At 43.2% G+C, this 288,358-nt stretch overlaps 2 protein-coding genes and 1 long non-coding RNA gene across 4 annotated transcripts; all 3 read right to left on the bottom strand.

Annotated features, from left to right (window-relative positions):
* Positions 1-15,856: 15,856 nt before the first annotated feature.
* Positions 15,857-24,095, bottom strand: LOC121186851. 2 transcript variants are annotated; one of them, XR_005894549.1, is made up of 3 exons: positions 24,011-24,095; positions 18,863-18,953; positions 15,857-17,563 (listed from the first exon to the last, which is right to left on the bottom strand). It is a non-coding gene; the product is annotated as an uncharacterized LOC121186851 (long non-coding RNA). The 2 variants fall into 2 exon arrangements; XR_005894548.1 differs by lacking the exon at positions 24,011-24,095 and having other exon boundaries at positions 18,863-20,645.
* A 12,364-nt stretch (positions 24,096-36,459) lies between these two features.
* Positions 36,460-53,702, bottom strand: si:dkey-261h17.1. Its single transcript, XM_041062078.1, has 8 exons — positions 53,473-53,702; positions 42,494-42,571; positions 42,155-42,354; positions 41,875-41,952; positions 40,002-40,113; positions 39,796-39,848; positions 39,370-39,516; positions 36,460-38,291 (listed from the first exon to the last, which is right to left on the bottom strand). The coding sequence occupies exons 1-8, from the start codon at positions 53,552-53,554 to the stop codon at positions 38,100-38,102; spliced, it is 942 nt and encodes a 313-aa protein (XP_040918012.1). The 5' UTR covers positions 53,555-53,702; the 3' UTR covers positions 36,460-38,099.
* Positions 53,703-64,984: 11,282 nt separating this feature from the next.
* Positions 64,985-229,446, bottom strand: plxna2 (plexin A2). Its single transcript, XM_041050953.1, has 32 exons — positions 228,863-229,446; positions 204,773-206,106; positions 200,249-200,431; positions 161,617-161,751; positions 139,921-140,021; positions 129,413-129,536; positions 126,647-126,800; positions 124,303-124,399; positions 122,107-122,221; positions 120,711-120,911; positions 119,961-120,057; positions 119,466-119,665; positions 112,523-112,674; positions 109,626-109,743; positions 107,699-107,835; positions 105,934-106,101; positions 104,355-104,448; positions 97,751-97,990; positions 97,114-97,257; positions 96,264-96,498; positions 94,220-94,362; positions 92,670-92,938; positions 84,659-84,725; positions 84,260-84,406; positions 83,268-83,427; positions 81,511-81,614; positions 75,780-75,879; positions 72,916-73,106; positions 72,587-72,756; positions 72,219-72,431; positions 71,755-71,905; positions 64,985-68,964 (listed from the first exon to the last, which is right to left on the bottom strand). The coding sequence occupies exons 2-32, from the start codon at positions 205,970-205,972 to the stop codon at positions 68,869-68,871; spliced, it is 5,706 nt and encodes a 1,901-aa protein (XP_040906887.1). The 5' UTR covers positions 205,973-206,106; positions 228,863-229,446; the 3' UTR covers positions 64,985-68,868.
* Positions 229,447-288,358: the final 58,912 nt, after the last annotated feature.

The raw sequence follows: 288,358 nt of genomic DNA, 5'->3' as shown, positions 1-288,358 counted from the left end.
TCCAAACTACTCCTGAGGCCCCGAAACGCGCTCCTAGACACTTTCTGGGGGAACACTTTTGGCCTCTCGCACTTAGGCCTGTGAGCCCTGTACAGTCTTAACCACCCGAAACACCACCTTCAGCTTGACAAAAAGTACCACAAAAAGGGGGGTCCAAACCACTCCTGAGGCCCCGAAACGCGCTCCTAGACACTTTCTGGGGGATCACTTTTGGCCTCTCGCACTTAGGCCTGTGAGCCCTGTACAGTCTTAACCACCCGAAACACCAACTTCAACTTGACAAAAAGTACCACAAAAAGGGGGGTCCAAACCACTCCTGAGGCCCCGAAACGCGCTCCTAGACACTTTCTGGGGGAACACTTTTGGCCTCTCGCACTTAGGCCTGTGAGCCCTGTACAGTCTTAACCACCCGAAACACCACCTTCAGCTTGACAAAAAGTACCACAAAAAGGGGGGTCCAAACCACTCCTGAGGCCCCGAAACGCGCTCCTAGACACTTTCTGGGGGAACACTTTTGGCCTCTCGCACTTAGGCCTGTGAGCCCTGTACACTCAACCACCCAAAATACCAACTTCAGCTTGACAAAAAGTACCACAAAAAGGGGGGTCCAAACCACTCCTGAGGCCCCGAAACGCGCTCCTAGACACTTTCTGGGGAACACTTTTGGCCTCTCGCACTTAGGCCTGTGAGCCCTGTACAGTCTTAACCACCCGAAACACCACCTTCAGCTTGACAAAAAGTACCACAAAAAGGGGGGTCCAAACCACTCCTGAGGCCCCGAAACGCGCTCCTAGACACTTTCTGGGGGAACACTTTTGGCCTCTCACACTTTGGAAAATTTTCACTCTCCCAACTCACTTATATGGGGGAACTTCAAATGCTCATAACTCCGGAACCTTATGTGCTAGACACTCAAGGGTGGTACCGTTGGACTCGGGGTACACACAAATGGGGGGGTAGGACAAGGTCGCATGTCTCTATCTTGCTCCCCTGAGGATCGGTGAAAAATGTCACATTCTCAAAATGTCATAAAAATGGTCATAGTATAGTAAGGCGTCAAAATTGGTCAAAAAAAGTCAAATTTTTTTTTGGCCTCAAAATGTCATAAAAATGGTGATAGTATAGTAAGGCGTCAAAATCTGCCAAAAAAAGTCAAATTTTTTTTTGGCCTCAAAATGTCATAAAAATGGTCATAGTATAGTAAGGCGTCAAAATCGGTCAAAAAAAGTCAAATTTTTTTTTGGCCTCAAAATGTCATAAAAATGGTCATAGTATAGTAAGGCGTCAAAATCGGTCAAAAAAAGTCAAAATTTTTTTTGGCCTCAAAATGTCATAAAAATGGTCATAGTATAGTAAGGCGTTAAAATCGGCCAAAAAAAGTCATTTTTCAGAACGGCCTCAAAATGGTTAAAACTCCAAGCCCTGTACAGTCTTAACCACCCGAAACACCAACTTCAGCTTGACAAAAAGTACCACAAAAAGGGGGGTCCAAACCACTCCTGAGGCCCCGAAACGCGCTCCTAGACACTTTCTGGGGGAACACTTTTGGCCTCTCGCACTTAGGCCTGTGAGCCCTGTACAGTCTTAACCACCCGAAACACCAACTTCAACTTGACAAAAAGTACCACAGAAAGGGGGGTCCAAACCACTCCTGAGGCCCCGAAACGCGCTCCTAGACACTTTCTGGGGGAACACTTTTGGCCTCTCACACTTTGGAAAATTTTCACTCTCCCAACTCACTTATATGGGGGAACTTCAAATGCTCATAACTCCGGAACCTTATGTGCTAGACACTCAAGGGTGGTACCGTTGGACTCGGGGTACACACAAATGGGGGGGTAGGACAAGGTCGCATGTCTCTATCTTGCTCCCCTGAGGATCGGTGAAAAATGTCACATTCTCAAAATGTCATAAAAATGGTCATAGTATAGTAAGGCGTCAAAATTGGTCAAAAAAAGTCAAATTTTTTTTTGGCCTCAAAATGTCATAAAAATGGTGATAGTATAGTAAGGCGTCAAAATCGGCCAAAAAAAGTCAAATTTTTTTTTGGCCTCAAAATGTCATAAAAATGGTCATAGTATAGTAAGGCGTCAAAATCGGTCAAAAAAAGTCAAATTTTTTTTTGGCCTCAAAATGTCATAAAAATGGTCATAGTATAGTAAGGCGTCAAAATCGGTCAAAAAAAGTCAAAATTTTTTTTGGCCTCAAAATGTCATAAAAATGGTCATAGTATAATAAGGCGTTAAAATCGGCCAAAAAAAGTCATTTTTCAGAACGGCCTCAAAATGGTTAAAACTCCAAGCCCTGTACAGTCTTAACCACCCGAAACACCACCTTCAGCTTGACAAAAAGTACCACAAAAAGGGGGGTCCAAACCACTCCTGAGGCCCCGAAACGCGCTCCTAGACACTTTCTGGGGGAACACTTTTGGCCTCTCACACTTTGGAAAATTTTCACTCTCCCAACTCACTTATATGGGGGAACTTCAAATGCTCATAACTCCGGAACCTTATGTGCTAGACACTCAAGGGTGGTACCGTTGGACTCGGGGTACACACAAATGGGGGGGGTAGGACAAGGTCGCATGCCTCTATCTTGCTCCCCTGAGGATCGGTGAAAAATGTCACATTCTCAAAATGTCATAAAAATGGTCATAGTATAGTAAGGCGTCAAAATTGGTCAAAAAAAGTCAAATTTTTTTTTGGCCTCAAAATGTCATAAAAATGGTGATAGTATAGTAAGGCGTCAAAATCGGCCAAAAAATATCAAATTTTTTTTTGGCCTCAAAATGTCATAAAAATGGTCATAGTATAGTAAGGCGTCAAAATCGGTCAAAAAAAGTCAAAATTTTTTTTGGCCTCAAAATGTCATAAAAATGGTCATAGTATAGTAAGGCGTTAAAATCGGCCAAAAAAAGTCATTTTTCAGAACGGCCTCAAAATGGTTAAAACTCCAAGCCCTGTACAGTCTTAACCACCCGAAACACCAACTTCAGCTTGACAAAAAGTACCACAAAAAGGGGGGTCCAAACCACTCCTGAGGCCCCGAAATGCGCTCCTAGACACTTTCTGGGGGAACACTTTTGGCCTCTCGCACTTAGGCCTGTGAGCCCTGTACACTCAACCACCTGAAATACCAACTTCAGCTTGACAAAAAGTACCACACAAAGGGGGGTCCAAACCACTCCTGAGGCCCCGAAACGCGCTCCTAGACACTTTCTGGGGGAACACTTTTGGCCTCTCGCACTTAGGCCTGTGAGCCCTGTACACTCAACCACCTGAAATACCAACTTCAGCTTGACAAAAAGTACCACAAAAAGGGGGGTCCAAACCACTCCTGAGGCCCCGAAACGCGCTCCTAGACACTTTCTGGGGGAACACTTTTGGCCTCTCGCACTTAGGCCTGTGAGCCCTGTACAGTCTTAACCACCCGAAACACCAACTTCAACTTGACAAAAAGTACCACAAAAAGGGGGGTCCAAACCACTCCTGAGGCCCCGAAACGCGCTCCTAGACACTTTCTGGGGGAACACACAAATGGGGGGGTAGGACAAGGTCGCATGTCTCTATCTTGCTCCCCTGAGGATCGGTGAAAAATGTCACATCATCAAAATGTCACAAAAATGGTCATAGTATAGTAAGGCGTCAAAATTGGCCAAAAAAAGTCAAATTTTTTTTTTGCCTCAAAATGTCATAAAAATGGTCATAGTATAGTAAGGTGTCAAAATAGGCCGAAAAAAGTCAAATTTTTTTTTGGCCTCAAAACGTCATAAAAATGGTCATAGTATAGTAAGGCGTCAAAATCGGCCAAAAAATTACAACATTTTTTTTGGCCTTAAAATGTCATGTAAATGGTCATAGTAGAGTAAGGCGTCAAAATTGGTCAAAAAAAGTCAAAAAAATTTTTTGCCTCAAAATGTCATAAAAATGGTCATAGTATAGTAAGGCGTCAAAATTGGCCGAAAAAAGTCATTTTTCAGAACAGCCTCAAAATGGTTCAAACTCCAAGCCCTGTACACTCTTGACAACCCTAAACACCAACTTCAGTTTGACAAAAAGTACCACAAAAAGGGGGGTCCAAACCACTCCTGAGGCCCCGAAACGCGCTCCTAGACACTTTCTGGGGGAACACTTTTGGCCTCTCACACTTAGGCCTGTGAGCCCTGTACACTCTTAACCACCCGAAACACCTTCAGCTTGACAAAAAGTACCACAAAAAGGGGGGTCCAAACCACTCCTGAGGCCCCGAAACGCGCTCCTAGACACTTTCTGGGGGAACACTTTTGGCCTCTCACAGGCAAATTTTCACTCTCCCAACTCACTTATGTGGAGGAACTTCAAATGCTCATAACTCTGGAACCCTAAGTCCTAGAGACTCAAGGGTGGTACCGTTGGACTCGGGGTACCCACAAATGGAGGGGTAGGACAAGGTCCCATGTCTTTATCTTGCTCCCCTGAGGATCGGTTAAAACTGACCCTGGTTAAAACCTCAAATTTTCACTCTTCCAACTCCCTTATTTGGGGGAACTTCAAATGCTCATAACTCCAGAACCCTAAGTCCTAGAGACTCGAGGGTTGTACCGTTGGACTCGGGGTACACACAAATGGGGGGGTAGGACAAGGTCCCATGTCTCTATCTTGCTCCCCTGAGAATCGGTCAAAACAGACCCTGGTTAAAACTCGAAGCCCTGTACAGTCTTAACAGCCCTAAACACCAACTTCAGCTTGACAAAAAGCACCACAAAAAGGGGGGTCCAAACCACTCCTAAGGCTCTGAAACGTGCTCCTAAAAACTTTCTGGGGGAACACTTTTGGCCTCTCACACTTAGGCCCTGTACGCTTTTTACAACCCAAAACACCACCTTCAGCTTGACAAAAAGTACCACAAAAAGGGGGGTCCAAACCACTCCTTAGGCTCTGAAATGTGCTACTAAACACTTTCTGGGGGAACACTTTTGGCCTCTTACACTTAGGCCTGTGAGCCCTGTACACTCTTAACCACCCGAAACACGTTCAGCTTGACAAAAAGTACCACAAAAAGGGGGGTCCAAACCACTCCTAAGGCTCTGAAACGTGCTCCTAAAAACTTTCTGGGGGAACACTTTTGGCCTCTCACAATTAGGCCCTGTACGCTTTTTACAACCCAAAACACCACCTTCAGCTTGACAAAAAGTACCACAAAAAGGGGGGTCCAAACCACTCCTTAGGCTCTGAAATGTGCTACTAAACACTTTCTGGGGGAACACTTTTGGCCTCTTACACTTAGGCCTGTGAGCCCTGTACACTCTTAACCACCCGAAACACCTTCAGCTTGACAAAAAGTACCACAAAAAGGGGGGTCCAAACCACTCCTAAGGCTCTGAAACGTGCTCCTAAAAACTTTCTGGGGGAACACTTTTGGCCTCTCACACTTAGGCCCTGTACGCTTTTTACAACCCAAAACACCATGTTCAGTTTGATAAAAAGTACCACAAAAAGGGGGGTCCAAACCATTCCTAAGGCTCTGAAACGTGCTCCTTAACACTTTCTGGGGGAACACTTTTGGCCTCTATCTTTTGTCTCTATCTTGCTCCCCTGAGGATCGATCAAAACTGACCCTGGTTAAAACCCGAAATTTTCACTCCCCCAAATCACTTCTATGGGGGAACTTCAAATGCTCATAACTCCGGAACCCTAAATCCTAGAGACTCAAGGGTGGTACCGTTGGACTCGGGGTACCCACAAATGGGGGGGTAGCACAAGGTCCCATGTCTCTATCTTGCTCCCCTGAGGATCGGTCAAAACTGACCCTGGTTAAAACTCCAAGCCCTGTACACTCTTAACAACCCTAAACATGTCACCTAGTAGAGGGACCGTGGTAATATAGGACACTTTTTCCATCTCTGTGGGGAGCAGGCACATCAAAACAACAACACTCAGGGGAAGGTTCAGTTAAAAAATATATAAATACCTTTATTACAAACGTAAGTTAAACCACAGTGAATAAAACCAGAGTACTCCAGATACTTGAATGAAAAAAGTCCAGCAGGTTGTCCACCTGACCAGATGGGATGTAGAGAGTCCCCGTGGCAACAGGTCTCTGTGTGGCTGTTGGATGGTAGCTTGGGGGGAAGGGGAAACAAACAAAAAACAGGGCAACTATCAGGGTGGTCAGCGGTCCGTCGATCTTTATATGAGGTATCTTAGTCCCAGAAACAAAATTAAGAAATCCTCTGTGGGGTAGGGGCGAGTACTAATAAAACAGGATATAACAAAAAATAACCGCAAAACCCAAAAGAAACCAAGACAAAACAACTCAAGCCTTTAAAGTACTATTCCACTGCAAATAAATCCACTCCAACTCAATAAGGTCCGATCCACAAGAATTCTAAAATAGTTTCTGTCCCAGAATGTTCAAAGTCCCCCCCCCCAAGAACAAAAGAAAGACATTATCGTCGGCAAACACGGCGTCACCCAATGCTACTTCAGTTGGTGTATATAAAGAATGAAAAGGTACTTAACTGCAGGAGGGGTGGAACGCGTCCCCACCCCTCCACTGTCACCCGAGGCTTCCCCCCTCTCGCACCGTGCGTCTGTGGCGGCGGCCTGGATCCCCACTCGGAAGCGGCGCACACGACTCGACCGGGACGCTCTTCTCGCGCCATTCACCGGACTCTTAGGCCAAGATGGTGTGGCGACTATCTGCCCAGCACTCGTACGCAGTGTCCTCAGTCCCTTCTCCTCCCGATCAGCTCAGCTGCTTCTTCAGCCTGCTGCCCGCGTTCCCCGCTGTCTGCGTCTCTATAACAGGGGAACAAACTCGCCTCCACGCCACACACACACCTGTCTCTTATCCTGTTCCCAATTACTTCCAGTCAATGCGCACGCACCCTCTCAAACACACATACACACTTAGAGACATACACACGCTCACACTTAAACACCCTGTGACATCCCCCCAAACCAAAGGGTTCTAGTCCCGAGAACCATTCACTCATTCATCCATCCATCATCTATATCTAAGAGGGGGTCTGCCCAGGTTGGGCCTCTGGGAGTGTCTTGGTTCTGGACTGGGCTCTGCCTCTTCCACTGGTCCCCCTCGCCCCATCGGGAACACCAGCCCCCAAGATAGAGATGGGGGCTGAGGAGTCTCTCCACGGGCAAGCTGACGTTGCTCCGGCGTGGGGTACAGTAGACAGGGCCGAAGGTGATTACGGTGGAGGATGCGCTCGGGCCCCTCCCTCCCTTCTGGTCTGACCTTGTAGGTGGGGATCCTTGCATGATGTCGTCCAATTAGCACATAAGGTTGGCTTTCCCACCGATCACTCAACTTCCCCTTATCCTGCCTCCTATGATCCACCACGAGGACCCGCTCTCCTGGTAGCAGTGGGGCATCTCGAGCCGTTCTATCATACAGTCTCTTATTTTTCTCTGCTGCCTGACCGTGTGACAGGGGCCTGCTGATGGCTGCAGAGGCGAGGGAGTGGACAAGAGTTCTAATAAAGAAAAACAAATTTACCCAGAGCTGACGATGCTGATGCGCTTGTTTACACGACGAAAAGGTGTACATAGTATGTTAATGTTTTTGACTGTTCAGGTCCCCCAGTAGCATAACTCTGTGGTTTGCTGTTGAGAGATGTTGCAGATATTATGAAAAACAATAATAGATATTATAAATAAGAAAAATGCCTTTTTTTTTCTTTTTCGTTTTTTTGTTGTTGTTTGTTCTGGTAATTAAATCAATCCTTTTTGAAGCTCTAGTTAATATGCTGTAACATTTAGCATGGCTTCTCACCAGAATAGTGTAGCCAAAGGAAATACTTGTGATCATAACAACCTAAAGCTGTTCTTAATCCACATCCAGAGGGGTGTTGTTACCCTTAGGTTTTTTGTTTTTTTTTTCATTGGGGCGATATTTTGAACCAATGTATGAAGTGGCTTTTCAATTTCTCATCATAATCCTGCCGACAACGCCAAAAATGTCACAGAGTAGAGGGACCGTGGTAATATAGGACACTTTTTCCGTCTCTGTGGGGAGCAGGCAACAAAACAACAACACTCAGGGGAAGGTTCAGTTAAAAAATATATAAATACCTTTATTACAAACATAAGTTAAAACACAGTGGATAAAACCAGAGTACTCCGGATACTTGAATTAAAAAAGTCCTGCAGGTTGTCCACCTGACCAGATGGGATGTAGAGAGTCCCCGGGGCAACAGGTCCCTGCGTGGCCGTTGGATGGTAGCTTGGGGGGAAGGGGAAACAAACAAAAGACAAGGCAACTATCAGGGTGGTCAGCGGTCCATCGATCTTTATATGAGATATCTTAGTCCCAGAAACAAAATTAAGAAATCCTCTGTGGGGTAGGGGCGAGTACTAATAAAACAGGTTATAGGAATAACAAAACATAACCACAAAACCCAAAAGAAACCAAGACAAAACAACTCAAGCCTTTAAAGTACTATTCCACTGCAAATAAACCCACTCCAACTCAATAAGGCCCGATCCACAAGATTTCTAAAATAGTTTAGGGGCAAATGCCTTAACCCTGACACGTCAAATCTGTCCCAGAATGTTCAAAGCCCCCCCCCCCCCCTCCCCCCCAAGAACAAAAGAATCTCTATTACAGGAGAACAAACTCGCCTCCACGCCACACACACACCTGTCTCTTATCCTGTTCCCAATTACTTCCGGTCTATGCGCACGCACCCTCTCAAACACACATACACACTTAGAGACACACACACGCTCACACACATACTTCAGCTAGACAAAAAGTACCACAAAAAGGGGGGTCTAAACCACTTGTAAGGCTCTGAAACGTGCTCCTAAACACTTTCTGGGGGAACACTTTTGGCCTCTCACAGGCAAATTTTCACTCGCCCAACTCACTTATATGTGGGAACTTCAAATGCTCATAACTCCGGAACCCTAAGTCCTAGAGACTTAGGGATAGGATTTTTTAAAACGGCCTCAAAATGTCATAAAATGGTCATAGTATAGTAAGGCGTCAAAATTGGCCAAAAAAAGTCACTTTTTTTTTAGCCTCAAAATGTCATAAAAATGGTCATAGTATAGTAAGGCGTCAAAATTGGCCAAAAACAGTCATTTTTTAAAACGGCTTCAAAATGTCATAGAAATGGTCATAGTATAGTAAGGGCCTCAAAATGTCATAAAAATGGTCATAGTATAGTAAGACGTCAAAATCGGCCAAAAAAAGTCATTATTTAAAACGGCCTTAAAATGTCATAAAAATGGTCATAGTATAGTAAGGCGTCAAAATCGGCCAAAAAAAGTCATTTTTTAAAACGGCCTCAAAATGTCATAAAAATGGTCATAGTATAGTAAGGCGTCAAAATCGGCCAAAAAAAGTCCAATTTATTTTTAGCCTCAAAATGTCTTAAAAATGGTCATAGTATTGTAAGGCGTCAAAATCGGCCAAAAAAAGTCCAATTTTTCTTTAGCCTCAAAATGTCATAAAAATGGTCATAGTATAGTAAGGCGTCAAAATCGGCCAAAAAAAGTTGTTTTTTAAAATGGCCTCAAAATATGTCAAAAAAGGTCACAGTTTAGTAAGGCTTCAAAATCGGCCAAAAAAGTCATACTTTAGTATGGCCTCAAAATGTCATAAAAATGGTCATAGTATAGTAAGGCTTCAAAATAGGCCAAAATTATTCATACTTTAGAATGGCCTCAAAATGTCATTTAATTTAATCAACAAAACAATCTGAAGAGCGGCTTGGGAGCCGAAAGAGCCGGCTCTTTTTAGTGAGCCGAGCCAAAAGAGCCGGTTCTTTAAAAAGAGCCAGAATTCCCATCACTAGAACCATGTCTGTGCTTTAATGTTGTCTGCTGAAATAACTCCTCAAGTGATTCCCTGCCGGCTGCTCTGCTAACTGGCTGCAAAATGTGTAATGGATTTCCTGAACAGAGGCATGTCTCAATGTGAAGCTGAGTAATGAGACACGCCGTCGTTCAGGAAATCCATTCCACAGTTTGCAGCCAGCTAGCAGGCAAGCATTGAGCAGCACCGTTGCTGACCAACTTTTCAGCACGTGTCTGCTGTGTGGAAATATTTTGCACTAGAACAGGGGTCTGCAACCTTAAATACTCAAAGAGCCATTTGGACCATCTCCCACAAGAAGAGAAAACACCCGGAGCCACAAGACGCTTTTGACATCGAAAATGAGGATAACACTGCATTTTCTTTTACACCTGTATGCATGTCTAAAAAACTATAGTGTGTTGCATTTATGAAATCAATGAACTGCTACACGAAATTTTATGTCTGTATGAAACAAAAACATTTTGAACTCTGAACAAAAGACACTTGGTTGATGCTTTCTAATAAAATACTCAATGTCTATTTGAGTCCTCCTTGTATTTATGAAATAAAAATCCAAACTTAAATTATCCACCTGCAGCGAACCAAAAATGCTGTCTGCTTCTGTGTTATGCCATCACTTTATTGCGTGTACTGGAGCATGCAGTCAGCTGTCAACCTGAAAATGTTTTTAGTCCCCACAGGTACTTTATCTGGAACAACAAAGATATTCTGTACAAAAATAAATCATTATTTAATCGCGTATGATTTGACAATGGAATTTTGCTGGTCAGTCAATTTACTCACTTCAACTCAATTTATAAATAGAATTGGTTTGTTGCTATCATACTCTGAGTTTCTGGATAAGTTCAGAATACCAATTACACCGAAGGAGTATGCTATTATTTTTGATGCTATTCCCTCTGGTGTCCGTCAGTGTTTTAGAACCTGTATTATGACAGATATTAATGTTACATACTCCACTCAAATTGTTATTGAAAATGTAGACATTAATTCTAAACAGTGTAGTAACAGACTTATAAGAAATTCTTTGAATGTTTATGTACCTTCCGCAGCAAAATTCTTTTGGTCTTCTATGATGGATGATTACACTGGGAAAAAGCTTGTGGAATTCTCAACAAATATTGCATTAATAATAAAATGAAGGAAGTATGTTTTAAGCATATACATCGAATTTATCCGGTCAAAGATGTTTTAGAAAGATTTAAATTGGATATAGATTATACTTCTGATTTTTGCAAGCTAAACAAGGAAACTATATTTCAATTATTTTTCCATTGCACACATTCACTTAATTTTTGGACGAATATGCAATTATATATAAACCAAAAAATAAATACAAATGTACTTATTAATGTATTTGATGTGTTGTTATATTTTGTTGATTATAAGCTAAAGAAAAATGTGAACCATGCTCTACAGATTCTTATCATATTCATAAATCCAAATGGTCTGGATCCAAACCCTCCTTTGAACAATTCACTGTTGAACTGAATAAATATGGACTCAATCTGGAACACATGGAGAACCAAAAGGCAACAAGGACTTTTAACATCCTAAAGGAACTGAATTTTATCTGAATATTGTACCCATGGCATATATGTTCTGTTCATTGTGTTTATGTACAATTTATTAAATAAAGCACATCGGCGGGTTGTGACGCATATTCTGAGCGACAAAAAATTAAAAACGTTTTATTTTAATGTTACAAGATCACCATAGTCTTCAAATTTAGAATTACATTAAAAACGAACAAACTAAACGAAATTAAATACTCATTCTTTTTTTTCCAAAGTCACAGGGAGCCACAGCAGAGGGTTGCTGACCCCTGTACTAGAAACACCACGAAGCAAGGCCATAGACTGTATAAGACATGGACGTAGCACCTGTGATGTCACCCATTGGTTTCGGGGAGTCTGTTTTGTGACCAAACCTTGGGCATTTGAGCTGCGCCATTGGATTTTAGTGGGAGTGTACTTTCCATAATTGGCGAAGAGGAGGGGTCAAGAACCCGGTCACTTAGCTCGGAGCAACCGAGCTAGCCTAAGGATAATCAGCTAATCAGCTAGGCTAACAAGCTAAGCGGCAGCTACATGCAGCTACATCCACCACATTCATTATTTAACTGTGAAACAATCATTATTTCATAATGATATATTACGTTAAAAACATTATTATTATTGTTATTGTTATCATTATCATTGTTATTAATGATAACAAAAAATAATGATGATAATAATAACAATAATACATTAAAAAGTTTAATATTTACCGGCTTTCACCGCTGCCTCCACCCACTATCCACTTACAGTTACAGCAGCACACCGCTGCTTGCTGACAGAGCTGCCCTGTCCATGCAGTGTCGGACTTTTTAAACAGAAAAATGAGACGAAATAAAATTGTAGCCCAGACACACCGCAACAGCATTCCTAACATTAGCTGCTCCGGTCCTCTATCTGTATCAGCAGCGACCATAAATTGGAAATTAAGTCATAAGCCAGCGGCAAAATATGGCAGTACATGCTAATTTGTGCAAACATTCAGGTAAAATTGTGAGAAATTTACTTACCGAAAAAACTGCAACACAGACTCCTTCGACAGTCGGTTAGTACAGTCTACACTATAACAAGCCATATTGTCACAAAAACCTATCCGAACACTGGCAAACACGGACACTGCAGCCCCTGTCAACCGTTGGAGGTAGCCGGAGGCCTCTGGATGTAGCCGCCTAGCCAAGCCAATGCTTTAGCAAAGAGCTAACTGCCAATGCCTGTCTATGGGGCTGTCACTCAACGTAACCACGCCCTAATTTATGTACGAATTTTAAGCCTAAATAACACTAAAACGGTTGTGGTACAAAAAGTGTAAAGTTCACTATTTTAACATGGGGTCACTTCTGGAGCCAGCTCCCAGCGGCAGCCGAGGAACTGCAGCTTTTTGAACGCAGAAGTGATCCTCACTGCTGAAACCTACAACTCCCCCCTTGATACAAGATGGCGGTGCACAGTGATGCAGCGGCTTCTCGAGCTCCCAGGATTAAGCCTTACTTTTCCAACTTCGAGGCCGCTTTTAGCACTAGTTTAGCGCTAAATTCACGTGTAAGGTACAGCTCTACCGAACTAAAGGTCATCAGAGATAGTTCGGTTACCACAATCTCACCGACGCTGAAATCCGCACTCGGAAGACAGGGGCTCCTGAGGGCGACGGAGTGGCGCAGCAGAGTACGGGGAGCAGCCGGCAAGAGGAAGCGATGCTCCCGAAAACAGAGAGGAAAGCGAGCAGGCGCGCAAGTCCGGCTGAAGGCCAGCAGGCCGCCGATTCCAACTCTCTTTCTGGCCAACGTCCGCTCCCTGGACAACAAAGTGGATCTGTTACGCTTGAGGCTGAGTGTTTCCACGGAGATGAGGAACTGTGCTGTTTTCTGCCTCACGGAAACCTGGCTAAACCACAACATGCCGGACTCAGCCTTCCAGATCGACGGACTACAGCTTTTCCGGGCGGACCGTGACCACCGGTCAGGGAAAACACGGGGAGGAGGACTATGTGTGTACGTGAATGAAGGTTGGTGTACAAACTGTGGACTGGTAAAAAGTTACTGCTCTGAGGCGATAGAACTTATGACAGTGAAATGTCGGCCGCACTATCTGCCACGGGAGTTCACCGCTGTGTTTGTCACCATTGTTTACATCCCGCCGGGTGCTAATGCTAACGCTAATGCTAACGAAGCATTACAGGAGCTACAAGACACCATTAGCTCGTTGCAGAGCAGGCACCCGGAGGCATTTTACGTGGTTGCGGGAGACTTTAACCACGTGAAACTGATGGACACTTTGCCCAGATTTTACCAGCATGTCACCATCCCCACACGCGGAGATAACATTTTGGACTGTGTGTACACTAACATTCAGAGTGCATACAGAGCTCTCCACCGTCCCCTCTTGGCCTCTCCGACCACATCTCCATCCTGCTTGCGCCAGCTTACCGCCCCCTGCTGAGACCGATCAGGCCAACAAAGAAGACTGTCACTGTGTGGCCCAGCAATGCAGCCTCTGTGCTACAGGACTGCTTTCAATGCACGGACTGGCAGATCTTCAGGGAGGCAGCCACATATGAGGGAGAGGTGGACCTTGAGGAATACACCTCCTCCGTCCTCGGCTTCATCTCTAAGTGTGCTGATGATGTCGCCACCACCAGGACAGTAACCTGCTTCCCAAACCAGAAACCCTGGCTGAATGCGGAGGTCAGAGCTCTGCTGAAAGCTAGGGATGCTGCGTTCAGGGCAGGTGAGGCATCAGCACTGAGAGTAGCGAGGAAAGAACTGACAGCGGGCATCTCGAGGGCCAAAGCCACATATGCTCAGAAAATTCAGGGTCACTTCACCTCCAACGACCCCAGGAGCATGTGGAAGGGCATCAAGTGCATCACAAATTACAACACCAGGGATGCACAATGCCCACTGGACCCCTCCCTGCCAGAGGCACTAAACAGGTTCTATGCCCGCTTCGAGGATCCTGACTCCCCCCCCTCCTGCACCAGACTCACACCACCACCTGGTGACACACCCCTCAGAGTGACCACAGCTGATAGGAATTAACCCCCGCAAAGCTGCAGGCCCTGACAACATCCCAGGGAAGGTTCTGAGGGACTGTGCTTATCAGCTGTCTGAGGTGCTGACGGACATTTTCAACACCTCACTGTCACTGGCATCTGTCCCCTCCTGCTTAAAGACTGCCACAATTGTCCCTGTCCCCAAGTGCTCCACAGTGACAGGCCTCAATGACTACCGTCCCATAGCTCTGACCCCTGTAGTCATGAAGTGCTTTGAGAGGCTGGTCATGGGCCACATCAAAGACTTCATCAATGTCACTGTGGACCCCCACCAGTACGCCTACAGGAAGAACCGCTCCACTGATGACGCCATCTCATCAGTGGTCCACACAACCCTCACCCACCTGGAGAGCAGGAACTCATACGTCCGTCTGCTCTTCCTGGACTTCTCATCAGCCTTTAATACCATCATCCCACAGACCCTGGTACAGAAGCTCTCCCTCCTCGGTCTGAGTCCCACACTGGGGAACTGGGTCCTGGACTTTCTGACCAACAGAACGCAGACTGTCAGAATCCACAACACCATCTCCTCCTCCATCACACTGAGCACTGGCTCGCCACAGGGCTGTGTGCTGAGCCCCCTCCTGTTCACCCTGCTGACATATGACTGCTCGGCAAGACACCCCAGCTGTCATATCGTGAAGTTCGCGGACGACACAGCAGTAGTGGGACGCATCACTGACAACGATGAGTCAGAGTACAGAGAGGAGGTGGAACATCTGGAGCAGTGGTGCAGAAACAACAACCTCTGCATCAATGTGAAAAAGACCAAGGAGATGGTGGTGGATTTCAGAAGAGACAGGCGCCCTCTCCCCCCCCTGCACATCGGAGGAGCAGCTGTGGAGGTGGTCTCCAGCTTCAGGTACCTGGGTGTACACATCACCGAGGACCTCACCTGGAACACCAACACATCTCATCTGGTCAGGAAGGCCCACCAGCGCCTCTACTTCCTCAGGAAGCTGCGGCGAGCTGGACTTGGAGGCTCAGTCCTGAGAAGCTTCTACCGCTGTGCGGTGGAGAGTGTCCTCTGCACCTGCATCACTGTGTGGCATGGCAGCTGCACTGCTGCTGAGAGGAAGGCTCTGCAGAGGGTGGTAAAGGCTGCACAGAGGACTGTGGGGAACAGCCTGCCCACCACCTCAGACCTCTACACAGCACGATGCAGAGGGAGGGCCCTCCGCATCATGAAGGACTCCACCCACCCCTCACAGAGTCTCTTCCAACCCCTCCCCTCAGACAGGCGGCTGAGGAGCATCCGGAGCAGGACCACCAGGCTCAGGAACAGCTTCTTCCCTGAAGCTGTGAGACTGCTGAACTCTAGCCCTGCCCTGTAGACCCCCCCCCCCCCCACACTGACAGCCTTGCACTACAACACTGTCCCACTAAGTACAATACCACCATTATAGGGCAACATGTTCTCACAGTGTAACACACGGACCCTTGCACTACTCCCTACTTGCACGAGTATTTTTTTTTTTTTTTTTTGCACATGCTAACTTCGGCCTCCTTACCTTATCTATTTTTTATCTTATTTAATTGCTAGTTGTTAAATTTCACAATGTTTATATTCTCTGTTTATATTTCTCTAATGTCTATATTTATATTTCTCTAATGTTTATGGCTTAAAACTGGGACCTGAGTACCAATTTCGTACCATAACATGCAAATGTCCTGGTATGACAATAAAGTTCCTTGATCCTTGATCCTTGATCCTGATCCTTGAGCAAGACAGCAATGTGCAATGTTTGCAACGTGCAATGTTTGCAAAGCCATTGTACCGAGGGGCGGCAGCTCCGTCGCGACCTACAAGTGGTAATAAGTAGTGATTAACTCGATGCTAACATAATATGGAGAATCCCGTTGACGGGGTAGCGCATTAGCATCGGATCGGTCGAGCTATTAACTTTTACACACAAATGATAAACCAAAGCGGGGCACCACAACAGGTAAGTCATACAGGTAATTCACACACCAACAATATATTACTCACAGACTTCTGTCCCTTCTAGGTACAGCAGGAAGAAAATGAACCGTGAGTGAGCTTCCACCCTTCGGGATATTTGCGATTTGATGCTGCTACAAGAGTCAGTATACTTAATTTGTGCTGATCAGATCAAGTAGCCCTTTTTATTTCTATTTTATTTGGAGAGGGGTAGTCTAAAAGAAGGTTACCCTTTACGGGGATCTCTTGAATTTAAGAAATATTGACTGTTAACAGGATTTCCTGTTTTTCTAACCTTATACTTACCTCAAGTTGCCTTTTGGGACATATATGCATACATTCATACATATCACACTTGCCTGTACAGAAGATTTATTACAGCATCATATAAAATCAACAATCATGATAATAATAATATTAAAGCAAACAGAGCTCTGGTATCGAAATAGTATCGGTATCAGTAGATACCCAAATTCAGGTATTGGGATCGGATAGGAAGTGAAAAAATGTGGATCGGTACATCCCTAATACTAGCATCACTACACATGAGATGCAAATGTACTTTTATTGAAGTAGAGGATTTGAATACTCCTTCCACCCCTGAAAAAAACAGTCAAGATATCAATGAGAGATTCTGGATTATTGAAGAACTAAATTCCCAAATGCCTTATTATCCACTGAGAGTTTGTTTTTTTTTCTCCACTTAAAACGTTAATGTGACAAAATGTAACTACAGTCAATGCAGTCAGTAAAATAATGAGCACAGATTAGTTGCAAAATCCTTCTCAAAGTAAGATGAGATCTGTCCTTCACTGTAACCGATTTCAAATGGTGCTAGAAACAAAAGCAGACTCTGAACACCAAAAGAAATCGGTCAACCTTGGAGAGAGGACAAGGAATTTGAGCTGTCAAAACATCACTGTAGATCGGTGGTTAGTTGCCCACTGAAAGGTGTTTGAGGAAATGATACTTGCCAGGTGAAGTCTCTTTCTTTTACTTCTATCACTGGACACCCCTGGTGATTCTCCATGGCTGCCTGTTGCTGGTTATTGAAACACACTTCCCACCCCAAGAACACTGATTTCAAATGGTGCTAGATAGGTGACAATACTCTAAGCCACCATCTGAAACCAGCTTCCAAGGGGAGCACGTCTGACAAAAGACTTCTTGTGATGTAAAACACCCTTGAATCTATAAAATAGTGGAAAATGAAGTTAACATCAGCGGAAAATAAAGTCACTCTAAGTAGAAAACAGTAGAAAGTAATTAATAAAATTAGCACTCAGTGACAAAAAGTAGTGATTCTCCTTTATAGTGGATGTTATACGAGTAGGACTCCCTGCAGGGGATTCAAGGCGCATTTCAGAGTAATTGAAACAAAATGATTTGAGAGAACAAAAGAGTGGTTCAGATGCAGCAGCAGATACACAAGTAGCTTGATATCCACATGTAATGTAATTAAAGAGCCTAAGATTGTGTGGATGTGAAGCAATTACTGATATGCCAGCTATCTGAGGGACAGCCTGGATTTAGGAGTCTACAACACATACAGATGTTTATATGTTTGGAATACATAACTTCAGGAAGGAAAAACGTGTTTGGGCTGCTCAGAGTCAAGGCACATATAGCATTAGACATCAATTTCTCATCAGGTACTTGACTTTACTGCTGATCAGCTGAAATAGTAGGAGTTGAGGGACTGGTGCTCAGAAACATCCAAAAAGAGAAGGACGTCTTTTGTGGAATACGTGAATGTAAGTAATCCCCTGCATGCTCTGTTCACAGATGTGAATTATTCATTAATCAAACACCCACAATGATATGACACAAATATGCATGACATTTAATCACAACAGACAGTGAACACTGGTTCCTTCTTTCAGTTGGGAAAGCTGACTTAAATAAGATCTCAGAAAAGATGAAATCTGTTAGAGGTATTTCAGTTTTAAATTGTGGTTGATCCAGAGGCCTTGGCATTTGCAAACAGAACAATTAAATTTTTTTAACAATGCATTGATCTCAATTACGCTGATCATTAAATTAGTAATAGGCACAATGTGCTTCCATTGGTGTTGTCTGTCGATGTGCTGGGAGTCCCTCTGAGACTAGGGCCCTCTAATGTAACGCACTGTGGGATGGTTAATACTGTCAGGGCCATGCCCAGAGAGAAGTTTGATTCACTGTCCTGGTTTAGGCCAGAAAGTAGAGAGAAGGGAAGAAGGTGAAGGGAGAGAGGGGCAGAGAGAGAGAGAGAGAGAGAGAGAGAGAGAGAGAGAGAGAGAGAGAGAGAGAGAGAGAGGGTGAAAGAGAGAGAGATGAAATGGAAAACCACTGAGAAAGCACCAGAACACACCCCTCTCTCTCAATCTATTTCTCTCTAACACGCCTACACAACTGATCTGATACTTGATCCAAGCTTCACGGATGTGTGAAGGGCCAAACAAGACACACAAAACACTGTCACTGCATGTCTTCAACATACAGGCTCACCTGCAGCTATGTACAGACAGATCTCGATGAGTCCTCTCCTCTCTGTTGCTTGATAGAACTGTGAGAATGATGGTGCGTTGCACTCCAGCCACTACAAGAGAAAAGCAAGGAAGTGGCAGTCAGTCGCTGGCAATGAGAGCCATGACGCAGACACACAGCAACAATACACTGACAGGGTGGGGCAAGGACAGGTAGTGGCCAGTTCACTGATTTGTTGCCAAGTGCTTCAACAAAGTACACAACTACCCAATCGTTTTGAATAACCTTTTTTTTCCTCCTCTGGCTGTTTTTAGTATTTGCATGTAGGTGAAAGGACCACAACAATTCATTGTCTTGCTTCAAACACCCCTGTCCCTCCAGAACACACACGCCTACACACAGTCTGCCTTAATTTCTTCATGATCACAATGACAACTCCTGCAAACACTACTGTCTTTAACTGATTAAAACATCAGATGTGATTTACTTTGATTTTCACAAAGAGAGGAATAACAAAATCCCAAGGAGTGTTGCGCAGATGCATAGGGCAATGTATGTGTGTGTGTGTTTGTATGGTAGCCACAGTGACAGCTGATCAGAGGTCCTGTCTATCCGTAGGTGTCTGGTTCCTTCGCCTGGCTGGCTCAACCCAACCTCGTCAATTTTCTTTTTCGGGCTGTTTGTTGCTTGTGTGTCACTGGACCTGTTGTGTAATGCTTATAAAAGATTTAAAGGGACAGGAGGCCTTCAGAGAGCGGTCAGCAACATCAGGATGGAACTGTGAAGCACCCTGGGGAAACCCATAAGGGTAATACAGTATCTTCACTCTAGTCCTTTTCTTTTTTTTTTTTTTTTTTTAACCAGAGAAATGGTAATTTAATACTAACAGTAAGTCGCTGAGTGAGTAAACTGCAGTAAAATATGCATGATAAGCAATTTAATAGCTGACAGTTGTACATTTCTACACTTTTCTACAATTTTAAAAAAACTGTCAGGAGGGAAGCTGGAATCGTGTACTTCTGTCTCTATGTGTCACCTTGTGTCAATGTGTAGCCTACACAGACTAGTAAAATAACCATAGTCCTAATGCACTCATAAGGAATCACCCTTCACATTGGTGTGGTGACTGGGACAGTATCCGCTTCAGCACCGATGCTGAGAACGTTCTTCTTTACAATCATCTTTACAAAGGAAAAATAAATACGCAGACTCAGTACACAGTTTGTTATACCATCAGCGCATTTAGAAGAGAGAGAGCGAGAGAGAAAGAGAGAGAGACAGACGCTGACTGTAGAAGCAGGAGCTGCAATGCAGACCACGGGCAGCCACACACACTCTTGCATCATCTCAGAAATGTGGCACGTTTAGGACGCTGGACTTCTAGCCAGGAGAAAGACCTCTTTCTCATCTAGCGACTGCGCCAAATCATAACAGAAGTTATCTCAGGGCGCTTTTCATAAACAAGAGAAAGAACCCCAAAGAACAAGATTTACATCCTTCATGTTGTTGCCATCCTCAACACGAACACAAAAGTTATCAGGGAGTGCCAGGCAGGCAAAGCTACGCAGAAGATGCTGAGCAGCGCTCTCACACACAGAGCAGGGTGAACAGGAAGGTCTTGTGACATTTTATTTTACGGGTCCCATAGTTTCCTATAATTACTTAGGAAGGAACTGATATGTCGCTGTAAATTTGGAGGAAGGGTCCCAGAAAGGGCTGTGTAATTTGGAATTAATTCTTGGAAAAATGGAGACTGTGGCCTATTGGTACACGTCCAATTAATTAATTAAGATTAATTGCTGGTGCAGCCTAGAGACTGTTTCGGTCAGTGCAGAGCAGGTCGCACGCAAAAACGGGAAATCTGTCTATAGATAAAATAATAAATATTTACTCTGCTTTAGACTGATCCCGTCATTACGATTTTAGTAGTTCACTCAAGGAAAGTCCTCTGGAAATCAACACATTCCTCAAAAACTTTACACAACTAAGTAAACTAAAATGTCTTGGAGCATTGTCTCTATTTTCCCAGTCATTAGTACACATTTTATAGCTCTTTCCAGGTAAATTATTGGGCAATTTCGGTAACTGTAAAACATTGTATTACTAGGGCCTTAGGTTTGCTCACCGCATCCTAACATGCATGTATAGAAAGAAATGGCAGCATCAGCTAGATGATAAATGTATGATAATCACCTCACGTATGCTGCTGTTCACTTGTAAAGATATACACTGAGAAACAAAGGCAGCAGTGAAACTGGATTTGATTCATCACTTACCAGTTCTCTAAACGTACATAGGAAATGTGTGTTACCACTTCTATAAAAATCCCCAGCTACCTTTCTAACAATGAACAATACGTTAACATAAACACACACGATGAGCATGAAGCCACAGAAGAATCTTTCAGCAATTCCAAACCTTTGTATAAGTGAACAGCACTTCTTAACCAATCAGATATTTGACTCCAGCTGCTTGCGAGCACTAAGCCAATAAAGTACTGCTGTGCAGCTTGCGGAGCTAGGGGAGCTCCACCCATCCAATGAGAATCCAGCTTTGGCACGATGGCCTGTGATGCTGCAGCTTTAGGAAGTCCAGTGCATGTGAACAGGAGAGAAGCCAAAGCAGAGTCACCCAGAGAGCAAGGTAAACAACTTCTCTCTCTTTCTCTCCCTCTTTCTCTGTATCTCAGTTTCTCTCTCCCCTCCTTTTCTGTTTTTCTCTGTCTCTGATCCTGAGCCATGACATTTAGCCCCTTCCTTTGCTCCAGGAGAGAAATAAATAGATAGATAAACAGACAGAGATAGAAAGGGAGAGACACAAGCTGTGTACTGGATGAAGAGAAGTCCAGCCCAGAAATGACTGCGTCACCATCTCTGTCTCTCCTAACTACGCAGAAACAAATGTGTCTTGGGAAGCGTTTTGCCAAATCCCAGTGGCCCTGGAGGGTGAAAACAAACCACATGACAAAAGTGCCACTAGCCACAGACACCGAGCTGATCTGTTGTCTGATAGTAACATACAGCTGGATCCCAGCCAGTCTCTGCCTTCATACATGCCTGCCTCTCCCGCCCCACGCTCACTTTTTCCATCAACTCCATCAAGAGTTAACCACAACAAGTAGGCCAGCAGTCAACAGTTCAAACAGATACATTTGTGTAGATATATACATATGTACACATATGTATACATATATACACACACGTAGGGAGATAAAATATATATATATCAGCCTTATCGTTGAATTCAACAACCAACTTATCCTGTAATTTCATTCGATGGTTGCTGTATAGTTCATCTGGCTGCATCGGTGCACACTCCCATATAATGGTATATTAAACATATAATACCATTTCATAATAGGCCACACAGCACCATGCGTGATTGTATTCACCTATTTACACCAATGTAATCATCCGTATTCTCTGTGGTGATGGTGGCAAAAAAAAAAACGATATTCGAATACCCCGATAATTCTCGGTAAAACATTCCTGACTGAGCTTCGCTGTGGTATTAAGAACTCTCCAGAATATTCTTTTGTTAATCCCTCTGACGCACCTCTGCCCACCCAACACACACACACCTTGCCATACCATCATAACAAGACCTATAGAAACTGTGTCACATCCTCAGCATCCATGTTGAAACTCCCGATAACAGCTCACAGGAACTACACAGCACACACAGACACACACACAGACACACACATATATATATATAGTAGCGACAGGCAGAGGAGATCAAAACTACCAAGGAGGAAGAGGAAGAGGAGGAGAAAGCCGAGGTTGTCCGAAACCATTGTGTCCACTTCAGGTGGAAAACTCGATGACTCTGGGCTTCTGTTATCTCGGCTTCTGTTTCTCCCAACATGAAAAAGTGACGTAGCAACTAATCCAAAATCTCTCTCTCTCTCTCTCTCTCTCTCTCTCTCCCTCTCTGACTTGCTCTCCCTCCCTCTCTGTATCTCCCTCTCTCCCTTTCTGCTTGCCTCTCAAACACACGCACGCTTTATTTTCATCTTGTTGCAACAGCAGGATCTGCTATTAGACTGCTACTTCGAACTAACACATATACACAGAAACAGAGCAGACCCTACACAAGTACATATGTACGTGTGCACGCACGCACAGCCATGCACATGCGCGCATGATCACGCTATTCCTCTTCCTGAGTGTGACGCAGCACTTAATTCTCTGTGCTTTTAAACCACTGTTGTGGCTACACAACGCAGCTTCTTGATCAAGCTGAGCCAGAAACACAGAAACACACATGCTAGCTGCCACACAAGGCAAGTCAGCATGAGCAGACTGCAGTTAAAGGGACCCTACCACCATGGCTCCCTGTCCCCCACTCTGTGACGTTGCTGTGTCCCCATTTCCCCCCATGTCCCCTTATAATTGGGTCTCTCTCCCTCTCCGCCGCCCTCCTCTCTGGCGCTCTCCTCTCTGCTCTCGGCTAGAGACACACTCTGGCTCTTCTGTCTGTGAGGCTGAGCTGACTGAGCCTCCTCGATCACCTGACAACCCACTGGTTTTAAAGGCACATCACCAGCTTATGTATCAGTTGCATAAGCACTCAGATGGTCTCTTGGCTTTTAAAATACTGTCTAATGAGGGATTCCACTTATCTCTGAATCTGCACCAAAGGGAATATTTACATGATACTCGTGTTTAAGTTGTTGTGAGTTTTTTTGTAATACCCACATGTTGGTGAATAAACTGATTCCTGATGTAAAGTGCATTCAGTGTTTCTACATTTGTGCTTTTACTTTCAGAATGAAGCTAACATTGAAAAAAAAAAAAAAATCGCATATAGTGTGAGATGATTGGCAGTCAAACCCTCACTCTGACACTTCACCATGAACAGGCATACACACGTACTTCCTCTTTTGCTTCTAGGTGTTTCCTATCACAGGCCTCATCCAAAGGAAATTAAGAAGTTAAACAAACCTTGTAAAATTAAAAAAAACTACTGTAAACTGATATAATTTTTATACAAGTGTCCTGTATTAACTGTAAAACAGGAATGTGGATGTACATTTAAAAAAAAAAAACAAAAAAAAAAAAAACTGTGTTCCTCTTTTATAAAGAGTCTATTTTGGTTCAGCCGAGCATTAGAAGAGTGTATTTTAAGAATTTGAGCCTTTGCAGTTTCATTTGATTGGTCACATACCTTGATCAGATGAGTCTTCATTTCCAATGTAAATTGGAAAATCGAGCTGTGGGAAGATAAAAGGAGAAAAACACATTTGAGAGCGCAACACTAAAATATAATGCCCTGAAGATCAACAATGCCTTTTTTAAAAGCAATGAAATAATTTTCATTTGTCTTACAACACAGAAATGAGTCAAGACAAATTGGGAATGCTACATTAAACATGACAGTTTCAGCTGAACTGTAATGGTAACTGTACCTCAATACTCCTCATTAAACGGTTACTTGTTTATATACAAAACAAAGGGACCAAATTATGCTAGGATTCTGTTATGTACCCAGTTAAAATCAAGTTGCACACTGTGAATGATTTCTCACTATAAACATTCAGAATTAGTTTGGGTAAAAGTAAGCCCTGAGAAAAATGTCAAATATGTTAAATTAGCCGATTTATGTTAGTGTAGTTGCCACTGCAATACTGTAAACAATGTCCAGCAGGGCAATAAGGGGAACAATCTTGGTTCTGTCTCTTTTATGAGCTCGGCTGTTCTCAACAAGGCTGTGCCTATTAGGTCCGTCTGCATTTCTGAAGCATAAAGTCCCCTTTATATGCTAAGCTGAAATGAAAGCTTTGTCTCAGTTAACAAAAGGTAAACAAAGTTTCTGTCTGTGACAGCTCACCAGCACACCTATTTGTTATAGAGATATATGATAATGTGCACATTCAACAAGTGCCTTCATAAATAATTCATAATTCTTAAGAACGTGGAACTTCCACAGGGGACAATGTTTATTCCTAACATCATAACTGTTGGCTCGAACTCAAGCGCTGAACTGCAGTCAACGACATTCTGATAGTGTTTTCGATGCTGCAGTGCGGCCTCACTGACGGCTTAAAGCTTGTAGTTTTACATAGGATTGTTCAAAAGCATGTTTGAGCTACTGAAGCACAAACCATACCTTCATTTTAATGCCTTAAATTTTCCATTATCCTCCAGCTGCACGTCTGGATTTTCATCCAGCATTTCGTGTGGCTGGAAATTTTCTTCCCTAAAGCACTTGTAGCTCGTGATGTTCTAATTCCCACTGGAGGCAGAGGATATGGAGCCCACAGCTTCACCTTACAGGACTGAGAATGGAGAGCATTGGTAAAAGAATCAGCTTTCACCCTCCAGCTATATGGGAAATGTAAGGGATCTGAGGGATCAAAGCATGTTTGCTCTGAGCAGACTGGTAGATGTTGAGGGTATTGATCTGGGGATTGAAGTCCATCTTCTCTTTAGTCTATATGTGCATCCTATGCAAGATAACTACCATAACACTTTACATTTTAAACAGTAGTACTTTGCACACTATATCAAATGACTGATGCATTTAATGCATCTTATACTGAATGACATTATGCTGACTGTCATGCCTGTTGTACTACTTCCATACCCAGTCATTATAGGTATTCCCGCATTGTTGATAACTTGAGAGTTCCTGCTTTACCCCACACACTGCTTCCCGTAGCCTCTAATAAGAACTGGAAGTTTTAGTGTGACAGAGGTTTGTGTTTATGCTGACAGAGACGTGCTACAGCTTTAAAGATACATCAAGCTCTGGTCCTTCCTGTCTGCTATTTATGCTCCTCATCTAGTGGGCAGTGTGTTAATTTTAGCCATGTCATCTATCAGCCATGCCTGCTCCACTTCCTAAACCTTAATCTCTCCCTTGGAAAGGTGCCCCGTCAGCTCCATTGATATTGTTTTTGGCTGTATTGGGAACAATGGGCATAGATCCTAAATGCACCCACACATACATTTAAGCAAAAAAAGAAGGTATTATATTTTTGCAGTGTTTTATTGAAAGTAAACAGTGTAGTCATTTTCTGTTATTACCTGCGTTGCAGTTACCAGTCTGTAGAATGTAAACAGGTTCTCTCTGGCATTGTCAGTCCGTGTTCCAGCACTGTATGAAGAAAAAGAAGTCTTGCAGAGTTTTACCCCCAGCAGGTCCTAAGAAAATTCAAGGCATCATTTCAAGGCATCGTGTGAAGTCAAATGTTTCCCCTCAGCTCAACAACATCTGGCATCAGTGTTGGACAGAAAATGTCCTTTGTACAGACATAATGCAACACTTTCAACTGTAAACTTTTATCATTTTGGTTAGATGTACCTATGTATATTACTGCTGACTACTGGCCACACCCTCCACTTAAATGCTGCCAATATGCAGCTGAGCAACTGTGACTTTTTGACAATAATTGATATAAACAGTGGGGTGCTGCAACGTCACGCCATTCGTTCTACAGTGTATGTTGCTGGCTGTGTTTGCTATGAAGTGTGCTGGCTCTTACCTTTCACAGAAAGTTGAAAGCAATACCTAATTTCGCTCTGTGAAAAGAAGAACAGCAATATTTATCTGGAAGGCAAGCAATTTAAATCTCTAAGCTTCACTCTGCTGTTTTGTTTCTGATTCTCTAATATATTCATTTCCTTAGGACACATTCCATCACAACATTTACAACATGGTCTCTTACTGTGCTTCACAAACATCAACTGCAGTCAGTTTGTGTCTTTGATGTCAAGAGATGTCAGGCCATTGTTTCTAAAGCACAACAGATGGATGTGCCAGTCCTTCTGTCAACAAAATTGTTAAGAATGAAAAATACATTTAGTGGCTCTGACTTAGATGTGCAAGCTGCTGTTTTACTCTCACTCTGTAGTGTTGCGTCAATACTTCCCAATAATATATCTCACTCATTCCAAGAACACTGTTTGTGTTACTTCGTGTTCAGTACAAGATGTACAATAAGCCTGCACAAATACGCCATCCTGTGTTAAATAAGAGTATTGCTTTTGGAGGGTTTGTTTACATCAGGAATAAAAAGTGCGTATGACATAGAAACCTCTGGATGGATGGAGCTGAGTGAAGGCGCTGGCACAGTAGATGCACGCGCTATAGGTTTACAGACAATAAAAATGAGCCCTTAGAAAGAATCAATAATACAGTTTAAAAAGCAAACTCACTGAAGGAAATATATTCTTGCAAACGAACAATGGGAAAAAACAATCTTACATAATTCTAACTTTAGGCCTTTACACAACAAAAGATTCTTGAATGAAGTGGTAACTAATTTTACATTTCTTCACACGTTATGCTTTAAATACAAAATGTTTGGATGAAATGGGACGTTACGCACAACATGACACACTGACAGGTGCAATAATGACAAAATTTAAAGTACGTAGACTATAAAATACATTTTTTTTTAAATAGTAGCAGCAAAATTCAGTTTGCTGCTACTATATAGTCTTCTTTATGAATCATTTTTTGTTAGAACTCTACTTTAAAGTATTTTTCCCTCCTCTGTAACTTAATCAAACTTAGTATCCTGCTACTTATAATTTTGACATTGGGTGATATCACAAGCTGAATTAAATAGATATAAGTCTTCACCTCTAACAACAAACAAACCAAATCTAATACAGACAGTGGCAATAAAAACATATACCTCATACATCAAATCATTACGCAGTACCGCACGGATGAACAGACCACTCACTCCTGAGGTAAAACGAAGTGCGCAACATCCTCCTGCAGCAAGCATCCAGCACACCTCTCCATCCCACCCTGCTCCTCTGCCCTCTCACTGGCTCCGAAGAAAATGAGCCACAAATCCGCACAGACATGTTTTATAAGGAAACAGCTGAGAGCAAATACCTTGCTTATTTCCGGGTAACGTTGGAAACAACGTTGGAAACTGCGCACTACATCGTAATAATCAAATCACGGCCATGCGTAATTCTTATTGGGCTTAAATATGAAAAGAACATTTTGGCATTTTTATAAGAAATGATACGTTTAGCAAATAAAACATGAAAACGGAAACATTATAGGAATGTTACAGAGGAAAATAACAAATGAAGGACGTTATTAAATGTTACTAAAGCAGGCAACCGTGGACGTACCATAACCTAAATCCATATAGATGATGGTAGGGTTGGAAGAGAAAGAATCACCGGAGCAGAAAGTGGATGTAAATAAACAGTTTCTCTTGGAAGGGGTGGAGCGGGGAGGGGGTGACTTACCGACAGCGCCTCTTTCGCAACACCTCCGGTCCCTTTACTATTACTACTCCGTCACCGCTGCCATTACCTCCCCATCAACCTCCTGGTTGTTATTAAATCCAGAGTGAACCGCTGCTCTAATGAAAAACCTTGTCCATCGACATTATCACAGCAACACAACCGGGCCACGCCCACTCGCACACACCCCCGTTTCCTGATTGGACGTCGCTCTGGAGTGCGTCGACAGGATCACGTGCTTCTGACGCATGTTTACAAACAGGCGCAGAGCGGGAGGAACATGTTACATGTCAGCTAAACAGACATTCAGTCCATTATAATATTTAATCCATGATTAATAGGCGATGTCAAGGCCATACAACTTCTAATGCAGGTGAAGACAGGCTCACTCGTATTAGTGAAAATTCTAATTACACGATGAGTTATGGATCTCGCCTGTAATAGCTCTCCATCTTGCTAGTTTATTTTCACCTCTCACTCATTTAGAGGACTAACAGTAAGGCTGCAGCCGCTGATTTTGTGCTCCTAAGCTGTTCCCAGAAACGGAAAAACAAAATCTGAGCACCACCTTGATGCAGAAGTGTGATGTCAGATTTATCAAACTTTTAAAGACATGGTTTTTGCCATACCTCATGCCCTCATCTCCCTACCAATCTGTGATTATATGATGTACTGCCTCTAAATAGGCTAATGTATTATTTTAAGAATAACTGAAAAATAAAGGAGCTTTCTTTTATATTATTTGCATACAGCTGTGTGCAAGTTTGGGTATCTGGGCAAATTACATTATTTAAGTGAAAATAAGCAAGTATAACCCCTGCACCCTTAGTTCTGTAAAGTCTCAGAACTAAGTCAGTACTTAGTAGCTCCCCCTTTGCCAACTGGTGAGGATGGAGGGTGGAAATATTCTGCCTTGGGGCTGTGTGGCAGCCAGTGGCACAGGAAACATTTTACAGGTAGAGGGAAGAATGAATTCCTTTAAATAAAGTCAAGAAAGTGAAACTAAACTACTTCAAGAAACATAAACTGAGAGTTTTGGAAAGGCCCTTACAGTCCCCTGACTTGGACGTCACTGAAAATCTGAGGGTAGATCTTAAACATGCTTAAGCCTAAAAGAAAAACTTTTGCAGATGCCATAATTAATGATCATTTGTTTGCTGCAGGGGTTGTATTTCCTTCATTTCACTTCACTTCAAAAATCAAGAAAATATGTAATTTTCCCTGAGTTTAAAGGTTCAATTAGAGCATATAGCCACTGTGGCCTTAAAGGTCACACAAACCACAAAGCTTTTAGAAAAAAACTCACAATATTTAGATTAAATAAATAATATATATTTTAATAGTAGATTTGCATCTATCGGGAGTCTTAATCTGAAGCTTAAAGGTCCTGAAAATATGGTTTCTTCAAAGTATGTCTCTAAAATTTGAAATTTAAAATTAAACAAGTCATTATCAATGTTAGAGCTTAACACTCAAAAACTGAACAAATCTATCTGTTATTTCCTGTTTAATCAGGACTGTGTTGGTGTGGTTTGATTAGATCTAATTTCAAGTGAAGGCACCACACTCAAACTTCAAACCGTAAAATGGAGCACTGGCCAAAAAAGAACTGAAAGAACTCACCTTTTCTACTGGTACTTCTGTGAGTTGATTGAGAGAATGCCAAGAGTGTGCAAAGCTGTCATCAAAGGAAGAGGTGGCTACTTCGAAGAAACTAAAATATAAAACACAACACTTTTTTGTTAAGTACATAATTCCATATGTGTTCCTTCATAGTTTTGATGTCTTCATTATGAATCTACAATGTAGAAGGTGTGTCCAAACTTTTGACTGGTACTGTATACAAACTTAAATAGTGTTAAATACTGCAGCCTGTATACTAAAGAGCCTGTGAATATTACTCCTGATTCCTGCTGCCTGAAGACTTTGGCAACACCCGCTGCTGCAGTTCGGCTAAGTTACACAACTTTTAGTTTCTGTTTGCTTTTCATTTTGAATATTTTTATTGCCTCCAAGTAATTTCTTATTTCTACTGCTCTCATAATACAACATACATATGAATTGATAGTTTTATTTATTGTAAAAAATACCCACATAGAATCCACACAATTAATACAGTAAGTTAAGTGAAAACAATTCTTCATTTCATTATTTATGAGTTTTATTTCTACAGCTTAATATTTTGGGAGGATAAGGATGCATATTGTTTTACTAATGCTTCATACTGGCATGTTAGTCTGCTCTGCATTCTAGTGGTCTGAAAGGTGCGCAACACCCAGTACTCGAAACCTGGAAATACACAGTTCACTTTGAAGTCCACATCAGGTATATACCAAGCAAAAATAACACTTGAACCTCCCAGTAATAAACTGGCACAAAGAAATACATGACATCACCTTTTTCCAGTCAGCTCACTTCAAAACAGCCATAGAAACCAAAGACAAAAGCACAAACAGCATACAGAAATCTCTCGTGAAAAAAACAAAACCGTTCTAACTTTAGAAGCTGAACTGTGTGTTCATGAAGGACCATCACTGACTATTTTTCATTGCACATATACATGGAAGTAGATCAGCTCACAGATCCAATGCCAGGGCCACATCAGTAAGGGATATGTCTGCCAGAGCAAGGTTTGAGCCTTGGTGCCCTTTGATTGCAGACCATGCCTCTGTGAGGCACCAAAGCGTAAAGCTTGTAAAGTCTGCTAATCAGGCTATAAAGACCTGCAGGTATTTTCATGCTCTATGTTTTAATAGAATTTAACAGATGCAAATAGCATTGGCTTAGCAGTGATGATTATCACTTCAACACATTTACCAAACAGCTTTATTAGAACAGACTGCAGTTCACATAATGTGCATGGGAAAAAACACCATGTGGAATGAACTCCCACAGGACTGGAGTCAAAAGTTTGGTTGGGCCATGTAAACTATGTTTCCAAAATTATACAAGTTGTTTGCTTTCGGTTTCCCTTTCATTTGTTTCTTTTCATTTTGACTTTGCTTTCGTTAGTTTACTCCCGGTTTGCCCCCAAGGCCACAGCAGGGGGCATCCTAACCCCACATTACACCATTCAGACTTTACTTTTTTCTGAGAGCTTCACTCTATCTATAGCCAGGATTATTTTCCATGTGGGCTGATGTAAATCACTTGTAGAATATTATGTATGTGCCTATCTCAAAGTGTGTACATTTTAAATTAACATTTCAGTTGAAAAGTATTTTGAGGTGAATATCAGCCTAATAAATCAGACCTATGATAGCTTGCGTTATTGATAGATAAAACCTAGATAGATAAAACCTTTAATAGTCCCACAATGGGGAAATTGCACTGTTGTGCAGTTTGTCTGCAACAACAAAGTCAGATTTTGTAAATTATCATTAGATTGCATTCAACATGGACTTTTACTACAATTTACTACAGGGTGTGATGCATCTGTGGACAGTTGCATCACTGGAAAAGAGAGACAATGCTTTCCAGATTGTTTCCTACAGCAGATGTTGGCAACGGACGACGACAGCACAGAGCAATGTGCAGGAAACAGACAGGATATCGATTTAAGTTTCCGTTGTTTGCTATTTAGGTGTCTATGGAGACGAAATATTAAATTTGAGTATTTCAATTTTAATCTTTATTTCTTAAGCCTTTTCATTGGTTTTATAACACCATGCAGTCCCTTCATTTTAATAGTGATCCACGGAATTTGATAAATTCCACAGAGATGTTATGCAGCAAAATGATTCCTCATAAAATCCTATAGTAATGCTTTAAAATTGATTATTAAATACAGCCTAATTCCACACAGAGACACACACACCAAAAGTCTGCAGTGACTTTTTTATACCAAGGCTAAAAGTGTAAACAGTCATTACGCAAAAACAATTAAAAATTAAATGGCCTTTGGCATGGCTGTCTGATGGGACAGTAACATGTAGGATGTGTCTGGTCACTCCCACATGTGTGAACATTAGTCATTGGGGCCCCATATTTGTCTTACAGAGGGCCCCTCCCTTAATGCTGATCCCAGCTTTGAAACTGCATAGTACATTTCCCATGATGCATGTTTTTTTTTTTTCTCCAAAGTATGTCAAAGTATATTAAATTTCTCCCCAGTTGTCATGCCTTTTGGATTTTGAGAGAATGTCTGTGTGAGTTTTGGGTGGATACATACTGTTGTTGCATGAGAAAAATACATGTTCACTGCTAAATCGTTGAATCAAGTTATGGAGTAGATTCCTAAAACTTCCTCTAGTCACTTTCAGAGATACATTCAAACTGTTCAAACTGCACTTGTTTATTCAGAAGTTAGTTGATTGCTTGCTTGTTACATAGAGTCAGGGTTAATTCTATTATAGTTATGGTCAAAATGTTCTCCAATTTGGAAAAAATATGTTTTGCTAGCTTGAACTGACTCAGATATTTATCCCTGTCTGACCCTCATGCTTTTATACGGTGTAATTCAGCTAGCTTAAAATAATGCAAGGTCATTTCTTTTGTTGAATTGCAGAACACTTAGTGAGATTAAGTTGTCCAGTGGAATTAATTCTGTAAACTGTTTTGTTTTTCTCTCCTCCACAGTCGCAGTCTATTTACAGATTTGTGTAGTAATTTTCCTTTCTGGGGGCCAGATCTGAGCATGCAGCCAGTGCTCCAGTCCTGGTGAATAAAAATTGAACTTCTGTATTATTTTAGCTCTATTTACTCAGACTATATGTCAGATGGAGCACCTGAAGAATTGGTTTCTCTGCCCTCTCCTATAAGGTTTCTATTTCTGTATGTTTTTGTAAACTTTACACAATTTTCTTTGAGACAACTTTTTGCAAATCTTTTTCTACATGCGGCTACCAATCATGAAGCGTTTTAGCCTCTTTCAGATTTTTGCTCAGATAAACCCACTGTACCCTGCCTGTCCAGCACCAAATTATATTTTAGAGGCACTAATGGTTACCTCTGTGACCAGAATGTATGCTACTACACTATCTGTCAAAGGGTTTAGAACATCCCCATTTTCCAGCAATTAGCCTACTGAAATTTAAGAAGTTCCAGTCCAGTGGACACTCTTAAATGGCACAAAGTGGTAAACTTACTCAAGCCCAAGGTTTTAAAAGTTTAGTTCAACAAAAACTGAAAAATCATGTAGATTTCAGGGATTAGGAAATTGGTTAACTTGCACATTTCCTGTAGCAATGAAAGTAAATCAAGCATTGAAAGTTAATGACAACCACTCCAACTCCAACACGTGCTGAGGAATTACAAACCCTCTGTCTGTACAAAGGCGCTGGAACACACAGTTACTGCACCCTCTCATGAATTATGAAAACATTTAAATTACATTTAGTTTAGTGAAGGAGATTTCGCGATTCATGGTTTTTAAAGTCTACAACTGTTTATTTGTTTTACGCTTTAACTTAAGAGACACCAAGACACTGTTACGTAAATAAACAGGGGGAACAAGGTGTGGTGTTCTGAAACCTTTGGCCGGTAGCGAACAGGAGACAAACAAACCCGGCTGTTAGCAGCAGACATTATCTTTCCCTCAGGAGTTAATACAGACCGAAAACAGCTAAAACAAGAGTCACTTCTGGACTTACCTTCGCCAGGTTACCAGAAACATGACTCCAAATGAATGCCGATGTTGCTCCACATCTGCTGGACGTGTCAACAGGTAACTCCTTGTTAATGAGATCGCCATTTCAAATTGAAGAAGACAACACAGGTGTGTGAGTTCTGTGTTCAGAGGTTGTGTCTGCTGCCCCCAAGGGGCCACAATCGGTCATTGCAGGTTCATGGCATTGTTCGTCGATGCATGAAAAAAAAAATTGTTTCACTGATTTAAATAATCTGCTGCTTAACTTGGTAAAGGCCTTCTGTCTTTTTCAGGCTGGGATGACAAAAAAAAAAAAAAAGAGAATGTCAAGTCCCAGCATGTGGAGGGATATTTACTGTGTGTACCTCATACTGAATTTCTCTGGAAATAACTACAGTGTCCATAATAATCACTGGATTTTATGCATCTTTACAGTTGGAAAATTTGTTAACAGATATTATCCTGTTATTGCCTAAGCTCCAGAGAGGTGGTGTTGTCTTTTTCACAGTTTCCCAGTCAGATAAACTCCATGCATGGTGTTCCAGAGAGGAAGGAAGTTGGTAAGCATTCCTTACTGTAATGTCTGCTAGAGCCGGAAACTCAGGAACAGGATGAAATAGTTATGTGAGGGTTGCAGAAAAGTATCTGTTGTTATTAATATTGCAGGTTTCCACAAAATTGTGACCTAATGTTTAGACTCATTAGTCATCCAGGATCAAAGACCTGCTCTCCTCCCCACACCACCCCTTCCTGGTATTCTTTTAACCTTTTCATGAACCTGAACGTTTATAAGTTTTCAATTTTCATCACAGGCTGAATATGCAGACTACACCTCCTGACCTCAGGGTCCCATTTGGTCTCTTGTGTGCTCTCTTTTACCTCCCACCCTTCCATTCCACCCAATATTATCTTACCATCAATGAGTTTAGAAGGGGTGGGCTTTGGCACGGAAAGGAAAAACATGACGTATTTGGCAGCTGTAACGACGCTGAGGGGGAGCCTCCCCACAATAAAAACAGCTAGCCGAGTTTTGTTCACAATCTCAGATTCCACTGCACGTACACTGCTCTTGGCAGGATGGAGGAGTAGAGGGGTGGAGAAACTAAGAGCTGGATGGGATGAAGAATGGGAGGGGAGCAGACTGGAGGTGGGGGATTTATGTGGCCATGAACAAAAGCCGTGGAGGAGAAGATTTGGAGTGATTTACTGTGGGGGTACAGGGGTCAATGGGTGGAAAATTTAAAGGGTCCAAATTACAAATCACTTACCTCTCATGGTATCTGGTTATTCAGACATCACTATTTTTCATTTGTCCAAGTTTTGAGATGTGCCTCTGACATTTTTGCTCCAAATCCCAATACAATGGAGTTATCAACACTAACAACTCTTTCTAATAACATTTTCTTTTACTACACAACACCCTGTCGACTATTTTCATAGGGACAGTTTCTTTGTTAGAGAGTTGTTCCACTGAAAGGTGAGCGGTTCAGTGGAAGGTCTCTCATTAATCCAGAGACCTTGTTGTGAACAGAGAAATGTTGCTGTTAATTTTCTCAGTGCTGCGAGCAGCACAAATTAAATTCCATTCATCTCCATCGCTTGTATTGTGAGAAAGGCCAAAGATGCATATCTCAAAACCAGGGCGAATAAATCTGTCGCTAGATACTGTTAAGGGTACGTGAGAAAATGTGGATGTATTTTGTGTCATTTGAGTGAACATAACCTTTAAGTTTGACAGAGGGGAGAGCCAGAGGAATAAGTAAATGTGGAGCTGACAGTTGAAAGAGAAGTGAACTTGATAAGCTCACATGGGTTGAGTCTTAAGGGTTTTTTCTAATCTAGACGCTGTGTGTAAAGTAAGATGATCTTAGCTGAGGATTCACCTCACAGAGTTCAAAGTCAAATAGGCTGCAAATAACAGGCGTGCATGAGTGTATAGGCAGTAGAGCACATACAGTAATGTTCATGTCCACAGGGATTTACACCTTTTAAATTTGAACCGTGCAGCAGTTGGCCAGTGTCAGATTGTAGATGTCCACATTTAACCCCATATATTCATGCCTGTGGTATGTGCTTCTTGTGCTGGCTTTACAGTTGTGGCATATTGTGACAACATGGCTGTTTTACAGGACTGCTAAATGGCCTTGAAGAAATATTTTCCTTCAAGGGGGCAGAAGGGGACAGGGCGGGGTAGGAATTCACATTAGGCTTGATCTTGTGATGAAAGAAGAGATGTGAATGGATGGGAAATAAACTAGTCACGTACAGTGGATGGTGACAGAAACTAAATCAAAAATACGTATCTGAGCAGAATGATGAATGGTGAGTAGACCCTGAACTGACACGGTGCTCATGAACATGTCCTGGGCTGTTTTGAAAAGACAGCTGGGGGATGTTTTCGCTGCCACACCCAAACTGTGAAAGACAAAACAGTGTGAAGTGATGTCATTACTACTGCTTATGCAAACCAGCTGTGTGACCTTATGGGCTGTGTGGGATTTAAATTCCAAGTGTGTTAGAGCACAGATGTATGTATGCGTGTGCATATGTGTACATACATGTGCACATGTGTGTCTATGTAATAACAGTTTCAGTGGTTAGAAACCTCATTACTCTTCCAGCTCACTCTCATGATTGATGTTTTCTTTTTAAATAAAATGAGGCTGAAAACATGACAGTTCATAAAAAGTTGTTTATTTTTTTTTTGGCTAATTGTTTTTCATGTTAAATCCAATTTAAACTAGAGGGTGCTAGTAAAATGAAAGTCACACTGGAATGTTAGCAATGAAAATATGAACCGAAGCAATCAGTGTGAGATATCCCATTTATATGTCAGAAAACTTTTCTTTGTTCCAGTTTGACAAAAATAAAATTCATTTTCCTTATGTATTTTACCTCTGGTATGTCAGTAAGAACTGATGTCACCTGAACTTACGGGTCAATAAAGGAAAAAGAAAAATCACAGATTTTGGCCACTACATGCTTCGTCTTAACAGTCACAGCCCTTGAGCATATTCCTGTATTGCATATGACCTGGATCAAAGGTTGTAAAGGTGGCACGAGGTACATGTTTTAGTACATGAGCTATGAAATGAAATTCTTTGGCACATAAGATGAACATAGCAAGTATGCATACACAGAATAAAAAAAAAAGTCACCATACTATTCACACTGCTCAATAGAATACTGATAGTAAAAAGAGCTTACGCAATATATTGAAAAGAGAATAACACTGACAAATGGATGGGCAGAGCTGACAGTAAGAGGCTCTGTGTCTGAAGCCTTCGTGAGTCTGCTGGTCAGACTGTCATTTCAGCAGCGACTCTGAAGCCACTGTTAAGAGGCCTGTCATCTTTGTGACTGATCTCACTTCAGTTTGCAGTAGCAGACTGGAGAGTTCCTTACGGCTACTCCTCTTCAAGAAGATGGTGTGATTAAAACTTCAGTTCTACTTCCTCCTCGTCACGGTGACCGACTGTAACTCAGTGAGCCATCACTTTGTCAACTCATTTTACAAAACTGTACACTTTTCATGTCCAATGTCACATGCACATTCAAACTCGCTCACGTGATCGCATTCTCACTCCTCGTCAAACATGCATACAGTACATACAGTAAGCAAGATAAGCTTAGATGCATGTATAGATATACAGTATACAGTCCATGCACAGTACAGATGCAAGTATATGTTAACACACACGCGGACAGCAGCACACACACACACACACACACACACACACACACACACACACACACACACACACACACACACACACACACACACACACATCTACACATTCAATCACTCAGTCAGACAAACAAGGTGAGAGCCCAATGGATTTTCTCTCTGAGAACAGATTTCAAGGCAGTGTGATTTGCTTCCTCTTTGTCTGTCATGGCTTATCAATAAACCAAGGAACATTTTCATTTATGTTCTCTGTTTTCTAGTGGAGGATTTGTTTGAAGCTTTAAATCTGACGAGAAGCAGAGACCCTGCTGGGTGTTGACAGCACATGGCTGTGACTCCAGAGGTTGCAGTCGTCATGGGAGCCAGTGCTGATTAATGCCGAAATACACTCTGTTCCCACCCAGAGCTGCCCATCTCGCGTCTCTCGTCCTCAGCCTGACTGCCGTCAACAACCCAGGGACTGAGCCTTCATCATCATCAATATCTTTCATCACCATCACCACCATCATCATCATCATCATCAAACTAGTTTTCCTGATGTTTGTTGAGGCACATTGCCAAAGGAGGACCATAACAAGAGGAGCGTTGATGTAGGAGTTTGTTCTAGCCCCTGATGTCCACTTTGCTGTGTGGTTGGGCAGGAGTGGATTCAGAAAAGGCAGTGTGTTTTCATGGGCATGTGTATTGATGGATGTGTTGGGGGTGGGGGATAGGGGTGGGGGTGGGGGGTAGTTCGTGGGCTGCAATGCGTTGAGGACTATTTCACAGCTCGGTGTCCGCTGTCTTGGCAGTGGAGTGGCCATTGGTGGGAGGGGGAGGCTGGGTCTTGGCTGCCTCAGGGGACTCTCCATTTACACTGGGTTTCTCCTGGGTTTCTGGTGGGGGGTTGAGGGGGGCCACAGATACAAGAGTGTTCCCCTGGTTCTCCTGATCTACTGGATAGGCATCCTCTGGCTACAAATACAGCACAAATGAACAACTCATTATGGAAAACCTGGGTATCAAGACACTCATCGCTTGTAGGCAGAGTGAAATGGCTGTGAAGCAGCTCTCACCTCTTTTTCATTTAATTGTAAATACATGCTAAAATGTTTGATCTGTGTGCATTTTTAAACCGTGTACACTGGACAAGGGTATCCAAATGTCCATCTCTAACACAGCGGATATTATGTAGGATCTCTTTCCACCCATACATTGATTCAGTATATTGAAAGGAAGAACCACTTCAACATGTTGATGTATTTTATGGGTCCTTGGATAACATATTCCAAGAGCATTAAAAATGATTTGGCGTCCACATACAATTCTCTCATGCACAGAAAAACACTTATGTACACAGATGCATCCACTCACCCCCACACCCTCCCACTACTACTTATAAACAAAAACACACCCTCTAATGTGGTCTCTATCATGTGATATTGTGAGTGGTACAGAGAAACAGCTGTGTCTGGCTACTAGATGAAACAGCAAGCTCAGATGAATAAGGCAGCAGAGAGCAGGGCGTGGATTTTTGGATAAGGCACACTCTCTCTTTCTTTGCCTGTTCTCTCTGATAGCTGGCCAGCAACATTCCCAAATTAAAACACTGGCAGCAATTGATTCAAAAGTAAGGAAATACTCCTGTTTTGATTTCAGATGTAGTATGACATGAACCGTGCCCAAGAAAGTAGTGTTACTGAATCTATAATGACAGCTATGATTGCAGACACTCACAACATATGGTGAAAAAGTTACATATTTGTAATAAAATACACATGAAGGGTCACTCAGAGCAGTGTTGTACCAGAAAGATTTCAAATGAACAAATTAGAAAAACTGCAGACATGATCGTGGATAAGTATTACGAAGGGTCTGCAGAGAAAAGAGGCAAAATCTACGGAACTGATCATCAATTCACGGGCTGTGCGCCAAAACGATCGACCAACTCATGTAGAGCCAGAAAGACTCGGTAAATCAGGTCCACATTGGCAACACACAGTGCACTCTATTATACATCCATTCTTAACAGAAAGTGTGAAAAGGTGCTTACCAGCCTCGGTTCCTTGGTGACAGACCTGCGTTGGCATTTCCAATAACCTACAACAATTCCAATGGCAACAAGCAGACCAGAAACCAGTATTCCAGCAAATACTGAGGATCCTGGTGATGACAGGGTCTCAGTCTTTGTCACACCCAGCTGAAAATTGAAGCGTTGAGATTGTCGTCAAAAGAAGTTTGTATTTGAAAAATCAACAGTGATTTCTCAAGTTAAACCTGATTAGAGACATCTCAGTCATTGATGAGCTAGGCTGTCACTGCAGGTCCAGTGAATTGTTTAAACTGACTTGGAAAACACAGGAGAGCTACAGCAGTAACCCCGGTTAAAATAAGTTCATTTCACCTGCCTTGCAGGTTTAAAGGTTATTTCGCCTCCATACCGTCATATTTAAGCTGGTGACATCTAATGCTCTCTTACCTTGTCTTTCAACTGTGAACTCTGGAGTACGTCAGCCAAAGTGCTCAACTTCGCTACAGGGCAATGAATATTAGAAATACATTAGTACTCATTAAAGTAGGTCTATGCATTGTTTTGCTGCAAAACCATATTGTAGGACTGTCACAAATAAATGAACCTGTGCATGTGCAAGTTAATATATGTGTGTGTATGTGATCAATACCCACCATCCTTGCTGGCCACAAATATTTTGTTGCCATCTTGGGCGATATTTAAATCACAGCTGTCCCCGAGGCACCAGGCAGCAGGGTTCTCCTCAATAATTTGTTTAGTTTCCTCCTATAAGAAAGGATTTGTATATCAAAGTGTGAAATACACAATTGCACTAATTTACTTTAGCGGTCTGAATAAACTCTGAGGAGCAATGATGTGAAATGTGTATTATGATAATAAGACAGATTTCACATGAACTGAACTCAAACTTACAAAAGATGGAACAAATTTAACACTTTCAGGGTATAGCTTACTACATATACAGAAACATCGGGGCCAAACGTGTGTTCCTGAACATTCCCAGCTGACACTCGCGTAGGCCTTTGTGTGCGTAATGGAGACAAAAAGCATTTGGATGGAAAACTTGCTGACCACACCCTCTTTTTTTTCCCACCTTAACCCTGAGCTATGATATCACCTCATTGCACAACTTCAGGCTCTGTGACTTGGGAACACTCTTCGTTTTCTTTAATGTGATCCAGACAGCTCTCAGTGTTCCCAGAAGACCACTATGAGCAAACCCTGAATCCTCAGTTATCTGGGAGTGGGCCCACAGCTGGACTCCGCTGTAACATCCAGCAGGCAGGAAGGCTGAACTCGAACGGCAAAAATCACTCCCGTGGAACCTCTTCCCTCCTCCATCTGCCGGTGTCACTTGTGACCCATCACGTTACACCCAGGAATCCTAAATGCTCTAATACTTTGCTTTGCTTGACCCCATGTGGCACCCATGCTTGGAGTTCAGATGAGTCACAGTAGGTTTGCATTTAAATAAGCACATTTTAACAAAGTCACATTTGATACAGAAATAATACGTGAAGGAGAACAATGAGTGTGTGTGTGTTTCATAGTTTGTCATATTCACTGCCTTTTATAGTGACTGACAGCTTGGGGAATTACAAAGGTATGAAAAATACTTTTCTTATTCTGAACTTCTTCAGCATTCTTGCTTTATTAAATTTGTTCCATTGATACAGGCTGTTCTTTTATCAAGGTCTTTCGTGTCATTCACTCATTCTTGCCTGCATTTCTATTAATCATCAGCCGACTAAGGCACTGTAGTCCATGTTCAGTTTCAGGGCAAGTAGGACAGATGACTTCTGCAGCTGGTCTTGGCTCTGTGGATGTTACAGTAATGACCCAAATAGAAGCTAACTAAAGTGTGTGAACTGGGATCTGACCTGCTGCTTCGGCTCTGTGCACCTGAACTGACATACTGTGTAATGCAGCAGTCAGTTGTATATGAACATGAGTCTGTTGTGCTTGTGATATAAAAAAACCCACAAAATGAAACCACAACCTTGCAATTCCTCCTTTTGCCGAAAGGACCTCAGAGCAAGAGAGGAAACGTTAGTCGTCCTCTTCATTTGCCTCCCGCCAAAAACACAGTCTCAAGATTTACAACGCCTGAGGAATGTCTGAGAAAAGATCTGCCTTTATCAGGGCCATATTTCCAACTGTAGCCCTTTAAAACACATTAATCTTCTTCTTCTTCTAAGTAGGGTAAGCCACTTCCTCTGGACCCAAGGTGTAAGGGGCCAGGGGAAGGTCTTTGGTAAAAAGAACGTGTTGCAAGATGGTAGCCATCTTCAGCCCTCTCCTCTAATTTCACTGTGGTCTCAAATGTTGCGAGACAAAATATCAGCTGTTGATAGTTTGAAAGTGCCTGTGGTTGGCAGGGAGGAGATGAGGGCTATCATTACAACCTGAATGGCATAAAGATGGTGGTAGGATGTAGCTTTGGTGGTGGTGGATTGATATCTTATGAGATTATGCATATATATGACTACTTTAACAGTAATATTGTAATGATAAACTCGTACTCACACAGTTGGTTGTTGTCACCACAGCACTGACAGCATTATTTTCTGGGATATCCTCCTTTCCAACACAATTCACATTAAGCTATGGAGACAGTAAGCCAGGTCATAGACAAATGAGGTCAGGAGAAGACAGCGCACTTTGCACATATGGTTGTAATCACAGCATCAGTCTTCCAATGTAAACACATTACCCTTGAAAACAAATGTAGTATCTTTTACAGAAATAATTGAAAAATGGAAAAGTAGAAATCCACCATTTGAACATGGTAGAGGCAGGTACTCACCACCAGGACCTCAGGGACCAAAGCCACATCACTGGCCCTGCCAGGGAGGGCAGCAGCAGCATCTGAGTTGCCTGAGATATCTCCATCCTTGTCATCATTAAGTACAAGTGTAGAAGCTTCAGGAGCATCATCACCACCAGCAGCACCGGGAGTAGGAGCTGTTTTACTGGCAGCAGTGGCGGCTGGAGCGTCTTCTCCCCCTAAGAACAAAATCCATGAATGCTGTTGTACACAGGCACATACTGGATTGTATGTACAACCTTTATTTAATCAGGTAACCTAATGTGTTAAGGTCAAGGTCCAATGCTAATCTCAAATCTCATTTCTCAAGGTTCCTACCAGGATTGTTGCTTGAAGGTGGAAAGACTGTAGATGGAGATGTGGCATGCATTTCTGGAGTTTGACATAACACCTCATCTGTAGAGAGAGAGACAGACACAGTAGCTTAAACGTTTTTTCCTTGAATCTGGTAAATTAATGCCCTTTGATGGCTGCAGAAATGAGCTTCCCATATTAAAACATTTAGTGTCAGAGTTTAAACTCTGACACTGCGGTGTCATAGGAAGTATAACGTTAATGTTACCAGAAAGAAACCTTGAGTGCTGTTTTTTTTTTCATTTTATATTTGTTTACATTTTGGTAAATTGGCACAATTAAAAGTTTTAATTACCCATATTTCTGTTTGCAATATACTCATGGATGTACACACAGTTATTACTGGTTTACTATGATCTTGAAGAAAAATTGAAAATGTGAAGCTTCTCTGGCAAGTTCTTGAGTTATAAAGAGTGTCTATTTTCAAGGAGTGCTAAGCATACTTACTGTCATTTATTCACAATGAACATTGGTGATAACAACATCCCTGTGTAGTGTAAGTCACACTGAATATATTTGTGTGAACTATGATTCAAAGAACGAATACGAATTTTGACGCAAGCGGCAGCAACCCGCCCATGTTCCCAGTTTGAAAAGCTCTTTTGTAGTGAATCCACTTGATGTAGTTTGAAGGTTAAATATGGGGAAAAAAATAGCAATCCTAAAACAGATAGGTCTGTATATCATCTTTAAATCCCACTTTATGTAAGGATGTATGGTATTTTGGTATGAGATTTCAAGCACACACTCAGTGGAATGAGTGAATGGGGTCAGGGCGGAGGGCTGGTTTGAACAGCTTGCCCAACCCAAAGATGCCAAACCAATTTGGCATGTGTGCACAGGGGCTCTAACTAATTAGTAGTCACATATGGGCTAATTCTCACTGTCTGCAGCCTATGCAAATAAACTGCTCAGTCAAAAGGTCATGGCCTCTCCACTATACATCCATCCTCTGGGAGATATCCTGTTTTTGTAATAAGCTTGGGATTAAGATGGGTGGTGCAAAGACCTTTCTGACACAGCGAGGTTATAAAAATAGGAAATCATTACCCAAATTCATGAGAGGTGTTTTTTTTTTTTTTTTGAGTTAAATGACTAGATGGCTTGCCTTGGTTGAATCACCTGTTGGAGCCTAACGTCCAATGCCAGATTACTATCACAACAGGTAAATATCCACATTAGTATTGTTATGTTGATCAAGCCAACTGAATGATGTTATTAGACTGTCCTCTTTAATTAGAGGGCAAGTGTTTTTACATACCATGTGTTATTACACCCACAGACAGACACGTAGAACTCTTGCTTGTACGATCCAGCCCATCACCCCTGTTCCCACTGCCACAGGCATGAAGGATAACTGAAGTGGTATCAGCAAGCGTTCAGGCCCAATCAGGGATCACACAGTCAAAAAGAGAGAGGACTACACTTTTCTAGAAGAAATCAGAGGCTAACAAGGACCACAGCATTGTAAAGTAATTCATGCTGCACCATCATTCCTAAACATTCCCTTTGGCATGGAAGAAAACCAATATTGCATATAAACAGTTTAACATCTGACCAAAACTACGCTGCAATCAGAGGGGAAAAAAAGTGTTTGGTGCACCACTATTTAGTTAATCAGCAGATACATGGATATAAATGCAGTGGATTTAGATGTTTAGTGTGTTTGCAATCCAATAAACATGACTGACTTCAACAAACTCTCAAAAGATAGTTTTACATCATTTTTCCCAGCTGGCAAGTGGCCACTGTGATAGTATGTCACATGCTGCATTTTAACTGGTATAACTTGGCATAAATCCTAATGGTTCACAGAGCTATTAAAGCCTTCAATTAACTGCCCTCAGCTTGAGCTGCTGTGTTTAATAGCGTAGTAATGTGGGGCAAAAATGTTTAGCCTCCGCACCACTGAATTAACCCAGTGCCTCAGTTTATTACTCATAGATAGAAAGATTTTCTTTGGACAAATAATAACTATGGAATGTTTTTAAAGCACCTCTCTGTCTGTCTGGCTTCACAGGTCAGAGCTGTTTTGGTGGCAGGAGAGGGACCTAAACAATATAAAGCAGGTGGATCTAATGCTGTGGCTGATCGATGTATGTTTTAAAGCTTTTAGCTTCTGAGTTTCTTAAAAATCTCAATCATTATATTAATGGGTTCATCTGTTTAAACACACTTACACACACAGACTCTGCACCGAACAGATATATAAAGCACATACTGTATACACTCATGGATTCAAATGTACATGGACAGAAACATACACACACTCCAATGTAACCATTTTAAACAGTCAAATGCTTAAACTCTGCTCTGTATATACACGGTAACACCCCACCACTGTGGACACAGACTTCTCAGACAGCTGCGTCACAAATCTCACTGTGTTTCCAGCCAGGCCCCTCAGCATCAGAATGAAGCCTTAGGACCTCTTGTCTCAACACAAGCACAGAGGAACACACATGACATTCCTACTCCATAAACACAACCTTGGCCTCTCTCCAGAGAGTTTTTGATGGGCTCAGAGAACACACTGCCAAGGCTGCAGACTATCTAACCTCTGGGTTCAAGTAAATCCTGCTCTTCACTTCTCTTTTCACTACTGGGCTACATCAAGTGGATTTCCTGACATGTCCGTCCTCCTTGAGGCTTTCAGCCTGGGTGTTCCAGTCTCTGACGTGGTGTGTGTGGTGTGTAGCCATACCAGATGTAAAGAACCAAATCCTGGGTTAAAGAGGGGATACGAGATGGGCCCAGGATCATGAGTGGCGGTTAAAAGGCTTCATTTTTTTTTTTGCCTGTGATTGGGCAAAGCAACAGCAATTATAAGGCAGGACAAAGGCAAATATTTCACTGGCAAATGACAACTGTAATTTGGTGGATGCTTAAGGTGCCTTACAGTTCCATGCTTGCTTATATAATTAGCACATGTAGCTCATGGCAAATGCTTTGTTTTTTCTAGGAAGATTTGCAGATGAGCAACAGTTATTGTTGACATGTTTTTATTGCAGCCACTGAGTTGCTGACCCAACTCTACTTCACGTACTTCACCAAGGGAATGTAAACTAATCCTGAAGTCAGTTACACTGTAAACATATTAGATATTGCACACATAAATAAAGCAGTCCTGATCCCTTGGAAGATCGTCAAGAATTTTACAACTGACTCTGGTGGATTATATATGGAGAAATGGATTAAGAAAGGTCATTACTGATCTGACAACTCTGTATTGCACATCATTGCTCAGCGCTTGAATTCATGGATATAGTATCCAAGCTGAAAATAAATCAGTTTACAAGTCCGATCCACACACAAGCACATACAGATGTGAGGGTTCCTGGGTTTAGCTCTGCGTCAGGTGGTAAACCATATATTTCCAAGGTATTCAGACAACAGTGCGCTCAAGGGAGAACAGAGAGGAGATACAATACAGTGGAGAGGGTGTGTTTCTTATCATCAGTTTACATACCGACGTTGTTCTGAATGCCAGATCCTACATTTTTAAAATTGGTTCTGTTTCCTTCCAGACAAGCTCCTTTCAGCTCTCCTCCTCATTGGGGAGAAATCGTCAAACTCTTTATTCAGTGTCAGACACACCCACACAAGTTCATGAACACACACACACACACACACACACACACCTATAATCACACTGCTTGAGAACGTAGAGTGCATAACTTTCTCTGGAGGGAGTATAGACATCAGTCTAAACTGCTGATGGTATCATGGTAAGACAAGGGAAAACACACACACACACACACACACACACACACACACACACACACACACACACACACACACACACACACACACACACACACACACACACACACACACACACACACACACACACACACATGTGTTGATCCTAGTGTGTTCAGTTTGAAAGCTAGTTTCAGGTCCAGTTCTGCAGCACACGGCTTGATTTCAGCATCTTGCATTGACACGTCTCTACTGCTTAACAGTTGTTTTCTCAGCCCATGGAGGAAACAAAATCAAAAACAAAAACATCTTACGTCTATGATTCTCTGATCATCTGACTGCTTGTGGTTCTTGACCCGTTACACTTGTGTGTAGTGATGCTGCTGCGTTCAGAGGTAATCGACTACAGAGGCATCAGTATGCTACATGAGTGGATTGTTAACTGCACACAATGCTCTGCTTATCACTCTATGCTTCCGTTACAAGCAGCTGCAGCCAAACAGATTGCATGAGTTTGAGTGTATGTGCACTTAAGATATGAAGCTAAGTATATTTTGAATAGTACTATCTGGTCCCAGTCACTGACTGTGACCCTGTCTCACTCATCTGTGTTATTCATGGCCTTACCAGTCTAGCTGGTAGCTGCCATTGTAATTGCTATCTTTTACCCTTCCTGCATTTCCAGCTCTCAGATTCAGGGTAGGGAAGACCGAGGAAATTGCAGTAAAAACAAACACTGTCACACCCGATTAAACGGGTGCAGTCTCAGAGTAGGAGCAGGGGACAGCAGTCTTCTACTTGTGATATTTGAGGATGAGGCCCTCTTCCTCTCTGGGGAAACTAGGGAGGAGGCCTGAAGAAGGGAAGAGTGTTGCAGCTGCAGTAAGTCTCCTTTGAGAATTCCTTCCCTCCCTGCATATGTGCTGTATTGTGGGAGAGCTGGGAGACGGGTGACATCATGCAAAAGGGGGAAAGCTTCAGCTCTAAATCTTGGGACTTGCATTTTACCTCCACCCAGACCACTGAGACAACACCTTGGCAGTCATAATGAGCCACACCTTGCTCTCGTCACTAATCCGTGTCCTCTGCTTACAGATGTCCACAGAAGACCCTAAGGTCTCCTCTCACGCCCTTTATTTTTCATTCCCTGCGTGGAGAAATATCACCTCAGCTTCTACCTAGAGTCAGGAGACTCTGAAATGGACTTAGTAGCCAAGAAAGATTGGCAGAAAGATTGGCAGTTGAGGAACTAATGATAATTTTCACTATCAATTAATCTTCTGGAAAAAAAAAAAAGTCTTTATTTGATAATCATTTATTTTGTAAAATGTCAAAAAAAGGTAAACATTTCCTATTGCATGTTTCAAGAACCTAAGGTGAAGTCAAAGCAAAAGGCATCTGTTTTATGTTATGTTTGAAAAGCTGGAAGCAATCAGTATTTGGCATTTTTTACTTCATAAATTACTTAAGTTATTAATCAGTTACAATTAATTATTAATTATGTTGACCAACTAACCCATTAATCAAGTGATTGTTTCAGCATCAGGTGATACACGATCCTATGTCTCCCTAAAGGCTAGAATACCAGTTCCTGCAGTCACAGCAACAGTGTGCTCCAGGCACAATCTCAACTAGTGCAATCTCATTGCATACCATGAACATTACATTGTCTAACAAAAATAAAAATTAAAAGACAGATGCTGGTGTATTAGACTGTACCACCAGGTGAGACCACAGAAACCACATGCAGACCACTTTACTATTACTTGCTACTTCAGTGACAATCTGGAAAACAATAAATCCCACGAATACACCGCTGGGGTCACTGAATGTGAGAACTGTTATTGTTTCTGCACAGACGGGTGGCGCAAGTTGACTTTTTTCACCCTGCCCACACCCCTTGTGTTTTTAAACAAAACACAAGAAAGCTTTGAAAAAATAAAATAAAATAAAAACATAAATGGAATTAACAGATCAGGAATGTTGCCCATGCACATCCTATAACAGGATGTGGCTGTCACAACACGCGGCATGCAGTGACCTCTTCTAACTGCAGAGGTGAGCATGCCGGAGGCTACAGATAACACACGTCAGTGCTGGAATACACTAATGGAGATACAGCAGAAGGACGGGCCTCTGCATTGCAGTGGCTTGAGGTGATCATTTTACTCAAAATTTAAATTCAGGCTTAAGTTTTTCAGGGTTTTTCTTTTTATATACTCTGTTATTGGGCCACTTTTAAAAACCCAAGATGGGAGAAAAGCTGTGAAAAGGTAGAAAAGAAAGAATGAAGATGTTACATTATGATTGATAGCAGCTACTGACCATTGTTTTTATTCAACCCCTAATTTACTCATTAAAATAGTTTCAGCAGGGCAGTGAAACTTTATACCTGTATTTCCAAAACAGTCCATCCATTTTGTTAGCAGATTAGAAACTGGAAACACCAGCTGCTCCGAGAGGCTGCAGCAGCTAGCTGCTCCCCTCCCTGTGTCAGAACTGACTGGGTCTGGGCTTCAACTGCAGATGTCCATGGACTGATTCCAGCTGCTGTTTTTACATAAGACTGTGTGGGGAGAGGTTGTAAAAAGATATCAGAACCTATAGCCCTAAACAATCTGGTTCTGATATGACTGAGGCTGAGGAGCCAAACTGGGACAGGAAGATTGAGAAATAACAGTGATAATCTGATAGCCTTGCAGATATGGCTTTAAACTCTGCAGTTTTCTCTTATGAAAGAAAAGTCTGCACAGAATTACACACTGCTTATACATGCACACACACACAGAGTACAAATGAACGTAGTGTCCAAAAAGTCTTGTGTTTTCAATTAAGAAGTATAAAGCATGGCTTCAACGACATGGCTTATACTGAACATTAATTATCAGGAGCAATTATTCTGGCAGTCAAAAGGCCTCAGCCAAGGCTCATTAAGTGCTTTTATTCCCCAGGGTAAACAGTATACCCCTCCATAAAGACAGCCCTGCCTGGTTATCCAACATACACTATGTGCTTTATGTGTCGATTGCTTTCTACTGGTGTTTGGCATGATATCATAAAATCCTTGGCTCAGTCAGTGTGAGGAGGATCACTGAGCTGTCGCTGAAGTTTTAGTTTTGAGCCAGTGTGAAAAAGCAGGGATGACACAAGAAACAGAGGGTGAGTCCAAGCTCTTGTTGTGGGACTCACATTCTAATCTCGGGGCCGCTCGTTAGCTGAGCAGAGTGGTGGGGGGGTTTCGATCTGAGCAGTGATATCTGGAGTTTCTCAGCCTTGGTGCTTGCTTGTGCCGCCAAATTTTCTGAAAATGAAGGACAAACAGGAGGAGAAGGCCCCCCCCCCCCCCACCTCCTTTATGCTGGTAAAACTCAACAGCTGTAAAATTGCAGCAGGGTGCCAGGGGAACAGGGAACAATAAGCTCACCAGAACAGCAGTAATTGGAAAAGGAAGATTTGAATGCTAGCACAGCGTCTGCTTTTCATTAAGATTGTTTCGCTAGGTAAATATTGTTGCTAGACAATCTATTTCTCCAAGTCAACTCCTTTTCCTGGATGATCATTTAGTTAGTGGCGACATTGACTTTGTTTTCTCATCATTAATATGTTTTCTTTGGAATAGAGTCGGATTCAAATGGAGACAATTCAGAAAGAAAATGTCTTCTCCTTGTTATGGTGTTTATGTTGATGAGAGCTAGCAGATGAGGTAACAAAACAGACACTTATGACAGGTGGTTGAATGATTTCAGTCGTGGACCCACCTGGCTCTCTCTAATGCAGAAATCACAGAAGCAAGTTGGCAGTTTGACAGAACACAGGCTCCAGGTTTAATTACTTTGACAGCTCACGTGGCACCTCAGCCGTAACATTGGGCCCAAGTGGACACACACCCTAGCCTGACATAAGACCACTGTCCGCCAAGGCTTACATAAAAGCCTCCACGCCCTCCAGCAGATGACGTGAATCAAACTTCACCATCACGACTTGGGACCAAAAGAATGCTGGTCAATAGCTGAGGGCCATGAGAAAGAGTGGCAATATTCTGCCCCTGTTTACGTTGGCCGGGGCGAAGCTGTCTGAGAAACTGAGCTTTGTACGTTTGTAAACTGGGAGATATGGACGTTGCATTCATCCCTCTGTGAAGCCTGTGCTGTTAAAGGCTCAATTAAGATATTTTTTCACATTTTCTCCGACAGGATTCAGGAGTATGCCAGTTCTCGCTCTCTTCTTCTTTTGTAATCACTCAGCCTTTACAATTTATGCCATTCTGAATGACTTGTATCAGTGAAGGCCACTTATACAAAAGACATCTACTAAGCACTAAAGGCGCTGCACATGTGCACACACAAACACATGCATACCAAATTTGAAATCTCCCAACCCCGAGCAAATATCTTGGTTTAATGTGGTGTATTCTAACAGCAATTGTCACAGCTCATTCCGCTCTGTCTAAGGCCCAAACTTAACAACAGAAACCCTCATCATAGATGACAAGTTGAAATGAGTGAGACAAGATGTTTTTCCCCTGCTCCAGAGCAGATTTAAAGCTTGGGTTTTCCCCCCGAAATCTAGAGCGAGGGAGAGGGAGAGAGACAGCTTATAACATACGCCAAGAGGCACTGAATGACATCATTCAACATCGCAGTTCGTGCCCATTTTCAGTGCTACATGTTTGCACCGCTGCATAACTACTGACAGCCATAGGAAGTCGGAGCATAAACTAAATCGGTGTTTGCCAGTGAGTCAGGTCGATTGGCCTGCTTAAATATGACAGGGATGTTTGCTCTGATAAACACAGTCAAACACGCTCCCTAATCAAGTGCATCAAAGACTCTCATCTTGTCTCTCCTGCATCCTGCCCGCTATCCACTCTTCCATCCTCTCTCTCTCTCTTGCTTGCCTGAATCAGTGTTTCTAATTTCTAAACTACAAATCTAAACCAAGATGTTCTTCAGCTACAAGTGTTAAGCTGAGCTGAAGATATGCACTGCCAGAGGAGCAAGAATTACTCACTCTTTTCAGTGATTTAGCTGCGGCCTACAGTGTGCCAAGCTACTGCTGCGATGTCAGATTGTCTTTGACTTAGCTTAATGCTTGATAATGCTCAGATTTTTTTTTTCCATAAGCAACACTGTGCACTATCCGGCTGCATAAATATGACTGTTGTCAGATAAGTGTTAAATCCAAGGCCTTATGTATATATATGTGTGAGAGATGTGTAAATACTACAAATTATGTTTTTAATACTGGCCTGGGATCAGCTGCCTCACTTAATCACCCATGTGGGACTAATGACATCACTCAAAATCTGATGTGGCACTGATGAAACCTCCTGATCCTCTGCATTGATCAGGGTGAAGTGACCTGACAAAGAATCCTCTCTACTCGATCAAGACGGTCATAAGGCAGCACGAAACATTAAAATTGTCAGTGTCTTTGTCTGAGAGTACTGACGTCATCAGAGCCCGAACTCTGACCCATACACCACTACAGCCACATAGTCCTATATTATGAAAAGAGTCAGTGAGGAGACAGAATGTCTCTTGTGACTCGGCTGGTGGTGCAAAATGTACCAAAACAAAAACAGTAAATTTAACAGAAATACTTCTGTGTTTTTTTTAGAGCCAAATGCGACCATGCCCCTGCAAATGCATGCTGTACTTTCAGCTGAACACAAGTGTCAACAATGTTGCAGGACTGTGTGATAGTAGGACTGCTGTTGGTGTGGTAAAGAAATGAGGATGGGTCAGCAGACTGGAGACAACACCCTTGTGATATTCTTGAAGTAGAAATCAGAGGCTGTCTGCTAAAACCTAAAATGGGGGCGTGAGGTTGGTTTGAGTGAAACATCCAATTTCAAACACTTAAAACATGAAACCTCAGTGGAACTCAGACATCAAACATAAACTATGCCTGGTAGGTAATATGTGAATGTGGCAAAAAGCAAGATTGGCATAGTGTAATAACTGGAAATGGCAAAAAATAAAGTCCTAATTATAGTGATAATAAGATAATAGAATAGCTGGTTTTCAACCAACAACAGTAACAAGCAAAAAAAAAAAATTACAAATAAAATACACAGCAGATTATTAGATGTGTCTTAAAATGTTGTCTTTGCATCAGCGCTTTAATTTTGTGGCAGGGAGTGCCCGGAGTAATTAGATTTCCATGTAAATCTAATTACCATCTGTTAAGCTGCTGATGCAAACAGTATGTGGTGAGCCTTTTTATTGTGCAAACTACAAACATGTTCTGCCATCTCATGATCTTTTCCCTTTTAAAGTAAACCCCTGGTTATTTTCATCAGCCTGGAATACTCCTCTGAGTCCTTCCAAGGTCACTCCTAACATTTGCCGCCCCTGTGCCCATAGATGGGGCCCAACGGCTCTGCAGAAGTCGTTATACTGGGCTGAACTAGAACTAGTCCTGCGAGCGAGGAAGCAACAGCATCCAAGCCATACATCACCCTGCAATTAGCATCAGGCCTCAGACTGATTTGAAGTGGACTGCCCAGTGAGTCCACACACACATCCACATGATCGTACACACGCACGCACACACATGCACATACATTTACCGTTATTTACCACTTGCAGATCTGTAGGGAACATAGTTGAGGGAACTATTTTTGCTCTCTGTTGAATCCACATATGTTATGTGGTCACTTTGTTTTATGTAGCATACGTGCAGCTTGAAGTATCTTTAAAAGCCACTGGAGACACAGTCATGTACAGAGAACCATGCAATAGATAGGTCCAGACTGATCCTATTTTTTAAAGAAATACATGTATGTATTTTGAGACAGTGTTGTGTGTGTGTGTGGTTTTAGTCCTTTCACACACATCCAAACACACATTAGCTCCACATGGATGCGCTGCAGGATGTAAAGCATAATTATTCTCAACTGCAACTTTCCACTCCTGAGCAGACCCTTTGTGTCTGCAGCCGCACCACTGCTAACCATTCCTCTTTGCATCTGTGTGCGCCCTCATGGCAGAACAGATCAAAGCAAACCCCCCAGCTAGTGTGTAAAAAGTCGCTGTTGATGCACACATGCTGCTTTATGTGGAACTGAATTTTGCCACAGTGTACATGCTGTAGACTTCTTGAGACAAAGACAAAGGAACGGCAAAAAAGTTCAATTTCACGAGCAACATAAGACTCTGTGTGAGAATATAGTAATATTAGAGGGAATCAAAGTTGCAAAAGAAGACACTGTGGTTGATAATTATGAGAGTACTCACTGCTGAGCAATAGAAAGCAGAGCACCAGAATTCCCGCCATCCTTCTCCAGAGCCCATTCATTCTCCACATGGACACAGCCATCGTCTCTGGTCAGACTCAGCGCAGCCGGTGGGACTGTGTGTGAAAGTAAAAAGTGCGTTAAGGGAAGGTGAGTGAGTGTGAGGGCAGGGGGGAGTTTCCTGCGAGGTCTGAGTGAGCGGGACAGACAAGCAGGATAAAGCCTGGCTTGTGTTCTGTTGCTCTTTATATGGCCCCACTCCTTCAGCCTCTCTCTCCCTGCTCTTTCCACACCCCTTTTCTAACTGCCTCCTGTTAACCCGTTTCCCCTCAGAGCAACCGTCCCGGCTTCCTCCCTTGTCGTTGTGTGCGTGTACACATGTGCAGTGGGCAGAATGAGATAATGAGACGTTAGTGGGTGAAACTAGGCATCTGGTTGGGCCTTCCCTTTGTTGTAGTTTCCTTGTGAAAAAGTTGGCCCCTCTTTTGTGGAAGTTTGTGCACCACTAGCACAACCGCCTCTGCGGTGCGGGGGCCATGGGTGCTCTACAGGAAAGTTTCAAGGGAAGCTTTGGTAAATGAGGTACAGATAAAAGCTGTTTCCACTGGCCTGTCTATGGATGGAACACGCTCTGGCTCAGTATTGATAGAATCAGTAGTCCTATATGAATGAAAATCTGAAATAAAAACATATAGTTATCTGCAACACAACAAACTGCAGCTTAACTTAAGATTTGTAGGTGTTAAAGATACTAAGTGTTTCCTAATTCCATTTTTTTTTTTTTGGAGATGCACCTGGTAAACAGGAAGCACTCCTCCTGCTTCCTACATGTTGTGTACATAGCTGAGAGGCCTGTAAAAGCACATGGCGTCACACACAACGCTTGGCCGTAGTTTTTGTGCGTCCCTGGACAGATGACTAACAGCCTGTAGTGAGTCATCCACTGAACAGCACAAGCACACACGCACGCTTGCATGTACCGTACACGCCTTTTTCAAACGCTGTAACACACACACACACACACACACACACACACACACACACACACACACACACACACACACACACACACACACACACACACACACAATGACATCATGGACAAAACACACATGCAATTTCGTAATCTCACCACATCAGCAGAAAGTGACAAACTGTTGCACTGATGTGTGGTGTGTTATAAGAGTGTGATGTTGGGTGTTCACCGTACATGTTCACACAGACATGTGCTGTTCCAGAGATCCAGGCAGGCCACATCTGGAAGCACTGCAGTCCCACTGCTGGGTTTTTGAGGACTGCCCGGAGGCGTGCTTGACAAACAATGGAACCATATGAGTCTGAACGGAGCCAAGATCAGGCTGGTGTCTGGGAGCGGGTGCTCCTGCTGGTCAACTTGTATGTTTCAGCCCAGATACTTTTTAAAGTTTGGTGAGGAACCACTTGAAATCACGTTCATTGATTAAAGCTGATGCTGCAGTTTCACAGGTCCTACCAATTTTTGGCCAATTTCTAAGCTTTTTGTCTCATGTCTTCTGTGCTGGGGATGCCAGTAAATGCTTGATCTCAATTCTTCTAGATCTCAGTTCAGCTTTTAACATGGATCGCCTGACATCGCCTGGTTCAGGATATTCTGGACCCTCCCTCGATTGGTTCCACTCTTACATTTCAAACAGACACTTCACTGTTTCCATTGGCAGAACATCCTCTGCACCTGCAAATATTTCATGTGGGGTTCCACAGGGTTCAGATTTAGGTCCATTTCTTTTCTGTCTTTATATGGTCCCCACTGGGAAGAATCATTCAAACTCATAACATCTCTTTCACTATAATGCAGATGATGCTCAGGCTTAACTCCCCCTCAGAGTTAACCATTCCTTTTCACTCTGTGATCTAGAAAGAGTCATTTATCATTCAGGCTGGACTACTGTAACTCTCTGTACATAGGTATCTCTCACACCACCATCTCCCATTTATGTCCATCTGTCCACGGTCTCACCCTTACATATATCTCAGAACCTCTAACTTCTTACAGCTCAATCAGGTCCCTCCACTGTGGCATTTTGGCTGTGTCCTGTTCCTGGAAAGAAAAAAAAAAAAAAAGTTGAAGATTTTTTCGTAGCAGCTCCTCAGCTGTAGAATAACCTGCTGGAGGTCATGAGACAAGTTGAGTCTGTTGATGCTTTTATCTGATTCCTTGGGTTTAAAATTGTGTTTGAACTTGTTTCTATGTTCATCTTGTTTAGTTTCCACAACATCAGTTATGCACATTTATGTCTTTATGCTCGTTTGTGTGTACAAATACTGTATGTCTGCCTTTGTGAAGCACTTTTAAAGTGCTATATGAAAGAAATAAACTTCTGAAATAACTTCTCTCCTGGTATGATTTATCTTTGGAAGATAATGTTTGTGTAGTATGGTTAATACTTGTTTGAATGTGAAGCATGTGCCTACACATTTACAGCTGAAGAATCATGATTATCTTAAGCCTAGTGGGGGGGCTTCTTTTCGTCACCCACCCCATCTTACCATTTGACTTATTTTGGTTTATGTGCACAAAGAATCTCTGTGCAGCCATGGGGGCAAAGCCAGGACATCACGAGGATCAGCACATGGCAGCAGAGAATCTGACCCTCAGGGACCTGCTTGAGTTTTGTTTTTTTTTTTTCTGAGGGAGGTTTTGCTGTTTTGTGAGTTTTAGATCCAGCTAGATGGAGCAATCATCTGGATGGAGCCGTCAGTCAGGAGCATGACTGACATGTGACTGTACAGGCTAACAGCCATAAATATGCGGGTAACATTCATGACATTAAAACCTAACATTTTGCTAAAATGCACAAATTTGAGAGCACTGCATGTTGTTGCTGTTGCCCTCATATCATAAAACCATTATATTACAGAGATTTTTTGGGACAGTTCAAAGTGGCATCCGTGCCACAATGAACTAAATCAATTTAAGATGAAAAATGTCAACAAAATTCCTGGAAGTTGAGAGGCTTTCCTGTGTTTCCTTTCCATCAGTGGGACTGGGGCATACAACAGGAAGTGCAGAGGGACTCTATTGGAGAGGTTTCCCAGGCATGGACATCAGTGATGATTTGACCAATAGAGTGTAGGAAACAATGAAAAATCCTCCATCTCTGTGTGATGACACTGGTGGTCATTCTCCATTTAGTCTGATGGGCTCCTCTCCTCCCTCATCCTGTTGAACCACCTCTGCATCTAAATTCCTCTTCTGTTTCCTGCCATTCTCCTTGTGCATGATGTCTCCTAACAGCCAGGGATCCACCCTGTCCAGAAATGTGCAGACAGGCCGAGTGTTGACCCCAAACCCATGAAATAAAAACATGGAAATGTATTTAAATTCGGCATTAACCCTGCAGCCTGTGCTATCTTGGTGTCCTGCCTTCCATGTCAGTTACATAAGACCGTGTGAAGCAGTACCTGGCCAAGCGTTTTAGCATCATAATAGCGGGACAGCACCAGGATCCGGTTTCTCACCAAGTGAGCTGTGTGGAAAGAGAAACACAGGAAGACATAATGAAGGCAGCAACACACTGTAACACAACAGCCAGACTTCTAGCACTCTGGATACTCTGGAGAGTTGATCAATGTGAAGAGCATATCCCACACTCTCAGGTCTGGGGAAGCTCAAATGCGCGGACAATGAAGATCTTACCATGTTCAGAAGAAATCCTGGGTTCAGTTAAAACATTCCAGGCCAAGAAATTTAATAAAGAACTTGATCTCACTTCACCATCAAAACCTAAAAAAAAAAAAAAAAAAAAAAGGGATAAAACCTGCGGCTACAAAGATAGTTTTCAGAACATGATGTCACCATAATGTTATCTTGACACCAGTAAAAATCTTACTGCAGAAAACAGACTGCCAGAGGAGACAGAAGCAAACAGGAAATATGACAGAGGCCTCAACCTTTTTTGTTATTTCATCATGTTCTGGGAAGCTCGAAGAATGTTTCTGTGTAAACACAACTTCACACAAAATAGTATTGGATTCGTGCTGCAGGATCAAGAAACGAAATATCTGATGCACAGTTTCAATAATCTTGTGCAGAGCCAGAGACATTTTCCCTCTCTTATCCGTTTAGTTCTGATATGCATGCCCTGCTCACTTTAATGATTCAGAGGTCTGTGTTGCTGTACTTTCCAAAACACAAAGCGCAATGCCAAAAGCCTCCCTTTTCTTCTCCTCCCACCTTTAACTCTCCTTCATTCTCGCCATTGCCTTGATGCCATACAGATGTTCTTCTTTAGCACTCCCCTCTGGTGGAAGCCTATTCCTATTGTTCATAAAATCAGTCCCCAAGGTACCCACTGACCCAGCCCAGTGCGCAAAGCATGCACGTACTGTGTGCAACATGAGCAGACTGTCATGCGTACTCAGCCTTGGACACATTAAGTTAGTCAACACAGCAACACTTGCAATACTTTTTGGAAAATCCCAGTTCATGTTGATAGCAGAGGCCAGTGTCCTCTCACACACACACACACACACACACACACACACACACACACACACACACACACACACACACACACACACACACACACACACACACACATTCCCCCTCTTTGACTCTGTCTCTTCACAACCTCTCCTCTGAGTTTCCTCTTTGTCCCCAGTTTCCTCGTGTCCTTTCCCTTGTTTTTTTTTTTTTTTTTTTTGAAAAGGGCAAAGTCTACAGGCCTGTAACTAGCCCTAATTGGCTCTGATTGGGTGGCTCGGTAGACATCTTGAAGTGATTTATGCTCAAGGTTGAGAAGGTTGTGAAGGCTGGGAGTGCTTCGGGTCGCTGAGATACTCTGTCATAACCCCAGGAGCTTTAAATCCCCGATCCAGATTTTCTTTGAGTGTATCTATTATGGGTCTATGCATATTGATGAAGAAGATGCATGAGAGAGCCATTGCAGAGAATGAGACCAAAGCATTTAGTACTTCAAAGGGTCTTTTTTTACAGCTCATATTTCACTACCACATATTTTTGATTTGTTTTTCCAGTTTTTGCAATTGTATTGAGCAATCGTTTATTAGTCCTTAATGTCCAAGTTATATAACTATTCTGATTTCTGTTTGCTACAAAAGAAAACAACAAAGATGGCGAAGAGGGAGAAGAACAAGGACAAGAAACGCAAGCACACTACCATATCATTTTCATTAACACTATACTATACTGCTTTGATGTCAGCTTAATAACCTAGCATTTAAACACAGGTTAACTTTCAAGACTGTCCTTTCATCCATCACAGCTGAGAAGGACCACAGCAAACAAAGCGCTGCTGTCTGCAGGATACCAGGAGAGAGCACGCCACCATGGTACTGGCCTCCTGTAAATACATAATAAACTGTGTGTGTTCTGGCAGCACATGGCCAGATGAGCTCCGTGGGATTCATTCATTAGAGCGCTGGCTGCCCAGACTGCTCTCATTACATGTATCTGTTCGATTCATCTCTGCAGCACATTCACATAAGTCAAACTGTCAGCGGTAACTGTGTCATACAGTATAAAACTTGGTAATTCAAGCCAGTTGCAACATTTTGGCCAAAGATTGGTACTGACTGATATTTTGGTCTCTCGGGACCCCGTTAAAATCTACATGAAGTTCAAACAAAATTTGGTGAAACAGATGTTTAACATTTTTTATTATCAGTCCCTTTTTCCACAATTTAAAGGTTTTGAATTTTATTTTTAAATATGTCTCTTATTGAAATGCTGAATGCAGGTACATGAAATTATATTGCTCAAGCAATAATTAACAGTTGTTTAAACAGTTGCAAGTTCCTGTTTCAAGTGGTTTTAGACTTCTGCGCTTGAGTTGTGGGCTTCTTTCTACAAGGAAATTTGACCACAAAGCTATTTCACACATGAACCATGAGATGGCACTAAAAGACCAGGGATTTTAAAACCTTCTCATGCCCACACAAGGAAAAGAGATTTCTGAATGACTCAAATCTGCACTCTTGTGGCAACAGGAAAAAGTAAAAGATCTGCTCTCGTGTTACATTTCCTCGATTTTTGCCATAGAAAACATATGGAATTGACTGATGCCAAACCGTGAACCTGTCAACATGCCATAAATTGAGGTAAAGACGAGAGCCTGAGGAAAATATGAGAGCATGCGAGATGCTTGCCAAAAAGAAAAAAAAAACAGTATTGAGGGGGATCTTAAATAAAACTAAAGTTAGCCAAAGAGGTTAAAGAAGACAGCAATTAAAATAACGGTCTCAGACAAAATGCATCCAGGATCAGATCAGCCGCCCTCCAGACTCTAAGACACAGACTTTTTCATTCAATAGCCCTCTTTAAAACATCTGTAGTGTTTTTTGTTTTTTTTCTTGGGATATGGCAGTGAGTGGTTGTGTGCCTGTATGAGTGTGTATGTTTTGAAGCATGGAGCTATACACCTCACCCCAGTCGTTCTCTGAAGTGTTGCTCTGGGCTCGTCAGGAGACGCTAAGGTCCTGCACATCAAATATTAATTTCACAGAAACTCCTGAGCCTTAAATAATTCTCAAAGAAGTGTGCCGAAAGCAAAGCCTTGCTATCCAAGGCACGTTTCTATCTGGACAATAGATTCAAGAGAGCAGGAGGAGGGAGACAGAAAGGGGGGGGGTGGGTGAGAGAGACAGTGAATTGGATCTATTGTTTTGGCCCATAACAGATGGCTTGCTTTAAGCGTGCAACAGGCAGTGTTTAATGACAACTGATTATTGTTAAAGGAGATTAACAGTAGTGTAAAAATTTAAACTTTGCTTTGAAAAATAAAGATAATGGAAATCAGTGTTAAACATCTCGATTAATAACCTTTTGGACATCTGAACAACCATGAGGGGTTTAGAATGAACCGGTCTGAAAATATCTGATGGATGTTATCTATTGATTTGATGCTCTAAGTCTTAATTTCAAGGTTTTTGAAAACCTGCTTTCATTCTTACTGAAGAGTCTCAGGGCGCAGCGCCTTGTCACTGTGTGTGACAACAACCATCACCTGATCTCATCTGATCTGACCCTGCTCTCATCCAGGCCTGTACTCCGACCACAATTACACCATACCGGATGGATGATCTCGCACTCATTACCCCTCCGTATCTGAGACTCTGACTGAACGAATCTGTCCCCTCTGGTGAGTGTGTGGCAGGTGGTGTGTCGACTTGGCCCCCGCCCCAGTCCTCGGCCCTGGCGCGCTGATAAGAGCTCAGCGTGGAAAATCAGACAGCGGCGCTCTGGCCTTTCAGAAGCGAGCAGGAGAAAATGAGCCATGAAGGAAATCGGAGGTGATTATCTTTATTATCAGCCAGGGGAGTAACCGTGGAAACGGCGACCTGTGGGGTGAGGGTGGGGGGTGTGGCGGGGGAGGGGGGGGGGCGACACACAAGCTGTTCCAGCAGCCTGCCGATTGGCCCATACAAGCTCCAGTGGTAATTAACATCTGCATATGCAAACAAGTGCTCCAGCTAGGGAAATTTGGCAGGCTTTTCTCACCTGCACCCTGCGCCTGAAACCAGCAGGGTAGTTGAGTTTGTGTCACTGTGTGTGTGTGTGTGTGGGTACACAGGGCGCACAGAAACACACACAAAATCAAATTATGTGTGCTCTGTGACTTCATATTCATAACACAACCCTGTTCCCGGGTGCGCTTGTGTATTTTAATGTCGCCATGCATTTGCATTGCAGAAAAATACTTAGGCCTGCACTTTTTTGAACGCACAGTTGGTATGGGTGGACCGGGTCGAATGAACGCCACCCACCTCTTTGTTTTTGCTGCGCCGTGCTAAAAGAGATGAGGCCACACAACGGGAGGCTGTCAGCGGGCCTGCTGGGAGAGCCTCATTACCATCTTGGGGAGCAGGGACGAGTCGCGTCCAGAGAAAGGCACCGTTCCTCAGCTTCGCCTGCTGAGGGGGACAGTCAGAGGAAAGTGGAAGAACTTGTTGTCAGCAAATGTCAGTGTGAAACTTTTTTTTTTTTTTTTTTTTTACACGCCTATGCATGAGTGAAGAAGTTAATTAATAACTGCACAGTTTCCCCTTCCGTACGAACATGTATGTTGGCACAATTCTCAGGTCCCATGCTCCTGATTATGCACCTGTTTGGCCACGTGTGTGCTGCGTTCAAACGTCACGCTATTTACTGTTTGTGCGACGTGCGCGCGCCTGTGTTTGCACGCGCGTGCGCGTGTGAGGTTAACACATGCTCCTGAATGAGTGCCTGACCTGTGAATTATGCAGAGCTCCCACAGACGTGACCAGCGTGTGCTGCACTGTGAAGTCCTAATGAGAGGGAGGCGAGCGGGCGGGCAGGCGAGACGGGCTGCAGAGCACACTGAGAGTGACAGCTCCGGCAGCGGGAAGCCGGACTATAAATAGAACCTGTGCTGAGCGCGTATGACACCTGGATTCGCATTCGCTCGCAAATTTTCCCTCAGACTCAAACTTCCGCCACCACCCGCATCTTTTTTTTTTCTCCCTGTGTTGTGTTCAGCGTCGAGGCTTGGTATCCCTGTTAAACCGTGTCGTTCTTTGTCCAGTATCTGTTTTTATTTTCACCTTCTCCCGCTCGGACGGTCATGTATCTTGGGTTGCATCACCCCTCTCTTCCTCCCGCGGCTCTGCTGTCTGTCTTCCTCCCATTTCCTCGTCACTCGTCTCCTCCATCACCTCCGATCAGTTCAATTTAAACTCCTAAAATTAGAATTTTGAGATGGTATTAATCAATCCAGTCTCACTGCACACAGGGTAGCAAACATTATAGTCATGATTTTACAACAGCATCAAAGCGATGTAAATAATCAGAATGGTCTCTCCTGAGAAGGACATTTACATGCAAGTTTATTTTATGGTCTCCAGCTAGAAGTAACACACTTTATTTACTGGCCAGTACACACTATTACCAAATCCAAGCCTGATTTATCACAGCATAAAGTATATTACAATTATTATTTGTACAATGGCCAATGTTTTACAAGTAAATTTTAATGATTTACGTCCTCAGTAAGAATATATGAACTTGAGTGCCACAGACAGGCTGGGAAAGTCCTTTGAAATACACCCACAGCCGCTTTTAAGCAGTCTTTAAGACAGAAGTGATGACTTGCATGCAGAGATCTAAATGATAAATGGAGTGCAGGCACAGTGTGGTGTGAAGCACCTTACGATGCCCCACATTCAGCCATGCATTTGTCAGGAGCAGCTTGAGTTTTTTTTTTTTTTTTTTCTCAAGGACACTCCGAGTCGTCGCCCATAAATATAACCTATGAGCGCTTGTCAGCCACAACTCTGCAAATACCACAATAGATGGTAATCCAAAACCTTTGATGTGAATTTCAAATCCCCAATTGCAGTGGTTTGCCTCACTTTGCCTTAAGATGATCTCAAACAGATGCAAAGGGAAAACAAAGACCTTTAACAACCATCAGGATCAGAATGAGAAGCACTGATGTCCAAAGAGGTGTCAGGGTTTGTTTCATTGTGAAATTAATACCCGACTATTCTTCGAAATGGAGTTGAAGCCACCCCTGGCATCCTCTTTTGCCAACTCACATTAATTATTTCAGAATTTGCCTTGTAATCCAGGCTGAGAATCCTTCTTGGAACGAATGGGATGTCAGCTTTATGCAACTACTTGTAAAGGCATTACAGGGCGTTAAGTCCCACGTGGATTTGAATTGGTCCCAGCAGTACAGGATTAGAAGCAGCGGGGATTAGACCTTCCCCAGGGGAAATACAGGAGAAGAAGTCACCAAGGGACTGAAGATATAGAATACATACTGCTTGATATACTGGTTGCATCAAGAAGTTGAGTACTCCACCTCCATAAACTGTCAGACTACATCTTTTCATTAGTGTCATGTAGAATTAATGAATCACCACTCCTCTGAACAACAGTGTGTCTATTGCCGCAGGTGTGACACCCTTAGGTGTTCATGTGGTACAAAGTGGTGGTAGCATCATGGTTGCCATTGGTTTTCTCACAGCACGAATGATGACAACAACCAACAATGACAATGACAGTGTGATGCTATTACAAAGTAATGTGGTAGCAAAGCAGTGTTTTGCTCAAGGAGTTCATTTGATGCTTACACGGGCACCTGAACCTCCTTCCTACTTCTCGCTTTCTCTCTCTGCTGACTCATCTGCTCCTTTCTGCTGTTTACTATCTAATAAAAAACAGGTGCATCCAAACAGTGGACAGTTATAAAAAAGTATGAGCTTGTGCTTCAGTGGCCATCTACAGTCGTCCTCTGCGGAATCACTGACCTCGGGGCCATTTCATTCCAGCTAAACACACTGACCCAAGCCTCCATTAGCAACCTAATGTGATTGCAGGGCCCTGTGGTGGTGTAGAGAAGCTGAGCCCAGTATGAGCTAACAGACTTGCATGAAGATAAATGATCACAATTCTGCATGTTACAGCCGTGGTTCATTCTGTTAGCCGCTGGCCAGGAAGTGAGTGGGAAGTAAAGGTTCTCAGGATGAACCCAGAGCTACAAGGGATGGGAGAGATATGACCCGGCGCCCACATGCTGTAGAAGTTTGGGGATGTGCCAGACAGTCGCCTTAGGACAGAGGTTTTCAAACTGTGAGACGCTCTTTCTGAGGCAAATGTATGGCGTGAGGTGAAAGGGACAGGTCTATGCCAGTGTGCTGAAAACAACAGAAAAGGTACAGGAAATTAGATATTGTGGTTTGGCCCCCAAATCAACACAGTCAGCAGTAGCAGCAATGGTGACACACAGCTCATGGAGGCAATTAAGGTACTTCTAAACCCTCAGGGCTGAATTGCCGCAATTTGCTTCAAAATCATACTCCTTCTCTGAGTCACAGCTCAGTCAAATCTGAATACACGGTCATAATATACACACGTTTTTATATTCTGTGCGACTTTCAGATTCTGAGAATATCATTGTCTTTGTTTGTTGTCCGCCCTGAATAAGCATCCGTAAATCTGCTTGGAAATCACAGACAAAAAGACTCTTCTTAAATCTCCAGATCTTGCCTGAGAAACAGGTTTTTACGTTTTCTTCAGGATTGAAGTATTCCAGTCGAGTCAGTTTTATTTATATAGCGCCGAATCATAACAGAAGCTATCTCAAGGCACCTTTCATATAGAGCAGGTCTTGACCAGGTGGCTGGGTGGGTGAGGGGGTCAGGCCTGCAAGAACATAGCACAGTTCAGGTTCCACATAACAACAGCAAGACTATAAATAATAACACAATAGTAGGAATAGTAATAGGACTAATAACAATAAAAACAATAACAATAGTAGAACTGATGATAATAAGACTAATAGCAGGACTAATATTAATAATTAATGACACTGTAGGTGGCCCACCGCTGTCGGCCCAAACTCCACAGCTCCGAGCGCAGATGTACCTGCAGAGAGAGACAGCAGAAGAGAAGAGAGTCAAGAAAGCATTCCAGCATCTATTTGTCTAAGTTGGAAAGTTGTGCAATAAAAAGGACATGAATACAGATTTCATCTCTATGCAATTTTTAACCAGCAAAGTTTAATTATATATAACAACAGTACAAAGTGAATCCTTGGCTTGCAAAATAGGTGTGCTTCATATTTACAATAGGTACACAATAATATATTATCATAACAAAACCAAAGCAAATAAAAAAACAAGAGAACAACCTTATTTTAAATACTTTAAGTTTCTTACAATTTCCACAACACTTTTAAAAAACAAGAAGAACAGACAGCCATTATTATCATCATCATCGTCATCATCATCATCATCATTGCCAGTAATTACTATTTTACAGAACTCCAGTGTCTACAAAGGGTTTGTTTACAATGTGTTTAAAATGGAAGGATACTCATTTTATACTTGGTGATATTTTTGACTTGAGATTAATACATCGATCTGGATTTCAGTTCATTTGTCTGATGCCATAAAACGAACAAAAAAAAGCTTTGTTTTATATATAAGGAATGATGACATGTGCCAGTCACAACCACAAAACACCATCTCTTCGGCAACACGTTACACCGAGAGCAAAAAAGTGCACAAAGCATCTTCAATTTGCGATCAGCTCGAGCTGAATTGAGGTTGTGTTTTATGAGCATCTATCCACATCACAACTGGCAGTCAAATGGGATTCTGCGCTGCAGAAAGAGTAAACAGACTTCCCTCTTCTCAGTTCAAACTGAATTAAAAAGGTTCCCAGAAACGAGTGCACAGCATGGAAACAAGCTATTATTTAGTAACAAAAAAAAAATCTCTTTCACAAAAAAAGGTGCATTCAGCTGTGATTTAAGACGTGTACAAATGGGCTTTGAGGAAGAATTACTGTTAGACTAATGACGACGCAGACTGATATGGAATACCAGGCAGAACTAAAGCATTAATTAAAATGCATGCAAAAATCTCACACAAGACTAAAGGAAATGATATAAATGATCTCTGAGAGAAAAAAAAAATCAAAGCCACTCTCAACTAATTTGTGTGCCTCTGATTATGTTTGTCACAATTCTGAATACAGAGGGGGAACTCATCTAAGAGCTGGAAGGACTCTAATAAACATACATTTCATCCCTTGGAAAAGGAAAAGGCATTTAGGTCCTGTTAAAATAAAAAAAACAAAAACAAAAAAGCATTACTCCATACAAGCAATGTGAGGTATGAGGAGGATACAATTCTATTCGCTGAAATTGGGAAGACACCTTAATCAAAAGGAAGAAGCTTTATGTTTTGTGTATGTACTGTATGTGCGCCATTTTGTACCCATTGATGTTCACTGGGGGGGGGGGTTAGGGAGCGAGGAGGTGCTTTTTCAGATGAGGGAGCAAATTACGGCTACTCTTACCCCTTCTGCCCCCACTGGCCGGGCTCAGTAATAGCATGTCAATCATCGCCTCATCCTACATTTCTCCTTGCCTGCTAGTTTGATGTTTTTTCTTTTTTTCTTTCCATCTCCTGATCACACTGTGCACACAACTGACTCAGATCAAAGAGCAGCTTCAAAGCCGGAGCAGGAAACTAGAGCTAAAGGGGTTCTCTCTCTTTCTACCTCTCCCTCTCTCCTCGTTTCTCGACACTTCTCTTCAAACAGCTCAGGAAAAGTGAGCGCTGAGCGAGGCAATGTCTGCCTGAGCCGGGCCGTACCCTCTTCACCTTTCCCTTTACTTTATCTCGCTAAGACAGTTCGCAGCAGAGTGCCTGGGCCAGGTATCACTGAAAAACCACCGGGCTCCGAAGCACTGAAAGGACTGTGCCCGAGTCGAGGACTAATAAGATCAGGAACGGTAAGCAGGTGGGTATCTAAGGCCACAGAGAAAAGAAGCACCTTCCACCCACTCCTGGTGTTTGTCACGCTCTCAACACACACAATTGCAGTACACTGTACAAACCTTTAATACTACCTATTTTCAAGTACTTGATGTAAACAACAAGCAAATATATATCTTGGAAGAAAATGAAACCACCTATCCAGAGGACGGAATCTACAGTTTGTTGTCATCCAGCTAGAAGGTTGGAAGGTTACATCAGCCTTTTAGCATCTGACTGTTTGGTGTAAGTCAGGAGACGCATCCACGGAACATGAAAAGTACTCTGTCTTCTGTCTGTGTTTTTCACGCTCTTGAATCCTTCCTCATCCGGAGATCTCGTCTCTCCTGCTTATGTTTCGTACCTTTCGTGACTTTTTAAAACTCGCCATTCCAGTTATACAAGCTTCCAACATTAACCGGCTCCACATTCCAATATGAGAGCTTCTCTGTAAAGCATAAACCGATTTTTGACACATTAGTGAAGAATCTGAAACGACAGGATCTTTTGGCACTTGGTCAAACTAGACCCACGCAGCTAGGCTTCTTATTGTCTGTGTGGAGAAATGGGTGGTGGTTGGGTAAGATCTCTCATCAGCTAACATCTCAACTGGCCAGCTAGAACTGGCATGGCCCATTGGCACTTGATAAAATCAAAGATGGACCATTAAACACTTCTGATGTGTGACAGCATGCATGCAAAGAACACGTAAAGTTGATCAAGTTGCCAAAGGGATACAAACAGTGGATATATAATGGAGAGTTTTAGCCTACAGACACCAACTGGTCTTGCCTGGTATCTACTAACTGCTAGCTGTGACAGCCACAATGCAGACGATACACGCTCTCCAGTTTCGAGAAGTGATTTAAGGTAAACAATGTTTGGGAAGTAGCTGGACGGGCTGGAGCCAGGATGGACAAATGGAGCTGTTCACTCGACGAGCTGCAGAAAATAGCTATGGAGCTCAGTTCAACTGAGCCGCTTTCTGTTAGCAAAACTCAAAAAGACATACAATCAAACAAACAACAAATAAAAAAAAACATTTTGTACATTCACATACACTGATTGGCAAGTATCGACCAGTACATACACAGATGACCGAACTGCTGAAGAAAGCCTTGGACACCAGAGTGATGCTGATTTAAGGTCATCTCCTAAATACACTACAGACTTCGTCTCTGTCATCCTCAGTTTAGGTGCAAGCATGCTGGCTGAACCGTGACCACCACGAGTGGAGTTCATTTGACTCTTGGTGATGAGCCCAGGTTTCATGATTTCCTGTACACTTCTGATTGGACGGAGAGCAGACGTTTCGTCCGTGTCACGTGAAGCATCAGTCTGAGGAGGCAAGGAGTGAGAGAAGACATGGACCATGGCCTGTAATACTACCACACCACCCTGATGGAGTGTTACACTCTTCATGTCTTTGTACAACAACACTTACAGCATCCCGGGTGGTTATTTCAACTGCAACTGATAATATTCAAATGTACAAGTACAAAAATAAAATCTGAGAAATCTGAATGCAAACTCAGCTGTCCAACACGAGATCTGCTCCTGTGCTTCTCGCCTTTTTGTCTCCACTTCACACTCAGATGTGAGTTTCTGACTGAGTGGAGAATAAATCTGTTTCTCCATTTGCTCTCACAGTCTTTGCAGGAGTCTTCCTTAGTATGATACAAACACACACACACACACTCACGCACGCATGCACACGCACGCACACACACACACACATGCACAACATACAATTTCCTGTCAAACTGAGAGAAAATTTCCTTTGAGAAAAAGAAACAAACAAAAAAATAAATACAAGACATGTTGTTGCCTTCTCTGCTGCTGTTCCTTCCTTATGCCATTATCAGCTCCAGCTGCAGGGCCTCTGTCGCAGTCTGTGGGCACTTAGCTGGTGCCGCCGTGAAAGGAAAGAGCGAGTATTACAAATGAATGCAGTTGTATGTCTGTCCGGCTGTGAATACAGAGATCCCAGGTCTGGTTCGTGGTGGTAGCTTCCCACGATGAGAGGTAAGTAATGCGGGACCATTATGGGAGGTCCAGTAGAGACTGTGGTTCTCTCTCTCTCTCTCTCCTTCAGCAGGGGTCACTCTCAGCTCTCAAGGGACATAGCAGAGATGAGCTGCTCCACCTTGTAGGCCAACCTCTGCTTCCTTGCCTGTTCATCCTGCTCCAATGCAGCTGTGATCTGTGTAGAACAAAAAAAAATCCTGTCATGATTACATGTTGTTGGTTATGATACACTTACAGAATTAGGCCTGATGGCATTTAATAGAGAGTAATAGGTGCTTGCTTTGGTATACAAAACCTACAATTACAAATGTATTCTTATGGGGTATAGCGTGTATTTTTAGATTTCTATATGGACATCACATGAAAGAAAAAGAAAAGAATTACATCATTGCCTTTGTCTTTGACAACACTGAGAAATATTTGTGTATTAGCCTTTCCCGTTTTATCTTCTGAGCCCCATCTTGTAAATTTGGCATTTGTCAAGTTGGGTTCAAAAGGGATTCAGACAGGCTTTCCTCCTCGCTCTCTCATCTAGTGTCTGCCTTGTCAGGATGAATCTATGTCAGAGTGACACCAAAATACATGGCAAAGGCCTTTAATATGAAAAAATACTACAATATGCCTTCATCACCTTTGAAATGGATCTCTGTATCCAAATGCTGCAGCCATTATTTCAACATATGATTTGCTCCTGTGTACGTGTTTGCTACAGTAGATTGATTTCACACCAGACTGGGGTGCACAGTTTGACTCAATAATTGATCATTTAAACTAAATAATTTATTGGCCCCTCTTATGCAATGTGTAATTTAAAACAGTCTGAGGTAAGAGACAAATAATGCATGAATATGGAAGAAAAAGTGCCACCCACAATGCACCATTTATCCATGTTGGGTCACATTTTAGATTACAAAAATCATTTTACTTTTACTTGTTCAGTTTTTGGTTGCCTGTCCATACTCAGGGTCACTCAGGGACTGTGTCAGCAAAGGTAGGAAAATACATCAGCCATATTAATAAAATATCTGGTTTGTGGAAGCATTTTGTCAACCGAACTCTCAAGTTATCCACGGCTGTAAAATAACACGCTGTACTATGTTTATTCTTGTACTTTCAGATATTTTATAAGGACTATCGTGTCTCAGCTGATGGGAATGTCATTTTGGTGCCAAAGTCTTTCCGTCCTTCAGCCAATCAGAACCACAATATTAATTTTCAGGAGTTTGGTTTTGCCAGGCTGTGAGCCCTACAGTCTTTTATGCAGTAAAAATTACTAACTGCTTTTTGAGAACATGCCACATTCTTGTTCTCTTTTTTTTTTGTACAGCATGGCAGACCTTTGTTTGCTGCCTGTCCTGCTGCAGAACACAGTATCTGCCTGCCCACCTACCGTCTTCCACTCATCTGCTTAAGTGCTCTTAAAGGCTGGCAGCTACAGGCAGAGCGTTTCCTCCTCCTCATCGGGCCAGATAGCAATCTATTATTAATCTGTAGCACTGTATGCAGGTGCAGCTCCCACTGCCATCTCCCAAATCCATCTAAGTAGGCTGCAGCTCTGGCCTGGTTAGCCTGACACACAGCCCTCTGAGCAGGGCTGAGTGAGAATGAACAACTGTTAACGGTGCTGAATGAGGTTTTACACACTGCACTCTGAGAGACAGCAGACACTGCAGGAGTGATGAGCTACAGGTGTAGGGTGCATGTGTGCAAAAGGAGTGTGTTTGCACATGTCTCTATGCATGTGTGCACCCGACAGCTACAACTGCAGAGGCAGCAAAAGCGAGTGTATGAAATTCATGGAGAGCAAAGGCAGCAAAGGGGAAGCTGACTGGATAATGGGTAAAAAGAGGAGGAATGTACAGGAGGAAGGAGGGAGAGATAGAGAGCACGAGAAAGAGAGAGAGAGAGATACTGTGGTCCAACATAAAGGTCAGGCTAATGCTTCCCAGAGGAGGAGCTGACATTAGAAGCAGAATGTCTCCATGAATGCTCTTTCTCTTCCTTCCCTATCTTCCTCCCTCCGTTTTTATGCTTCCTGTGATCTGACAGAGTGTGTGTGTGTGTTGCCTATGATTCTGCTCACGAGAGCCCTATATACCAGATAGCCCACTCTAACTCCGCACAGGCGAAAGGACACAGCAGCATGCTGAGAGCTTGTAGACATTCGCTTTCTACTCCACAGATCAGACACACCACCTTGTTAAGCTCAGGTCTCACTAGACCTCTGGGCTTTGGGGGAGTCTACTGAAGACTGTGAGCTGACCTCACTAACCTTTGCCAGATATGAATGGACTGGGAACACCAAAGGCAACATATACGTACATTAAAAGTGTGTGGGGTAAATTTGTGGCACGCCTTTCGTTCAATTTGCGCTCAAAATCTGTCCGCAATTAGCGTCTGATTTACCGAGGCAGCAGCTCCTTACGCAATCAACGCTTGGCACTGCCCTCCAGGTAAAACCTTCAAGTGAAGGAGCTCAGTGAGTAGTTGAGAGGAGGGATTTGTGTGAGATCGCCAATCTCAGAAAAGAAACTGGGCTGCATGGAAATGCAAAGTAAGGAAATGAACAACATTCCAAAACATTTAATAAGGGGCACAGGGCACAGTTCAACTGCACCGGAGTAAAACTGATACACGAGAAATTATAACCTATCAACAAAACTAACAAGTTTACATCTTCTCTTTGTTTGGTGTTATAAAATACGTTTTATTTTAATTACACTTCTCATTCACTTTCTTTCTATTCCGTTTTTTTTTTCCTACCACCGTCCCAGGATCAGGATTTTTTGACCCTCGTAAACTGTGTGAACCTTAGTGATTTCTGCAGAACGCCGCCACACTTTTCATATCTCTTCCCCCCATTTGTGTGATTCTCTCACAAATGCACGTAAAAGAAAAGCAAAACAACTGTGCTCATATTCGGCGTGTGCGAGCAAATACATGCGCGTATGCAAATAGCACCAACCTCCTCACTGTACTTGCTGACGTAGGAATAGATCTCATTGAGAGCACTGAGCATGTTGAACTCTGTGGAGTGGAGTCTGGCCTGTTCTGCCAAATAGGCATTCATGTCCTGGTCACTAATGGATGGCAGCCTGCTGATGTCGGCGTAGTACCTGGGTACGGAGACAAGGGGCAACACTTGGCATCACTGATACAGACTCAGTCAATGAAACAGCTCAACTGAGACCCACATTCTTAATAGTCAAATTTTTAAGCCATAATATCACTTTCACCAACAACGCATGCCTGCTAACAGTCACTCACAAAAGGCTTTTTACAGAATCTGGTTGAGAAGTGTAGACAGGAAGAAAGAGAATTATGAATCAATTTTTTCCAAAAGATCACAGTTTTGATTTTAATAGGATACAAAGGAGATGTGACAGAGTGGATCAGAGTCGTGTAAAAAGTGACTGTGTCAGCTCCTACCTCTCTACCCAGCTCTTGTAATTGGGGATATCTTTAGCGTAGAGCAGCTTATTGGAAGGGGAGTCTTTGCCCAGGCGGTGCTCTGATGTGGAGCAAGAATCCATAAAGGTCTGGGCTACTACAGACAGACAGGCGTCCGTGATGCTGCTCTTATGGATGTCAAACACAAACTGAGGGTTTTTGATCACGTTCACCCAGAAACGCAATGGAAGGCTGGAAGACAGAGACAAAGAGAATAAGTAAGAGACAGAGAGACGTTACCTCACTCGGTCAGCGAATGGCATCATGTGACATAAGAAGAGCTGTATCATGGTGCAGAGACGTGCTTGTGTGACATCCCTTTTGTGTCTTTAAAAGAAGGTCCTTACCAGTTGCTTTTCCACGTGTGACGTACGTCTGTGTCATGAATGGCATGTTTGTCTGCCTGCTCATCCAGGAAGTCAAACATGTATTTGATGGCCAGGGGGAGAGAGCTCCCCCTGTGAACCGTACTGAACAACGTCTCAAACAGATCGTCAACAAATTTTTGTAGTGTGCCCTAGGAGAAGGAGGAGAGAACATCGAGATTAGCAATTCATGAACAGCAAGAGAGAACGTACACTCCAAAAAACACAAGCCCGAGTGCAGTAAAGTCATGGAAAATGTAAGCTAACTGAGCGTGTGCTGGATTGAAGTGTATGGGAGAACACCGACGTACCTTGGTAGCGAGTAGCCTGGTCAGATAAATCTCGGAGACCATCTTGCTACCGCGGTCTCCTTCCTTCTGGTCACCGTGTTCGTGGTTCTTCACCAGATGCCACACCTTCACACCACTTTCCAGATCAGGGGTGATCATGGGAGCACGTGAACGAAGGCTGTCGGGACTGCCCGTGTAGCGGAATGACGAGTCTGTCCAAAAAAAAAAAAAGAAGCAAGAGAGAGAGATACAGAATTATCAGTAAGCCTAAATGACTGTGATTACAAAAGCCTCCCTTTGGTGCAGCATCATGCAAATTAAGCATACACCTAAAACAGCACACCCACACATACTCACACCAGGATACGTACACACACACAGCACCTCTCTCATTTTCACCCCTCCTTTGTAACTCATTACAAAGCTGAATCCTCAGCACACCTCCTTCTCTAAGTCGTGCGGTGAGGGAAATTGCAGTGGTGGATAATTTCATAGAACAGCAGAGTAATGAAAGGGAGGGGAAGTTGTGGTCCCTGGCATTGCATTGATTAGTGGTAGCCCTCTTGTAACTGGAATCCTAGATGACACACAAGACGGGTGAAAACCTGTTTTTCCTACATTACATTACACTGTGCAGGACAGAGACATTTACAAAACGCTACATATTTATTCTCTGTTTCCTGTCTGTCCTGAATTATTTGAAAATTATTTGCTTCTTTTCTCTTTCATTCTCTGTTCCTTTCCCTTACTTATATAATCCCTGACTCACTGGCTGAGACATGGTTGGCTCCTCTTAAAAGCACTCATAATTGGCTCTTCCCTGCCACACTGTGTCAATGCCATGTTGAAAACATCCCTGTCACACTCTAATCAATACATCAAAAGATCCCTAATTTGTTAAGCACTGAAGCCACCCTCCTTCATCCATACATCCTCCTAGGCTCTGCTTTTGTTTTCCTGCCTCCTTGCTCTTCACTCAGTCAGAATGATGCTGGTTTCAGTTTCCCTAATTAGCCGGCATCCTTACTCCCGGCAGCTGGCTCTCTAGAGATTCAGGATCTGAAGATCTCAATGAGGATCTTTCTCACCTGGCTTCAAAAGCTGAGCGGAACAACAAAGCTTTTTGCAACCGTTACAGCCACTTACACCTTTCAAATAAGACCAACTCGTGCCTCTGGAGTGGCCATGAGGGACCACGGCCTGAGTAAGGGGGTTTGAATATATGTGGCTCTGTGCAGGGTGGATAGAGGTCCTAAATCCTATCTTAATCCAGTCACTGGTTTTTACTGCTCTGCAATTTCTTCGTCCCCTCCATCTTCCCTGCACACTCGGCCTTTTCACAGCTCCCCTAACACTAGGGCCTGCAGCCCTTCCCTCTTTTGCTGCAGTCCCTGGCTTCTGGACACATCCAGGCAGCAGGGGAGAGTGTTCGCACTGATTTTAAGGCTGGGTGGGGGGGGGGTTGCTGGTGGCGTAAATTGAGTCAAGATGCTAAGTGTTGAACGTTAAATTGGTATGAATCCATCAGCAGGTGTCGAGGTGCAGCTGTGCCTGCTGTGCCAACACATGATTGATGAGGGACGGTCCCATGCCAGCAGAGCTTCTGCTTTCTATGCCACACATATCCAGCCCCAGTGCCTGAGCAACCGCAAAAAAAAGAAAAAAAAAAACAAAAAAGAAAGAGAAACTACAACCTCTCAGCTGCTTACTGCAGTTTCATGTCACCACTACCTCGGCATAAAACTCCAGATTAAGGCAAATTAAGCTATGACATTAAAATAACAGCATAATGCATAGCAGGATTCTTCCACTTGGTTACAGTATACCTGCTTATACTGCTTTAGTCATCTATCATCTTCTTGTCTCTTCCCACAACCATTCTGGTGTTTTGTTTAAAAGAGAGCAGCGACTGAGCGCTCGGCAATCTTCTAAAGGTCATCATAGCTAATCTTCATCAGCTCTGCTGCGAATGTCACTCCACATTATTTTACAGTACGTACACTGAAGATAAAGATCTTTCACTGAATGTCTTCAGGTATCTACTGTTTCCAACATCTCTTAATGAGACCTGCACTCGCTTGGAGGGAGAAGCTAACTCTTTTTCCGTGTTAGGCAGTTTAAAAGCAGTGTTGACTTTCTATCCCCAATCCTGATAATTGGCCATGTTCACTTATCTTTTTCTGTTTGTGTGAAGTATCATTCACAGAGAATAATTAGCAATCACAAGTTGCCTAGTGCTGCTGTGTGTCTGGAATAGGACCAGATTTGGCACCGAGCAGCACAAACTACAAGCACATCTGAAGTATGTGTGTATTTACGCCTATGCGTGTATAGGTACTGCACGCGTGGGTGCAAGTGTGTGTGCAACTAGCAGGCCACTGTGTCTTGCTCTGAATGCATCTTCATTACAACAATATCATGGCTTTAAAAACAAACAGTTACTCTGCCGCTCATTCGCCCATTTTCTTCACTTCTTTCTGACTCGATTTTTTTCCATCCTTGTACCATCCAACTGAGTTTGGACCTGAACTGTAAGGCAAACTGCAGAGCTCACAGTTGGAGAGAGAAAAAGGCTGCAATCCCACCCACCCCCTCTGCAGCAAAAAGAAGAAGAGCACCTCCGCACAGAGCTGACCCTTGCTTTGGGTAGAGTGAATTTGGCTTTGTTCATAACTGAAACAACAGCTAATAAAAAAAACACATTATGATGTGTTTGTGCAGCAACAAGAGCAACAAGACTAAATTTGCATAGAATTAACTATTGATTAACTGTGCAAGTCTTTCTGTAATTGCCTAATATACACGCTGCACGGCATTTTGCAATCAATGTAAATCACGCCAAAGCCACAACAAGGGAATGAAAAGAGCAATCTGGTCTAACTCACCATATCTGCTGATGGAGGTGCGTGATATGCTGGCTGAGGAAGGGATGTTGTACGATGAGGTCTGTTTCGGCACCAAAGCCACAACGCAGCGGTCTGACACCTGTGTGGAGAGACGCATGCAACATGAATCTGCTGGCATCACATTGTTTTGATCATTTCCATACTGTAATTAGAACAGGGTGCTGTGTTGATTCTAAAACTAGTTTTTTTCCTGAAGAATGTCTATGTTGAAGTAAAAAGTAGACTGCAGGAGGGAATGTTAGGCCCTTAGTGTATAATCCCATAAACAAAACTCCCAAACTCCTTCACAACCCATCCCTTCCTGTCATATCTGTGCTCCCTGCTGTTCTCTACCACAGCCCCTTGGCTTTTTGTTTCAGCAGAGCAGAGTGCTGTGGCTGCATGATGGCTGTACTCAACACGACTGTCATTGTCATCCCCTTCACAAACATTAGAGACATGATGTAAACTTTGGAACAAGGACAAGATGCTAAGAGAGAGAGGAAGAGAGAGAGAGAAAGAGAGAGAGAGAGAGAGAGAGAGGGAAAGAGAGAGGAGAAGGGAAAGGAAGACTGTCAGAAGGAGAGACTAGAATGCTGAATGTCTCATCTTGTGTACACCCTTAAAGGAAATGGGGTACGTAGGTATAATAATAGCATTAGAGAAGCATGGAGTCAGAGTCAAAGAGAAAGAGGAAGAGAGGAGGCAGTGTAAAAGATGGTGTCATGAATAAGAGACAGACACTGAGGTTCATCCTCTTCCCCTTGTGTGGTTTATATTTACAAAGGGCTCTTGGCTCCAGTCACTTCTGATAATCTCAGAAAAACTCATGCAACCAACACTAGAAAGGACGTCCCCAAAATCTATTTTATAAGATGAGTCTTAACCGAGATCTAACAGCGTCAATAATTAATCACGAAATGTGAATTCAATTACGGTTAATCTTTAAAATGCTAGTATTGTTAGTACACCAAAACATCACGTTTTAGAAAAACACAAAACACAGCAAACAAAACTTGAGGTTCTTTTCTGAAAGCCAAAACAACAAACAGCTTGTTGGCTGGCATTTACAGCCCACCCTGAGGAGGGATTTCTGCTTCAGACCCAGCAAAGAAAAACTGACGAGCCTCCAGTGGAGAAATAAACAAAAGGCAAATGCCAGGCTCCAAAAGGAATACCTCAAAGAATCTATAGAAAAAGAGAAAACTCTTCTGTTCATTTGTTTTAGCAGGAATCGGCTTTTTTCCATCCCTTGTTGGAGAATAAGCTGCTGGGTGTTGGGATGGAGATATACAGAATTCCTCCTCACTCTTGAGAGTCAACGGCCTCTCATCATCTCTCAGTCTTGTCCTCACCCCTTTCTCCCACTCTTCTCAAACTAATCTCGGCTGTGTCATTAGTTGGAGTTGCCATCTGGCCTCTACTGGCCACACTGGAGAGACACTTGAAACTGGGGATGAAATCAGGAGGAATCCTCTTAAAGATGCAGCTCTGGCGCCCAGACCTCTTGGAGAGAAATGAAAAATGGTCTCTCTAACCCCCACCCCCACCCCCACCCACAACTAAGGTCTGTGACCCTTCTCTCTCCTTCTCATTTTTCTCCGCTTTCCTAAACCTAATTTCTATGGCCTCTCCATCCTATAGCCTCCTCTTGGCTGATGATGCTCGGACCAACTCTAATCCACCAACAACGTGGACTTCTGTGAAGTTTCCACCACTATTGCTGTGATACATTTTCTCTGGGGAGCATGAAATAGCTTCTCTGCCCCCCCCTTGCCTTTACGCCTCCCTCCATCTCTCTCTCTCTTTCTCTCTGCTTTTTATGGCTGACAGAGAGGCTACAGCAAAGATTGGTCCCTGTGATAGAGTAAATGATTGAAGGCGTGCAGATTCGCCCTTCAGGGATAATCCAGTGTGGGGCTGATAGTGGGCAGGTGTGATAAGGGCTGTGGGCCCCGCCTGTGATAAGACCTTCCATTAGACAGCGCAGAGCCGACCAGACAGCAGAGTGTGGTCAGCCTCTATCTTTCTTTTCTCAGCCCTCCCAACACAACCCGCAGACCTGGTCCTAGCCTGATTCCCCTTGGTGTCCCTTCTCTTCTGGATTCATGCCCTCAGATCATAATGCTTATCGTACCTGTCGACTCTGCCCGGTAGCTTAGGAACACACAGCCTGTGCATATGGGCAACTGTCGCCAGGAATGTGTATATAACCCTCTTGGGCATTACACAGTATCTTTTGAAGAGTTTAATGCCAATTTGCCAGACCTTCTGACAGAATTTAAGTTGTGTTTTAACAATGAAATGTGCCATTGAAGAATCAGTGTGAGTTCTATAGCAACTACAGCCGTTGCTAGTGGAGATATGTCTCAGGGCACAGCGGCAGTGCAGGATTAATCAAATATGTCTCTCCTCTTCAATGGAAAGGACTATTTGTTAAAGATATTTACTCAGAGAATATTCTTCCTCATAAAAACCTCCATATCCCCACCTGTCTGGGACGTGTATTCAGGTTTACAACGTGGACCAGCGAGCCAAGACGGCAACAGCATTTGATAAATGAACAGATAGCAATGTAGTAGTATCTGCTGTGTCTGGGGCAATTGAAAATAGCCCAAAATGCCCCAAGTGATGTCTGCGAGGTGGGTAACAGGATCTAGCTGGCAGGCTCTCCTGGTGTGGTCATGAGTGTCTGCTCTCCCTGTTCCTTCACCGCAGAGAAGAGGACAGACAGAGGTCACCGGGCAGCAGGGGATGGAAGTTTCCAAACTCACTTCACTTTTCATTTTGACGCAGTCTCAGCCAAAGTGAAAGAGGGAGCAGTCTGCCCTTTACTGTCACTTATCTGCACATTAGGAATAATACTGCAGACAAAACACACACTGCCCATGTGTCCCCACAAATAGATGTGGCAAACAAATATTAATATGCTGGAAAAGCCATGGTCCACCTGTAATAAATCAAACATCATCGATGTAATTACTCACACTGTGCCCCAGTGAATACAACGTGGGTTTGTTTTCAATTTGAATCATCATAAATAACCAAAGCAGTCTGACAACTTCGGGTTCATGATAATGTCCTGTTTATGAGAAGGGTTAATGCTGCCCTCTCCCCAAAGTCACTCAGGTCTGCGAGATGTCCGATTCATGTGGACGTGGGAGTCTCAGGGATCCCTGCTTACTGCCCGGACACTATCCAGCAGCGGCAAGGTTAACACTAACGCGTCTCGAGATGAGAGAGACGGGGGAGGTAGAGAAGAGAGGAGGTGCGATGAAAAGCTGTGTTTTGACAGGGAGGAAGATTAATCAACAAAGAAAGATCCAAATCAACAATCAGCCAAAAACTCTCCAGTCTCATAAATCTTTTATCTCAACTCCTGTGTCTGTCTGCGTATGAGTATGTGCACTGTGGGTCTGCTCTATATGTGTGTGTGCACATGCATTGTGTGTATATTTGAGTGTGATTCTGCATTCTTCGCCCTTTATCTATGCAAGAAAGACTGTTTAAAAAAAAAAACAACACAAAAACAGAGACAGTGTTATGGGAGGATGGGAGTTTAGTCCCCTGACTATGAATGCAAAGGTGTTGAATAAAGATTGTGAACTCATTTTAAATGTCTGTATTTATGTTTTTAATTTCAGAGTAGCAGTGAGTTGGGAAGGTGTGCATTTCCATATCCAGGTTATGTAAACCATTATTTCCCATGTGGCAGGGTAAATAGCCAATGGGGTTTCTTGGGATGCTGTGAGCCCCATGAATTTTAATGCCTCTGTCTGGTCCCTGTGTCTCTGTTACATGAGAATTAGCAGAGACTCGACGTGATGCTCATTCTCATTCACCATGTTTTGGACCCCCTTTCAATATTTCCACTCAACAGCTTCCCATTTTTTTCTTCGAGCTTTTCCCTCACTGTGGTGCCTAATGAGCTGTGCTCCCTTGTTGTGATAGGCAGGCAGATGTGCTGTCGGAGCTGGTGTGTTGTGTGACGCAAACACACATGAGCTCACACACACGGGTCATTGTCAGCTCATCAAAACAGTAACGATACACAAGTGTCTACGTTGTCAGATGCCAAATTCTTTCACACTTCTTCTCTTTCTCCTTCTCTTTTGTTTCCTCTCTCTTCCCCACGTTGCCCTGTATCCCGCCAGAGTCTCCTCTGAAGTTGCACAGTATTGGGCCTTACATTCTGTGCAAGGACCCTTAGATCCGTGATCAATAGCGGGCCTAAGATGTGCGATTGAGCAAGTGAGTAAGGGAAGCGGCCACACGCGTGTTACTGTGTGCCCTGTAGCGTCTCCCTTGGCTAACGATGGGTAGGCAGGCTGCAACGCAAAGAATTGCAAAAAACAACAGAGGAGCCCATTATGGTGCGGAGGCAAACATACTGCACTGCTTCATCAAGGATTAAAGCTCTGCAGAGACCAGAAAAGAAGAGGTGCTCCGAGCACCAAGGCAGGAAGAAAGGGAGAAAGGAGGAAATGAAGGGGAAAAAAACATGCTCAATGCCCGTCAGTGGGCGAGAAGGGAAAAAGGATGGGAAATGGGCAAGGGAAAAAAAAAAGTAAAAAGGCCAAAACGTAAAGAGCAAGTTTGAGAAAGTGAAGGTGAGGACGGAAAGGAGGCAGATAAGGGAGGGAAGACAAAGGGGAAAGAAGATGCAGGGTGCCAAGTCCTGTGTGAAGGACACTGTGATGAGTCCCTTCTTCTAATGACTCCTGCATCTGTTAAATTATTCTGCTTGGTCTGCTAGGGCAGGAGTTCAGACTGACCCCCCCCCAGTGTGAGGGCCTGAGCCTTGCCAGACCTTATGCCCTTTTTTTCTGCATATAGATGGAGCTGCATCTCCTGGTGTCCTACTCCAGCCACAGCTGCATCTCCGTCCCAGCCTCTGCTCTTGACCAGGTAGCCCAGAATCGAGCCTCATGCAGTCTTTAAGCAGATGGCTGACTAATGAGAGCTGGCTGAGCACGAGCTGCAAAAGATTCATGACCTGTGGAGATGGCTGCCTTCTCATTCTGCCTTTTCTGTTTCTTTCTTTTTCCTTTTATTCCTCTCTATTATTTCTCTCTGGCTACCTCTCACTCCCTCTTGGTCTTCATTTTTTTAATTTACAATTTCAACAGCCATAAAGGCTCCTGAAAAATGCACAACTTCTCTCTTGTTCTCACTTTTCCTCCACTTTAGCTCTCTACTTTTCTCTCTGTTTAACAGGGGGCAACGGGTAAAAGCCCATGGGCCCTAAAATTGTGAGGTGTGAATCGAGGTTCTACATGTAAAGAGACAGAAGCAGGCAGACACAGCAGGACTAATTGTTGCCCACATAGAAGTCAACGGTGCAGAGAGGAGAGAACGAGAGAGATTCTGTCCTCCTGACTTGAGCAGCCTCTTCTCTCCAGGGAGGGAGGGGGGAGAAATGTCAGCTAAGATGCTGAGAGTTCATCTCTCCTGCCACCTGTACAGTAATTGTCCTCTATTCTGTGAGTCACTTGGATTACACCAAGCATGGGCATGCAAATGAGGAGCTGAAAATTGGCTGCCTAAAAGTCAAGAGCGGGAAACATCAAACTTTGGCAAGGTATGTGGTACAATTTCCATAATAAAAGCCACAGCAGAAATTGAACCAAAATGAGACTTTTCTTGGTTTAGAAAAAAAAAAAAAAAGGTGAAGTTTGACAGTTAACTATGGAAAACATTTCACTAAAACCTTTGTGTATTGTGTATTTACCTGGTAGTGCATGAGAGTGTTGAGTCTCTTCCAGTCGTTCTCTATCTTGGTGGTGATGTCTTCATCCTGCAACACCACACGAGCCATTCGCCCCTGGCGCCACTCTGAGGACACAAACACACACATGTGCACTATTATACACAACTGTCTGTATAATTTGTACATCATAGTGAACCATAAAGATTGGCATTTATCTTGGTCTGAGTGGAGAGGACTGGTGTTTAATATATAAATATGTAAACCACCATGTGTACAAGATGGACGTGTTCTGAATCAAATGGAGAGAAAGCGTGATCATTTGTTGTGTGCTTTATGCAGTGCCTGCACAACCAGTTACCTCGCAGGGCAATCATGAACTCTGCTAAGATAAGCATGACTCACTTATGACACAAAACAAACTATTAAAACGCTTTTCTTTCAAACCTCATTTGGCTTTCAGTTGGTGGAACATCACCCTACACGGCTCCCAAAGAGAGCTCTCTGCGCACATTATCCAAACGAGTAGATACCAACAGCTGACTTTCTTGTACAGCTCTCGGCATGTGTACTCCTCACACAGACTTGGATTGACATGCATCTTAATTAAACATTACACACGAACAATTTCAAGATATATGGAGGCAGGCTGCGCACTTTAATTGGTACTTGTGTCGTAGAGATGGCGTGCCATTAGCATACGCAGCAGTCGACCCGTCAGGGTCAGAAAGAAGAGAAGAGGAGAGCAGACAAGACAGGATGAAAAGCGATCTATGAGAAAATCACCTCCTTTCAGAAGAAAAAAAAATAGGAAGCAGGGGGAAACAGGTGGAAGCTATAAGCAGTGCTGGTGGAGGGCAGCGGCTGACGGCTTGTTGTGGGGTAATGAAATGATAATAAGGGTACTGATGGGGACATGGACAGCCATTGTGGCTCTCATGCTGGGAGTGATCATTGATTTTCTACTCTGTTGACTGGGTTTTATTACTTTGTGCCTTTGCCAGGTAACCACATGATATCCCTGCTCGGCACAACATCCTCCAAATACTGTCTAACCTACTGCAGAAAGAAGCAAAAAAATAAAAGACACAAATGCAGTCACACCTGGGCACATACAGACAAGTACAGACTCTCACACACACGCACACACTCAATTATTTTCAAGGCACCAGGGAAAGTGTGAGAAATGGACAGGAGAGAGGACAGTGGATGGACAGAGAGCCATATTGCGGAGTGATGTATGATGTGCTGATTTGCAGTAAGCAGACGGGGGTTTTGTTCTCTCCACCCATGTGAAGTGAGAGAAAATGAGAGGGACATGGCAATGGGAGGCAAGGTACGGACAGGCGAGGATGGAAGTGGCAGACTGCGTGGGAGTGGAGCCCGGCATGAGGCTGGCGAGCCCGTCTGTCAGCTCTTACCTGGGTCAGCCAGCCAGCCACGTCACAGACGCAGAAGCACACACAAACACACACACACACAGACACATGCACGTCTCTGTCTCAATCTACTGTGTCTTACTGGCGCGACCATGCAGCGAAAGCAGCCAGACGGAGGGATGCACCACACACTGTCAGTCAGTTTGATAGAAGGCCTGGCAGCAGCACAGTGCCTGGCTCGGTTGCTGGAACACAGCTTTTATCACACTAATGCACTGATAATCTGTACACATGGCTAGGTTCTTTCTCTCTGATACATTAATCAGTGGGTATGAAGGACTCTACATCTGCCAACTGCATCTGTGAGTGTCTGGATTGTGTGTGTGCGTGTTTGTGTCATACCGAGGTCCATGTCCACAGCACGCGGCCGCTGAGAGTAGGGCATGTTCTTGTAAACAGCATCTAGTATCTTCTCCTTTACTTGGGTGATGGTGTCGCAGTTCAACACCTTTACTGGAATCTCCGGACTGTTTTCATTGTCTGGGTTCACACAGTTCAGGATCTGGATTGTTCAGGTGGGAAGAATAGGAGAGAACAAGAGAGAACAATCAAAGAGGGAAACGAGGGAGCAGAGGAAGAGGCCGGAGGTGTCCTGTTACTGCCCGACTTGAGTACAGCTTGAGGCTTCGCCCTCATTAGAGTCTCCTTGGAGCATGGCAGGAGCTTTGAGAAACCATTTCCGCTTTCGCTGGCATCCCAAAATCTAATTTCACACCTTCGGCGGGACACCAATTTCCAGCTCTGCCGGGGTATTAGCACGTAATGAGCCAAATTCCCAGTCAGAGCAATCAGAGCATTGTCATGTCACATGCTGGCTGTGTGAGTGTTTTTTTCTCTGTGTGCATGTGTGTGTGTGTGTGTGTGTGTGTGTGAGGGTGTGCGTGGGTGTGTATGTGTAGAGGGGTCTGTTTGGTGTGTTCCAATCTCCACAGCCTCCTACCCTGATGTTGGACCAACACTGGAGCCTGTGGGATCATTAGTTAATTTTCTTCCCACACAGGAAGGAAGAGACCCAGCACAGCAGACGCAACTACGTCATCTTAAAAACGGTTTATGGTGAAAAAGTAACAACAAAAAAGTAAAATTAGGAAAGACGTTGTGAAGGAGACGTTGCAGTTTTTACTGGTCCACTACCATAGCAATAAATATGAGTGTGGGTTTCCATGTCTGTGTGTGTATCTCAGTTTGGCTTCTTTTTAAGTAAAAGCAAGATTCTTTTGAGTCAACAGATCCCTGTACTGTACAGTATGTGTGTCATGGGTTTTCCTGTGTGTTTATTTATATCTGTGTGCCTCTGTGCAAACTCCTTGTGTGCCTCATGGAGTGTGACGTACCAGGGTTTTGTACTCAATCTGCTGGCGGATGAGCTTGTCTTCGCTCAGGGAGTAGCGGGCCTCTCCAGTGATGGCATCGATGGGCCCCTTTTCCATCTGCTGCTTGATGGCGCAGTACAGCATGAACAGAGGCTCCCCAGCACACTCCTGTGAACACACACACACACACAGACATACAAACCAATAGAATCACACATGAGAGAACATCACAGCATAAACACAAAAATTCACAAGACTGAAAACACCTACAAATCCACAAACGGTACATGTCTGATAATGTGCAATGACACTTTTAATTTAAAAAACGAATTAATATGACACACGAAATACGTTTATATTAGTATCTATAAAAACATACACACACAAACACAAACTACACATGTTGCTTGGTGCACTAACCTTGAGGAATTTGTGAAGAAGGAAGGCGAACCAGTTTGTGAGCATCTTCTCTGCAACCGACTCTGTTCTGAAATCACATGAAGAAAAAACAGCAAAAACTAATTTCACTCTATTCTTTCTCTTGATATTCCAAAACTTTTAGATAATAGACGTGTTCCATAATTCATGAGGCTATGAACAAGACTTGAGGGAGGTTATCTTGGCATCCTGGGTGGGTGCATCTTGCAGCTGGTTTTGCTTGGGTACTGCCTGCAACTGTGTGGTCACAGTGAGTGAGCAGGGCAGAGCAGAGCAGTGGAGAGAGAGGGCATCTGTGTGCGTGCATGGTTTGTGTGCGTGCACTTGTTAAAATGAGTGTGTGATTGAGTATGCATGGATGTGAGTGTTGGCAAATGTGTGTGTGTGTGTGTGCATATTCACGTGTGGTTGAACACAGCGGGACATCAGCAGCTGTGACAAGCCTCAGCTGTTGAGAGAGACGAGTGCTGTCACAGCCAGGTAATGCCTGATCACAGCCAAAACGATCTCCTCTCCTCTCATTTCCTCTCTTCTTCCTCCCTTACCCTCTTTCCCTTCTCAGTCAATCACACATGGAGGTACAGCTTGCTGCTGGGCTTGATTGGGCATGAAAACACACAAGCGTGCAATGACCTCTCCACTATTTCTACCACAGAGCACACAAGAGGACTGCGTCTACCCCCTTTTATGATTCCTGCTCATATCTTTCTCTGAATGGCACACAAACATCCCCCATCTGCCTCATTAGCACCATCATGGAACACTAGAGAAACAGAAGTTAGACTTAAAAAAAGACAGAATACCAAGCAGCCAGGTGGGAATGATTAAAGAGCATGAAGCATAGATGAAAGGGTTAGCTCTGTGCAGCTCATGTGGACAAGCACCTGAAGTGAATAGCAACAGCAAGCTCCCTAATCTTGAAAAAAAAAAAAAAACGGTTCTGCCCTGCTCTTTCACCTTCTCTGTTTGACTGCTGCACAAGTCTGCATGAAGACAGAATTAAAAATGCTGCCCGAAAAGGCGCCAACACCAAGCTGCTCCGGATTGGAAATGGATTTTTTTTTTTTTTTAAACCAGCCAGCTTTTGGTCCACACCATTATCACTGCCGTTACTCCCGCTAGCTCTAACATAGCTGCTACACTCACTAATCACAAGTTAACATGCCATGGTAAAGTGCCCCATAGACCACTCTGCTGTTTGCAAGAGTGTGACAGCTTGTGATTGTCACCTGGCCGCAAATGATCACTCCTCATCAGCTTGAACATGAGCGTTGCCAATTTAAATAGCAATGGCATTGAAAAAAAATGACCCTCTTAATGTAGCAGGAAATTACTGTGATTACTCTGGTGGATATGATGGAGGGGCCTTACAGCACACTGTGCTGAACTAGGGATTAGCAGGAATTGAAGCAGCCAGGTATTAAAGACAAGCTGGAAGGCTTCCGTCTCCTCAGAGCTAAATAGTGCTGGAGATGATTATACCTATTCAGGCTCTGAATGGACCTAAAGGGAGATTATGACTATTATGGAGATAATTGCGTTAAGTCGTGTTTGAGGGCTGTAAGCAAGAGTCTGGGACCGAGGCAGAAGTCCCCGAAGGATTGTTTGAGCCAGGGGAGGTTACAGCAGTGAAACTTCTAGTCACTGAGACTAGAAAAAGTGTCAGTCACTCTTTCTGTCTCATTAAATTGAGATATATAAGAGTGAGAGATTTCTTTTCTTTCCTCTTTTACAAGCGAACACAGAACTTCCCTTCAGCTGCAGGACAGTGGAGCAGAGGCTATATTTTGTTTTGAATGATGTGTGGCTGAGTTGTGATGTTGTCTCCCACGCCTGGAGGCAATTCCTCTGCGGACGAGACTGCTGGCCAGTCCAATGGCAGCTCGTTGAGAGGATGGAGAGCTGGGTGACAGCCTATTTCAAGTACGATGTGCCAGCAGGGGGGAGGGAAGATGCAGATTAGTTCACCCAGTTTCAGCTACAGGATGGGAGAACAAACATTGCTGAAAAGCTAAAAGCTAAGGCGACGCACACTCCTGAGCATGTGCGCGTGTGTGACTGCATCTACAACAGTGGCACACATAAACAAGCTCTATGCTTCTCATCATTCCTACATATTCAAACACAAAGGTGAGGGTATACATACATAAAGAAAGGAAGATACACATGTTCAGTATTCACATGTTCAACCTCGAAATGATGCACAACAAAAAGTCACCATTCATAAACATAATAAGGAGCCAACACGAGTGCCTGGGGCTGTGTTTTCACGCTGAATAAACCTAAATACATTGCGGATTGTTTTGGACAATACCCCAAATCCCTCTGTAACTGCCCCCACCCCCATCCGGTTACCATGTGCCCCTCCCAGCTTGCATGAGACTTGAGTGTGTTAGAAGTTAATGGAACCTATTAAGCATTTTAATAAGCTCAGCAAGTCCCGAAGAAGGAAGTCAAATAAAGCCTTTTGTGCGGGGGCTGTGCTGACTCCCCCTTAATATCTCTCCTTTTGAATGTCGGGGGGGAGACGTACTTTGTTCTCCTCCTTCTCCTTTCCTTCTTGTCCTTCTCCTCATCTGCCTCCACTTACTTCTTTCTATTAATTGAGTTTCATTAATGAACATCAGCATTTCATTATCCCACATGGTGTTTAACCCCCCCCAATTTCTAGTCTCCTAATGGCAGCTAGGGTGGAGGGGAGGCTATATTAACAGGCAGTGGAATGTCTTTCAATGAAACTAATGCCAAACACAATACTCGCTCTCTTAATAACGCTGTACTCCATTGCTCTGCATGGGCGGAAATCTCATTACAAAAACGCTGAGGAGAAAAATAATACAAGATTGAAAAGTCTCAAGGTGATAGAAGCAATGTTCTGTGATTCCATTAAAAGAACATTATAAAGAGAAGGAAGAGAAAGAAAATGGGTGAAGAGAGCGGCTGTGGCAAAACATAAGAAGACGATGGACGACGAGTAGAGAATAGGGTGTGATGTCAAAAAGAAGTGGCTAGCCATTCCAGGGTGTTCTCCTGGTGGTCATCAAACACCATAAGAGCTGCAGTAATAATGGACAGACAGAGAAGGAGGACAAATGCAGCAAAGTGACAACAGACATGAGGAGAGAGGGAGGACTGAGAGAGGCAGAGCACAGCCGGAGAGGTAGAGCACAGAGGGGATGTGAGTGCAAGAACGTATTTCGCTAATGGTGGAAAACACAATCCAAACACCATGATGTGCAGCATCAGTTCCACTTAGCGCACTGGAGAGTGAGGAAATCAAACACATTGTCAAGGCTTACAGATTGCATTCAGAAAGCTTTTAGGAGAATGTAAGTGTCTGCGAGCTAAAATCATTCCCTATCAAGACAAAGAAACAGAAGGCATCTCAAATCTTTAAATACCAAGGAGACCTGAGTTTTTTTGTTTTTTTTTTTAAACAACAAGCCTCAGAAGAACATGAGTCCACCCTTCAAATGTGATTCCAGATATTTAACTGACTGGGGATATTATATCTCTGCTGCATGAAGGCAAAAAATACTGCACATGCTATGATTTGTTTTCACCGGACTGGTATGATGGATGGTGTAATGGGATCTAGCACTTAGCCGAGCATAATAGGAAAAAGGGCCACGGAGCAACTACAGCACAACATATACAAACTGCCCTCTGGCATTCAAACACAACCAGCCCACCATTATGCTCAGCTAATAACACGAGCCGCTGCCTGCTGCATGTGCTGTATCCTCAGTAACCATTTTGCGGTTAACTAGTTCCTCAAATAAATGACAATGATTGGTTTTGCATTCTGTTTAATCTGCCGTGGGGCTTTTCACATGCATTCATTTTCATCCTATGATATACCACTTCAGCCCATTCAGCTTCTTTCAGGAAAGGACCAGAAATTCAAATGAATGGGAATGTCATAGTGCATCCCTGTTGCATATTTATGAACTACTGTAAGCATGTTAGGTGCTACGAGTCAAATCTACTGTCACCAAATGCACCCATCAGATCTTGGCACACACTTAACACGAGTGAAGAGGAGGAATGTCGTTTTAACAGCCATTTTATTGAGTCTACCTTTGGCCGTGCAAACTGGGCGAGAGCGCCTCATTCCACACCGCTTTTTATCAAAAATCTGAAATTACTCCAGCCATATCTATATTTAGGACTATATAAAGCTAAGAGTTTAGTGACAGTAGACTGATATAAGTTAATCTAATATTATCACTCCCAATAAAGTATAGATAGCACATCAGCAATTAACCACTCAAATATGAAAAAAAAAAACCTATCAGGAGATAATCTGCCGTGTGAGAGACAGAGCAGGTGTGAGAGGAATACAGAAATAAAGGTATGTTGGAGGCATACAGAGATGGTGAGAGTCAGGCAGAGACACAGTTTTATAATGTTAATCAGAACGAGCTTACATGCAGCCTCTTTAATGTGCTGCCCATGTAACTTGAACATTTCTCAGTGGAAAGCATTCAGAACCTCCAATTAATTTGCTGAATTAATATGTTTATTAGTTGTCTGACTCCATCGTGGAATCCCATACCTCCACGACGCTTTCAGCTTCTCTGCCTTTCCCTTCATTTTTCCACTCATCTTCCCTCCTGTCCTCCCCTTTCCCTCTGTGCTGTGGTTAGTGATGGCGTGGTGCTCCATCTTCTCAGGGGAGCTCACCGCAGGAACGGGGCTCAATAATTAAGGCGCCTTGCTTTGCTGGAACAGCCACATTGTACTGCTGCTGTGTCGTAGCCACGTATTTGCCACGGGCACACACTGTATCTGCACTCTCTTGTACACACTTGCATTACATAGCACACACACTCCAACTACTACAAACAGTAAGGTACCTTGTAGAGTTTTCATGGTAAACAAAGACAGTTAACTTGTTAAAGTCTGGGGTCAGTACTTGTGTTAAAGTACCTGTCAATCAACTTGAGAATGACAACAGGTTCTAATCTTGTTTTAAATTGTGTCTTCAAAGAATAAGTTCAGTGATATTGCATACGTTCCTTCTCATAAAGTTCTGTCAGGAGTCCAAAACCAATAATTAATTAGTACCCAACTAACAAACATTGCTTGTGTAGCCAAAGCTTGATATAGCTTATTTCTCTGCGCCACAGGCTCCCATCACTGACTGAAAATTATTAAAACCCACACAAATAAGCCACACTGTGTGGCATGTTCCTTTATCATAATGAAAATGGGCGAAGTAATTTTTTTTTTTTTTGAGTCAGCCTCCACATACACCGCCCTGCTGCTGTAAATACTCAGAAGAAAACAGGCTATTTATTCCTGTTTGAAAAATGATTTCTAAAAACTACATTGCCCATGTGTTTTAAGGAGTTATACAGTTTCATTTTTTAAATGAAAGTATGTTTGTGCCCTGTTTTTAAACATTTATGTTTTCAGTGAGGGCCGCAGACAGGCTGAGGAAATTCAGACAGGCTGAGGAAATTCTGAGGAGTACAAAGAGACGGACTAATGCTTTCTCGGTTTTGGTCTTTTCATAGTTTTGTTGACAATAACAGACAGGTGGCCAGCCCTATCCTTTACTAAACACCCATGTGGTTCCATCGTACACATTAAACTTTGATTACTATTGCAGGTCACTGGGGGAACATGAGGATAACATGCTAAAACACAGTGACAGATGGAACTATTTCTGTATGTTTGTGCGCAATGCTTGTGTGATTGCGGTTTTCTCTTAAAAGGCCGAGCATGCTAGCTTGTGGACGTGTTCCCCTCTGCAGAACGGTGAGAGAAGCAAAGCTCTTTGCTCTGACTCAAACGTGTCTCAGGATGCACTTTCAACCCAATGTAAAATAAATGAGGACAGGAAGTGGACTGGGTGACCTGGGGATTCTTCCTATAGGTTGGTTCTCTCCTATGGCCATGTATACTTTGCCCAGGGACTGTAAGGCTCACTAAAAATTCCTTCAGAACAACAGAGTGACCCCTACTTCTGCTCATCTACTGAGAGAACACTGGATTCCAGTGTAGCCAACACAGCTTTATTCATTGCTTCAGCTCATTAGTATACCATATACTAACACACACACACAACATGGACACAAATACCCAGGCAGATACATTTGGACACTATAAAAAAAAAGCACAAGGATCTGCTTACAATTCCGCTAATTCATTAATACCAGAAAACAGAGGGAGGTCTTACCCAACATAATAGCGTGGATTTCACTATCCTATTATATGAGATAATAGACTGAGGAGAGCCAATAGAAAAGACAACTGAACGGGAAAATGGCAACAAAGCTCAGCCCAGCAGCCTCACTCTACGCCCTGCACAAACACAATTACCGCTTAGAGACGTGCTCAATTTGACTATCATCACAGACGCGTGTGTGCGCGTGTATGGGTCTGAGCATGTGTGTGAGTCAGCTGGCTGGCTTCACTGTCGGCTTTTCTCTAAATAGGCGATGAGGAAGACAACAACGGCAAAGAGCCATGTCAAATTGATAATCCCTTAAATTCTTCAGAAAAACGAGGAGTGAAATATAAAAACTATAGGACATTTAGCCCTGCAGGCTGCAACGGCAGGACCCAAGGATTACATACCACTGTGTTCCTAATAAGAGAGGATAATGAAAACTTAGAGGTGACGTCGGGCCCCGCTGTCATATGAAATAACTGCTTAATCTGGGGTCCATTTGACGCTGTGTAGCTTTAGTCTTACTTCCTCTGTTTGCTTCTGTGCGTCTGTCTTTTCCGTCCGACAGTTATTTACCCTGACTATTAATGTGGGTTTTTCAAATACAGACACTAAGGGAACATTAACATCAGAATGAAGGCATTGTTTGAAAGTGTGGCAGCTGCCTGCTCTCACTGTCTCTGCTTATTAGTCATATAAACACACACACAAAAATTGTGCATAGAGCCGTCAGGTTTTCAGAACGCCAGTTCACAGTGACTGTACTTTGTACATTCTGTTCCTATTGAGCTGGGAATTGTTTATCGGTCCTTTAAACTGTTTCTATACATATAGAGCCACCAAAGCAGCTGAGGACACTTGGGCAAGGACTTAGCAGGTGTTTAAAGTTTTAGCACATCATCCCAACTCCCCCGGAAAAACAATGTTCACTGGAGACACAAAGAGGGAAAAAAAAAAAAAAAGTTAAGTTGAACCGCCTCTGAATGTTTTATAAAGTGCCTGAGCCTGGAGGATAAGTGAGACTGACACTGGCAATGAGAGAGAGCAGGGCGGAGAGACAGAGTGCGAGAGAGAACGTGGAATTATGCAGAGAATTCAGACGTTTCTCCTGACATGAAGAGCGCACGGCGTTTATCTCAGCATACTGTAGATGTTACTGTAGCACTCATTACAAGCTGTACTCTGTGAAGTGTCTACATGGGAACACAGGGGAAAATCAGATTGCATCTACCCACAAGAAAAAGGGGAAAGAACATACAGCTCAAAATAATTCCTCATCTATCTATAAAATAATAATCTATCTGTCCATATGTGTCAACATCCTCCTACAGTCCTGCGCTTATTTACATGTTTTTTTAATGAGGTATCTCCATAACTATCCTCTGGGCACAGGATCACATATGAATGGATATATAGTGATGTAGTATGTGCTCATTCTTTTTGACTGAACTTAATCAGAATGAACATGTGAAACAGTTTTTTAAAGCACACAGTATTACTGTGGGTTAAGGCGTTTTCTGTTTATGAACATATATAATATTAAAGAGACTTTTGGATTTTTTTAATTAATAAATTTTTTGTTCTTTTTTTAATAATTTACAAGTCAAAACACAAACATTAATTCCAATTAATCACATTTTTTAATAAACTTTTCTTTAAGCTTTTGGGGAACGATATTCAGTTTAAATATAACTCCTACAGTTTAATTAATAGATCGCATAAATCACTTTTAAATGTGGCAGGCAACAGCTGCCCTAAGCCCTCATATTGCTACGGGTCATTCTCGGCATGTCTTAACGTGTGCTGTGTTACCTGCGCAGCAGCAGTTTGGGGTGGTTTTTGCTTTCCAGGTTGCGGTCGATGAGGTCTGACAGCAGGTGTTTGAGGACGTCGGTGGCGTACTCCAGTCGCCCCTGCAGGGCTGTCATGATAAGTGAGGCCACGTTGCCCCGGTCCCTCATGGAAAAAGAACGCTGCATTTCCAGCGTTCGGATGAAGGTGAGCAGGAACACTTTGTTGTTGATGAGCTGGCCAAACAGCTTCAAGGCCTTCTCCACATTCTGCTGGCCATTACCTGACACCTGGACAGAACAGGAAAGGAGTAATTTGCATGTTAGTGCTGAAAAGTTTCTAGCACTAATTTAGTGAGTAATCATTTGAATAATAATGAACTGGATTTTGTTTGAATTGGACTATTGCTCTTCAACTTCCACCCTGACCTTGTCTCACACAAAGTAAAGATTTTTCCAAAGGCACCAAAACCCTCACTCATGTTTCAGGCAGACAGAAGTTTCCACTCATGGTGAGTAACTGAGAAGATCTTAATCAATTATTGACCTGGGTCTGTTAAAAACCGTTGTGCTCTTGGTTAGCTGCCTTTTCACTTTCAAGTCAAATGTCAAATGACTTGCCAGTGTAAGACAATCCCTAAGTGACTGAACTCAATTTATTTGTTTCTGTTTTACTGCACGTCACTGTTCTTCAAAAGTTTGGATATGTCTAAGGACAGAGGGTGTGATCCATGATACCGAGTGTAGGCAGATTTGTGAAACTGGCCTATATGAATAGAACTGACGATCTAATTTGGGTCTTTTTGACAGAAAAACCTGTCACACACAAAATGTCTAACTCATTCTACTTACTGTAGAAGTGAAGAGACTTTGCCTTTGACTTCTAGTATACAGGGCTAGTCTGACCTGAACCACCGCCCCTCACCCTAACCGTTACCCAATAAAGCAATCTCATCCTGCCTCACACACAAATACAAATAGAAAGGTGGAACTCTATCATGAAGAATCTCTTTATCCCCGATAGTGGAAACCACTCTGTGTGTTCCACATAAAATAAACTCATTTCCCAGCAGTACTCTGGCCCCCATGAAGAGGAGCGAAAAGTGTTAACCAGTCAGTTTTTCCCCCAACGGATGGACCCACAGTCCTGCCTGAGGACTGGGAATTACTCAGTTCATTACTCCTCATGCTGCAGCCACTGGTGGATGAAATAGCCATGTGCTGGGACCCCGTTTTCCATGAGAGAGCTTGCATGTGAGGTGTATATGTGTGTGTGAATCTATGATGCCCAGCACGATCAGCTATATGTGTGTATGTGTGTAAGACCTGAGGGTAGGAAGGACAAGTGGCACACTGGTATCCTTATCCCCTCAAGCGCTTTGCTGCTTATGGAGGTTCCCCTGCAGGGGGAGTTGTGAGGGCGAACACACTCTACCACTCTTTCTTTTTACTTCAGTTTGACTTTCTCTTGCCCTTTCTTAATGTATTTGCTGCTTATGTGTTTCAGTCATCTTCCTTCCAGTCTCCTTTTCTCTGCTTCTCTATTCTTTCTTGCTTTCTGTCTCTCACTACCTCCAGTTCTCTGAGGACAGGGTGGTCTTCTATGCCAGGGAACAGGACCCTCATGGCATACGTCCTGTAGTCCAGGTGGGGGATACCAGCTCTGTCCAGGTCGCTGGTCAGCTCATTGATGTCTGTCTGTAGCTCGGCAAAGGCTGGGAGAAAAGGAAAACAAAAAATGAGAGACCCGTTTAAGGGAATACTTGAGACATGCAGCTTATAAATACAACTGTTCTTTGATCCCCAGGGACCAAATAAGTGAATCCTTCTTTTTTTCATGTTGTTTACTACCATTATGATGAAACTGACAGCTAAAGCCCAAGATAGTCTTCATGTCAGAAAAACTCAACGTTTCACATCTCTCCCTTAAAAAACACAGAACTCGCTCTTTCTCATTCACAACACACACACACCGCCCCTTCCCACCCATTTTTAACCTACCAGCCAGTAAATTGGCTATAGCTAAGGCCCTGAAGAGTGTGTGTCATCTCAGTGTGAGGCTGCAGGTGAGCACTAGTTAATTGGCTCCATCCTGACTGACTCCTGTTCAGGCTCATGGCTCAGTTGCTTTGCTTTGCCGCCCTTGGGGAGGCTCCCTGTCTGCAGCCTATCACAGGAGCAGCAGCAGTCCCCTAACACCCTCCTCAAAACTCCACCATCTCCAACCGGTCTTAGCCCTCACCTCCTGGCCCCTAGCCCCCTGTGACTGCTGGGTTTACACACCGACACATGGGCTTAGAGGCACACAAGGGGTGTATGTACTCAGAAGGAGGGACCCAGGTACAATCTAAATCCACCCCGCAGGGCAGTACATTCCTCGCCACTGCTAATGGTTAAAACATTAATCTTCTCCTTTCCCAAGGCTGCCTGTGTATGACTGATTCCCGCTGTTTGCCTGCTCTGTCTATCTGCCTGCCTGTCTGTCTAACTGTCTGTCATTTGACCACTCTGGAACTTTGCTGCAATAGGGTTTTTTTTTTTCCACGGCATAATAACACCAGAAGAGCCACTCAGGGGTAGTTGGAGGGGATAAGTAATAAGGTCCTCTCTGGCTGATGAAACCCCCTGAATGCTGTCAAACATAAACTTCACTATTTCTGTCTCAGTGATTGGCTGTAATGACCCCGATGATGACATCAGGGGCCAATCAGCAGTGTTTATTTGGAAGCATTCACACAGGGCCGAATGCTGCAGCGCTGAGTCTTGCTGAACCGCTGTTTGGAGTGATAGCTGGAGGTCAGCCTGAGGTTATCTGTGGCCCTCCCACTGGGCAGAAGTCCAAAGGTTAGATGGACTACTGTGCCCTCTTTTAACCCTGAGCCACAAGGGAGGAGTGTGTTTCAAAGTTGCAGTGTGTCAGACACGGTTGCAGTGACAACATGGGATAAAACGCTTTAATGGCATTCATTGGTCACTTGTGCGGGGCTAAAACACAGTTGCACACAAACACATGCACATTTACACAGGTAACCGAAACACACATCTCGTAAAAATATAAGCGTGTAATTACCCCTCCAGTTAAAACATGAATAAAATGCACTAAAAATAATGTGTCTCTCGCTGGGAGGAGGCTGGGTTCACTCTAATTAGAAACTCTGCATTCATGTGTCAACTTTCGTGCGAGTCTGTACACAGCACGCGGACTAGAAAGCAGCGAGAACTGTGAGGATTCACTACGTGACCAGACAGGTCACATGCGAGGCTAACTGGCTGAATGTGTGAGTTGTGGTACATGACTCACTGACCTAGATTTGGAGAAATTTTCACTGCATTATTTAACACACACAGACAACCAGTGATTTACTTACTGTTATATATGCACAAATACACATTTGTGCCTTTTATGAAATTACAGTGAAATGCGTTCACCAGCCCTATTCAACTACACGAGTGACAGAGCAGCCTCTAAAATTACTGGCTGTAAATGGATATTCCACGCAAAGTAGACCCATAATCATCCTCACTCTACAGTCTGAAATCTAACAGTAGGCTGCTACACAGTCCCCCTCACACTTGGTCTTGGTCACTTGGTTGACCTTACTGTTCAAACACTAACCTTCTTTGCACTCTAGGGCAACCCGTGACTCCAGGTTGTCCATTTGCATCTGCAAGCGCTTGAGGGTGAGGTCATTTTCACGTGACTTCCGCTTGTAGGCGATGAGGACGAGGATGACGATGATGAGGAGGAGGCCTCCACCGGCGGCGATACTAACAATGGCTGGAAGGGTCAGCAGGCTGTCTGACATGATGTTGACGGCGCCAGGAGAAACGTGGAGACCGCCTACTTGAACCTGTAGAAAGACACAAACACACATAATCACACAATTGATCTTTTGTCATCTGCGTTATTTGAAGAGTACCCCATCTCACTCGACCATGTAGTTTAGAAAATCATTAAAACTAAAACACAAAAGGTGCGAAGCATAATTTACTCATAGTTCAACAAATACGATCAGTGGTTGTGAGATCAATCACATGATAAGTGATATACGGCAATGCATAAGCCAAGTCTTAGAAATCCTGCCAAAACACAGGTAAATATTGTCTGTTGAAATTGATACCGAGTGCAAACACATGCGGCCACCTACACACTGACGTTGAGAGGGAAATAGTCCCGGGCTTGCACTCAATGAGCGAACGGGCAACTAAAAATAATTGCAGTGGATTCTGGCAGAACATTTTGACAGCTATAGTACACTCACGCTGTTCTCCCTTTGACCCCTTTCCTTCAGCTGAATGAACAATGATAAGAGAACGACTAATGGAGTTTAGAGGCCAACTATTATGAAGAAGAAATCACAAACACATAGATAGATGGAAACAGGGTGGGAGAGATATTTAGGAAGACAGACACGAACAAATGCACAAAGACATACACACACACACACACACACACACATACTGACCATAACTTTGTATTGTCCAGTGAGATTGGGTGGCTCACACAGCAGCTGGCTTTCAGACACAGTGACAGAGCAGGGAGTCTCTCCAATCAGTACCGTGTAGTTAAGCTTCACCCCTCCTGATGCTGGGGGAACCAGGTTTCTGCCCTGTGGGCATGTGGAGATGGACAGAGGGGTGAAATTAGGAGGAAAAACCCAGACACACACACACACGCATGGCACAGTGGAAATCAGACAGTTTTAAAAACCCACAGAGCAAGCATGTCACCTAAATACACTGTAAATTAGATCCCTAGGTTTGGGCACAGCTGGGGCCAAATATGATTCCATGCTGAGATCAAACAAGGTGATATATTTCACAATGGCACTAAGTGGGAACAGCTGGCAACCAGGACCAACGACTCGATTATGATCCTCAACAAATTCAGGTTACACAGCTTCTTAAACCTACATAATGAAAGAAAATGAAACAAAAAATATAAATATATACGTTTAGCTGATGTTCACATCTAGAGTAACAATGATTGCGAAAGAAATGGAGTCAGTGTCTTTCCAAAGGACGCTGTGACAGGTCTGTTGTGGGGGTTGAACTAATAATGGGTCTGAGGATTTAAATACATACTAATATTATTTCCTATACCTTGAGGATGATGGGCGATCCTGGTTTTTGCTCTAAGACTCCAGTGGTGCTAAGGGGCTCAAAGTAAGGGTTCGGGTAGTAGAGGAGGTTGGTGTTGTTGTAGACCAGCAGCGCCTGGACGTTGTTGAAGATGAACCCAAACTCGTCTGCGTGCTTTACCGTGTCCAAACCTGGATGGTATTCGGCCATGAGGGAGGGGGCGAAGCAGCTCATACTGGTGGTGTTCAATACTTTACACACCTAAGGAGAATGAACAAACAAGAGGGAAATGTTTGAGAAAATCCACTTTTTCAGACGCTATTGGGAATGTGTTGCACTCAAACAGTCTACACATCACGCTGTGATAACCTGAGCGCCCTGAAATGGAACATGAAATGCGATTCAGTCATCCAGGATAAACTTAGACAGTTCAGCACAGCTAAGATGTTTGGTTTTCTTTTTCTCTGGCTCCAAAATAAAACACCAAGTTTCAAGCTGATCCATTGTAAAGCCCTCTGTTTGTTATAACCTAAAGTGTGATCTTAACTGAAACACATTGGTATCAACATGAACCCCGCAGGGAGCTCCCTCGCCTAATAATTGGCATATAAAATCCTCATTCTTTTCGGGGGGAAAAGGATTTACTGTCTGTCATTAAATCCATCTTTATTGGAGAGGAAGCCTCCATAAAATCAAAAATAAATTGCTGCTCCTGCTTTGCTGAAAAACACTGGAGGACACAAAGGATGGAGGCATTGCACCTCTGTTTCCTCAGGTAGAGGTTGAGCTATGGCTCTTTTATTACTTCTCTCCAGTTTGCCCAGATGAGAGACCTGCCTTCCATCCATCCTCCCTAGCTCAGCTCTAGAGGGAAGGGGGGAGAGGATTGATTGCTGCACAGCACTCTGCTCAGAGAGGTTTTTATCTCCTTTCACTCCCTCCCAGCTCCCTCTCTGGGGAAGAAACTTAATTAGAGGTAAATATCATCAAAGCTGCTGAACGCTAGCGACTACCACACCTCCTACCTGTTGTCTGTTGCTCTGGAGTAAGCCAGGGAGATCGATGTAAACTCATTCTGTGTAGGCTACGCCAATTGTATTTTGCCAGCATGGTGCATGGCAAATTGCGTGAGTGTGACTGCAGAAGTGGAAGGAGGGGACTGATCTCCTTTCTTACTTTGCTCTTGGATATGGATTATAAAGTGTTTCTGTGTTTTCATCATGTAGAGCATTGAATCTAAAAAAATTAATTCAGATTCAAGAACTTGAGTATACTGTGTATAATGTGGGCATGATTATAGGCTGCAACTGATGATTATTTTAATTATCAATCATTAATTGTTATTATTTTTCTTTGGCCTGTGAAATGTTAGAAAACACCATTTCCTAAAGCCAAAGGCGACGCCTGGCAAATGTCTTGTTTTGTCTGACCAACAGTCGAAAAGCCAAATATATTCAGTTTACATGATTATATGATATAAAACAGAGAAGCAGTACATTCTCATATTTTAAGAAGCTGAAACAAGAGAGTGTTTGATACTTTTGCATGAAAAATGCAAAGTATTTTGATTTAGTCAAAATAGTTGGTCATTAACTTCTTGTCAACTGACTCAATGATTAATCGACTAACCATTTCAGCTCTATATAACTAATCAGCTGTCTGGAGGTCAGCAAAAAATGCAGATGTATGGGTGACAGAAACACACTCACACGCTACATCTGTCACAGCAACATTTACAGCAGTACAGCTCTACCAGTCTGTAGCTGCAATACAGGGCCTGAATGCTCTGTAGCAGCTTTCGCTGGTCTGGTGACATTTTTCTTTAAAATTCGCACTTTACAAGCTACTGTAGCAACGCATGACAAGAGCGAGGTGATAAGCCCTTTTAAAAATAGATAGCACAACAAGATAGGACTCCTGACATACTTTCACCAAGTTTAGGTTCTGTGAAATCACATTAACCACTGAAAAGTTGCAAGAAGTGATGAGAGTTTATGAAAATTTTGCAGAGACTTTCCAATGGATGGGCTCACACTTCACTTTAAGCCAGAAGTGACAAATAAAATTTGAACAGCATTGTTCTAAAATTCAAACGCTCATATATAGAAGCCATACCCATAACAAAATAACTATTAAAACAATGTATGTTCACAGTGTTGTTCACAGTGGAACACTTACTCACTGCTTTGTAGAAAAGACAGTGAATGAATCATGAATGAATGATTAATGATGTTTGTTTCCCATAAGGTATTTACAGCATTTAGGAATAGATAATTTCATTTTACCCGCTCGTACCGTTTGATCTTATGATCAGTACATAGGAATCAAAGGTCTAACAGATATACGAGTTCAAGTTAAGTTTGATGCGGCTGCTTTCTTGCTGTTGGCATGGTGACATGTTGCATAGACAGGCCCAGATGCTCCGGCAGCATCCTTGTGACTGTCACGTTGGAACAGCAAGGCATTTGCAAGTCAAGTACAGTTCTGACTACCATCTGCTCTGCCTGAGATGGATACTGTGGATTTTTTTTCTACTCTGTCCTCACTTTCTCTCTCTTTTTTCTTCCTGAAATAAATCCTTTCCTTCGTTGAATCCTGTCAGGATGGAAAGCAGCTCCTATCATGTAGGATGTTTTGCTTGAGCGAGTAAATGCTGATGGGTAAATGGGGACATTGTGGGATTTGATAAAAAAAAAAAAAAAAGTGGGGTATTTGGTTTCCTCTGCGGGTGGGGCAAAAAAAAAAAAAAAAAAAAGGCTATATTTCAAAACACTATGACACTTTTGCATGACTTCTACCTTTCAATAAATGGACATTAATTACTTTTTATTAATCTATACTTCATTCTGTTGGCACTACAAAAGGATTTTATAAGGATTACTGGATTCTGAAATACCCAACTGAATCATGAGATTTACCACCACAACACCTACTTCTCAGCAGAATTCTACAATGTGCAGTCATGACATTACGCTGCACAGATTCCAATCAACATTATGTATCTCTGTATCTAGCACATCACACAAAAAAATAAAAATTCTGTATGTTGCCAAACACAGTGAGTATACAGTGGTACATCCATTCCTTTAGGGCATGTGGAGGGAGAAGCTACACATTGTTCAGCATTGATAAAGTGGACTGAGGTCAACAGATAGAGGAAATAATTGGAATCTTGGCCTCATCTGTCTTCTTTCTCTAGTGTTGGACGGAGCCAGGGTGTTTTAAGGCAGTAACACTCCAGCCCCTCTGGCTGAATACATTACCATGATCTACTGTGCTGCTAAAGCCCACTCAACCATTCAAAGGTCTCTGGCCAGGGTAGTAGTGAGAGGGTGCGAGAGAGAGAGAGCCAGAGAGGAGAGTAAATAAGGGATAAGACGGCCTGGCTGTGGAGATGCGTGTAGGAGAAGTGCGAAGGGGTCACAGAGTCAAAGGTCATCTGGAGGCTAACATTTGATAGCTAGTCACTGGCTGTTTTACTGTTCCTGTACTTTGTTACTCCTACACTTTGTCTATTTTCCTGCCTGCCTGCCTGCTGTTCCAACCAACTGCTAATTCTGGCATTAATTCTAACTTCAGCTCTGATCCATCCACACTATGACGGCACTATATGGTCTAAATCCGCAAGTGCAAATGAGATCCAACCACTCAAACAGCCGCACATGCATAATATTTTTGTGAGAGCTTTCACAGCATACACACACACACACACACACACACACACACACACACACACACACACGCACACACACACACGCACACACACACACAATATCTCTGCTCACGTGACTAATATTGTAGCCTGCAAGGAGTGAACCATGTTTTGAGTGCATACAGAACCTGAAGCAGCACCTTATCCCTAAATTTAACTGGTTGAGCGGGTTCGTCATCTTAGACAGCTTGGCACAGCAACACCACTTGGATCCTGTAGTTAATTTTATATTGTTTATTTTGGTATAAATACAGATACAGATATATACACGCTGCCAATATTGACATGATAAAAGCATGGCTTTCACCTTCCAGGCTGCAATATTTCTCACACACTGTTTGAGCTGACCTCATTTGCGCTCTCAGATTTTGGCAGTATATTGCCATTACGCCATACAAGGTCTGTGTGGCATTTAAGCTAGGAAACAGCACTGGCCCTCCATACTGTGGACACCCAAGATGCCATGATGATTCAACGACCCACGACCCACATGTATGGCATTGTAAGACAGATGCACACAAACCTGGCCCACGGCATTGATCAGCACTGCTCATACCATCAGCCTGAAGTGCTAGAAGTGATAGAAGCCTGGAAGTGATAGAAGCCTGGAAGTGATAGAAGCCTGGCAAATGCAACTACTGTGCCAAGCCTGACACTCAGTCCAGGTTTCTTAAGTGTGGCAAATGCAGTAGATGAAATCTTTCTGGGACAGGGAAATGTTCTGGAGCTGGAAAATAACCCTCTTAGCTTTAATCAAGATTATGATAAATGTTTCAATTGTGAATCTGGTGACAGATACAGAACATTTCACAGAGTAAATTGTCTTTTTTTTCCCCCGTTCGTGGTTTCTTTGTGAATCCGTGCAGGTGACACAAGGGAGGGAAAGAAGAGGAGCAATTTAGTGGGAGACAGGTGATCATTTGAAGGCTGGCTGACAGACAGCAGCTCTTATTGCTATAGGCTGCTCTGCTGTTTGCCTTCCTCCAGTGACAAAAGGGGAAAGGGGTAGAGTCGGGAGATGGGATGAAGGATGAGTAATTGTAACCTTAGCATTTAACAGAAATTCATTCTCTGTGGCTGTGAGGGCAATCGAGACAGTGACATAGGCTTCTTTTGCAAGGCGCTAGGTGGGGAGTTATAAGACGAGGCTGGGTGGAGACGAACAACTCTCTTTCAAAGATGCAGAAACTGACAAATCAGACAGCACGGCACCCACACGCGAGTCAAATCCCATTTTGCCAGGTCTGCAGGATTCTCTCACTGCTCAAATGTGTTTTCTTTTCTCTAAACATAAAACAGCATCAGAGACCTGTCTTTTACTTGTAATTATGAGGCTTTCATAACTCACAAAGGTCTTTTAGGGAAACAGTGTCCTTACATGGGGAAACACTGAAGCACAAAAAGCCCAGGGCAGAGTTATATATCTTAAGTAGAGGAACGTTCACTAAGCAAGTCAGACCCTTTAGGCCAGTTTTAGACTCGTAATGTCAGAGACAGGAAGTTTACTGCAGAGGTGGAGGAAGCATGTTGGGGCAAATCTTTGTCCTGGAGCTTTTACCATTTATTAGAGCAGCAGGGCACAGCTGGAGGTCGGGAACCTCACATGGGACCACGAGATAAATGTAACGGGTCACAGGATGATTACCACGGTTAAAATTAAGAAAATCTGAATTCTGCTGTGCAAAATTCTGCATATTTTTAGACTTTTTGCTAACCTTTTTTTTATTATTATACTATACTATAATGTAGTTATAAGCAGAGATAAGGGTTTAGTAATGTATTTGTCAACAAATTCAAATACTCCTGTGAAGCATCCACAACTGAATGCTGGCATACAAACAGATATTTAGTGATGATATAATTTAACACAGTTGTAATTACAGTTTATGTCTTTATTGGAGAAAAGCAATTGCTGACAAATACTGTTACATTAATAAACATTTAAAATGTATAATCATGGAAAATCTCAATCCAAAAGGTTGTGAACTATTTTATTGGAGCATGTTTTGTGTTGTGTAAGCACACTGTGTGTGTGTGTGTGAAAGCAGAATGTGTATACGATAGACAGAACTGGGCACAGAGCACTATTGTTTTTCCACTGATTCCTCTCACTTGCTATCCTTCCCACTCCCCTTTAGTCCATTCATATGCCCTCCCCACCTTTCCCCAGACCACGGAGAGCAAATCCCATCTTCTTAATTAAACAAGGACCCCCAGGACAGGGGCTCAGAAGCAATTTGTAACGATTTCCCGCAGCCAAGACTTTGATTATACAAGGGCTCTTTATGCTGACCAAAGACTTCTGACCGCAGTTAATCTTCCATTGAAAGCCATTAGGAGCCTCCTTGCCCCCGATCAAGCACACCTCTGACATCCCCCCCCCCCCCCCCCACTGACCTGCCCACAGCCCTCTCCACACTCCACTGTCCGCCCTCCAGCTCCATTACTGCAAAAGTACATCCATAGTTTGAAAATCTTATTTGTTCTGAAACAAGTGAAAAATGCGGTTCAGGACGACTGGTGTGGAAGGAAAAGAACAACAGGGTTTAGCAGGTGGGGGCTGGGATGGGGAGCGGAGATTTAGCCTGAAGAAACTTTAGAGTAAACTCTTAATTTAATACTGCGCTAGACCACTGCCAGATGCATTATTCAGATGCTAGTTGGAGCGCTTGAGATGACTGGGTTCAAGCAGAAGTTAGGGAAGCATAGAGAGCTGGAGGGGCTGGTAGCAGAGATAGCACTCACTAAAGCAAGCTAAACATCACTTAGCTTGCTTGTATAGCAGAATTTAGCGAGTCAAGCAGGACCTAGTTAGCAGACATTATCCAGCATGTGTAAGTAGTAGATGTACGAGAAGAATTTTCTGGTGCGCATGCAGCACTAGCTCTGTGAAGACAGTATATTGGTTCTTACATCAACAGACTCTCGGCCAGCGTACTTGACTCGGATCCTGGGCTCCTGAACCACATCCAGATTGGTTCCTGTGACCATTAGAGGGGTGTGCCCACTGTAGAAAAAGACAAAGAAAAAAACAGAGTTCATTCCACAGGTTTGATAATTATGTTTGTCAAATCCCATCTCACCGCTTATCATCTTTTTCTTTTTAATTCAAGAGGACAGAAAAAAGGAAGAGAGATAGGATGCAATAGAATCAGAAAGAGAGAAAAAGAGAAAAATGTCCAAAGGCAATTCTAAACTAAACTTTCCAACCCTGATGTACCTCTTCAAAATGTTCACCATCAGTTGAAAATGAATGCATCAAATCAACTCTCATCCTCAGTTTCTTTTGGGAGATAATAGCCTTTGGAGTGGAGGATGATTAGAGATGCTTTTTAACTGACTTCACTGGCTACAATCAGCTGGCGCAGATTTGCGTTTTGAAATAACAAGGCAGCTCAAGCATATAAGGATGCAGTGGTGGTCCTGGGCTTCATAACACAGCAGCACAAACAAAGCACGCAAACAAAGCAGGAGGGAAACTGCTGGATGTGTGGCTCTCCCTGCAGCTGTTTGGGTTGCTGTTGATGTTTGTTGTTTTTCTTGTTGCGCCTGTCATTGTAGCGTGCTGAATAAAGATGCCAGACTGGAATTGTTGCAATAATAAATGGTGGACGGGTATGTGTTATTAAGCAGTGGTTTCTCTACAGTGCTGTGGAGAAAGAGTTATTGTAGATGGACCTTGCACTGTCTATAGGTTCATTAAATGATATACTCAGCGACTGTGGAGATAAGACTTACACACTGACTGCTTTTCCACTCTCTCTGTTTAAACACAGTATCTATCTATCTATCTTGTTTTGATTCCCAGTTTCTGAGAAGACGTGGGTCTTCTCAGAAACTAATACCCAGGTTCTTCTGTCTCCTACATACAAAGAATAGATATAAAAAAAGCAAACAAAGATGGCTAATACGATGTCCTTCCCCAGTTCTTGTCTCCCTTCATTTCCATCCACTTTTCTCTCTGTGCAATCACACTTCTGCCGCAGTGTCCCCTGCACTCCGTCTCTAAGCCCACGCCATCTGCTGCGGACTCACACCTCTGATAGCACATTGTTCTACTAAGCCCCTATTTCATTTTCATCCCTCTCCTCCTTTTAATTAGTGGTGTATGGTGTACGTGTATCTATCTGCCAAAGACGTTCAACAGATGGATCAACACTGCATTTGATAGGAGAATCTCAGTCTCAACAGTGCCCATCCTCTCCAATCTGTAAGCTGTGGCAGTTCTATCAGATCCAGACTAATTGGAAGGGAACTGAACAGTAATTGAAAGTGCAATATTGACTTGTGTCTGCTTATTGCCACTGGCCTGGACAGGCTGGCTTTAAAGCTCTGAATGGTGGTGGTGGGGGCTAAGATCCTTGTTGGGGGGAGGGGGCAGAAGCCAACACGTGTTTGGTGGAGATGTGGATAAAATAATATCTCACATGTACAGTCTGTGGAGTGTATGTGGTGCTGTGTGCTTCCATTAAAACAAGTATTACGACTTTACCTTGCAATGCTCCAGTCTGGTTCAATACGCTGGACAGTAGGGTCTTCTATATACTCGAAGGTAAGGCTCTCCCTGATTTGGGCACGGTCCACGCTCACGCTGATCTGCACCGGGCCGACACCGGACAGAGAAGGGGCAGAGTAGCAAATTATCTCCGTCATGGTCCGTCTACAAGTGAAGCAGAGTGCCAGCATTAATAGAATTATTCAAATCTGCAGAGTAATAGGTGCCTGTGTGAAAAATTACGAGTGCAGAAAGTATTTGCATGTTTTGAAAAGTCAATATACATGATTTATTCATTTACTATATTTTCTGAACATATTACAATGTAGATTCTATTTAGAGCAAAAAAACACCACCTACAATATTAGAATGTAGTATGCATTTTCCAATAAGTGCATGTAAGACATTTGTAATACAGGTGGTCAAGACCCAATGCGCACAGAAGTCTGTGCACACAAGCTAAAACATGAACCAGTCATATGTGTATTTATGCTTTCCTCTCCCTCTCCATGGCTAGTTGTTCTACCTGCCCACCCCCTGAATTTGTCCCAATTCATTAGCAGAGGAAAGCTAGTAGTAGAACAGCCCCCCATCCTCATCTCCCTCCCATGCCAGGAATACAGTGGAGAAACACAAGCCAATAATTAGCCCCATATCTCATTAAAGCTGGCTTGACTCCTCAACCTTACAACATTACAGTCAGACTACTGTGGCAGGGCTTAAAATAGATGCCTACAGGAGTGGAAAGTAGAAGGAGGACGTGTGGGAGAAACTAAGTGAGGGAAAGAGGGATGGTGGAATGAAATGGAAGGAAAGAGTGAGAGACAAGAGGATTAAAAAACAAGGGGGTTAGAACAGATGAACAGATTGATAGAGAGAATGAGAAGGAAGGGGTGGATGAAAAAGAAGACGGATCCATAGGAGCACCGGCTTTTTCTGGAAGCTATTATTACAATGTTTGATGCAGCAGGTCATCAAAACCTTATTAAGATTTACACAAGTTTCTGGCAGAGGGAGAGAGAGAGGATTTCCCCTGGGGGATTTCTCAGTAATATCAAGGGAAAAAATACAAGAAAGCCGTGAAATATAGCAGCTTATTGAATGGGAATAATTCAAGTCATCTTGGGAAGAAGATCTCTTGTTTTTTTTTTTTCCCCCATTTGCTCACAGCATGCCATATATCTAACATTTTCTGGCAGTGATGTATGTAGCAGTTAAAAAAAAGTTAAACACAGAGTCAGGAAATTGTGATACTGTCAGTATATACTGTATATCAAAGGCATACATTTTGTAGGTGTTGCAAAATGCAAATGCAAAAAAAGGATCTAATACATACATACATACATAAGATTTTAGGAACAAGTGCAGATATGACAAAAATACACAACAAGTGGACAATGAAATATACCTGGTGCTTTTCACTTTTTTGTTTTTACACTTTTTTAATCATTTCATTTAGGTGACAATTTTCAACATGAATAGTGAGCAGATTAGTTTCCCTTCATAATAGCCACATTATACTGTATTGTTGAAACTGTAAACTGTGAAATTCAAATTTGTCTTGTATTTGCACTTATTAAATATGAGCATTTCACGTTTCCACCTCATGCTAATGTGCAAATACAATAAAAAAAAAGCCTTTCTCCATGAATAAGCTGTGTTAAACAAAAACCCAATCATTCAGGCTGTTTCAGAAAATTAAACTTTATGGGCTACTAATGACTCTTTTATGGTATAAATGGGTGCAAGATGAAAGTCTCACCCAAAGAACTCGCATGTCTGGTTTCCAAACTGAACGTTGACACTGCTGCCGGCACCAAGATTTTCTCCCATTATGGTTACTTTCGTGCCCCCAGACTCTGGACCTCTGCTAGGGGACAGACCTGTGACTGTGGGAGTCTACAAAACAGAGAGATGCCGAGAAAGAGAGGTTGAACTGTGAGAGCATATTAAAAGGAGAGTGAAGGAGCACAAAGACAGGACAAGAGAAAGAGACCAAAAGGCAGACTAAAAGATGGATATTTTCTAGCGTAAAAGGAGCAGCAGCTCTGTGGTATCTCTTGAAACCTTCACGCATTATTCACATATCCCCAGTAAATTACAGTTATTCACATTGCCAGGCCGATGGCAGTGGAGTGCAGCTCCGATGGGTGAAAAGAGGATAAAACCAGGAGCTCTTACAGTCCCTGAGAGATCCTCCTCCTGTGTGTTGTGCAGTGCTGGGTTCTGTCTGAGTGAAGCATTTTAAAGACAGTCTGAAAATAACTATTGTTTAAAGCGGCAGGCAGGTAGGCCACTGTCACACCGACAGATAGAGAAATACTCAAGCAGACAGCCCATCATACAGAGAAACACACATGCAGCAGTACACACATACAAGGGGCACACACACAGATAAAATCATTTAAAAGCAACTAAATGCACACTCTGTCATTTACACCGCCCCCTTTGCCAACTGCTCCACTGCTGCTGGCTCATAGGGAGAATGTCTTGTTGGGAAAATTGAAGAACGTTTCTGTAATGGTGTATTCTTTTTTTAGGTGGCCTGCAATACAGGGGAATTGCAAGTGGTGCCAATTCTAGGCTCTGTGAAGTATTCTCCGAGGAATTCCACTGCTTCCCAGAGTAGCAGCTGTAACACTAGTGAGAAAAAGTAGCAGAGGGTTTACTACAGAGCCAAGAGCATCGCTCCGACAAACCTCAAAACTGTCAGCTAAGTGTGACTTCCACGATGCAGGCTAAAGCAGGTACCCTGAAAACAACAGTAGTAATTACTGGCTGCTGTTAATTGTTAAGGGAGCACTAATTGTGAAGGTGTGAGAGAGCGTAAATGGGAAAGTAGATTATCTGTTAGCTGCAGGCTGGAAAACGCGTGTGAATGTGCGAGGATGGGAGCAGATAATGTTTACCTGCCGTGTGGAGCGCTGCTTTCCATTTTAGCAAGCTGTTCATCTGTCTTTCTTTCTCTCTTATGACCCTGACCAACCATATTTGGTTGGTCAGGGTATTTGATCTACTATTCTAATTTCCTGCCCTGTAAGGACTATTGCTTACCAAATTTTAATAATACCTAACACAGTGTAAAAGAAGAAAAACACAAATACTTCTAAGAAATCTTAGAATATATTATTATTTTTGCCATAAACTGGATAATGCTTAACTTACATAATGCAGCTCAGCTAGTGAGCTGTACAGAGTACATTGACTTCTAACACTAGGGAACAGCAAAAACACCCGAGCAAAAAAAAAAAAAAAAATATGAGGCTATATTAACTTAACTTCATAATTTTAATTCAATAAAGACAAAGAGCATCCACAACCAGAGACCTGCAGAGATCATTAATGAGAACTCCTTTAAAACACAGTGCTGCTGATGGAAGAATGTTACATCCTAAATAACAAATAAGCATACACAGAGCTGCTTAATTACACTGTTGGTAGGCATGGCAACTCACTTATCATTATTTGCCTCTGGTGCATAAACAATTACTTTGCAAGCAAAGTACAAATGACTTTTAATTGAACGAACTGTATATTCTGATTCACTTTAGTGCAGCTCTTTTGTTTATCTCACATTCGCTACTGTACATTTTATGTGGACTGTAAGTTATATGAGGATGTAGAGCAAAATTGAAAAAGGATAAAAAAGATTTAAAAAAATAAATAAAAAAGCAGAATCACAGTCATACCACAAAGGAGTAGAGTTGTGAGGAGCGAGCCCTGAGTTCTGGTTTGCACTCTCCCACACACAGCTGGACTGGACCAGGTTTACTGTCTGTAGGAGCCGCGTCCATCTCGCACACAATCCTACAAAAGACACAAAATAAATCACCAAAATCACTGTACAAAATAAAGCAGAGCTATTCAAAAAAAACAACTTAAAGCCCAAAAGTTGTCTATATGTTCAAATGCTTTAGTGAAGTTGGGAGAAAGTAGTCGAAACACTTCTGTGCTTGATATCGATTTATCTCCCACTCTAAATGCAATCTTCTTGTGTTGTCTCACTCATTTCATTACGGGACACATTCAGACATCGACCAGGACCCCCACGATGACAGTCTTTAAATGAGACTAGCGCTCCTCCTCCCTTGGCACTCCAACACACCCAACCTGAGTGAAGTAAATTTCCCACCAACAACCAGGCACCCGACGGTGCTGGTGCTGTGCCAGTGAGGTACGTCTAATGTAAATCACACAGCAGGATCAATAGAGCTTTATCATACCGTGTGATCAGGTGTCACCCAGCACTGCAGGTGACTAGATCAAATGACATAATAAAATGAGGAACGTCTATCGATTGGTGGTGCCAGGGAGTAATGAAGTACAAGAAGCAATCACAGTGAGGAAAGAGAGACAGAATGCGTGGTGGAGGCAGATGGCAGGGGCAGGCAGGAGTGGAGCAGATGAAGCAGAGCAGATGTATTGTTTCTCCAGCGCTGATCACCTGAATTACAACAAACGACTCTGGGAGCTTTGTTGGATGAACTATGAGGAAGAGAGTGGCTAAAGGAGGATTTACTCACTGACAGAGCTGATATATTCTTCTCTCTAGCCCTCAGAGAAACAAGAGAGTGACTTGCTCCTCCACCTGAAGGCCTGCTGTACAGGCCGTTTTGTGAAGCAGAATATTTATGGAAATACGCTTGGCTTTCCAAAACCGAACATTAAATTGTATCTTCTCCGTCTCCATCAAGAGGCCCGCTTTTTCCATAAAACCCGAGGGTTTCTTTTAAACTGAATTCTTACTAATGATGAGGACTCAATTTGGCCACTATAAAAATGCTTCAGAATAGTATCAGCCCTCAGAAAAATGTACTTTATGTCTGCTGAAAAACACAAAAGTTGAGACTTTTTCTTCAAAGCAGGAATGGCTTTCACACACTCCTCTGAAGTAGTAACATAAAAGACACATAAATATGTATGCTTTTTTTTTCCCTTTTTTGTCCAATCCAGTCAAGTCCATCATAGGATGCCTGGTGAGTGAATTATGACTCGAAACAAACAGCCACAGTCAGATGGGGACACGCATTTAATGAACCTAGAGCCAATATATGACCCCAAAAGACTCTGAATAAAAGTTCAGCTCAGAACATCATCACGAAGACTCCAACTCCTTCGAAGTTAGACTAAAGAGGTCATAGGTTAGTTTTTTAATTTCGCTCGTTCTATTTTTTTTTACATGCCATATAAATGAATTCCCTAGCTTGTCCTCAATTGGATTAAAGTGCTGTCAGATCAGTGTACTGCTGACAAATTGTCCCCTGGAGCCAAGTGGCACATAGTGAATTTTAATTACAACTACCCAGTAAAGAGCTAGGAACCATAGACATACTGTATGTCATCACCACTATTCATGAGCTATATACTTTTACCACCAAAAGTTGGAACCAGCGTGAGTGAATTATAAAACTAACCACGAAGTAAGCTGCAATTGTGCAAGCACCTGTGTGTGATGCATGTATTGTAACAACACAGTAAGACTGAAAGTGTGTGAGTTACAGCAATGGTGCAGTGCTGAGCTGTTCTCCTTCTAAGGGCAGAAGTAGGTCAAGGAAAGAATTAGGGTTAAAGGCTCCTCTGAGAGCCACGACTGTGATAGCCTGTGTGCGTACGGGGGTGTGCATGTGTGCATGCAAGTGTATGTGTGTCAGCTTTGCCTGTGCTATACATTTAAAACTTCACATTCTTCTCTAACTGAGTGGGGAGAGAAGAATATCACACCAGCTGAGAGTCATATTCCATAATAATATTTCTATAGGGATATTTTTTTTCCCTCATAACATATTGATTTTCCATGGTGTAATTATTTAGTGTATAGAGGCTGCATAATGAGTGTATTTTTGCACTGGTTGTGGTGTAGCACATCTCAAAATGTATTACAGGATTTGTTTTGTTCATGAATAGTGTTTCCACCACCAACAAAGCTCAGTGCCCACAGGCAATCCAACCTAATCCTAATCCAGATATGCTAATATATATTTAGAGTAAATCATGTTTAGTAGTATGTATGTACATCCTTGACTTTCCCTTGAGGGACCTGCATCACCTGAGGAGGTTAAACAACCACAAGGCACTAGGTTTCTTACTCTACCCACATCTGCGTGTCCAGCCACGGGGGAGACGGGCAAGTAGTGAAGCATGGGCCACATTTCATTAGTTCAGGGTGATGGGACAGGATTTAACGTGATGTATGCACAGCATGGGACAATTAGGGAGGTAAACAGAAGTAAACACACACAGCTGTTATGGGATTGTTGTTGACTGGATGAGCTACAGAGCAGAGAGAGAACTAGGCTAGTGTGCTGCGAAGGGGGGGGGGGCAGCCATGTCAGGGCCAGACTGTCTGGACCTGCTCCAGTCCTCATTAAGGCAGAGATGGTGGGGACAGCAGCTTTTGCTCACAATACATATATATTGATCAGAGTTCATTAGCTGTTATACCCCATACATAATGTATCAAAACCCCAGTCTATATGCTCAACATTGAGTGTTTATAACTGATTTGCATTTGTATTATCTTACACTGTAGATCTAGTAATAGTTATAAAATAATAATGATGATGCTTGTCCTGTTTGTGTGACTTACTGTTCAGCGATGATGTAGCCATCCTCTACAGGGGTACACCTTACCCCTGCCACCTGCACATTGCCCACCATGTCTGAAAAGGCCAGACCGAGGTTCGTGCCATGGATGGTCACCCGCGTGCCTCCCTCTGGGGGTCCGGCCACTGGAGTCACCTATAGGGTATAAACAGCCAAAATAAGGGAGAAACTCGTACATGTTTTGTGAAAAAACATTAAAGAACATTTTCCTCTTCAGTTATAGACCTGTCTTATAGAAATCATAAATGCACACAGGTTTCAGTGGATGCTCAAGGGTAAATATGCTCTTTCGGTCCAGGTGGCTGTAAAAGCAATTAAGAGCACTCCCCATGCCTGCATCCGCAGAATGTCAGAACATGCCGTGAGTCATTGTGCCAAGAGTATGCTCTAATCACAGCAGTGGCTAATGGGACATGTTTTGTAGCTTTTTCTGTTCAAATATAGCCTCACATCCATACGCACACAGTCACACGCGAAGAAGACACTTTCAGAAAAGTATTTTTCTTTTACAACTCCGTCCTATAGAACATACAACAGTAAGCTCAACAAACGAAATTTCACAATGAAAACATAAAACACTCTGGGAAGGGTTTACTGCTGTTGCCATGGATGATAAATCTAACAAGGGGCCATATTAATGCTTAGTGCAGACCACCTACTCAGAAAATACAATATGGCTGCCCAGCATGACCTTGGCACAGGGTGGCACACTGCCTTCTGTGCTGCATAACCCTGTTGAGGCTCTGACCTGGCCATCATCCAGCCATTTAAACAAAAGAGGAGAAGAGAAGAAGGCGGAGGAGGAGGAGGAGGAGGAGGAGGAAAACGGAGTGAGAGCAGAGAGAGCAGGAGCGAAAAAAAAGGGAAGGGAGATACAGAAAGACAGAGAGAGTAGACAACACTGTTTGGTGGACAGAGAGATAGAGGAGACTAAAGAAAGAGGAGGGCAAAAGGGAGGAGATGACTGTCACTTTGCTGTGTGTAGCTGCTAGTGCTATGTAAACAATCAATATGCTATTACTGGCCATGCAAGCAGAAGGGATATAACCAACAGTCAGTTGTGCCCGCTTACTGAGCTGCAAAGCGCCATGTGACAGCGACCCTTCGAGAGGTGCTACACACCCTTCCTCCCCTACCCCCGGCACCCACCAGGGCATTGCGGCTTCCCTGTGGGACGCCGACATTGTAATCTAGATTCAGTGGACATTAATTGCTCTGGATGTAAAGTAAGTGTGTCACTGCACTGCCTGAGGGGTCTGAATACATGAATCTTTTAGCACTGCTTGGGCATGCAGGGTATAGAAGGGGGAAAACATAATGGCTAAATATATCCATGTCAGGCATTGGCAGCAGCTATTCGAGTAGACTTAGTGATGGTTACATAAGCAATGCAAGGGCCTGAGAGAGAACAAGACGGGGCGGTGGGGGTGGGGGGGAGATTTGGAGACTATAACAGAGAGAGAGAAGAGAGTATAAAACAGAGAGTAGAGAAAAAAGAAAGGAACTGGAAGAAAGAAGAGAGCTGAGAAAATGGGATGAGCAGCAAAGGAGATGTGGATGCCACTCTGTTCTGTCCTGTCAGCCATGATGGATGAAAGGTGAGGCAGGGATGCTGACAGGACGGCGGTGCTGTATCACAGATGGGCCTGCTAAAAGCGTTGGGAGACCTCCTCCTCCTACACTTGAGGCTGAAATGGAACCCTTCCCACGGTGGACCAAGCACAGGAAGACAGTCTAATCCATGCATGAAACCCATTTGACTGAGCTCCCCATTGGCAGATAGAGCCTTGATTCATCAGTAGATCATAGAAAAACCACCACTTCAAAGGCCCACGCCACCAATGTCTGTGGGCTGGAAGGCGTGAGAGAAGTGCTGCTCTTTGTCTGTATTTCTTACACAAAGGGACTACATCTATAAAGGAGCCTCCTTGTACATGAGGCTCTTGTTTGACTGCCAGTAAACCAGGTCCTAATGACGTTTACAGACCAGAGGGAACCTACTGCAGTCATGTACTGTAGATAATCTTTAGAAGGGGCGGAGTATGTCTTTATATTTCACTGCAACATCCTCCTCTTTGCATCTCTTTTCCGTCTTTTGCTCTCTGTCTTTCATCATCTCGTCTTCCTCAGGCTAGGTGACACATCCTCCTCCTCTGAGCACCAGCTTGCTTGTTTGTCTTCCCATGCAGACTTTCAGAGGGAAGAGGAAGAGGAAGCCTCATTGGACATGCACGCACACCCTGCCGCCCTTACTCCCCCGTTCCCACCCAGTGCTGCCATGCCATGCTCCCTGTGTAATCCTTTTAGGAGCAGTGCTGCTGCCTGCCTGCATTGTCACACTGTCAATAGAGGGTAATTTCCAGCAAACAGCCAGTCAGCTTGCACGTTGCACTCTCTGCTCCCACTCTTGGACTCTCTCTAGCATAATCTATCTCTCTCCAGCTCAGGGGATCAAAGTATTGGCCATTTACCACCACATTTTCCTTAGACATTCTGCGGGATTTGGCAACAACCATAGAAAGACTAAAGAGGGGTGGCATGACCTAAATTGAGAAGAGAAGCATTCTAATCCACGAGACAGAAACTTCGGGAAAAGAAAGGGTTTCTTTTGAGAAGATAATCTGCTAGTCTGAAGAAAAGAAAAACTGTGGCGACAGAGAGAAATGGCCGTCAATGTGAGCAGCCTGGGGATGTCTGTCAGCGTGGTGTTGACTTATTCAGCTGAAGTAATGGTGGGGAAAGTAGTGCTGATGCAGCCGAGGCTAAACTCAGTACATACAGCAGAGAGCAATACACTGCCCCAGCTGCCTTCAGGCTATGCAAGCCTAGCATGTCACTGTAACTACAGTAGCTGACCGAGCTGAATGGCATTCTCCGAGACAATTCAGCGATAATAATGTTTAATCACCCCATCTACTGTTAAAATATACACTATCAGCATTTTTACTGTACATTCTTTATCCTCAACCTTTAATATAAACATTTATTACGACTGGATTTTATTATCTGGACACTCTAAAGAGATTCTCCCAGAATCACACCACACAACAGCTGATGTATTTCCACTCTTGCCATAAATGGATATTTTTCTTTTGAAATTAAATAGCCCTTGATACAATTTAGGGGCTTGCAGCTAATCTCTTTGTCTTTGGACTCTGCTCAGACTAATTCGAGCATGTCACATTTAATTGTGAGGAGCATTTAATGAGCTTGATAAAACCCTACTGATCATTTGTTCCCGAACAAACTACGTCCTAAATACTTTATGGAGTCTTAAATGTCTTGTAGTGAGCCGAGAGATATGGGTCGTGATGGAAAGGAGTTTTTAGTGCTTAAAAAACAAGAGACACAATTATGTGTTAAGGGGTGTATCAGAGGATGACTGAGTCCTCCTCACTGAGCACTAAAGCTTTGGTACACGTGTGTGGGTTATTGAAAGAATTACACTACATGTTGCTCGGCTGAAGATTCACTTTACTATGGGACATTTTACTCTTGCCTCTACTGGTTGGTTTAATGAAGGGTAGCACACATAGTGCACAGCAGCTCTCTCAGGGCTACAGCAGTGAGGAGAGTTCAGCTGTACTATGATACTGACTGACACGCCCACCATCCCTGTGGCGTTCAAATATCAACAATACGTTCAGATACACTGTGTGAGGGAGAGAGAGAGAGAGAAAGAAAGAGAGGAATCCTACATTTTTTTCTTTCCTAAGGCAACAGCTAGATCTTTACATAGGCTGTCACTGGGAGGCAGGGAAGTCTCTTTGCTATCCTGTAAACTCATGCACAAGCCACGGCCAAAGCCTATTGAGGAGATGCCTTTCATATGCCCATCCAACTCCCAGCTTCATTTGATGTCGTTCCCTCTGCTGTTAGCAGGGGCTTACATCTTTTCAATATTAATGGGCCATGGTGGGAGGCACCATGGCACTTAATAGAAACATTAATTATTCAAAAGGCCTATCTTTTGGTAGGCACAACTACTAATGTGCTAGTATGTATACAAATCAACTCATGATGGGGGCTTTGGTGCATACAATCAAAACCAAATTTATTTATAAATTCAGCCCACCAGGGGGATGTCTGCTTCTTAAAGAAACTGTAATCACGGAGAGACGAAGGGGGTAGGGAGCGCACCACAGACGAATACAGACTTAACCGGCAATGAAGAGGAGAAATATTGGTGTGTCTGTGTGTATCTGAAGTACGTGCTCATGTGAAGCGTCTAAATTAATGCAGAGTTGGTTTTGCCACCTACAGCTGTAAATAGACCTGAGTTCAGACAGCCCACAGGGGCTCCATTCCCCATCCCCCCCCATCCCCCCCCCCCCCCCCCCGTTTTGCTCTTCCCACCTTTTCATGGCTCAGTTCCTCTGCTCTGTCCTTTGTTCTCTCCATCACTTACCTCACTCATACCCTCCACACTCTCCATTTTTTCTACATTTCCCAGAATGCATTTTACAGCTCCCCTACATTAACTTGTTGCATCTATCTGTGGCTTCTACACTGTATGTAGAACTAAAGAGAAAACCTCTACCTCAGAATACAAGGTCATGCAGCTGCTGTAGGTGGACAAGTTGGTATACTTTTGTTTTGATTTGATTTCTGATTTCTTCTTTCCGATTTTCTCTGTATGTATTTGAAACAGGTAAAATGTTCACTGGTATTGCAGCTTTTCTGGAAATATTTTGAGGTGATATCTTGCCAGCTGAAACAAGCCAGGAATTATAATCAGTAAACCACTGGACAACAGATGGATGCAATAACTCAAGATATAGTGCACATGCACTGCAACTGTAAGTTTCTTTGCATTGTTTATTTAATACTCCTGCTTTGTGTTTGGGCCAAAGCGCCTGCCTCTCTGATGAAAATGAGCAATTTTCTAATTTTGTGAGATATTAAATGTGAACCTTGGCCTTTTGTCATATGAAACATTTAATCAACTCCCAGCATCTCCAAATACTCTCTGCACAATGTTGAAGTTTAAGCCTTTTTTCTGAATGCCTCCCTGTAAATCCTCCTGTGTTATTTATTTTATTTTTTGCCCCTTAATGTTTATAGAGTGGCAGATGAAGGTCTGGGCTGGCGGTGGCCTTGGCGATCACATACTGTGATCATAACACTAATAAAAACAGGGAGGGGAATGAGGTATGTCCCACTGGATGGCAATGAGCATGTGCCATAAAATGACAAATTGAAAGCATAATGGAGTTACACGAGAGAGTAACTTAATTCACCCGGATGAGTCAGAGATAGCGATATACAGAAGCGCACAAGGAGGAAAGAGGAGCAAGGGCAGAAGACAGACAGAAAGAGACAGACGGACAGAAACAGATAGGAAGAGGCAGACTTAAAAGGAAGTAAGGATGGCCTTCTTCTTCATCCTGCCTCTCTTTTTCTGGCTTATCTGCATACAGTATAGCAAATCAATTAACAAAGTTGTTAACTTCACTTTTTAATTGGCTGGAGTTAGATGTGAGAATGTGGTGGAGGAATAAGAAGCCAAATGAATCGATGCGGAGGTAGACGGGTCTGGTGGGTTAGCCACAATGCACTGGTGCGTTACCAAGCCTAATTAAATACTGTGTCCTCGTGGCCTGACTCCCCTGTGACAGCAAACCCACCAGGCGGGATAACACTGTGGCCTTAACAAGTAAAGGCCTACTTATGGGAAAACAAATAAACACTTCCAGGTCATGACCCTGGCGTTGCTGAGGTGGAGGACGCCCAGCTATTGGGCGGGGTGGTTGCAATGCCTGGTAAGGCTCAGAGAGCGGGAGAAAGGAGAAATGAGACACTGCACATAGCCTACACCTCCTTGTTGTCTTGATGAACAGCGAGATATTAAAAAGACCTGGCTAGCTACAATAGATATAGCTGCTCACTTATTCTAAGTGGTTGTTTTTCTTTTGTTTGTGAAGTTATTTTATATGGTTCCCTTTTCAGCATTTGTTGATGCCAAAGTAACTTTTCCTTTGCTGGAATAACCTTGTGAGAAGACAAAACACATTAAAATCTATGAGCAGGCATCTGTGCATATTGCACCCCGCCACAAAGAGAAGGCAGATGTCAAAGAGACAGGCCTTTAAAACTGCATATCTCTGTGCCTTGTGTTTGTGTACGTGCGTGTGAGCGTATGTCGGGGCCCCTTGCCCTTGGATGAGCCCTGAAGGTGAAAAGAACTCACATGAATATGCACCTGTGAGCCTAACACATACGGCCATACAGGTACATACACAATCATACACATACACACTGTGGAGCATACCTTTTTCCCTTAAGCAAAAAAAAAAAAAACACATTGTCCCTCAATTAGAGAAAGAGATAAAAAAAAAAGACAGAAGACACACATAGAAACTGAACATTTACAGATCTGCATGCATTAGGTGGGGCCAGCACCCCGGGGAGCTTCTTTAAAGCTCATTCTCATTCTCCCTGGGTCCAGAGGAAAACAGAGCAGTGTAGCATAGCTGCTTCTCATGCAATACCTCTCGATGCAAATCAGACATTTCATTGTCAAGAGCCCTCCCTGTCTCTTAAGAACTGTGCTGTTACCAGTACAACTTCTCTATAAATGTTTCAAAAAACTAAGCATGGCAGGATCAAGTGTAATCTGGGTTTACTCTGCTGTGCTGGTTGTGACGTGCTTTAGAGAATACAAAGGAGGTCTTTAACAATGAAACAGAACTGCCACTGTTACCAATGACGATATCTTATTAAGAAGTTACAAGCTGTTAGAGCTGTTAACTTTTGAATTGTTAATATAGTCCTACAGATTAGTGTCAGCTGAGCGCCCCACGATCCTCGATGAAGAACCAGCACCAATGCAGCAAGGCAGACGATTAGCGCACATTGATTGGAGCTAGATATGTGTGGGCAGGCAGGAAGGAAGGAAGGACAGGCAGAGGATTATGGGAACTGACCTCAGTGATGCGTGGGTTGGTGCACTTGACATTCTTGCTGGACAGATTCAGCCAGCGGGTGGTGTAAGGGCTGATGGGAGGGCAGTGGTGCCGCAGGGTACACCTTCCCTCCCCGCTGCACCAGCCACACTGGAACTTCCTCTCTGCCTTCAGACACATGCCGCAGCTGTCTCGCTGGGCTGCACACTTGTACAGGTGCACTGTGGGAATACAGGACGTGATGGGGATATACAGTGAACACACAACAATTGAAAACCCTACCCAAGTATTTGGAGAGTATTTTTATTTAAGGAAAACAGATTGTAGGTCGGCAGTGAGTGAAATATCCCCTCAGGCTACCTCTTCTTTTTTAATCTCCAATAACACATATTTTACATTACACCTGTGATTAACATGCCATTTGAATATATGACAAGACTATTTAAGACAATTTCCATTTGTTCCTCTTCATCTTGTTTGCCAGCGCATGTTGTCAGCAGCATCTCTTGTTCTTACCTTGGATATTCTCCGGGTTATCAATAATGAAGTTGCCGTTCCACACCACTGAGAAATCCACAGGCAGCTCACTAATTTTCATTCCCTCGTACAGATACTGGAGGCCATGGATGGGGGAGAGAGAGGGGAAGAGGTAGAGAGATGGAGGTGAGGGTGGAAAAGAGACCAAAAGAGAGGAAGATTTCAGTGGGAGGTTTGGGGATTTTAATCCCCATGAGTCGTTGTAGATGCAGCACTGTTTCCTTCCAATGTTACTCCAAACTTACATCATCTCATCATCAGAGAGCTGACAAAGTGAGAAACCAGAAGAAACAGGGACAGCTGGGCAGAAGCTCGAGCTTTTCTCTCGGCCTCCAGAGATGCTGTCCCTAACTGCTTCCTGTGCCCTTAATTCTAGCCTGACTTGCATTGTGCAGGTGTGTGACTGTGACTGTACGTGTGTGTGTGAGAAAGCAAGTAAAATGTGTATGTATGTGTGTGTGTGTGTGATTGACTGGAGGGCAGAGCCATGCTGCATCCTTCTCCAGAGTTATTACATAGGCTGAATCTACTGTGTCTCCACTGATTAAACGACACACGTACGTACACAAACTCAAACACTTGTTTCCTTTTTCTTTGTGTATACTGAATGTACAATGTGTAGTCAAATAAATAATGAATAAAATAAAAAATTCACACACATACACACAAAAACAAATCATGCATCACCAATTAGACCTAATCTGGTACAATCTGGCCCACCAAACCCACCGAGCTGTTCTGGCACTGCACGCTGGAGCTATTGAAGCGGAGGGCAGTGACTCTGTGGCTGACCCCCTGGATGTGGAGGACACACTCATAGCCCCGCTGGCCAGATTGAGGCTGTGGCAGGTTTCTGGCCTTCAGGGTGATAGGCTTCACCTCTCCTGCTGGGATCAGAATCTCCTCAGAGCGCACCAGCTGGGGACAGTCCTAGAGGAAGCAGGAACAGGGCAGAGAGCACACATCAGTGCCAACAAATCTGACAAATAAACACTGTGCTTTTTCACAGTTTAGATCACTAGCAAGACAAGAGGAACCATAGTTCCACAAGAGAGCGATGAATAAGAATGAGAATAAGAAAAGTGAAGCAATGTAAGTGCAGTTGAAATGTAAATTCATCTTTAGTTGGAATTTTAAAGTGACTCCTGTGACCTTGGAAAGCTCTGAGCTGACATCTGAGCGTTGAACAACTCATTATCAAAAGTGGAATTTCTAAACTGCTCACATGGCGAAGACTGAGAATGATTAAAAAAGTGCTCAGTGGTTTACAGACCCAGGAAGCAATTTAGAGGGCAATTCTGTGGGCAATTTAATGTGAAAGCAACATTTGCATCAAGAAAACTATTACAGCAGCATCACACACTGAAGTGTTTGCCTTAGTGGCCTTTTACATCCATAAGTCTTGAGTCCTGTCAGATGAGAGATGTAAGGGTCACCCCATAAAGACCTCTATTCTAATACAGCTTTATCTTGAGGATCATCTTATTGAAACAGCTGCTACTGGTGCTTATTGTCAGGGATAGGCATTAAAGTAATTGAATTATGAAGTTGTATCAGTTCCATTGCAAATACGTAAATATGAACTGAAAAACTGCAAGAGTGGTAAAGTCTGAGGATTCTTTATTACAAATAAATTGGATTAGAGGCAAAGAAAAACACAATCAGAATACCCCAGAACTATATGTGTGTACAGCCAGAGACACACAGGCATATTTCAAACAGTTTGTATCTACTGCACATGACTGACTCGGTCAGAGTGATCCTGTGTCATTGTTAAGACACACTAAGCTCAATAACTCCAAAGATAATAGACTGTTAATTGCTACTGCAGAGAACAAGAGCTCCGAATGAGAAACGCCAATTCGGAAATAGAAGAGCTTAGATGGCTGTCTTTCTGAAGACATGCCCTGAGGCTGACACAGAGCAGGAGCACAGAGCAGGATGCAGGCAGAAGCAAAGCGAGAGAGGGAAAGAGCAGGAGAGAGAGAGAGAGAGAGAGAGAGAGAGAGAGAGAGGGAGTCAGAGGGGAAGAGAGAGGAAAAGATGGGAAAGAAAGGGAAAGTTGTGCTAGCAAGCTTGCTTATAGGCATGTGTGTGTTTTTGTGCATGGGTGTGTTCCACCAACCTCAGAAGTGTTGACTCGTCCCTCCTGGAAGGAACAGCTGGAGGGGTCATGGGTACACAAGTTGCGGTACTTGCACCAATGGCAGCGGAAGGCACTGTTCACACATGACAGGCACCTGCATGGACACGCGCACACACACACACACACACAAACACATGCAGAGGGAGAGTCAGGAAAAAGCGACGCAGTCAAGGAGGAGCAGCGAGTTTGCCAAAGTGGGGGAAGTGCCACAGAGGAAATGAGTTCAGATCCCAAGTGGGCACCTGCTGTTGTTGTGCCCTTGTACTTGGCACAGTACCTAATAGCTGCTGGGCCAAGTTCTCCCTGCATATATTTTGTAGTGCCATATATTAATACTGTGTGTCATGTGTGAACGGGAGGTGGCATATTAGCCTTCATAACCAGAATCAGATGGAGAAAGAGAGCGAGAGACGGAGCGGAGGAATGTTGAGTAATGAGGACAAATAAGACATTGGCGCAGCTTGATCCTGCAATTACCATTAGCCCCGCATTGTTGGAGTGTCACTGTAATTACAAGCTGTTAGGTGTGTGTGTGTTTGTGTGTGAGCATTTTTGCATGCACAACATGTAAGTGTGTGTGTTTCTGTGCATGTGTCACCACCGGGGTACACACTGTGCTGATCCTTCACTAAAGTTAAAGTATCAATACCAGAGTGCAAACATTTTTACCTAAAATCTGTACTGTTTTACTCGAGTAAAAATGATTAAGTATTACTAACAAAATTCACTTACAAAAAGAAGCCATTATGCAGCAGACTCTAAAAAGCACAGTGTTTTCCTTGAAATGTATGAAGCAGTATAAAAATACTTGAGAAAAGGTCAGGACCCTCAGAATTGTCCAGTACTTGAGTAAATATTCTTTCTAACACTGTGTACGGGTTACACGGATGAATGGATGGAGAGATGAGTAAATGAAAGGACGGTCAAGAAAACAGGAAAAAGCGATAACCTGATGATAAAGACATAATGCTCTCTGTATGTCTCCATACCGAAGACAATGTACCCTTTTAATTGACTGTGCTACGCGACGTATTCATGAACATTTGTTAGGAGAGTGCGCTGCAGTCTCACTCTGCTCTCCCTCTCTCCTTCTCACTCCGGATTAAGGTTGTGTTATTCATACTTGCTTATTGTGAAATATTCATCGGTGCAAAAGCATGGGAGGGGTCTCTGGCAAGCACACTAATTCAGAATAGGGATGATTCACCTTCAGGCAAATAGTGTGTACAGTATGTGTGTGAGAGGGAGAGTGAGAGAGAGCACGAGTTGGCATCAGAGTGTGCGAGGGAGAGCGTATGCCCTTTTCAAGTGTATGCAACCTTCTTTGTGCGGTTGAGAGTGTGTGTGTGTGTGTGTGTGTGAGGCTGCATGTGCAAGTATGTTTGTCATTGCTGATTAACTGAGCTGATGTGAGAGCCGGTAATTGCTTTCTGTGCTACTCAGACAGGGTTTTCAGGCGGCAGACAGCAATATGAAGCTATAGGGCAGTGTGTACTTGTGTGTACGTATGTGCTGATATGTTTATTTGTGTGTGTGAGAGGGAGATAGATGCAGAGTAACATCGCCTTCTTTTATCTGGAAAAGGAGGCAATGGCTATGGCTAACATTTTGTTTTAATATCCAAGGGATAGTGAAAGGATAATATGACATGCAACGATTCCCGCACCCCGGCTGGCGTCACTGCTGTGATACTGTCCTTATTCAGTGATACTCCCAAATCAGCAAGGCCTTTGGATCTCACACAAACAGAATCTGCCACACTGGAATGAAGCGAGCAATAGCAAAGACACCGCCGACACTGAGATCTCCAATCCAGGGATTCAGTTCAACATCACTCAATCAGGGACAGACGTGGCATGAAAACGAGCATGAAATCCCTACTGAAGACCTGTTAGCCCAGAAAGCAGTGTATTTTGTACCGCAGGATGTTTGAGAAGAAGGCTTCATTAACGCAGCAGCGCGGAAACTTCCTGCCACGGTGCTCAGGGAGCAGCTAGCGATCAGATTACATTAGTCTTTACAGGGGATATTTTTAGGGGACTCGGGCCGGCTAAGGTTAAGGACAAATTGTAACTAATTCCCGGAGCATTGATCCAGTGGTTTTGGGCAGCAGGTCTGGGGCTTTGTTTTTGTAAATGAAAAGAGAATGAATGGAACTCAGAGAGAGATACTCACAGTTGGTGGACGCTGCAGTTGTAAAACTTGACCTCTGTGCTGATAAGCATCTGACCAGTCTCCTTAGAATTGAGTCGCAGCTCAACACCGGACCAATCTGCAACAGAAGAGACATTTATTTTACACTCGTCTTCTATTACAGAACAGTCCGTTTCTCCTCACATTATTTTGCATAGCTGTGAACAGCAACCATAATCAAATCTTATGCTTATTAGTTTTCTCGGTATGTTTAAATTCAGCATTGATATGAGCTGTTGATGTCGGTAAGATATCTAGAAATGTAGCCTTTATTGCACAGTATTGTATACACGCAAAACAAATTAAAAGCAACACTGCTTGTGAAAATATGTGTAAACAAAATTAGCAATTTTCAGTCACACAGAGAATGATTTAATCTGATCAAATTTTATTTTCCTGCATTTTGCCGAACAGAGATCTGGCTGTGCTTCTGTTCTCTGTGAAAACAGCCTCTTATCTCTCCCCATGAGAATACAGACTCCATAAATATGTGCGCGTGTGTGTGTGTGTGTGTTTGTAAATGTGTATGTGCAGAGCAGCCTGAATTTCAGATGACATTCAGTGTGTAGGAGGCTTGAATGACCCTCCGTGCCCCGTTCTCTCTACAGCACCTGTTGGGAATCAGGCTCTGTTTCACAGAAGTCTGTATCGCAGGCTCATCGCTGACTTCTATTGCTGCACATTTGTCTCGCAGGATCTGGCAAACAAAGTGGTACAGAGTTCCTGTCCACACAAAACCTCCTCTAGGATATATTTTTTTCCTTAGCGGAAAAGAGTGTCAGCTGTTTTCTTAAATTTAATGCTCATTGTCAGTCCAGCGTCACAGTTTTATCCTAACCTCTCTTCCCTCTGTTCCTTTGCTCTTGTTTTAATTCCCCCTCTCTCCTTTATTTCCCCTTCTTCTTCACCTTTAATCTCATTTCCTCCTCTCCCCTCTTCTCCTCTCCTCAGGTCGTTGCCGCTGCACGATCAATGTTGATGTGCAACAGATAGAAAGGCTTGCTAGGGGACAGAAGATGGAGGAGGATAGCAGCGAGGTCAGGAGGAAGTGGCCTCAGGAGAATGAATGTGGAGTAAAAATGGAGGTTTAAACATCTGGGAGAGTCAACGAAAGAGGATGGAGGAACGAGGAAGGTGGTCAAAAGGGGAGGAGGCAGGGGGAGATGGAGAAAGAGGAGCTGTAGGATGGATGGGTAGCTAGATGGATGGAGGAAGGGCTTACAGGGGTAGTGGCTGACATTTACCTGGGGGAGAACATTCATATTAGTGCCTGATGCACCGGGCCCCATGGGAGCTCTGGGCAAACAGGGCTGTCATTTACTCACAGGGAGGAGGATTACCAAACCCCCAAAACACACAGTGATTTCCACACACGGCACATTATATATTATTCAGGCTGTTTGCTTTTGTCACCCTGCAGCCATCTTAGCTTGCAAACAACAGGTATTTATTGTCAAACAACAGGTGATAGTATTCATAATGATATATATGTTTGCAAATAAATGAATGCGAGTCACTGTGGTATATTTATGGAAATACGCTGGAGGAATGTTTGAAAGGTCATGAGATTTCTATGAATACTGTCCTTGAGGTGATTAGCATAGCTTTATTCCTGAGCCTGAACATTGTTTTAGGCAGTGTTTCTATATGTTCTACTCAACTACAAATTTATTATAGATTTTATGAGCTAAGATAAATATGGCTTATTGGACATTTTGACCTCTGCTGAAATAAAATTAATTACTATTGTTGATGATAATCTTTCTTTTTTTTGGTAGTTTTTATCAGATAGCACTTTCTCAAACGGCAGACCACCTTCCTGTGCCTTGGCTATGCAAAGACACTAATCCACCACATCAACTTCCCTGCTGCCCCTTCAGTCAAATCGTCCCCCAGCTGAATCAACCTGCGTGTTAGACCGTCGCCTGTTAGCCCAATATCAGGGCAGTAATGTGGTGATCTGTATCTAAGCCACAGGCCAGGGGACCTCAATCTGATCCTCCATCAGCTCTAATGGGGCCTGGCCTTGTGTGTAGCACACTTCACAGCCAAACAACTGATCCTGGATCAGTGGGAGTTTGTTACGTAGATGGTGGCTGCTTAAATTAGAAGTGCCGAATCAATAAAGATGTTTTAGAGTGTGCATGAGCGGTTAGTTGAGAGAGGGAGGGACAAATGGGAATCCTTTTGGAGTATGGGTCTCATCTAATCGCCATGATCAGATCAATCTATGGTACATTACCTAGGAAAATGTTTTCTTCAAATGAAACAGCTCGTCGGTTTGCATTTACCTGTAGTCCATTGTGTGTCTATTTGTTGTATTTACCTTGGTCGGTGGGGATGAGTGGGACATCCTTGGCAGCAGGGGACACACAGAGTATCTGGTTGCCATTGACCTGTCCCTCCACCTCCGTCAGGTTGCCAAAAGAACAGGTGATGCCTGCAGAAAGGTCTGGAACATCGCTCACCCTCACCAGCAGCTGCACATGGGTGTGGGGAACATATCAATAGTTTGTTATACACAGCAGTTTGAACATGGATCAAAATGAGCAGTAGGGTCAACCATGTGTTAAATTACTACACAGGATCAGGGCACAGCATACAGGACGATAGGATGTTAGATCAGCAGAGAAAAGAGAGAAAAAAATTCTTATTGCAAAAGCACTGGCATTTGCATCTTTGGTAAGATGAGACGTGATTGGCTGGGAAAAATGTGAAAAAAAAAGCATAGTGGTTTGAATGTAGCAGCGTAATAAGTTTCAAATAAAATGCAAAAAGAACACACTGCTGCTGGCAAAGCTATTCATCCACTTTGCCCAGAAATGTTGCTGTGTCTTAAAAACGTTGTCAGTGCCATAATAAGTGTGTTTAGATCTTAATCTCTTATTTGAGAGTAGAAGGTATCAGTCCAGAGGTGGAGACAGACGTTGTGATTCAGTCAATATGCAGCACTGAGCTGCAAAATAGGAAATTGGAAAAAGACATGGCCGAAACAACAAATTTTATTTGTTGAGAGAGAGAGAAAAAAAAAAACATTAAAAAACCTGCGCTCACACATTCACACATGATGTGAGGTACATATGCAATATACCACACACAGAGAGGCGTTTGAAGTCATTCTCTGGAGAGCAGTGACACTGGGGCTGGAGCATTCAGCTGCTCTGCCTATAAATAAATGTATTCTGCGCACAGGGTGTGTGATCTGGCTCTCCAGCCAAGTGAGGCAGCCTGGATAATTATCACCATGGCATTTCACAGCCTTGTTCCATTAGCTGTTATTTTTGGGCCATACCGTTTGAAGTTTCTCTTTGTTTTATCTGCCTCTCACTAAACACCGCAGGGCTACTGGGACAGGCAAGGCAGCTGAGCAGCTTAACTGTAGGCCTTTCAAGAGATGCTGACTGTCTCAGTAGCTGACTACACTGCCTCCCTCGTTAGCTGGCTTACTCCGGTACCCATTGAGAGGATGGATGATTTCTCTTTTTTTTTTATTTTTCGGCTGAGGACCTCTTGTCTTACTCTGTTTTACTATCACCGTGTTTGTGTTGCTCCAGTCTGAGGTGTGTCAGAGAGATCCTTGATTACAGCAATCACAGCAATCAATGTCTTTTGTTCAATGTAGAATTCCCTGAGTAACCTCTCACATTAATTAGCTCTCATCATTTTTCTGAGACACACATATACAGATAAACACTCAAAATTTGCTGATGCACATGCTCACATACACACACACACACACACACGCACACACACGCAGCAAGGCTGCTACAGAAACTAAGCTTGTCTCCGAGTGCTAAGCCTTTGCTCTTTTTGTTCTCCTGTCCTCCCTGATGATGATGATGGCAGTGGTGGGTGTTTTTGCAGCTTGGCAGCACCGACCGGTCTAATTGGTGGCAGAGTTTTAATAAAGGTAATTTGATTGTTTTCTCTGTGTTTCTGTCTCTCCCGGGGCCCACATGAAGAGACTGTGTTGTCATGGAGATAGCTGTCTGCCCCTGTGGAATTTGTGAGCGATTTTTTTTTTTTTTGTGGCTGGTTTGGTGAGATGACCCTGTTGCTGGTATGGCTGACATGGAAACAAACATAACTGCTAACATGTTGTCAGACAAACTGCTGTTTGTAAACTGGAAAATAGGGCAAAGGTTTACTGAGGGCGAGATATCACGGGGTGCAGGGTGCCAGAGCCAGAGTTACTGCCAGAGCTACTGGCACATTTATGAGATTTTTTTTTTTTTCAAGTTTAACCAGTTAGATTAAAGGATTTACCCAAAAGACAAGGAAAAATGTCTATGTCTGTCATCCGTCATTTTTGTTGGACCATAATGTTGAAATATTACATCTGAAAAACTGTAAGGCAGCATCTCTTGCCAGAAATCTTCACATTTTAGGAGATAACCTTGTTATGAGCAGTTTCTCTTGGAAGTATTTTCAATGAAAGTATGTTAAATACCAGATAGATTTCAAGTGCACATGTGGGATGTTAATCAGAAACTGACATTTCTGATTCTGACACATCCAAACCTGAGCAAATCAATCTGGGCATACTGAAAAACGTATTTTATCTTTTGTGTTTTGAATAAATTGATTCTTTAACAGTGTGGGTATTTAAAAATCTAACGTGTGTGTCCACACGTGCACGAGTGCATAATTCGCCAGACCCTGGACAGGCAGAGCCTTGCACTGATGCTCTATCTGCCTGTTTTTGTTCAGTCCATGTGGAAATACCGCACTCTACTCAGCTGCACTTGGACAACTTTAACACCTACACATCCACCCACACAAACATGTCTTGGCACACATACTGACTGCTCTGTATCAAGTGAGCATATGCACGGTGAAAAGCCCACGTAGAGCTATTATGAACCATCCCATCTAATGTTTATGCATCAGCTACAATCAAGACTAGGCGAACTGCTACGTGGGACCATTTAAAATGTTCTGCCTCTGTACGTGGGTAGGGAATATGTAGATGGAAGCTAATTTTTCATTGTGATGTGTGCAAGTGGTGGTTGAAATTACAGGTGTTTGGCATTTTGTGTGTGTGTGTGTGTGTGTACTGTATGTACTAATGTGTGTGTCTGTGTAAACTTACAGGTACGCTGGGTTCTGACACTGCAATGCTGTCTGGGTACACCGTGGCCTTCACACATTGGTTGATAGAAGCGGCGAAACGATAAGGCTCATCTGCACGCTCACACCGGTTCCTCTGAGAGCAGCTGAGCAGGGAGGAGAGGGAGGGACAGAGACAGAGACAGACGGAGGTTACTGATATTTGTTTTTCAACAGGTACATAAATAAAAACGAAAAAGAGCAGCAACCAAAGCTATCACATCACAGAGAAAAAATAGACACGTTTCCATGTTTGAATGGGAAGTAAAACATAAGAAACTCCATGAATAACAACAATAATAATGATGATACAATAAAATAAATAATAATAATAAATAACAGGAAAAAAAGAGATGCTACCAAAGTTGTAATAGGAAAGAAAACTTTGAAAATGAAAAATAGAGGAAATGTATGAAAACAATGAAACAGCAACAACAACAACAGTGATAGAAATGGAAACTGATCTTACAATAAATGCTGCGGTGAAAACACTATGTGACAATTTAAGTTGGGAGAAAGACAAATTGCCAGTGTTGTGACAGAAATTAAAACCCCATCCCACAACAGAAGGAAGGGGAGGGAAAGAAGGGGATGAAAAATGTCAAAAACACTAACGGTAAATATTGTCTAAGAAATGGAATATTAAACAATGCTGTAAAAGGAATAAAAAGAAAACATCCAGCAGTGGTGCTGTGAGGAGGAAAAACCTCTGTGTCTCCTTTACATGATGTTAATAGCTCACTTTTGTTGACAGATTATATGACAGGAATATTTTTCAGGGTAGATTGATTACCCCTACTGCTACCAGACACTGTATGGACACATTATAGTTAACAGAAGTGGACATCATCCACCTTTTGATCCACTGTTTTGCCTTCAGACATCTGCACTGGTCACTAACAGCCTTTAAAATTACACCACACGTTTAGGGCTTCTTGGCTCTTTTTTCTTGTCTTTTCAGTTTCTGTGCTGTCTGTAATAGTCATGTAGATTTGTTTGTTTGGTGTTGATTAAGGCTATAAATGTGACATGCAGTCTGGGTAAGTTATATTGTTTTTACCATACTCTTTTTTTTTTGTCTTAGTTTGGAAAACAGACGACATACTGAAGACATCATGTGAAACCATTTTGTTGTTTTGCTGGATTGCTTAAAAACCCCCAATTACAAAATAGCTCACACTGGTAAAAATGTGTATTTCATGACACTCTCATCATCAGTGACAGCGGGCTTCCAGGACTTGTAGCTCTAAAAGTTTTATAAACTTGTAGGTGATAATGGCCTCCAGGAAGTGATGCTTTCCCAGTCAACCACAGAGAGACGTGGCAGCAACAGCAGAGGAACCACCACCTGCCTCCAGTGGGTAATTTAATACACCATATTAACATTAACCATGAAGCCGCAGCACTAAGCGCTACACACCCAAATTATATCCTTCAATCACTGTATAACTTTGGAGACGTAACTAGTGCAAATTATACACTGTTCACTCATAAGAGATCTTAATGGTCAGACAGTGTATCAAGTACCACACAACACCCCCACAATCCACCACATCCCTCATTAAAAACTCAGCCGCCTCCTCCTTCTTATTAAAACTGTGTGTGCCCGCCACCCCATTACACCACAGGCTCTCTATCCTCATCCAACCCAGCAGTCTAAGTGTCTGGCTAACTGGCTGTCTGGTCACAGTGGCTCTAATTGGACTCCGATGGGTCAGCCGCTATCCGTGGTGCTGATGTGCCACTACAAGCCCTGTCCATTCTACCCCTGGCTGCTAACTGTGTGTGCGTGGTGTGCGTGCGTTAGGACCCATATCATGCCTCCTAACCACATACTCTCACACATACTGACTCGAAGCTACATGTTCATCCACAGCCTCTGTGTGTAATTATGTTGTCAGAAGTTCAAGCCATATCCAGCAGACTCACATGAAGAGGCACAAGCACACCAAGGTTCACATGCACACATGCAGACACGCCAGGTATGCAACGCTCATATGCACGGTACTCCCTGGGGATTTCAGAGAGCAGGAAAGTGTAGAATTACAGCAGCAGTGTGAGTCTCCCACTGGTAAAGGGGAAGGGGGGGGGGCACAGCAACAGGATTTTGTTCCCCCCAAAATGATTATTTTCCTCATTCACCACAATGGGAATTGTATTTCTACACCTTAAACGTGACATTTTTTATTGTTACTCCCGATATGAATTCTTTTGCCTCATCATTTTACACATTTGACTCCATCGCTGTTGCATTTGCCACATTTCCCTCTCTTTCTCCTCTACCTAGCCACGTCTCTCCCTTTTGTCTCACTCTTTCACAAGTTGAAATTAGTACACCTTTCTTAGGCAAGGTGCTACTCCGTCTGCAATTTGGCACGTCTTTTACATCCACAATATCAGCAGAAAATGACACTTAATGTGCTTTCAGGTGTGGGCTACGGCACAATGTTTTATGCATGTCTCCAAGCAGTATGGGTACAGATGCAAAAACCTGGGCGGTCATTAACTGACAAAAAGCCCTGCATTGATTTTCCTCACTGTGATTTTTTTTTTTTTTTTTTTTTAAATAAAACTCATTTCGGTGCGGTGAAGTAAGATGAGGGCGCAGCAAAGGGGTGAGGCAGCGGGGGTGGGAGGAGTACAGGATGGCTGCTGTTGCCATGGTTTCAGGAGATGGCCATTATCTCTGTGTAGTTAGAAGCTGACCCCTTGCCTCTCTCATTAGCTGAAGTGCATGCCACTGAGTGTTGACTAGAATCCTGCCTTCCTCATATTCCCCCTCCTGACCCCCTCCCCTGCGCACCTCCCTTATCCTCCTGTCTGGCTCTGGCCTGTCACTCAGTAGCTTTGCCGATGCTTTGTGTTCCATCACTCAAGAGTCTTGAGGGGTGGAGGTGCGGGGGTTTGGGGCTCACACGGAGAAATAAGGAATTCAATTTCTTTGTAAAAAAAAAAAAAGAAGAAAGAAACACACACACACACACACTTGTACTCACCTCCATGCATATGCACAGATTGACAGTACAAATGCATGTAGTTCTTTCAGCCCGTCTCCTGTAATAAGCAGCTCATAGCTATTTTCCCTCCAGCGGCTGCTGCAGGCAGTCGACCTGGGTCTTACACTCTCTAAGCCCTGTCCATGGTGCTGAAATTGCTGCTTGCTCTTCCATCATTACGACTCTCTGTCATGCACAACTCCACTGCAGGGTACGAATGCAGCTGTAAGTGGAAGTCACATTTCATGCGGTCATGTAAGGTGAGTGGGAAAACAAAACACATACACATAAAAAAAAAAAAAAAAAAAAAAAAGCAAAAGGAGAGCGCACAGCTTCCTCCCGTGGCAGCATGTGTGGGCTACACCGTCAGAGCTCTGAGGTGCAAATGAACTGTCACAGCATATGTAATCTAATATAGTAAACTATATCTAATGTACAGTGTAATTTGTGGTGTTATGTAGCAGCAGAAGCACTTTCTATAGGTCGGGAGGATGAAGGCAGCGGAGGCCAGACCTCTGGGTCTGCTCCACCAGTGCCTGCTTTCTTATTCTATTGCCCTAGACAGGCAATTACACTGTCGCCTCACACATCCATTCACACATACACGCTGAAACACACAGACACATACCCCCATAAGGCAGCGGAGCTGGAATGAATTTTAAAGTGGAGAGGGGGGTATCCAGCTTTGGATGATGTAATAGAAGAGTGAACTTTTTCACATCAACTTCCTTTTAATCTCAGGGTAGCCTGCTGTTTTAGTACAACTAAAATATGGTTAGAAATACATTCCCTCTTCTCATCAGGGTACTTCCAGCTTTTTTTTTTTTTTAGGCACAATGGTCTACAAACAAGGGTTGAGCGCACCCTCTAGGCCCTCTGTGGTGTGCGGCACGATAGAAGTTAAGGACAAGTGGGTGCCGAGTCAATAGGAGCATCCTGCCTCCTGCACATTGAGACTCCTCTGTTTCTCAATCTGAGAAATGTTACACTGCAACCAACCAACCAATCAACCAACCAACCAACCAACCAATCAACCAACCAACCAACCAACCAGTCAATATGTTTTCTTTCTTCTTTTTAAATAAGGTTTGAAACAGAATCAAAATTCATGGCCTATTAAATCCAACACGCCTAACATATAAACAGACAGCACCACAGCAGAGTGAGGTTTAGTCCCTCAGGCTTATTCTCCAAAGTACTGAGTGCGCCTATCACCCCCACAGCATCGGCTATTTAATACTTTGTTCATGCAGCTCTTCAAATGACGGAGACTTGAGAAACTCGGCTCAGTTGTGGCACTGGACATCGGTACAGTGAAGCGGAAACGCAAAAGCGTTTCTGAAATCTGAAAGAGGGGACACAAAAAATCTCTTTGTCCCTGCTGTTCTGGCACCAGCAGCATAAGAGAGCACAGCCTCAGACAAAAATATGTAAACTCAAATGTGCATCCACATGAATGTGCACATATATATATATATATATATATATATATATATATAATAACATAGAGTCGCTTGCACATAATCCTTCACACTTTTATACATACACATCCTGGACTTGACAGCAGAGCAGGAGAGGCAGGCAACAGGGAAAGATTTCTGCTCTTCTATCCCTCCTCCCCTTCTCTTACCACATCTTAGGACTTCAGTGAAAGTGTGAAGGCCTGTCTGATTGCAGCTCTAGCTGTGAGCACCATGTTTAGAAACAGGAGGGGAGAACAGAGGGAGCCATTTTAAAATTACCTTCTTTCCCTCACTAGAGCCCCAGACCACAAAACCCCACACACACAGAAAGGAAAATGAGAGCAGAGCAGAGCAGAGAGGCTTTGGTGGCAGGGTGGAGGGGTGGAGGTGAAAAGGAGTAGGATGGGAAGATGTAGGTACAGAGAGGATGAACCAGAGGTGCATTGAATATTTGATGGTGCTTAACAAAGCTTTACTAGTCTTAAGTGGTAACCCATTATGTTAGAGAATCACTGGCATGATTTGATTTGGTTGGATGGAACCTAGTCTGGGGGCTCTGCATTTCTCCAGAAACACATGTTAATGTAAACATGTATGAAGACTGACTGCGCTGGGATTTTGGCTCCCCAACATGAAAAGAAGAATCATTAGGTGAGCAGTGATGTGCAGGGCTGCCTACACACACGCACACGCACACACACAGACGCACACACACACACACACACACACACACACACACACACACACACACACACACACACACACACACACACACACACACACACACACACACACACACACACACACACACACACACACACACCTCCCTTCAGTGTTTTATCTTCATACTGAGTGATTCAGGGCATTTGTTTCTTACTGCTGCATCCCTAAAGAGTGAGAATATCCATTTAAATGCAGACCACAAGAGGTACAAAGGAAAGTGAAGGAGGAATAAAAAAAAAAAAGGAAGAAAAAAAGCAGGGTTTTCAATTTCAAACCACCACCAGAGATGGTAAACTTCACCAGCTCAAGTTGCTGCGTGGGGCTTGGGCTGACATGTGAGGACACAGTTTGAAACCCAGAGTTCATGTCAGGGGTCAAACCCACTGCTGCAACTCGTAGTCCATCTCCTGTAGCAGCTGATAATGTCACTACAGGACACCACCAGCAGGACACAAGCACAGTGTGGCCACAACCCATTCACTTCATCTTCTTATAGATCCAGAAACTATTGTAGTGTAAACTGAGTCAACTCATATATACACAAACAGTAAAACGTGCTCATAGGCACATGTGAACACGCATATGTTGTTCAAGCAAGCCCAGTGTGTCAGTCTCTGTTAAAGATACTGAGTGAGGGCAGGGGAAAGAGAGGGGAGATAAAGTGAGAAAAAAAGATTTACAAAGAGACCATTGCTCAGTGTTCTGCATCAAGCTATAGCTTCACTTGTGTGGGCAGAGCAGAGAGAGAGAGAGAGAGAGAGAGAAAGAGAGAGAAAGCAAAAGAAAACGCATAAGAAAAAGGAGAAGAATGGGAGGAAGCTGCGCAGGGATAGAAGCATTTCAAAATGTATGAGCAAGCAAGAGATACAGACACACAGAAGCTTTTAGGATCATTAACTGTTATATGTAGCCTGCTCATTCATACTGTACATACTGATGCAGTATTTCCACCATCATGTTACCAACCTGTACTAGTTCTACGTCCGAGGAATCTATGGAAATATTGATAGACCTGCATGTTCGTGATCGATATCTCATTAAGCACAATTGGGAAGATGGATGCAGCTCGTCTCTGACCGCTAACTGTGGCGGTAGCTGATGAGTCGGCCATTAGACACACACAGTCTGACATCCACAATGGGCTGAAGCAGCCATTTTCATTGCTAGGCTAATTGTTGTTGGCGTTGGCACATTAGAGGAGATTTTATGGTCGGTATTCGACATCATCCATAGCACGGGGGGGGGAATGTGCCACATAGACAGTCCGAAGAAGCAAGTTGCAGTCATAAAAATAGGATTGTTGCATTTCATTTTTGGAGAGAAGAGAAAGCAGGGAAGGAATTTCTTAAAGTCTTAAATTCCTCCCTGCTTTCGCTTAAATCCTGGGTCACATTCCAAAAAAAAAAAAAAAACTACCCTGTTTAAGAATTGGCTGTGTCGCAAAACCTTATTCTTCCTGTCGACAGAGTGTACCCCTATCATGCGCTCCAACCAGGATGCTGAACAAATCGTTTGACAGCATTTAAGCTCGTAACACCAATTTGTGAAAAGTGGACAGCTGTGCCATTCAGGCTGCTGTGTGGGTTGTTACTGAAACAGATCTGAGCAGTTCAGCCACATGCAGACTGACAGTACAATACAACACAGTATCACAGTGTAGTAGTGATATGTTATTCTGCTCAGAGCGGCCCTCAAATGCTGACTCACTCTCTGCTGGGGCCTACTACACCAATAGCCCTAAGCTGTCATCCACACAACAAACTAGCGCTGACTTCGACACACTGAACAGAATTTCTTATGCGCTTATTACATAACTGAAACCTATCACCGTTCGCTACATCACTCAAATTCTAAAGCTTATGATAAACAGTATTAGAGAAACGCTCCGTACTGGTTAACTGCTGACCTCGGTGCTGGATCACTCGTCCAATCTACACTCTTGGACAGAAGTCAGACTTGTGACTAATCCTGACAAATCTCAATAAAAACCGCTAGTCCTCTCCTGGAATGTGGGAGCGAGCTGACAGGATGGAGGGAGAACAGAGTGATGCGGGACGTTTTGAGATGGAAAAGCCTCTTTTGGGCATGATTAGAGAGCTAATCTAACGACGACGAGTTGCAGGCTAAGGGAGAGAGAGCGAGAGAGAGAGAGAAAGCATCACCATAACTCCGTGTTTTTGGATTGTGGTCAGACGAAGGCTGAACTACCCATTCACGGGACTGTGACTGAAGAGCGCTTGAGATGATGAGCTCCCTTTGAGCTGCAATCAAAATGCTGCTCGGTTTTGTGGGCCGATGAGTGTGCGGCATCAAACACTCTCTCCCTCTCTCATTCTCGTCCCCTCATTCTTATCCCCTCTCTTTTTTTTCCCCTCTCATTCTTCATGCATTCAGTGGATGCCTAGCAGCTGCTGGTAATTAAAGGACTTTAGAGTCTCACAACACACTGAATCAGAGGAAGAAGAAAGAGAGCAGAAAGACAGGGACGACTGAGACGCCACCTCACCACCCCTGTCTCACATTCTCTCCTTGTCCTCATCATCGCAAACCAAGCTAATGTCCCTCTGTGTTCCTAATTAGCCACCTTAGAAAGCTGCACTTCAATGAGTATGCAAGCACAAACATAAAGAAAAAGGGGGGGGGGGGACGACACAATGTTTGTAGGGGAAGCAAAGAGGATGGATATTGTAGATGGCAGCTGTATAAGACGGGAGGGGGGTGATCAAAGTGAGGGGTGTTTATATGTGGCAAGCCAACCATCTCTGGAGTGTGGAAGAGCTGATTCCAGAGGGGAAAGTGTCTAAATGGGAGACAGCGCCGTAGTGAGCTGAGGGGAGATGAGTGGCATAGCTTAGACGCTAGCTTTGCTGCGAGGGGAGAGAGGGAGGTACATGCAAACATGGGAAAGGGGAAAAGATAATTTTCTAAAATCAACAATGGCTTAGGGATGGATGATGGAGAATTGGAGAAATTGAGGGAAAAGGGGGCAGAAGGAAGCGGCAGTGATCACAGCTGTGGATGGCACCACGGCTGGCAAGAAATTTAATTCTGGGTGTGTGGGACGAGGGGAGCTCTTCACCAGAAGTGTGCAGCTGCTTTTCTCCAGCAGAATTTCACAGATACTTCCTTCTGCTCTTAGTTATGTTGTATATTCATGCAGTCTTCATGATAACTACACTCATGTCACAAACCCCTTCAGGTTTACAGGTAATAGTTCATCTAATTTTGCTTTGCGGTGCCATTACAACAAGACAAGTTGATGAGATTACATAATTAACTCAGCACATGTAACTTCTTCTTTTTAATGAAGGAGTTTGTCTTTTCTGATTTCCAGCATATTTACCCTGAGGTGTTTTTTTTTTTTTTTAATCAGCCACTATGGTGACAGAGAGAAGAGTCACATGTAACTTAGACCACTGTCTGGATTTGAATCAGGGATATTGCAGCTATTTATAGTTATGTGTATTATTTTATGGCATTTTCTGGTGGGGAGTCATGTAATTATAAGTGGCAGCCTGACATGAATGCTTTGTCTACAGTAGAAGAAGGTTGACTACGATGTGAAGGTGTATTTAAAAAAAAAAATTCTCTCAGTCTTTACCACATCTTCGTTTTCGATCTGCCAGCTTTTCCACCTCAGCCAAATGTAGACTTTTTTTTTCTCGCAATATTCCACTTCCTCTCTGTTTATTATCTGCTAACTGAAAATGAACATAGAAGCCAACACGATTAGCTGCAAGAAGAGCGAACTGTCCAGTTACTTCTTTTCCTCTCAGCAGTAAACTCAGCCAGAGCTGACACAGGTCCTACCACACTCACTGCAGGGTCAGGCCAGAGAAAGGGGGATTAGGACTAGGGACAGGTGGCACGAGGGTCCGCAGTGTTTCGTGAACAGATGGCTGATCTGATGTGAATCGGGGTGCTGACCTTTTCTCCCCATGGTACAGTACAGCGGTCCACACAAGTGTTTATGCATGTACAAAAAAAAAAAAAAAAAAAAAAAAAAAAATCGGACCCACTTTCAGACGCAAGCACTCACACACATGCTTGAGAGCGTCTTTACACACCAGATACACCTCACAGCCGCTTTCACCATAACAGCTTTCAAAACCCATTCACCTTTTAGCATCAGGACCTCTTACAGGCGGTGGATTCAAATTCCTACCAGCCTGAATTATTCCATTCCCTACCACACCTACACAAAAGCACATGATTAACAGCCTTGCACGGAGGCTAATGTTGTGGTAAATGATCCCTGTGTGAAGGCACGCAGACTGCAGAGAATACAGAGCTTTAGCCAGCCCCTCCCGCACCTCCGCCGGCGCATGCTGAATTACCTTGTCGCTAGGCAATTATTTGTCCTGTCCCAGCTTTGGAGTGATGTAAATTACTTTAAGTGCACTTTGCAGGGGCCGCCATCACGATAATGATGATTGCGGCGGTGCTCTGATACACACAAATATTCAGCTATACCTTTAAAGAGAGGGTCTGCATTTAGAAGGGGCTGTAAGTGGGGAATTCAAGACATAGCAGCCAAGAAAAAAAGCTCTGACTGATGAGAGAATGTGTGCTTAAGAAACAAAGAAGGAGAGATGGATACGAAGCAGAATTTCTTCCTTGCTTTTTTAGTATTGTGTTGTATTCATCTTCTGTCCCCGCTATACCTTCACCATTTCATCCAACTACCATCACTTCAGTTCCATTTACAGATGAATACTGCAGTGAATGGTATCCTACAGAAACATGACAAATATACATGTTTTAATGTGCTTTTTCCCCCCTTTTGTCTGGCCCTCTACAAGTTAGTTCTGCTGCAGTTACTATTCAGCTCCAGCAGGTGTCACTCATGGCTTCTATGCTTATTTTTATGGCTGCTGTTGTCATGGTGGGAGGTAAATATCCCGCAACTTGCTCAGAACACGCACAGCAATTATATTACCCAAGCACATTCAGCATGTAAAGGCACAGTGGCAATGCATACATGACAACTCTTTTCAGGACTACTAGTTAAATAATGAGTCTCTTTGGTCTGTTCCTGTCAGATTCCACTAAGTCATACAGAGGCTGAATGGTATCATTTCCTGTTAAGATCAAGTCACGTCAGAAAAGGGCAGCAGCCACACCATTTCCAGTCAGACATTGTCTTCTCTCCTCAAACTCCATCTGATCTTCTAGATAAACGTTATGAAAAACAAAAGCCCTCCCTGCCTTTGCGCTGTGAGATTGAGGGCCATTTTGGGAAATGTCTCACAAAATCTGTGTGTGAAATATCTTGTAAGCTGGCTGGATGATGACTGAGGGATACTCACATGTTATGCAGGACACACCAGCCACAGTGTGGGTCTCCAGAGCTCAGACACTCCCCACAGGTCCCGTACTGCTCACATGACTCGATGGGAACTTGGGTAACCTGAAAGCACATTAAAGGGTCAAGGTCACAGTGTGGCCTGACAAACACAACATGCACAAAAAGAAGCTTCTGAGTATGTATGTGTTTATATGTGTGTGTGCACTAGGGGCATGGTCATTCAGTCACACACCAACAGATGATTGATCAAGTGTTTACATATGCTAGAAAAACACACAAAAACCTCTTCATTCATTGGCAGAAGACAGTTATGGTTCTATGTTGTGAAATGTTGTAATATGCCATTCATCATTCCTTCTTCTCTGATTTTAAAACGTTTCTAATGTTTTGCGTTGACCTGATGAACAGAATACTGTGACTCAAAATGTCTGGGTGCACTGTGCCTGTCTATGTCGATGTGTGAAATGTCAACTGCACAGGCAACTGTTGCCTTTGTGTTAAACCAAGGAAACAGCAGCGAGCAGCTGGGATCAGTTGGCCAGGGAAAGCTGTTTCTCTGCCATCAATGGGCTTTTGTCTGTACCGGGGCATCTGTTCACCTAGGCAGAGCCTGTACAAACACACCTGTACACAGAGGAGCATTGCAAAGTCTAATTTTGTTCCAAAAATATAAAATGTGTCAAGAAAAAGTAATTATTAACAGAAGATTGGGAAAATTTTCAGCGGCTTGTAATTTGAGCTTTATTAGAAACTATAACTGCAGCAGAACTATAAAAAATCCTGTATTTCTAACTCTAGGTGTAACCTTTTTCCCCCAATGGCACGTAATGATCAGCTTTCTAAAATAACAGTTAATTAAACAAAGTTTAGGAAAGTTAAATAAACGACTTGCAGCATAATTGTAAAACTGAAAAAGTAATTGTTAATGTTGTACTGTGGTTGTTTTTAAAAATATGAATTGAGAGTAAAATTGGTTATTCAAAGCAAAAAAAGAGTGTCAACAGAAAAGAATTTGAATAAGCACCAGTGCAAAGCAAACACACTCCACACCCACAAATCCACACTATTCCACACAGGGCTGCTGGACTACAAGGACTTGAATAAAGAACAAACATCCCTGTGCTTATGTGCTTACGCAACTGACATTAAACTTACACAAACACAGGGTTGAGAATTTACATTTGTGAACACAACGCACCAGGGAAGCACAAGAATTAAACCCACATCTCCTCCTAAAGTACGGAGTGTGTGAGTCAGCTGAGCTGTGTGATCCACAGACTGGGCCTGTTTTCAGCTGCTACATAACATGAACTCATCCTTCTGTCAGTCTGTATATGTATAGGAGAGTGTGTGTGAATCTTGCTGTGTCTCTGTCTGTGTCTGTCTGTCTGCCAGGCAAGGTCCTGCTCAGCCACATGGCCCTCAGTCTGTTTGTGCAGCACAGCGGTCTGTGCGATCTGGAGGTCAGCATGTGTGTGTGTCTGTGTGTCTTTAAGTGTCCCATGGGGCCGCCCCGCTCACACCTGCATCTCACGGTGTCAGCGGGAGTAAATGTACACACTGACACAAACTACAACACAAACACCACAGCCACACAGCTGAAGAACAGAGGCACAAGGACAGCGAAGGCTGATAGAGTGAATTTCAGAGTCCGGCGCGGATTCATTTTCAGTCCTGTCTGTCTTTCAATTTCCTGGCAATTGCCTGGCTGGATAATGACAGCAGACTCTGACAGTGTGTGTTCCCTGTTCCAAACCTCAGGCTCAGATCAATGCCTAATAAGTGGCTCCTCTGCACAATGTGGGGGAGTGAATGAAGGGTGCAAATAACACCTTTTAAGTGTTTTTTGAACCCTGTGCAAACCGCCCACAACTGGGTGATATTAATTGCTGTTAGCACCATGGACTGAAATTAACTGTCAGCTAGGAAGAGAAAACAGCTGGGTGTCCGTCAGTGGATTTTCTTTGTTACGAGGCATTGAAAAAAAAAAAAAAACAGCTGACAGCGACATTTGTAACATGTGCCTGCTATTACGCGGCCAATGAAAAGTTTTGGTCGGCAAACTGGTCAGCTGCTGTGAAAACTGTGAGCTATATGTGTTCCAGCCTATGTTTTTTTTTTTTCTTTGTTTTGTCTTTGCTCCTCAAAAGCTCAATAACCCTCCACCTGTCTGCCTGGTCCCAAACCCTGCGGCAACAGAAAGATGGGCCCAAGGGACAAAGAAAGCCATTGACACGGTGGGACATTGATAGTCCCTGCACTGTGTGGCAGCTCCACCATGGACACTCCTGTTAGATTAACCCCCTGTCACCTCAACAAACTCTATTTGTGTGTGTGTCTTGCCTAGCTTCGGGACAAACAGGTGGCATGCTGTAATGAGCTGCAGACGGGGTCACATCAGCAGCAGAAGTTGGAACTGATGACAAACAAGCCCACCAGGAACGAGACTTGGCTGGGAAAACAGCAACTCAGTCTGTGGATGAATCTCAAAGTCTCTGAATCCCTCTTAACCCAAAAAAGCCTTTAGATCCTTCTCAAAACACGTGTGACGCTGGTGAAACTTTATAGTGTAACTTTCACAGAGGCCCAGCTCCATGAAAGGGTTACAGTGTGGAGACAGCTGTCAGCGGGGGAAACTAGTGGAGGTGAGGGGGGGGGGGCCTTATGGAGTGGTGTCTAGAGACAGACAGACACCTGCTGTCAGCTGATATAGACCGAAATGCAAAGAAAGGTAAGGGGGGGGTGTAATAATATGGAAGAAGGAGAGTGAGGTAAAGAGGAAAATAAAAACCTAAAGACTGAAAAAGAATAAGGGCAGAATAAGAGAGAAAGTGTGGTTACGTGTCAGTGTGTGTGTGACTATATTGATGTTTTGACCAACATGGGCCAGTAGTGGAGATGAGGGGGACGGGGGTGAGGGAGGGTTGCGGGGGTGGGGGGGAATCACAGCAGCTGTTGCCCAGCACACGCTACAGTCACTCAACACAGCAGGGCTGCACAATGAAGCCCCTTCTCCCACTGTGTGCGCATGTGTGTGTGTGTGTGTGTGTGTTTGTACGCACACATGCACAGTGCCACAACGGATGTGCAGATTGTTGTTTCAGTGTTTTCAACGAAGACAAAGAAACGCCGCATGTGATCTAATATTGCCTCCAACTTTCTCTGCTCTCTGTCTCTGTTTCCCAAGAACTCGCATTCACACCCACGGCTGACCTGAGCATTGTCGGTGAGAAGTCCTGCGCTCTGGTAAATGAATGCTAATAAAATTCCAACTTAAGATGACCTTAGCAGGGGGTTATTCAACCAGAGAGGCTACAGTGGAGTCGCATACTGCAGCAACCTGGGTGACTGACTGACAGCCGAGGGTTAAAACAACAGCTTCCTCTCTTTCAAAGGCTCACGCTGAATAGGCTCCGGCTTCCATTATTATTGCCGAGCCCTCACTAATGAAGTGGAGTCGTGTCTGTTACTGAGACCTAAAGCTAGAGATTTTTAGCTCTAATATTAATGTACGGCTTTAACACATCAGTAGCAAAATACAAAAATTCAGAATCACAAAATTAAAGAACGGTCATGGTATGAAAAGAAAATTCTTCACCTTCATCTGACCAGATTTCTGCGTGATGGAGTCTCCTAAATTCAACCTGGCACCTTTAGATGCCATTTGGGGCCACCACCATGAGGAGCTTTATTGTGTAACTGTCATAAATAATGGATTTAGCTTATTTTTGTTGCAGTTATGTCTCGAGAAAACAACAAGTTCACCAAAAAAAGAAAAAAGCAGACAGGTGACAGTACTGTCACGGAAAGCTAGAAGTGAGAGCACTGCATAACAGAAGTGTTGCTAACTTCCCAGCATTTAAAGAAAAAAGGCCAGAGGATAAATTTCCCATTGCACACATTTTTCACTATTATTTCTGGCCACCTGTGAAGACAGTGTCTGCTCCTCATTTTTAATTTCATTTTGAGTGAAGAAGAGCATAACAGAGGATATAGGCGTTTGGCTCTGGCACCCAAGAGAGGCTGACAATGTATGTGCATTAGAGAGCAGCAGGACCGCTTTCATCTGGTGCTGCGTCTCCGCAGCTGAGAATGAATGGTGGCTCCATTTCAGCTTCTCTGCCCCGCTGCCCTGAGACCAAGCCATGCTCACTGCAGCTCTGTGATGGATGGGGGCACAGGGGCAGAGTGGGGAAGAGAAGACAGAAAAAAAAAAAAAGGACTGGGGGAGAAAAAAAAAAGGGATAAAGGAGGACAGAGCAGAGTGGAAACGGCCCATTGCTCTGTGTTCTGATGAGACCTGGTCTCTGTGGTGCCGCATGTGCCTTGCCATGCTGAGCAAGAGAGACGGCAACAGAAAGAGAAAAATCCCACCGTCACCAGTAATGCAGAGGAAGCTATTTTGCAAGCTGTTGCCAAGGCAACAGGCCTGGCTCTGACCTCAGGAACACCCCCACATCCACCACCACCACCACAACCACCACGACTCCCTCCAACCTTCAGCAGCACACGGTAAACAGCTGGCACCTCTGGGACTTCCTGCCACCTACACCTCTCCTTTTCAACATGTATAGACATAGACACACACACACACACACACACACATACACACACACAGGCGGCTCCACTACACTCTATCCATTTTTAATGAGAATTAGCCAGGCTACCACGTCACTGGAATGAGGCACATCGATCATGAACACAATACCCATTCCAGCAGAGAGAGAGAGAGAGAGAGAGAGGGAGGGAGGGAGGGAAAGCAGGGGAGGGGTGTATCTGTGTGTGCTTCAGCGGACCTAATGACAAAAGCACAAAAGCAGAGCAAATACTTGCTGCTGAATGAATGAAAACCAATGAAATCTACAGGCCCCTGAGTCCCTTAGTCTCACAGTGACCCTGCAGCCGGTGTTTCCTGCGTCCAGGCTGACCACACAAGGACGGCTGAGCCTCTTCCTTAACCGGCCGTTCTTTAATCTTTTCGAGTAATCCCTCTTTCTCTAAGGACAGCGACCACATCTCCCTTGTCTCTTTCTTGCTCTCTCCTCCTCCTCCTCCTTCTGGTCCACTTTTCCTCCACTCACAAAATCCTTCCACTGCACTCTCTAAGACCCAAGCAAATCCGCTCTGTAGCGTTATGGCAAAGTCATCTCATCCAGCTTGTTGATATCCACCCACAAGGAATGACATTCCCCCACAGTAACAAAAACACTGAGCACGAAATTGACTGCACTGAAACTGCACTGAGAAGTGCTGTGTTTCCCCTCTTTGTTTAACTTGTTTAACCGGAACTTTGAAGACTCAAATTGAGAATAAATTTCCTCCCTCGGTGTTTTCGCATTGTGATCACTGATGTCAGCCAGTGGCTCAACCAAATCATCAATACCCATCCGAAGCATGGCTGGCTCTGAGAAGAAGAGAGGTGAGGGGTTCTGTTGAAGTGTTGTGTCTAGTCCAAGGATAATCAGGCCTCGAGACGCACCCCAATTACACCCAGCTTGATTAAAGACAGAACGGGGGCGTGTGTGCGTGGTTGCTGGGGGTGCGCGGGTGCTGATCCCTTGGAGGCCTTGAGTTGACTGTGCAAAGACACCACAACAGCTGGGAGCTTTGATGATGGCTTAAAACCCACATTCCAAGAGTAAATGTGTAAAAGTAATTAATTACAGCCACATGTGCGAATAATGACTGCACATAAAAATCCTCCTCATCATGCGCATAAAAAACTACAACCTTTAAACCCCTGCAGACGTAGCTATTGCTATCGGCCGTTCCGTTCCACATTGACAGGAACTGCTCTTAGAATCTTGTTTTTGTTGTTGCTCTTGTTACAGATGTCAGAGGGATCCTTGACAAGTTGTTTGAGGGAAACAGGTTTTGTGCAGAAATACACAATATTGATTTTCTTCTACGGTGTAACATTTATTAAAGAACTGTCTATAGCACTAATGGAGGATAGGATGAATAAATGAAAGTTAGGAGGCTTAATTTGGAGATACAGTACCACTGTGTGTTAGTGATTTTTTTTAAAATTCAGACCCTTTTATACTGTGTGGTTTTCAGAATACCTGATTTTAAAGTAGAGGAGACAGTATTCAGAGCAGATATTACTCCCTGATTTTAAGAGGCTAAACCTGGGATGGAGAAAAGGCTGAGGCAAAATGAAATGATACAGCTTGCCTCATCTACAAACAGCCATGTCCCGCACTCCAAAAATGATTTGGTGTGAAAATGGCAGCTTTTAACCTTTATTGTCACAGCCAGCTTTCTCAGTCCAGCTTTTCCTTATTTCTCTCTGTCAATTCACCCACTCAAAGACAAAACGCACACACAGACAGACAAAGGCACGCACACATTCATTTTGTTTATTGGATTTGGTCTGAGCTCCTAGATTTTGGCCAATTGAAAACATCAAGACACTATATAGCACCGCAAGGCTGAAAGCTAGGAGCTAATCAGAGGGAGGCATGGAGAGGAAAATGCAACAACCGAGGCAGCTTTGCTAACTCTCTGAACTGATGCTAGACTAAAGTGGATATCTAGCCATCACAGTTTGACCAAACAAAGCTGCTGTTTCCAAATTCCTGTGCCAAACAGCATCAGTAGTCCTCCAACACCCCCACGTCCACCCCATATTCAGGCTTTAACCCCCCTGTATACCCTCAGTCCTGGGCAGGCCTGGTCCCTGGCAGCTCATCAGAAGTAACAGACTGGTAGGAGACAAACTGCCAGGCAGGAAAGAAGGGGAGGAACAGGTCAGGCGTGTGCCTTCTGACCGCAGTTTGAACTCTGAAGATGAGGGGCCATTATGTGTTAACGCTGACCCGGGAACGTTAACTATGTATTTAAAGTGGAAATAATACAGTTCAATGTTTTTGTCCTGACATCTCTTGTGATGAACAGTCATTGTTGTGGGGCCTCTGGTGGAATTTATGTGGTTAAGACTTTGGCCTCTTTTCCAAAGGATTTTCTGTGGACTGAGGTTTCTGTAGGTGGCGCTCGTGTGTTTTTCGAGTGGTGAAGGACACAGGGTTCTCTAATTGTTAATGTAAACAATGTCATGGACAACGTATAAGGTTTAATTACAACTGTGTGACAAGGAGTTGCAAAATTATATTATATATTCTTATAAAAATTGTGGGAGATTGTTAAAAGCACAACAGGCCCCTCAGGCCCACACCCCCATTATTCAATCTATCACAAACATCTGTCAATGAAAACTGAAATATTCATCATTCATCCCTCTACACGTTAATTTATTCATCAGTTATTTTTTGGAAACTGCTACACTGGTTGGACATCAGTTTTCACCAGTGCTCCCCTGTTCAGTTCATCTCTTCACCGAGGGCCAACTGTATGGATTAAAGACAAAGTGGGGCAGAGGGCAATAAGGAAGGTGGAGGCAGGAGATGGGACTGTCTCCTAATCTCTTTGTGTGCGCGTGTTCAGATTTTACAGACTAGAGGGAGGGGTCACAGGGGGCCTGCGAGGCAGCGAAGGAAGTGTGACCATAGAAATAATGGAGTGAGGGAATCGACCAGCGAGGAGAACGAAAAATCCGACCAGTCGATACAGCGAGGAGTGTATCAATTATGTATGACTTCAGTCCACTTTTTTGGGCAAGGAGAGGAGGGTTAGACCGAGAAGTGGGTGTGTATGTGGGCGCCTACAACTTAAAGTGCTCATAACACTGTTCAATAACTTACATCAAAAATGATGTAAAAAATAAAAGCATGGCGAGACATCTGACTTTCAGCTACGTCTCGCCGCCGTTCTCCATCTCAGTTCATTACTGCATTTTTCACTCCTAATTTCCAGCCTTAATGGAACGCTGTGCCAACCAGTAACCTCAGCACAACATCTGCATGGAAAAAAACCCCCACACTAATTTACTTGCTGTATGAATGCTTTAACAGCTTCACTTAATAGCACAATGTCAAGCACAGCTGATGATACCTCCAGAGCCTTTTCTCCTTTCCAGATCTCATGTGCACCTTCTTATACAAAGGTAAAGATGTTAAGATGGATACTGGCGATACGATCTGAAACTCCCCAGCTCTTTCCCCGGCCCTTTCTCGTCTTCCTTTTCCACTTATCTCCCCATCTCTTCCCCTACTCTGTTTTCCCCCTCCTGAACCCACTTTTCTGCGCTCCCATGTTCGCTCTCCTTTGCTGCTCCCAGTCGAGGTGGCCTCTTTGCTCAGTAATTCAGTCAGGAGGCTAAAAGGAGGAAATTACATCCATGCTGGCCACTTTGAACTCTCAGCCCCCCTCTCCCCTGCTTGCTCACTGGCAACTGGTTTAAAGGCCCACACTGACATTTAAGAGATGGAAACAGGGAGCTGTGAAAGTGCCTAAGAGTGTTTGTGAATGTGCATGTGTGTGTGTGAGTGTGTGCACTCGTGTGCAAAGACAGCTATAAAAAGTGACACACTAACATACCATGATGAAACATCCTGGTTTATATGCTTAAAATTAGATTTAACCTTGTTTTCAGTGACTCAACATTTTATGAAACCAGTTTCTGACTATGTAAATGCTAAGTTAAAACAATGCATGTCTGTGTACATTAGTACTTTGCATATGGGTCTTCTTATCTAATGATGTTCTACTTCCTTTCTGTCACACTGAATTCCTGCCTGGCACCCTGTCTCCACTCAGCCACCATCACACATAACAAACTCAACACTGACTCTAAAGGTAAGGGGTGTCTGAACAGCAGCCACTTCAAAGCGTAATATGACTGATTATGACATTAGCAGTGGGTTGGAAATCTTTAGTCACTTTGGTAAAATGGTTGAAGCAGTGAAAGAATGGAGTTCAAGTGTGCTTAACCCGCAGGAGAGGGAAATTAATGTATATATAGTGGACTGAGTTTGTATAAGTGATATTTACAGACTACATTAACAACCTGTTACTTACTCCTACACTTAACACCCTCTCCTGTGTCCTTGTTTCTCTGTAACTCTATATTAGTCCATGTCTATGGTAGACAAAGTCACAGTGTCTGGGTATATACCCGTCTCACTCATTATTATATTTATTTACGTCTTCGCTTTTCTGTCTGCATTAAATTGAGCTTTTTTTTTGACAGATTTTCTTTTCTGTCACTCACCTATTTTTACCCACATGTCTGGATTACTTGTCTATGTAACATTCTTGTTGTCTGTCACTTCGCTGTACCTCTTTGTCTTTCTATGCATCTCTGGCCTGTCTGTCTTAGTCCAGTGTTTCTACGTCTCTCTCAGCAGGATCCCAGACTGTCAATGCAGCCAGTAATGAGGTGTATGCTTCAGTCAGCATGTGAGGAGTTAATAAGGAAGCAGCAGAGGCCATCACACATCAACAGGCATGGGTGTGTGCGTGTGCATGTGTGTTCGGGGAGGGTGTGAAGGCTAGGGAGCCTCCCTGGCACACTTAAGGCTGTCTGTCGACCAATGGGGGTATTGATTTAGAGGGGGAGGCAGACAGAAATGAATTCTGATCCACAGAGGGACTCCACAGTGCATGTCTGAGTGTGTACGGTTTTTGTGTGTGTCCTTGCGTGTGTGTGTGTGTGTGTGAGTAACAGTATGTGTGTTTGCATGCATGTGAGCATGTTTGCTCTCTTTGTCTCAGCGTCTCTCCCAGTGTACATGATGTACATACAAATGAAGGGTTTGGTTACACCCCACTGCTCTCAGGGCTGTTGCTTGTGCGTTAGTGTAAGCATGTGTGTGCGTGTGTGTTTGTGCCTAGATGAATGTTAGTCTGTGTACAGGCGAAAGGGAGATGGGGCATTGATAACTAGATTTTCGTGGTGAGGGACACTTCATCTAATCCCAAACTGGGTTTGTATGAGTACACAAGTGTGTGTGTGTGTGTGTCTGTTTAAGTGTGAGGAGCTTGTTTACAAGAATGAAAACATCCATATATGCGTGCTGCGCATGTTTGTATGTGTATCACGCACAAAACTCTCCTCAGCTGGACTTCAGTCATGACATGTTAATGAGAATCTACAAGCATTAGTGAGGCTGAAAGACCTCCTCAGACCTTATAATAGTGCCTATGATTTAATCCAATTTGACTCCAATAAGAAATATATAGAGAGAAGGGCTATGGGCAAACACGCTCCTGCAGTGGAGAGAAAATTATTACATTTGCCTATAAAGAAACTCTGTGAGGTGAGAAGGAGAAAGAAAGCAGTGACTGATCTCCGGTGGTGCGTCTAAAAGTGCCTGGCTGTCTTTGTTTGGCAGAAGAGAAAAATCAACATAATGAGCCCAAACTGCCTTTGTGTCTCACTCTCTTCGTTTCTCTTCTCTCTCTCTACCCTCTGTCTCTTTCTCCCTCTCATCCCACGACACTCAGACAGCTGCTTCTGTGCAGCCAAATTAACTGCTCCCCAGTTGCTTTTGGAAAGTGTGAAATAAACAAGTGTTTTGCCTATGAGGTGTGCGGTGTTTTCGGTTCCACGTATGAACTTTAAACAGCTATGGATGCTGCCTCCATTCAGAGTGTAGGTAACAGTCCACCACAAATCTGTCGTGTAGATTTTCCATCCCAAATCCCCCACACAGCCCCATCCGTCACTCCGTGGCCCTATCTATTACCACCATGTGATCCTTCTGGCTCCAAATATCCGATTTACAAGTCAGCAAGAAGGGTAATATTTCAACAGGCTGTCGGCAGTCGCACTGTTTAAATCACTGGCCTTATCTAGCCCGTGCTCTTTCTAATATTTTTCCTCAAATATTGTATTAGGAGATATGTTATCCATCCCTGCACATTCATCTTTATTCTATGTTTGCCTGTAAGAATATGTGCGTGTGTGTGTGTGTGTTCTAGCCCATCTGAGGACAGTTTTGGCCACCAACTTAAGAGCAACACCAAGCATTTTCTCTAATATTTGTCACATGGAGTCCTCTTATGTGAATATTAAAATTTACTCTTTTCCAAAAACAGATTCAGGCCCACATACAACTACTCTCAACACTGACTAAAGGGGTAAACAGACGATTTGTGGCACAATTTACAGATTTCTGTGAGCATACATAGATAATTCCTCTGTTCAGCAAGAGCCCAAAATAAGGTATCTGACTTAGTTTAACATTGTAGTAATACACAGATGCAGCCCCCCCCCCCCCCCCGCCCCCCCCCACCCCCCCCCCCCCCCCACCCCCCCCCCCCCCCACCCCCCCCACACACACACACACACACACACACACACAAACTCACAATGTACAATACTACATCCATCACTAGAGCTCAGGCTGACAGCTTTGTCACAGTGAGCCGCAGGGGAGTGGAGAATGGCATTGTGGGGACTGAGTCCTCCCATCGGATGCTGCACTGACAGGAGAGAAAAAAGGGGAAGAAGAGAAGAGAAGGGGGCGAAAGAAGTGGGGAAAATCGGGGAATGTGTTGCACAACCTCGGGAAACAGACAGAGAGAGAGAGAGAGAGAGGGGGGGGGGGGGGGGGGGGGGGGGGGTGGGAGTGTGTGTGTTCTTCCATTGGGAAGAAGAAAAGGGGCTGAGCTGCCATGGGTAGCCCATCAAAACCAGCACCTCTCCTGCTGTAGCCTGTTTACTAAGACTGGCCTTGTGAAGGACAGACAAAGAGCATATTGCAGCCCTGGCAGCATGACCGCATCACACAGTAAAACACACACACACACACACCGACACAAAAGACCTCCTGAGGGTCTGCCAAACTGCAGCAAACGAACCAAAGGGCCCTGGTTAGAACACACACAGCAACAAATGTACTCAGTGGCAAATGCACGCAACGCGCACGTGTGCACACACATACACACTCTACCCCCCCCCCCCCCCCCCCTTCAGAAGGCAGCTGGTGGTGTAGTGAAGTGAGCTGTCAGCCCCTTTCAAACAGGAAAGATCAGTCTACAGAGTCAGCCTGAGACCTCTAAATAAACACCCTTACTGCGGTGCTGGGGACCAAGCCTGCTGCTCTCCACTGATGTGTGGGTTCAGTTTCAAATCCTACTACAACACACCACTTCGTGATTGCAGCCCCATTTCAGGGCTAAGGAGGTAGGATACTGACAGATGCAAAAAAAAAAAAATGGCAAAGAGAGGCAGTGAGACTTGCAGACATGGCCTCCCCCAATTATAGACCAAACCATTACCACTCTATTCACTGTACTCTTCGCCTGGCTCCTGACAAACCCTGTCGTGATTCCTTCAACCGGCACTCGTGTTTCTCCCTGACACTCTCTAGGCTCTAATTAGGCTTGTAAATAATTATTGCAATTAAAGCCTACAATTAGAAGGAGTGAAGCACTGCCATTAGTTTTCACAATAATGTCATGAGCATTCTGCATAGGCACAGGGAGGAAACAGACAAATGCTGTGCCATTATAGAGGCAGACAGACAGAGTGAAAGAGACAGAAAGAGAGAAGGGGGACATACTCACAGCTCTTAATTATAGAGCTGATTATTCTGGCAGGATGGCTCCTGGACTGTTCCTTTGGCTCACATTCACTGTGACAAAGTGTGCATGCACACACACGTACTACACACAAGTGCGCACATCATACACACCTACCCATACCGTGTCAAGGCACACACACGTACACACCCTCGTATAGATGAAAGGAAAGAAAATTAAGAGTGAAGTTATTCTGAATTCAGCATATAAACACAGCAACGCACTATCAAGTGGACTGAAACTGGAGCTTAATCAGTGATTAATAGCTTTGTTTCTGGATAATGGAGGTGCTTTAATACAAGTTCAAGGACAGGTTTTCTACTCAAGGTACTTAGACTGATGATGTTCTGCCTAAAACCGACCACCTCTATTCAATGTTCACTTCTAAATATTTGTAATTTGTTGCCTATTTTAAAACACTGATTCACACTGCACATTCTGCCATTCAAATCTGTATAAACGCTGTCCAGACTTTTCCAAGAAATCTTCATTGTTCAGCAAAGTCCCCAAAGAGCAGCCTGCATATAGAATTTTTTTTTTTTTTTCAGGGGCTACGGTTGTGGGAGCAACAGCCAGTCGGCTAATGGAAAACTCTGGGAGACTGCAGACAGACAGAGACAGAGGTGTCAGAGAGTCTAAGGATCAGGTATCCTTTTCCTCATTATCTCATATTATGTCAGAGGGCCAGTGAGAGGCTCCTGTGGGAGGGGGGAGGGGTGGGGGGGCTGAGAGTGGGAGACAGCCATGAGTTTAAGCTGGTATTAAGGGATGTGCAGACACACACACATGATTGTAAAGCCAGACACAAACAAACCCACCACAGGGTCTTTCATATGGGTCTTGAAATCTATTCGTACTGGACCTTGACACTACTGAGTCTATTCGGAAACCATGTCACCTGAAGCAAACCTCAAGCTACAGGGCACTTGTTTACTGACAGCTGCACGGTCTGCTTGCACAGTCTGCTGGCCTAGTCACCGAATTCACAGCTTGTGCAGTGCGTTACTATGTACTGACCTCTGGTGAGTTAGCGGGGACTTGGGTGTGAAGGTGGGAGAGGGGGAAGGGGGGATGGATGGATGAATGAATGGGGAAATGAGAGGTAAGAGGGGGGTTCAGGCGGGGACCTGGGTGCACAGGCTTCTATTAATTAACAGCTTGATGGGGGGCTGACAGGACGTGTGCTGCTATCAAATAATGAGGTTAGGATTGGCCAATGGTTCCAGGGCACAAAACTGATTAACACTAATCCTGGCTTAAGTCAATTAACAATGCCTGCTCAGGGACTCATGCAAATGAGGTGCCTTTGTTAGGTAGGCTAGCACAGAGGGTGCAAACAGAGCTCAACATTCAGGACATGTACAACATCGCCAGAACACAGCCGAAAGGGGGAAGGACACTCATATCAGTCATCACGAGGAAGAAACAGTTGACTAGAGGTGGTCGAGCAAATGGATGCTATAAAAACATGATTCAGTGGAGGGGCGTCTCTAACTGACCCGCTGAGTGACCCCTTCGGTTTGATGAGCAGATTCAGTGAACCCTTGAACTTCCCGCAACCCCTGACCTCACGATGCTGAGAGATGCACATAAACAGATAAAGTGCACATGTACTAAACCAAACACATGGAGCATGTATGTCAACATACATGCCCATAAACCTTCCAACACGTCTGATTCAGGCAGGAAATAGGGTACATGCAACTGGGACACATAAAATGCTCCATGAAGAGAAATATAACTTATTATTTTTTTTTTGTCAAATGATGAAAAGCCATGTCACTGAAAAATAAACCATTAAACAGAGGAGACACCTCCGTCATAGGGAATGGGACTGGGGGACAGAGTGAGTATATGACCCTTTAAATGTCAAAATTAAAATATAGAATGAAATTAACAGTGAGTGGCCAGGCAGTCAAACATGGCTGAATCAAGACATGAGAAGCTGCAAACAACAGACAGACAAATAAATAGACAGTTAAAATAATGAATGCATACAGTAAAAAATGCTTTAAAATCTCAAGAAAAAAATACTAAAATACCAGATCTAAAAACATATACTTAAGGTAAACAACCACCAAGCTAAAGCAACGTAGTAGGCAGAATAGTTATTTTCCTTCAAACTGCACTAGAACACACAAACACCCTAGAACACATACATACACATGCAAAGCTCCAGATTAAGAGCGCTTGACAAGTGGGACAAGGATGAAAGAGGTTTCTCCAGAATGAAAGGCTAAATTGCATCATCAATAACATTGGATGAGCGTATTGACAGGGAAATTTATCCTAATTTGTCCAGGTGTCAATATCAAGTGAAGCTGTCAGGGAAGCAGCAAAGAATCTAAGGTTCAGCCCCCCGCCCCCAACCCCCCACCCCAACCTCTCAAATCCAACTGCAGAGCACCTGGGTAAGACAGTGGTCGTGCGATTGATTTGCTGGTCCTTGCCCCTACGGCTGCCAAACTGACTTTGCCGTCGCGCTTACATCTCAGATAAAGCATGACTGCCGATCTATCACGGCCAGTGTCTGCTGTCTGACTGATAGGAGGCTGTCCCGCAGATGTTTGTCTGTTGTTCGGGTCTGTCGAAAAACAGAGAGATTCTAGTAAGCGGTGGCCACGGTTCTCCCCTCTCAGCTCCCGGCGATGAGGGTGGAATGAGATGTACATGTGTGGTCCATGTGCTGGCAAGTGGCATCACAGTTATCTCATGCATGACAGCTCACCTCTCTCCAGTAAACACTAGTGTAGACTTTATGGTTGCCTGGTATGTCTGGCACTTGTTGTAGTCTCGGTTGTATTCATGTGGTGCAAAACCCAGCCACAGATACAATGTGGGAATTACGGGACATTCAGGAACTTGTGAGAAATAGCTATCTGTTGTTCCCTGTGGGACGCAGAAAGGCATTTCACATTCAGAGGTTATAGAGGAGAATATTCAGCATTCTGGTTTTTGAACCTCAGTGAGAAGACTGTGGGACTTCGCAGAGCTGCTAACTGCACATTCCACTGATTGCTCTTTCATCCCAAAAGCTGCCTCTTGATTGTCCTCTGTGCTGTAATGGTGGGTAGTCGAGTTATTGGGACTCTTTGTTGGAGTGTCGCTGACGGAAAGATTGGTGAGAAACACAGAGATGAGGGTCAACGGTCAAACTCCCGGTCTCGTTCCCTCTGGCAGCTGCGAGCTAACCAGACTGCCCTGGGGCCAGCACAGGGTCATGGAACGGCAAGACAACACTTGTTGAGGTAGTGGTAGTTACCAGAAAGCCCTTCACTGCTCAGCCCTAACAACAAACTAACAAATAGTGGAAAGGATGAAGGGGTTCAGGAGAAATAGAGATTTTGTTTGCCCCACTGTTGTGCCCTTTCTTCTGGCCCGAACCTTTCCCAGACTTCTTCCTTCCCCACCGGATTATTGTTCCTCCTCTATTAGATAAGGAAGCAAGCATGTTTTGGTAAGTTCTGAAATAGATGGTTAAAATAAGAGTTAGGAAAATAAGAGTTTAGGAAGGAAAACATTAGGGAAAAAAAAAACATAAGTACATGCACACATACTTTAGTCTTTGAATAAGTGGCCTGGACATGATCCAGCCCAATCTGCTTGTTGTGGAGCGTGTAAACAGTAAACCTGGGAAACAAAAGGCTCTCCAACAACACTGCTGCTATTTGCTTTTCTTATGTCTGCGCGAGCTGTAACACCTACAGTGCACAGAGGAAGGCCTGGCTATAAGCCATCATGTGTTCTATGCCCATTAACACATGAAATCAGCATGTCATACACACTAAAGTCCTGCATAATGATGAGCCAGTAGCATGTCAGCTAATCTAAAGCCGGACGAGGTGTGAATGAATCCTATTTCCTCCCGTCTTGATAAGCACTGAACCTATTTCCTCCCAATCTAACCACACCAGCCAAACAAAGAGTCTGGGGGATAAGGGGAAGGAGGGAGGAGAACCAGAAAACTGTGATGGTGGAGGAGGGGTGGGGGTGCTTGGAGGCAGAACAGGTTGAGAAGAGGCCTCACACAAAAAAAAAGGTTTAAAAGAAGAAGAAGAAAGAATCCATGCATGGATTTCAAATTTCACAGCTGAGCACCTGGAAGAAATTGCCAGATTTGAAAAAAAGAGGTCTTCTTTTCTTTCCTGATAATCTGTGAGCTGTAATGTTGCCGTTCCATACATGGCGCTGGCTAAGGGAGGAAGGATGGCGCGTGAGGATTGGAGGCTGAGGCGGTTTAATGTTTGCTAAAGACCCAAGAGTGTATTGGAGAGTGACAGCAACACATGGCTGACCACCTCTATAGGGGGAGGACTGTGTGTCTGTCCATGAAAGACGAGTCTGTTTTACAAGCCAGCTCAGTATCCCTCAGTTGGTCATGCCAGCAAGAATTTCACACTTATCCTTACACAGAGTTAGCAATTAGAGGGCCACTATTTCACTGGGAAAACTATTAAATCTGTTAGGGTCTATTATGTACTCATGTGTGCCACAGCCATAAAACATTACAAAAACCATTGAGCTCCATTACAAAGTCAACAGCTGCCTCTTTTCTTAGGATTTAATTGTGAAATGATAAAAAACGTAACGTTTTTTGTGTTGTTTTTTTTTTTATCAAGGTGTTTTCAAAGACCTTTTCAGGCAGAACTAAGGCCACGCCACAGGTATCACTTCAAAATCCTTTCAGATGTTAAATCTTGATTGTTCGGCATGAATAATACATTATAGCCCGGGCTCTGCATACTGGCCGCTGACCAAAGCAACCTACATAATGCAGTCACTGATTCTAAGCCGTGTGTGATGAGTGCTAGCCCTACTGCTGGGTGCCAGCGGCCATCACAGCACAATGCACCACAAAGGGAATGAAAAGGCCTCATAAAAATGTTGATAATCCAGGCCCCAAAAGACTCCATTCGCAATTGGAGTAGTTGTCATCATTTATCCCAGTGCTCTGCATTGTGTTGATAAACTGACAACAAAGAGAGCCAGTGCCACTTAAGGCCTTATGTGGGCCACAGTGTCAGGCATGCTTGTACTGTATGTCCCTTTGCTGGCCTGCACTCCCCAAAATACAGAACAGAACACACAAACATACACACATGCACGACTGGTCACTGTGTTAAGAAACCAGGTGAGGTCCTTTTGCATTCTAATGCATCCAAATCCTGAAAAAAAAGGAAAGAAAGACCAGTCGGTGAGGATGATGCTGGGCCAAACATTCACGCAGATGCAACGGAGTGAATTTGCATGAGCTGGCAACAGCGCCAGTGGTTTAGATTTGGTCCAGTTGCCATTCACACATGAATGCGCTTTCTGTCTGTTTGATTAGAGCCTCTGCTGGAATTGTTATAGCTTCACTGTACTTTACAAAGTATCTGGCTGTATGTAAAGTATGGCCTATAGATAAAGCTTAAAGCCCTCGGTGCTTTACCATGTCAAACTTATGCAGATGTTAGGTAGCACATACCTGTGTGTGCTTTATTAGAGCAGTGCAAGATGTGGTATTCAGTTTGAAATCTACAGCTTTTGATGCAATATTAAATGCAGTGAGGTGTTTCAGTAATGTAAGGCATTTCATACGACGCAGACAGTGGAAAAGAGAGAAGGAGGAGAGGGAAAAAGTCGAGGACACATCTAAGACGCAGCTAAGCAGAATCTCCCGAAAGAGCTACAACCTTTTTCTCTCCATCACTGCGTTTGCCGCCGGCACTGCTACCCAGCCGAGTACCAAAATCGCTGGATTATTGGTCTAAATATAGAAGCAGTCACACACACACACACAGACTCACGCAACATGACTCAAACATGTGATCTGGCAGAAATCCATAGAATGGATCTCCACAATCACGGGATGCACAAGGACAGTTGGAAGACACAAAGCGCAAAGTGTGAGTCCTGTGAAAATCCAAAGACAATGCAACAAACATGTTTTTGAGGGTTTTCAATAGAGGCACTACAGTGGATGTACACAGATGTCTGAAGATAAAGCTTCAGATGAAAACCTGCTGTTATGTATTTCAGGACTGTCAGTAATGATACAGCACCCAACAGGAAGGCGCGCACACAGACACACAGACACACAGACACACACACACAGCTTCTGGAGAGAGAGGAGAAAGTCAGTGAGCCAGGTCTTTTCATCAGTTCCACTGCACTGCCTCGCATTGGGCCAACCTCACCACATCATTAATATGGTGGATGCTATTGTCATTACATCTACAAAACAAAAGCACAGTTTAACATGACAGCACCACGGATCGAAAATGAAACAGGGAGCTATTAAGTATGTTTGGGGGTGAGTGAATGATGGTGTGGGAGTGTGAGAAAGAAAAAAAACAAGTGAGAACGAGAGAGAGAGCATAAAGTTCTTTCACATACTGAAAGATAACTTGGGGGTAGGCAGTGAATGAGTAAGAGTCAGTCTAGGAAGATTTATACATATGCAGTAGGTGTAATCTATACATATACGGGTGAGAGGAAAAAGGCTGGATGAAAAGCCTCCGAAAGTCCTATGGAGACTCCATTTGAATACTGAATGGGAGACTGGTGCTTGCATATGTCTGTAATTACAGTGTTTTTTGTGCAGGAGCACATGTGATTGCGAGAGCCAGTGCATTATGTCGGTACCTATGCAAATGAAAACTGAGGGAGCACGTGCATATGAGAGTGTGTGTGTGTGTCTGTGTGTCCCTGTGAGTGCCTGTCTGCATGTTTGTATTTACAAAGGCCTCGCACATCCCACGATTCTCAGCCTCGCCACAACACACACAGACAGGTGTGAGGACTGGAGGGAGCGAGAGCCCAGATTCTGGAGCATGGCCTCGCTAAGCAAATATTACTCTCTCCCAATTTCTGTCTCCCTCTCTCTCTCTCTCTCTCTCTGTGTCATTCAGTGTCTGTCTCTCTCTTGCGCTCTCTGTATTCTCTCTTTCCCACTGTGCCAAACACAGAGGGCCTCTTTGTTATTCAGAGTAGGAAATGCAACTGGAGCCAAATCTGGCCTGGTTTCTGTTTGATATCATTCCTCCTTTGTTCTTGCCGTCTCCCATCACCATGCGCTTGGCCGCAAACGGCATCAGCCAGACACACGGGAACAAGGGAAGCTTAGACAAGATAGATCTCGTGATGTCCTGGATGTCTGACTTCAAGTGCAGCTCGAGGTGACATTTAAGTTAACAATAAGATAAAGGTCAAATAGATGTTATCCACTGAACGCTAGTGCAAAAGGGCTGGTTCGAAGGTGGCTGCCGTGATTTCACAGTGGATAATGCCAGTAGATTACTGAAAAATACAGTGTGGTACCCATTACAGCACATTCTAAATTTATGCCCCTGAATAGAAAGAGGTTTCATCAGAGAATACCCTTAATACGATGCACATTAGTATGTGCAGTTCCATCCAGACTTACAAAATAAATGGCACGGGAGCAGGTCCAGGCTTTGAGGTTGGGAACATCACTGATCAAATTCTAAATAAATCCAATTCTAACTGAGCCAGAGTTAGATTTAAAAAAAAAAAAAAAACACGTAGTTTGACACATTTATGAAAAAAGGCTGAATGAGAGTGTGGCCAAACTAAACCGCAATCTAGTTACCCTGTCAGGTGTGACTATCAGCCTAACTATAGTTGTATCCTTGAACATGCAGGGCAACATGCCCAAAACATTTCAGTATGTGTGTGTGTGCGTCTGTCTGTCTGCTTCGATCCTCCCTAACCCCCGGAGAGAAAGACAGAAGAGTCGACATGCTGAATACTAATAATATTCACCAGCATCACTTCTCATTCAGATGACTTGCAGTTATGAGCTCAACATCAAAAGCTTGTTTCATCCGCGGAATAAGTGGGAATAAAGGATTTAATAAATATGGGAAACAGACTTTAGACTCAGTACAAACTCTTCTTTACTTGTGGAATTCACGCCGTGCCCTGCAACAGAGCCATCATCTCACTGTCAGATACATGCACATTTAATGTGTTTGAGCATGAACTTAGCAGATTGGAATTAATATCCCAGAGATATCCACAAAAAAACACACTTAAATACCAGTTGTACAATCAAAACATTTTGATGAAAATACTATCTAAACATTAATAAAAAAGAGATTTGAGATTTTAAATAATTTGACTCAGATATCTGTAGCAGGCCGTACTAAGAAATCAGCAGTAATACTGGTTGAAGCACTGAGCTATCACTGCTGATTGCATTAGACACTGTTATATTTTTACCCTCAGAGCAGGCAAGTGTCTGAAAACTGAGCAACTTTTCAGCTATTTCTCTTTTTTTTTCCCAGAGTGGAATAAAACAAATCATAAACAGCACGGTGATGTGTTAGTCACAGATGCTGGGGGGATAAAAAGCAACTGCAGTTTACAGTAAATGTGTTTGCTCCTCTCTTACTCTCTCTAGGCAATGGACACTATTGTCTAAATAACTCCTTCACACCATATCCGCCCACCGCGGTTCCTAACCTGTAAGCTCCGGCCAGCCAGTTGTTGAGTGTGTTAAAAGCAGAGATAAGGAGAGAGGACGGCAATCTATCACCTCACGCTGACAGCCTCGCACGTCGTCTGTCTCTAGGGCTGCCGCACTGCCACGCTCCCCTGCAGCTGCTCCTCCTCTCCTGCCGTCGCTTCTCCTCCTCTTTTCATCTCTTTTCTATCCTACCATGTTTTCCCCGTCCTCTCATCTCCTCGCCCCTTCTCTGTCCTTGTGTCTCCTTCCGCCCTCGTCTGCCTACTTAGTATGTCAGTTGCATTGATGGCTATCGGCCTCTTCCCACCTGCCCTGCAATGCTGTGTCACTTCATTAGACATGTGAAAGGATGACCTTGCACTCTGTCTCTCTTTTTCTCTTAGTGTCTCACTTTACTCTATCTGTCATACACTCCTCCAGCTCTCGCTTCTTTCCCTCATCCTCCCATCCTTTGCCTCAGCTAGCCAACCAGCATGTGCCCTTCATCTTTCTCTCTCTCTCTCTCTCTCTCTCTCTCTCTCTCTCTCTGTCTCTCTGACTCTTATTTCTTTCGTTCTCCCTGCCCTCATTGTTCTCCTTCATTATCAAATGCTGTCACAAAGTCCCCCGCTGTGCCACCTTGGTTATTTATAGCTAACAGAGGGTGGTGCTGGTGATGTTCAGAGGTGGGCCATCTTGGGCCCTGCCGGAGCACACACGCATTCACACACTTTTCCTGGCATTTAAACATATGAACACACACACTTAAACCATACCTCCTCCAGCTTTGCATGTATGTGTCTTCCCAACACCTACCTGTCTCTCAGACATGACGTAGAGGTAGTTGCGGTCAAGGGAGAAGGCCATATCTCGCAGGATAGGGCTGCCGTCCTTGATGACCGATATTGTCTCATACTGGACGCCACCGTAAGGAGGCCCGTCGACACGAATCTGAGAAACACAGAGCACACACAGGTCAGTGACTGCTATTTATATCAGTCTGACAGCAGGAATAGAAAAACAGATGAAGGATGATTGACAGGGATGACAGACGTGGGTCAAATAATATTTGCAAAACAATCTATCATTATCATCTGGATACTTGGAGATTGGTATGTGGGGGGGGGGGGGGGGGGGTAATCCATGAGGGCTGCTTGAACAGTGAACTAAAGAACTGAAAAAGGCAGAGGGATGATCACTTGACTTTCAAATACTTTGTTTTTAATTGCCACTAATGTGTGACACTCGTATTATTTGGTAAATGTCAGCCCTCTGCGATGCCATGTAGGATGGGGTTACAACAGCTGTTAAGAATAATTTGCTGATATTATTAGACCTTTGTGAAACCTTAGCTCTGTTTTTCTTTCCTCTTCCTCCTGATGAATGATGTATTACTGCAGTAAAGTTTCGAACATGAGGCCAAGACCACCTTACAACAAAAGCAGTGGAAAAGCATTCTAATGACTTATAGGAGGTACGTGACCCTCCCTGACCCGAGTGGGCCAAAGCCAGCCCTGTTTCTTCTTTATTCATCAGATTCTGCTGGCCGAATATATAACCAGGGCAGTTAATCTTGAGGGGTGGCATGGGTTTACTGATGCTGAGCGTGAGAGATGCCTCTGTGATGTCACATGTCACCAGGTCCTCCTCCACCCATGAAAGCTGATGGCTCTATCATGTGTCCATCCCCGTCTGCCTCCCTCCACCCAAACATTCATCTATCTATTCAGATGATGACAGCATCAAAGAGCAGCCAGGCTCTCTATAAAACATCACAGAGGGGAAAGTCAAGGTCATATGTCTGTCAACAGAAAGATGTAGTGTGTGGGTGGGAGGGTATGCGGGCAAATGTGTGCACACACAGACGCAAGCCTTTGTGTGTATGCATGTGTGCGTATGAATGCGTGTCAAACCGCTGGATGGTCAAGTAAGAGAAATGCGATGCAAGTTCACAAAAGGCCCCTTGAGCTTTGCCTTCAAAGCTTGAGGGTTAGCTGAGTACACGACAGCAGGCGGCACAGTTAAGGAGCAGAGCTCAAAGTGGTTGAGCCTTCCACGGCTGACCTACATTTGACCTTAGCTGGCTAATCCAAACACCGAAAAAAAAAAAGGACATATGTGAAAACCATATGTAGGAGGAGAAAGGCAGGATGTGGGGGCCGTGCCAGTCTTCATCTGGTTACTGACACTGCAGCGTGGAGGGAGACCTCAGCAAATATGCTCATCCATAAAGTATGTGGGTGCATGGCCAGACCAGCGTTGCTCTGTTCACTACTGTGTCAGTGTGGGTGTTGTGCGCGTGCATGCACGCGTTTATGTGTATGCACGCGTGGAGCAGTCTGTCATGCTTTGCTATGTGTCCTAGCAGGCTGCCACTAGGGATCACAAGATAACCCGACCTTCCCCCCCCTGCACGCCTGCAGTTCATCTGAATCAGATCGCTATCACGCAGCCTCTCGCCACCGTCCAGGGGCCTCTAAATTCACATACGGCCAGAAACACATATATTCACACACACACACACACAACTGTTTTAGAGTGTGTCCAAAACAAAACCTCTACTCTCCAGGCAGGGATGTAACACATGGTTACACACTACAACAAGGGTGCTAACATACTACGCCTAGCAAATACTAAACAGTGAAATGTCCTGTTAAGCAAACACGTTTAATCAGGAGCGCAGAACATGATGAATGGCCTTCCATTTTCCAGGTCCCCAATACCGTCTCTGTTCTTTTGTATATGCTTCTTTTTCAACAGCTTATAGCTCACACAGAGAAAACCGAATCAACACTACTGACACTCGAGCACTCCAGAGGCACTCACACCATCCCACCATGTGCACACAAACACACCCACAGCCAGTTGCTTTCCACATTAAGAAGCTGTTTTTCTATAGTGGCTGTAAATCTTGCAAAGTGTGTTACATTCACACATATGCAGACACAAACACACACCCACATTATTGTAAGGAAGCAAAGAAATGCACGCATGTGTGTGAGGTGGGTTAGTTGAATATGAAGTTCTTGAAAGGACAGGCTCACCTCTGAGTGGGCGGGTGAGACACAGAAAACGAGAGGAAAATGAAAACCCTGGACAAGTAAATGGAGAAACCAGAGCTTACTGGACCAAAAATAATTCTGTCAAAAACTCCATCTCTTTATCGCACTCCCTCCCACGCTACCGTTCTACAGTATCCACCACCTGAGTAAGTGACTCTCAGGTCCAAAACATCCATTTCCTCTGCATCGCTTTACTTCAGCCTTTAGCTGGATCTCTCAGGTACTTAAACCTACCCCCCCATCTGCCCCATTGACCCTGCAATATTTATCAGGCTGGACGAGAAGCCTGCTAACAGGTTGGATTCATACCCTCAAGCCCCTCTGACAATATTACTGCCCCTCTATTTTAGGAGGACCCATTCACCCCTGGTGCCCCGGAGAGCTGTCCTTGCTTTGGCCTGGTCTAACGTGGTCGCCCATTTCAACACCACAACCATTAGCTAACTTCACTCTATCACCAGCATCGAGGAGCCGCAACTGAGAAAAGTGAGGAAAGGGGGAAAAGGTGAAGATGGGTGAGAGTGTTGAAAAACATTCTACATGTACCCCCGGGGAACCACGGGCTGTGTAGCTAATATTTGTGAAAAGAAAAAATATAGAAAAATGATGATCAGAAGCTGAGGTTTTAGATTCACACACATAATATTGTCGGAGGAGCTTGAGGGTATGAATCAAACCTGTTAGCAGCCTTCTCATACTCATAATATCCACATGAGGCATGTAATATCCTTCATTTATAAACAAATCCAAACAGACATACACAGAACCACTGTGAAAGATGCCTAGAGAACTAAGGACAGAAATAAATGTCCCCAGGCGTCACTGAGTGGGAGGATTTCTTAATTAGCTAGCTATAAATCCTGGAGCACATGCAAGGCTGCCATATTTAGTTTTCAAAATCCAAACCACTTTCACCACTTACAAATAACTTTGGACCATATTTCCTTGACTGCACTATTGCAGTGTAATGTATATATCAGTATTTTTCAAATGCTCTTCCAAAGTGCATTTGTCCCATGTGTTTATAGCATTCCAAGAGCAAACTATCCCAGCTTTGTGTGTGTTTAGTTCTTTTTTTTGCTTAGTTAAATCAAAATTCAGTATTCAAGTATTATACAAGTTCAGTTATTGTTTAGTGATTTAATCTTTAGTTTTCTTGAATTAAATGTCAGGCGTCTTTTATTCTGACTTTCCATACTTACTGTGCTTTTCAGGAATTAAAGCAACCAAGTTAATCCAAGTACGGGTTGATTGCATTGGGTTGAATGTTTTGTTGATTATAATTTGTTTTATTTGTAATGGTATCATTAATTTTCTTGGCAAGTTTGAGAGGAATATTTTGTCCTTTTTTTGTACTCATGGAAGAGCAAAAGAACGAGACCCCCCCTGAGAGAAATATGGTTCTGCCGTAACTGACTGCAGATTGGAGGATCTATTTAAGGGGGGAGTTATCTGTCAGTTCAGATGGAAGGATGTCTGTGTAGCTTTGTGCATGTGATGTCAACTTTAGTTGGATTTGAGTTGTTTTTTTGTTTTTCTTTTCACTTAAGCCATTTTGGCAATTTAGTTGTTGTATTTCAATTTTCTGGAAAGCAACTACATTGGCTGCAGTGTAAACAAAACATTTTTTCCATTATCATTATTATTATTATTACTTGATTTCGAAGTTAAAATATTGACAAACTAAGTGTTATTAAAATATGTGTATTTCAGAATGTTTCATACTTTACTTATCTTTTTTAGAACTGAAGATGCTTTCAAATTCAAACACTTTTCTGAGACATTCATCATAAATGATGTATGAAATACTAATATTTTACCACTCATGAGAGAGGGCAAAGCTCCCAAGCTGCCACATCCTCCAAAAACAAATGGATTAAAAAAGGAACTTTTCTTTCTACGTACAAACTTTATGTGACAGCACCTAGTCAGGCATACGCGGGTGGGAGGTGGGGAGTTTGGCCAGCAGGGAAGCCATGGCAGCGGCATCAGAAGCCTCCCCTTGTGGCTACAAGGGCCTGTGCCAGTGGGGCGCTTTTGATCAGACCATGTAAGCACCCTGGAAAAACGTTTGAAGATTGACCAAGCTCCAATTCAAATTGCCCTTCTCCCTTTTTCTCTTTCTCTCTCTCCCTCACTTGGTCTCACTGGTTTTGAACAGTGTGCCAGACACTGGATCCCCAACCGTGTAAGTCTGTGTGAAGCAATTTGCTGAGTGAAAAGTGCTGAATAAATCCAGGGTAAAAGTGCATCAAATGAGTGTTTACAGTGCATTGTGGCTGCTGTTGCTCAGAGATAGAAGAAATAGAAAGGGCCAAAACTGCAGCAGCGTCTACAGACACCATTATGCAACGTATGCTAAATGCCAGGATGACCACTTTCCACACTGTACAATCCTACACTGTATGAGAAGCCACTGGAAAAAAACCCCCGCCAGAATTCAAATGCAGTTTTAAAAGGAAAACATTCTAAATATAAACACGTTTTACAAGAAAAACACTGTGAGGGATGATTTGCCGATCTACTGATTCGGTCTCTGTTTTACAGCTTGTCTCCAAGTGTTTGTTCAACATTAGCCACTCAATTTTTAAAGAATGTTTCTCCTTTAATGGTCACAGCTGCTAACCATTACCTGAGAGCTGCTTTCTTTTCAGATTTGGGAAAAAAAAAAAGCTATTTTCAAACCTTTGCCTTGAGGGAGGTTAGCGTTTCTGAAACAGGACGCACATGTCTACAGGTGGCTGCCAACACCAATACAGATACATCTGAGGGTGTACATTATTTTACCGCTGTATTTCAGCTGGCAGAGCAGACTGAAACCCACGCATGGGAACCTTTACCAAACCACACTGTGTGGCATACGCCACACTAACACCTTGAACAGGGATAGGATTAAGTCAAATTGTAGGGCTTCCACCTACACCTCGTACAAGAATAGTATAATGGGAGTTGATTTTAGGGAGATTGTGCTGTTACGGCTAAAACCCAGCTGTGCTCAAAGAGAGAGAGGGAGAGAGAGAAAAATAGAAAAAGAGAGTGGAGAGTGAAAGTTGAAATCTCTAAGTAACCTATCTCGCAGCTACAGTATCTCCTGCATCTGCGCTAATCCAGTTCAACTGTCTTGGGTGTTGAAGTGATAGGCATTGCCTTTATCTGCCTGATCCCACGCAAAGGATTAGATTCTACGACAGCACACCACCACCACACTCTTCCACTGTCTTTATACACTGACCCTTCTCAGAAACACCACTGAGGAGGCTCCGCTGAGGAAAGGGGGAGTCATGCTGATTGAAAAAGACACAGGTCAGAGGGATCTGACAATGACCATGATAAACCTTATCCAATCAGACCCAATTCCTCTGATGGGACCAATCGTGGCCTCAGTTAATGGCAGTGAATTTGATGTTGAGAGTGGTTGGTACCTTGGGCCAGATGACAGGTGACAGATTGATGACAGCATTTTAAGAGCCAGTGAAGCTTGTCAGGAGGCAGCCATGATTTTAAAGGCTTTTGTGACAGGAGGGTGTTCTCACCACATCAGTTCTGCATTTCAAGCTGAACTTACAGGAAAAAAGGGAAAGAAAAGACATTATACACATACAGTCCTTTCCTTTTAACCCCTCCAAACTGAACATTTATAGCTGCTATGCTGAAGGCAAAGGCAGAAGAATGGGCCTAACATTTTTTTGTAGTGTGGGAAGAAATCAGGTTAGCTGTATGTAAGTGTAAGTACATCATGTGAAGGGTGGCTCTGTTGTGTGAGCTGTACAGGTGACAGATCCGCTGTCCATCCCCCTGAAGATGAACTTATAATGCCCAGCCTACGATGAACACATTCCCTTTGGGCATGAGTTGGGACTGCATCAGGGCGAGTGGATTGGTAGTATGAGTCACTTCAGGTGGGGCGGGTTGGGGTGGGGTGAGGGGGATTCATCACCAACACGTCAGAAATCAGATACCAGCGAGACACACAAATTCATCCCTACATTTAACAAGAGAACAGAGGCACATATACATGAATGTATATCCATACTGTGCACACGACGACACAGCTCATGAAGTCACATAAATGAGCATTCTCTCTCTCTCTCTCTCTCACACACACACACACACACATAGCTACAAATCAACTGGCTGCATTCGACAGTTGGCAGAATACTGTGTACCAACCAGGCTCGCTATCTCTATCTATTCACATCTCTGTCCTGGAAACCCTGCTTGAAATGTAGCAGACTGCTATTGTATTTCTTTACTTCAGGTGGAATGGGTACAGGCTATTCAGCTGCCTATGTGTGTGCGTATGTCTCTCTCTCTCTCTCCCTCCTTCTCTCGCTTTCTTTCTCCGCGCACTGGGAGAAAACATGGAGCCTCTCTCCGCCTCGATAACGCATCTAATCCATCACCAGTGTCAGGCTGAAGAATTCTGGTGTCAGTAGCGAGCGGCATGTAGAAATGTGCCTGTGTATATGTGTGTGTGTGTGTGTGTGTGTGTGTGTGTGTGTGTGTGTGTGTGTGTGTGTGTGTGTGATGACTCCCACCAGCCCAGCATGCCATCTCTTTTGTTCCTGCTCCTGTTGTACAATATAAGCTCCCATAAGGCGTATGTTAGCCTGCCTGCCTATATGCGCTATGTGTCACTTCCCATCGGACAGACCGAGGCTGGAGAGGTCTCTCTGAGGTGATGGAGGTAAGGAACATGGGGGAAGACAGGAAGAGAGGGAAAATGGACAGATGTAGAGTTTGGAGAAAAGGTATGCGAGGGAAAAAAAAAAAAGAGAAAGTGGCTACAACAGAGCTGGAGGGGCGGAAGACAGAAACAGACACACATCAGCGAGAATGACTCCGGCCCTCACGTGTTAATTCTCTCTTTAACCTACTCACACGGTGGCACTATATCTGCTAAAATGACCCGCGCCTTAGTCACTACAAGGGGCAATTACTTCATATTTTTGGCCAGGCACCATAAAGCCTATTGATTTGCCTCTCCGCTCCACGTACAAAGCAGTTAACCCTCTCCTATACAACATCCTTTCTCATCTGTTTGGACAGAAATGCCGGAGACTGTACCCGACAAATCATACATGATAACCATTCAAACCCATTTTTTTTTGTATTATCATCACTTGTAAGTGAATATCAAAGAGCAAACATCCTATTAAATTGATTTCCAGTGAGTCTTAACAACCAATCTTACAACAGCTGTGTCTGTAATAGCTCTATCCAAGACTCATTCAATTCCATTTTAGCCCTGTAATATTGCCATCTCTCTCGGTCACATCTCACAACCCTAAACATGATTATATCAGCACTTTCCCCCGTTTGCCCCCGAGTCCAAATAGAAACCAGAGACCGCGGCATGCATTAGGGGTCTGTGGTGGGATGAGATCAGGCCTCAACTCTAATCAGCCCAAACACACATATTAAGCACAGCGGCACAATGCGAGGCCTATATTTAGCTCCACATTAAAACACTGAACAGTGGCCAGCGTGCTGGCGATGGACGCAGGCCAAGAAGGTTCAGAGGGAGCAAAAACAGAGGGATGTGGCGGGAGGGGTTTTCTGCTTAGCCCTCAAAAATAGGGTTTACCAGTATTGGAGAAGCCACTGTTTCTGCTTGAGTGGTGCTCGAACACTCAGAGAAAAATGATTTGTATATGCGAACTATATAGCTGACAACATAATAAGTTGTCCTTTATTAGCTGACCCGACTGAAGAAAGAGACAGAGGAACAGACGGAGCTAACAGAGAGAAAGATGAGGTGGATTAAACACGCACAACATGGAAGAGAAGGACGTCTTGAGGAGTAAGAATGAAAACTGGCAAAGTGTAAAGGGGAGGTGAGAAAAAGGAGTGAGCACTGTGGCTACTCCCAACAAGAACGCAGCAGCATTCACACATCAACCCTGGTGATGACAACTATTTAGGCCTACTGAGGTTTGATACACTGAAAGCACCACCAAAATATACAATACCAAGATAAAACGCATCCTTACACGATAATACTCACTTACACACACGCTCTCAGTTATATTAAACAATTCCATGTTATCAGCACAACAAATGCCTCTTCACAAAGGCCCGACTTCTAATAACAAGACTTGTCTCCAAGGAAAATTATGTTTCAGAGGTGAAGTTCTTACTATTATGATGTACGTGTTGAAGAGGAAATAAAAGCTATACTTATTTTATGTGATTAAATAAGCAAAGGACAAAGCAATCACACAACTATTACACGCAGTACACACAGCGAATGCACTGATGGTTAGACAAAAATCATTACAGGAATGTCAAACAGTCTGAACCAGCGGAAAATATCACACCTACTTTTTTTTCTCCCTCGGCATACTTCAAAGTAGATCACAAAGATATGTGAATCAAAAAGTATCTCAGAAAAGGTTCAGGTGAGGGACAAATTAGCTGAAATTGTTTCAATTTCTCCCACCGGATTTGTGAGATTTAAATGTGGGACAAGATTGGCAGGTAGAAGTGAGATGCTAGGAAATTATAGCCAGCGGGAGCCGCACGGCAAATGAGAAAATAAAAGTACTTCAATCAAGCTCACCTTTTACACCTGTAATGTGTGTGAGCTCAAATAACCTCCCTATATGTTTCCTGCTGTGGTTGATATTACTGAGACGTACTTGCCATAGGTGATTGAGCATGCTATTGATGAATGTATAATATTGCTATAAGGCTTAGACACTCAGTGAAGTCTTCATCAAGACTGCATTAATGTGGACCCTCTTTGACACGTGCTGGACCTATTACAGATAAGCACATGGCATGTAATGAGACACGCGTGTGAAGGAGCCTGGGGAGAAGCAGAGGACGTAAAGAAAGAAGGGAAATGTTGAGGTAGAAAAAGGGGAGATACACAGTTGCAAGAACACACCAGGCTTGGTGCTTGGTGCAATTATCTAGTCAGCCAATCACGTGGCAGCAGTAAAATGAATAAAATCATGCAGACACAGGTCAGGAGCTTCAGTTAATGTTCACATCACAAACCAGATTGGGAAAAAAATTGTGTCTCAGCGACTTGAATATTTCTGAAAATGCTGATCTCCCTGGCTTTTCACACACAACAGTCTCTATAGTTTATTCAGAACAGTGCCAAAATAAAACACAAAAAAAAAAATAAAATCCAGAGAGCAGTTCTGCGGATGGAAACGCCTTGCTGATGAGGGAGGTCAGAGGAGAATGGCCAGACTGTTTGGAGCTGACAGAGAGGCTCTGGTAACTCAGTTAACCACTCTTTACAACTTGTGGCGAGCAGAAAAGCGTCTCAGAATGAACAACACGTCCAGCCTTGAGGTGGATGGGCTAGAACAGCAGAAGACCACGCCAGATTCCACCACTGTCAGCGAATGGACACAAACCTGAAGCTGCAGTGAGCACAAGCTCACAAAAACCTGTCTGTGCTCCCATTAAATTGCTCGATGAGTGTATATAACATAGTAACATGGATATATAGAGAGAAAGAGAGAGATCACACCCAGGAGCAGGATAATGTTGAAGTGGTAATCTGCAGGATCTATATTCCTGTTTATTTTTGGCATCATCCTTGATGAGTCAATAAGTCACTGCTGTGGTATTTTTGCACTGCTTGTGTGCATCTTGTGCTCCGAGTTATTTTTCTTTCGATCCGCTACTGAAATTTCCATAAAATCTAGTCCTTCTCTATAAGTTCCTGATTCCATATAATCCCAAATGCTGCTGCTTATCGCATACAAACTACAACATGTGTGCCGCAGGAATTTTCACACACAAAAAAAAAAAAAACACCTGTGTTTACCATGTGAACACATAATTAGCTTAGTTTAGAGGAGGGAGGAGGGATATTGAGGTAATAGCTGGTTCAGATAGGCCTGGGGGGTCAGGTGAGGGGGCCTATTACTCCTTTACATGACATCCCACCAATACCATAAAAACATCTCATACCACATATAGCTCCATAGAGACAGATGTCACAACCTTTCACCTCCTACTACTTCTAACCTACCAAGTTCCCAGCAGCCCCTGGATAATTAGAGCTCCTCCTGTTGGTTTCCACAAAGAGACAAGGGTAAGACAGACACCGCACTGTGAACCTTTAACCTCTGCTGACCAAAAGAAAAAAGTAAGAGGGGGGGATAAGAAAGTAGGATGACTATGAGGGACAAGGGTTATCCAATCAGTCGTCTGCAGGGAGACACTGATGCTACTGATGAGTTGTGGGGAGGGGGCTGGACTGTCTGACCCCATTCAACATGCTCACAAGAAAAGCAGGCCAAAACCCCTGTGCTGGACAAGGGTTGCCATGGCAACCTCTCTCCCCTTGGGCAAAGGATCAGCAGGGAATCAACTGAAAGTGTGTGTTTGCGTGAATATGTGTGTGTGTGTGTGAATGTGTATAGATGTGCTTGAGATATAAAAAAACTATTATGTAATCACTATTGTTCGGGCCATCTTTGGCTCAGGATGAACTGGTTAAGAGAATGCGCTGATCATTTTTAGTCTCGGTCCTTTAGGTTGTTTCAGTGTTGATTTTCCCCCAGTGAGAATATGTGGTAACTTCAACTTGCCAGGAAAGAGCAGCATTCCAGCACAAACACACTCTCAGACTGAAAACAGGATATGTTGGGTCACGGCTCCAGTTAAACCTGATTTATCTCTGCAGGTTAATGGCTTTTGGTGCAGTTACAACACCAACACTGTGACCTTGGTATCAACCCAGACATTTATTTTGTTTCCTACGCTGAAACAAAGGGCTTTCTTCACATTTTCCATTTCGGATTTACATAGTTACTCTAGAATTTGGTCTGAAAACATAATGCTGATAATGACAGGGCTGACTATCAACTAGGGAACGTACACAAATGCAGGTATAAAATAATACAAATTACTGCTTTAACGAAATAAGGAACATTTACTTGAAACAATTCTGTAATTCCACATTTATATCTACATGCTGTTTTATTGTTTATTGAGTACTTGGATAAATTGTATTTGGATGCTGTGGCAACATTGTTTTTCGAAAATGATTTAAAAGACACACATGATATCATCATGTTTACATATTCCACCTTACTAATTACACTCTTTTCATTTATCTGAAATGACTGAGTTATGAAAATCTTTTTAAAGCACTCAATTTTTGAATTTGATTGCAACTTTCCCTATCTGCTATGGAAGAATGATATCAGAAAAAAAACAGCCTACTTTATGGTGATGAAATTGGCTCCTAAATAATGTCACCTGCACAGAATATGGTTTACATGGTTTAAGAAACAATAATTCGACGAGTAAGCCTTTATTAGATTTATTTTATTATCATGCATATTAATGACAATGCGTGCGTGCGCGTCTGTGCGTGAGTCTGCGTGGCCTAATTATCCAGCCGATGAAATCGATGTACTTGGCATTAAATGTCTTTGAGGGCAATGCACATGAAAAGCAAATCACTAATTGAATTAAAAAATAGCTTTACTGTACATAAAGAATCCAGCCGAGCCGACAGTCTAGACGACATTTATACCTCCGCTCTGTAAAGTATGTTCGAGCGAGCATGTGTAATGCTGTCTGCACATAAAACACACTAATGACTTTCAGGCATATTTGTTCTGTGTGAGAGCAGCAAACAAGGGCTTGATTCATTAGTCTGCTAATTAGAAAACACTGTGAAGAATGACTTATGGTCTTGTGTTCTCAACATTTCTATGCACATTTATGACATTTACTGCGAGCAACACAAACACACAATGAGACGGTCACATGCTTGTACACACAGACTCCAATGACTGCAGCTGTGTATCCCTGTTTCCACGTTGTACATGCAAAACAGCAACAGGCCTGCATCTTCCTGTAGACCAGGGGATCAGAGATACTCATCAGTAGAGACATGTGTTGGTGACAGAGTATCTTCCTTTATCCCCCAAACACTCAGACACAAACAAACCCACACACAGACACACACTCTCCCCCATGCCCTCTCATCCCCTCATAACTCATACACATGCTCTGAAGCGGCGGGAGGGGAAAATGCTGTGTATGCAGAATAGAAGGAGCAGCATACACTCAGGTCAGAGTAAGTTGAAAAAGAAGGAGAGAGACAGAGACAGAGAAGGTGGAGAGGAATGTGTGTGTGTGTGTCTGTGTGTACACTGTGTGTGATGCAAGCACATTTTGTAGTCTATGAATCTTCACTAAAGCTCTTTAAAATTGCCCACCAATCTTGCATCAGGATTTAATGCCTGCTTCTCTCCAGAAGGAATAGACCAGCCAGTTAAAGTATGCTAATTCAGTGGCACTAAATACACTGCTTTAAATGTCAACCTTCCATTATTACACACACTTTGCCTGCCTCAGGCCCGGCGCAGAATCGTAAACACACACACACACACCGACACACAAACACAGACAGCACACATGTACACGCGCATCCACAAATCAGGCCCCTGCAAGGACACAAGGAGTATAAAGACTTATAGATCACAACCACTTTATAAAATCAATATCCGAATGAACAAAGGACATTTGCCACAAAGGTGCATTATTAAAGCAGCGTTTAGCTATTAGAAAGGAGAATGAGGCAGGAATAGAAAGATACAGTATAGAGAAAAGGAGATTAAAAAAGAAGAGAATAAGACGTCTGAAGATTCTCAGCCAGGTAATGGTGTTTTTAAGTGTCATACAAAGACCTATGAAGACTTGCTTGAGGTTCTTGAAGGTTGAGGTCACGTGACTGAACAAGTCACACGTGACCTCAACGGCTCTCAAGGTGTTAACGACCCCACAAAAGGTTAAATGCCTGGGACACCCCACCAGTCAGTTGACTGAACAACTGAAGAAGCCTCTCGGGTGACGGGGCATCAAGAACCTCAAGCAAGTCCAGCTGCCTTCATACAGCACTTAGAAAGAGAACAAGACAGACTAGAACCCCCTTCATACAGCCCGTTAAAGGTGGGAGGTGGGAATGTTGCGCCTTTATTCCGCCTTGCCATTCTGTACAAAAGAATCGAACACGGTATGGGGGGGCGTACTGTTGTTCTGCCTTTAAGCTGGCAGCAGAGGTAGTCACAGACCCAAATCAATGTCTGTGTGAAAGGGAGAGTCAGCACTGAGCGACGGACGCCAACGCCGCTGTGTTACACGTCACGCCTCTGATTCTGGAACATGGGCATACTATCTAAATCTCGCACTGGGGTGGCGTTACACCGGCTTTGTTTGGTTCAGTGCAAACCAACAAAGCTAGCATGGCGACGGGTCTTCCTGACGGCGATAAAGTGGGATCTTTGTTTGAAAGGGGCTAAAGATGTAGACACGAAGGGTAACAATGAGAGCTGGAGACAGAGGGGTACAGCCCAATTCAGAGCCAGAGTGTAGCTACAGCAAGCAAAAAAGCAATCAGCCTGCAAACAGCCAGCAAGATGCCTGACACTCCTCCCCAACCAAGGGTGACAGCACCATTAATTCTATTAACCCTATTAGTATTCCATCCTCATCGCCTCACTGGGTCAATACACACCTCCATCACACTGCAAAGCCTCTGCTTCCCTCTTCCATATGCAAAGGGAACGGGGAGGAGTGGAGGGTTCAGGGATGAATGGGTAAATAGGAGCCCAGACAGTGGCACTTTCCCTGCTCAGGGGGTGCAGACCGTGATGGCCAGCCAGCTCTGTCAGACCATCTCTGTCTATGACACTAACACCGACAGACACACAGTGCCATGTGGCAATCAGGTAGGGACCGAGGAAGAGCAGCGATGTTTACAAGCTCTCCAATTTGTCTACAAGTCACATTTGGGAAATAGGTAAAGGCGGTATCTTTAAAGTTTTAGCGTACCAGCACTCATACAGCGTAGTTGCCCTATGAAGGTTTTGCATCATGGCTAATTTATCAGGGATTGGCTGCTGGTGTGAACACCCATAACGAATTTTCTCATTCTTACTATCCTAATATCAGTGCTTAAGATGTTAATGCTTATAAATTAAGATAATTTATTCGAAGACTTTCAGGATGAATGAAAGATGAAAAATAATGACATTAACACATCTTCTTTCTGCAAACAGGATGGTTTAGCATAAAGCTGCTCTGTTGGCAAACTAAGATGAGGTGAGGTGTATCTGGCAGCCAAAAGACAGCCCTCTCCTCCCATCTTGTTCCCCTCTCCTCCCCATCCGCCTACAGCTCAGGGTGTGTGAGTGAGGCTGCCAACAGACACTAGAGAACCAAGTATGTAGGACAGCGCCATTAGGACATTAGTGCCGGTCAGCAGCCAGCAAGTTTGTGTGTGTGTGTGTGAGTGGAGAAGAAATCGGGGATGTGCAATAACACCATGGGGAAGGAGATGCAATCTGATGCTGTGCGTGATTGATACATGTTCTAAGGATCTCAAAATTAGACAGGAAGCAGCACGGTGCCCCCAGCTCATCAGTTACTGCATGCTGGGGAGTAATAGCATGTATCTGTATAATACTTTAATGTGGGAGCAACAATATAAGGGTAAATCAGTGTCTCTCTTTATTCAGCAATGCAAATAACTGCAAGGAATTAAACCAACAACCCCATAGCCTTTATTCTTTCCTGCCCAAACAGCACAGCTACCACACTCACACTCTCCCCCTATGCTGTAGCCTTGAGCTACAGTGAGAGTCAAAGTATAAAGGGTTGTGACAGCTCTTCCTTTCCCTCTCCTTTCACAAATACAGTAGAGCTGCAGCACTGAGGGGGCCATCTCCACTGTGTCTGCAGCTGAGAGAGGGAGCGAGCATGATCTTTCCTGCTGTCTGGCCTGACTGATTCATGCCCATATTACCTGAGGGATTAGCTATTTCCTCTGTATAAATCCACTTTTGTGAGGTAATGTCTAGCATTAGCAGCGGGGGCCGTAGAGGGTTTTGTTACACTAAAAATCTTCTGCCAAAAAGCATACAAGATTACCGTGAAATCCAAAAAGGAGGAATGTTACAGTATACTGTCATTTTCTCTTACTCTTGCTCTATCACGACTCAGCCAGATTTAGGATGAGATCATTCTCCTAAGAGGAAATGTTCATCAACTTTCACACATTTACGCTTTCAATTTTATATTTTAGGGCTCAGTGTAATTGATACCTTGATTTGAATGCAGCATTCAAATATGAGCTAAGCTGGCAGATCAGGTACAGTGTCCTTTATTGTCTTTAATTAGCCAACGAAAATAAGCGGTGAGACCCACATCAAACTTGTTTTTTTTCTTTTTCACGAGCTGACCACAGACTCCGGCCAGACGGCTCCATGTTTGGGTACCTCGGTCCAGATCCCCCCATAACTCTCTGGCTTCCTGTTATCCCACGACTGGGCTTTCTGTCTCTTTGTGGAAAAACACATCTCTTTTCTTTCCCACTTTCTCTCCACGTCTCCCCTCCGTGTTCTTCTTACTGTAAAAACCACATAAATGTTTGGGTCAACAAAAACCTAGCAGCTTGTTTTTCCATCTTTGAATGCAAAGGTGGGGTGGGCATGGAGGCCTTGTGGGAAGGATTCATAGCAAGTTGATATAGTGCGTCTACACCCCCCCCCCCCCCCACCCCCCCCAACCGCTGCTTACACTCTCTTTGTTCCCCTACAACAACAGGCTAAATAACTGTGTCCATATGTGGGAAGTAACTACGGAGAGGAGAAAGAGGAGGAGGAGGAGGAGGAGGGGGCGTTTGGTTAGTTAACGGTTTCTGGCAGACCCAGGGAGGTATTTTCCCCATCTTAGAGGGGGCAGACAGTGGATACCCCCTTGAGGCACGCACAGACACACATACACACACCCTCCCTGAAGGAACTGTTAAAAAAGAAAGGTCATAGTGCATTACACGTGAGTCATGAGGACAACAGTAATGTACTTGATTCACTGTTCCACCTAGCATGGAGTGTGAGAGAAAACAGAGGGACAGAAAACTGCAGATGGCAAGAAGAATAGTGTACTTATCACGCTCTGTTGTGTTACAGTACACAGGCCAGAATAAACAGTGCTGGGATCGGTTTCGGCTGGGTACAGAATATCCCACAGTACCTGAGAAGGGGAAGGAAACCAATCTGGGTTCTGTGCCGTCTGAGCAGCCAAAGGTTTTAGCACCATGTACATAAACCCCATTAGGGTTTAGAGCTCACTATGTAAACAGTGAAGCACCGGTTATTTCACTTTGGTTATTTTACACAACAGAGAAAAGGGTTAAAGCTTTGCTGTTGGGATGTTATAAATCGTGTGTTGTCCCACGAGGATTGCTTGTGTATATGTAGAGCCCAGGGTGTTAATGCAGAGCTGCAGATGTCATATGTTCTTTCAAGCAGGTGTAAAGCCATCAGTGGGTAGGGGTGTGGGGAGGTTGTTTGAGGTCAAAGGTCAGTAAATCCCTTTATAAGCTATTTCATGTGAAAAGGGAACGGAGTGTGTTGGAGGGTCAAGAGGAAACATTAATGGGGCGGCCATGGTATCATGAACTTCCTGGTGGATATAAAGTTAATCCCTCAGATTTAGCCAACAGTGTGCCTTTAACCAGATTACCTCACAATAATCGGCTAAACATCATCGCAAAGAATTCAGTTTGATGTCTAGCCATAATAGTTTCATGACATCAAGCAATCCTCTCATTCTATATAAATTACAGCGTCTAATCTACAGTGTATACGTAGGTCGCAGACATCAGCAAAGCCAGGATCACCTACTGTAATCCTCTGGGTGCAGCACAATAGGGAATCATAATCTCAATTCCTTACAAAGGCATGGAGCTGGTGCAGAGCAGATGACGAGTGTGTGTGTGTGTGTGTGTGTGCGCGTAAACGTTCATACATGCATAAATGGTTTTCAGTCTCTTGGGTGTCTCTTGGTCTGTGCCCCTCCACTGAACACATGTGTGAGGGGTGAGGCTGAGGGGTGCTGAGGCCAGACAGAGGCAGAAGGGTTCAGGGATGGGTGTGAGGAATGCAGAGTCCTGAGGGCAATGGCGAGGATGGATTGGGGTGAACAGACAGGCAACGACATGTAAAGATAGGAACCCCCCAACCAGAGCTCCCCCCATATGATCCCCCTCATACACCTCATCTGTCTGCCTCACACTTTCCATTTATTTATTCTCCCTTTCTCTTAATGCTTGGGTAATGCCAGCGAAAAGGCAAATGACTATAAATGGTGCATTCGTTTGCCATCTGAATGCGTGTGCCTGATCGTGCGTACCTGCACGTGTCTGCACTTGTGTCTGTGTGTGTGCATGTAAGGGATCCAATGGTGTCTATGCTAACAGGGCAGAAGCAAAACTGGAGGATGGGAGGGTACTGGGTGAGGAGGGCGGGGAAGATGGTCACACACCAGCAGTTGTGTGAAGCCCTGCCGTCCCTACTTCCTGCCAGAGATTGGTCTGAGGGGAGGCCCTCCATAATTCAATAACAATAATCCCCAATGAAAGCCCAATAAAGCGGGCCGCTGTGGGGTGGAACTAACTGGCTGTGCCCCTCCTCCTTCTCCAAACCATCCGTCCATCACTGATTGGGGAGAGACTGGGATGGCGAAATGGGGTAGTGGGGCGGGGGTCTGGGGAACAGGCCCAGCTGACACGCCGCCTGCAGCCGGCAGCCAGGCAGACAGACAGAGACAGGGATCCTGTCTATCCCTACCTCCCTCCTATCTAACCCTGCTCACCCTCCCTCCTGTCGATCCCCAGCCCACCTCACCCCAGTCTGCCCCCCTGCAGAGTGCAGCTGCCTCCCATAGTTCCCCGGATGACTGAGCGGCCGTGACCGCTAGCTTGGCCTGCAACCCGCCACACAGACACACAACATCACACACACACACAACTGACAACTAAACAGACTGGGGTATAGCGAAGCGTGTCTCAGTAGGGGTCACCTATCGATCACGTTTTGGTCAAATCAATCACCTGTCCTTTAATGCGGCGTGACGGCTGATTGGCCTCTGGAATCCATAACATTATTATTTACGACGGTAATATTCCACACTGTCATGACCCCTCTGAAGCCCCCTGCAATACACTGAAGGTGATAAACTCACAAAATATGTTCTTACAGTTTAACAGCAGAGTGCATCAGTGCCCAGACGCATGATGTGTGTCTCTTTGTGTGTTAAGTCTCTGTGTCTATGTGAATGATTATGACTTCATTAAGAGCTTATCCTGGTTTATACTTGCATTAAGACGACCTGAGCCGTTGCTGTACGTGATGCACGGTATTGTTTGGCTATCCATTTGGTTGCTCGGTCAACCAGTGCCTGAGCAGGCCCTTTAGAGGTATTCTACTACGACGACACACACAATACAGTAAGTGGCTTAGATGAGACCAAATTGTCTCTAATGCCTTCATAAGGCCTAGAGATGTAATACGGCTGACAACAAAGAGTAACTAAGGTATAAGAATGTACTAATTAAAGTTAATTAAAGCATGGGAGTTTCTCATCTGTGTTACGCCTTTGATCTTTCAGAAACAGCTAATTTGTTGTTTCACACAGTGAGTGTGTGTGTGCTGCAGTACATACAGTGGAACTGGAAAATGTACTGCTTTTCTGTATTTTTTTAAATTTCTTTCCACTGGAAACTGAAACAAATGGAAATGATACTGATCATTAAATTTACTGAAAATCTGTCCATGGACATTTTTATTAATAAACAAGACAAGGTCAAAACCTAGTAAACCTAGACCGTATATGGTTGATGTGTGAAACTGACAATGTAGTTTAAAACTGTTGTGGAACGGCTACTTTCAGTGGAGAGTAGCTAAAGCCTGCTCCAAAAGTCACTAAATGTCTCTGCATTTGCTTATTAGCATATCCATGCCGTTACTGCGTCGTATTTGCATTCTGCCAAATGTCGGCCAGCGTCAGCACTTTGTCTTTTGTCACTTTGCTTCTCTCCGACTCTCTGTGCTCAGTAATTTTAATACAACTGACAGTGACTCCAGAATGCAGCCAAAGTTTGTCCATAAAGTCGTCAGACTTGTTGCTAGGTGCTTTTTTGGAAAAAAAAAAAAAGTTGCTAAAGGAAAAGTCTGTAAATCGAGCAACACTGCCTGTTAACCGCCGCCCTGATGACGAAATACAAACTGTTCGCGCCAATTCGTTTTGAAAGAGCAACGGCCAATTGGGAAACTTCAACACTTGGCTGGCTGACCAATGGTGTAACTTTGTCAGTCAGTCAGTCAGTCTGTCTGTCAGTCACAGACTACTGTGAAAAAAAAGAGGAACTATGTGTATCTTAAATGTCAAACTTTCTCACAAGCTATTTGTTAGCATGAGTCTACAACCCTGGGCAGATGTCTTTCATAAATTAAACAAGAACTTTGGTATTTGGCTGCGGTTTATTCTTAGCTGGCTGTCTGAGGAAATGAAGGCATCATTTTTAATGTCCAACGTATTTCAAAATTCATGTGATGAAACAAAAACTTCAGATACAGTCCCTGAGGTCACATCAACCGGTGCACGCATGTGACTTCATATCCTTTCTGTGTGCAGTTGCACTGTACAGTATGTTTACAGCCATATATCTGTGTGCATGTGTGTGCATGTGCATGCATGCCTTTGTTCCCGTGTGTGTCAGTAGGGTACTGCCTGTTGACAGATGAGAGCTGTGCTGTGAGGGGTCTCAGAGAGGCCTGACAGATCTGTGACAGAGTGTGCCTGAGGAGAGAGGCCTCCATGTTAATCCACACTCATACATGTTAACTACACTTGGATAGTCCCATGCTGAGCTGCCTTAACACAGCCTGGTACGGTTCGACATGGCCCCCAGACCCCCATGAGAGCCCCAAAACAAGCCTGCCAGAGCCAAAACAGAGCTCTTTGTCACATGATGCCACTAAAATTTGCAAACACAGGCATGCACGCTAGCTAGCAAACACACCCACCCACAATCACTTACACACAGTGAAAGTCAAAGCAAGGCTATCATTAAGCAAGCAGACTGGTAGGCTGAAAATACAAGCAGAGACACAGAGCTAACAAAGCAGTTGGGAAAAAGAAGACAGCTTACTTAAGCTGTTTGAAATAAGCAGTTGTTTTAATGATGGAGAGGCCATGAGCTAAGATTGTGACACAGCGTGCAGTCACTTTGTTTTTGTTTTCACTCAAAAGCTCAAAAAAAGACTCTCAAACTATTCTGGCCAGCTCTGATCCAGAAAGTAGAATATAGCTGCTGAGAGTGGAGAGAGCTATGGGGGGAGCTCCGTGATTGGTCACAGCTGGCATACTTGCTTGGTGAGGACACTTCCTCTGTCGCGGGTTTCGTAGAGAACAGGGTAGAGTGTGAGGTCCTGGCCAAATGGGCACCTCATTTGGCACCAAGACCAACTCTGTTTAAACACTTGTCTTGTGCCAGAAGTAAAAGGGAAATATCTTTATTCAACCAGTTCCTCAGCAGGGTTTTAGTGTCGGCCCATTACTTTCTGAGAGTAAACACTGAGAACAGGATAGCCAACAATGATTAATTTCTCTTTACTGCACAGCGGGGTCAAAGGAACAGAACAGACTGAAATACTTCTTAAATAAATCTGAGAGCACATGACTGTTTCATATTCCCAGGGATCTTTAGCAAAGTCTGAACCAGAGCACGGTGGACTGATGTTGACACAGATAGAGGGGAAAGGCATGTTTACCTTGAGGAGCTGACTATGGGCTGTCTAATCCACTTCTTGTGGGAACCTGTAATGCCGTCTGATACCTGTTAAGAGTGCAGACACGCAGAGGCCTCTGCGCTTTGCCTGCAGTCATGCCTCTGAATGGCTCTTCTAGGAGTGGTACAATAACTCATTATGAGTCACAGACTGTCTAATGTCTAACCCGCTACATTAACGCCGTAAACACAGGATATAGCGGTGGGAGTGAAGCAATACACACACACACACACACACACTAGCGTGCACACAGTCAATTAGTGAAAGGAAGACAAAGGGGGATCAGACTGTAAGAACAGGCCCTAGGCTGTTTTTAGTCAGACAGGGAATGCTGACCAACACCAGAGCCACCAGATAACTACCAAGCAGACCATGAACTGGAAGGCAGGAAGAAAAATTATACTGTCCACACATCGCCATGCAATGAAAGATTTGTTTTTGCAAGCTTTGTGTGTAGTTTGGAACTGTGCTGTGGTGTGGTGTAGTGTAGTGTGTGCTGTATTTCGAATCAATCTCATCTCTTAAAGTTTTAAAATCCCATCTGAAAATCCCGACTGCCTTATCAATAGAAAAACACAGCCAGAGCAAAGGTCTTGGGATGTGCCTGGGCCTGGGGCATTCCACTGCCCTGACTGGGCACGTCCATCGTATGTATGTATGTTTATGTCAGTGTCAGTGTGTGTGTGTGTGTGTGTGTATCGCTGTATAGTCATTGTGCCTACATGCTTACTAAACCAACACATCTTGTCATGCTCAATCTCATGTCAGTCAACTGCAGAGACAGGAGAATGCAGCTACCAGAGTAAAGGAGGCCTGGCTTGCAGGTCGGCCGGATGTTGATGTTTTAATTACATCTTTGCTATTTGCATGTCATTTCACTGCCATTATTTCTGCGCCTCTCTCTCTTTCATCCCCTCTGTCCCTAATGAAGAACAGAAAAATGTCAGGCAGCTAGAGAGAAGGGGAAGGATTATGTTGAGTCTGTCACACATCAACCCTCCAATCAACCAAAGAAGTGGCGTAATGAAGATGTGAGTTTGTGTAACAGTGTGCGCAGGTGTGTGTGCAGGTGTCTGTGTGAACACAAATGTGTGTTTGTCTGTTTGGAAGGACTGAAAGGCCGATTTCAATAGCCTACACCGAACAATAGGTCCAATCAGTCTCCTGGATCAGGACTGATTAAAAGATGAGCTCACTGTAGGTGAGTATGTGGCAGTGATATCTCACCCAGAGTACGATGAATCTTAGTCATATAAAGACTCGGCACTCTCATCAATTGTTTCTTCAAAGACAGACTGAGTGAACACTCGTGCTAAAACCGCATAGAGAGCAGGAGAACAAGAAGCCGTTTCCCAAAACAATCCGAGTGTTCCATCTTGATAGCCTTGGAAGACATGAGCAGAATAACAACTGGCAGCGTAAAACAGTGCTATTCTCATTACCCTCTGTGGAGTGAATAGAGAGAAAGGCTGTGAAGCAGGCTAATGAGCTAGTTAAGGTGGCAGTAAATGTCATTCCTCCTCTGGCAGGCCCCAGGCTGCAGTACTGCTACAGGCCATTACCTGGACAGGGACGTATAAAGCCTGCGTCAGCACTTTTTGTACTGCCTGCCTTTCACGCACGTACAGAGAGAGAGAGAGAGAGAGAGAGAGAGAGAGAGAGAGAGAGAGAGAGAGAGAGAGAGAGAGAAAAGAAGAGCAAGAACTGTATACATACTGTAACACCACAACCCCTCTATATAACATGCATTACATTAAAAGCCTAAGTGGATCATGTTGAGGAAAAAGTGCGTGAGCCGAGGAGACACTGCCTTTAGTCGTTTTTAATCTTCTTTCCATTGACAGAAACTGTAATGAGTAAAGAGCTTTTCTGGCTGCTTTCCACTCAGGTGTTGACCGTGGTCTGTTGGCTTGTTAGCTGCTTGGCCAGTTAGTTTGACCTTTAGTAATTTATTCCCAAGTCCATCTGGAAGAATTGGATTTCCAAATTGGATCACTGTGAGTTTACTGAAGAGTGAACGAGGACAAAGTCTGAAGGTCTTCAAAGTTTTGTCATGAATTGACAGTGGACAGCGAAACAAGTAAAGTTTGCATTTGCTGAATCAAGCACAGTTTACTGGCTTTAAAAATGAAGTCAGTGTCCTTTAAAGACAGAAACACACACACACACACACACACAGTTTGCATGGTCAGTAGTTTGAATTTAACCAAGTGAGTAATTACCGGCCCGTAGGCACACACGTCCATGGTGAATTGTAGGGATCAAACGAAGCAACTAGAGGTGCAAGGACAGTGTAAGTGAATAAACTACCTAGTTCTGAATTTACTTGTGGCACATTTATCTAAAGAGACAGCAGCTTGTAAACCTACAACACAGACACCTTCCTTTTCAGGACAAGCTGAGTGCTTGAATATAAACGCAATATGTAGAAATAAATCCCCGTGGGTTTAAATGTGCCAACACTGTCAGTGTGTCAAGTGTCATGTTTATTTTACTCTGCTGATGTTTCAGCCCATACCGGCAGCTCACATGGATGAGATGGCCGGGTGCGTTGGTGGTCTCTTGAGTGCGTTTCAAAACCCACTAGATGCTACTTTTACACTCACATTGGCTGGAGCACTAGGTTGCAGAATAACCCACATTTGAACAAAGAAAAAAAATGATGTAAAATTAGCTAAGTGTATGAACAAATCCACACACTCGCTCGCACATACGCACATTTTCACACCTTGAACCCGAGTGGACAATTAATCCGGCTCTTGTGAGAGAAGGAGAGCCCTCCTGCTCTCACTCTGGTCTCTGAGGCTGTTGAACAAATAAACTTTCTTTGGTTTTAAATAAAGCCCTGAGCTCCCCTGAATTTAAATACACTCTAGCTCTGCTTCCCCACTGGTTTCAATACACCTCTGGGTCCAGCGTATGGAGTCGGGCTGCTGCCCATATGGTCCCCACTGGATTAGGCTAAGAAGCCCGGCCACATAATGGTGAAGCCCGGGGAACCATTAAAAACCCATTAATTGTGAAGTTGGAAGCTCCTTACGGCAATGATATGCTAATATTTCTTAGCAGTGGAGACGGACAGAAGAATGAGAAGCAGCCAGATGCAATAGAAGAGAAATACAGTGAGTGAAGAGGAGGGGGGGGAAGGAAAATGTGAAAATGGTGAAAAGACAATCTACAGACTGTTCCAGGTCACTGTAACTCCCTAACATCCACTTGTCTGCCAGACACACTCGCACAAAAACACACACACACACACACACACAGGGTGAGAAGGAGTGCTGGAGAATAAAGACAACGGGAGAGCAGAGGACAGAGAAAATGCAGTAAGCAGAAGACAAAGAGGTCAGTGTTGTGGAAAAACATGGAGTCTGACATTAAAGTGATGCAGTTCAACTTAGTCGCTTTAGCACCAGAGATGCACGGTTGAGAGATCCACACGCACAGGGAGAAAAATGAAAAGAACTGAGAGGATAGGACAGACGGGGAGAGAAAAAAAGTGAGAAAAAGAAAATTAAACAAAGATAGATGGCAAAACCTGCCGCCTGCGTATCTTTTCATCTCCCATTATAATTAAAGCATTTGATATCATTTATTTGTTTTGTGGCCAGGTAGACGGATGAGGGGACATTCTGCTTATCTCTGCATTCCTCTGTATTGCAGAGTTGACGAGAAAAACATTAGAAGGGCTAAGTCCCCACCAAGCAGATTAACCAGAGCCAGTCAGGGGACCCGAGCACAGATTTGGGGTGCATCGCCCAAATAAGATTTAGGCTTTTCACTGGCAATTGCGCACAGTATACATTTCAGTGCGTAACCCGGAATGCAGCTGATGCTGCCCTGGCTCTGAAAAGGACTTTGGCTAATCTGAGACTTGCCACTGTACCAGAAGCTTACAGTCCGTTTGCAGCTGAACAGAGCAGCTGCGTGTAAAAGCTGAAGCTGTTGCCGCGTGTTGTTTAAATTCAACGCTCCTCTCCCCTGATTTCCTTTAAAGCGAGAAGCAGGGCTGCTTGTTATTCATGAAAAGCCACTTGTATATAATGTGGATGTCATTATTTCAATGTGTAGCATACATGTCACATTACAGCACAGCTGACATGGCAGGGAAATCAACACATCAGCATCAATAACCGCTGTGGCCACAATAAAGGAAAACACCACAAGCGTAGCTACAAAGGCCCGGCAGCCTCGCATGTGTGGTTCTTCATTGTAATAAGTCCTTTCCCTCTGTGCATATAGGATGCTGATGAAGGGAAAGGAGACTGGACTTGTCATTTCCCTGCTGGCCCCTCGGGAGCCAGGTGTCTCTCTTTAATGGAGGCATGTGGAGACTAACATAGGTTAATGAGCTATGCAGGCCCCAGAGGAGATAAGCATTCATCCCTCCATTTGTGTCAGACCCTGGGAGAGAAAGGAGGAACAAAGGAGAATGTGGCGGAATGCTAGTATAGGTGCTAGAGAGACCGAGAGAGAACAGAGAGAGCGAAGGGATAGAAAGACACAACAAATAGAGCCACAGAGACAGCCAGGTCTGCCAGCCTTTTAAAACAATTAAGGCCTGGATGAGATTCACTCTAAGGGTTCCACTGCCAAGCAAGGCCCAAATGTGGCAGTAAAGGAAAAGCTTAGTGAAAGCCAGCTTAATCAGAAACAGACTCTCTACGACAACAAACCAAACCACACACACACACACACAGGAAAAGTCGACACTTTACGTATTAGAGCTCGACAGGGAGGGAAAAGAGAGCCTGTGGAAACATCAAATTGTAATGAGGAACAGACTCAGTGAGCGCACAACAGATAGAGAGGAAGAGGAAGAAAGACAGAGAGATGTAACGATGACGAAGGAAAGAGAGCTTTTAAATATAACGGGCGTGTAAGCCCAAACCGCAGATGTCCTTTGAGCCAGTTTTAAGAGTGTTTGTTGTGGAGTTGTACTGTATGGCTTTACTGCGTTCCTCCTTTTGTCTTGCTCTTTAGATGTGGCTTAGTCTTTTGTTTGGCTGTCTGCGGCTGCATCGCTGTGTAAGCTATGAACTTAGAGCAAGCAACCATCTGAGCATGCTGTGTTTCTGTCCCCAAACGTCAATGTGTGCTCTGCTAAGATGCTGCCAAGAGAGGGGAGAAGGACCCCGACAGATGAGAGAGGTACGGCTGAAAAAAGGAGGAAAGAGGACAGAAATACCAGCAATAGAGAAAGGATAAAGAAGAGAGGTAAGAAAATGAGTTGAGGAGAAATGTGGGGAAATAGAGGTGAGAAGAGATATAGCTGCAAAACAAGGAGAGGGAGAAGGGGGAGGAGGATGTGTGACCAGGTTTGTGCCCAGGAGCGGAGAGCGTAGCAGGGTTTGTGGCACAGCCGATGGAGAGGCAGCTTCACATTCCAGGCTTGATCCTGTGTAAACCCTGTCTGTTACTAGAGATCTGATATGGAAATAAGAGGCCAGATGGGGGCTTCCATTGGCCTTATAAGGGATTGTGGCTTGGCCTGGATGGATCACGGGTGAAAAGCCGTGGAGAATGAGAAACACAGACAGAGAGGGGCAGAAACCGGAACAGTGACTGGGCATTTGAGAAAAACAACATGAGACTAACAGAGAAAAGGATGCTGAAAGGTGGACACGCAAGAAGAGAGAAGAAGAGATTCAGTGAATAGTTGTAGATAGCAGAAGAGTATGAGACGAAGAACAAATGAGGGGGGGAAAAATGGTGAATCAAACCAAGACGTTGCCTTTCTGGTGATATTCTTGTTTTCTCCTCCTCTGATGTTGTTTCAGTGATCTTTGGCGTTTGAAGGGGGATTCATCAGGGCCCCAGAACAGAAACAATTTCCTTCTCGTCACACAATAGCAAACTTAACAATAGAACTCCGCACAACTCGATTGGTACAATTCATCCTGCTACCATTGTTTCAGACTAAGTCCCAAAGGTCCACTTTATTGCAGAATTTCTCTCCTCTGCCAGAAAGAATAACTTCACCCTTGAAAAAGACCGCAGACGGAGAAAAGCAAAACTGAAGAAAAGGATAAACGTTTACCCCGTTGACAGAGTGGGCTGTACCGATCACAAGTAATTCAGTTAAAACCACATTCCATCATCATCTGTTGTCCGGATGAAGCTTAACAACAACTTTTGGTATAACCCCCTCACTCTACTCCCTTTGTTCATCAGTGTGTTTATTACTAACAACATTTCCTCGTCAAGATGTTCAGACAGTGGGAGCCAACAACCTGCTGAGAAACCCGATCAGCCACGCTAATCTGATCAGCTGCACTTTGTTCAAGTGTGTCTTATTTAAAGAGGACAGCACTCCCAGCGTGGTGTAACCCAAACACCGTCCTATCCCCTTTCAGCCGAGGATCCTGGGGAGCCGACGCAGTCATCTGATCTACCACACCTTCTGATCCAACTACCGCCCCCCCTCCCACCCTCCAATCCCGCTCGCAGCCTAAACACAGCATACCTGCACCCAAATATTCACCCAACCGCAACAATTTGGGCTTATTAGGGTGAAAACTCATGACACAAGTGTTTCTTGTTTCCTAATCAGCTGGAAGGCAAAAGCCTCCCCCACATGCATGCACGTATGTGTGTGTGTGTGTGTGTGTGCATGCATGTGTGTGTGATGAAACACTCTTGAAATAGAGTGAAAACACGCAGTGTCTTCTGAATGTATGATCAAGGCAGTATTCCCACACCTCTCTCACACAAATAAGAGACTAAAATCTGTATGTGCAACACACCAAAGACAAAAAGCATGCATGTTATAAAACATACAACAGCCTTTAGCTGCGTATACTGCGCGCACACTTGTCAAAGGCGCAATACCTTAGGGAAGCAACATGCAAATGGTGTAGACAAGATCTTTGCCCTCTAAATCACCAAAATTAACTGACACAGGGCTGATACTGGTTTGTCTGTTTCTCTGCAAATTCATTATCGCTCATCAGCTAACACAGACCAAACACACACATACAGGAACACGCGACACACCTCCTCTATCCATACACCCCACTGAGCCAGCAGCTGTTTCCAGCAGCACCAAACTGTGGCTGCCAAATGCACCAGAACGCTTAACTATGAGTGACGGTAACACGTTTATTCCCCACAGAAATGTTTAACTGCCCCTTTAAACGAAGTAAAAAGGAGGAATGTTGATGGTTTGCCGCTGTGCTGTGATTCCATCAAATCATCACCTCTCTGCCTCGACTGCTAATCCAATCCGACACGGCACACCCATGTCACCAAGCAAAGGGGATGTCTCACCCCTGCCTCTGGCCATGACCCTTACCTTTAGTCAAGTTACCAGAGGCCCAGAAAATGTTTTCCCAACCGCTAACCATTAGGGTTTAATGAATAACAGCGGTGGCTGAGCTGACCTCTGGCCCCTGCTCTGGTCTTTGATATCACGACCTCGTTAATGCCCTCTCACTGGCCTGGCATAGGTTTTCTGGAGATGCAGGTGCTGTTCACAATCACACACATGCCCGTGATATTTTCTCCCTCCGTCAGTTCTTCACTTGTAAATCTGCACTTCTCCTTTTCCCCCACTACACAGAATCTGTTCGGCAATCTATCCGCCCACACACTCTGACATATCACATATTTTACACAGACTACATTTTTGATCTATTATATATCTCCATACAAACAATATCTGGTGTCTGTGGCCTCTCAAACATCTTCACCTTTTAGTTGCTATTTCGATGTCACCAGTCAGAGCGAGGTGTGTAACGGCATCATGTGGCCCTGACACTGTGGATACTGGTCTGATCTCTGGAAAGTACATACTGAAAGTGACCTATAAACCTCATAGTCAAGGAAGAGAAGGTGAATGGTAAATGATTTTTTTTCCTGGGGAAAACATGAGTGTGGAATTATGTGACTATAATTACCATTAAAACCCGCAGATAGGTCTTTAAAGCAAAGGAGAGGCTTGAGTGGATGCTCTGGACAGCGAACACAGAAGGAAATGTCCAATCACATTAAGACCGTAGCTGTCTTTCCTGGACGGCTGGACTATTAAAGAGGAGTCTGGGTTGACAGCTCCGTTTCATGACAGCATGAGGCCAAGACCTGACATACAGCTGTCAAGAGAAAGAAATGCCCCGTGTGTTAAAGAAGTGACGAGTAGGTAAAGGCTGAGTGAGCGGAGATTACCGATGGCTTGAAATATTATCACACGGTATTAGCACTGTATCACTGTTCATTAGGCTGATGGCTAGCTGGAGTTAACTTGACAGCCCTGCGGTAAGAGGGAGAGAGATGGAGAGAGTGAGAGAAAGAAAGAAATAAGGAGATAGACTGTGCCCAGAACAAATGTAGAAAGAAAACTGGAGCAAGAGGAAAATCAGGGGAAATGATAAAGGCCCGCTTGCCTCGATCCTTCACTGTCAGGAGACCGAGTGTCCAGGTTTCAGAGGTAAACAGGAATATCTCAAAGGGAAACAGGACAGCTGCTGTAGTTAATGTCACAGCAAGAGGGAACATGGCATTTTAGTAAAATCCCTAATTCTTAAAGCCATAACATTCATAATAAATGATAACCAGATGACTGTACAACGTCAAAACACATATAGCTAAGAAACGATTTGTGTAGAGCTCATGAAAGCTTCCTGTAAACACTGCGTGATCACAGAAATGCATTAAACAATGCTGTCACCCAGACAAGCTTAACTCTAAGGGCCCTGATAACTGCTGCTGTCTCGTATGAAGTGGGAGACAGAGGAGCAGTAAAGCTGTCTCGCTATCAGACAGAAACATTAGTCGCTGTCACACTCACTTCGCCTTTGCACAGGCAACAGTTTAGTATATCATCAAAGCCAAAACAGTTCTCATTTTTGAGATCTATTAGAGCTGTGCAACTCGAAAAGACACTTGAAATGGAAGCACACATTTGCAAAGTAGATGAGAGGAACGCTGTTTGGGTTGCTTGAGTAATCTAGAATGATTATGCATGCTATCAAACACATCAACAATGCATGTTTTTCTTTTTTCATTTCATTCCACAACAGCTTCTAATGAGGATGATCATTACACTGCATGTAAAATGGGGAAAATTCATCAAGAGCTTCAAAAAGATTCCCTTTGTTGTGGGTCACTGATAGAGTTTCTGTGCAAGTTTACAAAGAAATAGTTTCACTCTCACTCCCCCTCTGTCCTTCCTATTCTCCCTTTTATCTAATTTTGGACCACTCTAAGAGCCAGCGGTAATGAATTGGCTAATCACAGTTATCTGGCCCATTCAAGTGCTTTGTAAAGCAAATCAATAAAGCCTGGCACTGAGCCAGCCATCCACTTTGACAGACGTTGCTCGCTAATCTATTTCTGTGTTTTTTCTGTCCTAAAGATGTTTACTCTTTCTCTGTCTGTCCCCTTTCTCTCTGCGTTCTTCAGCAAGGTCAGTGGGGAAAATGAAGTTTAAAAAAAAAAAAAAAAAGCATACTCTATGCCAGCTGGCAACTCCGAGGACAAAAGTCAAGCACTGAATACTTAAAGTTCATTTGACAGAGAGAGAAATTTTCTCTTTGATTGGTAGAACTGTTGGAAGTCACTGGAGCTCTGAGACTTATACCTCAGGCAAGAAAAAAAAAATAACAAGGCCTACACCAGTACTATGCTGTTTCCACAGTAACAGATCAATAACAGCGACGCAACAACTGATAAGAATTCCTATGAATTTCAAATGTTCTCCCTGTGGTGCCTACATTGGCTACAGACTAAACAGGAATATTGATAGGCTGGGAGGCCCTGCCTCCCTACACAGCTTCCCTGCATAATGTTTTGGACATATTTCTTGTTGTGTTTTTATTGCACATAAAACATCCGATTGCCAAGATGCATAAGCTGGAAATACCACACTCATAAGAATGGAAAAGGCCACTTCTTGTAAAGAGAAACATTTCCGTATACTCACCCTTACTTTTACTTATTTAATTTTTCTGCCTAAATCGGAAGACATGGATCTGCGTAGCCAGTGGTGTTTGATGTGGCTTCCCGATCCTAATGACACCATTGCTCCCAGCATTTTTGGAAACCACAGAATCCACTGCCACAGGCATAATATGACTCCCAAGCTCTGTGTGTGAGCAGCAGTGTAAAAGTGGAGCCAAGACCAATGCCTTCTTTTCCCTTTAACGCTCCAAGTACTTCCAAACATGAGAAAATCTTCATAAACAAGGTAAATAACACTGCCATCAGTTTAATTTGTAGCCCAATCAACAAGAAAATATGTTGAAGAAACTGGATTACAGTATTGCTCTTTCCACAGGCAGTCTCTGGTGCAAAGTGCCTCTAATCAACAATGGGTTAATTAATCTCACTCATGAAGTCATGTCCAATTATGGGATGCACTCAACAGGGTAATTTGTTTCTTTAAAAAAAAAAAAAAAAGCATTGCCAATAACAAATCTAATAAATAAAATCCAGTGCTCTGCTCAGACATAAAAAGTGATCTCTGTGATAAATTAATGAACAAGTAGTGAACAACATATTTACGGACATATGTGACTCTGTCTTCGTGTCTTTTGGGATTTGGAAACGTTGGCATGGATGCATACTACTGCATATCTTCCAGCTAAATTAAGCCTACATGTATAAAATCCATCCGTAGTAAAATATATGCACTGTATAAGTATTTGTCTCTTGTTGTTAGATAATGAAAAACGCTTCCTTCGAGACACTGGCAGAGAAAAGAGCAAGCAATTAGAGGGAGAGAATGGAGAGGGAGACAGATAGAAGGAGAGAAAGCATCGGAGGGCTGTTTGAATGTGATTAATGAGATCACTGCAGGCTAGGCTGTGTCATTGTAATAGTCTGAGCACAGAAGAGAAGGAGAAAGAAACTGGGAAAAAGAGTGAGAGACTGAGACTGAGAAAGAGACAGGAAGGGAGGGATAAGAGAGAAGAAGAAAAGAGAAAGAAAATGAGAGGGGACAGCCGGGTGACTGACCAGGCTACATTTAACTCACTGCTATGAAAAGAAAGAGGGAATGAGACGGAGAGACAGACAGAGAGACGGAGAGTAAATCAGAGAGACTCGGAGGGAAAAAGCAGATATAAGGCTTGGATGAATGGAACAGCAGGGGCTCTCAGTCTTCCGCTGGCCTTTTAACAGTGAAGTGTTTAGAGAAGCTTGGACCAGGTCTGGCAGATAGAGAGGCTTGTGCTCTAAAGACAGCCATGAAAGACACAGCCTGCTACTGCAGCCGGGGGCTGCCGCCGGCCGCCTCTTTATCTGGCTCAGGGTTAAGAACTGAGCAGGAGGGGGTCAAGTGGAGGCCGGGGTCCCTAAAGGTCACAGAGACATCCTCCCAATCCACAACTCAATGAACAAGCCAGCCATCAGCTAGTCAAGTGTGATGTTTATAGAAATTAAACATCTATGGCAACCACCTCCACATACAAATAACCACACCCCACACACTCACATTTAAACGCACACAAAACAAAAAAAAAACACACCTCAAAAAGTCCCATTTATTTCTGAAAATAAGTAATAACATTAACTATCAAAAATAGCTTCTACAGATGCAACAGAGGACTTCAGGCTCTACTGAAGTTCCTCGTGGATGTTATGCTACATTCAGACCACCTGGTGATCAGAGGGTATTCCCCACAAAGCACAAAGGAGGTGTTCACAGAGCATTTTACAGTACAGTAGGATCATATTTATTGGTCATTTTGTCTTGCAGTAGAGGTTTGGAAGGAAGCCTGACAGTCTCTCTGTGAGGGAGCTGCCATCCGCAGACACACTGAGAGTCCAGATAATGCCAAAATAAAATGTACTCCTATTTACAGTTCTCCAAATAGCGCTGGTTTTACCGTAGGACATCTGATCCAGCCTCTTTTATAAAGTGCTGCAAGTTGTGTTGGGAGTGAAAATGTTCTTTTACTAGCACAAGTAATTTCTGCGGGCTATGCTAGGCTCCCAGCTGTTGCTGATGGGCAAACGGAGGCTGTATCGCTTAGTTTAACATGATTAAAAAGATTTCAGGCAATCAAGCAAGGAAGAGTCCTGAAGATGGCTGTAACAGATACATACTGGCAGCTATCATTTCAGCTAAAATGCTCCTTATGTCTCCATGTCACTTGTCATTATGTCATTTCGCAAAGTTTGAAATGTTAGTTGCCTGCTTCATAAACAGGTGTATCAAGTAGAGCGGTTTTCATTTAATTTTAAACAAGACAGACAAAACAAAGACAGTTTAACAAAGGGATGCAATTATTTGTTCTGTGTGGGATTAATTGGACCACAGCATTCAATCTGAAACAAAGTGAGGCAATGGTTATTATAATTCAGTGAGAAATAGCAATTTGTGACTCTGATAATTGGAAACAAATTCTACCTGGTGGCAACTGTGACTGCGTTTTCCTCTTGTAATTGTAATTCTTTTTATTTCAGCTTAAGGTTAATGCAAGTCATGCAGCAACAATGGAGATGTTTAATAAAGCCATTAAAATGATTGATTCTTTGTGTTGTGTGATTGTTTGTTTGCAGTACCACAATGAAGCGCTAATGACCAGCTGGAATCAAAAACTGAAAGTTGTTTATAAAGTGAAGTGAACGGGGTTCACGCTCATATTTCACATATCAAGATAGCAAGTACATGTGCATGTCTGTGTGTTTGGTTTGGGGGATGCAGGTGACAGGACCCCTCAGTTCTGATCACAGAGTCATTTGTAACCCCAGGGGAACAGGTTTGGCTTCCATTCAGTTGTTGCCATGGGCCTCAGCTGTTGCTAGGGACATCATCCTCAATGCTGGTTAGAACCTTTTTCCCTTCCTCTCCCTGTTTGTCTATCTGCCCATCTGTCTCTCATTTTGTCTCTCCATCTCTGTCCTCCCCCATGCGTTGTCCTATCTCTTCCTCTTCCTGATTCCCCTCAATCCCATTTTCCTCCTCCATTACTTGGTAGAAAACCCAAATGGGCCACGACAAACATGGAGCCCAAAGGCTGGAGAACAGTGACAACAAATCTGCTCAGCTGGTCCGACGCTTCCACATAAAAATCCAGACAAGGCTGAGCCCGGCCACACCAAAGCAGGGCCTGGACAAGTCAAGCAGGTGAGCAGCCTCTGGGCTGACAGGCAGCAGACAGGCAAGGCTCTCAGATCACATTTCCTCTAAGGGCGGCAAATCTGAGGACTAACTCTGAGGCTTATTACGGTGTGTGTGTGGGGGTGGCACAGCATAAAGGGGTGAGAGGGGGGTGGGGGCGTGGGGGGGGTCTGACCACTTGTCCACCAGGGCTCTGTAGGAGCAGCTGCCTGCATTTACAAGCCTTTCAAGTCCCCAACACTTTATACCCCATGATCAGCTGCTACCCTCAGCAACACTCCAGTACTGTCTGCGCAACACAAGTCCCTGCCTCGATTCAGGCCAGTCTGGGAGCCGTGTGAGTCAGCCATGCACCCTCTGCTACAATAACCAGTTCAACAGTTTGTCCAGTTAAACACCTGAACCACCCTTTCAAGTCGTCCCCTTCAGCTGCCAAGGGCATCATCCAAACTAATTCCTGATTATTCATCAGGGCATGACGAGAAGATTTAATTAGGCTGAAAGCAGTACATTATGGTTGAAGGCTTGAAGGATAAAGAGCCGGAGGACTTTTTTTTTTTTCCCCCATGAATGGTTTACTGCTCATATAACCGACCCCTGATCAAACACTTCCATCTATTCAGCACACACAAAATTTATGGTGTTTGAATAAGGAAAAACTATGCATGTAGGGCAGGTTAAATATAAAAATATAAGTACTAGCCTGAAACTACTGAGAGAATGGCTATTTTTATTAAACAGATTTTTATGTGAAGGCTTCATTACTTAATTACATACAACATAATTTAATAAATAAAGCTATACAGGCCTGAGTAACTGTGCTGAAAGTAGAATGCTGGAGAGGATGCCACCTGGGAATGTATGTCTTTGGTCTCAGGTTCAACAGCTCTTAACCCCTGCTACTCCATATGATAAAACCGGGATGGAGGATGTTCATTCTCACTGTCTGCAAATTGACTCTGATTAACATGAATGTGCCTTGGCTCAGCTTGCTTTAACCTCCCCATTCATCTATTGCTGGGATTTCTTTCAACATCCAATTTTACATGTGCAGCCGTACCCTCCATCTCCATCTATATCAAAGGCAGTGCTCCCCAAAGCTTCTCTCCTCCTCAATGCCATAGTTGCTTCCCACCAATCCCAGTCCCCATGTGGGATATATCTGTGCTTAAGCACAAAGTGAACCACACACAGCCAATTCCAATTTAGATGATGCAATTCTTGGGTAATGTGTATCCAGAATAAACTGCATAGCAGATCGCCTGGTTTCTATAATTTGACCCACCGAGCCCTGTAGCAGTCTTTTGGTCTCCAGGTGATAATATAGATGATAAAGCATGGTGGGTATAATATACAGCCTGGTGAGGATCAATGTAAATCTAGGTCTGGAATTTAAATGGGACATTAACTCTTGAGCTAGACTACATGCTCACTGGAAAATCTTCAGATGTTAGCTTAGAGTGGACTGAAGGTCTAGTTTTGGTCCTGATTGGAACTGGTTCCACTGCAGCTAGAAAAAGTGCATGACAACCTGGACAATTGATTGCCCCCCTTGAAGCTTTCTGCTGAGGTGAACATCTACTGCCCTCCACAATCAATCACTGCCTCCAGGGGTGCCACCCAGAAGTCCACAACCAATTTCTGAAAGCCTCATGACACTCAGACAACACATTTAACACAAAACTGTTGTATGATGGTACTAGGTTTCACTCTAGGTTGGGAATGAGATTTCTCCACCTTCACAAAATATATCCTACATCACACAGTAAAAATGTAATCGCTACACGATCACAGAATGTGAGCGCTACAATACTGTATGTGGTCCACAACTCCAGTGTTATTGTTTCCTGCAGTCTCTCACACTGTATATGCATTCTCCTCACCTTAGTGTCTGCTTATTCCCCCACCCTCTTAACCCCTCTCTCTCTCTCAATCAATCCCCTGCAAAAGCCTGCCACAGGCGGTGATATCCGCCAACACTATCCCTCCTGCTTTGCCATGCTCCAGCAAAGCCCAGGAAACAGCAGCATATACAGGAGCCGGGTCTGCAGGGAGAGAAAGAGGGAGGCGGAGGGAGGGAAGGAGGAGCGGGATTGAATGGGGAAGCGGGAGATGGAGGGCAGGGGAGGGGGGATTCTTTGGGAAAGGAGCCAATCCAATTACAGTCAGCGGTGCAGCCCCGGTTTCTTTGGCGGCACTAAATTCACATTTCAACGGTTTCTTCCTCCCTCCCCCAGTACCGTCTTCCCTCTCCTTCTATCTTTGCCTCTTCCTGCTACTCTTTTCTTATTTTTTTTTTCTCATCATGGCTCACACTCACACCCCCAAACCGTGCATCCCACAGACAACACACCCCACCCTTTCCCCATCTGTCTGTCTCTCTTGGCTGCATGAAAGAGGTGGAGGTATGGAACTCTATCACCAGCAAAGCATCAAATCTCGTCATCCTTTAGCTGTGTCATGCTCACATCTGAAGGAAGCCTGCAGCGCCCTACCCCATCTACTTGTCTCACACAGCACTGTAGGAGCTTATCAGGCCTCAGCAGAGGAGCTGCAGCCAGGGCTCATCAGGTCACTCTATTCCTCTGCCCTCCCTATGACACTGGAAGGAGCGAACAGATAACACCCTCAATGTAAACACATGCATATTTCAGACACGCTGAAACACACACACCTTAACAATGACAGTAGGCAAAGCAGCCCTCTTCCTACCACTGCTGTCATTTCCACACTGCCACAGACTGCCACAGTGGGTAGGCCAATAGTGGTCATTCTCTCTTTCATGCACATTAGATGGACTGTCAGCGCTGGCTGAATCATACGTGTGCATGCAAATCACCACTGGTCCTTGTCTAACAACGTGCAAGCATGCAAATTTTTGCACAGTGGCGGCTGCGCCTTGTCTAGTCACGTGATTTCAAACAAATCAGGTTCAAATGGAGTCCAGCTAACTCTTCACCGAAAATACAAGCTTACCAAAAACACAGATAAACTTGCAACACAAATGGTCCGCAGTTTCAGTTTGTGCCCCTCGCTGAGAGAAATAATCAATGTTTCATTACTCTTAACACTGATGATTGCTCTCTCTCTCATGCCTCATAATGTTGAGAGCCAGGGTTCATGTCATCCCTTGCAAAATATAATCAAGGTAGTCAGAATATTTCTAACAAAGAGTACACTTCCTGCATTTTCTCATCTAGGCTGCTTCATAGTGAGAGTGTGAATATGATCACAATAAATCAGATGAGGGGAATACCTAGTTTCCACTGGGTTTTTTTTGTTCTATCCCCTATTTTCTCGGTGCCCTTCTCATATTCCGGTTAATTCCACCCCATGCAAGCGTTTCTGTGGTTACAGTTATGCTCCTGTGAGGAGTGGGCCTAAGTACAAAGCAGCACGCAAGGCTATTTTGCATGGATTCTCAAACAGGAAGTGAAAGATAGGAAAGCGAGACATAGGACTGGAGAAGGTAGGCGACAGCTACAAACTGAAGTGTGGAAAGAAGGAGGAAGATAAAAACAATATGCGAGCAACAGCAACACAGTGGGGAACACCCCCTTTTCTCTGTCTTATCTAATGTAACCAAATAAAAAGGGTGCTAAATTATCTAACAGGACAAACATGGGATTACATCGAATGAATATTCTCTCCACCACAGCCTGATTGGTGTATTGATTTAATAATGAATAGATGGAGACCAAAATAACCCAGGCCAACGGCACTTGTGTTGCACCACCAGGCTTGAAATAACAAAGGATTTGCCAAAAGAGATATCAAAATGGTTTTAGCAACTCTCTTTCCTTTTTTCAGTTTCTGTCTCTGAGCTTCATGCAGCTGTTAGTAGGGGGAGGAAGGACTGTACGAGCCAGTTATGGCCCCGTGACACACTCCTGCTGTCACTCAAACAAGCAGCCCCATGGGAGGAGGAGCCAAGCGAATACTGACAAATCCTTCAACCAGCTGTCTAAATGCAGCCTAGAAAGCCCCATCTGTATGCAAGACGAGCAACTATTATGACACAATGCACCGACACAAACACACATTCTCTACATTGAAGCACGTCGTTGTCATTTTCAACATACAGTCTAAACATCAGCCGTCTGGAGTGACGTCAGTGCCAAAACAGTGCGACGGCTCCTCAAAGTTAATCAGCAAAACAGACACTTCTGATTGACATCTTCTCTATTCAGTCCTGTCAATGAACAGTCTCATCTATTACCTTGTTTCCTGTGGCTGGGATGTGAAATCTATGATTACTAACTTGCCACCAGCCCTTAACCCTCTGCGGCGTCTGTGTTCTCCGGCCAAGACCAGGAGGTTTAGAGCATGGACCTCTCTTTTGCCTCTCAGTGGGCCACAGGCAGAAAGGTGCCTATTAAAATTAATGGCCCAGTGCAAGTTTTTCAACACTGCCACACTGGAGCTCACTTAACAAGGAACTGGTAATGACCACTACAGTGAGCTAGCCATCGCCATTACCCCTCTGTAACACTCTGACAGCAGGCATTAAATATTAAGCAGATAAGTTTCCCTGTGACCGTGATCCATCTGCACAGAAATAGGACCACTTCACAGTGTCTGTGCCCCACGGACCACTGGACAGCCTGAGTCCTTATGTATCACAGTGATGAAGTGAGCACAAATCTCCTTCAACAGGCCTTTAACTGCTAGGTGAAAAGAGGAGGGGAGCTGGTACTCACCTTCTTTAGCCGTCCACTCTTGGTGCCCACAAAGGCTACACAGTAGCCATTGTAGACATAGGAAGTGACAGAAGTCATGCGGTCCCGAGTCTCAGTGTAGAGAGTGTGACCGGTCACCAGCTGAGAACCTCCGAGTGGCTGGTTGATGTCCAGACCACAGAAAGAGTCGTCAATGGGCACCGGCTACAGGAAGGGGAGGGAAGACAAAAGGTCACAGAGTGAAGGATAAATAAACGACAAGAGCAGACAATTAAAATGAAAAGTGAAACACAGAAAAGAGACAAGTGTGACACATTAAAAGTAGAGACCCCTGACGTGAAGTGAAGAGTCGGAAGGGGGAGCGACAAAAATACCTCAGAGAGACAGACTTAGAGAATAAGACGTTAGTAGAGAGGAAAGGCTGAGAGCGTTATAAAAGAAGAACCTCAAAAGAGAAGTTCAGTATGGAGTAAAGCTGAAGGTGACAGAGACAGAAGGAGAGAGAGAGATGGTCAAAGTTGAGGAAATAGTGGCAGTGTCAGAGAGTGTCTGAGACGGAAATGAGGGGGTGAGAGAGGTGAGCCTGAGAGGGAGGGAGGTCAGAACAAGGTGGAGGTGCGCGAGCGAGTCTCCCAGCCAGACAAACGTTTGCCTTTCTTTTCCACTTGGCAGACATGTTTCAGCTCCGCCTGACTGAGCTCCACCTTGCTCTCACCGTGGCTCATTACCCCGGCCTATCATCACACCTCTGCAGGAAGACACATACTGCATGATAACTATGTGCTCTGGCAAACACGCTGCGTGATAACCGTGCAACCCTGAAACCCTGTATTTATGCATTCATTAGAGAATAATCACCACCATAAAGTCTCGGGAAGTTTTAACTTCAGTCATTAGATTTCATGTTAAAACTGCTTGGAGTGAAGGTGCAGTCTATCCCAATATAAGATTATAAAACAAGATAACACAGGAAAAGAGGAGGAGGTGAGTGAGGAGCAAGACAGTGGTCTTTCTGGTGTTGAATCAGGTCAGCTGAGACAGTCTGACTGGCAGTGGCCTCAAAGTGCCATGAGGAGTAAAATGAGATGGCCAGGCAAGCCGCCCATGTATACATCCCATAATCTCTTGCTCACAAACTCTATCTTATTCACCTTCTGAATATATGTCCCCCTTTTTCCAACCCCAACTCATTAATTCTCTTTCTGTCACTATATCTATCTCTTGGCTGTCTCTTCTCGTGTCTCTGTCTTTGTCCCTGTCAGAATGGTATAAGCAGACTATGCTGTGTGACATTTCCCACTCTGGGAGGCAGCTCAGCCTCTCACTACACACCGTCGCTGGAAAACTGTTCAGTACTATGCACATTTTCATGAGCAGAGCATGAGCAATAATGCTGACAGGGAATAATCGCCTCCGCTCCTATAGTGCCGCCCCCCACTTTATGGCATTTCCTTTTATTTCCTTTGCCCAAAATAGCACAGTTCGCTATGAGGTACTCCACTGCAGTATTTAAAAAAGAAAAAAAAAATCAGGTGAGCTTACATTATCCTTTACTCTTATGGTTATAAAATTAAATGCACTGTATATAACTCTTTAACATTAGTTTTAAACACATGCTTATTAGACGTGGACACACAGGATGAATCAGATGCAAAAGCAAGAAGCTATCTTGAGAGAGAGCTGTGAGCTCCAGACTTCGGCTTATCAATATCTGCTCCCTCAAATGCATGAAGCTATTCCACATATGGCGTGTTGGGCTCCAAACCATTTGGCTCTGATTATATCTAGATTGTTTAGATGATGTACACTTAGCAGACTTGGCAGCCAAGCTAAATCCCCATGGATTCCATGTGCTTGCGATTTCTTGTTCACCTTCTTGCAGATTTTTTTTTTTTTTTTTTGCTGTTTTTTTGTTTTTCCACTGCCTTATCACAAATCTCACAGGCAGAGCAGAAATGTAAATTTGCCACATCTCAAGACCGTTTCATACAAATGACATTGATTCTCTTTAGCAGGGCTGTGGTGAGGCTAAAAATAGCCCGCAACTCTGTGTGACTAATCCTGATTGAATAACTCGCAATACAGTATAATATTTAGTCTAAACTGAGAAAACAGTTGTTACCCTGGTCTGCTTCAACCGTAAACTACATAATCTTGTTCAACAATGACATCAAGTGTTCCATTTGGTGTGGAATGTAAATGAAGGATGAATTAGATGTGACAGGATATCTGCTCTCAGAGTTTCCCTCCCAGGATATATCAGTGTTATCAATACCGGCTTCCCTTTGCTCTCACGAGTGGTTAATTAGTTGGTGGGGCATGAGCAAAAAGCAATACAGGATGATAGTGTTACTCAGAGAGACGTATACACACACACACACAGCCTGAGACAGACAGAATCCCATCATGGCTCTCCTCCTTGGGAGTGACTACAGAGACGGTGTGAATCTCCAGATGGCAGAAGGCTGGACGGCTGGGCGATAAATCTTTGACTGGCTGCTGTGTCTGAATCTCCTGGCTCAGCCTCAGTTCCATTCCCAGTCTCAGCCTCAGCCTTGGCCTGCATGTAAGCGTGCACACAGCGAAATGTCTGCAAGACGGGAATGGGAGCTGGGGGTATAATTAAGGTTCTCTGCTTTGAGCTCACTGGCTACCTGCTGTTAGCAATGGACCAGAAGAAAGGCACTGGGACTGCACGTGTAATTTACCCAGAAACCAAGTGAGGTATGGTTAACAGTTAACAAAAAAAATACAGTCTTCGGGGTTGGTCTAACCTTGATTCACCTCATATTTTGATGGATCTCAGACATGGGCCCTCTATAAATACCACACACAGAGTTACAGGAACATATTTATTTAAGAAAGACAAGATGTGAAACATATGTGCACTTTAAGGGAGCCACACTGCTGGAGCTGGGGATTTAACAGCACGCAGACAATGCTAACATGGTTGACATATTTGGCTGTTAAATGTAATTTGTATAGGCTTTAGGAGTTCCTCATCCATTGACATCTATCTGCATAATCCATATTATACTATGGATTTACTGGCTGTTCATTGAGCTCGAGGACACGGTCTTAAGGACTGTATTTTACATCTCCTTATCTCCGTGGCTACGCACACAAAGCTTGTGTATCCCTGGTGTATAATGTGAAAGGAGAGCAGAACATTATTGGCAGTGCATGTCTAAAGAATGGAGTGGGAGGTGCAGCTGTGCAGGTAAGGGCTGGTGCCCTTCAGAGCACACTGAGATGATTCGGGTTTCTTCTGGGAAACTGGAGAAAGGTTCTAACTTTTTCTAGCTCCCACAGTTAGAAAGTCTCCCTACCTCAACGTTGTCTTCGCTGTCTTCTGTCACCATTTCTCCTCCTTCCAACCTCCTCTCCCGCCTTCTCAGTGGGGCTAACACAACCCAACAGCGCTAGTTCGAGATAATGTCTCCCTCCTCCTGACAATCACCTCTGACATGGTGCTAATGGGGAATTTACTGATTTTAATAAGAGTGGTCAATTGAGTGCCCTGGGGGGATTAGCAACAAAGGAAGCTGATCAGTGGCTGCCACCACAGTGAGGATAGGGATATCATTAAACCCTAAAAATACATCAAGACCTATGCCACAGCTCCCTCACACACATTTACGCACGTGTATTTACACTCGACATTCACAAGCCTTTCATGATACATGGAGACACACAACACACACATTCACACTGTAACTGACTAGTCATACACTTAGCTAGTCATTAATATTAATATTTTTAAATTCCTAATAGCAATTACTGAATGAAAGCACCGAGGACTATGGCCTCCTGGGAACGAACAGAAAATCAAGAACCTTAATTCTACTTGACAACATGTAGTAGATACATGGCCTTGTATTATAGGATAATTGGGATTCAGAGGGAATAGACTGGTGTGTGATCCGTGCCACCATCAAAGCAGAGTAGCTTGAACTGCTTTTTCTTGTTCTAGAAGGGTGTGTTTATTTATATGGTGCTCAAGGAGAATATTGTCACTTTGATGATTACACAAAAACAAAAAAAACAAAGAAAAGGGAAAAAAAATTCCCCCCTAATTTATGAATATCTCTCACTGAAGTACAGTGTGAGAATCATTTGATAACAGAGATTATGCTAGGCAAGGCGGTGAAAAGCATTTCCTGATGACTGCTGAGTTTATTTTCATTGCAGTATACGCCCTGAAACTTTGAACGCTGTGGTTTCTAGGCTCATTGAGAACTTTTGGTCAAGTCCCTTACTGTTCTGCATATCAGTGAGATCCTACTTCACCTTAAAATATCTACTGATGTGCAAAAGAGAACTGCATAAATAGTCATTTATATTTCCCAATATGAGCAGCCTTGGACCACAGATGATTAATATGTGTGCGATTGCGGAAACGTCACCACATTGTCAGTACATGGAAAAGGCATAGTTTAGCCCTAATCATTTCCACTCTCTAAATGAGAAAGAATTGCATACTTTAAGTACAGTATGTCTGTGAATGTGTGTTTGTTTTGAATCAGCCACTATCCTGCAACTCACCGCTTTGGTGCACTGAACATCTTTCCCAAGCAGCCAGTTAAGCTCCAGGTTTCCTTCTCCCTGGTAGCACGACTGCAGGCGCTCCTTAATTCGTGCATTGATGTCTCGGATGGTGAAGACACAGAGCGCTGAGTCGTCCGGTGGGCGATGGAACTGCTTCTGGCCCTTAGAGAAGATGGTGAAGAGCACATCATCTTGGGCGCTGATGTTGAGCGAGGCAGCGAGAACGCGGCCCGGCTTGCCGAGGTAGGCAGCCTGCAGTAGCCGGTACTCCACGCCGTTTTTCACACAGCCAACAGGGAGAGAGACGTAGGAGTGAAACTTGCGGTCGTCTTTGCAGAGGCGGACAATGCGAGAGGTGTAGAAGAGGTCGCTGGTGGATCCACTTGATGACATGCTGTTCTCCGGCGTCTCAGGCTGGACAGTCAAGAAGTAAACAAAACTGCCACTGGCAAAGCCGTAAACATAATAAATATCAAAGTGGGAGACCAGCGCCAGTGTGTCTGATGGTATCTTGATAAGAGAGGACACAAAGTCAGTGTGCAATTCATAGTCCAGCATGGCAGAAGATTCTGGGTCACGTGGCAGCTTTCGACTGGAGATGGTAGGAAAGTAATCCTGTTTTCCATCTACTGCCGTGCCAATAAACAGGGTGCCATCCTGGCCCTGTGAAGGCACAATGACCCCATACATGGTCCCAGTCTGGTTGACACTGGAGAGGTAGTGCTCCTTCTTATGGGAGGGCTCCACTAAGATAAAGAGGTCATCCAGTCTGAGGAGTTTGCAGACGCCCTGGTAGAGGCTGCCGCAGGCCAGCAACCGATTTTGGGAATAATCAATGAGGAGAAGCTTGTTGACGTTGTTGGTAGAGACAAGGGGCTCAGAACAGGGCTGGACAATCAGAGGGGGGTAGCAGGCCTTGTTGTCATCCTCTGGGCCTGTATCATGGGAAACAAGGAGGGTCAAGTTGCCTGAGAGCTTGTACACACGGTTGACCGCTCCAATATACAATGCCCCTGTGGTCTGGTGAACCGTCAGGTGGTTGAACACCCAGTCCCGACGTTCGGGGTGGAAACTAGTGAATGTCTGCCCACTGCACAAGGCAGGAATCGCTAACAGCCAGAAGCCTAGCAGAGTAGCTACAGCTCCTACTTTAGGGTCAGGTGATAAAGTCCTGCGTGCAGCCCGCCGGCCCTCCATGTTTAACGGGCCTGCAAGGAAAGTGCAGAGGAAGCGGAGAGAATGGATGAAGGGAAGCAGGGAAGAAACCTTCGCCTCTTTGTTGTTGAAGGTTAACTTGCAGGTCAAAGCTTTGCAAGGGTCTTCACATGTTTCTGGAAAAGAAAACAAGGGAGAAAGAGAAAAGATGTTAGATATCAAAGTATGATTCACACTTCCAATAAAGGAAACACATGTGGCCAAATGGAAAAGGTTCTTCATTAGAGTTGTCGCTTCTTGAAAAGGTCAAAGTTCAACTTCAGCAAAGCGATGAGCTGTGGAGAAAGAGAGCGGAGGTTTAAAGAGACAATTGGCGGAAACCATTATGGTGCACATTCCAAAGGGGTTGCTGGACAGGGCAGGACAATGCAGGAAAGAGAGGCAGGTTACAGCAACGGAAATTAGCCTGACCTGACTCATACTACCACTGCTGCTGTCACACACTGAGAAAGCGGTTTCTAAGAAGTCAGACTCACATTTCACATAAAGCCTTGAACACTTAGTTATGATTCATCGCACTTAAAGTCCAAATCTAGGTCTTGAAACACAGTTATATTATCAACGTTTCAACAACATTATATTTGCATATTATCATGGCAAAAAATAAGGGTTTAATTTAGGTTTTTGCATGTTCAGTTGTAGGATGTAAAAAACAACAAAAAGAAAAACTATAATGAAATCAAGTTTCAATAAAACATTGACAGTCATAATTACAAATGCGACTTTTTATGAAAACCCCAGAAATTCAACAATAAATGACACACCAAACACATTAGTACACAGCTGAAATTCCTGTGTTCCCTGTTCCTTTAAATCATCCGCCTCCTCATTTCATTTCTACATTCACCCCCTCCCTCCCATTTTTTACTCTGACTACAAACCATCAACCAACAGCCCTATCATCTATCCCCTTTCCATATCTATCTGTTAAAACATACATCAAGCAAAGTCTGCAATTTATGCAACCATGCTCAGCCCTGGCTGTAGAGATCTCTCCCCATGTGCCATAAACCAAGAGACGGAGCTCTGTGCAGTCTGTCCCCAGGAGTTAATTATCTCGTCCATTGGAAAGGAAGGCCTGGATCTTATTACTGGAACAAAGTGAGAACAAATTGGGAGCCACTTCCACACACCCCTCCCCTCGCTCCCTGCTCTTTCAGGGGCCTGTTATACAGAATCTGAATCTATTAATTATTCTTTTCTAAACAATGCTGTTGTTTTTTTTTTCATCCTTTTATTCTATTCATCTCCTGCTGACATGATCAGATCGTAGAGGGATTAATCACTGGCAGAACAACAGTCATCAGCTACCGTACTGGATCTGTACACAGCTTTCTCATAAAAACACCAGCCAACAGAATATACAGTATGTATATATGTGAGTTTGTGTGTGTGTGTGTGTGCCTCATTTCCCCAGTATTATCAGTGTACTCTATCAGAACCAAGCAGTGTGAGGGGCTAACAAGTGGAGACAATGGCAGTGCATCCCAAAATCAAGTATGATTAGGCGTAGCGATCCAACAAGGGTAATTACTGTGGAGCCGGAGGAGGTAAGCTGGAGAGCGACACGGGGACGCCAGGGGCTTGAACGTGTCAGAGACGGCCCTACATCGTTTGTCACGCTTCAGATTTGCATTTCCAGCAGTGAGGGCACAGAGAATCAAGGGTGAAAGATGTGGCTAGAATAATCAGCGACTGCGTCTTGAATTAACAAGCACTCGCAACTGAAGATAGAAAAGGAGTGGAGAGATACTGCACATCCAGGCTACTACAGCGACGCATGTTCAAGGGAAGTTTGATTTGCAGAACCGATTTGGAATTCCCTCTGAACCTCTCCTGCCCTTTTACAGACCTCATTCCAAATCTGGTAATGGCCATCTTGAGGTCCATCCCCTCCCCCTGTGATCAACGGGTACGCTACTCGTCTCAGACTTAAATATAGACCCTTAGGGAGTGTATTGATCCATGTGTCCATAAACACAGGTCCTAAGGCCCAGTCAAGCTGTTCTTGGCGTGTGTGCCGGCAGAGGTGTGGGAGGCGCTCTGTCCCAGAAGCAGTTTATTAGCATGGTCATAAAAGTGCCATTGCCTCTAAAAAAGCAGCGAGAGCCAGACCCCCACCCTCACTTTCAGCTGCCTGCACGCTGCCATGCTCCTTTGTTTGATTTTGTACATGCTAGATGTGCAAAGTGGATCCCTTTGGTGGTATAATCAGCCTCCTGCTGAGCCAGCTTTTCGCTCAAGCCCCGCAGCCTTTTGCCCTTTAGAGCTTTTGCTACACCCCCACCCCTTAATCGTATATGTGTAGTCAACATTTACTCCCATCCGTCTCTTCCTCCTCTCTTGTTTATTTCTGCCTTCTTTCCCAGTCATTTGAGGAGACATATGCATCACTCCCCCATGTTACGGCAAAACAGCTGCAGATAAAGAGAGTGACTGAATGTTGTAAATAAAAGGCTCCACAAAGGTTATCCATTCATATTGCTTTCAGTAACTGAGGGAATGAAGTCATTGTTTAAGTTGATTGCATGACCACCTCTTTGTTGCACTTGACAGAGACTTCTCTCTACTATGCAGCTGAGGAGTAGACTTGAAAAGAATAAGAACAACACCGGTCACCCCCTCTGCTCTGCGGTTCAAAGCCATGCCTTTCTTTTGTTTATGAGGAGTCAGAAATACCAAGAAGGAAATTAACATATAAATGCAACCAGGAATGATTCTTACTTAAACATAGGTACCTACTGACCTAGAAAAGGAAGAGGGCATGACTGTGTTGGCAGTGAACAGAATTATGGCTAAATTAGAACAAAGGCAATGTTTTTAGCTTTTAATTACAAGTATCAGTGAGCAGCAGAAAATTTAGCTCCTGATATGTGAGAATTGTTTTTGCCATCAGTGCTGAGGCTCTAAGTACAACTGACTTTGCAGTATCAGCTCAATTTTAACCCAAAATTAGCAGAAGCCTGTCTGTCTGTCTGTCTCTGACCAAACCAAACACAACGAGTCCCGATTCTGGAGTAAGTTCCGTTTGTTGACACATCACAGCTGTGGTTGCTGCACTGATGCAAAAAGAGGGACTGGCATGATGACAAACTGTCAGCTGCCTCAGTGTGTTACTTCACATAAGAATATAAAATGACAAAAAAAAAACTCGAAATATCATGGTCAGTAGATTTCCATCCTAACACTCATCTGACAATCTCTTTGGCTGAGGTAGAAGGCAAAGAAAGAAGAGCATTTAGTCAAGAGAGACAGAAAAGCGCTCACATTCCAGCACACACACAAGCTGCGATCATGGCTTGGAGAAGAGGCAGTTTTCCTAAAAACTTCCCATTCATAATGAATAGCCAGGCACAAAAAAAACGCTGCCCTGGCACACTTAGCCAGGCTGCTTCTGAGCGCTTGTTAAACAAACTGTTCCCACTGGCTGCCTGTGCTCCGTCACCGTGTCCGGTTGTGGGTCCCTCTGCTGAAATGCTGGTGATTTCCCCAGCCACTGGGCAAGATGCAGCAGCCATGCCAACCGTGGTCACACGGGGCTGTATTGTGCAGATGATCTCATGAATAGACGCTAAGGAGCAGCAGAAAGAATAGGCAACGCGAGACATGAGAAAATGTGAAATGATAAGCTATGCATACCATCACTGCGGCTTGTGGACACAACAGCCTGAGGGCAGTGCAGCAGCCAGCAAAATGAATCAGGAAAGAACAGGCTTTAAGAAGTGGCCTCTGGAGCGGCAGCAGCTCTAAACCTCTTCACCCTGGAACAGGCAGCAGGTCTTCTGTTTTTCTGCCGTTTGATTTTTTTTTTCCCCTCCCTTTTTGTCCACACACACTAAGCTTCTTAACAATGCAGCCAAATTTGTTTGATCTCCTAAATTCATATTTACAGCAATTGTACTGCAGAAGATAAGGAACATAAACCAAAATCCATTTACAGTGCTAAATCCATTGTTGTCAGATAGGAAAAGGAAATGGGAGATCATAATTTCATGCCTCGGATTAATGTGTTATTCCCTGAATGATTAATGTAAAGCGTGAAATCTTAATGCTTAAGTAAAAGTGATACGCTACAAATCAAAGTGACAACTTGGAACAAAAATCAACAAACCAGCTAGTCAAGAAAAGTAGAACATTTAAAATGTTGAACATTTCGCGTGGTGAGCCTTTCAGTTGATGTGGCCATTTGCAGTATAAAAATAGAAAGTTTAATCTTCCCTAAAGGGAGATCTTCTTCTATAGGACACTATAAAAAAGAGATTAGCAGCAGAGGTTAGTCCATTAGTCTTCTCTCTTTGCTGCTATCAAGAGTAGAAATAATGAGAGGAGTCACTGGCGTCTTGAGTTGTTGAGCTATAGTTGTACTTATGCATTCTTTTGTCTCAATATGAGATGGATTTCTCTGTTCCAGTGCCAGCTCCATCTGTCAGTTTCCAAGAAAACTCAGCACATCTACTCTGCCTCCATCCATCCTTCCAGCCACCACAAGGAAATGACACAGTAGCAAAGCACAGCAATAACACCCTCAGAAACCACAAGTAACTGCTATCGCCCCGTCAGGCTTCCTGTGCTGTGGCGTTGGAGGTAGCTGATTATGCTTCATATTTCCTTCGGTGACGATTCAAATTTTCGTCACACTTAAGGACGAATGAGTGACATTAATGTCACAGGGACCTGCTGAAAACATCAGAATATTCTAAACACTAGTATTAATCATTTAAAGACATCACTGTGCAATTTTTTTGTGTCCTTTTATAAGCTGTACTTGTTTATCTTTACACATGATATGTGCCAGACTCTGAGCTATGGCCAAAAGAGCTGTAATTTAGTGGTGCATAGTAAATTAATATGTACTTGTCCACAATTAAGCATGTGCTCTAAGGGCACTCTAACAGAGCGCTTCGCATCCACTGTTTAACAGCACTATCTTTGTTGGTGACCCATATCAGAGCACTTGCTCATGACCATCAGAGTTTAGAGGCACGCAGTGAGGCAATTGCCTTTCACTGAACTGCACCTATAACAGCAGTCAAAGGACTTAATTCCACCTCAGCCTGCAAGAGTTATTACTCCAATGAATGCATATACAAGATTATTAAAACACCCCCCCTACACACACACATTTTGAGATCTTCCACACAACAAAAGTATGTCATCATGACACAGGAATAATCGAGTCTCAGCGTAGCTGCTCACAAGAATGCAAACAAGAGCACGTGTATCTAATCTTTCCTTTAACCCTGCCTCTGCTGAGCCCCCCACCCCCACCCCCCCTCCAGCTTCACACACTTCAAACTCTGTTTGAGTAAAAACACACCGGCATTACGCCTAAAACCTGAGACATCCACTGAGAGAGATTACAATGTCATTGTTATTCCAATGATTTTTGCTCCCCCTCCCACAGCCACCGCCTCCTCCAAACACACAGATGCACAGACATTCACTCATGCTCTTGTACAAGCGCAGACAGGCACACATCCACACCTTCAATCAAAGGCATGCACACACACAGACAGGGGCACAGCGACACACATCCAGCACAGACGTACATAAATTATCCCGCTTTTTTTTTTCCCTCTGTCCTTGTTTCCGCTGATACAACCAACAGCCTCCATGTGCTTTTCCTACTAGAGTGGAGGTTGAATCCTGAGGCATGATCTTCTCAGGCAGTCGCACTACCCCTAGCTATGTGGTGTATGCCTCATCATTGCTGTCTGTCATCCTGTGAAAGCAGCTTTCTATTAGGAGGCATTTCCATAAATCTAAATTGTAAAGGGCCTCAGTGAGAGGATGGGGAATCCTCAGTGGGCGAAGAAAACAAACACAGCAGGATGTCACTGGAGGCCAGAGGATCAGATAGCTCACCTCAGCTCACATACAGATTGGAACTGAATCAGGCTCTTTGATCGACACCATACACATTTTTTATCAAATCGGGGGGTCTTAAATATTCCTGAGGCATGTTGCTGATGCTGCACGATCCTGACACTTTGAAAGTCAATATTGTGGCATAATGAAAGTCCTATGTGGAGGGATGCAGTTGTACAGCGTGAAAGCTAAAATACATGTGGTGTTGTGTCTATATGAATTATTAAAAATGTATATGCAGACACAGCTGTAAAATCTCTCTACCACTAGATGTCAGAGGCATTAATGGAACAGCTGCAGAAACTGGTAAGTTTTGAGGATGTGATCTTGTTTTATTTACTGTAAACTGTATATAATGTTTGGTCTCTTCAAATGTGCATCAAGGGGCAATGAATGAAATGTGCAAAGAAAATTAATTCAACTAATCTCTTTAAATTAAATGATACATTCCAAGCAATCTAGTAAAGCCCCTAATTCCAAATGAGAACTGAACATCAGAATATCACATTACATTTTTCATATCTGAGGTTGCTTCTTTCTGGCCAGATCTTATGGCACATTTAAGAGTTGCTGAAGCAGACAAATGGACTTGGCGAACGGAAGAACTTGGCTGGTGCACCAGGTAGCAGGTGCAAAGGACGGCTAGAGGGGCATTGGTCTGAGTGAGCAGGCAATTGTGCGTCCTGTGTGGAGTAGACTGGAATGAAATGAGTGAATGGCTCGATTCGTCTGGCCTTGCCGCAATAAGATGACATAAACTCAGGGTCATTAATGTGCTGCAGAGTTGAACGTAACGAGAGAGGACTAGCTACGGTGACGGTAGCCAAGAAGATACAGATGACATTAACCCAAACAAGGGCAGGCCACAGCACAACCTGTGTGTACATGTGCATGTGCATGCGAGCACCAGCATTATCATGGTGTGTGTCTGTTTGCACTGGCTTTTGTTGTGTATTTGCTTTTTTATCAACAGACTCTCCCTGCTGAGGTGTTATCTGCCTGCAGCTGCACTCTGCTAAACAAAGCCTGGACTCTGACCTTTGGTGTGCAGTTACCCAATCAAAACGAGGCACCAATGGACCAAACCTTCTGTCAAATAATCATGCCAAATCCGCAGTTAAGCACCACCACACAACCCTGCAAGTGAGCTGAAATGTGTGAGATTAAGTGCTTGTTCCATGGAGTGTGTGTGAAACATTGCAGGTTCACAGAGGCAGATTAATGAAGAAGATCACATTAAAAAAAATGGCTTCCATTTCAGTCGCGGCATATCTCCCCACGCGTTCACTCACTCCCTTCACTTCCCTCTTCATCATTTGTCTCATCGTGATCGGAATGGTGCTGGAGCATGGCTCAGTGGCCAAGGCTACTGCTGGAGGGACTGAGAGAAAGGAGAAGGAAATAGGAAAAGGGTAAAGCAAGCAATAAAATACAGCAAGAGGAACTGAGATAAGGGGACAAAAACGGTGAATGATGGCCCGTGAAAGTGAGTGAGAAGGACAAAACAAAACAGTTACCCCAGTTTGAGTGTGTGAGAGACAGATAGAGAGATGAAAGAAAGACAGGGAGAGCAGGACAGACGGAGGAAGAGAGGAGGGAAGGAAGGAAGGAAGGGGAAGGAGTCATGCAGTCATTACTCCAGCTGGGTAACAAGCCGTTACAGCCACAGCAGCAGCCACAACTCCAGAAGCTGGCGCGGTATGTCCACTATTATCTGGAGCAAATTTACACAAGCTGCCTGGCAAACTCGAGAGGGAGGGGGAGGGGGGGGGGGGGCATCAAAGATAGAGAGGAATGAGGAGAAGCAGGGACATGTCGAGAAAAGTAGGTGAACAAAAAAACGAGATAGTACTATTATTTTTGTCTAAATGTAGACTATATCTACTCATTAGACAATGAGACATGTTATTTCACTCTGTAGCCACCAGCCAAAATCCATAACGGTTATTTAAGAGTTTCTGGGGGGGGAGGAAAAAATGATGGGAATCCTGTCAGTCAAAGTAATCCCTTCAATTTCTACTGCTACTGTTTCATCTAAGGATTGTATGATACAGCCTGGTGTAGCTCTGTAATCACACGCCGCTCAGAGGATGAGGCTACTCTAGGTTGGCTAACACCCAGGCACTGGAAACACAGCAGGAAACACACTCTTCTGCTGAGCTCCTCCATCAAAAACACAGTGAAAGCTCACCATGAACTGCTACGTGGCTTTACAGGGATCCGGCTGGACAGATGAGGTGGTATATGGTGTACTGTTTCAAGTGCGGTGACATTCAGTACAATACCCACGGACCAGGGCTGTGATGTAATACAGACACGTAACTGTGAACGCTTGCTGGGCCAGCTGTAGCTCTATCCATGCTAAAATCAATTATCTGTCAATGCAATTAACATGACAGTAGCTATACCACCACCACCGCTGAATACTGGACCAGTTAGCTGGCAGCACGCGTGGCACTGGAAGTGTTAGGAAAAGAGAGAGTTAATGTCCGGTTCTCAGCATACTGACAAAGCAGGAGACAGTCATTTGTTCATCTCCGCTGTCATGTGATTGACTAATGATGTCTACAGATCCCGTTGGTGAGTGTGTGTGCGTAAACAAGTTGCTGTCTCTCTGGTTGTCTGTGGCCGATTTAATTCCTCACGCTCATTCAGGACAGCAGACAGTTCTCTCTGGGACTCGCTCCACTGGGTTAATGATGTTTACAGCTAGCCACGCTCCTTCTCTGACATTTTGACAAACATAGCAAGAACGTATAAACAAACACTTGGTTTCCAGACGTGAATTGTTTCCTGCTGTCACACAGGAGGCTTGGAAACATGGTTGTCACCAGGTCTGTGACTTGCTCTTCCAGTCCAGGTTGTACTCTGCTCCCAACTCCAGTCTGCTCAGGGACAGCAGTAGCTCCACACACACACACACACACACACTTGGGGAGTTTATCTCACACTCATGACTGTGATTTATTGCAATGGAAGAAATGGTGAGGAGTTTAACTGCCTAACCTCAATGACCCGCTCTTCTTCCCTTCAGACTGAGAGTGCAACAGTATAAACATCTTGCCTTGTATTCACATTGTCTGTTGATCTCACCAAATTCGATTAAGGGTGAAAAAAGGCCAAACATTAGATTCTGATCAAAGCCAGAGAGCTTCTGTGAAATAACAGGGCAGATAAGGCCTCACGTGGAAACATAGCAAGAACGAATAAAGAACTGTTTATGACATCTGTCTGATGACTGTTTATGTGTGGGTTCACAGGACTAATGGCAACAACTCTTGAAGATCAGAGACGTGCACATTAAAGGATCGTCGAACAGAGTAAAAAAGCATTTCAGTCATATCATCAGGTAAATAATTCTGACATTTCTACAGTAATGTAACATATCAAACTTCAGATAATGTAGTGGTTGCTTTGTTTGTTATGTAAACATTTACAGGAGGAAGGAAACGGTCATTCATTGTGTTCAAGAACTGCTGTGACCCGCAGCATAGTGGTGCCTGCCTCTCAAATGCACACCACTGTCTGGGGACCATTAAGGCCTATTTTCAGGCTCCTTCTTCTGAGGCACGTATAACAGATGCATTATCACACAGTCGCAAATAGTTCAGCCTCTCTCCCGCTCACTCGATCTGTTTCTCTCTCTCTACCTCAGCCTGGTACAGGCCCCTCTAATTTCATCAGAGGTGATAAAACACCACAAAATCAAGTCTGCGGCTAGTTACTTAGCCCAATCTCCCTTTGGATGAGAGGCAATAACAGCATGTGGTGAGGAAATTGGGTGCTTACTCACACAGAAGGATACATGCCTAGCAAGCAGAATGTGCTGTTTTCTCTGAAGACTGTGGACAACACACCACAAAGCACAACAATGGTTTTCATCTCGCTATGTGCATACACCAGACTTTATAGCCGTTTTAACAGGCAGCAAGGGGCTGAACTGAGCCCGTATGTGCCACAATTGTAGTAACACTGAAGACAAAAAAGACAAATCATACTCCACCGGCAAATCTTGATTTTTACATGAATAAATGTCAGACTTCTGTGAGGTTACTGATGACTGAAGTGAGACGTATACATAAAGAACTGTTTACATGTTCTCTAAAAGACCAATTAATGAGTAACGAGGCGAGACGGGTAAAATTGTGCTTAACCTCACCAACTGGCAGAGACGGGTTTGGAATGCTGTCTGAAATTTTTCTCGAAATGGTTTAAGTCTAGCACACAGCGAAGCAAAGTTATAAAAACTGCTGCCATAGAACACAGCTCAAAGAGAAGTTTACACTCCATTTGTATGCAAGTCCAACTAGGACTAGCAATGAATATGAATAATAAAACAGTAGTGAGTGCTGCAGTAAGCATTAGCTCAGCCTTGCGCTTGCTGGGTGTATAAAAATCCACCTGATCGTCCTCTGGAGTGCGGCAGCAGATGACAGGCCATGCCAGGACAGGACAGAGCTCAGAGAGCGGGCTGGCTGGCTGGCTGGCTGGCTGACTGACTGAGTGACTTGCTGGATCAGTGCTGAAGAGCACATGCATGCCTTCCGGCCTGTTCCGTGTGAACCCCGTACAGGATGCAGTGCTGGCTGGGATACGGTGGAAAATCAGCACTGGCTGGTTTCCTGTGAGTCAGTGTACTGCGAGCTGAGCAGGCGTACTACCACGGCAAGCACTTTTCTATCAAAACACAAGTGTGAAGCTTTAGGAGCAGTTATAAACTTCGCCAAACATGATGATTATTTAATCACTCTACTGTACTGTACTGTACTATTAAATTTCAACACTGCACAAGTACAAAGAAGTTGAAAAGGACATTTTCTTCTGCATAAAAAGTGGAAAAAACATTTTTGAAATGCAGCCCTGGAGTACAGGCATACACAAAATACTGTGAAGCACATTTATTACTCATGTGGCACAACTGCTCCCCACCTCCTTATAGCAAAATGAGTGAGCAGTGGGGAGGTGGGAGGAAGGAATGTCATGGTGACCTAGAAGGCCTATGATGAAAAATAGTGTGTTGGCAGAGTAATCGCAATGCACGGTGTTATTCACTATAGCTGTGAAGGTTGAGCATTGTGCTGTATAACGTGCGAGAGTGGGAGGCAGCATTTGTATGAACACTGTCGTCCACTGCTGTGATGAAGCACAGAGAACAGCAAAGAATCAGAGGGGGGACAGGTCTAATACTGATTATGTTCAAAGTCACAGGGACAGGAGGGAAAAGAGAAAGAGCCCTTGGGATTATATTTTGTGGCATTAAGCAGCCAGGAAATGCAGGAAAAAATCACATCACAGACTACTATTTGCTTTTTTATTTTTATTTTTTTCCCATCTCCCCTCTCCCTTCTTCCTTTCCTTCAGTCATTACACCTGCAGTAACTCTGGGCTAGGGCTCTGCCCTTTTTGGTGAACCAAGGAAAGTCAAGCAGCCTGAAATGAGATAGAGGTGACGGAGGCAACCGCAGTGAAGCACACATGTAGGATGCTTATACCATACAAGATTCCTGGCTGTCAGAGCTGCTCTGAGTCTGTCAGAGCTGTATGAAGAGCTACTACAGCCTGTCCTCTACATCAGTGAACCTGGGAATAAGTGCTTCACACTCATTTTCACAGGCCAAGGGCTCCAGAGTCTGTCCCCTGCTTTACTGTAGATATAACACGGAGATAGTCAGGCCATCCATATTCTTCAGACAGACACTGGAGAGCATCTTTTATATGTGGCCACTGAGCCTCGCACAATTGTCCATCAGTATTCCTCTTGTACTACATCTTGATAAAGTCACCCAGTGGAGAGGCTTGGATCTCTGGAAAGCATGTCATTGATGTAATCACACACACTTGCATGCACATAAGTAGATCCTGAGGGGTAGAAAACATTGACATTCAGAGCAGGAACTGTCTAAATCCAGCTCTAGAGTAAAACGGACTGTAATTCTTACAATGCTTTGACTGCACATCATGTAAAACGTTGGGCAAGAGAAATACATGCATCAAGGGCTTAAGTGTAACAGCTCTCCAGTGGAGTATCCTGCATTGCCTTCGTCGCCAGTCGCATATTCAAGCACAGCCTCTCTCTGCCTCTGAAGCTGTGTGCAGCAGTTGCTTTCTGAGCATTAAGTTTGATCAAAGACTAATCTCTGCTAGTAAGATGATTAAAATTAGCATCTGTTTCATTGTTAAGGAAGTAAGGCAGCCTGGGACCAGATCCCACAGAGCAAAAGAGAGAGAGAGAGAGAGAGACAAAAAGACAGCCAAAAAGAGAGAGGTGAAAGAAAGAGTAATAAAGTGGGGAGAGAGGAAAAGAGCAATATCAATAGAAAAAAGGAGAGCAATAAAGAACATGAACAGACAGGGCAATAACTGAAAATAAATCAAAGAAAGCATTCCCATGCTTGGTCAGTATGTCCGATGCCAAACCCAGGCAATCTGAATTCCTCCGTGGCAGTTTTCACCTCACATTAACTTTTTCCTTAGACCGCACACATAGATGATGAAGCTGAGGGAGGGACGCTGTGGCTTGACTGCTTTAAAAGCCATCATACTGGGCCATGGGCTTACTGAAGCAGTAAAAATGAGGCTTCGGCAGGCAAGCCAGCCTCCCTCCATCCAATTGAGAGATGTAACTGAAACCTCTCGATGATAAGTATGTTGTGGCGGAGGATATGATGAAATTGATGCCCATGTTAGAGTCAGCATAAACACAGCAGTGGGCAGCCTGAGCATTTCCTTCTATCACCACATTCTGTCATTTCATAGTTGGTGGAGATGGGGGCAAAACACGGGGTAGGGTACTTGGCAGTCGCCCCTTTTAGCCAAACAAAACAGTCCTGCTGCTGCTCCCCATACACTGCATCAGCAGCAGGGAAAACATATAATCATACTCCAGCAAAAAACTGCAATAACAGGAAAGAGAAAAACGATAAAAATTGACTATTTGCTACGCTCGAGAAAATGTAACGAAGGGGGGGGAAAAAAGCCCCATTCAGCATTTCATCAGTAACATAAATAGGAGCAGCTGGGGCAGACTAACATGCTGAAGTGGGCTAATTAGGACACTTGGTGGTTGGTTCACTGCTGTTTCGGTCTGGCTGGGACCGACTAAGAGTCAATGAGAGAGTGTTTCCCCCATTAGTCTGGAGTATTAAACTTCCACACACACCTCGAGTATCTGAGCCTATACTGAACATCCTGTGAGATCGATGAAGCAGGACTAGTTAGTAAGCTGTTCCCAAACTATTTGTTTTCTTTTACTAACGCTGTGCTACTTAAACGGTGCCACTTAGTTGCACCTCTGCCTGGCACACTGTGCCCTTGACTTCTGTGAAAACAGTTCTGCCTTCCTGTTCCGTCCCTCCCTTCCAGCTTCCTCTTCTCTTCCTGTCTGACACAGTGTCACGAGCAAAAACCCCAAACCTCCCTGTTTCTTCCTATGTTATGTACCAGAGGCTGAGCACGCTCAGTGTATTGTTACAGTCAGCCCTCTGAGTGCTACTCGGAGTGACCCCTGACCTCGGTGAGTCACGGTCAAGTTATGGGCAAACACACACAATATACCAGTCATTTACAGGCATTTACTGTAGGGTTTTTTTTTAAAGGTTGGTCATATGGATCAAATATGAACATTCCTCTGATCATGAATCATAGAATCAGTCTCTTGTCTACATATACCATCTCACAGAGGTGAAACATCAACATAACATCTTTCTCAAGTGCAGAGAAAGCTTGTGGATGGCACCTCTGAGTTTTGCTGAGTGTTTCAGTGAAAATTAAGTCATACATCTAGACTACTAATGCACTTCAGACAGCGCAAATATTCAGCAGCTAATTCCTCTCCATTTCCTTTTTATTTAAAGACTTTCCTAGTAAAGAGCATTTACTGCCAAATATTACAAGAAGTTCAGATAACAGAGAAACAGGTTCATTTTGTAACTCTGCTACTGTTATAAAGCAAATGGGCTAAAACAATCTAACACTGCTGCAGTGAAATCAGTCTGGCTGTCCTTCTGTCTACAGTTTTCTCTTTTCTTTGCTTTCCTTTTTCTGATTGGTTGTGTCGTCGAGCAGCCTCACAGAGAGGTGGGGTTGTTTACCTTGACACAGAAGCTACTGTACATGTTCTCAGGGAAACAGGCAGCCAGACGTACTACATTTCAGCTTTTCAGACCTTAAGCCATTGAATCTACTAATGCTTTGAACGACACAACCCACAAATACTGTAGCCTTGGCAAAACAAACAAAGGCAAGGTGTCCTTTATCAGCCTTGTCGATGTCTGCACACAAGGAATCCATGAAGGATTTACATTGTGTTGAGAAGAGGCGTGTGCATGCGCTCAGACGAGTATGTGCTTATTTGTACTCTGAACTATTCAACAGTGACACGTTGCCCAGCACTCCCTCTCTCTTTTAAAACTCCTTTTTCTAATTTTCTATTTTGTATGAGGACGCACAGCAGAAGGTCCCAAAAAGAAGACGAATGCAAAAATGTGCTGACATTTCCCAGCATCTAAGCCACACGCCAGTCCCCTCTGGCATCCTTCCACCCAGCTTACTCTCACTGTCTCTCACTCTTCCACCTTCTTCCCAAATAAACAGGAGAGAACAATGATAGGGGGCGAGGGGATGATACTGTTGATCACCAGTTTAAAAAAAAACAACAAAAAAACAAACTAAAATCCATGTTGATCAAACCCTCCTCTTTAATGATTTGTGAAATTTCAAAATAAAAACATTCATTAAGCACCTTGAAACACTGCAAAAGCAAATTGTTTATATTCGACATTATGTTCACAAAAAAAAAAATGCCAGAAACATTGTGCATGCTTTGTAATAAAATGCAAATTCACCTCACCTATTCACCCCTTGTCAGGTAGAACATGTTCTCTGTGAAATGTGGGGGAGGGCTTGCAGCAGCAAAGGCAATGAGGCTTGTGCAAAGTACTTAGAAGCAAACATTGCACCTACAAGCTCAGAGATGCCTTCTGCAATGAGAAAAAAAAATCTTCCCAATACACAGTTTTTCTCATTTTCTCTGCGAGGTGAATGAGGAAATAAAGGTGTGTCTGGCAAAACTGAGGTTGTAGCGACAGTGAAATGTTGAATATCCTTTGAATGCACCTTCTGTGGGGATAAGCTGGTTAACACCATTAGCCTCCATAGTGTAAATCCCTAAATGTTGCAGATTAAGACAAGAAAGGATGTTCATTCATCGCTTTCAAGTACAAACCTGCCCAGTGCTCTGCCTCTCTCACTCTCTCCACTCACTTCCCTCCCTTCCTCTACCTCTGCCTCTCTTAGGCAGGGAGATGCAACAGAGCAGTCATATTTAATCAACATCTTCACGGACAACACAGGGATTTCAAGTCCTCCGCTGCAAAAAGCTTGGTTGTCACACTTGGAATAACTGCCTTAGATACCCTGATTCACTCTCCTTACACAGTGCAGATAAGACAATGCTTCTGACCTACATTGCAGCTGATGTGTGAAGATGTAGTGATTTTTGATTAAGTGTTTTGCATGGCGTGATAACACATCATGTCACTTACTCTATGTTAATGATTTTCTTTGCATCTACTGCAGGTTCCATGAAGACGCTGCTGTCATGTTTCACATTTCATTGGTTATGACAGAGGCAGAATAATGTGCCTGTCTGGGCGAACTCCCGCTGTTCCACTGAGTACACGCAGTGTTTCCCTTTGATAGTGAGGGGCACTAGGAAGTAAGAGTAATGAAACAACATCTAACTTCCCCTATGATAGATTCATCTTGATAACATTTGGCTGGCAGGAACAAATACCAGCCATTCGGCAAGCACGCTGTTGCTGTAGCTCAATATAGTTTGTACAGCGTGATTCACAATGGCCATTTTGTTGATATCATTTGATAAGACGGGCTCCCAGAAAAGCATCAAGGGGAAAACAGGATGCATTGTTCCTCAGTATCCCACACATTCCACAAAGCCGTATGCTTATGGTGTGCAAAGCTATAATCTTAAAGGTCGGGCTGAGGTCAAAATCAACAGCAAAAGCAATTACTCTCATAAAGCGTTATTAACAGTTTTGCCCCGCGCATCCGTAGGAAAGAGCTAGATATCCTCGGCACAGACTTTGTGTGGGCTTCATGACAAGCTGCCTCCCTTTTTAAGTACCTTTCATCCCTTTTCTTCCACTGACTTCGGTGTGCGGATCAGAGTCGTGTATTCATGCATAAACATAACTGTAATCCCAGGGGAGAATTCATTTCCCCTGGCCTGGACACTATAAATCACCTTGGGCCAAAGTAAAGAGTCTGGAGTTGCAGGACTGGCGGCAGTAGCTTTAGTCCAAACTTTTTTTCATGATGTGCATCCAAGATCCTCCACAAGCTGATCGAGCGTTTTACGTTTAAAAACACAAACCTTCCATGTTTTTAAGTCACATCTGCAGCTTTGCACGCAGCGACTGACTCCTTCAGTATAATTGTTTGCCTTTATGCTTTTATCAATATTACAGGGAAATAAGACAGTGGCCCACATTCCATGTTTTGAAGACGTGGGAGTTTCAAGGTCTTTCATCATCAATTTAACACAATTTACTGTGGTTTGCAACGTTGGAAAAAGTTTATCAAGAGGGTGGGGTGCGTGCATGTGTACACAGAAGGGAACGAGATAGACGAGGGAGGACTTTTCCAGACAGGGTTTTCTGTTTGCTATCTCACTCAGGAATGAATTTGGAAGGCCTTATTTTCCTCTTTTCTTTTCTTCCCTTCTCAGCTGAGGGCTGAGCATGAGGCTCCTGCCTCACACTGAGAGGAGCTATCGGCCCAGATAAGGCCATGGCTGACTGCAAAATAGTAACAATGAAGAGAGCACAGATGCAGGTATATACATGTCACTGAGCCTTGAGACACAACAAGAGAATTTGAGTGCAACCCCATAGGAAGAAAATTCAATATAATAAGCAAAGAGAGACTTAAATGAATGTAAATACAGTGGCCTGCTGTATTTTACAACTCTTGAGCAAATTCTACCATAAGTCAATTACACACCACTTTGCAATGGCGTAGAGAGCTAATGGCCATAATAGGCCCATTTGAGTTTAAAGTGATCCTAGTTGTAACTGGGCCTCGGTGTATATGGTAGACGGAAAGCTGCTGTTGGCCAGGCTCCCCTATGGCACATGAGCAGACTAGACAAGCAATGTCTGCACCCCTTTTCCTGCAGTAACCATGGTGACATTGGCAGGCAGAGGCATCCTCATCACCAGGGGGCAGTGTGGGCAGCACAGCATTGTGTTGCCCTTACTGCCTACCCTGGTGCCTCATCTTCCACGCACACACAGGCACTCTACACACACACACACACAAAAGCCACATGTGCCACGCAGTCAAACACAAATAAATTAAAATGGACACAAACACATGCAGTCAAGCACAAATTGCACACACACACACACACACACACAGTCATCTGCTCCTGACAGCTGCCCCATGGCGTCTTACACAAGCCCCCTCCCACTCTGCTTCTCTCTCCCGCTCCTTTTTGTTGCTCACTTATTGTCAAGTTTCCACCAAACAAAAACACACATCCTCCCATGACACCAGCTAATTGATTATTGATGGTGCCAGGCTAAACTGACTTATATTCAAATGCATGTGAAAAGAGAAAATGGTAGAGACAATGCATTCAGTGCCTTTCATGAAAATGAAGTAAGTCAAAGCATTTGTATGTAAAGCTCGAGGTCTTTCTCCTCTTCTCTTTTTGTTGTTGTTGCTTTGATAAGCTACACAGGCTGTGCTGGGCAGCTTTGGGAGTTGTTTGAGGGCTAAGGCGACCGAGGGGAAGCAATGTAGGTAGTGTTTTGGAAACGAGCAACCAGCTGACAGTGTTTGGAGAAAAAAAAAAAAAAAAAAACAGCCCTCATGGCTTGCTGCGGTGACAGTCTGACTTCCAACCAGTGTGAAGATCAGTGACAAACAAACAGCCAGACTTGTTATTCTACAGGTTCCTGTGCCAGGATTGCTGCCCTTATCGCTAAATTTGTTACACGTGGTAAAATATAGGACGGCTTCTGACAGCAGAGATCAGATAAAGAGTGAGAGCGCTTGGGCAGGGGAATGTGGAAATGGGGCTGAATGCCTAAACAGACTGTTGTGTGAGGGAGAGAGAGACTGATGATTGTGGCAGGCAGATTGAGGCACTAAAGAATAGTAGAGGCGAGGGATCCTGTCCCATGGAAATGTGTCATGAAGGCAGTTCCATTAACATCTTAATAAAGGCTTCCCTGGCCCTGGAGAGACCTCGTGAGCAGACTGCCTTCTCCACTCACACTGGGGCCCAAAGCCGATCTCGCAGCATGTCAACGAGAAAACATTTAAGTTCTGCCAGTATTGCATTGTGAGGGTGTTAAGCTTCCCAAAGGAGAAGCCTAAATGCCTACCCACAAACAAGCTCCACTAAATTCCTTTATTCCCCTTTCCCTCTACTTTCATTTACTGTCCATTTCTCCATCTGTTGGATTTAGTGGCCCTACAAAAGGCTTTGTTTCAGCAAGCTGGCAAGCCTTTGGGACAGCAGAGTGCACTCTGGGGTTCATTGCTAACTTGCTGCCATCAATAGAGAGAGCAGGATCTGAACTGGCCACGGCTGCGCCTGGCAGAGGGACGACTGTTAACCGTTCACTGTCGGTCCTCTGATGAGACTGGCTGGAGCCTGTTTGGAAGCTGAGGACACACACACACCCCTCTTCTTGCAGAAAAAAAAAACAGCCAGCATCCTGACAGAGATGGGAAAACAAACTCTCCTAACAGGCCTATCACAGGAAAAAAAATCTCAGCACGGTAGAACGCCACAGCAGAAAAGGTGGCTTTTTTTTTTTCTTTCAAGTACTCACAGCACTTAAAAAATGTACGCTCTCACTGTCTATCGAGAAAAATGAAATGCAAAGGAGTGGCATTGATTTTTGCACTCTGTGCTATGTGTTGCTCATACTGGGAAAGCTGCTACTTAACAATGTAGTGGCCTGTAGTCATCAATTTAAAATGGTTTCAACGATTCAATAAGTCACTGAAGGCTACATGCACAACTACTCAAGATGATGAAAACGGCTGCAGCAGCATGACTAGACCATTAAATGTAGCCCTGTGGTGTTTTCTAACATCTGCTATTGTGTGGGAATAATTAAAGAGTAATGTTGTATCTTAAGATCTATGATATCTATATGTTAATATCAAGGGAGTATCTTTATTAGAGGATACTCAGCTCTAGATTTTACTTCATGGGACAGAGGGACAGAGGGGCACCGAGATGCATCCTAACATTTTAACCAAATGCATTTTAATTCAGACACAGTGTCAGCTGTGACATTTTGGACAAAGTAAATGAAAAATGACCTATTTCTCAGTGTAAGAAATCTATCAGTCATTCATCTGTGTTATGGAGAGAGTCTAAAAATCAATTTTCTTTGCTTTCTAACGTACGCTCTCTGGCTATCACGTTGTAACACTGTGGAAGCTCTCCAATATCAGGTCCCAATTTTAGCCTGATACCTGCCCAGTATACACGTATCAGAGTCACTGAAATAAAGTTTTGTGTCATGTTATACCAGGTGCAGAGACAGACTTCTCAATTCCAACACTCCTGAATCAAGATATCAGAGTACTGCCTCTACAACCAACAACAGCTTCAATGAATGTTTGTTAGGATAATCATCGCCTACAGAGACCATGTCTGCTGCTGAATAAGGTGCTTGAAGCGTCAGAGACAGGTAGAACAACTTGTGTTGTTTACAAGCACAGACACACAGAAGATGTAAATGGGAGCCGCCTGCTGCATGGATGAAGAGAAAGAGGCACTTGTGATCTTCTTGCTTTCCACTGAAGCCAGATCCTTCTCAGACTAAATGTTCTCCCTGGCTGCACTCCACTTGATCAATGTCACTACAGATCCAGATCTCCCTAATGTCAATCCTCACGCGTACACATTCGCCATAAACGCGGATCCCAGACACAAACATGCACACAACAAGGCTGAGGGAGTGGAACGTGTGCGGGTCAAGGAGATTGAGATCTCTGTTGTGACAGCTGGACAGTTGAGAGGTTCAGATAAACAGCCCACAGTGAGGGAAGACGTGAGGCCAATTGCATTAAAACAAACACTCACTCACTATTTGTACACTCCAGCAGATAGGAGAAGGAGGACCTATATCTGTGGGAGAGTGAGTCAGTGAACTCACAAAAGCACCATTATCTGCATGTGTTCATGTGTTTGCATGCGTGTGCGCAAGCAAAAGACAGTTGGGATGGTGGGGGTCGCAGTGGGGTGGGTGTCTGAGTGGGTCGGGGGGGCTTCGTTCAGAATACACAGCCGCTGAGCGCATTTGCAGTATTCACTCATTAAGAAATAGGTCAAGGATTCTGCCTGCATGCGTAGCAACTTGTCAAAATCTCTCAAGCTAAACTGTGGTGAGTCTGGCTGCCTTAAGGGGGGAATCCAAAGAGGAGCAAGCAGAGTGCTGTGTGAATGCTGCTGGTGACACAGCACACAGAAAAGCAGTAGCAACTCATTCTGTAGCAAATCATGCAGTTAAAAATTAGTTAGGACTGTCATCATAGTTGTTGAGCAGTGTAAGTGGAAGGCACTGAATGAAGAGAGGTTGTATGCTCGCTTTGTTGGCCGATAATTAACTCAGCTCGTCGTTTGGGCTCCTCGCTCTTCATCAACAGAGGACGCTCTTGAGCCACGAGCGCCAATCAGCAGAGTTTATCGCAGATGCTGAGAGACGCTGATTCCATCTACTCCAAAAGTCAGAGTTAAATGTTTACAGTGAAGAAAAAATACTGCACAGTCCTGACTAAAATAAATCTATCTTGCATTTGAGCACAGGTGAAAGCACCACGACTAAAGAACGCAAGACTTGAATATTTTCCCTGGGGAAATGTAGTAGTCCTGAACAGACCGAAGCAAATCACTCCATCAGAAACTAAGAGCAGGATACCTTGCTGACCACACAGCTTCACCGTAAATCCAATCAAAATATTGCAGCGCCCTATAGAGAGGTGAAGCGTGAGGCTGTAGCAGAGAAACAAGCGTTACTCCACAAAGCTCGATCTAAGTTTGTCCAGTCGAAGCAATTTCTCTCAGGGAGGTTAACCTTATTGACTGGATGAATCTGTGATGTTGTGTTTCTCGAAAGGCTTTCTTGGACGGCACGTCTTCAAAGGCATCACATGAAAGTGATTTCATTGAGCAGAATTCTTAACATCTTTGCTCATATCCTCCATTATTTAAAAAGAGAACAAGCTGACTGCGATTCATTGCTTTCTGATCTAATTGAGAATATCAATGACAGCTTTGGAAATATTTTTAAGAGCTAATCTCTTGTATGATCTTGTCTTCAAAGAAATGAGTTAGTAGCAATAAAGTTGAGTCATATGAGGCTATTGTAAGTTCACAAATGGTAAAAATGAATTTAAGCCAAAGCAGAACTAACAGAAGTGTATGAAACAGTCATATAACAGCAGCTGAGAAGTCAACTGGTCAGAGGGACTGATTGCTCAGTAGCAGCAGAACATTTCTTCATTAGAGTTAATCAGGTGAACATAATCAGCATGTGATAATCAAACCAATGCTGAGTTCAAGTTTGTTCTACCAAAGGCAGCCATTTCCACCCCGGTGGCTGCTTTGGGGTCAAACTGCTGTTTCACTTTGAGATGAATATTAAAATAATGATGTGAGTGGGTCACGCTTCACATGCACAAAAACTGTCATTTTCACCAAGAGGGAACAGGTTTTGATTGTGCAAGCAGAGGGATTAATATGCTACCCATCAGCCACAGCAGATGTAAGTTATTTTCATGCAAATGTAAGGCAATTTTCTACTTAAGACAACATTTATTTTCTTTAGAGTCATTGTCACGGGTGCTTGCCAGAGCGCTGGTAGTCTGACAAGAGAATGAAGATTTGTAGGTGCATCTGCTGAATTGGACAGATGCGGTCTAGAGTCCTTCTAGAAACCTAAATTGATGCTAGTTGGCAACAATAAATTAAATTGGGTTTTTTTGTTGGGTTTGTTTTTTGATGTTTTACTGTTTAAGAATAAGAGAACAAGTCTGACAATGTATAAAATTTAGGAGACGTGAACTAGATAAGTGACCTTGTGAAAGCAATTTATAGTGTATGTATTTTAGTGAACCTAAAAAGTGAGACATTTAACGGATAATCACCTTGGACTGCAGACTTAAGGTTCACTTGTTGCAGTGACACACAGGTCCAGGTCTGCAGTCTGCTACCGGTCGGCATATTACATCTAAAATGGTTTAAGTGTTCCCTTCTTTAAACATATGCCTGTGTTATTTTCAGCGCACAATCAAGGCCAACAAATCAAAATCATATGACAGTCTAGCGGCGTGATGATGGCAAGCATTAGGACATAAAGACGCTAAAAATAACTGTGCTGCTCAAGTAACTTCATTATAGATAGTGAAGAACAAGATATTACTAACACAAACCAGAAGCATCCCATCAACCAGAACGAGGTGAACTGGAAGCCTCATTTCTGTAGAGCAGATTGTAACTCAATAATACTGGTGTATCCGGAGAAAGCCAAAATCTAATGCACGAGAATAGAACAAAATTGGTAGAAATGTCAAGGATCCAAAGCAACACCTGTGCGTGAAGCCTGCACAACACGGGTCCAATGCAATGGTTCCATATGCACAACACGGGCAGTTGTTGTAAACCATATATTCTGTGGTCGCACCTCATCATTCATTAAAGCGTCAAAGTGTGAGCTGTGGCAAAGCCGCGATGAAATATTGAAACAGGCAGCTACCTCATCGAGAGCCCGCAGCCCAAAATGAAAAATGTCTCTCCTCAGTTGTCCCTCCGCAGTGCCGGGAAATTAGCCCACTACGGAACAGTGTGGCCGTTTTCGCGTGTAGCGCATATGACAGACGCGTGAGATTCAAGCAAATATTTGCACCAGGTAAAGCAGATTTAGGCAAAACGACCGTGTTTGATCGTTCACTCACCTCTTCATTTCAACTGGATCTCCCGGTTATCCTGCTCCCCCCACAGCGCGGCTGCTGTCTTCTGGGTTTTAACTGATGCGCTAGACTCACATCCACAGTTAAAAAAAAAAAAAATAGAAAGAAAGAAAAAGAAAATGTTTCCAAATGCTCTATCTGGACAAAGTCTCCCTGTGCGAGGACGCTTCGATAATTTTACATTCACTACTTCTTCCAATTCCGTAAAATATATAATATCTGTCTACGAAACCTGTTCCGCGGCGGCGTCATTCATTCAAGTCAAAACCTTCATTACCGCGAGTAATCGCAAAATTCAGTGCGTAAAACTTGGCAGCGGAGCCGTCAGCATCTGAAGTGACCTCCTAACGCTACTTCACTGGACCGTGTCAGTGAGACGACACATTCCTTCAGTTTGGGGTTCAACGTCCTCCGGGTCTCTCTACAGCGCGTACAGGTTACGGACGAGCCGTGGCCCGGCTTGCCATCGTCCGGCGGTGTGATTTCGCAGCGTCGGTTCAGACCCGCAGCGTGGCTTCCTCGCAGAGCTCTGCCGGACTGCCATAGATTAGCGGCTCCATCAATGTACAGTAGTGTGTGTCTGTGTGTGTGTGTCTGTGCGCGCTGCCACTGGCACACTGCGCGTCTAAACCCAGCCCCCTCACACTCCGGCTTGTTATGGTGTTAACTGTTTCCGCCCAAAGAAAAACATTAATAATAAATACATTAAAGAAACATTAGTGTATAATGCAAGGATTCAGTCTTAGAATATCACAACTATATTAATAAGAACTTTAAAAAAATTGCTGTAAACATGATACTGTTGGGCAATTTCTAACGCACCCCCCCCCCCCCCCCCCCCCCCCCCCACACACACACACACACACACACACTGCTGCCAAAAATACACCTTCCCAAAAAGATGCTCACAGAGTGGAGAGAATCTGAAGTTTCTAACATAGTGAGGATGATTATCTGTTTGGTGAAATCTCTGTAGAGAAGAACTACGACATACAGATTCAAAGTTTCCTTCATTCCCGATGGAAATCTTCATAAGCTCCTAAATTTAACAAAACTATTGACAGACATGGACACAGCACCGCATTTATGAAAAGAAAATTCTCTTACCCATCACAGAGTTTGGTCTGCGAGAGCACACACTGGACCCAGCCAGTGCCTCTGCCGTCCACCTCTGTTTCTGTTAGAATACTGCCATCTATAGACCAAACAGAGAACCTGCCTCTGCTCACATTCTCTCTCTCTCTCCCTCCCTCTGTCTCCCCCTTTCTCTCTTCTATGATTTCTTCATTTTTGTGTCTTTACTTTCCTTTTCTCTCGACTTTCATATTTACTTTTTGATTTTCTCTCCTTCATTCTCTCTCCGGCTCAGAGATGTATTCATTGCACCACTCACCAGTAGAACTGAACAGCTGAGGAATATTTCAGCTTTGGAGAAAATGATCACAGATAGTTTTCAAATCCTTAAAAGGTTTTTTTTTTTTCCCTAAACTGTATCATGACATCAGTGACAAGGTGCTTTGCTACTCAGTTTACAGACATCAGTCAGAGACCAAATACATTTTAAGCCTGTGCTGACTGCATGTAAGGTACTGTGGGTGGAAACATGCATTAAGGAGTACATAGAAATTCATTACAGTGCATCTTGTCTTCTTTATGCTGCTCAGTTATTTTTTTATCGTTTTCAAATCATGAAGATTCATGTTACCTGGGTTGCAGACAACATTAAACTATATTAATTTCAATGAGAAGGCACCTAAACAAGTACATGCCCCTCATTACTTTCATTTTAAGCCATAAATGGTAAATCTTTGATCAGTGATGTCAATATCGGCTGCCACGTGCTGACTTTCAGCTTTGAGCCTGGATCCTGTTTACAACACAATATATTTCTGTCTTTCTGTTACAACGATGGAATGACATTGAAATAGTTACACATCAGGCCAGCACCCAAACCCTTATCTTCTCGCATCTGTGCCCTTAGCAGGCTATGACAAAAAGTAGGCTATCCACATTCTCTGATGCATCAATAATGCAGAGTGGGGGAAAAGGGAGCCAGTGTCTGCCATCAAAAGTATTGCAAAACTGCCAGGAGGAGGAAGATGTGGAACAACCAGTATAAGTACACTAAAAGCACAGTGCCTACTTAAGGACAGGGTCAATAGCTGGAGGGTGTCCATATTGGAATTCCACCGCACTGCCTCTCAAATGGATCTTAGTCAACCCTGGGCGGCAGGGGTAATCAAATACAGACTTTTTCAATCCATTACTCACGGCCCTGTTTGGAGCAGCCCTGTTTTGAACAAGCCGTGATTTGTTTGATTGGAACATAACTCAATTCATATTGAAAGAACAGGTTGCACAGAACTGTCTGGAAGACGTTTTGCCAGTTTTGCGCAGAGAGACATGATAGATTAACCAATTTTGCAAGGTGAAGCCTGGTTATTACATACAGTGCGATATTATCAGTCATGTTTCACTTTAGGACACATATCGACTTACAGAGGCTGGTTGCAGATTCTGTAACACTGAAAAGACAAGTGTGTGTTTGAAATAGGAAAAATATGTATTTTAAATTATTGATACTCTTTCCAAATATAAATAAGAATTGCAAGGAGTGTCATTATTGTCAGCATTTGGATCATTACAGATAACCTTTAAATCATATTAATTTTTTTTTTTTGTTAATTTCTTAAACTTACTTAAATTGATTTAATTTTCAATCAACATGCACAAATATCATGTGACAGGCAGGAAAATATCTGCATTTCCTTGCCTGTCTGTCATGCTCAGCTCTGTGACTTTGCTCTTTCAAGCAACTAAACTCAATGCAAAGATACAGCGGATGCTTATCGATGTGCTCATAACTCACGGACTCACCTCTTGTCGCAGACCTCTATTAAACCCCTGGGTCTCTCACGCAACAGAGGGCTCTGTCAAGATGGTCCACGTCCTCAATGTTGTAACTCAGCCACTTTCAGTCCTGGCACCTGTCCACGTTGAATCTGAAATCAAAGCACACATCATTGGTCATTAGGGTATTGTCAGGCAGGCAAGCCATTGGTCCCTTTATATTTATGTTTACATTTGAAATATAGCCTCGTAGACAAAGATAGTTTCTGAGTGAAGAGGCGAGGGAAGAAACTCAAGGGATGCAAAGCCCACAGTGGGTGAAGAGGTTAATTGCTGGAATTATGATTGTGTGATGTGCAGTACCTACTGTTTATCTCTGGATGTACGGGGCAGCTGGGTGCATGCGAAGAGGGGGAGCGATGCTGCAAGGCATGTGTGACGGGAGATAGAGACGGGGCAATTCGTGGCAAAGCACAAAGCTTATTTGTTGGAAGATCAGTTCAGTGAGCAAATCAAACAGTGGTCAGGTGGAGGGGTGTGCACAGTGCTGGGAATGAGTCTCCCAGTGGTAATGTGGAGAGATGGCCGACTGCAGGGCTGCCGCTTGACTGTTTCCTGATCAAAGTGCCTGCACGCAGCGATTTCATACTAAGTTGGAAGGTTTCAAAGGGGCCTCTTGCGATGCCTTTAATTCTTTCTCGCTCCATCCATATTTGAAGATATCACGAGGGATTGTGGCAACCTGTCGACTCCACTGAAACTCCATTCCCTCTCTTCTCTGACCCGTGTGAGCAATCAGCCTGAATGGACAGAAACAAATACCAGGAAACTGAGCTGTCAGTCTCACACATATGATGCCAATTATTTATGTTCCAAGGTTAAAAGATAAGAGCTATTAAAGGGAACATTAAAGTGCTTCTACCAATTAATAACCATATCTAATGCATGTAATATGAATGTATAAAAGATAAGACAAACACACATACATACACCACCACTAACATTAATTATAGACTCCCTGTATTCTACAGGTAAAGAGCGGAGTAGATTTTTCTAATTTCTCATTGCAGAGCTGTGAGCAGGAGAGTCCAGAATGTGCAGCGTGAGTCTTGGGACTTGGATGTGTGTGGCATTTGAACCGAGTGCATTAGGAAGTCCACCCCCGCTGCCTACCTCCCACCATCCACCTGCTAGAGTGGGTACCAGATACATACTCAAGAGGCTCTAGGGGCTAATGCCGTGCGATCGGAAAATGCACACTAACAGTCTTACACGCAGAAACCACATTCATACAGGTAGCCCATTATATCAGTAATGGCCCGCTGATGGAACCTCAGCTAGCATGTGGTGATGATCGGCCAGTTTCCCTGCTCTACAGTGCAAAGAAACCTTTTGCACGGGAAGTTACTAGAAGAGGGAGAGAAGTAAAATTAAGCCTAATAACATCATGCCCAGTTCAAGTTTCACACAACAAACTGAAACTATTTGGTGGATGTGAGAGTAATAGTCTCAGCGCAGTGTGTTTTTGGAGAGGCTTCACAGCTGCGATTTTGCTTCCTGTCCTCTTCAGGGAAAACAAACCACCCTGAAGTTCAATTGAACATAATGTGCCTGATCTGTGGCCCAATCGTACGTCTCCCATTGGAGGCATCTCTTAAGCTTGTCAGGATTTATCAGTAGGGAAAACAAAATTAAAATAGCAATTAATTTCCACAGAGATGCAATCACAGGAGATGTGGTAATTGCGAGCTGCTCTGGTGTGTGTGAGGCATTGTATTAAATAGTTTTTTTTTTATTATTATTATTTTGTCCTTGCTTGGAGGCATTCCATGAGCTGCAGTCTTGTGCTGTAATCTCACACATCAGACTTGTGGCAGCAAATCATGGAATCAAATGCCATCAGTATGGAAACATGGCACCTCAGAAATAGCAACAGAGAGGGAGCGAGAACGTGGCAAGAGTACCGATGGTCCATCTTTCAACACATCAGTGCCAAAACTGAGAAGATGAATAAGGATGATATAGAAAAACAATTAAGCACCTTGTGCCCGCAGCACCAAGTAATTTACACTCTTGCTTAACTGCAAGGTAAGCAAAATCCTAAAATTCCTAACAAAATGGGTAGACTTCCAATTTGTTGTACTGTTCATCTCTCATGCATGCCCACAATTACTAACACACACACACACACACTCACACACACACACAGAGGACAGAAGCTAGAAGCTAGAAGAGGACGAGAGAGAGAGAAAATTACCAAAAGTCCTCTTACAATGCAAAACATTTCCATTAGATAGTGGACTGTTTTAATAAGATGCTTATCAGAATATGAATCTCAGGAAATTGCTGGCTATTTATTTTGCTGGAGCTGCTCATTTTGCCTCAGCTCTTGATAAAGCATTTTGTTTTAATTAGACATATTTCCACACTCCAGCAGGGATGACCTCTTATTATGGTGAAGTGGGCCTGCTTAGCAGAGCACGCAGCCAGGAACAAGCTCCTCCATGCATCTCAATCATTCCTCATCCACGCTCATCTCAGGGGGCCCGGGTCCAAATCAAAGGAGTCACTATTAAGCAGAACCAAATTGTTTAACACACTAATCTCCCGCATATTTTTCATTCCTTCCACATTTGCAATTGGAAATGAGACATGGTGAAAAATATGATGCAATGTTTTGCATACTAACAAGGGACCTTGGATATCCTTATCCTTCACGGTTATGGAGGATAGGATGTGTTCCACAACAATGAGAAACACATTTTCTGACTCATGAGTGTTACAGAGAAAATAAGACAATCACTTTATCCGTAGTATCTGTAAAGGAGAGGAGGAAAATCCCAACAACCGGCTGCGATGGGTTGGATTACTGTTCTACCTGAGCTCGCTGTTTGATACTTGCTATTTACAGTCCCGAGGAGCAAGCTTGCAGAACTGAAACATGATTTTAGGGCTTATGAGCCCTGTCAAACAGAGAGAGAACAACATATTCAGTCAGCATGCAGCGTCTGCTACTTCCTGCATTGCATCAATGTAAAAACAGTTGACTTGTACTAAGCTACCAGATGTATGTGGGTGAGGGAAAAAAAAACATTGCCAGATATACCAACAAAATATTGTCGGACTGCAGCCAATCTGACATTTGCTTCTGGACGTGAGACAGAAATCATTGGGCTCTTTGACAGAGAGAGCGTATGCTCTCCTCATGTGTCACCTCATTTCATTTGGTTACTTCCAACTCAGAGAGGAAAAGAGGAAAAAGATAGATAGAGGACAAAGCAATTATATCCACCATTACATGCCATCAAGCCTGATCTCCTAGGTATGAGAGGGGGAGCGCAGTGAGGCAGAGGGTGAGACTGATGAGAGCTTACCCGCAGCTTGAGACCTGCTCTGCTCCAGACAGGGATTTAGGTCTTCTACCTGCCTGCCTGTCCATGAGGTAGCATACAATCACAATGATACCTTAATCCAGCCTGGCCTTTCACACGGGGCCCCAGCCAGTGGCTCGTCCAGATATGAAATGTAAATGGGGGATTGAAGATGTCAATAGGGAAATGCCAGGAACTCAAACTGACAGAGCCATTAACTCCATTATTTTTCTTCTTAGTGCTACAAGCAGAACAATAAGGAGACGAATACAAGGAATGTGTGTCAGAGCTAAATCCACAAAGACTGCCTTTACTAACAAACTTTTCTTTCAAACACACATTCCTGAACACATGAACACGTTCATTTGTGTCCATGTAACACGTACAATCACACACCAAAGCACAGACAAAACAAATCTCTGTTATGCAAATCATTTTCTTCACATGTTCCATATGGTCCATATTCATCATCACTACTGATGATGAATATGATGATGACCAGTACGGATGTTTTCACAGCTGGACTTCTTCAGGTTTCGCGACATATTGTGGAGGTTGTAACTGAACTGCTATGAACCCCGTCTTCCTGTAGACAGAACAGGAAGCCAGATAGCAACACCTACTACAGCATCTGGATGCTTAAATCAGATCCTTCAATCATTCTTCGCTTTGCCAAAGATTAAAATTCAAATTAGATTAATTCAAAGTTTCATTTCTTAATCATGAATTATTCACCAATGAAATAGCTCTGAAGCACCACCAAATGTATCCTGTAGGAGTTCTGGGCAATCATTATCTATAAAAATGATATTAAAAATGTACGTCTAGCCTGAGGACTGCCTTTAAAATTCTTCATCTGTTCTCCCAAAGACATTTCTGAGACGTATCGCGTTTTGCAAAAACTTTCACTGAATGCATGCAAAGCAGGTGTAAGTGTAACTCTAAATGCAATGAAATGTGCATCAGTTTCAGACATGCGATGAATAAACACATTCCGATAGCTTGAGAACGAATTGATTCTGTGAATACGGAGAAACTCTGTTTCAGACCATTTCAAGTGATGCTTTCAAAACATAATAAACAAGAATGAAAATTACTTTCTGGAATGAAGGTCGCTGAGGTGCTGCAAAGAAAATATATGAAATCTCCACATTTGGATTGGGGATTTCTGACTCCTTTAACCTCTTTTAGCCGCTGAGGGAAAACAATAGCGAAGATTGCAAATTGCTTGTTATGGTGATCAATGTTTGATGGATGTGCAAGAGGGAGGATCTTTACCATCAATCTTTAGCCAACCCATCCCACACAAATGCACAGTTATAAGGTGCTACAACAACAGCATCAGGCATACATGACAAGTTGACACTGTAGCCACACACCCTGCACTGCAGAACTACTTTAAATAATTGGTGATATTTACCTTTCTGCTGAGTTTGCTTCTTCAGTATCGTCTCATATTCCACCCTGTATTCCTGCTAATGCAATTACTTTTAGATGTTCAGTATTAAAGCACACTTGTGCTGCTTTATTTTCTCTGTAATTACCACAGTGCTTATCTCACTTTTTTTACACCTAGTCTATTTCAGTACAGAGCCACAAACGTATTCTCACATCTTCTATAGACACACTGTACATCTGCCATGATGCGTTGTGTGGGGAAACAAAGATCACTAATGAGTCATCTCCCTGTGAATTGTTCTTATTTAACTCCTCTTACTTTCACATGAGAGGTCTGTGAGCATGCAGAGTGCAATTTCTTTAAAATCATAGCTACGACAGTGCCTGCAAAGAATCTCACCAACAGGACAGCCATATCTGGCTGACGTCTCTGAGGCCTCACCTCAAATGTCTTTCTTTAGGTGCAACAAAAACCACAAAAGACAACAACAGAGATGCTACAGTTGTCGACCTTGTCTGTGCATGAACATGATTTGTGTGCTCTCCCTCTCAGTTCTCTCACAGGCCATCATATGCTCAGCTACTGCTGCCTCTACACATCAAGGTACAGAAAGCTAATCTTACACTGTCTACCCAGCCTGCCTCTCTTTCCTTTTTCTCTCTACCTCTGTGGCATGACTTTTAGTTTTCTCTTTTTGCATCTCTGTGCGTGCATGAGCGTGCACGTAAGTGTCTCAAAGAACACATCAGGATTTCTTCCCCAGGGAGTCATGACCAGACAAACCCTCCTAAGATCCTTAGTAATGCTACTATTTTTGTGTAGCCTGCCCTGGCATGTGCCCTGTGCCGCACACCAAACACTGCTGATGGCAGAGAGTCTCCAGCTCGATTTCCAGAGACAACCTCAGGAACACAGAGCCGCACTCTTGCTTTCAGGCTTTTCTGTTTTTTTTTTTTTCTATGAGGCAAACATGTCGTTGCAAGATTTTTGTGGTCAAAGATTATTTGGTTGTTGATTATTTGGTTGTTTGGAGAATTGCAGAACAAGACTTTAGCTACAGACAGAACTAAATGTTGCCATTGTTAATGCAAATGTTACTTTAGAAATGTCTGGATTGCAAGACTCTGGGTCTCTTTTATTCCACGGTGTATTTTTCACTCTCTATTTTGTTTGTGTCCCCGTGATCCTTTTTTTTAATTTAAACATAGTTGGAGAAAAACAACAAATGTTCCACAGACATGAATTTGCAATGATGACGTTAGATTGTGTCTCTTGTCTGTGGTGTGGAAGTAACACAAGAACAAAGTGAAATATTAAAGGAAATATTAAAAAAAAAAAAAAAAAAATCTAATTGCCATGAGGTCTCAGATTTCTAAAATAACTAACAATGTAAACCCATGTCAGGCTACAAGACAACTAGTCTCACTGTAGAAGTATCCTCAGTCTGTGCTGTGGTGCTTTTCTCTTCCTGCCTTGATATGACATGTATTCAAGCTATGTATCCTGTAATGATGAATCTCCCACATTTAGGGGCCACAAGAGCTAAGCGAACCATTACTCATCAACACCCCCATTACCCCCCTCCCCCTCCCCCTCCCCCTCCCCCAACGGTGTGCCCAAGTGAGTGATGGCTGAACCCAGCTATGTTAAATCACACCTGAATTCTGCTGCTGCCATCATGCACCTCCGAGCCCAGAAGGCTAATGAAGTTTGAATGAGTTCCTCTGCAGAAAAATGAAATGAAAATATAATTTGTACTTGTTTGAATGATGTTTGCAAAGCTAGCCCTGCAGTGCCCAGGAGGGTGGGCATTACACCCCCCAAACATGTACGCCGGTCGAAAATTAACAACATAATAGTCTGTCTCTGTGGATGCAATGCTGCTTTTGTGCGTTGTCTTTTCTTGTTGATGCTTCTGGCTAATTACCAACTGCATTCTCAGTGGTAAATTACAATGTCAGTAATTTAAAAAAAAAGGGGGGGGGGGGGTCTTAGGGACACCCAGCGTGTCGCTGCGTGACTTGTTAGAGCTCTGTAAAATGGCAGTTAAATGTTTATGAAGCACGTCAACACAGGGGTTGGACCTGCATCAGCATATGAGACAATGGCCAAGTTCAGCTGGATGGCAGCGCAGTCATGCACATTCTCCACAGCCCCACAACACGTACTATTTAGTGCCATTACCAGGAAACAGAGAAAATGGGCATTTAATTGGCCTTTTAATTGCAGTGTAAATCGAAGTGGCGAACCCAACCATCAAAGCGTAATCTTCCTCTGAACTATGGTCCATCTGAGGCAGCGGTTACCTCAGACAATTCTTTGTATGGAGCAGATGGAAAAACATGTTGGAACAGATCCCACACTTCAATATCCTTTCCAAAAAAACTAACGATTCTGGGGTCTCAATAAGTACCCCACTGAGGCTGTTTCAAATTACAGCATCAGTGTGAAATGTGCTGACCACTGGAGGTTTGCACTTTACCAGTGCAGTCCAGAATGGGTGATGATTCCTTCCATGTCTTTTCAGCCATTAAAACAGCTCATCATGTTTCGAATACACTAAAATTTGACCTTTTTTTGCTCTGACAGCAGAGAAAGTCACAGGAGGGAGATCAAGCTTTCTCAGCATGGGAAGTGGTGAGTTTGTGTGTGAGTGTGTGTGTGTATTTTTAGCGATAGGTAGTCATTCTGAAATCATCGTAGTATCTCTTCTGCCCAGTTTGCAGCAAGGCAGCGTTCGATTTCTCCTCAATTCTCCGCTGACAGGCAGAATAAGCTGCCAGTCAGCCAGTCAATCCTGTCCACCTGCAGAACTGTTGATTTGCCTGTAAGCTGCCCAAGGCTGATTGATTCCTGAGTGAAAGCTTCAGGCAACTGATTGACAACACATGATTACTGCTCACACGTAACTGCTGTTTGCCAAACTGCAGGCCTCATCACGTTATGAGCACAGATAGGAAAGCAGCAAACACTAAGATACTGTATAACCCACCTGACTGTGAGACCGTGACACAATTTGCATTTGCACATTTGCTCGAGACTGTTTCAGTCGTGAGAATTTTCAAGTGTCTGAGTGTCTGGTTTGTTAAGCTCCAATCTTTATGAACTTTGCAATTGAAAAAAAAAAAAGGGGGGGGGGGGGGGTGCCATTTGATGTAAAATCCATGAGGCCATATTCCTAATGTAGCATGAAGCTAGCTTCCCTCTGAGAGTATAGAGTTAATGGAGCCACGACCCAATGACACATCAAAGAAGGAAAAAAAAAAAAAAAAAAAGTACACATTTCCTTTTGTTTGAAAAAGACTGCAGCTTGATACCTACAGCTGTACATATTTGTTTGGGATTTCTGCAGTGAGTTAATGGGCGCATAGCAGCATGTGTGTTTTGTCATGGATAAAAGAAGAGGAAGCGTACATCTCTTGACAGTGAAGTAAATTATCCATTTCTAATGTCCCATTGCACCTCCCGCCCCCTGTGGAGTAGATAGAATTGGATCATAATTGAATCACTCGCAGCAATTATGATGGCGCGCCCTTGGCTATACAGTAGGACAGTGTCATGGTGACACAGTGTCACACAGTACTGCAAACACACGCTTGACAAGGCAGTCACATGCATACGCACAAATATGCTAAAGCACTTGTGTGATTTGATTCAAACACGCACAGAAAATCCTTCGTTTTCAACGTCAAACCTTTAAACCACCCTCAGTGTGATTTAAAGACCACTGCTTTCTGCATGTTGTTCTCGACGTTCTGAAGTTAAAGCTTCATCCATAAATAGATATACTATTAGACGCCCCAACAGCACTAAAAGCAGTACCTCTGTGTTCACTACATGATAACACGGATAATGTCAAGGCAGCCACATGAAAAGGAGAAGCTTGTTAGCCTCATATATTGCAGCCCTTTTAGCTCAAACTCACCACTTCTTCGTTTAACCCTACCCATCCTCCAAGCAGCCAGACATCCCCAATCACCTAGAGTTTTAAGGTTGCCAAGCAACAACGGCTCGTGAGCGCTGTACACAGGCCGTACGGCTGTGTCTGTTCTGCTTGTTCACACAGATGTGACCAGCTGGGAAGAGCAGAGGCCAGAGGCAAATACATTTCTAAGCAAAGGGAAACACTATGTGTGGCCGTGTGTGTGTGTGTGTGTTAAAAATATTTTTATAGCTCAAATGGCATGGAGGACAAAATTTGCTCTTACTGTGAGTGAATATCTCATTTCAGAACACTTCCAGGAGACAAATACTTAGAAGCAATAATAAAAAGGGACGTGCAATTTATCCAAGCCTTTTATCTCAAATGAGGGAACCTTTCAAATTAGCACAGGATTTTGGTTAAGAACAAACAGGAACTGGACTGAGTACAGAACCTTTAAATTAACATAACTGCGTGGGCAATTACGCTAAAAGTGTGCAGCGAGTCTTTTTCGAAGTAAGCATGATCTTGTTTTAGGAGATTGAATTTTCTAATTCAGTTATAAGCCACTATCTTCAGCTGTGGCATTGACCCTGTGTTATGCCAAGCCACTCACTGGAGAAAAGGGGTGGGGGTGTGGGTGGGGGGGTGCGGGGGTGTCATGAAATTATAACTGCAGGGTAAACACTCATCCATTATATCCCACATTTCCTGACATTCAGGGCCCCCTTAGACTTGACATATGCCACACACTCAACAGCAGTTATGTTAAATTATGGCTAAAATGGCATTTAATGTTAAAATGTTTTAAATATAACTCTCTCAGTGTAAAGCATGCTCGAATGCGTGAAACAACGAAAGCATTGTTCAGAGATATTATACATAAATCTGACTGACTGTTGGCCCGTGGATTAAGGAATTTAATACCAAGTTTATTGAAGCCAATGCAACATATGAAGTAATCAAATAGAATTTAATGCTAATAAATAATACCACAATAATTAAAGCATTTTGATTTGTATGCAGTTCCAGCCCTGTGCAAGTATACATGACTGTGGGTGAATAAATGTATTTCTGACTGAAAACACAGTGAGGCGTAGGATGATAAGAGGTGTGTTTTTGTTTCTTGTGAGTGTGCGAGTGTAAATGCGCATGGGTCCATGGGTGAGAGAGCGGGCTGACAGGTATATTTGTTTGTCTTGGCCCCCTGGCTGTGACCTTGGCTCCCTCTTTGGTTTGTTCAGCGTGAAACCAAATCCCTTAATCAATCCTTTAAACTGCCCTCACCTTTTCCACCATTAAAGCAATTACACTTTAGTGGCCACCAGGTTTTCAAACCCTATAATAACAGTGGATGTGCTGTACCCCGACTCCGTTGTTTCAGGGCCTGTGGCACCAACGAGGAAGGATTTACACAAAATATTCAACATATAAGAAATCAGTTTCTGGTAGCTTCCAGACTTGCAGTACAAAACAATAACAACATAATGGAAACACACAGATTTTCTGCTGCCTATGAAAAGAACAGTTTGATTTTAATTTTTTCAAAAGGCAAAGTGTCAATGGGACACCTGCGTCACTGTAATAAGACAGATAAGAGTAAAACGAGTCACTGTGGTAGAATACGTGGCAGACTACTACTTCTTTTTCCTCTGCAGTAAAATCCACAAGAGGAGATACTATTAGTCAAGACTGAGACTGGTGTTGATACAGGAGACTTTTGCCGCATTGCTGAAAGTCTCCAGGTTGGTAGCAAAATACATCATAGACTTGCACGGGAAATAGCAGAACTGCTTTGGAAATGTAGTCGTCTAAAGCAGATTTCCTTCTGAAACATAAAATACAAGGAAGTTTGCATCTGAACTTGGACAAAAACTAAGGAACCATGAAATTTAGACACGTCAACTAAACTAAACAAAGGCACAATATTCAAAACAGGGGTGACTTTATCCCTATCGCTTGCAACAATGAATCTGTGCACCCATCTTTCCACAGCTGAGACAGCACACAGTGCTACCTCAGTTGCTTCTTATCTCTTTCAGATCACATCATATAGATGAAAACTCATGCTTGACCACCCATAGTAAAATGACTATAGTGCAAAAACAGATGTGGACTTGTCTGTGCCTCAAATGTATTCATTTCACATATTTGCAGATATTGTTTCCCTGTTTAGCATTTTGAAATCTTATTTCACCGCCATGTAGCTGCTGTGCAAGTGTGCGTCTGACCTCTGCTGACCTCTGCCCTTCACGGTTCATGTGACTTATATCGGCTCTGAGGATGACTGCCCCTGCTAACTGCACATCAGTGTGTCCGCTCACACAAAGGCTGGCTCGCCTGTTATCAAAAGTCAGATCTGGCTCTGACTACAATCCATTTCCCCCTCATGCGCTGAGTCTCCTTTGCCACCTCATGACAGCAGCTTTTCCAGCTCATTTCACTTGAGATAGCCACGTCACGCCAAAGACGGGGACATCTCTGCAGTGACCCTGCCTCAATCAGCAACACTTTATTTGATTGAGCTCTGTAGCACTGCAAACAAGGAGCAGTAGATGACATCGCATCCTTGTAAACAGAAACTGAGGAGACACTAAGGCACTGAGGTCTAAAGGGCACACCAAGGATAAGTGTTTTGCTTGATGAGCTTTTAAAAGTCAGTCCGGGGCCAAATCTCTTGAAACGCTCATTTAACCCCGATCCTCCTCCCGAAATGGCAATTTGATTTGTCCGGTGGTTAATGTACTAGAGGACCTTTAATGTAATTTGAAGACAGGTGGGGTTGCTGGTGGGGAGACGCGGGCAGAAATTATTTTAAGTAAAACTCCACAAAAGACTGGAGTGCTTTACAGTTCAGTCCCAGCAGGCCAAAGGAGGACTGAGGCCATCTCAGGCTGATCAGTGCAGCCTCTGATGGGACCAACAAAAGGCACCTGTCTTTGGCTTTATCTCGCCAGGCAGGAGGACTTTGTTAGCCGCACCATAATAAACTGAATGCAGGCAGGCACTGGGCTCTAATTGAATTTCCAGGCTTGGTAACTCAGCTGCTCACCTGCTACTATACCATTGTTGCTCAACAAGAGTCCATCTTTACTGACCTAGATACTGCTGCCTCTATCTCCCCTTCCAACCTGATGAAGCCACCATTTCTACCACAGTGTTTGAAAACAATGAGATTTGACTGGTGTTGGGCAGTAATGGATTACAGCAATATGATTACTTTTTCCTGTAATGAGTAGTGTAAGGGACTGCATTAAAGTGATTGGTGTAGCAAGGGGGGTTGAACCTAATACTTCACTTTTTGATACAGTAAGAGCCTCCACAGTATTATTAATATTTTATTTGGGCCTTCACCTTGGCCAGATAAAAACTACAATACCCTCCCCTGAAATATCTAAATATAATAGTATTGGTACAACCTGATTCACTAATAGTAATTGAAAGAGGCAAAGAATGAAGAATTCAAGATGGTGTAACTTAAATGTTTAAAATTAAATGGGTTTTTTTTTTTTTATCCTTTTTCAATTAATCTGCAAGGGAAATTAATTAAAATAAAAATCTGGGTTGAGAAAAAACGTAAAGATAATCCCCTGCTCATAAAAATACATAACCCTTCCCCTTTTCTGCCATCCCCATAGTCAGTAAAGTAATTAACCTTTTCGATTAGTAATGTGTACTGAATAATCATTTCATTACATTTTTCAAGTAACTTGGACCCAACACTGGACTCGAGAGAGATTCCCAATCACTATTTTCTCAGGTATCAGGTAAACTTTACTTTGCAGTCAAAACCAATTCAAGCTAATTTTGTCCAATTTCTTGAAATCTAAAACATAACAGTACAATAAAGAAGGCTAACAGATATGGGGGATCTGAACAGACAGACAGACAGACAGACAGTTGGCTGTATAACCCCCACCATCAAAGAAAAGTCAAAACTCTTCTGAACAGTGCTTGACCTTCAGCGAGCCAAGGTTACAATCCTGAGCACAGCTGGCGAGAGAGGCTGACAGTTTATTCACTGAATTAATGATACAAGTCAAGGTCAAGTGCTAACTGATTATGCACCCCATATGCAGCCAGGGGAAAAAACATGCTGCAAATTCCTTTACACCTGGAGACGCGATTATGCACCAGTTCCTGAGTCACATTTAGTTTCCCTTCCCACTGCAGGCTGAAAGAGCAGCAGCAGGAACCAATGGGAGAGGAACTTAAGGCACATGCAGTGAAAGCTTAAGGCTTCTACTGCATGTCTGTGAACCCTTTGCTTTTCTGTTGGCAGTTTGGAGCCCAGCAGAGTGTGAGGAGATCGGTCACAGAGGCAGAGCAACATCCTGAAAATATGTCATCAGTATCTGGCTGCTGTTAATTGAAGATGTTAGTGCAGTGGAGTGGGTAATGACATAGGAACCTTCTTGTTCTGCCACAGATGGACTTTAGACCCACACACACATATATTACACCTCGCACACCACAAGCATCTCACATCCATCCTTTCCAGCTTCTTACCAAAGACAACATGACAGGGGAGGGGACACCAGGACCACCTGAGTCTTAAAAAGTCTCTTGGTCTCTAAAAGAGAGAGACCAAGAGACGTGACGATAAGATGCCTGGTTTATATATTCGGTTAAGGTTTAAGATAAATATGTGTATTTAAACATGTTCTCATCAAAACCAAAATCACTCAGTTTACTGGAAATGTATTAATGCAGCATGTATCCCTGAACATGATGAAAGTGCATGTTTCATGCAGGGACAGAATTAGAACCGTTTGTCTGACACCTCTGAATAATCAGGCTCCCACAATGCCCCCTAGAGGTCAGTATAAGTATAAAGAGTATGAGGGGAAAGGAAAGAAGCAGCACTGCAAATGAAATAGGTTAAAGAATGTGGCGGTGGTTTTTAAAACCCTGTTAACTGTTTTTTTTTTTTTAAACTTGTTCTCAGTCTATGAATATCAATCTGTACCTCTTCTCAGTCAAATGCAGTGAGAAATATTTGTGATTTTAATGTGAGTAAATCACACTCAAAGGACACTTTTCCACAAAGATGTAATTTCCTTATCCTCGGGGGTTAAGTTACATACTTATCCTACTGACTAATTTGCAAAAAAAAAAAAAATATATATATATATATATATATATATATCAGTGCATTCATACTGAGAATGCAAAGCTTCATCACTGACATGTCAGTGTTCAGTTTTCCTGCAGTGCACCTCAGTAGCCTTCACCCAGACCCACTGATTTGTCACAGACTCTTTGAGCTCTTCTGCTCAGTGAAAAAGTTCATCCTGATTACCGAAGCTTTTCAGAGGAAGAGTGTGATGCTTCTGTGACTCACGCAGTATCTCAAAAGAAAATCACTTGATGAAAGCTGTAATTCAATCAGTAACCATGCTTCATCGGCGTCACCGCGTGCAGTAGCAACAGCCTCCTGCCAGGCATGGCGTGCCTTGTGTTTATATGGCAGGGATAGGGTGCTAAGGATTCCAGCAAACAAACCTGCCTGATCCTCATCTGAATAGAGGCTGATTATCTCCACATGCAGCCCCAGCGTGTTGTCAATACACGGCCAGTGGAAGTCTACCAGAGCCCTGAAGCTTTACAGCAAAACAGACAGACATCACTACCACCCTACTGCTACCACCAAAATCACCATGAGCTTTAATTAGAAGCATCCCTCGCTTTCCCTCTTCCTCCCTCTAGGACCCTCTTGCTTGATTTGCTTGGATCTCTCACAGGCAGGTGACTTTTGTTTCTGCTGATAACAGTTCTGGGGGGGTCTTGTAAGAGCATCGAAATACTTCCGTCTACCAAATAAGACGCACAAAAACATGCATATGCCACATGGCACCATTACCCCTGCTGTGCTGCACTGGGTGTCCTGTCACACTGGTAGGGGGACGGAGGGGAGGGGGGGGGGGGACACTAATGCACAGCCATCAGTGGTGATGACAGCCCATCTTTAGACTGTAATGAAGCGAGGAAGAGAGTAATGAACTCCGAACATAGGCCAAACGTAGAACAGGAGCAGAACAGGATGCACAGACACACAAAGGCAGTGAAATGGAGATAGAGAGAGGGGGAGGTAATAGATAACAAGGCTGAGGTGTGACAAAAGAGTGTGTTAACCACAAGGCTGATGGCACAGACCTTATCCAAGGAATGACAGAGGAACATACCCCCCGTTAATGCTCTCTCAACAATAGCCTCCTCTCCATTTCAGGCCATTCTGCTCACTTTTCTCTGAGACACGGATTCATATCCTCTGAGTGCAAACCTGAATGAGGCTGACTGAAGCCAGCTCTAATAGGAATGTTTGAAGGATAAATAGCTGCTGCGGAGCCATTTCATTTTAAATAACAATGCACGCAGATGCATAAGTGTCGAGCGGAAGTGCTTGTTTTTGGCTTCCTGGCCAGGCAAACTGGGCTGGAGGAGGATGAGGACGTTTGGATACGGCAGCCATTTTAATGCTCTCTATGTACGCAGGCAGGCGTAGTGATGTGGCCCGAGAGAAATTACTCTATCACAAGACTTTTCTTCCCTCCAGCGGATTTTCATTCTTAATCAAAAAGCTCATTGCAGCACATGCAGGTTGGCTTGTCCTTTATGTCCTGCAGAAATGTGATATGGCCACCTCCAGAAGTCGATGCAATTATTGACAAGCAAGACAGGAAAAAACGTTGAACACATTTCCAACAGTTGTGTAACCTTAAACATTTACTCCTGCTTTTTGTAGTTTTCTCTTGCAACTCTATTTGATTTCTCATTACTCCCAGAGTAACAGAATGAAAGCCACAGACAATAATGAAGCCCCTTTGTTCTGGCCCGCAGCTCTGATGGTCATTTTCTGCACTTCCTAAAGAAAGTCATTCCATACTGGGTTCCATTCAGCAAAATGGCCCATCATCACGGTGCAATATATAACCCTTGCCCCAAATTTCTCTCTTGCAGTCCCCTAGAAACCCGGATGCTATGTTTTTGATCAAACAGCCCCTGGAGGCAGTGATAATGCGCCTAATGTATAGCATTGTTGCAGCTGAACCACTGTGGAAAGCAAGAAAAATAGACCAGAAAGCTGAACAATGACATTTGTAGAAAATTACTTTCTAATTGAGGCATATGCCATGGACATGACAGATAAATTAGCCATTGTCAAGGCATTCAGCTGTGGTACGTCACTTACGGCTTGTGTGTTATTTGTCTGAGCATTCCAGCTGAATGTTTTGTTAGTGGTTGTATCTGTCTTTATGGCGATGTTTATCCTGCATTCGCTTTCAAGCTCAGGAAACTACGATTAATGCCAGCTACACTTTACTACTTCCACTCTTTCAGCATAACTAACGCTTCTCTTAACATTAAAAATCAATTTGCCCCAAAAGGTCAATTTCATGCCCGGTTTATAGTGTACAACAGAAGCACAATATGAGGGACGGAGAAAAAAAAAGGGGGGGCTTCTTTTGATCTTTTTCACATACAGTGGTATTGATGCTGCATGGTAGGACTCTACTGAAGTGCTGCTTAGGTCCAGCAATATGTATCAGTGTCAATGCCTCTTGTCCTTAGAGATCCATCTTGTCCAAGGGAATATTTTAGTGTAATTTTTTTGACAAGTAGTATTTGTAATAAGCAAATAAACTTCAAAAGTGTTTGATTTAATGGTTATAATATAATATATATAATATATTTCATTGACATAATACTTCAAACAACTGTATTCACTGATTTAGAAAAAATACAGGTAATACATTTTTGTGCCAAACAGAGAAGAATCATTCACTAATTAGTCCCTATAAAATTTTCCTTTTGTAACTTGGTTTGGTGGAAACTGAAATCAGTGTTGAGAAATTTATGGAAACATTTCCAAAGATTCTGTGAGCCATTTGTAGCCAGAAAGAATTGGAAAACAAGAAGAATTACATACAATGATACTGATTTTCTTCCTTTTTTTTCCCCCCAGGAAGAAGCGCGGATGTGTACCACTCATTAAGAAGAGAGACAGCAAACTTGTGTATAGGACCGTTTCATGTCTCTTTCTCGAAACAGATGGCAGCGCAGCCTATTGTGCCATGAATCTACCCAACAAACTTCTAAACAACTGGGCCGGGTTTACACAGTCAGTGCAGACTGCTTTTGTGAAACTTGCAGAATAAACAAAACTGGGCATAACAGAGGCTTTGTGAAACTGAGCCAAACTTGTGAAGTGATGCAGCTGTTAGGGTGGACCCACTGTGGGCTCTCGGGGGCCTTGTTTGGGAGAGGTGAACATCATCGCACATGCTAGAGATGCACCATTGTTCCTTTCTTGCCTTCTGATGACCAGTTTTGGGATTTTTTTTGGGGGGGGGGATCACAAAATTATGGCCTTCCTCTTGGTAAACCTCTTGGTTTAGTGTTCTTTGAACCATCATAGGAAGCATTAATAGCTCAGAGGTAGCAATGACTTGGTAACACCACATAATGAGACATCTGTGTTGAAAAGAAACGACGAGAAGGTAAGAATCAGTCGCCTGTAGTTTCACTGTTAAATAAATACTGAAACATCCCTCTACAGCCTCGTCTAGGACCCGCTAGCTGGGTCCTTGTTGATACCCAGCCCATAGTCCCTCAGTGGGAGCTGTCGAGTCCCAGTCAGAGCTGCTAGGCACGTGTCTCTAAATGGAAGTAAGTGTAATTACAGGATGACGAAGGCAGGTAGGAGGCAGCCAGGCAATCATTTTCCCTGATTGAGACAGAAAGTTAAGGTCTGAAAGGCCATCGGAGTGTGAGCCCACGGCAGGTGCAATCTGACGCCTCAATAAACCTGGCTGAAATTAGAAACTTTGTGTTCTATTCTGCACGGCTGCTGGACGCGGGAGTGATTCTTTCATTGATGGGCAGAGTCTGAGCTGGTATGATGATATCTTCTTTAATGTCAATAAGGCTCTCCTGTGTTTTAGTTACCGCTCCCCACTGCAGCATTAATCACTTTGAAACAGGGAAAGCTGGGCTGTGTGAGAGCCAAGTTATTCGATGCATAGGACGTAATTGAATTTATTTATTTATCCAGAGCAATAACAGAATGTATTTCCCAGGCGAGATGTGAGTGTTGCATTCCACTGAACAGAGCGGGAGATTTACTGTGCATGAGCAAAATTACAAACATACCAACAAAATCCATACGTCAGAGCGAAGAGATATTCTAAATTAAATTAATTTTTTTCCTGCACATTCTGAGTCACTGCAATAATGCAGTGTTTTGTAGCTAATTAATCATGACTTGTCTTTGTCTCAGAAGAATAAGTGCACCTTAGGCAATATAAATCATTTCTGCTGGAGATTGACACTGATCATACTAATCCCTTTATTTATGTATTCCGCATCTAATCCTAGAACAGGCAATTGGATACTGCACAGAAATAGGGAAGTGCATTACAGTAATGTTAAAACAACCAAAACACATACTATAAACCAGAAAAATGGTATTAACAGGATACAGGAAGTGCATCTGGCCAACTTCAGTCGGTAACGGCATTAAGCAAACCTTAAGCAGAGCCTAGGCAGGTTGTTTTTCAGATATCTGTCTCTTAGATTTCTGCCTAAGTTTTCAGAGGAACCGTTTCTTTGGTATAAAAAAAAAGTTCCAGTGAAAATGCCTCACAGTAAAGTCTGAGGATTCCCGAGGCACACTGTTACTAGAAACAATTTTTGGTTTATACAGTAAATGTCACACATTTTTTTCTATCCACTTTCACTGTAGTGAATTGCTGGTGGAAATCCACAAAACTAAAACAAAGCAAAACTAAACCATAACTATATGCATGGTCTCCTACCAGAGGAAAGTGAGCTTTTTGGTTTCGTTTTTGTTTCTTTGGTTGTTTGTTTTGTAGTTTGGATAAAAACAATCCAATAGTCGTCCCGCTACTAAAAGTCAAATCACGGGACTGGATCCCTCTCAAATTGTCTATGCCTTTAGATCCCTTATACGCAAAGCCACAGACTATTATAAAATCTACAAGTCCAAAAACCTGGACAAGTCTTTCAACAGTGAAAATATTTAATTTGAATGGAAAATGAGAATTACAGAAAAATGATTAATGCTTTCTTCCTGTCAGCAGGAATCAAAGAGAAAAACACGACGAGTCAAACGGTTTAGCCTGTTTAGCCATTCAGCCACTTCAGCAGATAAATTAATTTTTGATGGAAATATGCCCAACGTTTAGGAAAGTTCTGTAAGCAGATTAAGAGGCGCACTTAGCTGCACATGGGTAGCAAGAGTGTGGATGTGGGTGGCACAGTGGGATGTGAGGGGTGTGGAGGACTCACTGGCATCAGGCATCAGCCTCCCCAGGCGACATATCCTCCTCTACATTAACCCCGTGCTGTGAGATGCACTGCTGATGCTGAGCCTATAATTAATGAAAAGAGGGAGACAGAAAGGGAGAGAGAGGGGGAGGGAGGGAGAGAGAGCACCTGGCCAAACAGGAAAGGTGAAGAAGTCTCCAAAATATTATTTATTTTCCATTTCTCATCAACAAATTTTATCTCATCTACTACCTTGTTAGATACTTTGAATTTGAGCTGATTTATCACATGCTTCCAAATGCCTTTGTCAATTTGCCTTTGCCAAATGCTCCATTTAAATGAAAATTTTAGTTTGGTCATTCTTTTGTCAGCCATATGTCAGTGTAGAGGGTTATGTTTATGTATTAGCTACACCAGTAACACGCTGGATCCACTGGATCAAAAATGGCCTCTTAGCATTTTTAGAATAACAATTTGAAACCACCTAATACTGAAACGAACAGCTACAAGCTGCAACTTGTCTTGTTAATAACGTAGCTGAAATACAACAAAATGCTGGGAAGTGTTTACATAATGGGACAAGAGAATGTCATGTAATTTGCTTAATAGTTGAATATTTTTGTTATTTATAAATATGCCAATAGGTAACTCAGAAGCACTACACAGAAAGAATTACAATTATGCTGTTGACTTGAAAATTCCTTGAAGTCTCCAGATGAGTCAGATTTAATATCTGCTTCTAAAATGAGGCAGATATTAAATCTGAGGCAATCAAATGGTTGGAGGCAACCAAATGGTTGCAAGTTATTCAAGGACCATAGTCGTGTTTTCGCACATTACTTGCATTTACTTCAAATCATGAATATTCTACAGACCAAATACCAAACAGCTTTTTGTTTTTGTTTTTTTTTTAGTTTACAAAGTATTTTGCACCTTCAGGGCAATTAGTCTGCAAACATGATAAAAATCAGCTTGTTGAATCTATAATCTTACTTATAATAGACAAAAGTTCCAAGTATCAAGTATCATGGAAACAAGCCTCTGCATTGGAATACAGATACACATTTCTATCAAAGGAAGCATGTATCTGTATTCACGCTGTGCTATTGCTTGGTAAAGCAGTGAAAACTTTTGAAACCAATCTGTAACTTTATGACCATACAACAATAATGTAACTCTGACAAGAAAAAATGTTCAGTGTGATGGATTACCTAAGTCTAAGTTTGTGGAAATGAAAAACACTACAGCCTGGTTTTAGAGAAATTTGTAGTACTTGGGTTCAAACATGCAAAAATACAGATATAGTCCTTTAATCATTTCTGACTGTGTCCCCAGTAACCCAGTTACAAGGGTAAAATATTTCCTCAGAATTATGATATAACAAAGAGCAGCATCCACATGACATTTAGATGTAATCTGTGATACAGCAGCATCAGGTTTTCAAATGCAAAGCCTACCCCAAATTTCTTATTGTGGATAAATGCCTGTAATACTAAAGGGTTTTTTCTAAATATAGAGCAAAAAAATTCCTCCTTGATAACAACACCCTCTGGGGAATATTAGTGCATGGATTGTGTGAAGTTGCACTGCAACCACTGGGCCCTAATCTAGTCGGCTGCAGATTGCTGATCAACTTTTATCTTATAAATAAAGTGCAGTGTAGGGTGATCAAGTGACAAGAAGACTGCCCTAACAGATGTAGCTCATTGATTTAAAAATAAAGAGACTGATTCAGTTGGAAACTGCAAAGACAAAAATCAAACCCCTTAAATGTACAGAGGAAAACACAGATTAAGAGCGTGAAAGGACGGAAGACGGAGTTTTTAAACATATATATATAAAATGGCAATGAGGCAAATGTTCTGGACGCATTTTTTTTGCGATAGCAGCCATTCCCAAGGGCAGAAAGGCCTCATGAGCCACGATAATAACAGGCTAGAGGACGATGAAGTTTTAAAGTACCAACTGGGTTTCATAAAATCAATGTAGCCTGCGGGTGAGAAAGGAAATGGTTGCCAAGCATTGCAATGGCTTGATTGCTGTCTGGAGAGGAGCACGCTCTGCTGATCAATACTGATTTATGAAAAAAAAAAAAAAAAGAAAAGCACAGTCAAATGTGTTCTGTGCTTTACGTCGTTGAAAACATTAGACACATGTAAAGACCTTTTAATTAACTACAAGAATCATGTAAACCTTCTGTTTTTTGTTTTTTTTTAGCTGTAGTTGAGTGAATTTTTCTATAACATTTTCCACTAAGTTCCAGAAATGGCTTCACACTCATCTTTAGCGATATATACCACTAACCTACTACAGTCAAGTGGCTCCTAACCTGTGCTATACTTTCGAATTCTCCAGAGGAATGAAGGCTTTTTTTCCAGATGATCACCTGTCACTGCATCTCAGTGTGTCACTGACAAGCTTTACCATTCTTGGCCCTTCGAACACCACAGGGGTAGTGAGCTGATGGCGTCCCAAGACAGCAGGTGTAGGATATGCAACATGTTAAATTATTGGTTGGGCTGTATAGACGAGGCAAGGTCAAAAGGACTAAAAAAACATCATTATTCACGGCTTAAGTTGCAGGGGCATGCCATCAAAGAGCAATGAGTTGAGTGCAGCCATGTGAAAAGTAAGGACTTGATGGTTTTTCATCTTCACCTCCCCATTTTCCAGCACCGATGAGGAATTCATGCCCCGTGAGCAATTGAACATATCTATACAAATATGAAGAGACAGATTTGCTATGCACTACCAGCAAGGTTATGTAAAAAAAAAAAAAAAAAAAAAAAAAAAACAGTGGGTGGGCAATGCAGACACAGTTTTTTCACCGATGTGCCACATTTCCGAGCAAACCACTTTTCAAGTCAAGATAATGAAGAAGCCTCCCTACCCCAAAATACTCACACACATGCGCACACATACACACACACACACACGCACACGCTGTCTAATACAGTACATCAGCTCTCCTCGAGCTGTCTTGTAGACAGCCAGGCAGTGGCATCTATTCACAATCAATTCAAAATGGTCCCTGCCACTTTTATTGAATTTCACATCAACAGAAGGGACAATTAAGATGATGAGTTTTGGTGGGCGGACAGTTGAAGAAAACCATGCCCACCAGCCAAAGTGTCCCTCCGCAGCGTGCGATGCCGGATGGGAAGGACTGTGTGGGACTGCACGTGTAGGTGGCAGACACAGCAGGGATGCTCATGTTGCTGCCTCACACCGGAACAGTGGGTAGGCAGTCAGATCAAAGGTGTGTCAAACAGTGTAGGTATCATTTTGAAGGAGACTAACCCCGTGTGATGAGAGGATCCTTTTCGGTCTCATCCGAGCTGATATTTCAGTGATACACATACCAAGAGCTATTGGCAGCATTGGGAATAAAAACAGAAGTAAACTAAAAACAATTGCTAGTTTGAGACCTGCAATTAAGTTACAATTAAAGAAAAATGTTACTTCAACTTTCCATCATCCCACAGACCTAAGTCGTGTACACACAATTTACACAAACAATGGCAAATTCACCACTGATGTCTTCCCAGCGTGCCTCTACATGCTTTCTTCATTATGCCGAAACACTTACTGTGGATAGAAAACCATCTGAGGGAACAGCATCGCACGAACATTTGCATAATATTGTGCAACTACAAAATCTGCATCCGAGACTAAGTATAAAAAGGGAATAAAACTGTAGGAAATGAGAGCTGGAGAAAACTCAGAAAACTGGCAGTGCATGAAAGAGACAGCTGTCAATTTACAAAAAAAAAAAAAAAAAAAAAAAAAACTCTGCTTTGATCATAGCTGTACATAAAAACAACATAAATGCACTTCTCTTCAAGTGAATTACAACAGCTGAAGCCCACGGTGTGTTAAATTGACCTTTCAATAAAACAAAGCCATTACTGGACAACACACACATTAATCTTTTGCAGATATATGAGACTGGCTATTAAATAAGATCTATCAATAAAATATGTTGTATTTATGGCCTACAGTACAGGGCACTGCACAGGAAGCATCACAGTGACACCATGTTTCAACTGGTTGTTGTGTCAACCACAGAAATGAAGGACATAGAGAGGCAGCCAACAAATGCAGTGACACAAACATAAAATGCTAGCCTTGCTTTAATGGTATGCCCACGAATAGCCAGAGAAAATGGCAACGTAAGAGGCAGCTAAGTGACTTCTCTCTCTGCAAGCCCGGGGCAGAGACACAGGGCCAGGACAGTGAAAAAACAAAGAAAGTCCTTGTCCTGAAACATGGATGTTTGTGTCCAGAGGACAGCTCCTGGCCTCAGGGCCTTAATTTTACTCCATTAGGTGAAGTGACCTGGACAAGATCGGGGCAAACATGCTGAAAGGACACGCTGAGAAAGACAGAGTGGAGAGGGGAAAAAAAAAAAAAAAAAAAAAAAACATTTTTTTTTCACTTTGTGCAAAGGAACATCAGTCTCCACACAACGGTGCTGTCTGATGGACTGACCTAAAGGGAAAACCTTTGTATGTGTGTATATGTGCATGCGTCTGTGATTATTTCTTTATGTGAGTGTATGTTGTTGATATATCAGCCTCTTGAGGCTTGCTGTGAGAGATGCGTGGCAGAGCTTGAAATGCCCTCTAAAAAGCAAAGGCCATGTTAGACATGACAAACAGTGATGAAACTCAGGGAGGAACATTCGCCGTACAACAAAGATCTTGTCTCTATGGGACATTGCAGTGATTTTGTTTTTTTGTTGTTGTTGTTGTTGTTTTTTTACAACATATACTGTTGCTATGTTTGTGTCATGCATGCGGAAGACATTTAAGTGTGTGGGTGTAAATGGATTCTAATTATTGTCGCATCCTCATTCTGCACTGTTGCTGAGTGGCCGAGTGTGACAGACACAGCTGTGAGGGTATCAGTGGGTGTCTTGGACTGGTGCGAGGCAGGAGGACAAGGCAGCTCAGGGGCACTGCTTGACACACGGCACCGGCCTGATATCTCCACTCTCTCTCTCTCTCTCTCTCTCTCGCTCCACTTCTCTGTCTCCCTCTCGCTATCCAGGCCTCTAGCCTTTTCACCCCACACTGATTAATGAGTCTCGTCAGGTACCGTCCGTTGTCACTCACACCAATTAAGACATTAGGCATTTCCTCATGGCTTCCTGCTCTTAAACAAACAGCAGGACTGCTGGGCCCATCCTCTCTCTCGCTCTCAGCAGACGTCGAGTCTCTGCCCCAATCAGTGTCCTGCTGACCCAGCGGGAGCTATGCTTGTCCTCATTGGGGAGGACAGACAGAGAGATGGTCTTGAACCGGGCCTGTTAGCCTCCTACAGTGGAACCCAGCACAGAAAAATGGAGCAATCAAAGCGGAGTGTCAAACAATCCCTGTGTGACAGACAACCCTTCACAGAGATCTCTTCTTGCTCTCCGTGTGTCTGGCAGCTGGACGCCACTGCAGGACGACGCCAGGTCTGAGCCAAAGTCTTAATTGGATCGACCACTAACTGGCTTTAGCAGTGCAATGAGGGGGAAAGCAAATTACTATCTTGACTTGATTGGATGCTTTTAACCCTGATTCTCGCTAGACCCTTGAAAGTTAATTGTCTCTGGCCCTCTGCTGCCCATGTCAAGAAACTCTCCAAACCCTGATTGAATACATTATCCCCCCTCTGAAGTGGACAATAAAACATCTTCCTCCATGATGGAGTGTCTTGTGTTTGTGTAATCAACGGTAATACCTAGTCTGTGCAGCTTCAGTAGCAACCTGTCCCCTGCTCTGTGACATACCCTAATGAGATTAGCGATGGATATCTGCTAGTCACATTACTTAGTACAGGAGAGAGGAAGAAAGATGAGCTCTTAATGTGCAGCGATTCGTTCTGTGTGTCCAAGCGTGTTCCTGTGTGTCGAGGACGGGGCTGCGCGCCTGCGGTCTTTATGTTTCTGCGCCTGTGGTGTTCGTGGCCATCGCGTCACGTTAGCATGCCAGTCAATCAAGTGGCGGGGGCCTGTCTCTCATCAAGGTGCCATGCATGATTGCCAATGCTTGGATGCGCAGAAATTTGCACCTCCCTGGAGAGTCCCCGCTGAGAGGGAAGGACTCATCTGTCACACAGTACCACCGTACCAATCCACAATGACAGATGTGCAGTCTGACTCAAACGGATGACAGCACAGTACAAGAGGCTAAACAGTAAATACATGTGGGGACACTGACACACAGCTGGCATCAAGTGTTGGTCTACATGCACGGTGATGATATACAATCAGAGTACATAAACTGGAACACTGAGGTGATGAATATTGATTATTTTCGTTATGCCTTTCTGTGAGAAAAAGCATATTAATGATTGTTTTTAAAGTATTAGGATTTGCATTTTATTCACACTAATCCAGGACTAGCAGGGAACAGTGAGGGTGTTCTGCAAAGGTGTGCAAAAAAAAACAATAACTTTAAATCTTCAAAAGCAAGTCTCAAAATATATTCAGCATCTCAGGCTGTTGACTGATCCCCTGTGTTTTTAACTTTGCTTTCTGAGTTTGGATGTTTATGACACATACACGGCAGCAACGACTTTCGGAAATTTTCAGAAAATGTACTTGGTGCTGTGTATCTTTTCTGTCTATAATCATTTTCCTTTGTTGAACCCAGTCACATTTTCATCCATTTCCCTCCCTGGTGCAGTGCCACCAGGCTTTTGGAACTTTGTCAGGTCTTTTGACCTGTAACAGAATGAAAAGGCAGAAGGCAGTTACTGCAGCACTCAGGACCAGGGAAATTAGGAGAGACAGGGAGGGAGCAGGAAAAGGAGGGAAGGCTGGAGAGATGGGGGGAAGGAGAGGGGGCCACAGGGCTGCAGAGTGTCGAGGGGGGGGGAGGGAAATGTTTTCTATGTCACTGCAGTCTCATATTGTCCCCAGAAAATGTCACTCTGCCCTTGGGAGGCAGCGCTCCGAGGCGAGACTCATCTGTCTGACCGCATTTACCGAGATGTTCTGTGGCCAAATCCCGAGGAGCCTGGGAGGCGTCCCACTGCACTTTGTCTGCCCACCAACACCTCTCACACTGACTGTTTCCCACAAAACCTACAATGGACTTGATCTTTCAGCCGCACAATGGTATTTCTTTTGAAAAATCATCATTCACTTGAATTCACATTCACATTTCTATGCAAAGCAGAGGCCAGCAGGGAAAGTGTGGATGCACACTTATTGGAAAAGTCAGAGGTGAACTGTACATCTGAAATAACCCCATCTGAGTTCTGAAGAACAGAAACAATGAATATACGATGAAAAGGAGGCTGGCAAAATATTTCACTAAAGCCAAGTACATGCCTCGTCATGTTCAGTCACTCATTTACAATTCAAGCATTTTTCAAATAATTATCGCCACTGAGCCTGTCGGTCTGCTTTAATGACATGCAAATGTATGCCCGTGTCAGAAGTTTGTTCAACTGTGCAACATTAATGGTCCATCTCACACAATGCTCGGGAGAGGGAGGTGTTTTACTTCCCAGCTTCAAATCAAACAAGTACACAGAATGCATACACGTTTCACTGCTTTTCACTATAGTGAAGTGGGAAATGAGAAAATAGCTATTAAGCAATTTTCTTACTTTTTTTTTTTTTGCTAACGTCAGATGATGTTGATTACTGAAAAACGGTAGAGATCCTGAATACTTTTAATAGAGAAGTGAATTGTTTTTAATTGAAATAAACACAACTAACATGAAAACACGGGCACATACAGCTGCTAATAATCCCAAAGGGATGAATCACCCACATTAGTAATGGCAGTTTGTACAACACAAGCTTTTTGATACGAATCCTGAAACAGACATCAATTCTCATTCTTTTGCTTGGGATTCTTAGAATGGCTTGTGTTCATAAATTAGTACATGAATACAAAAATGTGAGTAATCCTCTAATCTAGTACATTTTTGTCATGCCGAAAGGCAAGCTGCGTTCGCTGCTAAGGATTAAAGCAGCTCATTAAAGAGAGGCATCCATGATTGAAATAGGCCAAGAGCTCTTTTCTCTGAAATGAATGGAAGACAAAGGAGCTCAAGGAAATGAATGGTTTATCAGGTCTGGGCAGAACCCTCGTCTTGTCTACCGTAAGCCCCGCACACGACATCGGCTGCATCGACTCGGCTGAGCACCAAGATTAAATGGCTTATTGACTGCAACAGGACAGAGGCATCAAAAATGTAGACTTGTAGAGGGAGTCACCTTCAGATGTCATCCCACCAGCAGAGTCTTTGAGACGCACACAAGGATGCATCAGTGGATTTCTCTGCCGGCATCTGATTTTGTTTTCAGTAAGAAAGAGTTCAAACAGAGCTGCCACAAGTCTTATCAAGCACTTTGATTTGTCTTCTTCAATATTTACCTCTAGGTGAACAGAGGTAAGCAGAGGAGGCCTTACTTAAAGTGTCAGTCTACAACATATAAAACCAGCATTAAACTTGAGAAAAGACACTTTATTAAATGCTGAAATGCCATCTCTTCCCTTCTCAGCCCCTCTGAAAGATTCATAAAGGCCAGTTAGTGGCTGTGTCACCTCTGCGAGCAGCTTGACTTAGCTGGAAATGCAATGTGGGAATAGTGGCTTGTCTTTGCAACAACTGATCACCTCCCCCAAATCCCTGACATTAGCTCCTCAACTATTAGTTTCTTCCCGTACTTTATTGGGGTGGGGGGGGGGGGCTGCTTTAATAATTTATAAAGGACTCAGGGGCATCCATGGAAGTGAGATTGAATTTTTCAAATGCAGTTTATCTGGCACTTGCAGCTGGGGGCCTCTTGAAGGTGTATTCTGCAGCTTGTCAATATGCTTTGCCCATATAGGCTGTGACATTAAATTAAATAGGTTATTGACTGGCAGGTGAGTTGGCAATGAGGCTGCTAGAATGCACACTCACTGGCTCACTGACCCAACCTGCTATGGATCAGTGGCCCATAAATCTGAGCATAATAGATCCAGATCTTTGCCTTCTGTTTCCCACCGCACCCTTTATTTGTTTTTAATTTGTACTAATGATAATCCCTCGGCTCGCCTCAGATATACAGAAGCAATAACAGCGGAAATGCCACTGCATGTCCCAGGGTGCCTGTCATCTGCTCACGTTGTGTGTTTTTTCCACACCAAGTGCGGAGTGGGCATGTTAGTGGACAACACCTAAGCTAGTAATGCATTTGTTGATTGCTACTTGATATAGCTGGGCCACAAGGCGGCTCGGGGAATGACTCACTCGCTCTCTTACACACACCCAAACACAACTAAATTTAGAGTCCAACACATTTATTCTGACGCTGTCCATCAGTGACAAAATTCTAGATTGACTTAGTTGACTGCTACTGTCTGCTATATTTAACTTTAAAATGCCAAACTGTCCAAAAGCCAAAAGTTTGACCATGTCTCATCTAGAGCTGAAAAGCGGAATCATTGTGCTTACTTTTGAAATATCGTTGCTTTGGGTAAAGGAAAGCTTTAAAGTTATGGAAAATAAATGATTAAAAACAATTTGGAAAGGTTGTGCAAACATTGTGGTTACGATTAATAAAAAGGGGCGACATTAATCGCAGGTCTGTGACAGGAGGCAAACTCTGGTCCCCTATCTGAAAGTGGGAAATGCTACAAAGCCCATCCACGACCCTAATCTCTACATTCTTACTATCCAAGCAATTTTGGCACTGAACATAAAGGCTGAGGTGCAGATTCATCCATTTTGGATATAATTCCTAGGGATACCTGGTTTGCTTTTCAGCCTATGCTTTACTGTGTTTAATCATATGTTACACTATGTATTATATTCTCTGAACTGAATGTATTTAACATTGTATTTTAAAAAAAAAAATTACAGATAAAAAAATAAGTACACCCCAGGCCTTTTTCTTATCCATCTACAGACATCATTTTCACAAAGGCTAGTTTTTGTTTAGCTAGAAGCTGCAGGTAACAGATCCACACACAGTGGATTTTACCTGCATGGACAGATTACTCATTTACACCAGGGTTTGAGCAGCTTAAACATTTTTTCAAAATATTCTTTTTCAGTCTTTTACTGTTATACCTCTACATTTACACTTGGAGAAGCCATAGCCAATGTGTGGATGTTAAACTAAACAGTGCATCATCATTTTCTCAATATTCTTGCTTCCCTGCGGATATATGCAACATCATCAAACCATTCCTATGGAAATGCAGGACTGTTGGAGAAACAGAATAGTGGGAAGAGAAACACAATTACTGTGAGCAGCCATTCTCCCCATTCTGCCGACCAATCTTGGCAGTGCCGCGTTTGATCGATGCAAGGCCACCTGCCACGCCGTGAGGTGTGCTTAGACACTGGAACATGTTGCCAGCCAGATGTAATTTGCTTAATGTTGTGTAGATATTGCGACCATAATGATAGAATATCACGTTGCAGGTTTCCTCCGATGCAGCAGAGGACCCGGGGAGAAGATGCCAGGAGAGTAAAGTGAAATGGTGAATAGTGCAATGTGCGTTTGGAAAAAGGGATGCTGCAATAAATCAAGACTGGAAGATAAAACCGTAGCCGCGCGGCTCATTGCACAAAGGCAAAAATAAAAGCAGCTAGTGTAAAACCACACGTAGTTTCTCCACCACACTGACCACGCAGCTGGGACCCCAGTTAAACCAGTCCAGATGAGGAATACCATCACTGTTTACTGGTGACACCAGCTGCTGCATGGTGACAGACGTGGCATAGGAACTTTTAGTAGGACATAGACAAAATGACCCACAAACAAGACTGTTAGTAAAATGTTTTCACTGTAAAAGTAATTACTGAGAATACATTAATGAAAGTTCTTGGATTTTTTTAACTTTCTAATTCTTTCCTCATTCTTTCTTGCCATCTCTTGAACAAACAAAGAACTGTGGCTGAGAGGAGCCAGAGAAAGCAAATGGATTTCCAAACATGGTAATGTATCTCCTCTTCTTCACTGCCTTTTTGTATTTACTTTTAATTTGTATTGATCTTTCGCCTGCACCTCAATTTTGCTGATGTCAGAAAGGTGAGGGAGCATTACAATATACAATACTTTTTCTCCTCTCTTATCGTGGAGGAAATGAAAAGCAAATGGCACCTTTGTCCAGGACGTGAGATCGTCCAGGCGGAAGGGCTTTGAAGCGCGGGGTGAAATTGAAAAGGTTGCAGGTTCACATCCCTGGACAATGACAGCCCCTCTGCCTCCACTCCTGCAGCTCACAGGAGATTAGAAGAGCAAGAGAGATAAGGTGCAGCATTGGCTAAATGTTTCTTTTTTTTTTTTTTCCCTGGGCTGGACAGATCGAAAAAGCTGAAGTGCTCCAGTTAGCCAGAAGACAGACAAATAGACAGAGACAGACTGGAAGAGCGAGGACACAAAGTGAATCATTCAAAACTGACCTTGACTTGATTATTCTGGGTAAACTAGTCTGCTGGTTCAAAGATAAAAAAGCTGGGTACACAGGATCAATAATAAAACAACACGGTATCAAACAGCAGATTTAAAAACCGTATATTATATAGTCAGAAGTGCCAAGCGTGAGGATGCCTGAGGTAGTGATAATATTATCATTTTAAGACTAAATATTCAAGATTTAAATGTACCTGTTGTGCATTTTTTATGCATAGTGTACACATAACACACACACAAATTCTCTTGAGCTGTGCAACTTCTTTGTGCTTTTCATGACCCACATAAAATATGATAATGCATGCAGTCAGCCTGCAAAATAGGTGAGGCTTTAGGGAAATGATAAAGGACCACAGAGCAGCGAAGGCCACCATGCACACTGCTACTTAGCAGACATCCGGCTGCTCCCCTGAGATACACACTGTCCTCCTCACTCAGTCTCCAGGCCACTCAGCCTCCAAATTAAACACTAAATAAGCCACTATCATTGTTGCATCTATAATGCGTTGTATAATCACAGTATGTCCTCAAGATTTAGCTTCAGTTGTTTGTCTTTCCTCATCCTAAGGGCTTAGCGTTGTGAAAGAAATATTGTTCAATTTATTTAGAGTGACTAGACTTTCAGAAAACATTTTTTTTTTCCCAGGACAAACAGTAGATGTGCTAAATATTTGAATGGGTTTTTTTGAGTTATTTAAACCGGAAACTATTTACTACACACACACACTGTAAATTCAACCTTTCCAAGGCTACAGTCTTATGCCACAGCATTACTATAATTCCTGCCAGACACGGCTTCAACACAGATCTCATCACTCTTCCATCCAGACTCACTCTTCAGAGGTTCAACAGGATGAAAAATGTTTGCATCCCTCCTATCTCACAAGCAGCCAATCTATTTCACTAAGGGCTCCAAAAGAGAAATGTAAGAACTGCACAGAGTGAAGGGAGAGCAGCTGTACTAAACATGTCTGCATTTTTATTAGCCTTAAAAGAGAATTATTAAAGTTCAAATTTTGGCGAGAGTCTTGTCAGACCGTCGGTCTGTCAGGCCTGTTTTCTCTTGCCTCCCGTGTCTCCTGTGGGTTTGGACCCACCTGATGTTTGAATTAGCTGGTTTAAATGACAGGGCCGCCTCAGAGAGAAGCCCACAGGCCCTGCTCTCCCTTGGTTTCAAAGGCCCAGCGACCCGGTTGCTGTCGGCTGTCAGGGAGGAGATGGGAACGTGTGGCGGCAAGATAACCTGTACGGGACGGAGCTCAGAGCCATGTGCCTCTTTGACAGGCTTATTAACGGGAAACCGCCAAGGAAAAAGCCCCTATCGGCAGAGGGATCAGGGGAGAAGAAACCTTCCCTTATCACCAGGACACCAGGGATTAAAGCCTGGCCTGCTCTGATAAATTAATTATTCTCTCTTATCTGTCATGTTTAAAGACTGTCAGACAAACCCACCTAGAGCCACAGTGCTGGACAACCTATGCTACGATGAGAGAGAAAGGAACACGAGGCAATCGGTCTGTTCTATAGTTCTCTTTGATTGCCCTTTTGTCCAGTCTGCTAGCTACCTGAAAAATAAAGCAATGGATTCTAAATAAAAACACGATTTATAAAGAATGCACAAGGCAGAAAATTTAAACCGAAAATCCTTATGCATCTTGTCTGAGATGCATAAGAGAAGCAATAAGGTCTTTAACACACCTGTTTTGTTCCATGTCATTAGAAGCATTTTCTATTAATTGTTCTTAAACCAGTATATTTATTCAACACTGTTTAAACAGACATTCATGTTTATTTGAAAGGACTGAAATCAATATCTTAAAAACCCAACATGTAGAACAAATGGCACTAATGTTTTACCATAAAGGAAAAATACTCTTAATGTCCCGGGTGAAATTGTTGATTTAAAGCTGCTATAATCGATACTTTTCATAGATTCATCACAGGGCCAGACAAGGCTCAGAAAGAAGGCTGATGCTAAGGCTCAGTATCTGCTGGATGCATAAATAAGCAGCTGTTTGCTACATCAACTTAAAGAACCAGTGTGTAGAATTTAAGGGGATCTGTTGGCAGAAATGGAATTTATGTTTTCATTAGTATATAATCACCCAAAACTAAGAATAGCTTTGTTTTTGTTAGCTGAGACTGAGCCCTTCATATCTATTCACTTGGCCGCAGCCTGCAACCTCAAACTGCTAGATGCTGCTAAATGCTACGCACTGGTCCTTTAGAAGCTGACATGTCAGTATAACTTGTTTCTGCTGTTCTCAAAGTGTCCCAAAAAAGCTGTTAATGCATGTTTAAGTAAAATTATAACTGTTAGTCATTTTGCAGATGATTTCATTTCCAAATACAGTATGTCATTGCAAAATCAAACTACTGCATTTACTGCTGGGTTAGTTAAAAATAACACAAAAATATCATAACTTTGAAAAAAAAAAAAAAAAAAATTTACTATACTGTTTTCATGTTACAGAACATGGTCTAAAATCTGGTCTAAAATTAAAAAAGCGATTGATCACATTCAAAAAAGATCACATCAGCAGAAATAATCAAAGACAAAAATTTACTATCTGTCTTTTGAGCACGATTTATGTTAAAACAAGGAGGTCCTAAATGCAAAGACATGTACTGCCTGTGTCATAACCTGCCCTTTAATGCCCTTGAGGGAGCTGCTTGAAGTCTGTCAGCGGCGCTCACCTCCAGCCTGACTGGGGCAGAGAGGCGGCAGCGTACCTGGAGGGTGATTGACAGTCTGGGTGAGTCAGGGGCTTCACTAGCCCCTCCGCAATAATAGCAAAATGTGAATACTGGGAATATTAATGTCCTTCATATTTTATTAATTCTAAGTCCAAGGGATATCAGCTTGGTGCTTTATGAAAAGAAAACATCAATCCTGCAGAGGTAATGAGTGCAGGAGCAATTTGGGGGTGAGGGAGGTAAAGGGGGAGGAGGAGGGAATCCGAATCCCCTCTAGTTATGTACTGAGGGAGATGGAGAAAACTAATATTTAGCCGTCCACTGCTGGGTATCATCCATTAAATGACTGTGCCGCAGGGAAGAAACACCGCACACTGGGTAATGCTAAGGTGTCTCATCTAGCTAAACGTGATGATTTTTGCTTGACACACTGTCCCTCTCTGTTCTTATATGTCCTGTGTGTGTCTGAGCACAATTGCGAGTGTGTAAGCGCGGACGTGTATGTGGAGTTCAGTCTGTGTATACATGTCAGCCTTTCTGTACATGTGAGCGTGTGTTTTATTTCCTTGATTGAAGTGTGGGGGCTTTGTTGTTCTCAGAGCTTGTCACATATTTTAAAGCGTCAAACTGACACGACAGCACACCGACTGCATTAAGAGTGACATGTGGTTTTATAAAAGTATGCATATGGAACAGCGGGAAAACGCTGTCAAGGTCAACACAAATAAAACGGGGACGCAGCCAGTCGGAGTATTACAAAGTCACAGGCGTGCCGAGGCATTTCAGACCAGCTGGCTGAAAGATCCCACAAGTCAAAGCACAGGTTTGACGAATTACAAAGGACTCGCCGTTGTTTGTTTGCATCTCAGTGGAACATCACTTAAAAGCTGATCACTGGCGTGATGGATTTGCCCTGTGGAATTAAGCTGCTGGTTGATTCAAGGAAAAACAATGGAATGTCTGTCTTCAATGCCAAATTCTAAAACTTCTACTCTGGTGTCTCCACCAGAATTATGTTTATAGTGTTAATGTGAGCAGGTGGTTTTTTGTGTGTTATTGTTAAGAGGACTGGGCCACTGATGTGATTATGTGATGTGAACAGATGGATGTAAGAATAATGGCAACTGCCATTTACCGCTACCATTCACGGTCATTTCTTTCTTTTTTTTTTTTTAAATTCAGGATTTCAGAAAGACTGGATTTTACATATGGTGTGTTGGCTCCCTAATTACATGATAGATGTTTAGTATTCTCTGGGGCAGTACATTGTTCTCAAATGGGTGCAAAAAGACAGTTTAATAGTTTCTGGCTACAGCCTCAGTTGCCATTTCAAGGCGGCTATTATGTCTAATCATAAAACATCTGGAACATGAGAATCTGCCTCTCTTCCACTGCCATTAGGAGTCCAATCTCTCCGACTTCTTCCTCTGTGTTTATTTGGATGGCTTCAGGCTGAATAGCACACCAAATACTTGAGACTCATAAAAATGATAAATGATTTCTTGGTGATTCAATGAAAGTTTCAGCTCTTTTTTCTTTCTCAGCAATAATAAATCACATTCTGAGATGATGCCACTTGCCCATTCACAGTCCACATTACTCAACCGCTGTACCTCACCAATGACATTTCATCCTCTTTCATCCCAATAAAACACTCTACTCATTACTGGCTCTATTCTGCTTGTGTCCAAAATATCCACCAATACCCTTTCTTACTGCTACCTCCACATGTGAAACATTTGAATATTTATTTATAGTATTGTTTGAATTCAAACGTTAGCTGTGCCGTTATATTTTTTACGTGCTAACTGACAGGATAACAGGAGCACAGTCACGGCGCTGAAGCCGGGAAACAGCGCTCTAGTGATTATGGCGCTCCTCAAAAGGTCACTATGATATTGGGATTTAAGCCTTTGTTGTCTAACTGCAGAGTCTAAAAGTGGCTTACGCCAAGGTGCTATCTGCCCTGTCATCATGTGACTAAACTCAAAGACTGTTTCCAGTACGTTAGAAAGATAAATGGGACCAAACACACAGCAGCATATGGTATGGGCCCATCCTCACTGTGAAGCACTAGTCTTGATTATCAGCTTATAATATAGATCCTACATAAACTACAAACAAAATACAATATAAACAGTGTTTTATATTACATACCTATAAATTACTCGTTCTGATCGAAGTAGACTATTTATGATAAAAGTCCACAAAATTTAATAAACTACTTCTTACTTACATTTTGAAAAATTTGGGATATTACTGTAATACAACAGCAGTTTAGGAAAATAATAATTATAGAATAATAATTATTATCATCATTCTAATAATAAAGTTAATCACCTGCCGATGAATAAGTCCTTAACTAAAATCCTATATCCTTACCACTGAACACACCTTGTCTCCTGCTGTTAGGCCAGACAGCATCATATATTTATATGGGAGAGAGTCATTTGGAGCCAGGGAATAGGTCAAATGGGCTAAACTGCATGGTGAATAATTTAAGATTCTATTAACATTTAAATTTGACATTGATTTGACACAGTCAGGGCCTCTGCTAAGTGACAAGACATAGCAAGGTTGTGGAGAAAAAGAAGCTGTGCAATGGTAATTGTCCAGATGTCTTTTTATGTAATTATTTATTTTAGTTAAACAGTTTTCCTCAGATCTGCTTGTACCCGTAAAAAAGGCATTTCATTTATGAAGATATTGTTGCAAAGTTTTTTACAGTTTAATTTTCATGTTCCTTCCTTGTCTACAATCCTTATGAGCTGATCAAAACTAACCTTTTGGAAGGCCAAAGTAAGAGTGACACTAAGCCCAATAGAGTACGTGTGTGTGTGTGTGTGTATGTGTGTGTGTGTGTTAATATAAGGGATCACAAATCAATAGCTTGGGGTCATCTCCTCCAGACAATCGTAACTTTGCAGATAAAGCAACACAGGCCAGGCAACCTCATCGCCTTTTAAAGATCTGTTTACACAGAGACAAAGACAGGGAGGAGAGACCTTTTAATAGGACAGACCTGCCACTTGCATTGAGGTCATTGAATTTAGAACTTGCATTTACTGGACAGATGCCTGGTTAGTTCAGGAGTTTCCATTTTTGCAGTTAGATGTGAACCAGCTCTGTTATGTCTGGATATTATAATGTAAAAATGCAATACAATGTCCCAAGTCTGACTGCCACTTTAGATGGTGTACTTGAGTCGTGATTAAAGCAGATTTCAAAAGTTATAGTCATTAGTATTCAGACAGCCGCACTGGCATTTACCTTGTAGAATACAAAAGAGACTTGTTCAAGAAATAGTGGATGTACCCTAACCCAGGTTTGGTAAATACAAAAACTTCTTCATACACACACACACACACACACAGCCCACATTCATAAATTAATTCAACCCAAGGCAAAACTTATGAAAAGTACAAAAGAAATATAAAAGAACAACTGAATATAGGAAATGATACAATACTCTTCCGAACACTCTGATAAAAGAAAAACAAAAAAAAAACAGCCTTATACTGTAGCATAAAACTGCAAAAGAGAGGCCGTTTTGGATTTATGTTCCTAATACCTGGTGTCATTCTGCTTCTGTCTGTACCTGTGGAAGTCTGCAGCTCTATCACTGGTGAGAAGAAGTTTCATCAAAAGCAGATGAAATTACTTTTTCCCTCCTGGCTTATGAACAATGTTTGTCAAACCTAACCAACAATATGGATCTTGGTCTGTCACGGTCTTGGCCTGAGAGCCGTTTTCACATATGAACTCCAGACATCTGGAGTTGTCCTTTCACACATGCAGCTCACAAGCACAGATCGTCCGTGTGAGACTCATTCACACCTACTGGGAATACTCCGTTTGGTTTAGGCAAGTGGTGGTGCCTGGGCAGCAAGCAGGAGGCAGGGTAGAAACGGCATGAGCGCGCCCAGTCGCTCGCTGTGAATACCCTGGACAATTATCTGCTCTATTCACACATTGACTCAATCTGACTTTATATGGACTTTGTAGAAGGAAGCTTGCAGGGTAAAGTCCATTAAATGTTCAGTTCAACTGATTCAGACATTTGCGTTCACACATGCAGCTCCTCCAGGTAATGTCCAGAAAAGTTCAGGGTTGAAGTATAAGTGTGAATGCAGCTGTAGAGTATTTGGAAAACAGCCCTGGCTAAGGAATGAGCTTGAAAACTGTATCCAGAGGCGTAAATAAATCAATAAAACTCGGAATAAATCTGAATGTTCCGATAAAGATTTGTTAATAAACTGACATGTACAGTGACAAGGGGAAACTGGGGTTTTCATCTCTGCTCTCTGCAACAGTTGTAGCTTGAGAAGAGAGTATACATCATGCTAATCATTCAACACGGTTTTTGAACTCTGCTCTACAGGCTGAGCTATACTGGCTGAGAGTATGTTTGAATATGGCAATGAAGGATTCAAGATCCCAAAAGAGTTAATACTTTTAGCTATGGATCATAACAAAGTTTCTTTTTAAACAAGAGTTTGATTTCATTTAAAAGATGTATTGAATAATTCTGGGAACTCACACAAGCGTAAAATAAGTTTCTGCTGGGGAAAGTATTATATTTCTCCTCCATCTCAATCTCACACTTTTTGCCTTTAATAAGCTGTTGGCAAAAAGGGTCAAAATTCAAGTTGAACTTCGAGCGTAACTGTTTGACAGTAAGTTTCAACAGTGCACATTATGAGTTATACTGCAGACGGAGGAGTGCCACTGCTGTTTGTGTTGGAAAACAACGGCTCAGCCTGCACTCCGGGTTACTGCCTCTCATTAGGAGTGGGCAGCTTCTGTTTTTGGTCACATTAAGGTCAAATATAAAGAATGGATTATCCATAAAATGTTTTCTGTATTATAGTCTGCACATACATTCAAGATGGTAAAGTGTTATGTGCCGAGCTGTTTGTCACATTTTATACCAACTGACTATACTGACCAACTTTTCCACTGATGTCACCTTCTTTATCTCTTTGTTAATTACTCTCGCTTTCAAGTCCAGTTGAAAGTTATTTGAAAAGGACCACTGCCTGCAGTCATTCAGGGCCTATGGAGAAAAAGGGAGGGCAATGAAATGCCGCCCACAGTCTTATGTTAGAAAGTCCATTTTTGTCCATTGTAATAGCTAACAAATAATCAACCATGAAAACAGTCATTAGCTGAAGCGGTAGCTACAACCATGGTGCTCTGATGCAGATGGCGCTGACATGTTCCTGTAATTATATCTGATTCTGCAGCAATATCTTGTCAGGGGAGGTGTGGAGAGCCAACAGGAGATCTCCAATCTCTCAGAGGACCAGAGTGGCCAGGCAAAGCTCATTACAGTGAATCACGCACGCCAAAGAAAGAGCAGACAGAAATACCTTTATCCTGCTAAGGTGGGTCCCTGGTGGGACTCAGCAGCTGTCATTTACCATCAACTCCAGCTGTGTTAATTCCATATAAACCTCTGACTGCAGCAGATCGCAGTGTCTCCTGAGCACCCGGGGTGTGACAATCATCAGTCAGGCCTTAAAATGGGGCATATTACAGATAGGGTTAATCCACCGTAGCTCAAGGAAGTGCCAAGATCTCTGTTGTCATAGATACGGTAGGCCCCTGCAGCACACGGCCCCTTTTCCACATAATACTGAATTACACAGGGGAAAAAAGAGAGATTTTAGGAATCCCAATAACACTGCCTGTAGTAGGATTATAATCAGTATATAGTTAAAAAAAAACTTCTAGTAAAATAATTTAAATTAAGTTTGAGGAACAACTTAGCTAACTTATCTTAGGTGATATGATTGTATTCCTGCAAAAATTTCATTCTCTTCCCTCTTCCATGAACGACAGCAATGTTAAAAGATAAATCAATGACAGTTCACATAATAGCCCCTAACTTTCCGGCTTATCTCAAAGTGTCTCAGAACAACTTAGAACAGAAGGTATTACAACAAGAGAGAGGTGTATAAGTGAACGGTTTCATGCAATGACCTCTGTTGCACTGGAGTGATAAAATGTCATGGCTTCTGTGCATTTAATCCATCAAACAACCCCCCTTTCTCAGAAAAGCCACAACCGAGAAAGACGTGACCACTGTGGCTTATCATAATACGCCCTAAAATGAAGATGACAATATAAAAGGAATTGCAGAACAAACTGCATAAATCCACCAGAAAGGAGATGAGAGCGCAGCTCATTTTTTGGCATCAAACCATAATATAGCCAACACATGTTAACGGGAAAATATGGGCAGCACTATGAAAAATCAGCAGTGAATACACGATGAGGTGACGACCAAATAAAAACGCCCTTTGCCCAAGTCGCTTTTATGAGGTTGCAGTGTATTTATGCAGTCATCCAGCAGATGAAAGTCTTTCTATGCATTCATGTCCAGAAATGAAGCTGTCTGCAGGCTCCTACTCAGGGCTAAAAATAGTTAGATATACAACATCTTGAGAGAGGTGGATGCTGTAATGGGCATAGGGAGCATGGGAAGCAAATAAAACAGTAAATTTCAGTGCACCGCGGCGGGAGACCACTGTCTCTTAAATTAGATTTGTCAATTCATGTATTACAATCACTTAGTCAGGGCAACAAAGCTGCAGGAAAAAAAAACAAAGATGGATGGCCTGACACATCATATAGCTAGCTCTATATAGTAAAAAATACTAAAGGCATTATTTAGCATTTCTGTGTAAATGCAGCTTTTATTTTATTCTTTCACAGCAACAAATTATTTATGGAATCAGCTTTTTTTTACAATTTAAAAGAAAAGAAAAAATGAATTACCATTGGGCAGAAGTTTTTGTGTGTCTTTAAGAATACAGGGATGCAGATCGGACCTGGCATCACCTACCAGAAGTCGTCTATAACACAGGTGACAGGGTGTCTGTAATCACCACCTCAGCAAAGTTCGGACAGACTATTACTCGCACCCCCAACTCCCCACACACACACACACACACACTTGCTCACCCCTATTCTATCATCAGTGTGGCTGGCTGGACTTTCCTCATCATTTCCCCAGGAGACAGGAGATAGAAAAACCCCACCAATACCATATCTTCCTGCTCTGGCAGATAGCTAATGGTAGAAGTATGGTAGGATTTTTTTCCCCCATTTTGCACAAGGCTGGGAACCCACACTGCACTCCATCACTGCTGGCTATCCATACCATCCCAACAACCTGCCCCGAGCATGAATAATTTTGCATATTAGGTGGCGGAAATGATCATTGAATGCCACACCGTAAAGCGAACATCATTTGACACTGTACAGATACTTGGAAAACCGAGTGTGATGGATGAAACGCAGGGTCAAACCCGTGACAGAAAACAAAGCGGGAGCAGTTTGGAAGGCCAGGGAGGGATGGAGGGGTAGAGAAGGGATGGAAGCTTGAGCTAATGATATGGTCATATGTACACAGTGGAGCTCAGATGTGATTAAGGCAATGATATGATGGGTGGTGTCAGTGCCGAGCTTAATGACTAATGCAATGAGATGGGATTGGAAGAGACACTGGTGTCAGGCTGAAGTGGAATAATGCCTGGAGCCTCTGCAGCAGCAGACACATGGAACTGCCACAATGAGCAGCCTCATAAGCACAAATCGTTACGGTAGCTGGAGACTTAGACATGCATAATTAGCCTTACTGCAGAACAATACAAAATTGAAATTCAGTGCTTTTGACATTCTGTCAGGCAAATGATAAATAACCAGAAAAAATAATGACGATGATTATTTCACTTATTCGTCATGAATCAGTATCCACTGCTCCAGATGGATGCACACTGGAAAAAAAATAATAATAAAAATAAAAGAAAGCAAGGGAAATGTTTCAACAATAGGACAATGACTCAGTGGAATAATGAGGACCCCAACCATCATGTACAGAAGTATTCATTAACACTGTGAACCCAAGCATCCTCTGTGGTGAAAATGAGCAGACAGTTTAAGAAAAAAAAAAAAAAAAGTACATCCTTCAGATTTTGGCGCCACTGAAAAACATCTTAATATGTTAGGCTGGAATAAAGTGTGTGCATATCTCCATACGTCTCTTTTAGCCTGTAAGGTGGAGGATATGAACAAGATTCAGCTCACAGTCAAAACGGGAGTATAGACTAAAAAAAAGGGTTAAAACCAGCTCCATCAGGATGACCAGGGACATGGCCCCATTCCACTTTATTGCTGCATGGCCTTTCAGGAAACAGAACTGCTTGCCACTGCACATCTCTAATAATATCTCTCTGCATACATAAAAAGGAGGATGGTGAGGCTCACAGGAAATCCTGGATTGTTTATGGTTGCAATATAGATTTTATACAGCTCCCTGGAAAAGGGAATTACGTCTTAAATTACAAAGATGTCTCTGTGAGTTGTCAGCTGCATAAGTTATATGAGCCTGGCGGCTAGTGTGGCTGTTTGGCTGCGGGGGACACTGGGGAGCTGAAAGCTCCAGAATGGGGCTCGACAGAGACAGCTGACCTACAGTACGCAGAGTCAGCTCAAAATAACAAAGTTACTCAAACCCCCTGATGAAACAATGGCCCAGATGAGGCCAGTGTGTGTGAAGTACAACAAAGCAGAGGAAGGTAGAGAAGAACACCAGACACACACGGTATATGCACAAACACCCACACTGCTTTGTTCAAGTGCAGGATATACACTAAGCCAAGTGCAAATCCACATCTGTCTTTTGACAGCAGCCAACTTCTGCTGCTTGCATTTCAGCAACTGCAACAATTCAGACAAATATAGTTGAAAACAAGCAGAAACATGAAGGTCAAATTATCCATTTTGTTTATTAAACAAAAATAAAAGGCAGTAACAATAATAAAGACATCATTAGGCTGGCTCTTCATAGTAATTACTGTCGGCCTATTTTCAGGCAAATTGTATACAAAAAAATAAAATACTTTTTCAAGGTTTTCATTTTCATATAATCCAAAAAATAAATAAAATGCAATTAAAGTTGGTTAAGGGGTAAGTACTTTAGTACATATCTAAGTTCTACAGGACTGACACAATGTGCAGTAGGTGAATAAAGTGGAAATCTTACTGAAAAGGAAAACAAAGCAGTTTAGAAAAAGTGATATTACCGTATATTACAGCAGTGAACACTAAAGATGTCAAATGTGGATTAGACTTGAAAGCTCAGTATCTTCTTTTAAGTTCCTTCTGAAAACTCACTTTTATCACAAAGCTTTCTTACAGTCTTTAATTATTACATTTTTTTTTTGTATTTGTCTTTAAAGATGTATCTCTGTGGGAATGTATGTGTATTTTTACTCTGTTCCTTTTTCTCCTTTTATGCCAGGCCTGTATAGCTCTTTTTAATTTATGATTTTGATAAGTGCTATATAAATAAACTTTATTATTATAACTTTATTATTCCTATAAATCATAAGCTGTGAATCCATTCTTAAACAAAGTCCAGCCATCTAAAATGCAATGCAGCATTTGTGGACATTAATGAGCTCCCTGAAGTTAATAATTCATACCCTGAAATTACTTAATTCATTCTCTCCGATAAATAATTTGTGTTCACAAATGAATGTATTGTGCAGCTAATTATTAATTAATCCCATTTAATTAGGCTAATATTGTTAAGTTAGCATGGCAGTAAGAACTGCACTTACAGGTCGTGGTAACTTCTCAGGTCAGCTAAGAAGGAGCAGCCAGAGACGCAGGTCTTCATTCCACAGTTTTCCACATTATGTCCCAAAGCTAAGCTGTACTTTCACGGACTGATTCCAAAAACAGCTGTGAATGCTCCGAATTGTTGAAATGTTAGACTTAATAACTGTGGCTATGTTTACATGTAGCTGACTAATTCACTGAAGAGGTATAAACCAAGAATGTGGATCTGGTGTAGCTGTTTTTGGTGTAATTACAGTACAAAGAGCCGACCTGGCAGAAGTAACTGGTCACTGTGACCTGTTTTGACATGTCACAGCAAATGTATTAGCTTTGGCTGAAATAGTACAGTTCACAATGCTGGAGTGTTAGAGTTAAAAGACAGAGTTAAAACTGCCCCTTCCAACAAAACAGATAAGAATACACATGATTACATACACTGAGGTGCCAGTTTATTAAAGCCACCTGGCTAAAACAAACAGAGTCCCATACAACAGGCCTCATTCCTACCAGAATCACTTTTTAAATAACTATTAATACATGTTACAATTACATTAGGATGAACAGACCAGGGGCCAATAGGTAAATATCCAACAGGGAAAGTGGTACGACTGGAAAGTTTCTTTACTGCTACTGTACGGGACTGTTTGGTTTCCTCTATGAATAGCCTTATCCCATAGCATTACAGTGTCAGGGTCCTGATCCTAAGACAGGAGAACATTTATCACAGAGGCGGCCCATTTATAAAATGACATTCCTAACTGGCCCTCTTCCAGCTACGAGACCAAAACACCGACTTTGGATTACAGGATCTAAGCTGAAAAGGCAAAGGAGTGTCAAGAGGTGAAACACATCCTTCTATTTCCTCTGGATCCTTGCTTAAAGGTTACAGAAGAATTTATCCGGAGCACAGTTCCCTGGGACAGGAGGAAAAGTTCACCAAGAATACTGGTCAATAACAATCCAATTACCTCCACTCCTCAGTACACAGTAATGTCTCTTTGCTGACGTCTTTATACACAGGATGCCGCATCCAATTCTGATCAAATAAGTCATTCAAATGCGCACAGAGTGTGACATTTACATTGTCATTTACAGAGACAGTAGAATATTCATTATTAATTTAAAGCATGCTGAATTATTAAATATAGGGAATGTTATCTGAGATTATAGCATTAAAAAGTGTGAACATCTACGGTTGAGTCAACAAATAAATCCTATTTTCATCCCCCCGCTGAAGGGCAGCGCTTAGAATGTCAAGTGAAGTGGAAAGGCGGGGGGGGGGGTATACATAAATGCAGGGCCGCTTGTTCTCCTGCTGTGGTTTTGGATATATGCCACTAGGAAAACAGATTTGCACAGAGAACAGTAGCCAAGCCTCTAAATGTAAGCACTAATTATATCCACACACCCATTTAATGAATTTGCACTGGACTTACTTAACGTGTGCACTGTCCGAGAAACCAGAGAAGGCATAATTTGTGTGAAAAGAGGGAAAAAAGAAGGTTTCTCTTCGGTTGATATGATACGTACATGTCTGCTCATGGAGCTTAACAACTTGCCTCAGACCTCCAGGAGCATCAGACAGGGCAACCTGGCGTCATCTCTCTATTAAGGTTAATAATTCACAGGGCAATTAGGGTGCATGTGAAATGTGAAATGTTTCGGTGTAGGGGAGGGAAAGAAGGGCCAATGTGATGATGAGAGAACCCCCGCCCCCTCATGCCCAAACGCTTCATGTCCTTGATCTCAAGGCGCAGAGACTGACAACGTGACAGTGACATTAACAAGCCTCTGCCAAGGGGGTCAACTTAGTGGCCCCTTAACAGCCTCTTGTTAGCCTCATTATAGGACATATGGTTTAAATCACGGCTCCAGGAGACGGATTTCTACCCTATTTTTGGCAAATGATCTATGGTGCCCCAAATCAAACAAGGTTCAAATATCTCAGCACAATTCAGGATCCAATACAATTAACATACATTGGACAAATTTTGAAAATATGAAATACTAATTTTAGGATGTTAGGATGTTTTTCAGTTCTTTTGCAGGTAGTGAAAATATTTCAGTCTGGACCAAAGAGGACTGGACTGACCAACAGAACTGTGCCATGACACTATCATTCCATAAATACCACTATTGGTATGTTAGGATTTTCTTTTTTTTCCACATTGAACTAAAAATTTGCTAAAAAGTGCGGGCACCAAATGATTAGCTTTAATATTCAAGCTAATCATTAAAATTTAAAGAGAAAGCTGAAGTTTAGCTCAATCACAGCCCACTGGCAAGTGTAATGGTTATTTAGTCTGACACTTTATACGATTAGCAACTGTGCTGAAGCTCTCTGAAGCCTGATTACTGAGCTTATTAGGCTTAATACATGTCTTCATTAATGTTTTAAATAATGCTATAGTAATAAAGCATTAGACTGTATCCTGCTGCATGCTGCTATGTTCTGAAGGAAGATGAGAATCAAAGGCAAGACAGACATAAAGTATGTGTGTTGTAGTTTGTCAGAAAGCTCTTAAAATCGCCATGCAGATCATTTAACTGAACATATTAACATGTCAAAATAGGTGATCAGTAAATCCTAATGTTAGCATCACTACATTTCTGGTTTATTATATAGCTTTGCTAACCACTCAAGAGCAACCCTTAAAATGAATCTATGTAGCTTTCCACCTTGCTTGTTTATTCAACTGTGGCTGGAAGTGGCAGACATCTATTTTCGTTACTGCTGTAGATGTGCCATGCAAATGCCACGACAGGCAGGAGATGGAAAAAAAAAACAACAACAAAACTATACTATTTTTCAGACAGACTACTATGCCAGTGCAAACAGATGTAACAGGATTCACGCCTTGTTCACCTCATGCAACACTGAATAACCGAGAGACCTCTGCCCTAATTAGCCCTCTAATTTGTGCATTCCAGACAAAGCTTCCTGCAGACATGGGGTGATTTAGGGAAGAAAATGAATATGTTGTACAGCAGAAGGGGCCAGAAATGCTGAGTCATAACATCAGCCTTCAGCTGCTCCAAACAAAACGGCTACATCTCCTACATGGTGATTCAAGTCTTACTATTGTTGAGATTTGAGTATATCCACTGGAAGGGTCTAGCTAATGGTCCACACGAGTCTGCACCTCATATAGGGCACTGCTCTAAACTTGGGAAGATGTGTGAAACAAAATCTCACTTTACTCTCATGGGTTTTAATCTATTTTCACATTAACCCTTTTGCTCCAAAGCTTGACCTGCAAGGTTTAGAACATTACACCACGGTGTCAACAGACAGATTCATGTGTCAGCTGGCATCAGTGAAGCGAAGCAGGGCAATATTGTGCTGTTTGTCGACGTGATTTGGCTGCATGGTGTGACTCCTGTGGCCTGGGGAGATGGGCATGGCCAGGCCATAAGGCCCCAAGCTGGGTAATAAATCACTGGGATGACAGCAATAGTGGCCTTTACATTATGGCACACGCGCACACAGCACATATAGTGTATGTGCAGACAACTCAACAACCAGTTATACACTACATTACACAAACACACAATTTCACCTTGCACTTTACATTTTAAAAACCGATGTATCTCTGGACACAGAGAGGTTACTTCATCATCATCAAAATGACTAATGCCTTATCATGATTCATTATCTTGATTTTTTTATACTATATGATATGGTTTCATCTGTTGTGTCTATTAATAAACAATTTCATCAGCCTGACATTCCTAATGTTGCAATATGTGGCTGGTGTCATGAGCGATATCACGCACAAAACAAATCAATAGGCCTAAGCATTGCATTCCCTAAGATACCCTATCTAATCAAAACTATCAATCCTGCATGTCCAGCCTCGTCTGTAGTCATTACCAGCCTCGCAGATCCCAAGGCTATTAGTGCTGGAGCTACCTAGTGAGCTGAGCAGAGTACCTAGAACATTAGTGTGGTCAAACACCCTCAGCGCAGCAGGATGAATGACCGGCAGGGTTGTGGAGCCAGCAAAGCATGATCATACTAATGGGCCATGGTAAATGGGCCAGCTATGGTATGTATGGGCTAACTGGCCTGCTCTGTGATCCAGAGCCGTGCCCATTTCATGGTGTCTGCCTGGGACCTGGATGGAGTCAGTCACTGAAATGGAGAGCTCCATGAATAAGGAGGGGAATCGAGAACCGGTTCCAGTTGCAGACCGGTTCCAAATTGTCCGAACAATCGGAATCCTATGCCCCCGAGTTTATCAGTTCCTTGTATCAGTGCCGGCATGTTTTGCAGAGCACTGCAAAATAATGACATCAAATTCATGCATCAAGACTACTGGAAATTTCTAACAAGAAGGAGTCATGGCAGAGAGGAAGAAATGGTCCAGAGCATGGCTTCATTTCACAAAGACAGATGACAACAGTGCTAGTTGTAATGTCAGTAAAAAAATATATATATTTCAAATAAAGGTGAAAATACCGGCAATATGCTGGAACATCATTCCACGCAACATAGACTTTAATTCCAGGAATGCCATGTATTTGACAATCTACTCACGAGTGCCACTGCTTCCCCACCGAGCAGGAAAAAAAAAAAAAATCTGTAAACTGTAGCTACAGAAAATAACCCGGGTTACACTCTCCCTCTGTAAACTGTATGAGCCTCTGCATGTGCACCCACCCACCACCACAAGTAAAACTGACACCTGAGTCACATGCATGCCTTTTTTTTTTCACTCTGTGTTCAGACTCAGATAATTAAACTGTTGCGTTGACGCTAAAAATCTGTGTAGGCCTACTTTTTTTCCCCTCACACAGAAAATTGATCAGGTATCATTAAGGGGAATCGATTAAGAAACAGACCTATAAGCAGAATCAGTAATGGAATTGGTATTGGTATCTTTTCAGTTCCTATCCCCATCCATGAAGGAGCCTGAATTTCAAGAAGGGTTTGTCTGAGGTGCCAGGAGGACAATCACTGGAGACAAAAAAAGGAGCTGCCTGTACTTGTTACGTTACGGGACGACAGCTTTGTTAGAGGACATCTGCTTTCACTGAGCTTTCACTTTGGTCCATCTCACCGTCTTCTCACAAAGACAGCTAGCACTACAGAAAGCATAGGGGCCTCCATCCAAAGTGTTACATGGCATAAATTATCATCTGACAAACAAAACTGCTGCTGATCAGTTTTCTTTCTCTGACAAACTACTGTTCTGCTGCATATTATTTTCAATAAAATAAAGTTAGTTTTACAGTTTTTTTAAGTGTATAAAACCTACACATCCTGTTAAAAGTGTGCCTCTACCATCACAGCAGATTTGGTTCCAAGTAAGATATTTCAAGCAGCAAGACTTGTTATTTTTTTTTCTCCTTCAAATCCCACTGGAAAATACAAGAAAATAATGGGTGTAAATCAAGCAATGTCTTATTGTCGCCTGGAGCAGTGCCCCTGATCAGAACAAACTCATGACACTAACCCCGGCTGACAAGCGCAGAAAGCTGAGCAAGACTTCTTCGGCTGTTAACGGCCGAAAGAGAGATTCAGCTGGAGGAGGGAGAGGTCACACGTCAGGGGCGGTCAAGTTGATCATGTTGTGCGAAATTCTGCCTCATATTAGAACACAATGTTGCACACGCACATTTCATCTCCAGACAATATGGAGTGAGGAGAAGAGAGGTTCACCACTAAAGCTCTTTGGCATTCTGGGAAAAAAAAAAAAACCTTGTCATCCTCTGTGTCATTACGTTCACAGAGCAGAACAGAGTTCTTCATTAATGATTTCTCTGTGTTAATTTCACTTCATCATAGATTTATAATGTTAATACAAATTGTAACTTTAAAAAATGATAGAATTCTTTATTATAATATTACTCCCAGTTCACTGCACTGTTTTGATGAACGATTGAACATTTCTGATTAGCAAAACCGCATACTTTATGATGGCATTTGTTAATGTGTGTTAATAAGAGCTACGCCCCATCTCTGATGATGAGAACAGCGTTCTGATTGTATGGCAAGCAGAGCAGACACTTAATCTTAAATTCTCTCATTGGAAAAATCTGAAGTCTTGCCATCTGATCTTCACTCAGTCCTACTGTAAAACAGTGCATGAATGAAAGGTGAGAGTTGACTATTTCAGTGGAATAAATTTGACCCGAGAAGGCCATTTAAATTTCTTTCTTATGTGGGAAAATCTAGATGAGCATTCTGACAACACCTAAAAATCTCTCCTGAATCGATGGGCAAATTACTCCGGGGTTGTATCTGCTCTTAAACTGAACCATGGTCTTGCACAAGTACATTCAAAGTTGAAATGAAATTTGAATTGTCCTTACTTTTTGGTCAAGGCAACACAAACTGTTAAGATACTGTCGATATCGTCCAGTTATAAAAAGAGGATAAAACTGTATTTAGACGTATTAATGGAAACCTCGTCTCAACTTTGGGCATTTCCCAGGCAATGGTTGACTGACATTTGTGAGCCGGCGTTGCTAGGAAACACACTGTCAACTTCTGTGGTGCGCGACCGACTGTAGCAGATCATATTCCTTCATAGCCTACAGAGCCACCCCCCCCCCCCCCCCTTTTTCATCAAGCCCACACAGCACTGCTTATATACCCTCACCAGTTTAAGACTGAAACTGATATTCTACTCAGACACTTGAAAGAAGTTAGCCACAGATAGACAGATAGATAGACAGATAGATAGAGGATGCTACTTCTATGCTCACATACCTCTACAACAACTAATTCAAAGTGAAACATCTTCCATACTGCACTGTTTGCACAGTTACTTTTTACTTTCATCATCGTGTCTGTGCCTCTTATTTATTACAAATAGACGGAGGATGCTACTTCTTTCAATTTATCCTGTTTTTATGTCAAAACTTTTTTCTTCTTTTGACACTGGTTCCTAAGAGTTACCAAACGCAGAAGTTTGCTGTTGTACGCCCACAACGACAAATACACTGTCTTGACACTTTTGTGTATTTCACTTCTGAAACTAACCCTTTCCCAAGAGTTTCTATATAACTTGAACTTCTTAGGAATGACCTTTTAAACTGTGATCTGAAAAACTGACCTTTCTATACCTAATTTACCCAACTTGTAACACTGAACCAATGGACCCACGCTGTCTCACCCACACACACACACACACACAATCCACAACTAAATCATAAGGTTCCACAAAATAAAATAAAACTAAGCCGGCAGGTCATTTCTAGCGGAAGCAAGCCAAAAATAAACCGCATGAGCAGCACTGGTTGGTTTATACTCACAGATTCATGGATGATCCCGAAGCGTTGGCAAACGAAAGGTGGAGAATGGGCGACGAGTGGCGGGGAAAGGCTGTGAGTGGACTTCAACCCGGACACTGCAACAGTCCCAAACAGCTCCACGGAGAGTTTCCTGGTCCTGTCCGTGTCCTCGGTCACTTTAATCCCCAGACGATCATGTTCTTTCTCATACCAAGCCAGTTTTAGCCTTAGCTTAGCTAACAACACTAATGCCAGGGACATAAACAGTAACGCAAGTTGCTGCCACATTGAGAGCAACGCTAATGTCGCTAGCATCCTAACGCGCCAACTGCGATTAGCGGCGCAATTTATAGAGATTGCATCGAATTTGTACAATATTAAAACAAACACTTGTTTATCTCCCATTCTCAGATGGCAGTGAGTCCTCAACGGTAACATTGTGCCTCGGCATTAGCCAAACATTTGAACAAACTTGTTTTTGGCGGTTTTTGCGCACCTGCGTCGACGTAGCGTTCGACGTCACATATAGACTCCGCCCCTCTACCTTTACAACCAATACAATTAAAGAACTACAGCGTTTTTTTTGTTTTTTTTTGTTTTTCTCGGGTTCGTTAATTTTTTTATTTTTTTTTTACTGTCTATGGGACAAACCAACGATTTGGGTTTCAATTAACTTTATTTAACAGTAAACATATTTCTTCCTTCCCTTGTTCTAAATTCACAGGGAAAGGCTGCAGTTTCTAGGTTTTAACATTTTTCAAACATTTCAGACATTATTGATTCATCTATATTTGTTTGAACATTTATTTCTGTCCTCAACTGAAATTTTAGATGGGGCAACATTGGTCATTTCAATTTTGACCAAATAAGTACAAAACAAACATGATACAAACAATGAGGTGCACTGATGTTTGTTTCTTATCAAATAATTAATTTAAATTTCATCAATTTTAGTTCAATTAATAGTTTCTGAACATGGGAAAATAAATACAAATATATGACAAATATCAATGTAGGGAAAATTAATGCACAAGGAAACACTAAGTTATTGTACCGTGAAGTCCATAAATCTAAATACCGGCTAACCTGATCAGTTTCCTCTTCACAAACACTTAAGAAAAAGGCCACCAACAACCTAACTCTTTCCACACTCTTAAAACAGATGTCATTTTTATACATGTGTCTTATTTACATTATTCAGTACAAAATCGAATGGATAACACCAAACTGTACAGGATATAATGTGATGAGTCTGTAATGTCAAAGTCAAGAGGTATAGACATCTGTTATGATCTAAAATTGACACACATGTACATATTCTGTAAAAAGATCCACAGGTGTACTAAAGTGGCACATCCTGTGCAATATATAACACTTTATAACAACCAAGTAACTGACTAGCCCAAGCTGGGGCACCAACAGTGATTGACTGAAAAAGCACTTTCTCATTTTCAGAATATTTATGTGTAAACCAAGCTGCATCAAAGATTAGTGGTTCACATCATCCTGTTAACAACCTTTCCACTGAATTGTGTTGTACCTGTGGAGATGACACCAGACTACTTATACCTCCCAGTGACAACCCTGAGGGACTGTGAGCCAATCAACGTAGGAAGCAAACAATTCACGTGGTAGGGAAAAGGCCACACTCTGAACGCTGTAAATGACAAATATCAATGTAGGGAAAATGAATGCACAAGGAAACACTAAGTTATTGTACCGTGAAGTCCATAAATCTATCAGAAAGGTCAGAGGGGCTTTTAGCTGGCATTAATCACACTGAGAGGCAGATAAAAATACAAGGAACAGGATGACAGTGAAAAAAAAACGTTCTCTTCTCCCTCTGTCTGTGCCTCCTGACTGAATCACTGAAATTGCACACATCTGTCCCTTTTATTTCCAGAAATACTTTTCAGAGGGATGTCTTTCACAGGGATGTAGCTCTTCCTCACACGGTAAATCAAGGTGTTATTTTTCCATTTTCTGTGTGGGAGCTTTGATTACTTTTTCCCAGTGGCGGTGCTTCTTGTTTGTGGCCCATTTTTATTGTTTGCTTCCGGGACATGCAGACCATTTAAGTGAAACTTAACTTGGTTTTGTTTCCTCCTTCATCCAAACATATCATGTAATCTAGATCCTTAAATGATTCTATTTCACATGTTGTGAATGATCAGGACTTTTAGCAGCTCACAACTCATAACTCTGTTCAAACAGAAGCCACGCGTATCCTCCGACTCTTGAGGAGGCGTAAAATCCAAGTGTGTAAAAACCAAGACAATTACAGCAGTGCCAGTGCTGCAAGATGAGAATGGAGGGGAAGACCAGTAGTGGCTGAGATTGAACTGAGAATTGAGAATTAGGAAGGACAAAAAAGTTAGAAGCATGAAGTGAAAATTTGGCTTCACACAAGCAAGACAGACGCTGAATTAGAACAAAAAAGCAAAGCTGAATTTTCCTTCTGGTCATTGCCGCATGCTTAAAGCACACTGCAGCTGTTGAACAGCAAGGTCATAAAAGATTTTCTTTTTTGTTTCCCTCTTCTTCAGCACCCCCCACAGCTGGATATCTTATCATTATTTATTAGCATTGTGGATATGCCAGAGGAGCAGTATGGCAGTATAAGGGCGTGGGGGTGTCATGCTCAGGTAAAGGCCATGGTCTACAATCAGAAATGCTATCCATAATTTATCAACTAAACAAATGATGCACCTTCCTCCCATTGTTCTTGTTCCCTTATCTCTCCCTGACTGGAAGGAGGTGGAACAGAGCCCATACACAAGGCCAGCAGAAACAGAGGTCCAAGCGAGAACCATATGATAATGAATCAATCCATAGAACTGTGGGTTCTGCATCCCCAGCTCCATACCTGCTACTACAAGTACTTACAATTAGTCTAGTCATCACAGATCCTCAAGAAAGGCATTTTTAAAATATCCTAAGACTGATAACGATACAATCACAGGATTTGAAATATGTTAGTGAAGCTGCAAAAGGTTAAATTATACCTAGCAACATGTGACAAATGCATATTGCAAGTAAAACTGCAACTACAGTATAAGCTGCAGCTACAGGGTTCTGCCATGTGATGTACCTTCTGCTTTTTCGTGTGTTTGACATAGAAGATTTATTCATCAAAAGGCTATGACCAATCTTGTGTTCCATTTAGCTTGGAGCAAATCTATATCCCAGCATGCATTAGCTATAATTACATATGGGGCAGTATTCATCTTTTCCTGCTGCAAAGACAGGCATGTCTCATTTGTCTGTGCTATTTATCCCTTCTTTTTAATATTCTTATCAAGTTGCTGATGTGAACCGAACACCTGTTTTTCTGTTTTTTTCTGTCACATCTCTTTAGATATTTAATACGTGAACATATTACAGAATTATGTGATTAAAAAAAAGAATAGGTTGCCAAAACATGACAGTTGGATTGCAGTTAGCACTGTTTATGGACATTTACTACAATGAAACCAGAACAAAATCTAATATATACAGATGTGACCTTTAAAAATGTTTTCTATTTATCTTCATTATTCAAGTACCTCCTTCACAATCCAGTACAGCAGAATAGTGGACAGAACAGACTATAACTAGAATGCTACGACTCTGCGTCTAACAGTTATTTGCAATACCATAGCTAAATAAGATAAATAATTTAGCATCCTTGTGTTAGGCAGTGCAATAAAGCTGATGTCTTTATACAGCGGGGATCTGGCTAGCTGTGCAGTTTCTAAGTGAGATGGATGAGGCAAAGCCTAAACTGCTGAGGGGTGAAGTGAATTAGGCTCACATTAGGGCTTACATTTTACCATTACAATCAAAATGGAGGAGTGTGGGAAAACCTTATCCCTCTGCTGAAAGAGCCTGAACCTACAGCACAGACTCAGCTTAATGAACAGGATTAAAACTGAATGAAACTAAGAGCAATTAAAAATTTAGATAAGAATGTCAGAGGTTATCTAAAATACATTGAGCCTGAAATATATGTGTGCGCTTTGGTATGCATGTGTGCCTAAAATTCTGTACACCCCGAGTGTGTAATCTGGCATGAAACCTGGAAATTACTAATTATGATATGTAATGTGCTTACTGCACATATTTGACAATTCTGTTATCAACCTTAAACATAATTAAACAACCTGTGAACATGGGAATTCAATTTCTGTCATGCTGAAAATGGTATTGTTTCTCCAGGTCTGTTTAATTATGTCTAAAATAGAACATAGTCATTCAGATCCATATCTATTAAATTTGTCACCAACTATGGAAATGAAAAAATAAATCTAGAGTGTCATAAAATAAACAGAAGCTGAATCAGCATTACAAAATCTGGTTTTACTTCTTTTTTGTGTCAGTGTATGCTGTTCATCTCACAAAGCTCTCATACTGAAATACACCAAAATGCACACGGTTCACTTGCAGATTCATTTTGAATCATCAAACACCAGGGATTACACTATAAGAGACAAAGGACAGAGAGAAAGTCTTATGACAGGCTTTCACCTTGGTTATGAAATGTCAGGATGTCAAGGCTTTCTACTTGGCACTACTTGCAGAAGCCTCATTTGATACCCAATAAATGTATGACAACATTTCAGTGGAGCAGTCAGGCAAAGGGCTGGGTCGCATTTTAAAAACATCTCCTGACCTTTCCACAGTGGCGGTAATTGCTAATGCCAGACAAGGAGAGAATGTAAGTCTCTTATGAGCCACAGCATTGAAAATGGGCCCCGTGACGTCCGTAATGGGAGAGAGTTTAGGAAGGACATAGACAGCAAGGAAAAAAAAAATCTAGCAGCCAACTTTACAAGGCTATAAGTGCAACCGAATCACCCCCACACTGCACAGACACTTCAGCTGATAATGAAAATAAACTCCACATCATATCCTTTTGAAAAGACACAATACTCAGAGGGATTTGTGTTTCATTTTCTTTACCTTACTCTGAGTGTCAAGGGGCTAAAAGTTGATGGCGGTGTGACAACAAATGCATTCCTCCCATTTCACTCCTCCATTGCTTTTGCCCAGTGCAGCAATATCGTGGCAGAGACAGATCAGAGATGAAATTAGTAAGACATAAAGATGACTCGAGGACTTGAAAAAAATCCACTTGAACAGAAAAACGGCTCCACTTCGGAGCACTGTCGGGAAACTTCTCCTACCAGTGAGCACGTCAAGTGGAATTCATCAGTGGGAATAAAAATGAAAATCCTTTCATATTGAGTTTTTAAGTCTCCGTGTTCCTGCAGCAGTTGTTCTTGTTGATAAGAGACAGTATCTAGTTCAAGTAAAAATCTTGGAATCTTTACTAGAAATCCGTCTTTGATGTGATGGTAACTCGTCAGGTTACAGGTACACTCTCTCATTCTACACATTCATCAGTAGTATGTTAAAGGTTTATCACAGAAAATAAAGACATAGTTGTCAACCATCTCATGGAAAACTATAAATTTCAGCAGCTGTGTCCAGTAAGAGCTAAATCAGAGATAAACAGTAACAGGTGTAAATTTAACAAACAGCACCATGTGCTTGCTAAAATGTATAATGGCTTTTCCCATTGTATGATCCCACCCATGGCTGCCACCAGTCGTGGGTTCTCAACAGCTCCTCTGGCCAACAAAGCAGGGGCATTAATCTCATCACCTGGGCCCATTGTTGATCACACTAATCACAACCAGAGGAGACATTGGATAGATGGAAATATATGTGTTTATGGGGCCTGGAGCAGGACTTAGGCAGGTGTTTGGTTTCTGTGCCATCATTGGGGGGGCGGTGCTCACTCACTGCCCATTCGTATTATAGCCTTCAGCCAAACAGACAGCTTGCGAGGCGCTGGCCCCTGATCCCAGCACATTAGTTTAATGCCTAGATCTGTGGAACTGTTCCTGACTCCCTCTCCAGCCTGGCACAGCAGCCTGCCAGATAGACAGGCAGACATATACACACACACACACACACACACACACGCAAGCACACACACTCATACAGCCTGGCCTCATCATACTGCAGCTCAGAAATGCAAAGCAGCATTTTCAGAAAGCTGCTTGCTTCAACTTTCTGTAGCTTCTAACTGGCATGAACTGTGAACATCGCTGTCATGTGGCAAAAACACAAGCACTCCAACATGCTGCAAAACTACAGCACTAAAATGGCCAAAGAACGTCTGTGTGTTTGCAAGGCCGTCTTTTCTTTTTTCCCTGTGTGGCTGTGCACTAGCAGGATTTATTTATTTGGCTCTTGCCATAAGCACAGCATGTGCTCGTGATTAGACGTTATTTACCAAGAGTAAATAAGATCTGCGCAAGTGGATCATTGTGTAAATACACAGCAGTCTGTGAGATGACCAATTGTACCTTAAAAATAAGCCCATCCATCCTCGTAGACGCCATCAGAGCGAGACCAAGGGGGCAGCTAGCAACCCATCTGTCTATGTGTCAGCACCTACGTGTCCCTGCTAAGGAGACACAGTCTGTTCAAGATAACCTGCCAGAAGAAGGGAGCAAATAAACATCTGCAAGTATATTTATACAGTATATCCAAGCCTCCAACCTAATGAGTGTTGGGCGTACTGGTTGAGGATCTGGATTTGAGTCTGAGCCAGCATTAAAGCCCATCATCTGCTGAGACGTTCTCGTCTGTCTTTTTCTCGGATTCA

The sequence above is a fragment of the Toxotes jaculatrix genome, chromosome 2 (genome assembly GCF_017976425.1).
Source record: "Toxotes jaculatrix isolate fToxJac2 chromosome 2, fToxJac2.pri, whole genome shotgun sequence".
In the NCBI taxonomy this organism is placed as follows: domain Eukaryota; kingdom Metazoa; phylum Chordata; class Actinopteri; family Toxotidae; genus Toxotes; species Toxotes jaculatrix.
The sequence above is the reverse complement of the archived record's forward strand: the minus strand, read 5'-3'. Positions and strand labels throughout refer to the sequence as shown.

Excerpts from the sequence above, each read along its gene's own strand:
- si:dkey-261h17.1 (XM_041062078.1), bottom strand. The coding sequence starts at position 53,554 with ATGGCTGTGTCCATGTGGAGAATGAATGGGCTCTGGAGAAGGATGGCG. Across the intron at positions 41,953-42,154 it reads TGGTCCCTGAGGTCCTGGTG|CTTAATGTGAATTGTGTTGG; the intron begins GTGAGTACCTGC and ends CTGTCTCCATAG. Across the intron at positions 40,114-41,874 it reads TGGTGACAACAACCAACTGT|GAGGAAACTAAACAAATTAT; the intron begins GTGAGTACGAGT and ends CCTTTCTTATAG.
- plxna2 (XM_041050953.1), bottom strand. The coding sequence starts at position 205,972 with ATGGAGGGCCGGCGGGCTGCACGCAGGACTTTATCACCTGACCCTAAA. Across the intron at positions 161,752-200,248 it reads AGAGTGGACGGCTAAAGAAG|ATTCGTGTCGACGGGCCTCC; the intron begins GTGAGTACCAGC and ends TGTGTTTCTCAG. Across the intron at positions 81,615-83,267 it reads TGCTGTGGACATGGACCTCG|AGTGGCGCCAGGGGCGAATG; the intron begins GTATGACACAAA and ends TTGTGTCCTCAG.